The sequence below is a fragment of the Danio rerio genome, chromosome 12 (genome assembly GCF_049306965.1).
Source record: "Danio rerio strain Tuebingen ecotype United States chromosome 12, GRCz12tu, whole genome shotgun sequence".
Classification (NCBI taxonomy): Eukaryota; Metazoa; Chordata; class Actinopteri; order Cypriniformes; family Danionidae; genus Danio; species Danio rerio.
The window spans coordinates 19746240-20025000 of record NC_133187.1 but is presented as its reverse complement, the minus strand read 5'-3'; the positions used below and the strand labels follow the sequence as shown (position 1 = coordinate 20025000).

At 35.7% G+C, this 278761-nt stretch overlaps 5 protein-coding genes and 1 long non-coding RNA gene across 18 annotated transcripts in view; 3 read left to right on the top strand and 3 right to left on the bottom strand.

The window, feature by feature from the left end:
• tom1l2b (target of myb1 like 2 membrane trafficking protein b) overlaps window positions 1-23785 on the top strand; it is a 30457-nt gene extending 6672 nt beyond the window's left edge. For 2 of the 10 annotated variants that reach the window (XR_012387630.1, XR_012387628.1), the window contains exons 7-15: window positions 3965-4081; window positions 4221-4354; window positions 5657-5712; window positions 8897-9062; window positions 9168-9282; window positions 10791-10863; window positions 11417-11476; window positions 11998-12034; window positions 17998-23785. Coding sequence is in view for 5 of the 10 variants with exons in the window: in XM_068224607.2 (XP_068080708.1) it covers window positions 3965-4081; window positions 4221-4354; window positions 5657-5705; window positions 8897-9062; window positions 9168-9282; window positions 10791-10863; window positions 11417-11476; window positions 11998-12034; window positions 17998-18152 (906 nt within the window). In the remaining 5 variants the exon portion in view is untranslated. 10 annotated transcript variants of the gene reach the window in all.
• A 14167-nt stretch (window positions 23786-37952) lies between these two features.
• foxl3 (forkhead box L3) lies at window positions 37953-42291 on the bottom strand. Its single transcript, NM_001195126.1, is given in 3 exon segments — window positions 37953-38606; window positions 40595-40763; window positions 42076-42291. Coding segments are annotated over 3 exon segments (663 nt in total). The 5' UTR covers window positions 42186-42291; the 3' UTR covers window positions 37953-38222.
• Window positions 42292-53440: 11149 nt separating this feature from the next.
• fam20cb (FAM20C golgi associated secretory pathway kinase b) lies at window positions 53441-163904 on the bottom strand. Of its 2 annotated transcripts, XM_683800.10 has the most exons (10): window positions 162694-163904; window positions 162059-162234; window positions 159225-159303; window positions 80749-80841; window positions 66240-66355; window positions 62742-62922; window positions 61187-61296; window positions 61017-61098; window positions 60842-60901; window positions 53441-56843 (listed from the first exon to the last, which is right to left on the bottom strand). In XM_683800.10, exons 1-10 carry the CDS (start codon window positions 163209-163211, stop codon window positions 56585-56587), a joined length of 1674 nt encoding a protein of 557 aa, XP_688892.5. In that variant the 5' UTR covers window positions 163212-163904; the 3' UTR covers window positions 53441-56584. The 2 variants fall into 2 exon arrangements, with proteins under 2 accessions (XP_688892.5, XP_073774496.1); XM_073918395.1 differs by lacking the exons at window positions 53441-56843; window positions 60842-60901; window positions 61017-61098; ... (2 more) ...; window positions 66240-66355; window positions 80749-80841 and adding an exon at window positions 114833-119350.
• A 7471-nt stretch (window positions 163905-171375) lies between these two features.
• LOC137496768 (uncharacterized) lies at window positions 171376-192807 on the bottom strand. Of its 3 annotated transcripts, none has more exons than XR_012387961.1 (3): window positions 192440-192807; window positions 184101-184208; window positions 171376-172046 (listed from the first exon to the last, which is right to left on the bottom strand). It is a non-coding gene; the product is annotated as an uncharacterized lncRNA (long non-coding RNA). The 3 variants fall into 3 exon arrangements; XR_012387960.1 differs by lacking the exon at window positions 171376-172046 and adding an exon at window positions 174808-174897 and having other exon boundaries at window positions 192440-192739; XR_012387962.1 differs by lacking the exon at window positions 171376-172046 and adding an exon at window positions 174955-175499 and having other exon boundaries at window positions 192440-192739.
• LOC137490437 (uncharacterized) lies at window positions 171771-175125 on the top strand. The gene is made up of 3 exons (XM_068218671.2): window positions 171771-172081; window positions 172640-172849; window positions 174461-175125. Exons 1-3 carry the CDS (start codon window positions 171872-171874, stop codon window positions 174767-174769), a joined length of 729 nt encoding a protein of 242 aa, XP_068074772.1. The 5' UTR covers window positions 171771-171871; the 3' UTR covers window positions 174770-175125.
• Window positions 192808-265441: 72634 nt separating the features above from the next.
• LOC141376717 (uncharacterized) lies at window positions 265442-271159 on the top strand. The gene is made up of 2 exons (XM_073917932.1): window positions 265442-267817; window positions 270043-271159. The coding sequence occupies exons 1-2, from the start codon at window positions 266803-266805 to the stop codon at window positions 271104-271106; spliced, it is 2079 nt and encodes a 692-aa protein (XP_073774033.1). The 5' UTR covers window positions 265442-266802; the 3' UTR covers window positions 271107-271159.
• The last annotated feature ends 7602 nt before the right edge of the window (window positions 271160-278761 follow it).

The window sequence follows — 278761 nt, the reverse complement described above, 5'->3', positions numbered from 1 at the left end:
TCGTTCTGCTCTAGTGGTCTAAATCCATTACTTTTTCAGTCTGTTTCACAGTTTACACTGTCTTGCTTTTTATCCATTACTTTTTTCTAGAGATTTTTGTTTAATTCAGAAGTCTGGACTAGGGATGCTTAAAATAATCGATTAACCGTTAACCGAAAGGGTGCGTTTGTAACCGATTAATGCTATCAGTTAAACGTTTAAAAATATTATTTTATATGTTTTTAGTTTGACTGCATAAGGGGCCGATTGAATGCGCCTTTGCGTTAAGAGGGGCATCTTTTGCACGAGGCTCATCCCAGAGCAGCAGTTTAGATTGTCAAGACAACTATAGAGAACTTTTAAAGAGCTTGGTTTCCGCTATACATTCATTCTTCCATGGCGGGGACCAAAGTCCATCCCGCCACGGCTACATTACCCATTCAAAACATCAGTTATTGTTGTTGTTGTTTTTAATAGCGGATTATAATCGCATCAAAACGTATTAAAAGGTAAGTGAAATATAACAGCGCAAACTTTTCTGTAACCGTATAGTGCTGTGCGCTATTGTTTAATCCTTTGGGGTTACGTGCTGACTGACTGACAGGTGCGCGATGCGTGAGGCCAGCAAACAAGATGAAGCTTTCAGTTAAGATGAACACAGTTTCTATAGTTATACTTTATTTATAGATAAAGGTATATGGCTCTGCATATAATCACTCTGTCTTGCTGGAGTTTATAGCCGTTTCGCTTTACTTCAGGACGCATTTACACCGCTCTGAAGGTCTAATCGCTGTTTTAAGTTATCCAGAGCTGTATGAATGTATAAATCTTGAATTTCATAATATTATTAAAAATTACAATTTTATCAACATATACAGCAACACTTTTGCACAATCGATACCCAGCTGATTCAGTCGTTTCATAAGAGGACCGCGCTTCTTCTCTTCTTTTTTCCTTGTCAACATAAAGGCAGTGAGGTGCGCTACACATTATTGGAATGGAAAAGCACGTTAGCTGTGGTCGGCCACTTGTTCAACTGCAAGACATACTTAACTTGCGGGACGATAACGTATAACCCGTGGCTACAGAAACATTTGCCAAAGAAGCAAAATGGAAGAAGAATATTGCCTGAAACAGACGTGCTGATGCCAAAAAAATCGCTGATGTTGACCTGGATCTGCGTAATAAACGCAACAAATAGGCTTTACCTTTTATTTTACAGCTTATTAAGCATGTATGCACATTAATGCAATATCATATTTAAACAACAAAACTGTTTACAAAAAGTCAACATATGCGCGCGTTGTTGTCTTTTCATCATGCAGCGCGCACTTGAACCGTGATGAAGAGAAAGGTAACCATCAAGACATAATCTTTGAAATAATAATTTCTATTAAAAATGTAAAAGGTTTTGTAATTATAATAATACAAGTGGGGCATTAAATAAATGCATATTTTCCGTGGAGCAAGCGATTAGAGGAAGTCAGCTATTTTTATTTGACGGAAGAAAAAAATATGATTGGAAAAAAACAGTCTATGCCGGTTATTAAAAAGAATCAGTCAGTGTTTTCGATTTGCAATATAAATTAATTATTTAAGTGGAAAATAATTTAGGGCAGTCCTATTTATTTTATTCATTTTATTTAGTTTATTCTGTTCTTCTGTGTGTGAAAATGCTCTGTTGTTATGTTCTGTTATTAATATGCTAGCATATAAAATAAATCAGTATTTTATGCAATATTTAATGTGTCAGACACAAAATAGGCACGTCAATTTGTTTAATATAAAATTAATAGTAATCTGACCGGTTAACCGTTAGTAACCGATTAATGAGTGGCGGTTGTCGGTTGGCAAAATTAACCGAACTGAGCATCCCTAGTCTGGACTAATTGTATTCAGCTTCAATTGACTGCTTTACCTTTTGTACTGTGTTATTGGCTCTTTGTCCTGCATGAAAGTTGCTGGATGATTGGGCAATGGAAACAGTTTGGGGAAAGAGCTTCTGGTAAACATTTGCATTTATTCTGTCATGAATCTGTATGAGACCAAACTCCTGCTGATGATAACAACGCCAAACCATTTCCCTCTTATACACTTTGGGTTCAGTCTCACTAGTTTGATGATAAATGTTTTCTATTGAAGCCAAACACATAAACCTGCTTTAAATCACCAAAGTGAACTCTAGAGCACTTTTCTGTCCACACTAGGTATAGGCCGGTATAAGATTCTGACGGTATGATAACCTTGGATAATAATATTATGGTATCACGGTATTGTAATTACTGGTCTAAAATATATTCTTTTTAAATGTCTGAGTAAAAAACAAAAACTTTTTTCCCATTTGAACACAATTTTTTGGAAGATTTATAGTATTTTAGAGCAGTAAACGCATCAGGCTAAATAATTCAAATAAATTATTGACTTCTGCTGTCTTCATTTGTTTCAAAAACACTGTCTTTACAATTTAAAACAGCATCTTTGGATATTTTTTCTGCTGAAGATACTGTTGTTCTAAAAAAATAAAAAATAAAAAAATAACAAAAAAAATCTTACACATACTTTAGGAACGGTATTACAGAACTCTTTGGCAGTTTTAAAACCTTGACTTTTCCAAACTGGTATACCTTAAAAGTGGTTATTGTCCCATGCCTAGTCCACACAACATGCCTTTCAGCAAAGGTTTATTTAGAAAGTTCATTTGCAGAGATGGCTCTCAGTTTCTCTTATATACAGAAATATAGAATAATCTCTTTGGCCTTCATCTGGATAACCTACTGTTTCAGTCACCTTTTTGCAATGTCAATGAAATAATGGAAAGTTAAGCAGCCAGTTAAATAGGGTCCGATTAAAAAAGGAAAAAAAAACAAAAACATAATTTGTTTGTCAGGTAATCAAGATCCTAGATCAATGCCAACAACTCCAATATACTGTATATGAAAGTTAATTTTAAAAAAATGTAAAGGTTGTTTATTTTGTGCTTCAGATTGTATGCAAGTCAGGATAGGTTGGGTTAACTTCAAAAAGGATCAAGCAGTGACTTCAAAATTGTGAAATTATAAGTTCTCTTGTATTATAGGATTAATTTCGGCCATCACTGTAGATCACAATAATACTAAAATTATTGCATAGTGACAATATACATGATGTATGGTTCAGCCAAATGTAATGCCAAAATTATCATTATCAAATAATTGTCAATTTAATGAACAGTCCTTTGTGCTGTTTGAGAAGTAGGGCTGGGAGGTATGTCCAAAATTTTATTTCACGGTAACGATTTTTTTATGATATAGTTTTTTATAAAGGTAGTTATTTCAGAAAATGTACAAAAGGGCTTTATATAATAAATAAGCTTGAATATTTAAGAAAATGACCTTGTAAATATAGCAAACAAAATACGGCTTTAGACGAACAACAAATTCCACTGAGTTTTTTTGTGGACAGACCTTATGATTATAAATAAGGTGACATCTTCTCACAGATATTCTAAGTAATATATATTTAAAGTAAATATATCTATAAGTAAGTATATCTATATATCTATAAGTATATCTAATATATATAAGTAACAGAAAATGAAAACTTAAAAATAATAAATAAATATGTATACAGTTTAGGAAAATATCAAACTTTTTCCTTCAAAAATATAAAATATAAGCAATTGCCGACTTGGCAACACTGCCAGTTTCCCATGGAGCGTCTCAACCCCAAGCATGCTTTATGTGAGTTGGCCATGCCTATTCATTTACATTTCATGGTGTACATGGGGAAAAAAAATAATAATAATAATAATAAAATATATATAATAAACAATATATACCGTCATACTGCCCAGGTATGTTTTGAAAGAAAAAAATAAACAGGCATTGTTTCTATATTGTTTTGTGAGGTCATTCTCACATATTTAAACAATAAATGAAAAGACATTTTGCAACACCCATGTTGTTTTCATAGGTTACATATTAAATAATATCATATCATTACTTAGATTTGCAAGCTGCGCAGTGAGCTGGACATCGTACGTGGGAACACTAAGGTGATGTCAGAGATGTTGACAGAGATGGTTCCTGGTCAAGAGGATCCTTCCGATCATGAGCTTTTGCAGGTTTCTCAATCAGATTTCATTTTTTAATTATATATTTATATACATATAACATTGGTAGTATCTTGAAAGAGCTGCAGAAGGCCACTAGAGGGAGTATGTTGACTATTTGTGTTCTACATTTTGCCTGTTTTGTTGAAAGGAGCTGAACAGGACGTGCAGAGCTATGCAGCAGAGGATAGTTGAGCTCATCTCACGCGTTTCCAATGAGGAAGTCACAGAGGAGCTCCTGCATGTCAACGATGACCTCAACAACATCTTCCTGCGATATGAGAGGTGTGATTAAACACAATAGCTTTATCTTTTCTTTTTGATTTTGCAACATTTGCAACAATGAAATGTAGGAGGTTTTGGTCCTTTCTCAGAAGGTCCAAAGATCCCAAAAGGTCATAAAGTCATGAATTCATATCCATTAAATGGTTTATATAGATCTTTTTGGACTTTATGGTTTTTGTTGTCCATATTTTGAAACAATTGTGAGAAAAAAAAAGTTATTTAATCGTATAGAGCCGCACATATATTTGATACTCGAGTTTCTAAGACCTATATAATATCAAGCTGATCAATACTTTGTTTAAAAACCTGTTATATATGATTTGATAAAAGGTAACTGATAATAACTAAGTGAAATACTGCCTGAAATATACTTTGTTGTGAAAATGTCAAGGGAACAATACATTTTTTCTCAATAAAATTAACTTGTTGGGAGCAAAAAGTTACAAACAAAATAAATATCATGAAATGTACATGACAAACATTTGTTTGTTTGCTAGGTGGTTTAATAAATATGTCAGTTCCAGAAAATTAGTTTTTTTCTCCAAATGTTCAAAAGCTCAGGTCTTACAAGGTTAAAAAAATATATATTTTTTGCTTTATAGTTCCTTTCTGGACAAAAATCTTAAACTTTTTATTAAAATCTTTTAAAGTCAGTTTACCAGAAGGGCTTTAGTAGTTTTCTTAGGAGTTAAAACAGACTTAATAAAAAGTGAAAAAATAAGTCATCTCCTATGAACAATGTTTATTGACGTAAAAGAAGAACTTTAAATGGCTCCAGAGTAGGCCACCGGTACTAAAGGGCTGGTTAAGGACAGTCAAGAAAATCAGTGGGACGGAAAAAGTAATATCAGAATGTGTTTGATGACCAATGGAAACCTTTAACAGAAGAACTGGGTGAGATGTGGAGGAGAGGTTTATAAACTGTAAGATAATGTATATAAAATCTAATTTAAAAAACAATTATTATTATTATTTTTAAAGTCATTTGAAGCCATCTGAAGCTGTTCTAATGTGATGTTGTTTCTTAATCGTCCCTATATTGTAAAATGCTATGTGCTACTAAATTATGTACAAGTCAAAACTTTATGTATCTGCGCACAAAGTATGTGTTGGATGATGGGTTAATAAATAGCATATATACTGTGTGTATATAACATATATAATTTTTATTTATTATTATTCTTTAAACTTCAGATACACATTTTAGAATTCCTGAGATTTATATTACACTCTGTTTAATAGCATTAAATGTCCCTTTTAATTATCTCTATTGATTCTGATTGCTCGCTTTTCTGTTTTTAGATATGAGAGGTTCCGTTCCGGCCGAACTGCCCAAGGCGTAAACAATGGGGTGGGTTGTGTCTTCGTTAAGGTTTATATTAATCATTTTAATCTGTGTGTTGGCATCACTTCGTCATCAATGTGTGTGTTTTATTTATTTTTCTTTTTTTACCAAACGTGTAAGGTAAAAGGTTCATGCCAACAGCAAAGCTCAGAGTCACTCATGTAATTCCTCTTCCCCTCATTGCTTGCTTTGTGCTCTGAGAATGTTTGGAACATTTTGGGTTGTGATGCAACCACTTCCATGGTGTGTGGTTCTCAACAGAAAAAGATATGACTGCATGTTGGTGTTATTTATTGTGTGGTTTTGGTCTGTTTTGTGATTTTTGTTTTTCTTATTTTTATTTTTGTTATTGCTAGCTGAGGGAGGCAAGTATAAAAATCATCAAATCTCATTATTAATTTGACATTCAGATGGTGAAGAATGTCATTATTGGCTGGTATCGTGTTTTTGTGTTGGATGTGGCATGTTTTGACTGTAATCCTCCATTAGCATGTAGAACGCTTGTCCCACAGTCTGTGATCGTCGCTTGCTTTCCCATCCATTTAAATGTCCATCTACATGCCCTATTATTAGTTCCTCTACCTGATGTTTTAAACAATGTAGTCTTCATGGGGATTTAGGAATGCTTTTTATGTAATGGACAATGCTTAAGACAGTACAATAATTTTTTGCTATTTTAGTAGGTTCAAGGAATGCATGAAAGAAATACACTACCGTTCAAATGTGTGTAGTCATGTTTTTTGAAGCAAATGAATACTTTTATTCAGCCAGGAAGCATTACGTTTATGAACACTTTACATTGACATAAAAGACTTTTATATTATTACAGTAATGTTTAAATGTATCTGAAAACAATTTAAAACTGAGTTCTTCGGGAAATCAGGATCTCTAATGGATCATGTAGCACTGATGGCTGAATAAATGATTGCTAGAAATTCAGCTTTGATGTCTCATAAATAACTAACATTTTAAATTATGCTAAAATAGAAGTATAATATTCCACAAAACTAATCTATATTTATTTCAGCAACATTAAAAAGACTACATGCATTTTAATGGTAATGCATTTCTGGCTTGAAATGTTGAATTTTCTCGTGGTATCAAGTAGCAAAATATAGTGCTATTTATCACATAATGTAAATTATGGCATCTTACTTTATTATCTAACAGTGAGGGGGGCAGAAACCTAACAGCATGTTTCAAAAGAAGGACATAAACATCCACACACACTAAGCAATAATACCATCACTCTTGCCCAACACACCCAGGGTTACAATAAGCATTCCTGGTTGTCACTTCAACCTTTTCATTAATTCTTAGTTGCAGATTTGGGGCTTGTTTCAGTAAGGAGGTTCAACCAACTCAGAGTTTAAACTTGAGCTCTAAGTTGACTTACCGTTTTAGTTTTTGGGTTCAGAACAGCTGATCTGAGTTAGGTCAATGAAGTCTGAGTAGACTACTTCAGAGTTAAGTGAGCACACCGCGACTACAAAAAAGCATTATCAATGGAGCGCAAATATTATGAGTCACCATGGCAACATCTGTAAAAAGAGAGCATTTTTTTTCTCTAGCTGAACTTGATGTGCTCATGCAAAGTTATAGATAATGTGATCATATAAGCAACCCCACTGCATTGGCAGAACAGAGACAGTTAGCGTGGGAAAACATAGCTGCTAAAGTTTAAGTAAATATTTAAGTATAATAAAAAAATGAGTAATGTAATGTGTGACTTTATAAACTTTTCACTTGAAAAAGTGGGGAATTGGCTGTTATTTTAGTTGTTTTAGGTGTAAAAGTTATTTTAGGTGTAATTGCATTAATTGACTAAAAATAAAAATAAAATAGGCTACTGCATAGTTTCTACAACAAATTTGACAAAACAAGTATGCATTTAACCTTAGCTTAATGTTTTAATTATAATAATACATTTTATTTGTGATGCGCTTAAACTAAAAGCGCTACAAGGCTAATGCTAACAATACAAGGCAAACAGAACAGCACGACAATAAAAATTGCAATAAAACAATAAGAATATGAACCATGATATAGTATAAAAAGTTAACAAATTGATCATCCTAAGTTAAAAACAATGCTAAATGTTCAGTGGAAATGTTTAATTTAAGGTTCTCACTTTTACACTCGTTGATCAGTTTTAGATAAAAATATTTAAAAGTGCACTTGTGTGTCTGCCTTTTTTATTGATCAGTGGTAGAGGTTGATATGACATTAAGAATGTAAGCAGTACTAAAAAATAGTTTTTAGGACGAGTATTAACCCCAATTAATCTATTTACAGAACATGTCCCTGTTGAAGGTCAGTGACTTTAAACTTATTAATTAATTTTTGCATTTATATCAAAGCTAAAACGTAAAACTATGGTATTGAATCTCATTGTAATGTTCCCAAAAAAGGACAAGCCATTATCGTAACCTTGTTCTATGTGTGATAATGTAGACAATGAATGACTAAGGCTAAGGTGAGAAATACTGCTTCCTCTTTAAAAAAGGGGAGGAGACCAACATAAACTTAGAGGCTAAAACCTCAAAAAAAAAAAAAAAAAAGCTGCCTCTTTTTTAGAAGCCGACATGACTTACCCTGCTTTCTAGAGTTTGACAAACCTGCCATTTTGGAATGGAAAACCCAGAATTTTTCTCATTTTAGGGTTAGCATACTCTGTTTTCACTTAACCTTCTTGCTGAAACAGGGCCTTGATCTCCTAAAAGAGTTGGTGAAACTGGTGAAAGCAGTGTTTGTGCTACTGTACATCCCAACCATTTGAAAAGAGCCTGAAAGAGGTAAAGTTTCCTCTCTTTCAGAACAGGCTTGACTTAACCTGCTGTCTAGAGTTTGACAAATCTGCCATTTTGAAACGATAAACCCAGAATTTCTCTCATTTTAGGGTTAGCATACTCTGAGTTTTCACTTAAACTAATTGCTGAAACGAGGCTTTAATCTCCTAAAAAAGTTGGTGAAACTGGTGAAAGCAATGTATGTGCTACTGTACATCCCAACCATTTGCCTCAACTTTTAGAACTAACTGCAGGCCGGTAAAAAATAACTTGTTAAGAATGTAAACCAGTTTGATAATGTTTAATATTAATATATATTAAAACGATTATATATGAAAATAGTCCTATATAAACATGAAGGTGTCAGTAACCACATTGTATCTGTGAAATGGTGTTGTAAATCCACAGGTTTTGAATGAGGCTACAGAAGACAACCTGATTGACCTGGGACCAGGATCACCAGCGGTGGTCAGTCCCAGAATCAGTGCAACTCCTCCATCCAGTCTGCCTCCATCTGTGGCTCCAGTTCGCTCCGCCTCTCCAGTCACACTCTCGTCTAGATTGGCTGGTTTGGGTAAATGTCTTATCTGTAAATTAATACTTAAATTTATGAGAGAGGCTTATTTGGTGTTTCTGTCATAATGCTTGTTAAGCTTTGCTGTTCTTTGATTTTTTACAGACGTTGGTTCGGACAGTGTGAGCGGCACCTTGAGCTCTTTGGCCACCTGTCAACCCCAAGATGACTTTGACATGTTTGCCCAAACTAGGACTGGCACCGTTCCTGAGTGGAAAAGGTATGAAACATTAATTTCATTGAACTCAAAGCCTATAATATATGCTTATTAGCCACTTATTTGTTACACCTGGCTAATAATAAGTTGGGGCCGCGTTTTGGCTTAAAGGCATAGTATATAATGTTTATTTAATTAAAATATTCAAAAAACACTAAAATGGTATTATGTATTATGTTCTTATGTGCGTACATCAGGGGTGCTCAACCCTGTTCTTGGAGATCCGCCTTCCTAGAGAGTTCAGGTCCAACTCTTATCAAACACACCTGAACCAATCAATTAGGATCCGAACAGCACTTGGTAATTACAGACAGATGTATTTAGTGAGGGTTGCAACTGAATTCTGCAGGAATGCAGATCTCAAGGAACAGGATTGGTCACCCCTGGCATACATTATCCCAAATGTTTAAAAAAAATTTTTTTAAATAAGCAACTTTAACTAACTGCAAGCACCATAACCTTTGTGGCCTTGCTAATGACATCATACCCCCTTGATTTCAGATAAATTTTATAGGATCAGACTGTTCAAACTACAAGATCTCTACCGTCCGGTTTCAATAAAAGTGTGTTGTAAACAGGGATGGGTACCAAAACTTGGTGCTTTATCGGTATCGGTGCTACATTATAAAAGACTGGAGTATCGATAAGCTATGACGTTAACGGTTCTGGTATCGGTACTGGAGAATTATTGGCTAGAGTAAAACATTACTTGCACATGGTAAAAATTACTTACAGTAGTATAATTTAACTGACCAACCTTTTCTAATTTGCGTTATTTGATATTCGTCTGCAAAGTCTCACATGAGAAATGCTCTTGTTTCCAGCGAGTGCATCAAGTATAAAAGCCTTCACAGTTCTCGGCTGTGCGCACGCACTCAGCGGAGGCTCTCACTAAGCACACACACAGAAAGCTGTATTTACTAATGTAGCCTATGAATAGCTTAATAATAAACGATGCTTTTTAAGAAATTATTTAAAAAAACTGCTTATTTTTACATTGCAAGATGCCCCAAAACTGTATTAGATAAACAGTTAACTCATTCATGTGATTGCGTTAATGAAAAATCATAACCATTATCTCATTTAACTGCATTTTGCAAATCAAAGAGGGTGTTTTTTAATAAACCAAGAAAGATCCTCCTGACTTCTACCTGAAAAGGTTAAAAAACTGAGTCGTTTTCCTTCAAACCATTATCTATTCTTTTACAGGGAAAAAAATTATTTATTTGTTTTACAATTATTTGTTTCGTTTTATGTTACATAATTTAATAATAAAATAAATTGTTGTTATTTTGTTACATTTTTTTTGTCTTTTTTTGTTGAAAAACACTACAAAACTATTGATAAGAGAACAGATAAAGTACTGAATCGATAAGTGGTATAGATAAAAGTAGTAATATCAGTAGAATCTTAACGATACCCATCCCTAGTCTTAACCTTTAGTTTAACTATTATATTGTTTTGGATTTTATTATATTGTCATTTAACTAATGCCTTGGTGGACTTTTCAGCGCTCCATTCGAAGACACAAAGGCTTCAAGTGGAGTGGCCCCAACTTTAGATGTCAGACAACAAAACGCTACTGTGAGTTTTCTATGACTTTACTCAGTTTTTTTTTTTTTTTTTTTTTTTAAATGATACAGCTCGATGCTAAAAGCTTCAGAAAGCATATAAATTACTATAATTTTCAAAGGATGCTTCTGAAAACACTGTAGACGGTAATATGCATAATGAGTCAGATCTCAAACTAAAGAATTTGAATTTGAAGCCAGGTTTGAGATGATGATAAACACAAACATTTGGGCTTGTAGAAACTCTTTCTGGAAGCAGTACTTTTATTTACATTATATTTGCTTTTAATTATGCATTAAAATACGGATTCAGTCAGTGTAGCTCTTTTAATGTATGATGTCTTAAATGACTGTATTCTGCAGAGACAGGCTGTGCATGTGTTTGGTTTAATTTTTCATGTGTCCATTTGGGGGTGTGTTTGCTAAATATTGTTTTGATTTAAGACTTATGTTAAAGTCTTCTTGTTTTTTGTTTTTCCTTTTTTGTCATTTGTTTGTTTTGTCATGTATTCTTGGGATTTTTATGGTTTATTTGCTTGGCTCCGGCCCATGGTTTGGGTCCATAGGCAGCTCTAGACCAGTCCTCTGTCATGGATGACATTGAGGAGTGGCTCAGTACTGATGTGGTGAGATTTCCTTTTGTTTATTTTATTTCATCCTTTTTTCCTTGTTCTTCAGGACATAACCCACTTTGAAAAGAAATATGCTTTTGTAATTGCATATTCCTTTTTTGTTTGTTTGTTTGTTTGTTTGTTTGTTTGTTTGTTTGTTTGTTTGTTTTCTTTCATTCTTGGCTGACTACCTTGTACCCTCTGATTGGGGTCACTAACGATTCTCCTCTTGCGTTCCTTTTTCGTTCCTTTTTTTCTTGGATATTCTCACAGATTATTACTTAATTTTAGTATAGGCTGGGTGCATAGTGTAGATGCTTGCTTGACATGCTTTTAACGCTGTTATGGTCTATACTAATAAATGACTCTGTGGATGGTTTGTGTAATGTAATTTAAAAATGTGCTGTTAAATCAAGAAAAGTTCTGAAGTTCTATTGGCTTTTTGATGAGAAAAATAAGATTGTCCGATTTGGTTTGAGATAAGCCTGAAACTATTAATGTGCTGAAAACTTACTTTTTTATCTGCTTTCCTCCAGAAAGGAGATGAAGGTGAGGAGGGTGTGACAAGTGAAGGTATGAAGAATTACTTGATTAAAAATGCTGATTCATTTGGAACAATAATAATTTGATAACTAATAAAAGACTCAAAATACTGATTATTTTAATTTCGTTTGTATAATTTGCTGTCTTTGTCCTTCAAACCACAAGTGTTTTGACAATTTGTCAGCAAGAATTATTAATAATTGAAAATGCAATAAATTTTAGTATTGACTAGAGCTGGGCGATTTTTCCGTTTTTTTTTTTCCTCCCCAATTAATTTGAATTTAAGTTTTAAGACGATTTCATTTAGAATCAAATCGAGAAATCGCAATTTAAAAAAAAAAAATATATATATATATTTAATACATTATAATGGCACCAATGCGCTTTGGTTCACACTCTGTTTGAAGCAGAAAGCACACCAGAAGCGCCTCTCGGCAACGCGCCACGCAGCACCACGCAGCGCCATGGATTTTAGAATTCTAAACAGGTTTCTATGCACACACCGGCGCCGCCCAGCCACGATTCACGAAGCAGTTCATATTTCAGCCTTGCCACAGATCGCCATCTGATTAGTTTCATGTTAAATATCATGCGAATGTGCGCGTTTGGTGTGTGATAGTTTAAACTGTCATGTGCGCGCCGTATCGCGGCGCTTCTGGTGTGCGACCTGCTTGACTGCCTGTTAAAGCATGAAGTCATGTAGGATTTTTTTACTTGTTGCACATCTGTGTGGATTGTCAAGACATATTCCCTCATCAAGTCAATAAACTCGATCTCAACATGTATGAAGGATGTAAAAGCCTGCCATGTGAAAAACCGTGCCGATCTTTTGGTTTGAACACGAGTAGAGGTGAGGGACTGTAGCAGTGAAAATGAAAGTACCCGCCCCATGACGTCACTTAGCGGACCTAGTTAAAAACCAGACAGATTAGGCAGCATAATACAGAGAGTGGAGCAAAGCGCATCAAATGATCGGTATTTAAAAGGGGGAAAAAAGGAAAATAGATTAAATATATTATTTTATATTAGACACACATCTGGTACTTGTATTTGCTCCTGCTATATGTACACAACTTCACACATTGGGTTAAATTAGGCTTTACAGTTTCCATGTTCAGTCCTTTACTTCCACTGTATCTTTTTAAGAAAAAGGCAGCAGCTTTACAACCTGTCATTTAATGAGAAGACAAAGTCAATGCCGAGCTGACAGCCAATCTTTCCTAGGCTTAGCAAAACTTGCAAAAAATACCTCTGTATTCCTACAATTGCAATATTTACACAAATATTTCTTATTCAAATCTTCAGCAATGCTATTTAACTTGTGAATTTGTTTTACTTTTATTTACACCTTGACCGATTTTTGTATGACATGGGCATTAAAAATACAAAGTTACTTTTAAAGAGAATGTTACTTCAGTCATGTTGTTGTAATGTTTTGAGAAGACTAGTGACACAATAAAAAGAAAATTGAAATCGTGAATCGGTCAAACTTTATGAAAAACCTAGATTTTTTATTTTTTTTTTGCTAAATCGCCCTGCCCTAGTATTGACTATTAAACAAGTTCAGATCAGACTAAATATGTACAATTTTGACAAACATCTTGACGGGTGTCATTTTTGCCCACACATTTTTATTTTGACAATTTGTTAAAAACATTAAAGTCTCATCTTTTACTCATATTAGGGAAGGTAGAAGCCCCTATATTGCATTTTTAGGTATTAGATGTTGAAAGTTCAGCAGGATAATGAAAGTAAATATAAAAGTTTGTTTAAAAAAAGTTTGTTGTTATACCAAGAACTGAGCAGTTATTAAAAGAGACTTTAGTAAAAGTCAAATGCGTGTTATTAAAAGTTGACAATGTGGGACAAATATAGCATAACTTATAGATTATATTAGTTAAATGCAAAATTAAACTATTATCTGATTTCATCTGGGCAATGATTAATAACTTGCAAAATAAAAGTTTGTTTTTATATAAAATGTGTGTATTATATTTAATATGTGTATATAATTAAGAACATGTTACTATTTCTTTAGAAATCATTTTTAAAGCTGCTGTTGACTTGAAATTTTCACCAAATGTTGTTAACAACCAAAGTAATCCATACACCAAGAAAACAAAACTAAATAGTTTAGAAATGTATATAATTGTAATAAAATTAATTGGCACAGGAAAGAAGTATTGAACTCATGAAGAAAGGGAGAGGTAAATAGGGCATGGAAAGCTTAGATAGGAACTGAAATCTCTCTATTGTTAGGAATCAACCCTTAGTCTCATTGGTGTAAATTAATATCAGCTGCTTTATTCCCAACGCCTACAGTACATTGTGTCTAATAGAAAATAATCGTGACATGTTACTTACTTTACAAACTGTGTATTACACAAACCATTAAAAACATAAATATACAAAAAAAGTATTTACATAGATATTTCAATTTATATATAATATGAATTATACACATATATTTTATATCTAAATTACAATTTCTCAATATAATCTGGATTAATCATTGCCTAACACAAATGTTATACTGTAAAAGGAGAACTCAATTCAGTCCTGTGCTCTACATATACAGACACAAACTGCACTCTTTTAGCTGTTTTTGAGTTTTGAAATATACAAATAAATACATGCAAGATTATGTCAAGTATTCAAAGAAACACAGTTATGCCTTAAATTAACATAAAAAGTTGAAAAAAGATGTATATCAGTATATTGGATCTGTGCATTTGCTCTTAAAGTCTGTGTGAACTGTGTAGAGATTTTTATTTATTATGTTGATGTACTTCCAATTGAAACAGAATATTCAGTAAGGGTGGGGCGTGGTTGACATATTTGTCATCATTGGGATATAAATAAACGAAATACAATCCCATACCTCACGTCCCTTTATAAAAGCCTTATTGAAACAGTTACAAAATATGGGGAGGAAATTAGCTTCAAATGATAGAATACATAACAAAGATTAGAAAATTGAAATAAAATGCTTTATACAGAAATTAAATCAAGTCATAAAATCTCCTTTACTTATTATTTAGTGTATTTAATACTGATTAAAGTTACTATAGTTATTTTGAGAAAAGCAGCGAATGTCTCGCTTTGATTCACTGTTTTGTTTGATAACAGAGGTGTCACTTTAGGAATCCACTGATCTATAATGAAAACATTTGATTACTTCCGTAACTGTTCATGCTTATTTAAGACTAAATTATTTGTTTAAAATGAAACACGCCGGGACAGATATGTTTACATATTATTAAGTGTATTTGTCTGTTTTAAAAGGATCACCCAAATTCAAAAGTATCCACTTTCACTCCTCTTCAAATGGCATGTACAGAAGCTGATCCGAGAGCAGTGTGTTTATCGCTACGGAGTGCATCAATCAGGCAGCACCATGAATGGACTGATTCAGAGGCTGCATATAAAGATCGATGCATAGCTTTAATGTAAATGAAATGAATGCGAGTATCAGTGTTAATTTCGTTGACTTATTTTTGTCATAATTTTTCTTGACGAATAACTTTCTATCGGCGAAAAATAAATAAAAATTAAGTGATGATAAGAACTATAATAAAAATATACTGACATTTTCGTTAACTAATAAAAAAAGAGATGAGAATGTGATTTGATGGACGGTTTTTGGAAAATATCCAATCAGAATTAATCTTGGTGTGTGATGCATGATGCTCACACACACACATTTGAAAAGTAACTGCTGTACAGTAGACGCAGGATGCGATTACATCATCTTCCATAGGGGCGTTTGTCTGTTGGATTAAACTATAATGAAATGGCAACTGCTGTGAAAAAAGAACATTCTTGTTTGATATCAAGACAAAAAAAACAGTAAACAGTATGGGGAGGAAATAGCTCATAAAAACAACAAATCTAAAGCAACACCAGAATGCCAGAGAATCATCCTGAAATTTACTCGCACGTGCGTGCGTGTGTGTGTGCTTTTGCTTAACTTAAACAGTATAGCCTCTCGCTGACCATTAGACAATTGATGCCATCCGATTGTGCATTAAAAGTTTGATAGTTTGGTCATTTTCAAATGTTTATGTTCATAGCATTCATTTTCGTGAATCATTTCCTCTCATGTTTCATTTTAGCTGCGACTACAGTTTGGCTAACTCGCGTTTGGTTAGGCTAGGCGTTTCGTAAGATAACAAAACTGCCTTGAAGTGAAGTGCACCTTTATTTATTTTTTTTTTATGTGCATCTTCGCTTTAGAATTCCTCTATGTGAGTTTACACAGCCATGGGACTGAGTGCAAATTTTACAAGATAACACAATATTATTTGCCAGCCATATTTCATTACTCTACTTATTTAATCAGTGCTATAGCTGAGCACCATGACCACAATTTTTGGTCTTCTTTGGAAAAGCTATATTGCCAATTTTAATAAGATAAAAAAAAATTATTTAATTTTAAGTTAAAATATTTTATACAATATTTAAATTAAATTACACTTATTCATTCATTCATTTATTTTCTTTTCGACTTAGTCTTTTTATTAAACTGGGGTCACCACAGCAGTATGAACCGCCAATTTATCCAGCACGTTTTTTCACAACAGATGCCCTTCCAGCTGCAACCCATCTCTGAGAAACATCCACACACACTTATACACAACGGACAATTTAGCCAACTTAATACACCTATACCACATGTCTTTGGACTGTGGGGGAGCACGCGGAGGAAACCCACGCGAACGCAGGAAGAACATGCAAACTCCACACAGAAACGCTGACTAACCCAGCCGAGGCTCGAACCAGCGATTTTTCTGCTGTGAGGCGAGAACACTACCTAAATTACACCTAAATTAAAATGTTTCAGAAGACTAAAATATGACTAAAACTAAAATAGTATCTTAGTCAAAAGACTAAGACTAAAACTAAATAAACATTTGCTGTCAAAATTAACACTTGCAGCTATGTTAATATTAATTTCAACATCCTTTCAAGCCAAAATGAAGCAAAGGCTTAATTTCCTCGAACAGCTCTTTCGATTATTTCACATTTGAGATCGGCTTTTGATGCTACTTTCAGTTTCATAGAAAGATTAAAAATATGAGAGTATTACAGGAAAAATACTTAAACTGGACGATAGCGGTAAAATACGGGAGAATCCCAGCAAAAACAGGAGGATTGACTAATATCATGGTTAAGATTATTGTGGCTGATGTCAACAGAAGGACTGCCACTCCAAACGCTGAAACAACTGAGCAGATTTTGATTAAAGATCATCAAAACAAAATTATTCTGTGGATTAACTTGCACAGAGGATTTTTTTACATTACAATCAATAATGTGTGCTAGCAAAATAAAAAGTTTTTGATTTCACACAGACTTTAAAATAACTGCAGTTATTACTTAAAAAAAAAATAGAATTTCAGCTTCTTACTGATTAATGTTTGTAATGTTATTAAGCTTTAATATATATTGTATTCACAGTGCACAGCATAGTACACCCCATTTTGAAAATGATTTTTTTTTTTCCATTTCTCAGTTAATATAGGCAATGCATTTTAGTGCATTTAAACAAAACAGATTTTTAAATGGATATATTTATTAAAATTATATTTTAGTCACTAAACATATTTAGAAATTGAAAGATAAAACAATTAAATTCCAGCAAAGTGTTGCAAAAAATACTAGAAACTACAAAATTTCAACCTAATTTTAAAATTTTATTTGCTTCTCTTGATTTTTCCTCTTTTTTTTTTTTAATTGTATTTAATATTTTTCTATAACATAAATTTGGGTGTACACGTTTTTGGACCGTTATCGTAAGTTATTTGTTTGATAAGCTCCAGATTAGGCTTCAGTACTGACTAATCTAATGTATATGAACAAATATATTGTATAGCTTCCTATTAAAAATATGAATTTTAAAAGATAGATTTGTGAGGGGTGTAATTGTATATGCTGAGCGCTGTATGTAGTTAAAATGTTTCTAACAATACTGTCTCCATGGAAACTTTCAGAGTTCGACAAGTTTCTAGAGGAGAGAGCCAAAGCAGCAGAGATGGTGCCCACGCTGCCGACCCCCCCGACCGATGAGCTTTCTGCTGCTGCCGGCTCCTCTGCCAATGCAAGTAAAAAAACAGGCAGATCCGAGGACACCCTCTTTGCCTTGTAGATAAGTGTCAGATCCTGTGCAGATCCGTCAGCATCTCCTCTTTCTCTCCTGCTTCCTGCTTCTCCAGCACAATCAACACTATCACAGCTGAGGCCATCAGAACTGATTCACGATGTAGACATTTTCATAACGGACATTTTCATACTACACCAAGTTTTCATTCCATTGAGGAAAAAAAAAATGCTGTTGAAGATGATGCACCCATAACTCCCTCTAAAAGCGTACCCTGACATGCGGGTTTCGGGAGGTTGATGTCTATTTTTTTAAATTGATATTTGTGGTATAAAGCAAGGAGATTCATGTTTACTGTCAGATCCGGCCATGACTAACTTTGTGTTCACTGTGGTCCCGCATGCAGCAGCTGAATAATCCTGTTTCTCTTTCCTCAACAATAATCTGTAAAGGGAGCTTTTTTATTTTATTTACCAGATTGCTTTAAAGGGATGCTTATACATAGGAGTATTTATTATAAAAATTCCAGTTAATACCTCTAATAAGATAAACCAGATGGAAGAGATAATGGTAGCAGCTGACAGATGTGAGAATTTTGTGTCATATAACCTGAAAATTATAATCTGTTCTCGAATGAGTCTTGACTATAAGGAAATGTTTAAGCGTAGACATAATTTATTCAAATTAATAACTGAATATTTAAAAGATGCACCTATATCGCATCATAAGACAGATCAGAGGGAAAAATATATTATATTTACTTCACTGGATCGTTTTAAATCTCATTGTTTTATTAGGCAAAACCATTGCCTATTAGAATGGATTAATAGGAGCAAAAAAGTATGTTTTTCAATTGAATTTGCACTGAAAGATCTGTTGGCCGTTCGGCTGTGTTAAAAGAGCTTTTGTTCAAAGCCCAAATTTAAGCTGTCGTTCATTTCAATGCTGTCTATTATGAGGCCGAAATCAAATGGAGTTTCTGGTGAAGTGATGGTGACTGCGAGGCAGTTTAAATTGGATTTTGCGCTCCACAACTGCAGCAGAAACGTTGTTGAGCTTAGCGTTTGTTATTAGGGAATGAAATGGATCTGCCTTAAAGAATTGGTTGTGGGTAGTTTAAGGTTTAGTCCACTAATGCTCATTTGACGTTTGGTACTCTCATGTTTGCACACCAGGAATTTGATTTCGTGAGGTGAATGTGCTGATGTAATATCTTTAGTTGGAGTGCTGTGTCTCGCTGTTGTGTACATACTGTTTTGACGGACCAAATGTTTAACTTTAGCAAAATAATTTAAGTGTAGAGTCAACTAACTTGAGACATATATTGCTTTTAACGTCCAGAGGAGTTTTAGTTGTGTTTGTATTTGTGTATGGCTTTTATTTGTTCGTTTAGGTGAGCACAAATCAAAGGGACAGTGCACTTTTGGCTGGATAATCGTTTTTTATGATTTGTCACACTACACAAAATATGTATTACAAACCCAGATCATTTAAAGGGAAAGTTCATCCAAGACTGAACATTATCATCATTTCTGTCACAAACATGTTTGAGAAAAAGATGATATTCTGAAGAAGGCTGAAAACTCGCAACGTTTCAAATCTTTAAGACTTTGGAAACAAAACAAATCTAGAGATTTCTAATCCCTTGTTAAAAGTGTCTTCACCCAATACTTCAAAGCTTTGAAACGATTCTAAGATGTAGATGTGAAGAGGAAAAAGTTTCTTATTAATTTGGAACCACATGCGGGTCATTTTTTGGTTGAATTAAGCATTTAGACCAGTTCATTAAAGGAATAGCTGATCGAAAATCAAAAGTACCCAATAATTTGCTCACCCACAAGCTATCTTTGGTGTTTTTCTTCTATCAGACACACACATTTGGAGTACTTTTCAATTTTATCTTGGCTTTCCATGCTGTATAATGGTGTTGGAAACTGTATTGGCCATTTTTGGAGCTTTTTAAAAGCACATACATCAGTTGTAAAACTGATATACAAATGGTGTCAAACTCAATTTCTGGAGGACCGCAGCTCTGCATAGTTTAGCTCCAACCCCCTTTAACACACATCTGCTTAATAGTCCATAGTAGTCTTAGTAGTAGCCCTCCAGGAATTGTTTGAGACCTATGCCATACACCATCACGGAGTTCACACATGTCTTATGAATCATAATAATGCATTTTGGTAACAAAAACTGCTTTTCCACTGTCATCACGAATAGTTCTGTTTGTTTTACCATTCCATTCTTTGTCAATCTGGTCGAGTCAGAACAGAAGTAGGTTTATTTTTTGCACGGTCCTGCTTAAAACTGAATTCTTTGGAATGTTACACAAGTGCATCAGCTGTTGTCTTGCTAAAATAAGTGTAAAGTAAATGGCAACATGGACAATTTTTGAGACACTTTTTTTTTCCTGATATTTACTACATTAAATAAGTATGAATAAATCCGCCTGGATTATTGGGGATATCATACGCAAACACAGCATAAATGTCTAATCAAGACTAAAATCCCTGGTCAATAGTGGTTTGTGAGCATGCCATGCTTTTCTAAGCTCATGTGGAAACATTGTACCTGCCTGTTCTTAGAGCGATTGGGCATGATAGTAAAAAAGCACATCAATTTTTTAAATTAGGAATTCATTTAATTAGTCGTCTGATTATCCATTGGTCTTGCAAGAGCCATTTTCCATACAGTTTATCACAGAAGATGAACATAAACAAAAAAATTAGTTGGCATGGCATTGCAGTATAGAGTATTACTCAAACGCTGCATTCCCACGAATCATGTCTATCCTAGAAGCTTCTGCTACAGTTTCATCTTGACTCATACGTCAAGTCAAAAGTCAATCAATTTATCGACAACATTCTTTCGACAGCCACCGCAATTCAGTGATTGGACTTTATGAACCTGAAGTTTATGTTATAACAATGCATCGATCTGCTTCCTAAATCATGCACAAATCCCCTGGTTGTATTTGAGATTATGCATATGTGCTTTAAGAAGCTTCAAAATTGCCACTATACACATTATAATATCATTATACAACATGGAAGAAAAACGGAAAACTACTCTGACTGTGTTCATCTTAAAAAAATAAAAAATAAAGTCATATGCACCAAGGATGGCTTGAGAGTATGCAAATTAAGGGATCATTTTCATTTTGGGTTGAACTATCTCTTTAAAGGCAACAGCGCATGGATCTACCTATAGCTGAAGTTGTTTATTCATAGTCTTTTATTGGGTAGCAATGATATTTACTTTATTATATTTTGAGTATATTGGCTATTTTGCTGAAATTCAAAGTTAGCTTGAGCAGGGATGCAATGCAGCTTGATAATATGAGGAATATCACTAAAATGTGCTATTTATTTCTTTTCATAACAGAAGACATGAGGGACAGGGCTGGTAATCACAATGAACTCATTTCTTTTATGATATCTGTATCTTCCAGTTCGTTATTAATATTAACACTAAATTTAATGTAAAAACGACCGATTTTTACCTCCCATGGATGTCAAGCATCCTGTTTAAATGCTGTTGGGATTGGTTTTGACACTATTGCTGAAGTGGTTCATCTTGACAGATAAAAACACATAACTTCATTTAAACCAATTTCTCAGCAGCGGTTTCATCTGTCGATGCCGCGTTGCAATTTGAAACGGTTTTGGCTGTAAATGACTCTCATAAATGTACAGTTTGAGAATGTTAATCAAGTTTATTCAGAGTCTTTTATTTCTGAAGTCAGTATTGGTTACTGTATATGAGTGTGAAGGGACTGTAAAGGAGCGAATGGTAGCTTTTGAAGTTTGATCTTTATTTTCAGTTCAGCTGGAGTAAAGATATTCCAATCAGATGAAAAATGAACCCCGGTATACGGTCAGGTTATGCCAATGTCTTCAGTAGAGGAACCCTTTTGTACCGTTGAGAGCATTTCTTAATAGGGACGGCACTTTTCTTCTTTTTGATATGTATTTGGAGTTGTGTGTGCGTGCGTGTGTGTGTGTCTATGTAAACAACAGCTCCTGATATCCTGACGTCTGCTGCAAACACCATGTTCATCCTGTTTACACCAAGAGACGGGAACGAGAGAATCTAGCTTTACAAAATGACACCTCTCTGAATTGGAAGTGGCAATGTAGTGTGTGTGCTTGCGTGTGTGTGTGCTTGCGTGTGTCTGTGTATGTGTGTGTGTTTGTGTATGTATGTATGTATGTATGTGTGTGTGTGTGTGTGTGTGTGCGTGTGTGTGTGTGTGTGCGCGCATGCGTGCATATGTTTGTGAGTTTGAGTTCATGTGAGCGTGCACGTGCCTGTGTTTGTCCATCTGCGTGTGAGCGTGCATGTTTATGTGTGTTTTCGCTTGCTTGTTTGAGTATGTGCTTGCATGTGTGTGTGTGTTAGGAAGTGAGTGTGTTTGTGTGTGCATATATGTGCATATGTATATATGTGTTTGAGTGTTTTTCTTTGTGAGTGTGCGTGCCTGTGTGCATGTTTGTGTGTGTTTGACCATATTTGTCTTTGAGTGTGTGTGCCTGTGTGTGTACATCCCTGCTTGTGTGTGCATTTGTGTATACACAATTGTGTGTTTGAGCATTTTTGTGTTTGAATTTGAGTGTGTATTTGTGCATGCATGCTTGTGTGTTTGGGTAAATATGTGTGTGCGTTTGTGAGTGTATGTAGTATATGCATTTGTGCGTGTGTGTGTTTGAGCATATTTGTCTTTGAGTTTGAGTGTGTGTGCATTTGTGCGTGCATGCTTGTGTGTTTGAGTGTATATGTTTGTGCGTGTATGTGTATATATGCATTTGTGCGTGTGTGTTTGAGCATATTTGTGTTGGAATTTGAGTGTGTGTCTGTCTGCGCATTTGTGCGTGCATGCTTGTGTGTTTAAGCATGAGCTTGAGTGTGAATTTGTGTGCATGTGTATGTATGTATGTGTATTGTATTGTATGTGTGTGTGTGTACATGCGTGTTTGAGCATATTTGTGTTTGAGTGAGTGTGTGTGCCTGTGTGCATGTTTGCATGCATGCGTTTGTATGTGTTTGGGCATGTTTGAGTGTGAGTGTGTCCATCCTTGTTTGTGTGTGCATTTGTGTGCATGTGTTTGAGTGTGAGTGTGTATCCTTGTGTGCGTGTTTTTGCATTCATGTTTGTGTGTGCATTTGTGTGTTTGCGTTTGTGTGTGTTTGAGCATGTTTGTGTTTGAATTGGAGTGTGTGTGCCCGTCTGCACATTTGTGTGTGTTTGATTATGTGTGTATTATGAGTGTGTATTTAGGTATGTATTTGTGTGTGCATGTTTGTGTGTGTTTGAGCATATTTGTTTGAGTGTGCTTGCGTGTTTGTGTGTATGTGTACGTGGTCATGTTTGAGTGTGTTTGAACATTTTTGTGTTTGTATTTGAGTGTGAGTGTGCCTGTGTTTTTCAGTACATATGTGTATGAATGTGTTTGCGTAAGCGCGTTTCTGCATGCGTGCGTGCGTGCGTGTGTGTGAAGAGCTGGAATAAGCTGTACTCTCTCTCTCCCCCCAGCGATCATTAGTGTGGTCAGTCTTGGTTTTTCAGATGGACTGGTGTCGGTCTGTGTGCTTACCTGTTGTTATACCTCAAGCTGCTCTCTGTACTGTTTGATTAATGCATGTGTTGAACTCCAATAAAACATACCAAGATGGTGATCTGTTACCTGACTCATTATTATTGTCTTATAGGATGTACACAACTCTTCTCAAAATGATGTCGTTCTTGCTGGATGAGCACTAATTTTGAAGCTGTGCTCTTCTACTTGTGTAAAAAATTATAAATGCCATGGTAAAGTCCATCTCAATCCCTTCCCGCTATAACATCACACCATAAGATCCCTTTATAGGGTCAACCAATAGGGTTGAAGTTTCAGATATTTTCATTTTGTTGGTTCTCCGTCTGTCAGTTCATGGCTTTACAAACTGTTTTCAATCAAGTATGTATTTTTGCAGTTTACAAAATAGCATGTTAACACAAGTGAGGTTATGAAGATTTCATCACTACTTAATAATAGGTGTGTTTTAATTTCATTTTGCTCAAAGCCTAACTATTAATAACAAATTCATAGAACCAATAATAAGTCCACCAATAAGTGTTTTTTTTTTCCAGAGCAGAACGTTTGCAAATGTAATGATGTAAAAGTACATGTAATATACAGTTGAAGTCACAATTATTAGCCCCCGTTTATTTTTTTTCTCCCAATTTCTGTTTAACGGAGAGAAGATTTTTTTTTCATCACATTTCTTAACATAATAGTTTTAATAACTCATTTCTAATAACTGCTTTATTTTTTCTTTTAATTTTGTGTATTAATATTATATTTACATTATATTTACATTCATATATATATATATATATATATATATATATATATATATATATATATATATATATATATATATATATATATATATATTTACACGCTAAGTTCCAGTAAATTTTAATTGTGCAAATGCTCTGATGCGACATCTGATCTGCATTACACACTACAGTATGTTCAACTGCAAAGGTGGATTTTGTCGGTAATTTCGTTTGTTTGGTTGTAGCACTACAGTGTCTTTATTCTGATTAAATTTATTTATTTAATTTAATAATCTGACAAGAGGACACTGATATAACAATATGTTGAATATAGAAAATACAGTTTATCTTGGCTTTATCACTGTATTTTTTTGGTGTTGTTAATCTTCAACTTCATTATATTACCACTAAAGTGTTACCAAGGTCATTTTATCATATTTGGGGCCAAAACATTATCTTAACCCCAGGATCAAGTCCTGATCCCAAAGTACCAATGCGCTTCATGTTTCTTAAAAAAACAAAAAAAAATTTCCTAATTGCTTTCAATTGATGGGAGGAAAAAAATAGAATAATATTTGAGACAGTAATCATACTGAAAAAAAATATGCTTTGCCATCACGGGAGTAAATTCTTTTTTAAAATTATTATTATTATTATTATTCATTCATTCATTTTCTTTTCGGCTTAGTCCCTTTTAATATAATAACAACAGCAATAATAATAATAATAATAATAATAATTATTATTATTATTATTATTATTACTATTATTTAAAATAGTTTTAAAAATCCTCTTATTCTGTTGGACTTTAATTTGTTCAAATGAATGCAGCCACTGTAACTGTATAAGCGTAAAGAAGACAAATATATTTCCAAAACCTTAATGACCCCAAACTTTTTTCTTTCAAACACATACTGTAAATGATCTACAACCAATCTGTAAAAGGCTTAAGGAGAAGTTTGCTATATTCATTTCAGGGGAAGGAATAAAACACAACCATTGAGAACCTGCTGTAGACTGACTATTGTAGAATTGAGAAAAAAAATGTATATAAAGCGTAGATGCAACTATGAAAGTAAATATTTTATCAGCAAGGAAAGGACCATTAAATATCTTTAAAAAAATCTGTCTATTTATCATAACTGCCATTTAAAAAGATACTTAATTATTATTAATAACATCAAAGCAAGTGAAGAGGAAATATTGTTTCTCGTAAACCCTTGAAGTCAGAATCTTCTGTGCATGTCGACAAATTTGACAACAATTTAGAGGAAATGATGCAAGCACCAATGAGAATCAGGCTCGCATGAAACATTCCTGACTAAGAGTTCTGATGAAAACATCTTGTGTTGGAAAGGCTTTAGTAAACGCTTGTAACAAGTGCAAAGTCACTTTCATCAAGGGCCTAATGGAAATGAATTACTTTCTGATCTTAGCCAAAAAACTCAACTTTTTCCCTGCTTATGCTCTGTAATGAATTTGATGACCTCAGTGGCTAATTACTACAACTGTCTTTTAAGTCTAAATGTTTATATGTAATATAAAAATATCATTTCAAGAGTTCACACTTGCTGTTGATTGATTATAAAGCATGTTTGGCATGCTGTCCTGGGAGAGAGCCATGAGCTCATAAGATCTTCGAGCTTGGGGCTCCCTCCCGTTTGAAAGGCGAGAGGGGAGTTTTAGCTCAGGTAGATCTCAAGAACTCCCCTGCTATAGTAGCTAATGAACAGATAGTGATTGCTCTTATGAGATAACTACTTACTAGGAGCATGTTTTTGGTGCCGATTTGCATTAGTCAATTAACTTAAGTTGCATGTTTTGGATGGTGGGAGGAAACCGGGGAACCTGGGGGAAAATCACATGAGCACGGGGAGAACGTGTTAACTCCACACAGAAACGTTGACTGGCTTGGTAAGGACTAAAACCAGTGAAGTTCTTGCTGTGAGGCAACAGTGCTAACCACTGGGCCACCGTGCCACCCATCAAGGAAAGGAGGAGGAGTAGGGGTGGAAGGGGGGTTTCTTCAAAACGAAGATGGCTGTTATATGGAACTTAGGGTATTAATAGTGGCTTAGGAATCGTCTGATTGGTAAATAATGGATTGGATGATGCAGGACTGGCTGCAAGCAATCAGAAATACGTGATCCTCTTAAAAATTAGTTTATAAATAAACTTAACGAATGGGGACTACAACAATTTCAAGGCCTGTTTACAGTATGGTCTAATGTGAATCAATAATGTGAGTTAATTATGTAAGGAATAGTTGATGACAGAGTATTAAAATAAGCTGCGGTCACACTTGAGTTTTTCCCCACAGACCTCCATTCATACGCAATCGAATGTGTCAGACCGGAAACACAGGGTCATACGTTAGGTTTGCAGGTCGCTGCGGTGCAAAGTTCAAGCTTGGTGAACTCTGACCTACGAAATCGCATCACTTGACTGTCTGAGACCAATCGAGGATCAAAACACGACATCTCTTTAATGTCTAATAATCTTGTTTAATCCCGCCCCTTTTCGAGTGTTTCATTCCTTAGGGGTAAATTTTGAAGCCCTTCCCCTTCACACTCTGTTTCAAGAGCCAAGGGGAAGGGGTAGGGGTACAAAAATAGAATTGGGATTGTGTGAGGACAGCAGTCTCAGCAGAGAAACCCAGACTTCCCTTTTCCTAGACATTTCCTCCAGTAACTCTTGAGAACCCAATACATTTCCCGGTAAGTCGAGAGACATAATCCTCCTGGTGGGACAAACCCAGAAAACCTCTCCATGTAGGAGACTCTCTAAGGCCCCGTTTACACTAGTGCGTTTTAGTATTAAAACGGCGTTTTAGAATGAAAACGATCCGCGTCCACACTCGCGTTTCACCCAGCGTTTCTGAACTGCTCTCCGTCCACACCAAAACGCTGAAAACGCACATCACGTGACCACACACACACTCTCAGGCAAGCGCTGTAGCCAATCTACCCAGATGAGAGCTGTGCTAGTCGGACTTCTCATCAAGCATCTCCCGCTGGATCTAACCTCACTATATTTATTAAACGGAATATTTCTTTCATCTTGTTGTCTTTATTTAACGACATATTCATTGGACATTGGAATCTATTACTTGTTCTCAGGTAACGTGTTTTGGCTAAGCGCAAAGATAAGTTAATGATTAATGTAAGCACGTACATTCTGTATATTGACTGATCGCTTGCCTTTATTTCCTATAATGTATAAACTTATTGTATGTTATACTTTTATAATGGCCATTATCGATTAAAACTGATATTCAGCAAAGAGAGGGTGTGTTTCGTATTTTCACTGAAACTGAAAGGAGGCAGTTGTTGTAGGCTCCGTTTTGTTATAAATATGCACACAGTGAAGATGACGCTCATATTTGCAGCACGACGCCTCAACATTTTTGCTGTCTGTTTAGTTGTTAATATTAAAATGAAAATAGGCAGTTCCTTATATCATGTTTACATTTTATTGTTGAGAAAGTGAAACAACGTAGCCAGGGTGATGTGAATGAAGTTATAAAGTACACCGTTCCCTTTGAAGATTTACCCGTGTCCTCGGTATAGTCTGTTTTCCATATCAAACTGAGAAGAAGAGACTGCAGCCTTGATCAAACTTGCGAAGTTTTAACTTACACGGAGAAGATGCAGGACTGAACTGTGCGTGTTAGGCTACTTAATATTCAGGAAAAGCCCCAATCAGAGAGGCGAACGTCTGCAGCCCCGCCTCCGTTTTCAAATGTCTCCGTTTTCCATCATCCACACTGAGACGGAGCAGCTGCGTTTCAGAATGAAAACGGCCTCTCCAGCGTTTTCGAAACGCTCCGTTTTCGGCGCTCGAGAACTCCGGCGTAGTGTGGACGGATGGCGTAACCGTAGCAAAACTTATGCGTTTTCAAACTAAAACGCATTAGTGTAAACTGGGCCTAAGAGTCTCTGAGGGTTCGTCCTGTCAATAAGCAAACAAAGCTTATTTCAGCTGCTTGTATCCAAGATCTTGTCCTTTCAGTCATAAGCTCATGACCATGGGAGAGAGTAGGACCATAAATTAACCAGTAAATTGACAGCTTTGCTTTTCAGCTCAGCTTCTTCACCACAACAGACCGGTACACTGACTGCACTACTGCACCTCTCCATTTGTCAATCTCGTGTTCTGTCCTTCCTTCACTCATGAGCAAAACTTCAAGATACTTACACTCCACCTAGGGTAAGGACTATCCTACAACCAGGAGATGTCAAACCACCTTTTTCCAACAGAGAACCATAATCTCGGACGGTCCAGATTCTCATCCCTGCCGCATCAGCAAACCTTACCAGTGAACACTAAAGGTCCAGATCGGATAAAGCCAACAGGACAAATCATTTACAAATGGCAGAGAGGAAATCCCAATGTTCCCGAACTAAACTGCCTCCGGCCCAAGGCTGCACCTAAAAAGTCTCTCTATAAAAACAATATACAGATTCAAAGACAAAGGGCAGCACTGTCAGAGTTCAACATGAACCAGGGAACAAGTCTGACTTATTGCCTACAATGTGAGGCAAACTCCTGATTTGGTCATAGGGAGAGCACTTAAAAGAGCACACCATAGCCCATGCTGTCAGAGCACTACCACAAAATGCCACAATATGCATGATCAGATGCCTTCTCCAAGTCCACAATGCACATGTGGACTGGACAGGTGAACCCCCATGAACCCTCAAGCACCCTAGAGATGGTATAGAGCTGGTCCAGTGTTTCATGACCTGGGCAAAAAACATATTGTTCCCGCCTGAATTCTATTCTCACCAGATTTTCCTCTCTAGTACCCTGGCATAGACATTTCCAGGCAGGTTGGTGAGTGTGATGTAGTTGTAACACACCTTTCTTTGGCGGTCACATTTTTTCCTTCTCCCTCCCATATCTCTCCTGGCTGGCTCCTCTTGTCGCATCTTATTCTTTCTCTGAAGCTCTCCTTGCCCTGTTCTCTAAACAATAAAGAATTATTGAATACAATTGACACCTTCTTCTTGGTAAGAAGTCTGGGTTTGGGGGAACCCAACTGTCCTGCAGAATCGTTTGCTGCTGGATACTGAATAGCTGGGTGGGAGAAGTGGCACGTCGTGTGCCTGGCTCTGACCCTGGGGGTTTTTGAAGATATCTATTTGTTCAGAACTTTGAGAACAGGGTTTTTGCTGATGGACTTAGGTGGGGCCCTGTCATATCATTGATTGGTAAAATTGGTAAAAGTGGTCAGTGTGGCTCAAAACCCCACCAATCTGGCCTCCTGGATTGAAACAGTGGTGAGCAGCAGCAATTAAATTGTTAGCACTCTCACTGTGGTTATGGACTGCAAATTGTAAAACATCAGGGAGAAACTAGCAGCTTTGCAACAAGATTTGGACAGACCTAGAGACCAGTGACGGACATTAGATATCTGCAAAATTGACAGATATTGACTCAAATTTGGGAACCTTTTTCTCTTTTGGCTTCCCTGTGACACTCCTGCCATACAACCTCGGCTGGAAACAATTACCCCCAGAGAACAAGAAAATGAGACGCACTTCCTGCTCCCTGTTCCAAGGACACCTGTTGAGACTCTACAGGCTTGCACAAACGTACACAGCCAGAGATAGACAATCACTACCTCCCACATCCCATGCCTTCGTAGGCTTATCATCCACATCTCATCTCATCCACATCCACTGCCTTGCCACTGTCAGTTCCTGCATTCGCCATTGTGGTTTATCAGTGGGATTTAGGAGATCCTCAAAGTACTCCTTCCTTACACTGTCCGACAACATCCCCAGTTGAGGTCAACAGCTCCCCAATTCCACTACAAAGTCTTGGTGAAGAGCTGCTTCCTCTTTCCAAAGTTACTGACAGTATAGTGGACATACTTTTGCATGTTCTCCTCTAACTCTTCCCAGAATTTTTTTTTCTTCTGCAATAGACTGGGCTGCAGACGCTTGGCCTGTTGGGACCCATCAGCTTCCTCGGGGAGTCCCGCAAGCCACAAATACTGTATGTATATAATTAATTACACATTTATTTACTTATTTATTTTATACTTTTTTTTTTTGCTAATTTTCTTTATTTTTTCACCAAATTTTTATTAGGTTATAATTAGTATAAGCGTAGTATAACTATTGGTATATTATTAATATAATTCTTATATTTACTATGATATATTTTTACTCTTATTTACTTAATTTATTTTTATACTATTTGTTTTATATATTATATATTTTATTTTTTAATTTGTCTTATTTACCTTTCCTTTTTAAAAAAATATGGAAACTCGAATCCCTTTTTAAAATATATTTGTATTTATTATTTTTGGTTTTTATTATACGAATATGCTATAATTATTACATTAGATTGTTATTATTATTTTTTATAAGATTATTATTATTAGTTCGAGCTCCAGCCTTCTTGCTGTTGTGCTACAGTACACACTGCGCCACCATGACAGCAAAATAAATAAATATATATAGATATAGCTCTCCTGAGGTTTTGAAATGGAATTTTGCGGATTGCTTTGTGAGATATTTGGAGCTGTGATTTCATATTAAATATTTTTGAACAGTATTTCTGCTAATAATAAATAAATTAAAGTAAAAATAAATTTAAATAACATATTGAAATATTTCTGTGTTATAAAGAAGGTAGATGGTATTTATATTTCATTTTTACAGATTACAGTTTAAGGTATGTATATATACCTTAACCATGTTTGTCAATCCAAACTGCACCATCTTTATTGTTTAAAACCTCCATTACCTGCAGTTATTTAAAACGCTCTCTTTAGCTTCACAAGCATACATTCACATCCAGCACTTACTCATTCAATTGAGTTATTCAATGGATGCCAAATCCTTAACATGCACTAAAAATCACACCTTAAGGAAATCATGATTGCTAATCAGGGACTTATTATTGCATTATTAGATTGCTTTTTCCCTCTTTAAGACGTATTTCTTAAAGGCTTCATCGCTATCTTGCTCCTCCAATAATTTCCTGGCTGAAATCCAATTTTAAAACAGGGGGAAAGGCAATGAAAGCTAAACATTTTGAGTAAATTAGCTGTTTATGTTTATTATATGGGTGCTATTATCGTTGCACATCGCTGATTTCCCAATTTCCTCATTCAGCGCTGTTTACTTAGCCTTAAGCCTCTCATTTCACCTCGCTGACAGTGCTTCAGCAAAACGCAATAAATATATGCACAAAAAGAGGCTCTATTTACAAATACCAAATGGAGAAATACAGTTTTTACCTTAAGATTTGCACAACAACAGACAGGCCGAGCGAACAACAGAGAGTTAATCAACCAAGTAGTTTTAATTAAAATGTGAAACAAAAATGGGATTTTAATCCTAAAATGGGATTTTAAAACCTAAAAGTCATTATATACTATCCTTCATTTGTTCTAAACCGGGCTGAGTTTCCTCTGATGAACACAAAAGAAGATATTTTGATTAATGTTGGAAATTGGTAGCCATTGACTTTGACAGTATTTTTTTTAAATACGGAAATTCTATACAATGATTACAGGTTTTCAACGTTCTTCAAAATATCTACTTTTGTGTTTGACACAGTAACCTAAAGTAGCCTAAATAGTGAGTAAATGCTTCTTTTTGGGTGTACTTTAATATAGTACTGTAGAAATATCTGTTAATTAACTGGTTCTGTATTTCATGATTCACAGACTTTTTTCAGTTTATTTATTTTTTCAGTTTATTTATTCTGCCAATTTATTAGGTACACCTGTCCAATTCCTTGTTAACGCAAATTTCTAATCAGCCAATCACATGGCAGCAACTCAATGCATTTAGGCATGCAGGCATGGCCAAGACAATCTGCTGCAGTTCAAACGAGCATGGACAAGAAAAGATTGTAAAAACGTTGCCTGGTCTGATGAGTCTCAATTTCTGCTGAGACATTCGTATGGTAGGGTCAGAATTTAGCATCAACAACATGGAAGCATGGATCTACTGTATCAATGATTCAGGCTGGTGGTGATGGTGTAATGGTGTGGGGAATATTTCCTTGGCACACTTTGAGCCCATTAGTTTCAATTGAGCATCGTGTCAATGCCACAGCCTACCTGAGTATTGTTCCTGACCATTTTCATCGCTTTATGACCACAGTGTACCCAACTTCTGATGGTTACTTCCAGCAGGATTACGTGACATGTCATAAAGCGAGATTCATCTCAGACTGATTTCTTAAACATGACAATGAGTTCACTGTACTCAAATGGCCTCCACAGTCACCAGATCTCAATCCAATAGAGCACCTTTGGGATGTGGTGGACCGGGAGATTCACATCACAGATGTGCAGCTGACAAATCTGCAGCAACTGTGTGATGCTATCATGTCAATATAGAGCAAAATCTCTGAGGAATATTTCCAGTACGGTTGAATCTGTCACTGAGGATAAAGGCAGTTCTGAAGGCCAAACGGGGTCCAACCAGGTACTAGTAAGGTTTACCTAATAAAGTGGCTGACAATTGTATGTTATGAATTGTAAAATGGGACATTTTAGTAGTTCAAAACAATATTTTGTATGAGCAACAATATAGAGAAAATTAAGTCTGTAAAAACACAGAAATAACAGGTTTTGTAATGTAATTCACAACACCAACGCAGGCAATGTATCATAAAATACTTTAAGGGGCAACATGGTGGCGCAGTGGTTAGCATTGTCCTCTCACAGCAAGAAGGTCGCTGATTCGAGTCTTGGCTGGGTCAGTTGGCATTTCTGTATGAAGTTTGCATGTTCTCCCCGTGTTCCTGTGGGTTTCCTCCGGGGGCTCCGGTTTCCCCCACAGTCCAAATACTTGCGCTATAGGTGAATTGAATAAACTAAATTGGCTGTAGTGTATGTGTGTGAATGTGAGAGTGTATGGGTGTTTCCCAGTACTGGGTTGCAGCTAAGGGCATTCGCTGTGTGTAACATATGCTGGATAAGCTGCCAGTTTATTCCGCTGTGGCGACCCCTGATTAGTAAAAGTACCAAACCAAAGGAAATTAAATAAGTAAATGAAAATAATTTACAGATTTTCTTTCATAGTCTAATTACTGCATTTACTAACACGATTTACAGTATTATACAGCATTTATTACCTACATTAAAAATTATATTATTAAAAATCAAAATGTGTGCTTGCTAACATTATTAATGCATTGTGAGTCAACAAGAAGGAGCAGTGACTGTATTTTCATTACGCAACATAAAAAAAAGAATAAACATAGTCATAAATGTCTTATTTTAAAATAAACTATTGTAATCTGAACAGCAAGGTAAAGCAAAGCTGTGTTTTTGGTTATATCTCAGGCCTTTTAAGATCAAGCCTGGAAGCACTTTATGCTAAGTTAATTTACCCAAATATATCCACACCAGAGCGCACAACATCAACGGCGCTGTTAATAGAAACCTGCTGATCCATAACAGTTTTACAGTTAGATGTTCACTGGGGGCAGTGCAATATTTACCTTAATATCAGTGATCGATCAGAGGATTTGCAAGCCGGCATAAGGCGTTTAATTATAATTGCGTCAGGATCGGTGTTGTAGTGGCAGCAGGATTTGAATAAGGTCACATCTCCGGCTAACCTTGCAAGTGTAATGCTATATTAAATGCCACTCATGTTAAGTGTGTTGAAACCCTTTCTGATGCAGTCACTCCGTAATATAAAGGTTAAATTGAAAAATGTCCCCTCCTGAGCACAAAGCAAGCCATGATTGATACACCTTAGAAGGAAAATAAATGTTAACAGGCTTCTGCTGTAAACCGGCTGCTTTATGACTGATATGTATTCTAATGGAGTGCTCGGATCACATTTAGTCAGACTTCATGGAAATGGAAAAGGTCAGGCAGAGAGATTAGGGAGATTTGGAGAAGGTTAGACTGCACTTGTCTGACACTTTGTTAATATTCAGTTATGTCTATTCAAATATGCCAATGCAATTCTATGCCATTAATAACACTTTTCTGGACATGTGAAACAGACTTTTTACTGGTGTGAGTGTGAATGTGAGCGTGTATATAGTGTTTCATTTTAATTTGAAGATATGTATGTGATAATATATACAATCAATTAGTTAGTTAGTTTAAAAATCTTTAATTTTATTTATTAAGAAATGGGATCTATCTATCTATCTATCTATCTATCTATCTATCTATCTATCTATCTATCTATCTATCTATCTATCTATCTATCTATCTATCTATCTATCTATCTATCTATCTATCTATCTTTATTATAACTAAAATCAATATTAATGTATTAATGCAAAAAAAATATTAGTTAAATAAGAAACAATCGCTCTTTGCAGTTCTTTTGTTCTTGTTAATTCATTCAATCATTTTTCTTCGGCTTAGTTCCTTATTTATTAGGGGTTACCACAGCGGAATGAACCGGTTGTTGTTTGTTTTTATTCCTATTACTTCACTAAAAGCATGTTAAATACAAAACATTTTATGAATTATTTGAATTATAATCAGTTTATAAATTTCTTAAAATAGCTAATCTAAACCCAACGTCTTGTTATGGGAGATTTTTCATTACCTTGCATTTTTTTAAATCATGAAGGTGATCGACAAAGAAAGAAAGAGGCCTTAAGCAATATATATAACATATTTAACACTTTATTAGCTTTGAATTGGTGGTCAAAATTAAATGTTGTAGATCCCAGAACTTGTTTAACAGACAAACAGATCAAATTTAAATATAGCCTAATATATAGTTTACCAGGTAGGTTTGATTATGACTGAGAACCATCGACCAAACCAAAACTAGGACTACTACAATTAAAATCAGAATTATTAGCCCCCCTTTTAATTTTTTTTTCTTTTTAAAATATTTCCCAAATGATGTTCAACAGAGCAAGGACATTTTCACAGTCTGTCTGATAATATTTTAACTTCTGGAGAAAGTCTTGTTTGTTTTATTTCAGCTAGAATAATAGATTTTTTTAAAAACATTTTAAGGTCAAAATTAATAGCCCCTAAGCAATACATTGCTATATAATAACTTTCCTAATTACCCTAACCTGCCTATTTAAACTAATTAACTCAGTTAAGCGTTTAAACGCCACTTTATCTAGAAAAAATATTATTTACTGTCTTTATGGCAGAGATAAAATAAATCAGTTATCAAAGTTAAGTTAATAAAACTAATATGTTTAGAAATGTGTTGAAAAAAATCTCTCCGTTAAACAGAAATTGGGAAAAAAATAAACAGGGGGCTAATAATTAAGGGGGGTTAGTAATTCTGATTGCAACTGTATAATGCATACAGTATATACAAAGGCTACAACACAATGGGTTTAGCCGAACTATAGCACAGTGCAGCACATCTCGCTTTTCCCCTGAAAAACTGAAATTCTCAAATGTTTTCCCAAGTTTAAAGATGCTTCAGAATGAGCAGAGATTAGCGGTTAGCATGAAACAGCCTGGGGAGGAGTGTGAGCCGCAAAGCCGCGGGCAGCATGTGCTCAGTCTATCAGTGATTGATACGGATCACAGACTGTCAAGGGCCAATGATACACATTATAAACAACATATGTAAACAGTGCAGTCGTTCAGCAGTGGTGCAGTAAGCAGGGAAAGAAAGCTGATTACACTCAAGCCTATAGCTATGTTAGCGCATTTGTTTGCAAACAGTTCACTAACTACAAAGCCGTGTCCGCGACACCAACACACTTCAGCTGAGTGGCACATTTTACTGGTTAAAGGGGAAAACTGAGGATGAGAGTTGTGTTTGGAAACATTTTACAGTACGGTTCTATTGGTTAACATTAATCAATGCAGCTAATATTAGCTATCAATAAATTTGTTTATGTAGTTGTTTCCTCAGTAAGTCCATTATAAGAACACTGAATGGATTCAAAAATGTTAAAACTCAACTCTTTAATTGTAGGTGACTTGTTAAAAGAGCCTTTTCCCAATATTGTAATGTTAACAGATGCATCTTTTGATTTTATAATTAGTGCTAGTAGCAACTGGTTACATGAAATCTTGGTTATGTAATGAGATTCCATTATTATTATTTGACTTTTCATTCTTTACATGATTACAAACCTTTTACATATTGGAAGTTAGGTGTGACTGATTCTCTTTATTTTTTAAGATTCAAATGAGTAATTTAGGTCAGAAGAAATCCAGTAGTAATTGAATTAAAATATTAAATAATGTTTTATAATATGACTTAGTATCAGAGCATATTTTGTAAGTTATTGAAGCAATGGTATGCTAAAATGAACATTAACTCGATTAAAAAAATGTCTTAGAGGTAGCGCTTAATTTTTTAACCTTAGTTAACAATCATAATCAAATCAATTTAGAACATTTCTTAAACTTTATTATTGCTAGCTAACAAATAAAAAGGTTCATGTTCATGTTCACAGTGCATACATTTTGATTATAACATATTATAACATAGTGTGTAAAGATTGATTTTATATATATATATATATATATATATATATATATATATATATGTGTGTGTGTGTATATATATATATATATATATATATATATATATATATATATATATATATATATATATATATATATATGTGTGTGTGTATATATATATATATATATATATATATATATATATATATATATATATATATATATATATATATATACAATTTGACTAATTTTGTTTTTAACAATGTTGTTTTATCATCATTTAATTTTGTTTAACTGCTATTTTAAAAGGTCTAATACATGTTTTTATTTTAGATTTAACTATTTTCATTTTGTTAATCAAATGGGAATTTTCTTGTGAACTAGGTAAAATAAACAATGTATTATAAAATAATATGTATTTGGCATACATGTGTCAGTGTTTGTATATTTTATTATTTACACAAACACACAAACACACACACACACACACACACACACACACACACACACACACACACACACACACACACACACACACACACACACACACACACACGCACACAAAACTGCTCTATAAGTGTTCTTTTTTTAGTGTAATGCTAATGTTAACATATAGATCCTCAACATAAAGTATTGTCAGTTTGACAAAAGTCTAACAGTTGAAGTCAGAATTATTAGCCCCCCTTTGATTTTTTTTTTCTAAATATTTAACAAATGATGTTTAATACAGCAATAAAATTTCACAGTATGTCCGATAATATATTTTTTTTTTCTAGAGAAAGTTTTATTTGTTTTATTTCGGCAAGAATAAAAGCAGTTTTTAATTTTTATGAACCATTTTAAGGTCAAAATTATTAGCCCCTTTAAGCTATATATTTTCGGATAGTCTACAGAACAAACCATCGTTATACAATAAATTGCCTAATTACCCTAACCTGCCTAGTTAACCCATTTAAGCATTTAAATGTCACTTTAAGCTGTATAGAAGTGACTTGAAAAATATCTAGGCAAATACTATTTACTGTCATCATGGCAAAGATAAAATAAATCAGTTATTAGAAATGAGTTATTAAGACTATTATGTTTAGAAATGTGTTGAAAAAATCTTCTCTCCGTTAAACAGAAATTGGGGAAAGATAAACAGGGGGGCTAAAAATTCAGGGGGATTAATGAGTCTGACCTCAACCATATATACTTAAACTCTTAAAAAAATAATATCATCATAAGTTACAGTGCTTACTCTTATTCACCAACAGTTGATGAAAGATCTAGTAGCACACAACAAACTGCATGTGCCTACATTGACAAGCCAAATTGCATCATGGAATAAAAGTTTTGCACACTACTGAAGCTCTCAGAGTATTTACTAATCTAAATCCTACGGTTTTGTTTACATGGTCCAGAAGTGTAGATTGAGATGTTGTGGCTCCAAATGGGGAATCGCACTGTTAGGGGCTCTGAACGCTGGCAGGGGGTCCGGTGTGGACAGAATGTAGTCAATGCTAAATTTAATCTCGGTCTCAGGTTTGTTTTGTGCCGCTCTGTGACTAGTGTTCATGAAAGAATCTGAATCTGAGGATCTCACTGCGACGGCCTGATGAGCGTCCATGGATATAAAGGCTTCAGTTGGTTCCTTCAGGCCCATTTTTAAGTTGCGTCTGCGGCGGCGGCGACGAAAGTTGCCATTTTCAAAGAGGTCCAGCATGGACTCACAGCCTGTGGCAAACGTCCAGTAATTACCTTTTCCTTTCTCGTTACCTTCTGTACGCGGAACCTGAGGAAAATACATCACGAGCAGCCGGTTACAACAAACCCCCGAAGATTAAAAAACATTAGAAATAAAGCTCTAACAATTAGAATCATGTTTTTGCAACTGAATGAAGAGCACATTTTGTATGCAAGTTTTAAAATTTAATATAATAGTATTGAAATTTGTTGGTTTAAAAATATATTTTTTGATTATATATAAAAAGAAATTTAATAAAAAAATGTATACCACATTTTCATCACTACTGAAATTTCTTAGTCTGTTGAGACTCAATTCAAACTCAACTAAGCCTCTACATTTTTGATTAGGAACTAATCCTGTGTCCCTCTTTATCACTGCTACATGCTGAGTATACTGGTTCGGTTATTTTAAGGTAAATGTGTTCAAACGTTTGAAAATCTGTTTGTAACTTTACGGTATGTGACTACCGAAGCCATTTTTCTGCAATTAAAGAAACAAAGGGGGGTGTTAAAACAAAAACAAAATCTAAATTTTTGTGTACAATTGTGCAAAACATCTTAGTTATTAGGATCTGCATCTTAGTATATAAATTGTCACTACCGAAACAGTCACTACCTAAAATTGTGGTGAAGTGGGGACAAAAATGTAGACTTAAAGACAGTATTGCGTAACTCTAGATGTACTTATCAGATACTTACTGTCAAACATAAGTCTGATAAATTTGCTTGCAGCATTTGAGGAGCAAAGTGTTTTATTTAATCGCATAATCTTATGAATCTGATTCAGCTTTGCCACACTAAATATGAATTTTACAGAAACTTTACCATCACCACCAAAAATATCTTTGTAAAAAATAAAATGTACTGAATTATCAACAAAAATGTTTTGATAGTGTTTCATTTAATTCAATTTCAACCAATGAATCCTTAACTTTTGAAATCTGCATTGTCAACTTTATACATTTTAAAAAGAAGATTTTGATTAAATATAACAAATTTCATACATTTAAATATTGGCAAAAAAAGTATTTGTTACTGATTTACATGTAAAACTTATTTTTAAAAAGAGCAATACTATATTTATAACATTTATGTAAACAAAATCTTAATAGATCAATACAACTTATCTTATTAAATTATTTGTTGTTGTTTCGGTAATGAGTTTATATACAGTCAATCCCAAAAACATTTATGCCCATGACAAATTCTTACTAAAGTTACTTTTATTCAACCATTAAGTTTACAGAAAATGTCACAGGTTTCTCCCAAAAGATGTTAAGATGATGTCCAAGACAAAATATTTCTCAGGTTTTATTTTCATGTGAACAAAAACTTTGTCAGAATTTGCCAGGGATATGATTAATTTCAGGCGTGATATATGAAGAGTTCAGATGTAAAAACCTCTAAATTCCATCTAAAATGTTTCTATAAAATGAGCATTTTTATCAGGCACCTGTGTGTAGGTTCAGTAATTTCCCTTTTGTGACAAGGAAACAAGTTGTATTCATGGTCTTTAAAGTGCTAATAACTCAACATAAACAATGTAGGCAGAAAAAACTAGCTACATTTCTGATGTAATTTATGTGTGAAAATAAATGTGTACAATATAATGCATGCCTTAATCTATATGTCACATAATGTATAATAAATAATTCTATGTTGGTTATGTGGTGATAAAATTAGTTAATTCCAATGTCCTTCTCTCTATTTAACTAATAGAATCTTTTTATGAAATGCTATCTGTGTTTGACATTAAACATCTAATTTTGTTGATTTAATCATATGTAACTGTTAAGCCTTCAACATTTATGACGATATTCCTATCAACCTATTTTAAAAGTGAGTGTTATTATGTAACAAATATCCTCAAACTCCTATTATTAATCCTTTAACAGAGTAGATTTCATGCCTTTTAGTTATATCTCGTTGCACAGTGAACCAAAACAATGTTAAAATTCATCTATTGGAATCTGTTCATGTTCATGTGTTTTTAATGCTTTATGTTTTAGCATACATATGCAGTCTGGATCATACCTTTATGAAGCAGCTGTTGAGAGAGAGGTTATGGCGAATTGAGTTTTGCCAAGCCCTCTGGTTGGATCTGTAATAAGGAAATCTCTTCATGATGAACTCGTAGATTCCCGATAGAGTAACTTTGTTCTCTGGGCTCTGCTGTATAGCCATCGCTATCAGTGCAATGTAGCTAATAGACAGACAAAAAGGACGTCAGAGAAGGAAAATGTATGTCCTATATATTACACATTTGATTAGGTAATAAAAATAAAATATGCTTCAAATTTGTTAAAACACTTTTATTAATCTTGGTTACATCGCAAAATTTTCCCTATTATATGTCCTTCACTGATCAAGACAACGGCACAAATGCATTTTCATATTTCATTACAAACTACTGTTATTATAATTTTATTGTAATTATTATACAATATTTAATGCATATTTTCACACATAAGGGACATATTACATAATGTCAAATAATATACCACATAATATATATTGTCACAATAATACAATATAGTACATCAATATATATTAACATAAATTTTGATGTATTATAACATGAATACAGTACATTGGAGTGAATACATTATAAGATGCAATAAAACAACATTCTCTATTAAAAATCTCAACCTTTAAAAAGTATGCTATTGAATATCAATAAACATGTTCTTCTAATTATTGTTATTATTATTATATGATTAAAAATATAATATAATATAATATAATATAATATAACATAATATAATATAATAAATATTATTAACTTTGGATTAATTAAATGTCATAACCCAACATTGTTACTTTGACATATCTAAAAATTAATTTTGAAATATACATATGCTTCCATGACTAGGTGTTGTGTGTATAAAATAACAATAAGCAATTAAATATTAAAATACTAAAAAATGTATATAATATAATAATTTAAAACAACACACATATTTAAGCTTGTTTTGTGATATTCATCTTTTAACTTGAATAAAAGATGTTCTTATTCAATGTGCAATGTTATATAAAAATATTGTTAACAAGTAGAAGCTTATTATTATAAAATATTATCTGTGTTTGACTTTAAAAGTCATATTCATAGTTTTATCAAATTTATACTTAAACTACTCTTATTAATCCTTAAACAATGAAACGTGAGCAACCACCAAAATGATTAATTATTTTTTTTAACAACAAATATAATATGATATAACATCATATAGGCTATAATAACTTTGATAAATTACTTTAAACCTCACTAAACTCTTACACTTCATTTTTGTGACATTTGGTAATACATTTTAAAATATAAATGAAAACCATCACTATAAACAACTTTAAAAGATTTAAATTGCTACAATTATTGCAAAAGGGATAAAATTCCATCACTGTTACTAATAATAATAATATATATTAAAGTTATTTAAAAACAAAAACAAACAATTTAATGTTGGAATCAGCAACAAAAACAAATAGCAATAACAACAACAACAACAATAATGAAATACCTGTAAGCTGGTCGACACACTTTCTTTTCTTCATCAGTGCCACATGACGGGTATCCTTCTCCATCATAGTTAAAACAGTTATAAGGATATTGCGAACTGTCAAACATCATCAAACGTCCAGCCTTTATGGTTTATAATAATAACAACACCACCAACAACAACAGCAGCAGCAACAAAAAAAGGCTTTAGCTGGCCAAGACAAATGCAGCAGCTCTCATGAGAAGTGTGTGCGTGCGCGCGCGCGTGTGCATAAAGTGACCGGCTGCTGCTCAGATGCTCATGTAATGGGCGTACATGATGACTGAACTACTGTAAACGGCTGAACCCGGGGCGTCATCAACAATCTACACTCATTCACTCTTTGATTCTGGGTGGTCTGCGATTGGATGTTTTGTTTTCTCCTGTTTCTTTTTATAGTCTCGTCCTCTTAACTATAATTGAACGACGAATGAAAAGAGTAACAAACATGTTACTCGCGTCTTTGGTCTTAACTCTTTCAGGTTGTTTGTGTTCCTCCTCTTTAAAAAAAGTTGTGGCCCCTTGAATCACATATCTCTCGGCAACAACCCTTGGCTTCTGTAGATGCAAATCTATAATGCGGCGTAATAGCCATAAATTGTGTTTCCGTGACTAAAAAGGGGATGTGTGTTCAAAAGAACATTAAGTGGCATATATGAGGGACCGAGAAAAACACGAGCAAACAGCCCGCGGGCGCGAGATGTCTGTGTGTGGCCTCACATCGATCCATCCGGCTGCCTTGTTTGGACAAAACTCGGACGTTTGGGACACAACAAGTGGTTCGTTTCTTCTCTAAATGATACGCTTGGTCAGAAAATGCTGTTGGTTTGATATTTTCGTAGGTTTAAAAACGAGTTGTTGTTGTTTTGAGCGTTCGTGTGTTTTTAAAAGTCCACAAACTGTAGACCGTTTCCTGTCTGAGTGCACGGAGAGAGCGATCTGATAAAACTCCCCGCGGATTCCCGCTCTGTTCCCATGACGCCGTTTCCTCTGCTGGAGCGACTGTCTGCGGCCGCTCTGATTGCTGGAGCCCGATTAGTGGTCCCTGTCCCCTCAGACCAAACCAGACCAGACCATTACTGCACCCGCACACAAACACCGGGCAGCAAAGAGCACACTGCAGCTAAACGACCACTTTATTATTTCGAGTGTTTGAGAGTTACATTTCTTTTAATCAAATTTATATTTACCTAGCATAAAAAAACTAAATAATTATAAATAATTTTTGTATTTTATAATTATTTCCAATGTAGGCTACTATTTAATGGCGACATTGTTCAACATGCTTTTTAAACAAAATAGTTTAACGTATTTTGTCTGTCATGATGATAAAACATTATTTGGCAAAAAAAAAAAACCTCTTCATTCAGCTTAAAGTGCAATCTAAAGGCTTAGCTAGGTTAATTGGGTTAATTAGGTTAACTACAGGGAAGCTAGGTTAATTAAGCAAGGGTCTGTGGCCACTATTGGGCCAACTGAGTAAAATTTTTTTTTTAAATCTGCTAATATTGACTATAGTGGTTATTATATAAAAAAAACAACGTTTTGTTTTATTCCAGGCAAACTAACAGAAATAAGACTTAATTCAGCAGAGAGTTCTAATATTTACTGTGAAAAATGTCATTGTTCTGTTTAACGACATTTAAGAAATATTTGAACGATTCCACAGGAGGGCTAACATTTTTTGTCTTCATCTGTTTCTTTTACTACAGTGGGTGCAGGACATTTATGCAAATGAGGATAGCAAAATAAAATAAACATTATAATTCCCAAAAATCTTAATAAAGTGGACTAAAAGTAAGTAATGAACTAAGTGGACTAAGTGATATGGCGAAACGGTGGCACAGTGGGTAGCGCTGTCACCTCAAAGCAAGGAGGTTGGTGGTTCGAGCCTCGGTTGGGCCAGTTGGCATTTCTGTGTGGAATTTGCATGTTCTCTCCGTGTTCGTGGGTTTCCTCCGGGTGCTCTGATTTCCCCCACAAGTTCAAAGTCATGCGGTACAGGTCAATTGGGTAAGCTACATTGCCGTGTATGTGTGTGAATTAGTGTGTATAGGTGTTGTCCAGTGATGGGTTGCAGCTAGAAGGGCATCCGCTGCGTAAAACATATACTGGATAAGTTGGCAGTTCATTCCACTCTGGTGACCTCAGATTAATAAAGGGATTTAGCTGAAAAGAAAATGAATGAATGATTTTATTTATTTACATTTCATAGCATATTGTATGTCTTACTCTACTAGATTTGATAAAAAAAAACATTAAACTGAAGAAATGTTCTCTATAAAATGAAATGGCAGTTTGATAGAGTTTTCAGTTGAATCAGATTCATTTAAGTTTTCCTGTTAAATTGCTGAAAACCAAGAAAATGCACTGAACCATTTTCATTCATGAACTGATTTGATACCATTTGTTCTCAAGTGAAAAACTCAGATTCATATAATCCAGCCAGAGTATTTGGTTAATGATGCACTGATTCAAAAGGTTCATTAACAACACATTTACAGTTAACAACAGGCTAATTCAAATGATCTTGTCAGAGCGAGTCTCCAGTAAACTGAATGATCCAAATGAGTCAGTTAGAGTGAAGCTGCAGTTACCAACTTACTAATTTTAATGGTTTGATAAGAACAAGTCTCCTGTTATCGACTTACTAATTCAATCGATTCACTTAGAGCGAGTCTCCAGTTACCAATTTACTAACTCAAACGATTCGGTAATGCTGCAGTCAAACTATTGAGCATGCAAAATTCTCTCGGTCCAAATTGGTCCATGTTTAAAATTTCTGTATCAGAAAGGTCATGTTTTGATCTAAATTTGGTCACGTTATGTGATTTCGCAGGTCAGAGTTCACCAAACGTAAGCAAAGTGAAACTTGTTGCACTAGCTTGCGTTTCCAGGCTGTTGCATTTGCATACGTATGAATGGAAGTCCATGGGGCAAAAGTGCAGTGACCGCGGCTTAAGAGCGAGTCTTTAAGTATCAATTTAGTAACTCAAACGATTCAGTAAGAGTGGGTCTCCTGGTACCAACTTGCTAATTCAAATGATTCGGTACGAGGAAGTCTTCAGTCAACAACTCAGTGATTCAAATGATCAGGTCAAAGTGAGTCAGCAGTTAACAACTTAGTACGTTTACATGGACACCAATAATCCAATTTTAATACGATTAAAACAATACTCTGATTAAGAGTCTGCAGTTTAAGCAGTGGTTTTTGATTCATTTAATCCAACCAAAGTCATTATCGAACTAAACAGAAATCGAATTCAGATGAAATCGAATTTAATTTAATCTGACTAAAGTCATAATCGAACTAAACAGAAATCAAATTCAGATGTGGAGTATGCCAATTTTAGTTGCATTATTGAAGTGCAGTACAGAGATGTAAACACTGCAATCAAACTATTACCTTAATGTAGGATTTTTGCCGCATTTTGTGACAGGATAGTCCATACACACACGGCTGTTTAACACTATTCTGTGCACCTACAGAGTCAGTGAAGGACCAAGTTTTTTTTTTTTCCCCATACGGCGTGCAGAATTAAACTACATTAAAACAACACTCTTCCAGCAGTTCATACTCACATGCAAAATTATTTGTTATGGGGGCATGCATGAAAGTTCTAAAATGAAAGTGAACATGCCAAACTGCAGTTAAAGTCGATAAATTAATAATGAAAAACCCAGAATTACATGAAACTCTGGAGGAAATGTGGATAGCATGGTGATGCAATGACGTTAAATGAATAGTGTGCTGTAACATGTAAAGCGGGATCGTGAAAGGATCATTCAAAAAGCTACTCAACTAAACACCTTTTTTGATTGTCTTATTCAGATTATAAATTATTTGATCACTGATGTCCATGTAAACGCAGCCAGCGACTCAAATGATCTGCTTAGAGTGACACTGCGTTCTATTTGGAAGTGCTTATTCCTATGCCCTAATCCCTTCAAAGGGTTTGACAACTTTGATTAGACTATTGCATAGGGATAAGGCCTTCTGAATGAAACACAAATGATCTTGGGGGCTAAAGTGTCCATCAATTGTACTCTTCAGAATCCTTCATTTCGAAGATTCGTACACTTTCATTTGGAAGGACATTTCAATATGAAGGCTAGGATTGTTTTCACTCTGAAGTTCCCTTTGTAGGGTGATATATGTCCCGTTTAGATTGCACAGTGATTCTTTACTTTATTTTTTTTAATCCTTAGGGGTAGTTCACCCAAAACTGAAATTTTTGTTGTCATTTATTTACCCTTCACTTGTCAAAATCCTGTTTGGCTTTATTTTTTCTGTGCAGTCATTTACATCCATATCTGTTTTTATTCTGAATATGGCAGTCAATTGTTACAAGTTTCTAAAATCCATTAAGAACAGAAAATGCAAAGCTCATAAAGCTCAAGAGGGTGAGTAAATAAGGAGAAATTTTCACTTTTAGTTGAACTACAGTATCATTTTAAAGAATCACCAATTCAAAGGATGAAGTCTTCCTGGATGTTAGAGGGTTATTCTTATGAATCCCTTAAAACTTAAGATTTTAAATATAACACAGTAATTTGGAAATACGAACAACATTAGAATAAAGACAAGACTGTTCTCTACTAAGGACAATGTGTAATTTAAACAAAAGTTACTTATTTTAAATCATTTTACTGCATTTTCTCCTGAAATTTTCATTACCGAAACTTGTGCGCGTATGTCTGAATGTGTGTTATGTTGTAAATAAAAACAAAATAGAATTTAAAATAAATAAAATAAAAAAATAAAATTTCAGAATATTCTTGTAAAATGATGCTGAAATAAAGCTGAAAAATGATGTGTCCGTGACTGATGTTCTCAACCTTTTTAAAGTACTGTTCAAACAAACATCAACAGTTTAAATAATTTTGAATGAAGGAGCACATGGGCTAGTTTAAAGATGGCTGCTAGTTAGGACAGATAAGATCTTTTCTATTTCTCCAGTTTAATATAAAATGTTGATTGTCATTACCAAAACAGGTAGTTTTCTACATTTGCATCCTTAGATTTACAATTTTTAATGAAAATAAACTTTTTAAAAGTTCAATTATATGCATTGAGTAAAAATTTTCTAAATCATCATTTTCATTCCATTGCTTCCACTAGAAAAACATATTGAGGCACCTCGTTTTTCGCAACTCTATTCTTATATACTGCCAGTGGTGGAAAGAGTAAAATTATGCTTAGTAAAAGTACTATTATTTGCTCAAAAATGTAGTGCAAGTGGAGTAAAAGTATCTGTTGTAAATGTAAATTACTCAAAGTAAAGGTAAAAAGTCGCCCTTTCAAAAGTACTCATGAGTAGTGCGTACGCTGTAAAAAGCTGATGCATTTGCATGTAATTTGTGCATGTTTGTGTAAACGTAACATTCTGTAGTGCATAGTTATTGCCAAGCAGGCACAGAACATCATAAAACGTTAATATTAGGTTATATTTAGGTTGTGATATCAGGTGGTTAAAATTTAATGTCTAGCCAGCGTCTAAGGTCAATGTTATTTTGATGTTCAATAACGATGCCAAATGATGTTGATGTTTAGTTGATCTTAGGTTGTGTTGGAAAGTGACCAAAATCCAACGTCGAGCCAACATCTTAAACCAACGTCATATTGACATTGAATACTGACATTTATTCATCAGGTATGGCAACCAAAATCCTCATAACAAACATAAGACATTAATATTTGGTCGATTTTAGGTTGGACATTGTACATTGGCATCGGCCTAACGTTGAGTTCTGAAGTCAACCAGATTTTCATTTCCAAACAAAATGCAGTGACGACATTGGGGTACAACGTCAATCTGATGTCATGTTGGCGTCTTATGCCTGCTGAGTGTTTTATTAAAGGCCATTTTATCAGTAAATGAAGATCATACATCATACATTTCATCATACAGTAAACATCTGTCATCTTCTCATTATACATGCATCTAAACCAGGGGTGGGCAAACTCAGTCCTGGAGGGCCGGTGTCCTGCACAGTTTAGCTCCAACTCTAATCAAACACACCTACTTGTAGATTTCTAGTGATCTTGAAGACACTGATCAGCTTGTTCAGGTGTGTTTGATTAGTGTTGGAGCTAAACTTTGCAGGTCACCGGCCCTCCAGGACCGAGTTTGCCGATCCCTGATCTAAACAGTCTCTGGGTCATTGCGTGTAAAGATTTTGGACATTTTCTTGGACACTTTTAATGCTTCCAAACAGTTTGCTGCATATATAAAGTGCCCATGTCTTGAGGTAGTTTATTATGATGTGATTTACCTTCTGTGTGTGATTTAGTTGGACAGGAATTACAGGACAGATTTTTCTAATCCCCATAAACAAGAAAAATAAAGTAGGGAGTGCAGGTTGAAGGAAAGTAGTGGAGTAAAAGTACCGATACAGCACTAAAAATGTACTCAAGGACAGTAAAAGTGCACATCTTTAAAACTACTTAGAAATTATAATTTCTGAGAAAAACTACTCAATTACAGTATTTTGAGTATTAAGCATTAAGTACTCAGCATTTAAGCTCAGTTGCGATAGAGAGAACATCTGTTTCAGGAATGGGAATGTTAAAAATGACATGCTAGATTTAAATAACTTTTGAATTTAATGTTAATTTAAAAATGTACTAGCTGTTTATATTTAGCTTTGTATTGTTTTATTTTAGACAGTCAGAAAGTGAAGAAAAAGGAATATCTTTAACAAAGTCTAGGTTGGGGAAAAATTGTAAAGCATGATCTAAGATTTGATGATTTGGAAAAGCTTCATTGTGAACATATTTGTGTATGACCAAAAAGCTTAGAATGACCTAGAGGCGACACTTTAGTGTAATTTGGGAAACAGCCACTAGAGGGCAGCCATTTTGGAATGAAAACTCCAATAGAACAACAGCATATTATAAGTCTGTTAAATAAAATATTAAAAGTGCTGATAATTGTTATAGTAAGTGTTGTATTGTCGTCTTTCAGGTTGAATCTCAGCTTTAATGTGCTTTTTAAATAAATGAATTAAAAACAAAGCAGCTACTTGCCATCGTGACAGTAATGAGATCCAATGGACGGCCGATCACTTTCACTCCAAAATGGTGGAATCCGGTGCTGTTGCTGGGCGCTGCTGTTGCAATGGAACTATTGAATGTCGCCTCTTAGTCATTCTAAGCTCTTTGGTATGACTGATGGATTTATTTAAAAATAAACATAATGGAATAACAGAGTGGCACGGTGGCTCAGTGGTTAGCACTGTCGCCTCACAGCAGGAATGTCATTGGTTTGAGTCCCGGCTGGACCAAGAGGCATTTCTGTGTGGAGTTAGGATGTGGATATTCACCCCATGTTGGGTTTCCTCCAGGTGCTCCAGTTTTCCCCACAGTCCAAAGACATGCTGTACAGGTGGATTAAGCAAATTAAATTGGCTGTAGTGATTGAATGTGTGAGTGAATAAGAAAGTGTATGGGTGTTTCCCAGTGTTGTAGCTGGAAGGGGTGTCTGCTGCATAAAACATATGCCAGTGTAATTGTCAGTTCATTCTGCTGTGGTGACTCATAAATCAGCGACTCAGCTAAAAGTAAGTGACAATGGAATAACGATTGACAAATTTTGGATCTTCCTCGCTGCTTTAAATATATTCATTCATTTATTTTCCTTTAGCTTAGTCCCTTTATTTACCTGGGGTCGCCACAGCAGAATGATACCACCAACTTATCCAGCATGTTTTACATGGTGGATGCCCTTCCAGCTGCAACCCAGTATTGGGAAATGCCAACTGACCCATCCAGGACTCCAGTGATAATATATATTTGCATAAATGATTCTTAAATGTTTAATGTATAAATCACTCACCCTCATGTTGTCTCGAGCTGTCTGTGGAGGGACAGACAGAGAGCTCTCTGATATCATCTAAAATATCTTCATTTGTGTTCAGAAGATGCATGAGGAGCTTTGCGGCTCGGGCGACATGAGGGAGGGTAATAATTGAACTACTCAACAACCTAATGTACTTTATAGCCTAAATATAAAATGAGACATAAAACATCATAGACATTACATGCATAGTACCTGCTATTTCCTAAACAGCTTTTACAAAGCCTCTTGCTGAATCAAGTTGATAATTAATTGTTAATACCGGTTAAAACTACAAGAAATTTCTTTATTTGAATTACTTTAAAGGGCACCGATTTTACCCCTTTTACAAGATGTAAGATAAGCCTTTGGTGTCTCCAGAATGTGTCAGTAAAGTTTCAGCTCAAAATACCCATCAGATTATTTATTATAGCCTCCAGAATCTGCCCATTTTGGTGTCTGAGAAGAGCGTAGCTGTTTTTGAAGCCTGTGGCTTTAAATCCAAATGTACTGCTTCTCACCACCCAGTGTTTCCACATGCGTGTTTGCTTCACACCATGCGTTATGTCCAAGTGGCAACCTCCCGCTCTCCTTCGTGAAGCTAATACAGAAGTTACTGAAACTGCAATTCAACAAATTCCACTTGTCCTGACTCCATAATTTAGCAGATTTCTATAGACAAATTACCATGTTTGTAAACATCAAGGATGCGCATGCATCACGGTTGCTGAAAAAACGGGAGCGCTAGCATTTACAGCGAGGAAATGACTGAGAGTTTGTTGTTGTATTAGAAATAAGATATATTGATTACATATTATATATATTATTAACATAATGCTTTCAGCGTATTATAACAGCTTATCACCCAGTGATAAGCACAGTGATATGGCAAAATTAATGTTAAAGTGAGCAGCGTTTGTCTGACAGGTCCATTTGCGATAACACCCTTCCAACAGATATTGGATCAGACGAAATGCACAAGCATCCAGCTCGAAACATACAACTATCTCACTGAAACTCCAAGTGATTTTACAAGAGAGAAGTTAAAGGCCTACAAGTCTTTGGATGCCTACAATTTTGTTCTTTAGGGTCATGTGCAAGAAATAATGTTCCATGATTACCAGATTTAAAACTTTGTAGTGCTGAAAACCGAGGTTCTGCCTAGCCAAAGACAAGGAAAGAAGACAGAGCTCTTCAAGGCCTAGGTAATCATCAACAAGCAAAACAACTGCATTCTGACAGCGAACTACACCTGTATGGCAGGGTATGTGAACATACACATAGAGGTAAAGTTGGTTTCATACTCACAAATTTGGACTTTCTCCTTAATAGTATAATTTCATAAAAGTACAATTTGCAAACTCTAAATAGCAAAATCATATTAGCAGTCAATGAATATCAAAGTACAACACTGTTCACAGTCAAATAAACAGTGTTCATGTTGTTTTCAAGCCACACTTGCAGGTTATTTCAGACCAAATATTCAAAGTGCCGTGGTAAACAATATAGGGAGTGTGTCACAAATTGTCACTGAATGAATGTGTGAATATAAAACCAAGTTTACCTCAGTAACTTACACTTTCATGTTTCATTCTTAGGATTCAGTGTCGGCAGTTTAATTTACCATGTTTAACTGTTTTTGGTGAAATTATAGCTGCATTTAAAAATAAGTAATTTGTTTGATTCAGCATAGTGTGAATGTACCTGATATGACGTGAGAACTGCAGAGTCGAGCATTTTTAACTGAGTCGTCACTTCGTTCAGCTCCCTTTTAGCCAAAGAAGCCATTAAAGCAGCGTGGTGTATGGTAAAAGTTAAGTTTTCTTTTTTCGAATTTGGCATCTTACCGCACAACACGACATGTTTACTATTGCAGCCGGTCTCTTTTTTTCAACCGGGGACCCGTTTGACGTCATGTGTGACGTAGGCTGGTAATTCGTCTTTTGATCCCACTGTTAAAATGGCCAACTTTACAACGGAAAAAAGGTGTTTTCAGCCTGGTACAAGGTTTTTGTTCATATAGCTAGAATTACCATTCATGAAAACTGTGAGGGGATGAATAGTTTTATAATTCATCTGTTTTGTTTATATTAAGTTTTATTAAGTCTGCATAATAAAGGGCGTGTCCACTTGAGTGACAGCTAGGTCTTGCTGGTCGCTGTCACTTCACCTCAGCTGATTCCGGCTGATTAGCCGCTGAACTCTGCATATACACCGTATTTATGTGTTGTTTTTTGTGGTTTTACACAGTTAGTTGCTTTTTGAAATTTTTTTTTTTTTTTTTTTTACAATTATCAGAAAATATGGCATTCTGTGTGCACTTAATCGTGCTTATAAACCATTCAAGTGGCCCCCATTTCCCAGGTGAGTGAAATTACATACTTTCATACCATCTTTATAAATGTATTTGTTTTATTTAAGATCATTTATATTTTTCTTTAGACCTGTAATGCACTCCAGAGTCTGACAGATTGATTAGCTGTAGGCTATAGAACAGTCATCTGAAGTGTTGTCATACAGTGTTATGCCTGGATTTTATAAATAGTCTTGCATTTACCAACACAGACTATATTTGAAGTGTTTGGAAGTAATTTACATTGTCTTCCAGTGGTAAAACATAATTTGAACAATGCTTAGCGGCTCATAAAGACAGTGTTTTAAAAGACTAAACACTTTATTGATATATTGTACAACCAAGCACATGTGGTCAGAACACAAACGTGTCGAAGGTAATGAAGTATTAAGCATTTCTTCCAAAGAAAAGCCAGTCCAAACAAAATGCTAGCAGGCGTCTTTGGGCATCTTTTTCTGCCTCTTTGTCCGGTCACCCCCAGTTGGAGTGATGACGCTTGAACAAAATGGTGCTGGTTGGCTACGCCCACTTGTAGCTTTTTTTGCGCTCCTCAGAAACCTATGGGTGACGTCACAGATACTACGTCCATATCTTTTATAGTCTATAGTTGTCAAATGTCAGATAAACAACACAATGACAGAGTGACTCGGATGAAGCTGAAATACTATACTCAAAAATACCAAGTAAGTTTACTTTATATATTTGTGGTGGAGTGTATTCAAGCCTTTCTGAAATGATGAGTCTCACGCAAATGCAGTACACATACACAGACACACACATATAAGCATTTACTGACACAATGCGAGTGGTGATTACAGCGGTTAAGAATCAGATATCGATTTTACTGTCTTTAATACAAACATGCTCTGTTTTAAAAATGTTTTAAACGTATAAAATCACAGAGAGCTGTAACAAATATTTTAATCCCAGTTTATTTGCAAAACATGTTCAGTGGAAGTGTGTACAAGTTATTATAGAAACATGGCGCCTGTCAATCAATCGGTGGGTGGGGAAAGCCACACTACTACATCACTGGGATTTGGGTCCTATTTTAATAGCAGGAATTTTTTTTAAAAGAGACTTGTGTTTATATCACTGCAATATGACAGTGGACACACTGCACCTTTACAGAAAATATAAAAGAAGTATAAGACCGTTTGCTTAATCTCCATTTATTGCACCATAACCAAGGGGAAAACTGAAATAAATGACAGCAACAGTCAAAATGTATTTCCTTAACATGTAAAAATACTAACTGGACATACAGTATAAAGAAAGAAAGTATGAAGCGGCAATGTAGTCATGATACAATAAAGCACATTTATTCTGCTGATTACTCTGTCATCTCCACAACCGAGTCTTCAAGTATTTCTCTAATTGCACAGGCACTGGATTCACATCGTATTTACAGAACAGTTTTCAGCAGGTTGTAAAAATGTGTTTTTCTCCACATAAACACGCGCACGCACCCTTTCCACCCGAAAAACCGAAAAACACTGATCTTACAATCCACATGCATGTCTACACAGACTCTGAAGCATACCATATATACAAAATTATAGTAAGAGAAAAAATCAATCAGCAAAATTAACATGACCTCTTGGTTACTGTGGACGACTAAAAACAATTAGCATTAATTTATTGTCATGTGCTGTCATTTCTAAATGTGTCCGTTTACTAATTGTATATTTTTAGCTTGTTTAAAATGCCAATCAGCTTATATTTGAAATTATTTCTGTGTAGTCAAAATTCCAGAAAAGGAGACTAAAATGTGTGCAGCATTCATTAGATCATCATTCACCACACGTTTTTCAAAACAGTTTAATAGCATAGAAATTCTACAGTGATTCATCGATATGACATTGTTATTTAAACAGCATCCTTGTGCAATTTAACAGCTACAGTTTAGGTCACATGTGGGTGGAAATACAGCAGTCACACCATTGACAAGCTGATATTGAAATGATTGGGATTTTGATATTGCCCTTAATTTGACTGAAAACGTTGATGTGCAGGTAAATATTAAAAACATTTCTCTGAAATCCAGTTAACCGTCAGGTTTTATTTTAAACATACACTGTACGTTTATCTACCCTCTAGCACAAATACTGCATCTGGTTTCATCTTAGATTTGATGTAGGTAGCACATGTACATCTGCAAGATGTATTTTAAAGATCGTTTGGTCTGGAAAACATCTGCTGTACAAACATTCGACATTAACATCTTAAAAATGTATGGCGAATGAACATTTGAAACATTTCTAAATTTGTAAATGTCTAATTAACATCTAGGAATTGAAGTTTAATTGATGTTTTGCAGATGAGCAAACATTTTAACGAATACATCTTCCAGATGTAAACACAAACATTAAATAGGCGTCTCTGCGATGTCTATTAGGGAGAATGCATGAGTGGCACGTTTGGAGTAATAAATACGGAACTCAATAAATAAGCTCTGCTTGTTTTACACATTAAAAATGACAGACGGGACATTTTCGGGAGAAAACTCACATTGCACTCAAAGCTTTTTGTCCTAAAAAAGTCAAGAGAAATACACTGAACAGTTCCTCTTATTCCTCCTTGGTTTGGAGACAGTATAAAGGATTTATTTGAAGATATGAAGGTCCTCATATTCAGATAAAGGTGCACAAGTCGTGTGCAGCAGAGAGAGGTTATGAAGGTGTAGTTCCTCTTAGGTTTCTGAAAAGTCTTGAGCTCTAAAAAGCAGATCTGTCCTGCACATCCTTTGCTTGTTTCTTTAAAAAAAGGAAATAAAAGTTGCTATATCTCTAAAGTTCAAATACTTTGCCCAAGGGACAGCAAATACTGGTTAAATGTTGTGCAGTAAAGATATGGAAATATCTGTGTTATGTTTTTAAACAGTGGCTCTTAACTGGTTTGCTTTTTGACATTAGACAGTCAGTGGAAATGCAACACAAAATGAAAGCTGTTTATCAAACAGAAGTAACTCAAAGCAATTGGGGAAGGAAATAATGTAGTGTGTCAAATTATTAACTTAACAAATAATAATAATAATGATAATAATAATTATTAGTAGTATTATTTTAATTGGTATATTTGTTCAATATTTATTTTATGATTATTACTGAGTTTCAATCATTCAATTTTTATTTAGGAATTTAAAAAGTAGTTTATTGTTTTGATTTATGAACAAATGACTACTTATGATTATCATCATCATCATCATTGCATTTTATTCATTCATTTTATTTTAATTAAAGCATTTAATCCTTTTATTAAAAGCTAAAATAATAATAATTATTTCTGTTGTTGTTATTATTATTATTAACATTGCTATTAATTGGCAAATGTATTCGACAATTATTATAGTGATTATTACAAAAGTCAAATATCAACCTGTATTTGGGACGTCCTAAACTAAATAAAATGTCAAAAAAAAAAAAGCCAAAATGCTTTATTTTTCACATTTATAAATTATCATTACTACAGTAACTATCATAATCATCATCATCATCATCATTATTATCATTGCATTGCATTTATTTGTTTTATTTGAATTAAAGCATCAAATACATGTAATTCTAATATATATGATTAATTTATTCATAAGAATTTATATGAGGGCGACGCAGTGATGCAGTAGGTAGTGCTGTCGCCACACAGCAAGAAGGTCACTGGTTCGAGCCTCGGCTGGGTGAGTTGGCATTTCTGTGTGGAGTTTGCATGTTCTCCCTGCGTTCGCGTGGGTTTCCTCGGGGTGCTCCCCCACAGTCCAAAGACATGCGTTACAGGTCTATGAAATAAACTAAATTGGCCGTAGTTTTTGAGTGTGAATAAGTGTGTATGGGTGTTTCCCAGAGAATGGTTGCAGCTGAAAGAGCATACGCTGCGTAAAATGTGCTGGATAAGTTGGCGGTTCATTCCGCTGTGGCGACCCTCAGATTGATAAAGGGACTGAGCTGAAAAGAAAATGAATAAATACTAATAGTTATGATTGGCTGTCTGCATTGAAACAATGCCCTTTTAAGTGAGGATCCCCCAGTTTAGAACCACTGTTCTTATAACACTGTCTTGTTACATATGAAGACCAGCTTTTTTGACATTACTCCAGCATTTCTGGATCAAATGAACACAAGCCTGTAGGACACCATCTCTTTCTTTACTGTGTATCTTTAGTTATCCACATGGTCCATTGGTTGAGGAATGAGTTTTAGGAATTCACTGAATTCAGAAAAGTTGATCAACAAGAGCATCTCTTGCGGAACGTTTATGGTCTCTAGAGCTGCTGTGGAGCTTCAGAGGAGTACGCCTGTGCCCACTACCTCTGCGGGACTGTGCCTGTGTCCATGCCCTCTGTGCCCATGTCGTCCTCCACTACATTACTGTAGCCCTCCTTCTCAATGCAGTCGGCCAATACCTGTAGCACCAGACGCAACCGGCGGTCCATAGCCTCAAGATGAGGCCTGATGAGGATGGGTGACAGTGTGTCCGTCTGGAGACTTTCCTCCATCAGAGAGCTCAGTTTAAACTCTTCTTTAGCCACAAGCTGAAGCCGTAAATGAGTGGACTTCTTCACTCTGAGGCAAACAGATCACAATTAGTAACCAAAACAAAAGAGCTATTTACCCAAAGGACTAGTTCACCCCCTAAAATAAGTTAAAATAAATTTAACAAAAAAATTGCTCACTTTCATGTTGACCCCTCAAACCTTCATTCTTCTTGCTCTTTGTTAAAATTAAAATACTTTAGATGAAATCAGAGAGCATTCTGACTGTCCATATAACAGTTGAAGTCAGAATTATTAGCCCCACTGAATTGTTAGCCCCCCCTGTTTATTTTTTCCCCAATTTCTGTTTAATGGAGAGATTTTTTTCAACACATTTCTAAACATGATACTTTTAATAAATGATTGTAGTAACTGATTTATTTTATCTTTGCCATGATGACAGTAAATAATATTTGACTAGATATTTTTCAAGACACTTCTATACGGCTTAAAGTGACATTTAAAGGCTTAACTAGGTTAATCAGGTTAACTAGGCAGGTTAAGGTAATTAGGCAAGTTATTGTATAATGATGATTTGTTCTGTAGACTATCAAAAACAAAGATATAGCTTAACAGGGCTAATAATTTTGATCATCAAAGGTTTTTATAAAAATTAAAAAACTGTTTTTATTCTAGCCGAAATAAAACAAATAAGACTTTGCCCAGAAGAAAAAACCTTATCAGACATACTGTGAAAATGTCCTTGCTCTGTTAAACATCATTTGGGAAACATTTAAAAAAGAAAAACAATTAAAGGGGGGCTAATAATTTTGACTTCAACTGTATAGCAAGGGTCCAGAAAAGCAATCAAAAACTTTGTGGTTCAACTATAATCGTATGAAGCTCCAATAACACATTTGTGCAGCAAAAGACTGTAAACTCATTATTCACCAATGCTTCTTTGGCATTAGGTTAGGAAGTTTGATTAATATGGCCAATAAGATGCTTGCCTGTTGACCTGCGCTGCTCACTCTCAAATCGTTGTATTACCTAAATTAACAGGATGTGAACGGCACTGATAAACAAAGTTGTTGTTTGGTGCACAAATCTGTTCTTGGTTTAGGCCAACAGTTGAACCACCAAACTCACATGAATTGTTTTGACAATTTTTGATTTCTTTTCTAGACTTTGAAGTCTATGGCCTTAATGTCTATGGTGGATAAGAGAGCTCTCAGATCTAAAATATTATTTAATTTAATTGGCTTTCCCAATATGAACAAAGGTCTCAGGGGATTGTAAAGACCTGACCTGAGCCAAAGGTTTTAAGTATGTAAGTTTTGCCTAGAGGGCACATATTCAAAACAATGTGCTGTACAAGGAATAATGGAGTGGTAAGGATCAGTTCATTTCAGTAAAGTACAGTTTGTTATGGGTCACCGTGATCAAGACTCCTTTGATAGAATATGTACAAAAGAATGTTTTGATTGGCGAGGCAGTGGCGCAGTAGGTAGTGCTGTTGCCTCACAGCAAGAAGGTCGCTAGCTCGCTGGTTTGAACCTCGGCTCAGTCGGCGTTTCTGTGTGGAGTTTGCATGTTCTCCCTGCCTTCGCGTGGGTTTCCTCCGGTTTCCCCCACAGTCCAAAGACATGTGGTACAGGTGAATTGGGTAAGCTAAATTGTCCGTAGTAAATGAGTGTGTGTGAATGTGTGTGTGGATGTTTCCCAGAGATGGGTTGCGGCTGGAAGGGCATCCACTGCGTAAAAACTTGCTGGATAAGTTGGCGGTTCATTCTGTCGTGGTGACCCCGGATTAATAAAGGAACTAAGCCAACAAGAAAATGAATGAATGAATGTTGTGATCAACACCATTCCTGCTTAAAGAATAAAGCAATCTGCATTGTTCACATATTATGTCTTTAGTGAACTCAAGTTCATTATTTGCTATAAAATCACAGTCTGGTTTGGAAATCTGTCTGTTCAATTGAAAAATAAACTGGTTCATATATAAAAAAATAAATCATAGGAATAAAACAATACAAGCCCCAAACAGACTCTTTATGAATAAGCAGTCATGAGAAGAGCAATAAGTATTTTGCTAATTCCAAACACCCTCTTTTCAGTGAATTTCAGCTGTTACCATCAGGAAAAAGACTGAGAATGCCAATGTGTAAAACCAATAGATTAAAGCTTTCGTTTGTTCCTACCTCGATAAAACTGTTGAACTCTACCTAGAACAACGCACCAGTAGTATACACGTAGCACCTGACTGTGTTCTGTGCTTTAAACATTTCATATTTTTATATGCTCTTATTTTGTAAACAATGTGTGTTCTTAATTGTTTTGTGTGTTTTATTTATTTTAATAGAGCAACGTTGTATCACCTTTTTGCCCAAGACAAATTTCCTCTTGGGGACAAATAAAGTTTATCCTAAATATTATTGAGCCGAAAATAAACACAGAGAAAGCGAAAGCACTTGTGGGGTCCTCATGTTTTTAGGCATCCTCTTAAACAACAATAGAAGACACAGCAGATTTCAACAAGGTTTGTTTGATTTCAGGCCAAGCAAGACTAATTGCTGTGTGCTGTCATTGTCTTATTATGGTTAAAATGATTTCACCAAGTAGGACATGTTCTCGGAGCAACATCTAGAGAACAACATTTTAATTAGAATTAAGGTGCAAGTTTACAGTTTATGTTAGGTTTAAGCTTACAGTTAGGACTATGTACTTCCACATGATTGTTATACAACTATTATTCCTGTCTGAATTTGGGAATAATTTACTGTTAGGGTTGGGTTTAGGGGTAGGAATTAGGTATGGATTAGATTAATAACACAGGTATGGATTACATACATAACATAGATGGTAATCCAATCGCATCGTAATAGGCAAAATCACACCCACTGTTTTAATACGGTGTTTTGTTTCGGCTGTGTATTTATAGACCATTTTGAGGGACGTAAACAAAAACAATGGTCCCAGCGTATTTCCTGTTTTAGATTTTTTATTTTCTAAAGCTTCTGAGAATCCAAAATGAGGCACATACTGACAAATAATGTTATGATAGCTGTTTTTAAATTGAGTTATGATGGAATTGCCTCCTGTTACAGTTATGAAATAGTTTGATAACAAGCAGGAAATGTTTGTGGGCCAATGACATGACCACATGGTCTATAGATGGATCTTTCAGTGTTGTTATTCTCCTGGCTTGTATAACGCGCTGGTGATGATTCTCTTTAAACCAATAGCATTCAGTTGGGAGTCTAGCTCCATCCTTTTAGTAATGCACTGTTATGCTAGATACTCTTTGGAACAGTTGCCAAAAAGTGGCATGGTACGGTTTGCTATTTTGAAACAATTGACAGCGGAAACAAACAAAAATGTGTACCTTGCTGTACCAAACCAGTGGAAACAGGCCATAATTGACAGTGGGATGTTAAATTCTTAGTAATGCACACCAAAGATGTAATGCCATCTAAGGTCTACATTATTTCTAAAAATTTAAAGTACACATCATACAAAGCCTTTTGTTCTGTTTTGATTCGATTTTTGTCATTTGTAGGCTGTGTTATTTCACAGAACTGAAATCATTCAGCATAGTGATATGGAATTTGAATGCAGACAAGGTGTGACTGGAACTACTTTAGTTGTGTGTTTTTCTTAAAAAGTTAATTAGCCAATCAGCATGAAGCATTCAACAGCCCTGTAGTATAATGGCTTGTCATGTGTTAAAAGATTTTAAAAGTCCGCAAAGCGCATTTAAAAACACAAATAATACTAAATAATACAATTTTTTTGTAAATAATTTTTAATAGTTATAACTAACCATAATAGATATAACTAACCATAAAATCAATAATACAGAAAAAAAATTCCCTACTTTTTCCCTCCTTTTTCATTCATGTCTTTACAAAGATCTCAGTTTCATGGAGATAATGATCCCTTATATTTGTTTTACTGATTCATTTCAACCAAAGAAACAGCTAACTTTTGATAAATACTGTAATTTTCTGAAAAGTTGTAAGCAGATTCATGCAGTGGTGTGACAAACACTGAGTAATAATATAGTGTCAATAATGTAAAACTGACCTGCAGCATTGACTCAAAGGCACCAGAATGGAAAGTTCATCATGAGAATGTTTACCAAAACTGAAAATTGAGACAGAAATTAATGCAACAGTATTTCCAAAAACATCCACAGAACATTAAAAAATAATAACATGAACATTAAAAAAAATAGTTTTAGTTTAACAAGCCATCTTACCCTCTTCCATTATCAAGATGAATAATGAAAGTTTCATTCCCAAACTTTTCAAACGTCTCATAATGATGACGATCCATGTTTCCTTTATGGATATATAAATTGATATAAAAAATTATAAAAAACATTTTGCTTCAGTTTTTATTTTTAGGAACACTCTGAAATCATCTTACCCATAAGGAAATCAAAAATGGTCATATCCATGATGTCCAGCAGACGTGTGCCACTATCATACGGCGGCGTCTGCTTCACTTCTTCACAATAATCTGGATCCACTTCCCACCTACAAAACACACACACACACCTCATCAGCTTATACAAAACACACTGTTCACCGATAAATAACACAACATGATAAAAGTCAGTGTACAGAAATCTATTGTGATAATCTGAGCCAAAACTGCATGATCAAAACTGCACAGATAAAACAAACAACATATTTAAAGAGATTCTTTATTTTGGTCCATATTGACATGATAGCATCACGCAGTTGCTGCAGATTTGTCGGCTACACATCCATGATGCAAATCTCCTGTTCCACCACATCCCAAAGGTGCTCTATTGGTTTGAGTTCTGGTGACTGTGGAGGCCATTTGAGTACAGTTAACTCACTGTCATGTTCAAGAAACCAGTCTGAGATGAGTCTTGCTTTATGACATGGTGCGTTATACTGCTGAAATTAGCCATCAGAAGATGGGTACACTTTGGTCATAAAGAGATGGACATGGTTAGCAACAGTACTCAGGTAGGCTGTGGCATTGACACAGTGCTCAGTTGGTACTAATGGGCCCAAACTGTGCCTAGAAAATATACCCATAAATATACCCATATACCCAATACACCCATCCCCCACCAGCCTGAACTGTTGATACAAGGCAGGATGGATCCATGCTTTCATGTTGTTGATGCCAAATTCTGACCCTAACATCCAAATGTCGCAGCAGATATCGAGACTCAGACCAGGCAACATTTTTCCTACTTTCTGTCCATTTTGTTGAGCCTTTGCCAATTGTAGCCTCCTCTTTTTCGGCTCATTCTCTGTAAACCCTAGGGATGGTTGTGCATGAAAATCCCAGTAGATCAGGTTTTGAAATACTAAGACTAGCCCGTCTGGCATTAACGTTCAAAGTCACTTAAATCCCCTTTGGTCCTTATTCTGATGCTCGGTTTGAACTGCAGCAGATCGTCTTGACCATGTCTACATGTCTAAATGCATTGAGTTGCTATCATGTGATTGGCTGATTAGAAATTTGGGCTAATGAGCAGTTGGACAGGTGTACTTAATAAAGTGGCCGGTGAGTGTACATATCCCGCTATTGAGGATTTTTAACAATGAAAATATTATTAATAGTATTATTCTTTCATCACAATCAAAATGAGTCATGTTAAATCAGCTGATGTTTAACAGTATGTTTAGATATATGAAGCTGTGTGTTTGTACTTGTTTATGTGGTTTTCTAGGACACAAGTGTATAATGACATGGGTTTGACCGAGCTGTACATGTTTATTTAATGTCCTTCTAATTCAAAATGCCTAAAAAGCACAATTTACTGTCTTTTGACATTCAAAATTTGCCACTGCCAGTGACTGGCTTCCTGTAAGGGTTGGGTTTAGGTGTAGTGGTAGTGTGAAGCCATATATTAAGTGTTTTTTTTACAGCATAAAATGCATTACACCAATGAAGATTCCTTGTAAACTATACAAGTGTGTGTGTGTCTGTTTCTCACTCTGCTTTCTTGCGTTTGTGATAGGATCTTCTCCAGGGGTTTCTCCAGGTCCTGCGTTTTGCCAAGGAAAGATCAGGCAGAAAAGCTGCTAAAGACCCTTCGATCTGATCAGGTTTTCCGCACAGAGCGTGTTCAGTAGAGCAGTAGTACGAACATTCACCGTAGAAACAGATGTTATTGGCTGGAGAGATCATAGAAAGGAATACAATAAATTAAAGTCAATTTGTGACTGTGACAAAATATGTAATAGACAACATTTCACACTGATATTAAACCATTTCAAAATTCTGTGGCAACAGAAATGGACAGTAAAACAAAACAAAATATAATCAAATAATTTGGTAAGACTTTAGTTTAAGCAGCACCAATTTGCACGATTATTAAGTAGCCTATTAATTATTAAGACATTGGCTGTTTATTTGTGCTGATAAAGCACATATTCTGCATGATCTTATTCTACATCCTTAATCCTAAAACCTAAATTCTATGTGAAGCTGCTTGAACACAATCTGCATTGTAAAAGCACTATATAAATAGACATGTATTGAATTGAATCAAACCCAACTACCTTAATAGTTATTAATAAGCAGCAAATTACGAGTTTTTAAAGGAAAAACCTATAGTTAATGGTTTATTATTAAAGAGTATTGTACCTTAAATTAAACTGTGGCCAAATATTTTATCATCCAAAACAGTTCAAAACGTTGTCATGTGAAAGAAATGAAGAAATGAATACCTGTATTTAACTGATCTTTCAAGAGTTCACACTTACTGTAGCTGATGATTTAATCTAAGCTTGTTTGGCATGCTGTCCCGGGAGAGAGCCCTGAGCTCAAGGGATCCTCGAGCCCAGGGCTTCCTCCCGATCGTATAGCGAGAGGGGAGCTTGAGCTTAGGTAGCTCTCAAACTCCCCGGCTGCTGTAGCTAAGGAAAAACTTGAGGAGAAAGGGAGTAAAATAGTGCCTGGATTACTTAATTTTGTATATTTTTGGATGGTGGGAGGAAACCGGAGGACCCGGGGGAAATCCACGTGGACTCGGGGAGAACACTCCGCACAGAAACTCCTGCCAACCGGGCGAGGACCAGAGCTGGCGGTGTTCTTGCTGTGGGGCTAATCACTGGGCCGCCGTGCCGCCCAATACAAAGATAAGTATGGACTGAAACTGTGGTTATTTATAGTCAAAAGGGAATCATATGATTGGGAGATCATGATTAGTAAATGCGAGATCAGCTGTGATAAATCATAAGCACGTGATCCTCTTGAAATTTGTTTATAAATAAACTTCACAAAGTGACAATAAGGAATGAAAATATAACTAAAATTCATAAATGGTTTTCTATGGCACTTCCAGCTCATCAAAGAATCTAGAAAAGAGCATATCAGCATGAATAATATTAAAAATGTTTCTTGAATATTTCCACGTATAATGATTTTAAATAATCACAGCACAATAAAAGACTGAAGTGATGCTGAAATCAGATTTGCCATAGCCAAATGCATTACATTTGAAGATATTTTAAAATAGAAAACCTTTATTTTAAATTGTGAAAATATTGTAGTATTTTGTAATATTTATTGTGATATTTTACTGTCATTTAAATAAAATGCTTGATCTTGGTGAGCACAGAAAACGTCTTTCTCTACTTTTGAATGGACGTTTTTCACTTTAAGACATTCAAGAATTCATTTGGCCAAAGTTTAAAGGCATAGTTCACTCCAAAATGTACAGTGCATCCAGAAAATATTCATAGCGCTTCACTTTTTCACCACTTTTTTATTTTTTTTTATGTTACAGACTTTTTCCAAAATTTATTTCTTTATTTCTAAATTTATTTCTTAATTTATTATTTTAAAATTCTACACACAAAAACTTAACTCTTTGGAGTGAATGCTAGGTGTTACGTTTGGAGAAAACCAGGCATGGCTCATCACCAGGCTAATACCATCCCTACAGTGAAGCATGGTGGTGGCAGCATCATGCTGTGGGGATGTTTTTCAGCAGCAGGAACTGGAAGACTAGTTAGGATAAAGGGAAAGATGAATGCAGAAATGTACAGAGTGCTCGTGACCTCAGACTGAGGCGAAGGTTGATCTTCATGCAGGACAATGACCCAAAGCACACCGCCAAAATATCAATGGAGTGGCTTCACAAGAACTCCGTGAATGTCATTGAGTGGCCCAGCCCAGAGCCCAGACCTGTTCCTATTGAACATCTCTGAAGAGATCTGAAAATGGCTGTACACGTTCGCTTCCCATTAAAGCCGATAGAGCTTGAGAGGTACTGCAAATAGAAATGGCCAAAAATTCCCAAAGACAGATGTGCCAAGCTTGTGCCATCATATTCAAAAAGACTTGAGGCTGTAATTGCTGCCAAAGGTGCATCAACAAAGTATTAAGTGAAGCTGTGAATACTGATGTATTCAAAAAATCTTTTTTTACATTGTCATTATGGGGTATTGTGTCATTATGAGGTATTGTGAAATAAATGAATTGAATTCATTTTGGAACAAGGCTGTAACATAAAAAAATAAGAAAAAAGTGAAGCGCTATGAATTCCGGATGCACTGTACATTTCCTCAACATTTCATCACACATAAGTGATTCTAAACTGTTATGAAATTCTTCAAAAGAAGAAATAATTGAACACACACACACACACACACACACACACACACACACAAATACATATATTGAAGAACGTTTGTAAAAATCAGCCACTGACATTAATAGTGTGAACAAAAAAAACTATATGAAAGTCAACAGAAAAAAGAAAGTGGAGGGTGAGTAAATGATGACAGACTTTTCATTCTTGGCTGAACTGTCCCTTTAAAGGAAACAGAAAACAAGCTAATTTAAAGAAAGCCAGCAAACTGTAACCCATTACGACCATTTACCTACATACCTTTTTTTTTAGTTCAACAGAAGGAAAAAACTCACAAAGGTTTGAAACTTCATGACAAATTTCAGTTTTGGATGAACTATTCCTTTAAAGTTTATGTCAGATGAATTGACTAACATTGCCCTCTACTGGCTGCTCAAAGTAGTAGCGCAAAAATCCCAGCGTCTCAGTCTGATAAGCTAATGGGATACGCTCCACATAAAAGTGTTTAAAGATAGCACAAAAGAGATAAAATGTCAAAGATTTTTTATACAGATCAGAAAGAGTGTAGCTTGAATTGATAATACCAAAATGATCTTTCCTCAGGGTTTGAATATAAATGCTATTTTAGCCAGTTAGTTGCTAATATTTATAGCCTTGATGACTAATGTGATGAGAGGGGATGCAGACCTGGTGCAGAGCAATCTGGGCTGCATCCAATGCTTTTTAATGGGCTCACCTAACCCCACCCCTAACCCTACCCATCACAGTGACGTCCCTCACTCCATTGTGTGCATTATGTCTGACATTGCATCGCTGAGTGATGCAATCTCACCTTGCATCATAAAGGCTGCATCCAGATACTATTGAAAGTGACTGCTGGATGTAGTAGCCTACCTGGTGAAATGAAGAAAGTTCTCCACAGTTTTTTGTCACGGGTCACGTCTCGGATCTCTTTGGTCATATTAACTAGTCTCCCGGCCACCGGCGGCACTCTGCGGAAATCCAGGATCCTGCAAAACAATTTAGTATCATTTAGTTTTTGACTTCATAACATGCAATTAATAAACCATCAATAAATGCTGTACAAAAGTATTTAAAAAGAAACCATTATTAAATTATATTAACCATTATTAAACCATAGATTAAATTACAGTAAATTAAATTACAGTAGTTGCGTTACATTTAAAACATTGAACAATAGGTTATTACAGTATTCACTAATATTTTCTGAATGTTAGTTAATAAAAATAAAGTTGTTAGGTCATCTTAAATATTAAATATATTAACTATAATTTCCTTATGAACTGTTATTATAAAGTGTAACAAAAGTGACTGAAACAATAGCTAATATTAACACTATGAAGTAACATAAAAAATTATTCTCCTCAGTTAATGTATTATATAATGCATGAATTATTGCAAACACTATGAACTGAAATGAACAAGCTACAAATTTTTGTAACTGTGTTACTAAGGATAAGAAAAGTAGTTAATAAATGGAATACAGATATGTTGCTCTTAGTCAGGTAATAATCAATGCATTAATTAATGCCCCGTTACTGATACTAATAATAAATAAATGAGCTAACATTCACCTGGTTAAATAAATGCTATAAAATGTATTGCTCAATGTTAAATAATGGATCAACTAACACCATGAACTAATAGGCAATGAAAAATGATAATGCTTTAAACTAACATTAACAAAAATAAATAAAGCTGTAAAAATATTCTGCTCTGTAATATATTAACTCATGTTAACACTGTGAATTTAAATGATCCAGCAATGATCATTCACATTTGTATTAATACGAATGAAGTAAAACGTAAAGAAATAAATAAAAGTAAATATTTTCCCAACTTGCAAAGTTGAATTAATAAACCTCGTATATTGCACTTTAAGCTGAATACTGGTATCTTGCAAAATAACTATAAAATATAAAAATAAATAATGTTGTTTACTCTGACTTTATGGTAAAGACAAAAGAAAATTTAGATTAGAAATTAGTTATTAAAATTATTATGTTTAAAAAGTACTTGGGAAATAAAAATATATACAGTATAAAGCCTGTACCCAGCCTGGTGTAAGGAACGGATGGTTGTTTTTTCTCAAAATGTAGACCTTTTTGCATTTAATTACCTCATTTTCTATTTATTCATGAGATTTAAATACTGAATTTAGGCACTATTTTGAGCTGGATTAACTTGTCGGATGGTCATCATAACCACACTTTTTGATGTACCAAAACATTTCCTTAACATTTAGAATAAAGTAAAATCAATAAATACTTATTTTTAAAATAGAAATTTATAACAAAATATATCATTAGAAAGAAAAATAGGAATCTGGTTAAGTTTTAAATAAAAAACTGTAGCCAATTGTCATTTATTAGGCAAATAACAAACTGGGGGCTGCACGGTGACACAGAGGGTAGCATGTTCACCTCACAGCAAAAAGGTTGCTGGTTCGAGCCTCGGCTGGATCAGTTGCCGTTTCTGTGTGGAGTTTGCATGTTCTCCCCGTGTTCGAGTGGGCTTAGTTAACTCAAAATTTACTGAAAGTTAATTCTACTAATTTAAAAAGAGTTTAGCGAAGCACTGGTGCAGTAAGTAGTGCTGTCGCCTCACAGCAAGAAGGTTGCAGGGTCGCTGGTAGCTGGTTTCTTTGTGAAGTTTGCATGTTCTCCCTGCCTTCGCGTGGGTTTCCTCCGGGTGCTCTGGTTTCCCCCACAGTCCAAAGACATGTGGTACAGGTGAATTGGGTTGGCTAAATTGTCTGTAGTGTATGAGTGTGTGCGTGAATGTGTGTGTGGATGTTTCCCAAAGATTGGTTGCGGCTGGAAGGGCATCCGCTGCGAAAAAACTTGCTGGATAAGTTGGCGGTTCATTCCGCTGTGGCGACCCCTGATTAATAAAGGGACTAAGCCGACAAGAAAATGAATGAATGAATGAAAAGAGTTTTGAACTCAGTGCTAAAGGCAATGGGTCAATTAAATACCTCATTACTTCAACTTAAATGGAGCAAGTTCACAGTACTCATATTGATTAGTTTTTTTAACTGAAATGGTTTGTTGCAATCAGTTTCCTCATACAGTTTTAGTTGCTTCTTGAGTTTTACAGTACTCAGTTGGTTTGAGTTCTCTTCATTTATCAGGTTTTACTTTGCTCAAATTGCTTTTTTTACTCAAATGAATTAGGTTCACAGTACTTATTAGGATTAGTTTTTGAACTTAAATGGGTTACTGCAATCAGTCTGTAAACTGTTTTCTCGAACGAAAACAACGAAAGATGACATCACTTACATTCGATTGTATGTTTTCTTGCACAAATGGATGTTAGACTAAAATAATAGCAAAACTGATTAGCTGAGTTCACAATGATGTGATGGTCAACAGATGATTTATTTTGGCAATTTAGCTGAATTTAATTAAACACAAAAAATTTATAAAACAAACAAACTTTTCTAATGTACTAACTTTTCTCCAATAGAGGGCGCTCAGACTACACTATAAAATACATCATAGATGTTCAATATTAAATCATCACATTGTAAAAAATGAGTAATTTGTTATATATCCTTTATTGACTGTATACCACACATATTTTATTGAGTAAATAACACTTTTTTATCAGAATTTACAACCTAGTGACTGATGTGACCTTGCACAAACCTCTATGTATTCCTGAACATTAAATAAACATGTTTGTCTTTCTCCCAGACTGAGCTAGTTAGGTGTGAGTATTTCTCATTCATGTTTTAAAGGTGATTCACCCCTGCGTGCGAGAGCAGACCCTATGCTGACAGGACAACTTAAAAAGATCTCCCTGCAAACAGCTAATGGACGAGGCCTAGAGAATAAAAGCACTTGAAGCTTCTAATTGCCCAGTCATGCTGACAGAGATGACAGAGAGAGTTTCCTCTGCTCGCTGTCCGGTCTGTGAACAAATGAAAAGTTGTGATTTCAGAGTCCTGCTCCTCAAAGAACAGAGTCTACAATCAGAGTTTCCCTTCCGCTCAAATCAGATCATTAATGACGAGTTGTCAGATAGCAGTCGCAGGCTCTCCAGGACAGAGACACCCACTTTAAAATAAAAATAACAACCTGCACTTGAACTCAGTTGATATTTAGAAAAGTTTTAGAGAAAAATTATTTTATATAAGGTGCGTCCCAAATCACATACTCGTACACTATTCTACGCCATTTTGTAGTATAATACTACAAATTACAAATACTCAAACTATTGTTAATTGAGTAGTTTTTCTCAGAAATCATAATTTCTAAGTAGTTTGAAAGATGTGCACTTTTACTGTCCTTGAGTACATTTTTAGTGCTGTATCGGTACTTTTACTCCACTACTTTCCTTCAACCTGCAGTTACTACTTTATTCTTCTTGTTTATTGGGGATTAGAAAAATCAGTCCTGTAATTCCTGTCCAACTAAATCACACATAGAAGGTAAATCGCATCATAATGAACTACCTCAAGACATGGGCGCTTTATAAATGCAGCAAACTGTTGGGAATCATTAAAAGATGTCTAAAATGTTTTACACGCATTGACCCTGAGACAATGAAAAGATGATGGATGTTTACTGTGTGATGACCAAAAAGGCCTTAAACACCAAGCAGGCACAAGACAGCAACATGACATCAGATCAACTTTACACACGTCATGGAGACATTGCATTTTATTCGGAAATGAAAATTGGGTTGACATCAGAACCCAAAGTCCGATGTCAATGTACAACATCCAACCTAAAATCAACAAAATTTCAACGTCTACTGATGTTACAGCTTGAAATTGTGTGGACGTTACCACTATGATGTCTATCAGATGATGGATTTTGGTTGCCATACCTGATGAATAAATGTCAGTATTTGATGTCAATATGACGTTGGTTTAAGATGTTGGCTCAACATTAGATTTTGGTCACTTTCCAACACAACCTAAAATCAATTAAATATCAACATCATGTGTTGTCGTCATTGGGCATCAAAATAACGTTGACCTTAGACTCTGGCTAGACACTAAATTTTGGTCACCTGACATCACTAAATCTAACCTAATATTAATGTCTTATAATGTTGTGTGCCTGCTGGGCAATAACTAAATGCACTACAGAATGTTACGTTTACACAAACATGCAAAAATTGCAAATGCATCAGCTTTTTACAGCGTAATACTTACGGCTCATGAGTACTTTTGAAAGGGCGACTTTTTACTTATACTTTGAGTAATATTTACAACAGATACTTTTACTCTACTTGCACTACATTTTTGGGCAAGTGATAGCACTTCTACCTATGTATGATTTTTCTGTACTCTTTCAGCCACTGATAATACTTTAAGTAGTGCATTAACAGTGAAATAAATAGCAAGATTATGCACTTATTCAACTGTGGAAACTTAACGCGCTCAACATCGCAGCATTGCTCAATAGCGGAAGGGAGGGAGTTATCGCATAAAGTTTGGTTTATTTAATCTATTTCGGATTGTGCTAGCAGAATTCTAGATGAGTGAGTATGTCGCCTCTTGATGGTGAATGTGGTTATTGTCATGACAGGTAGGCTACTATTTTGGCAACCGTCAAACATTGTCTGGGAAATGGTTTAAATAGTAAAAGAAAACCATTCATATAATGTGCTACTGAGTGTGTATGCATTAGTGCAATAGTGTGCCATTTGGGATACAGTGATAAGGTTTAAGAAGAATAAAGCTTAAAGACGTCAGAGCACTCCTCTGATGGCTACTTATTCTGGAGTATGATAAATGTATAGTAGGTCTATTGTGAAAATGTATTCATTTTGGCCAGGCGTGACCAACCCTGTTCCGGGAGATCGACCTTCCTGCAGATTTCAGTTGCAACCCAAATCAAACACACCTGCCTGTAATTATCAAGTGCTGTTCAGGTCCTAATTTTTTGGTTCAGGTGTGTTTGATCATAGTTGGAACTGAACTTTGCAGATAGGTCAATCTCCAGGAACAGGGTTGAGCACAACTGATTTAGGCTCTATCTAAAGGCAATTTGGTCACAGCCATTCGTTATTCTATTAGTATTCTTCCGACCGATTTACTTACCATCTTTATATTGTTGTTTTGTTAAACGTTAATTTAAAAAAGGACATTTGGTTTACACTACCGGTCAAAAGTTTGGGGTTAGTAGGATTTTTAAATGTTTCAAAATTATCCGGCTCACAAAGGCAAATTAAAAAATACAGTACAATTGTAAAATTGTGAAATATTATTGCACTGTAAAATAACTGTTCAAAAATAGTTTATAATTTCATTTAATAATTTATTCCAGTAATTTAAATATGAATTTTCAGCTTCATTACTCCAGTCTTCAGTCACATGATCCTTTAGAAATCACAATTTTATTAATAAGTATTATTATTATTACTATTATCAGTAATATTATTATAAATGTAATAGTACTAAAAGCAATAAGAACTGGAATAATAATTTCATTTGAAACTACAGATATTAAGTAATAAATAAATATTAATAAATAAGTATTTAACAATTTCACATTTTTTTTTACATTTAATAAATACCGCCTTGATGAACAGAATAATAAATCTCTATATCTATATCTATATCTATATATATAAATCTTTATAAAAAAAAACATGAAATAAAAAGTGTAAATTGCAGTAATATATCACAAAAAAGGATTATCAAATCGCAGCACCAGAGCAGTAGGGATTAGTGAGTTGACATTACATTGTTTTGCCATAAGATTGTACAGGGTGGGCCATTTATATGGATACACCTTAATAAAAAAAGAATGGTTGGTGACGTTAACGTCTTGTTTGTGGCGCATTAGCATATGTGAGGGGGCTTGTAAATAACTCATAAAAGAATAAAGTTACGTTAAAACCAAGCACACCATTGTTTTTTTCTTGTGAAATTCCCATTAAGTTTATTAAGGTGTATCCATACAAATGGCCCACACCTAGCCCACACAATATCACAATTGTATCACTGCTATATGACTGTATATCAGCACTGTGAAAATCCTAACTACAGCAGTGCTGTTATATGAGCAATACCAGACTAGTAACAGTGCGATGTGGCTGTATATCGGCACTGGTGGGAGGCGTGCCTTGGTGCCCCATCAGTGACGATATACAGCCTCATTGCACTGCTACCAGTGTGATATTGTGTTTATACAAACGTTTCATGGCATAATTGTGTATACAAAAAAGAAATCAAACATGGAGAGTCTCAGAACCCTTTTTGTATGAGGAACTACTTTTTTCCACTATTCATTCACATCTGCAGCTGACATTAAAACAGCAAAAACTGTTGCTAATTCACCAACGCCACTTTAGAGCTAGTATTTGAATGATTCTCTTGCTTAATGTCTAAAGTGCAGATAAAACAGGTGCCAACATTTAAGATTATGAGGCTGATCGGCATGAAATGTCATCAGTCTACAGAGATATCCCAGTATTTCTCTGTTGCAATTGGGAGATCACAATAATTAACTCCGAAAAAAAGCTGTGCAATCACTACAAGACTACTGTTGTGTTTGTGATAAGGAAAAATGCTAAACACATACGGGCATTTCTTTATATGTTTACTGAACTAGTCTGCAGTAACGAAAACAGGAGACTTATTAAAAACAAACAGATGGCCAAACAAAAAGTAAATGAGGGTTACACAAAGAGTGACCAACACAAAATACATACATTCCTGATATCTGAGTCCTATCACACTCAATACACTACAATTACTGTGGCATAAATACAGCACTACAACATACAAAAGAGAGAAATCGAATTAGAATGTTACTTACCAGTTTAAAAAAAGATTTGATCAGCTGTAGTTTAAAATTACACTGAGCTTATTATGCTATCACTGTTGCCATCTTGTGGATGTACAACATTAACTGTCTTTGGTCTGCTCAATGAAAGAAATTATACATTTTTAAAACAGGCACTATCCTTGTAAATAAACTGCAGATTTGCAATCTAAACAACCTCATACTCTAAAAACCCTCAAAAGTACATTATGTTGTCCAACGGCTGCAATATTTGTCAAACTGCAAAGTGTCCTCTGCTTGTTGCTATATGTGGGCGGAGTAATACACAAGAGTAAAGGGTGAAGAGGCTGGACGAGTGCTGTTATTTGCAGAATATCACATGTCTATCAGCCAATTAGATTCAAGAACCAGACAGAAGTGTTGTATAAATGTCAATATCGCAGTGCTAGGAGTGTGTAATTGCTTATACATTTATTTCATATGAAATTTATTTTAGGTGTTTTACTTTTTAGGTGTTAAGCTACATTTATTTGTTCACAAAAAGGTAAATATTGTAATATTGTGAAATATTACAGTTTTAAAAGTTTAAGAGAAAACAAAACTGTGTAAAACAACAATACTTCATATAACTATTAGTATTAACAACAATATTTTTAAACCTACAACAAATGTAAAACATATCTAAAACAAATATAATATAATATAATATAATATAATATAATATAATATAATATAATATAATATAATATAATATAATATAATATAATATAATATAATATAATATTATATTATTTCTCCAACTCCGCCGGTTTCAGATCATTAATGGTAACCTGTCAGATAGAGCAGTGGTGGGACAGAGAGGCCCACTTTAAAACAGAAATAACAACCTGCACTTTTGTCTAACCCAGATGAGCTTTATTTAGAATAGCTGATGTTTTTTCATGTTTTTGGTCTGCGCTCTCTCTACCCACACACATGCCTGTGTGCACAGATCTCACTGCCGGCCAGATGTGTGGATGGAAGTGAAGGCGGACCAGGCCGGTCTGTTCTGAGACGGTCCCGCTCAATGATTATATTGTGCCCAAGACTCTGGGTTCAGTCTGACTCACACTCAGTGCTGGGTGGAGAACAGCACAACAATAATCATGTGCGGGACATTCAGAGCAAGGAACAGGGTCATCAATGATGTTTATAAATAGGCCTCTGAGATTTAGAAGTATAGATTTACAGTATAATAGAGGAATTCATATACCTTTACTGTATGAAGTTTCAATCCTAAAAGCTTCTTCGTAGTTAATAATTAGTCCTATAATGAAAACAATAATTCATAAAATGTATAAAAATATACAGATAAATTATATTTAAATATATAAGATATTCGTATGTCTCAAATAACGAATATAGTTGAAGTCAAAGTTTTTTTTTTTTTTTTTTTTAAATATTTCCTAAATTATGTTTAACAGACCAATACATTTTTTACACAGCATTTCCAATATTTTCTTTTTGGAGAAAGTTTTTTATTTTTATTTTTTAGGCTAAAATAAAAGCAGTTTAATTTTTAAGTTCAAAATTATTAATTCCTGCCAAAAATAAATATGTAAATAATGTGGGTAGTTTAATAAATAAATTAAATGAACATGTTAGAACATAAGAATAAGAACATGCTAAACTGAAAGTAAATTATTCACCCTTTCACATCGCACTGTTATATTTATATATATATATATATATATATATATATATATATATATATATATATATATATATATATATATATATATATATATATATATATATATATATATATATATATATATTTATTTATGCAGGAATTTGTAGATTTATATATACATTTATTTATTAATTAGCATATTTATTTATTGTTTTGAATTTGCGTATTTGTTTACTTATTTATTTGCATATTTAATTATTTACTGTTTTATTTACGCAGTAATATGTGTATTTATTTATGCATTTATTTATTTATTGTTTTATTTATGCAGGAATTTGTGCATATTTTTATTCATTCATTTATTTGCATAATTATTTTTTATTTATTGTCTTATTCATGCAAAAATGTGTGTATTTATTTATTTATTTGCATATTATTTTAGTTTTTTTATGTAGGAATTTGCGTATTTATTTATTTGCATATTTTTTGTTTATTGTTTTATTCATGGAGGAATTTTTGCATTTATTTATATATTTACATATGTATTTTTTTTTTTTTTTCTGCAGGAATTTGTGTTTTTATTTATTCATTTATTTATTTATTTGCAGGTTTTGTTCTCCATAGGGCTGCACAATATCAGAAAAATATGACAATGCAATATTTTGTTTTGCTGGGATATGAAAACAATTTTACCAGATGGCTTGAATAGCTGTATTTGTAAAAATAAATAAATAAATAAATAAATAAATAAATAAATAAATAAATTATAAAATAAAATCATTCATTTAGATGGTTAGGTTGATTGATAGGGTGTGATCATGTAAAAAAAATTAAATGAAAAAAAATATTACAATAGAGCAAAGAAAAAAGTAAACAAACAGTTCTTCGTGGTTTTCTGGAGAGTCAAACAGTATTCAGATACAGAAATTTAGTAATGTAAAATAAGACTGTATAGTCTTCATTGTATAAATAAATCAGTCAAAATTTTCTTCTTAAAGTTACAAATGTTTTATTATTATAGTATTTTATAACATCATTATGCTGAAATGCTTTACACTTTCTTGAAACACATGCACATGATAAAGTTTGACCGTGCTATGGTTATATGTTGCAATGACTCCAGAAATCTCAATTGTTGATCAATTATAATCATAAACTCAATGTTGCATATCCTGCTATGTGACTTTTTGCAATATTGATGCTGAAACGATATATTTTGCAGTCCTATTGTGTATCTATAATGTGCAAGGTAAAATAAGGTAAAATATTTCTCTACGTTAGTGTCACTTAATTTTTCATAAATCATATTTCGAACATGCTACTTTTGTGCTACAGAAATTATAATAATATTACACTCTACTTCTTTCCCTCAAAGAATTAGTGATTTTGTCCAGCGAGCTCCTTTTCATCAGAGCCCATGACAATGTTTCCATTTGTCCACCCCCGTCCCATCACAATGATGAGGAGAAAGCAAGATGAGAATGGAAATAAACTATAATGGCAATAAATCCCAGAGTCTCAGATCACAATCGGGGGGAAAATCTGACTCATACAGCAAACAACCAATAAACTGGGCAAAAAATGAGCTGACAAGAACAGATGAACACGGGTTACTGCGGCTGACACAAATTAAAGCCTCTCCATCACATCAGAAGGGTAATCACCTATAAGCAGACAGTGCTGGATGAAGCTGGACTGCTGAGCACAAGCTGACGGATGGCTTTGTGTTCATTTAGAGGGAGGCAGATTCTTCTCTCTGGATTTCCTGTTTATGTTGAACTGCAGGTTTGAAACTGCTTTCTGCCCCGACATCAGCTCGCATACGCCACACTACTTATAAACATACATTTTATTTTATTTTGTTTTGTTTTATTTTATTTTATTTTATTTTATTTTATCATTCGTTCATTTATTGTTTTTAGATGTATGCAAAAGTTTGGAGTAAAAGCAAGATTTGTTTTATGTTTATTTGTTTTAATGTATTTATTTGTTTGTTTGCATGCAAACATTTTGAGTAAAAGTATGATTTATTTTTATGTTTATTTATTTTATCAAAACATTTGTAAAATAGTTCAATTAAACAACAAAATAGTAATTTCAGCAAGAGGCGATGCGGTGGCACAGTAGGTAGTGCTGTCGCCTTACAGCAAGAAGGTCGCTGGTTTGAGCCTCAGATGGGTCAGTTAACATTTCTGTGTGGAGTTTGCATGTTCTCCCTGTGTTCGCGTGGATTTCCTCCGATTTCCCCCTAGGGTTGTAACGGTATGAATTTTTTACGGTATGATAATCGTCTAAAACAATACCACGGTTTGACGGTTTCGCGCTATACGGTATGTTACAAATGTTACAAAATAATAGAACAGTGAAGCAAATTTGACTTTTTCCAAATAATATATTTTTAGTTACTATAAACAACACCACTTACAATGAACAAATAAAAAAATAAGAAAATAATAAATAATGTGTCAAAGTCCAAATAAAGTCCAAATAAACATGGTGCAAATCCTCAGTAAAAAAATAGATATAAATATTTACTATACTATAAATAGTTACATAACGAAACTAGATTCAATATGGAACATCCTTAGGTTTTATGTGCCAGCATGGATATGGTTGTCTGTGGATATGGATTTGGATATGGTTGTCTGCAATGGAGACAAACAGCTGCACCTTCATTTGCGTCTTTTGAAAACAGCAAGAGCAGCAGTTCGTCTTTGCTGTGTCACTGTTTTGTCATGTTTCTGTGCTGCTGTGCATGCAAAAGTACTTAGTATGAGAATTATTTCATGCAAAACTTTTTTTTTTGCGTTTTATTTAGCTGCGCATAACTGTATGCCTATCTCTCATTTCGTGTTGTTCAAAAAGCTCATTGTTGGTCCACAAACAAAAGCGAAACCTATGCTTATTGGTTGTGATACAGCGAGTTTGAACCAATCTGGGCATGGAGGAGGGACAATGCATCAATGTATTATGTCTGGTGTCTGGCGAATGTTATGTGATACAGCACTGGAAAGCTGGGATTCTCTTCTTTATGCCAATCTTTGAATTGTATGAATCGGATCAGCGGATCAAAAGTTATTAAACATTTAAGAGCAATAGTTATTTTTAGCCGCGGACGGCTGTCTCGGTCTTTAAGGGTTAAAACCGTTGATATGCAATTGTTCATGGTATGATAATCGTGCACGTTCAAATCGTGGTAGACCGTCATACCGGTATATTGTTACAACCCTATTTCCCCCACAAGTCCAAAGACATGCGTCACGGGTGAATTTGGTGGGCTAAAAATTGTCCGTAGTGTATGTGTGTGAAGGAGAGTGTATGGATATCCCCAGTGATGGGTTGCAGCTGAAAGGCATCCGCTATGTAAAACATTTGCTAATTAAGTTGACGGTTCATTCCGCTGTGGCGACCCCTGATTAATAAAGGTACTAAGCTGAAAAGAAAATGAATAAAGGAATTTCAGCTGGAATACATAATGTTAAACATAATAGACAAATACAATTAGAATAATATCAATATGTGAGTAGCAAAACTAAATAAGTTTTTGTTTTTAACAATTATTCTTTATAGCTGCAACAAAAAATAATGTAAGATTGGCAAAACTGTGTAAGACTATAATAAATATTATAAATATATCTAAATAATAATATTAAAATGCTAACAAAATTCAAATATTAATAATAATAATAATAATAATATATAATAAATATATTTAATAATAATAAATACATATATTAAATTAATTTAACCCAATAAATAACAATTTTAGACAAATACTATTAATCTGAAAAATAGCCATGGCCAATTCTGGCACATTTTACAATTAGGTTTATTAATGTGCATTGACCCTGTAAAAAATAAATAAATAAAATAATTAATTAAAAAATAAAAATAAAATTATATATATATATATATATATATATATATATATATATATATATATATATATATATATATATATATATATATATATATATATATATAAATAATTTAAATATAAAAATAATAACAAATATTAAAAAAAACATTAATATCATTTATAGCTCAATTATTACTCCTAATTAATAATAACTTAAGACAATTATAGATATTATCATTAACATATATTAAATTGTAGTAATATAGTAGTAAAAATAATATCAAATATTTAAAAATATAATATATTATATAAATATAAATATTATTTTTAACAACATTATTTCTTGCAATTGATAACAACTTAAGACAATAATATTTGTTATACCTAAAATATACAAAATAATGCATTTACAAAAATATGAATTTTTAACATTACTTGTTTATTTTTTACCCCCAATTTCTGTTTAACAGAGAGAAGATTTTTTCGATACATTTCTAAACATAATAGTTATAATAACTCATTAATAATAACTGATTTACTTGATCTTAGCTGTAATGATATTTTTCAAGAAACTTTAATACAGTTTTAAGTGACATTTAAAGGCTTAACTAGGCAGGTTAGGGTAATTAGGCAAGTTATTGTATAACAATAGTTTATTCTGTAGACTAATAAAAATATAGCTTTAAGCACTTAATAATTTTGACCTTAAATTAGTTTTTAAAAAATTTAAAACTGCTTTTATTCCACCCGGAATATAAAACAAATAAGACTTTCTTCAGAAGAAAAAAAATTATCCGACATACTGTAAAAATTTCCTTGCTCTGTTAAACATCAATTGGGAAATATTAAAAAAAATGTTAAAAAATAATAAAAAGGTGGACTAATAATTCTAGCATCAACTGTATATAAATATTATTTATATTTTTATACATTATTTCTCCAAGGAAATAACTTTTTATTATATTTTTTCTACTTTTGAGTAAGATAGACATGGTGGGTTTGTTGAGTAGAGAGAGGTCCACTTTAAAATAAGTGTGATGTGATTGTGTTATGTTACTGTGCATCTCCTTCTCTCTGGATTAGTTGTTTGTGAGAGTTAAACGGCAGGTTTAAGGCTGCTTACTGCCCCGAGATACACTCAAATACTGTACTTTCACACATACATATAAGCACAAGTTCAAACATGCTGAAAACACGCAACACACACCATCAGTTGTGTACTTTCACATGCACACAAAACTTCTTGCGCAAACAAAAGCAGCCCCACACGTTTACATACACGAGCATGCAAACTGTTTTATAAATGGTATATACAGTCTCAGCATAAATAAACACACCCTAACAGATTTCTCAGAAGACAAAATAAGAATAATTCTTTTAAAAAGGAAAAAAATACATAATTATTTAGACTTTTCTATGGGATATTTGTGCAAATCTGGATTATTGTTTTGTTATTTAACTGGATTAGTCAGAAAAAAGAATAATAATTAAAAAAATATATTAAATAATAAAGCTTAACAATAAGCATTATTAATAATTTCACAAAATAAACACAACACAGAATAATAAATATATCAAAACATAAATGTTAGTTTTAACAACATTATATCTCCCAATGAACAACAACTTAAGACAATAATAAATATAATAGATAAATCTAAAATTAATAATATATATATATATATATATATATATATATATATATATATATATATATATATATATATATATATATATATATATATTATTTTAACAACATAATTTCTTCCGTTAAATAACACCTTAATATTTTAGAAATAAATAAAAACACATACATATTATTTATTATTTCTTGGTATACATATAACAAATTCAGTATTTAAAATATTAAATATTAACATAGCATAAAAATATATACCTTTTTATTTTAGGTGGCCAAACTTGTATTTTAATACATATATCTGTGCAATAAATCTGTTTTATAAAAAAAAAAAATGCACCAATACGATTGTCTATATTCACAGAGAAATGGATAAAAATGTAAAAATTTTTAATGCTAGGTGCTTTATCTCTCTCACACATACACACCATTCATGGCAGACGTTGACATTTATTGTGTTTTACCTGTCTAGATGATATGCTGCGATCTCTGCATTGTGCCTCTCGAAATCAGAGAAGTAGAAGAAGTCTGGTGGTGTCTCCTGCTCCCGTGTCTGCCTGCAAGGCAAAGGTTAATCTGCTGTGAGTCTCTTTCATCAACTAAAGCCATAATCGCAGCTCTAGCCCTTGAAACTAAAGACACCATGTCAAGAAAACTTTCAGAAACGCCCCTCCATTATCAGGGCTCCAGACTAAAAGTTTGGAGAATGAGAGAAGTTAAAACAAATAGTGACACCAAAGCTTGATATACATGTAATATAATAATAAAAAAAATTGAAGTTTTATCTCTTAGAAATGCACTTTTGACAATGTCAAGAGTAGCAGGAGTTTGAGTGGGAATGTTACAGCACATTGTAACAATTACAGTATAGACTGTATACAGTTAAAGTTCATTATTAGCCCTCCAGAATTATTAGCCCCCCTCTATATTTTTCTCCAATTTCTGTTTAACAGAATTTAGATTTTTTTTCAACACATTTCTAAACATAAAAGTTTTAATAACTAATTTCTAATAACTGATTTCTTTTATTTATCTTTGCCATGATGATAGTAATTATTATTTCATCAGATATTTTTCAAGATACAAGACTGATAAAAGAGTGCAATTTAAAGACTTACCGAGGTAAATTTTGGTAATTAGGTAAATCATTATATTATGAAAGTTTGTTCTGTTGACAATCGAAAAAAAATTTGCTTAAGGGGGCTCATAATGTTGACCTTAAAATTTATTCATTCAATTATTTCTATGGCTTGTTCATAAAGTAATCAATCAATGCTGTTAATCAGGTGGTGATGCTAAGTAAAAGTGACATTCTTATGCTGGGAGCATTTCATTGGACAAAAATAGTTTAAGAATGAGACATCAATGATTTAAGTTTTTCCACCTGATTAATGGACTAGTTCAAATTCTGTTATTAACAATTCACCCTCATGTTGTTTCAATCCCCTGACACTTTCATTCATCTTTGGAAGACAAATTCTATGTTATAAGAAGGTATTTTAGATGAAATCAGAGAGCTCCCTCATCCTCCATAAACAGCAACAGTCACGAGATATGTAAAGTCCAGAAAAGGAACCAAAACATTATTGAAAATGTCCATCTTGAGTGGTTTAAGTGGTTTCATATGAAGCTTCAAGAACACTTTTGTGCAGCAAAAAAAAAAAAAAAACACAGCTTCTTATACATTAAGGTAGAATTAAAATTTTATCCAGTACATAACGGTTACCAAGGTACCGGTATAATGGCACCGGGTTTCGGTCCCCAACCCTACTTGAAATATGAAAAACACTGAAAATGATTTATTTTGTTTTCAAAAGTGCGAGTTAATTATTTTTACTATATTACTAGAAAAGTTATTTTTAGGCAATGTGTTTTAATTTCAGTTGTTTAACATTGATGTTTAATAAATAACTATAGATAGTAGATAGTGTGTTTACTTCAATTATTTTAAAATCAAATAATGCGCCCTTCCTTTAAACATCTCTCACTTGTAATATGTGAGCAAATTTACTGTAGAAAACCTGTCAGTGGACCTTTTAGCAAAAAAATAAAATAAATAGCCTAAATAAAATAATCGTTCATTAATCGTAATCGAGTTAAAACATTCAATTAATCAAGATTTTGATTTTAGCCCAAATCACCCAGCACTAACCCTAACCTGACGTGGGATAAAAGACATAGGTGAACAGAGTCCTATTTAGAGTTGTTTGTCCTCTTCTTGGAGCTTTTCAGAATCAAAGTTGTAGCACTGAAGTCACATTAAATGTTTTGACAGTGTTTTTGGTTCCTTTTCTAAACTTTCAGCGACTTAAGAGGATGAGACAGCTCTCTGATTTCATCTAAAATATCTTCATTTGCATTTCTTATGTAATTGGAATGAAATGAGTGTCAGTAGGGTAATTAATAACTAAATTTTCATTTTTGGATGAACTAATACATTAAGAACGTCCGAAACGATGTTACTGTACATGTGCAGTTAAGAACAGACCAAACAGCACGAATGCAATATCGTTAAATCAATACCTGTAGGTCAATGGAGGACATATCAATTCCAGGCAAACATTTCTCTACAGAGAAGAGCCAGCGAAACTATTTTTAACCAACAGCCCGACTTCATACAGTCCTGCTGAAATGTTTTCAGCAGACTCCATTTCAAACATACTTGAGATTTCTCTCTTCCCTTCCCTTCTCTCTCCCTGAATGCTGTCCGAACGTCAGAACAATTAAATCCAGCTGGAATCTCTGCTTTCTCGACAGTCTTAATCATGTCAGAAGACGGTTCAAAACAATGACTTCTCTGGGAACTGAATCTTGTCACATCCCAGCATCTACAGTATGTGGCAAAAGCAACCGAAGGCAAGGTATCTGGTCGAGAGGAGTGCCAGCTCAGTAATGGAAACAGATCGTTATCTTGGCGAAATCAGCCATTCAGTATCGTCCTCAGCTGGCGGCGGTCATTGAACGCACAGCTGCGAGGCTCACACGCTCACCGATCGTTAAATAACACAGCATGAGGCCTGCCAAACGAAAGTCTCCAACTTCACATTCTTCTGCAGTCCGTTCCTCAGAGCCCCGGATAATATCGCTCCGCTCGCCAACTGTGAACCTCTTTTCAGGCATGAAGAGAATTAAAATGGATTTGTGTTTCTGCCGGAAGAAACGGGCCTAGTTCTGGAACGAACCCAGAAGCGTCCTTATGATGAACCCGCTGGATCTGTGCCCTCAGACGCTCAGATGTTTAATTGGCAGACAGGCGTGGACGGGTGATTCTGCAGCCATGGGCACTTTTGGCCCTCTGGATGACTTCTAGAAAAACAAACTCCCCTAAAGCAACGATCGCTCTCAGCATTTCATGTCATTTGTCCACAAGCAACGTCCAGCAGTGTTTACAATTAAATATGAAGAGTTCAGATGCAAAAGCCTCTAAGTGTCTGCTGAAATGTCTTTCTAAAATAAGTATTTTTTCTCAGGCTGCTGTTCATGTTCATGTTTTCATGGCATTGAATGTGCTCTTTTTATTGCCTTTAAAGTGTGTGTGAAATCAAAATGCACAATGTTTATTTTGCTAGCACACATTGTTATTCTTTAGGTGAACAATTAATCTGGGAAAAATCTGTGATCCTTTCAGTTAATCCACTAAAGAAAAAAGTTTGATTTGGTAATCTTCAAAGTCTGACCATTTGCACTGAACAAGTGCTACAGTAAATATAAATAATCAGTAGGGCTGCATGACTCTGGAAAAATATGATATTGAGATATTTAATGTGTTTGCAATAAGTATTGCGATGGTGGCTCAATGGTTAGCACTGTCGCCTTACAGCAAGAATGTCGCTGGTTAGAGTCCCGCCTGAGTCAGTTGACCTTTCTGTGTGGAGTTTGCATGCTCTCACCGAGTTAACATGGGTTTCCTCCTGGTGCTCCGGTTTCCCCAAAGACATGCGCTATATGGGTGATTTGAATAAACTAAATTGGGCGTAGTGTATGAGTGTATGGATGTTTCCCAATACAAGGTTGCAGCTGGAAGGGCCTCCACTGTGTAAAACATATGCTAGATAAGTTGTCGGGTCATTCGCTGTGGTGACCACTGATGAATAAAGTGACTAAGCCAAAGAAAAATAAATGAATGAATGAAATATTGCAATTTTCTAGAGGCTGTAACAATATTCAGGTACAGAAGTTGAATAAAAACAAGCTTTTCTTTCTTTGATTTGTCTCATTTCTAGTCCAAATGTCTTAAAGTTCTTAGATCAACTAATATATTGTTTTGTTTTCAACTTCCGAAGAAATAAAGTAGAATTAAGAGTATTACCTTAAAACAATCAAAATTATCTTCCAGTGGAAAAATAATCTTGATTTCGCTTTGAAATGTATAGATATTTGGACCAAAATTCTAAGTATGAGATAATAATACAAATAATATAAATACAGCAGTTTAATAAAATTCTGTAGCTTTTGGCCAACTATAATCCAGACTCAAGATTACATATCTTATGATGTGAATATTGCAGATGCACACATTGGGCATGGGCCAGTATAAGATTCTGACGGTATGATAAACTTGGATAAAAATAGTAATTACGGTATTGTAATTACTGCTCTAAAATACTTTTACAAAAACTTTTTTTCCCCTTTGAAAACAATTTGTTTCATTTTTTTTTTGAAGATTTACAATATTTTAAAACAGTAAAAATGTCAGGCTAAATAATGAAAATGAATCATTGACTTCAGCTGTCTTCATTAGTTTCAAAAACACAGATTTCTTTACTATTTAAATTGACATATTTGCATATTTTTTTTCTGGTGAATATACTGTTGTTCTAAAAAACAAACAAAACAAAATGTAAAAAAAAAATCTTACACATACCTTAGGAACAGCGTTACAGAAAATTTTGGCAGTTTTAAAATGTTTACTTTTCCAAACTACGGTATACTTTGAAAACAGTTAATGTCCCATGCCTAGCTCACACAGTGATATCGATGCTGAAACAATATATTTTGCAGCCCTAATACTCACTCACTAACTCACTCAGTCACTTACTCAGTCATACACTCAGTCAGTCAGTCAGTCAGTCACTCACTCACTCACTCACTCACTCACTCACTCACTCACTCACTCACTCACTCGCTATTTTTGGCTTAGTCCCTCACCATAGTGGAAATGTGAATAAAAATCAAAATTGACCATTTTACTTGAGAGTTAAATCAGTAACTTTTAATAATTTTTCTTGTGTTCATAAAGCATTTACAAACAGCCAAAGGTATTAGCTCTTAGATATCTTAATAGTTATTTTAAAAATTAATTAAGGTCTAGGGGAATTGGATTGATATGAAGGCAAGTAATTAAAGTAAACAGAATTTTCATTTTGGGGTGAACTAACCCCTTTGCTAGTATTAGCAAGAAAAACAAAAGCTACCAAAGAAAACATGTGCATTTGTGTTACAATCTACCACAAATCCAGATAGCTTTTGCTTATAACTTCAGAACTCAAGAAACAGCATCCTCCAAGGCTATTAATTTAACCAGCCCAATCTCATGAGGAAAAAAATATTCTACGTATTGTCAGAACAGTGGCTAATTTTTACAAATTCATAAGACTTAATGTAAAAATAAAAGGTGTAACCCTACCCTAACCCTACCCCTCATTGGGAAATGAGTAAATTGAACTAAAATTAAATAATGAGCTTGTACTAATTAATTTGAATAAGCCACTAATTAAAAAGTTATAAATTGACATGAGATAGCGTTGTATAACTCAGTCTAAACACTGAAAAAAATATATTATGTCTCTTTGCACTTATTAAGCATCACCATGCCCAAACACTTGACCAAAGAACACTATACATCTGCACAAATCTGCTCATCTTTATCAAACATGACTCCATCAAGGTAAATTCACTATTTAATATCAGCTCCATAACACAAATGTTCTCAATAAGAAAAAAAACACATGCTTTTTAAAAGGCAGCTGTTTGGAGTGTTTGTGGGTGGAGAACTCGAAACCCCCTCTTCTCACACTGGCACTCCAGACAACCTTGTTAAGCTGTAGCTTGAGAGCTCTCATTTATTCCCGTAAAACTCCAGAGAGACACGAGGAAAACAACACTCTACTGGCTGTTGGACCAGAAAATTATAACAAAGGAAACCAGACACAGGCCAGCCTGTCAAAGGGTCAAAACAGTCCCTCCGAAGAATTCTGTAAAACGCAGTTTCCTACACAAATGACACCTCGGAGAGAGAGAAAAAAATCCCTCTGTGTTAGTAAGATGGGTTTATGAGGCACTAAATATAAAACTGAAGAAAACAAAACAAGGGTTGAACAAATCTTTGTAAGTATATAGGGGATTGTGTAACTGCAAGGCTGTTTAGTGTCCAAAATCATATACACACACACACACACACACACACACACACACACACACACACACACACACACACACACACACACACACACACACACACAAACAAATACAGTTGAAGTGAGTATTATAAGCCCCAGTAAATAATATTTTACTTGATATTTTTCAAGACACTTCTATACAGCTTAAAGTGACATTTTAAAGCTTAACTATGTTAATTAGGTTAACTAGGCAGGTTAGGTTAATTAGGCAAGTTATTGTGTAATGATGATTTGTTTTGTAGACTATCGAGACAAAAATTTGCTTAAAAGGGCTTATAATTTTGTCCCTAAAATGGTGTTTAAAAAAATTCAAAACTGCTTTTATTCTAGCTGAAATAAAAAAATCAGACTTTCTCCAGAAGAAAAAATATTATCAGACATACTGTGAAAATTTCCTTGCTCTGTTAAACATCATTTGGGAAATATTTAAAAAAGAAGAAAAAAAAAATCAAAGGGGGCTAATAATTCTGACTTCAACTGTATATATATATATATTTTATTATCGCAAATTGTGGTTTAGTTATTTTAAAGTCTGTGAAATCAGAATTTGTTATGTTTATTTTGTTAGCACAAATTGTTATACTTTATTGGAACAATTAATATAATTAATTAATTAATATAAATAAAAGTCTCAGCAACTACCAGTTCACAAGGAATTTAATAATGAGTTACACATTGTCATGGTTCACAATATTGTACAGGCCAAAACAATTTAATATTTTCTAGAAAAACTTACTTATTTTTCTTATTCCGCTTATTTTTCTTATACATACAATCATGATTTGTTGTTTTCCAAATTAGACAGTGTATCCATCATGTATTATTGAGTACTTTTTGTTTTTATTTGATTTTCTATTACCCATTAATTCTATATTTTCTATAATTTTATTTGAAAAGATACTAAATAGTAATTTTTTCTAATTCTAATTTACATTCTTTAAAAATAGTACTCAAGTCATAAAAACATCTGTCTGTAAATATTGCATCAATTATGTTACTGTAACATGAGTTGTCTCCGAAATTGCTTATTATTATAGTCCAATTAAAAGTTGAGTTCACGGGAAGCAGGGACGTGCCTTCAGGGGAGGCAGGTCAGTCAGTGCCTGTCATCATCCTCACCTGGCATCATGAGATGTATTCCACTGATAAAATAAATATTTGTGCTGTATGATTATACAATACAAGATATAAAATGTGCTATACTGTGCTATGTAAATGAAATTTCTGTATAATTAAATAATTTCAATCAAAATCGATGTATTTTGCATATTTCCTGTTTAATTACAGGTGCTGTGTTAGTTGGTTGTTTATTATAGGCTGTGTTGCTCTTTTGGGAGGCATATTGAATCATTATACATTTTACATTCTTCCTTGGCCTAATATGTACCTGCTATGTGTATAGAAAGAATGCTGATATGAGATATGAAACACAATCGGTAGTTGGCAAATATATTTATAGCATATATTTGTAAATCTGACCCTGAAAGAGTCAGTGCCTCACCAGCCACAAACTTCACCGCATGTCACTGACTGAAAGGGATGATTAAGGGTTGATTAAAAATAAATAAATAAATAAATAAATAAATAAATAAATAAATAAATTAGCAGTTTTTCTGATTACTTTGTAGATATTGTTCTAAAACCTTTGACTAAAAAGCTTGAAATTGTCGATTGTCAAAACCAGATATGAAAAAGAGTTGACAAACAATACTATTATGATTTTCTTTTCAATTCAGTAAAAAGAAAGTAACTTATGTTTGGCAAGCTTGAAGTATTGAAAACATTTTTGATAAGATACAGAAATGAATGTCTGTTAGTCAAAAGTTTCTCCCCTTATATTGTTGAAATGCAAATCGTATCTCCAATAAAAGAATCACCCATATGTTTGAAGCTCAATGTGATTTCTTTCCAGTCTATTTTCTTCAAATGCACTCAGTGGATGTGGCTCACTTTAAAAGACGGCATCTGAACAGTCCCCACTCTTAATGTACACTTACATGAGCCTCAGAAATGGCCTCTGGGATGTGCGTAGACATTTTAAAACCAACTCTGCTGAGAGCAGGATGTCTGTAGTGATCAAAATACGCTGAGAGAGAGTGAGAGAGAGAGAGAGCTCTCCATGACCCTGTGCTTCAAGGTAAATGCACTGTTTACTCCTGCAAGGCCCATAGATTATTACTGGTGTATGCAAACAAGCTCACAAAAACACTTGTATATGCTAGATATAATGGTTATATAAATGGTAATATTAGAATGCCAATTCATTATTAGGGATGCAGTGAAATGTAAAAATTCTGGCCATTGCTGATAAGGCGAAAATTAATTTTGTTACAACAAATAACCATTAATCTCCCTCATTAAAATGCCACACTGTTTTGAGTACATAAATGAAAATCAAAAAACAATAAAATCTTACTTTGATTATTACAAATGTTTAAAGGGGGCATCATTAATTCATTTTAAAGTGGAGTACTAAATAATAGATATTAATCAGCATTTTTATGATAAAGATTAGTTAAAGATTACATTAACATTTCATGAGCTTGTGATAATGTATTAAACATTCAAGAATGAATAAATGTAATATATTGTGCATACATAAATTTAGATAATTTTGTTCATTAATTTTGTTTACAGCGTAAGCTAAGGTTGTTTGTGAATGCAAAAGCATAGAGAAACATAGTTTTGAAAACAACGAAAACCTTAAAGTTGTTACTTTTTTCAAAATTCTATTTGAATTAATTATTAACCAAATAAGAAAAAACATGAAATCGGGAAATAAGAAAATCTATTTTGTGTGATGCTCAATCCTAATTAAATTTTTTACCCCTACCCCTTAGCCTTTGAAACCGAGTGTAAAGGGGAATGGCTTCAAATTTTACCCATAAGAAATGGGACAGCACTACAACACCTGCACACGTCATCATATGTCATTGCGATCTCTTACTTCCTATGAGATTGACAATGGTGACTGCTGTAGTTATTCCAGTAGTGTTACTTTATGGTATTTATCTTCAGGAAATCACTGAAGGCAACAATATCATGTTATCATAATGATATCATGTGGGAATAAGATCGTAATTGTACTGTGCATTTACACCATGGCCATCTATGTAAAGAGGAAAACAACATTAATATTATACCAGACACTGTAAAAAGTTCCCAGGCACTAGACATTTCTGACAGGGTATTCTAGTGTCATCAAGTGACAGAATGTTGTGGGACTGCTATACAGAAGCTATTATTAGGGATTATAGATAGCGAAATTTAGAATGTATTAAAACATATGGTTGTTTGTTCTAAAAAAAATCTTAATAATGACAAAAAATACTCTTTACATTATAGATGTTGAATTCTGGGAAATTTTCATACTAGTTGGTTTCAAGTGTGGTCCTGAAAAATCTCAGTTTCGAGATTCCCCTTAGCCCTATGCCTTCAAGCTAAAGAGAATTGAGACACCCCTACAATTTCACATGAACGTGCAAAACAAGGGATGGGGGTAAGTGGAAGGGATAAGGGGTATAATTGGGATTGAGTTAGGTTAAGTAACCTAGTACTAGAGCTGGTTTGGATACAATTTCATAAGCGTCGAATAATTTGTCGTAACCAGCTTTGAAAAATTGAGGCTTTGGAAGGTGGGGACTGAAAATATTCTGATCTATAGTAAATGCAGGAATCTCTGTGTATTTATTTGTTTGCATTTTTGTTATGCTGAGTACTGTTAAGTATTTACATAGAAAAAAAAGTTGTTTTAATCAGCAGAGTGGGCCTAAGACTTTTAAAGTAATTTATTATTGTTATTAGAAAAAATGCCCACAGTGGCTTCTCCTACTGCTGCAAATTTTTCTCTATTTTTTAACATTTTTTTTTCAGAAAGTGATGATTTTGTTCTTTTTGACTCACTGGATGGAAACAGTATTTTATGCGATATTTCAGTTTGACAAATAAGTATGATTTGCATCTTTGGACAGGCATAGCTAGACGCCACTTTTGCCAAATTATTATTTAAATTACATTTTAAGAGTTCACACTCAGATATTGCTTGACACTATTAGCAGGTTATAAGGGAAACTGAGATAAGGTAGGTTTTGAGAGCTCTCTCTGATAAAGGCAGGAAAAGGAGGAGATGGGGTGGAAGGGGGGATTCCTCCAAAATGAAGATAAGGCAGTAGGGCGAAATCTGTGCATTTATTGTAGTCTTGAATAACTCTGATTGGATTATTGCTGATTACAGATGAGAGACCAGCCATGATCAATCATATCACATGCTCCTCTCGAAAATTAGTTTGTAAAACTTCAAAATCAACTTTAATTCACTGTGCAGCCCTACATATTAGTATATTAAAGGTACAAAGGACTTTAAAGGGCACCTATTTTACCCTTTTTTTAAGATTGAAGATGAGTCTTCTGTGTCTCCACAGCTTACAATAAATGATTGTCATCATATGTGCCCTTTAAAAGGTCACGAAACACCAAAACACATTTTTTGACATTTTTTTCACACTGCTAAAAACACTATTAGGACACCTATATTTCACTAAAAAGTGTAAATTGGTTGTTTTTGCGTTATTTTAAGCAAATTCCTACTTCCGGTTTGAAACGAATTTTTGAAGCTGCGTCACGGTCATGACATAATAGCGTTGTATTCCAGTGTGCAGACTGGTAGTCTGTACCAGAGTGTGTCTTATTACGTCTTACAGTGTGATGCATTAATGCATGAGTAAGGCTTGGTTCAAACCAATCAGCGCGCTCTATTGTGCAACTTCATTAATATTCATTACTGTCACAGTGCTTAGACTACAGACACACCACGTTGTGTTGGCAGAACAAGCGTGAAGTGTTGCTTTTATAGTTTGCTGCAGTTAGGATTCGTTTTCATTTTCTCTCTGTGAGAGCTCAGAGTCATGTGTGGATTAACAGTGTACGCGACGCTCGACAACAATAACTTACGTGTCTAAGAAAGCACATTGTTTACCTGAGAGCTGTTCTCATCTGCAAACGCTGAAATCCGGATTCCCTTGTAGTATTCTCTTCATAAAGACGCGGCTCTAGTTGCTGATGATTGTCCTGTCTCTACAGATTTGGTAAGTGAGCGAGCATTGCTCTTTGTTTATTCAGTTTGTTCGTATCGCACCACAACCAAACTTTAACCTCGTGTAGGGTTTTTACCGCATTTTGTGACCGGAACAACACACCCGACTTTCTGACGCTACCTGCCGTGTGCATCTAAGTTTCCGGGAAATGCAGAGGGTTTTTTTCTCTCATTCGCCGTGCGGTATCAAACATTGCATGAAAAATACACGCTTAGAGCAGTTCCTCGAATCAAATATCTCATTTGTTGCGAGGGGCATGAATGAATTTCCTGAATGAAAGAGCCAAACTGCAGTTAAAGTCCACCATTTAATAATTTGGCAAATAATTCGACTACACATGTCCATGTAGGTTAAACACCATCACTTTCTCCTGTGTGTTTGTGTGTATTTTGACTCTGAAATTTGCGCGTGCCCAAATAGACACTCCCACACCATCCCACTTTTCTTCCTCCGACACTCCCCCCTAAACAGAGCTGGACACGCCCACTTTTCTGACTTTTTCCAAAGTAGAGGTGTGAAAACACCCTGCTGAAACGAGGGGGTTTCATGGCCCTTTAAAAGTACATATTTGTGCTTTAGACTTACCTTTTAGCCTTCGCACCTTGGCGTACCCCAAACTAAGTGCATCAGCGCAAAGTAAAGTGTTTTGTTGTGAATGTTGCATTGTGAAGTAGCAAATCGGAGCATTACTGTAAAATTCAGATATGCGTGCTTGACTGTTGGCTGGAGTTAATGGTTTTTAGTTTAAAAATGAAACATATATTGTTTTTACCATTTTAATTTAAAAGACTCTGATTCATAAGCTGGGGTCATATGGTATCCCTTTAACAAACCAGATACTGAACCTGATACTAGGCCTATCAGCCAGTTGGCCCATATCAGAAAAAATAGCCAAAAACTGCCAATAAACTGTTCGCAGGCCATGACTACATGTAAGATCTGTCCCTGCAAACAATAAAACAGCACCAGATGAGAAAATTGCTGATGGGCAAAGTTCAACAACTTTTCAAGTATAGACAACCACACAAAAAAACTGATCTATTAAGAAAACACATAGGTGCAAACAAATGAATCAAACAGGACACGGTATCTAGGACACTGTATTCTGCCAGATCCCTTTGTTGGCTTTACACTGGACAAACACCAAAAAAGCTCACACAATAGCTGTGAAAGCAAATTCATCTCACAAAGCCTGATGGTTGCAGCACTTGTAAAAGCTTATCCCAGCATTCTTAGGAGGTGCGCTGGTCAGACTGCGATGACGAAAGGAGACAAAGCATTGTTCTCGAAGAGGAGCCTTAAAGAGACACTTCACCAAAATGGAAAATGATGAGTCATTACTTTCTCATCCTCGCATCTTTTTAAACCAGAATAATTTGTTTTGATGTGTAAAATCTGATTTTTAGCAGAGAGTTTCAGCAGCTTTTCCTACAGTGAAAGTGAATGAGGTTGTCCATGTATTTTCTTTTTAGAAATATGTGTATTTTTTCTACAACTGTACTTCAGAGCAGCTTGGTGGCGCAGTGGGTAGCACAATCGCCTCACAAAAAAGAAGGTAGATGGTTTAAGCCTCGCCTGGGTCAGTTGGCATTTCTGTGTGGAGTTTGCATATTCTCTGGTTTCCCCCACAAGTCCAAAAACTTGTGGTATAGGTGAATTGGGTAAGCTAAACTGTCCGTAGTGTATGTTTGTGAATGAGTGTGAATGGATGTTCCCCAGTGAAGGGGCATCCGCTGCATAAAACAAAAGGTTGGTGGTTCAGATGTGTGGACCCCAAATTAATAAAGGGACTAAGCCGAAAAGAAAATGAATGAATGAATGCAGTACTTCAATGCTGCCGTTTCCTATTGAGAATTTTCACATTACACACTTTGTGTTATTTATTAATAGCTAAGATTTGGTCACTGTGTGTTGATGCACATTTTAAAGTAAACAACACATTTCAAATAATTCCTTAACTTGAAAAAAAAGTTTTTTGCACACTTGAAGTATATTTGGATTTGTGTGAAAAAGGATTAATGCAAAAAAGTATTGAAATTAAAACGCATTTGCTGAATGAAGATTACTTCCACGTGATTCATCAGCTGTCTTTATTATGTTTGCCTTGTTTTCTGTTGGTTACATGCCATCAACTGCATGACTCAAAAAAATAAATAAATACGAAAGTTGGAGACACTTATGGTTGTTTCTTGTCCGTTCAGCTGTCTTAACAAACTGGTTCAAAACTGATTTAATCAACATTCGGCTACAATATCCTCACTACACACAAAGTCTATCTAACATAAAAAGGAATTGTGAGTTTTGAAGTTGACTTCTGCTAATGAAACTGCAAACTATCTTCAGTAGACTTTATTTATTTATTTGAATCTCTGACTCCGGCTCTTCTTCATCTGACAGACTGGTCATTCTTTGGGTTAAAACTGTATATAATCACTTCAGTTTGGTGGAGGATGCGGGCACTTGTTTATCGTGACACCATTGATCAATCAACAAAAAGGTAGAAAGACCTAAAATATTATAGACTAGGGATTGTCTGTGAAGTAGTGGGTAGTAATGGAACGCTGTGGGGTTCTCATTCAGATGTGAATGTAAGGCATCAGTGGATTTACAAAATTACAAAAGAGCTGGTGCGTTTTGCTAACAGTAGTTGAAAGGTGTACCTCCTCCACCCAGAGTTAAGTACTGAGTTAATTGGGTGTGTAAGAGGCTTTTGAAGACATTCTCGAGGATAAAACTTGGACTGGTTTTTGTATTTAGTAGTGACTAAATTAACTCTGAGATTTTGATTATATATATAGATATATAATATTGGTGGATATATGTTTAAAATACGCTCTAAAAATGCTGGGTTGTTTAAACCCAAATTTATTTAATAAAATTTATTTTAAAGATTAACATATTGTTTGGCTTTGTTTTAGATTTTACCAAAATTTGAGTAGAAATAAACATTATCATTTTTACTGTAATCACGGGAACAGCTTGAACAGTCTCCAAAATGTCTACTTTTGTGATTACAGAAAAAAGTCACACAGGTTTAAAATGGCATTAGAGTGAGTAAATGATGACAAAACTGTCTCTTTACTTATCTATTAATTTATTTACTTGGTTTGACTTGCACTTTAAAAAAAAGCTGTGCTCAATTTGTTCCCTTCACGAGCTGTTTTCCACAAGAGCCACTCTGTGACTTCCTGACTGTGAGTGTTTAATAAACGAAGCATTGTTTAAACTGCAGAAGCATGCAGAAATGACCTTTGGAGCGAATGTCATGCAGTTGGGAACAAATATTAGAGAAGAAGGCACCAGTACAGGAATAAAGCTGCATTCTGTGGCTTGTTTGTGATAACAGGTACCAGGTAATGTCAAGAGGCGTCTCACATTACAAACTTCAGCAGTCGCTGTTTCTCATAGCACTGCATAACATTTGAGTGCAAAAGCCACAGAAGTGCAGAAACACTGGTATATATTTAGTCAGAGAAAAAAACAACATTTACACCCTTTTCCAGCCTTTTCTAATTGTTCTGCACCAGTGACATGAAACAAAAAGGCCAAGTTTGTTTCTCGAAACCTGTCAAAGCAAAACTTGGTGTAATTTTTCTGTTTGAAAACGTAAGTGGTTAATGCTTTTCCATCTTTGAAGGGCGACCTTTCCTGAGCTAGGACTAAGGCCAAACCATACTGGCAGGTCAGCAGGGATGTCTGGTATTTAGTGTTGCGTTTGACAGCGGTGGTCGAGTTGTTGATGGGTAGTGAGAGTGAAAGATGAGGCTGGTGTCGGCCTTGAGCCTGCTTTATGTGACGAGATATTCAGACTTGCTGTAAAAACTCCACAGAGAAACACTTTCTCTCTGCTTCTGGATGCTGTTTTTGCATCTCTGTTTTATGTTAAAGCTCTGACAGGTTTATTCAGGTACAGCCCTATATTTGCTTACGCACAAGGCGAGCATATATTTTTGGAATATAGGCTTTATGAATTCATTGCGCTTGAATGTGAGCATTAAAGGTGCAATTCACATTTACTCACACTTATTTCAATTTTGCATGTATTTCTTAAAACCTGTGTTTTGGGATTAGTAGAAAATTGAAAAAAGAGTTTTTGCTGTTTATTATTATACTGTACATTATACTGAATATAATGTTTATATGTTTGATAATCTGCTGCATTTGAGAGGACACGGTAGCTCAGAGGTTAGCACTGTCGCCTCACAGCAAGAAGGTTGCTGGTTTGAGTCCCGGCTAGGTTAGTTGGCATTTCTGTGTGGAGTTTGCATGTTCTCCCCGTGTTCGCATGGGTTTCCTCTGGGTGCTCAGGTTTCCGCCAAATACATGCAGTACAGGGGATTTGAATAAACTAAATTGGCCATAGTGTTTGCATGTGAAAATGCATTATATACAATATAAACATTTTTAGAGAGCACCAAATACATCCCAGAAGTTATGTTTTTTGCAGTTTTTGTTTTCACAAATCCAACAGAGGCCACTTTGTATGCTTTGTGAGATCTCAAATTTCTCTCGGGAGTGTCATTCGCGCCTGCTGTTCTCGCATAAATCCACCAGGGGCCACTGTCGACAAACTGTTTGACTGACTGAATGACTGACCATCGACTTGACTAACCCATGAATCGACCAACTCACCCTCCTCCTTTCCTAAATCCAACCCAAAGTGTTTTCAAAAGCACAAATTACCCTGCCCATCCACTACCCTAAATGCAACTGACAGTTTTGAAAAGCAATCTAGAAAAAGTAAAGCCCTTGCGGCCACCTGATTTTTACCACATTTTCATATTTTACCACATTCTTTCTGTTATTTACTTGTTTGTTTTTTTTGGCTTTTCTTTTTGTTTTACCCACTTTCTGGATCCCCTTTTCACCAGACTCGAACCCCATCAATCTCCTCTCTGCATGTCAATTCCAACAACGTACATGTTGATCCACTGGACAAACTGGTAACAACGCCATCCATACGGAGGTAATCGGACAGCTGGTAAGCATGAAAAGAAAAGGTGTCATACTGCCCCGTAACGTCATACTGTAACGTTTATTTTACTAACGAAATGCAGCCATATGTACTTCTGGATACATAATTCGCCATCTCCAGGACCGCACACAGGGATACGTTTTATACGAATATAAAAGGCAGTCTTAGGAGCCAATGACACCGAACACGCTTTATGCGTTGAGAGGCCACTCTTTTAAATGGTTTACTAACAGCCACGACCGTTTTGCGCGCTGCTTATGCCTTTTTGCCCTCAGTTAAAAAAAATCAACTCTGAGCAGAAAAAGCATGTTACGTCACTCGCGAGCAGAGGCGGGATTTCCGTTGAGGCGCCTGCAGTGTTTATGTTGTCAAGACAACAAGGAAGACTTTTGAAGATGGAGGAGAGACTTGTGGTTGCTGTTCTGAGTTATCCAGAGCTGTATGACTTCCCAAATCTTGAATATGACAATATTATTAGACATTAAAGTTATATTAATCAAGAGCAACACTCTCACAAAATACCCAGCTGATTCAGTCGTTGCCCAGCGACATAAAAAAGTGCACCGTGCTCCTTTTTTTCTTGCCAACAAAAAGGCAGTGAGATGCGCCTCGTGTTTTTGAAACGTAAAGGCACGTTCTGTGTGATCGACCCCTTACAATCATTCGAGTCTAGGTGTCAGTCTACTTGACCTTTTGTATTTCATTACTTGCTCTTCATCACTTTAAAAAAATAACCATTTAATAATGTTGTAAAATTGTTGTGCTAAGAAATATTATGATATACATAACAAACCCATTTAATTTTTTTGTTGTGCTAATATAAAAACCGTTGTTTTGCCAAACACAAAAAAAGATATTTGGAATAATGTGAGTGGCCAAACAGACCTAGGCACCCATAGCTGGCGAGATCTGTTTATCTCCTGACATTCCTGCAAATATCTTCCTTTGTGTTCAGCAGAACAAAGAGGTTTATAAAGGACTGGAACAACCTGAGGGTGAGTAAACATTTGGCAAACAAAAATATCTAAACAACTTTGGCAAATTGAATCCTCATTCACAGAGATTTGCAGAAGTATATAATAGTGCGTTTCATTTTTTAAATAAATGTGTTTTGTTACAGTTCCTCCTGGTGTCCACACTATGGGAAATTGCTGTTGCTCTTTTTCATTGTAAACAAACTAAAAAACAAACTTTGTAAATGGAGACACGACTATCCACAATCTTTCTCTCACTGGTCTTCTGGACTATTGTGTATTGTTCCCTAATGCATCAAGTCCCTCTCATATGACCATTACACAACAGGTACAGTATACTCCAAGTATGGATGAAAGTAAAATATGTGCATACACAGTTGTTAATGTTCAAGTACCAGAGGGGTGTATAGTCTGTATGAAGATTATTTTTCTGAAATGCCATCAGTTGTCAAAATCACTTTGTAAAAATAATTTAAAACCCTACTGAACAGATACAGCCCATAGACTTCCACTGCTGTTTAGGTAAATAAAATTTCACAAAATAATATTGTTTATTGTTTGTGTAAATGATATTTTTGTTCTTGTGTATAGAGACGATGGTGTCCTCCTTTAAATCTTGCAGTTCCAGGTTTTATTCTGTGATAATAACTGCCTGGATGGTCATCCCTTAGGCTACATAAAGCCTTATCAGCATATTATTATATCTAAGACTAAAGGGCTTTTTTTCTGTAAAAACCACCTGGATGTACTTTTTCCTGTTTATTACAGGACTACTTGCCACAATTACTGAGCCTACACACTACTAAGCTATAATAGCTTATTATTCCTTTAATTAAAGGCAAAGCTGAAAGAAAAACAACTGAATGGAGCATACACTAACCTACACATTATTCAGTAACAAAATGACAACAGTCAAAAACATATAACTATGAATCAGAATGTATTCACTAAGGGTTAAGTTGATGTGAAGTACCTGGATGAGCCTGTGTTGTTTATTTGTTGTCTCAGAATAAAATAAAATGTAATGTTGTGACTGAGCAATCACAATCAAGTATTCCAGACAGCCATGTAATAATCACAGTTACTTATTGTGGATACTGATTGCTCTTAAAAGCATATTTGGGTTATTATTTGTTTTTATTTATTTATAATATTCATATATTTTTGTGCAATTACATGCCTTTCGGCTGAGTTTGTGGAAAAGACATTTTGAAGTGTTTACATGTGTAACACAGAATATAATTCCTAAATGATAATAAAAGTTTAATTTTGGTTAAATATTCAATTTTCAAGTACAAGTTGATTTCAAAATGCACCTACATTTTGTCCATTTAGTAATTTAGGTAACATACCATGCCTTATTAACACACCCAATCGAGTGATAACATTCGAAGCGGGTGGTACAGTGGTTCTCAATTCCAGTCCTCGGGATCCCCCACCCTGCACATGTCTTCCTTATTTAACACACTCAGATTAGCAATATGTTAATAAAGATATCTATGAACCGTTTACACTAATGCGTTTTAGTTCTAAAACAATGTTTTAGAAAGAAAACGATCCACGTCTACTAACGGTTCACACAGCGTTTCTGAACAACTCTCAATCCACACTACACCTGAAAACACACATCACGTGACCACACACACACACACTCTAGCATGCAGTGCTAGATGAGAGCTGTGCATGTCGGAATGCTCAAGGATTTACCGATGGATCTAATCTCACTATATTTGTTAAACATGATATTTAATTTATCTTCTTGTCAATATCTAATGACATATGACCTGACTTTGATCTTCTGAATTTATTACTTGTTCTTAGGTAACATGTTTGGGCTAAGCGCAAGGATAAGTTCATATATTAATTTATGTAACCACCAGAGGTCTCGTTAGACTTTCTCATTGTCCATAATTTTGATGGAAAGGGTTGTAAAATTTCCGTCATAAACTATTATTAATCGTTATTTAATTTGCAGACTTTCTGATCGCTTTTTTATTCATATTTTAATAATGAACTTGCACGATGAGCATATAGGCTAAATTATCCATTTATTTATTTGACAAATGAACAAAAACTCCTATCTGCCTTAACTTGTATCTTCCTCCTGCTTCGACCTGAACTGGGTGCTTGCCTGTGCGTAATCAAACGCATCAGGGGAGACTGATGAAGAGGCAGTTGTCATTAAATTCTGTGTCTTTGTCTCGGAAAGTCGACTTCTAGTGACCAAAGACCAGAATTACTAGCGCCACTTCAGCCAGCGTTTTGTAGTTAGGAAACATTTATCCTAAGGCTGTGATCAGAACTAAGTTTGCTGGATTCTCTGAATGTGGGATTTCCCGATCCTGCAAGCACTCATCACCGGGAAAAAATACTATAACACGCGCTCCTGCACCCCTCTGCGTTTGGTAGAGCTCACAACGCACTCCAAAGCCTCTCACCTCCTTGGTTGGCTCGTAACAGCTGTCGGTGACTGAGGATTTTTTTCTGTTTGTTCTTCCTCCACCACTGCATCACTTTCTCTTTTTTCCCCTTTATTATTAATCTCACATCTATTTGGCCGTTTAAAGAAACTTCTCACACACAGCTGCTGTGACATTTTTGCAACGTTAGCGGTGACAAAGAGCAGACAAAACAAGGATAATCGCCATCAGCTGGACAAGAGTGGGAATTACAATTAGCTACAAATTACAATAGATCACTCTCAGCATAATTCGTCAAAATGACGGATCACCTTCACCTTTCAGACTGCTGAAAAAAAATCCGTCAATGACGGAAAATATTCGGTTAACGCGACCTCTGGTAACCACATACACTGATTCTGCACATTGACTGATTACTTGCATTTATTCCCCATAACGTGTCAGCTTATTGTACGTTATACTTTTTTAATGGCCATTATTGATTATTAAAACTGATATTCAGCAAAAGAGAGGTTGTGTTTTGTATTTTCGATGAAAATGAAAGGAGGCTTCGTTTTGTTATAAATACAGTGAAGATAACAGTCATATAAATATGCAGCTATGCAGCTTCCCAATGTTTTAACTTTATTGTTAGGAAAGTGAAACAACTTAGCCAAGGTGATGTGAATGAGGTTATAAAGTACTCTTTTCCCTTTGAAGAATTACTGGACGTTTCCTCGGAAGTTTGTTTTCCATATCAAACTTGTAAAGTCTGAACTTACAAGTAGAGGATGCAAGACTGAACTGTGTGTAGGCTGCTTAATATTGAGGAAAAAGCCCCAATCGTTTTCAGATGTCTCTGTTTTCCCCCATCCTCACTGAGATGGAGCAGCAGCGTTTTAAAATAAAAACGGCCAGTTCTGCATTATCAAAATGCTGTTTTCGGTGCTTGGAAACTCCGGCGTAGTGTGGACGGATGACGTAACTGTAGCAAAACTTATGTGTTTTAAAATGAAAACGTATTAGTGAAAACGGGGCCTGAAAGACATACGAAATGTGCAGGGTGAGGGGTCCCAATGACCAGAATTGAAAACCACTCTATCACCTGCTTCAAATATTATCAATTGATTGAATAGATGTTGTTAGTGGTTATCAGCTGACAGATATGGGCCAGTAGGAGCCTTCTGTGCCTATTGGTAGGCTAAGAAGGCTGTCATCATCCATCCACATGGTTAATCAGCTACACTAATAGAGAAGACTCCATTTCCAGATCTGTTTTTACATTACTGTGACGGTTGGGTTTAGGGTTGGGGGGTAGATGTTGATAACATACAATCAATGGGAAATTTAATAAACAATATAAATAATTCTCGTTAGTTTCCGTAATGATGTGGATGGATGACAACAGCCTTCTGAGCGTATCAATAAGTGCAGTAGGCCCCTACTGGCCCATATCTTTAGCTGAAAACTAATCATAATGCCCATTCAATTGAGTGATAACATTTGAAATGGCTGACTGTACCACACTGTTCTATAAACATTTAAGAAATGTGGCTATTCTGATGATTATTTCAGACTTTACAGTGTTAAACTATTATAAGATAACCAATTTTACACTTAAAAAAGACATTTCACATTTAATAACATGTGTTATGTTTGTGTTTCACCTCTCTCTCTCTCTTTTCACATTTTCACAGCTGTGCTCAAGGTTACGAGACGGAGCTGCATGAACCAGCTGTTCCTTAAGTCCAGAACCAATGTGAAAAATGACTTGACATGAACACAAGATCACACACACACACACACACACACAAAAACAGACGGCCAGCATTTTTGTACAAAACACAATTTGCAAGAAAAACTTGGCCAGGCTGAAAATAATGAAAGATCCTTCACACATGTATTGTGTTTCTGAGATAAGCATTGAGTGCTCTCACAATTGCTGAACATGAGACTTCAGAGATGACAATAATGCACTAACAGACCTTCACCGCAGAGAAATGCCAAGCACTGAAAATACACAAATGTGAGAGAAAGAGAGAGAGTCAGAGAAAGAGAGAAATAAAAGAGAGCACACACTAAGCTGACAGACAGACAGGCCTAAATAAGCGAGAGCACAGCATCAGGCTCTCATGCGCATCATCCCTGTAATGGCATCGTGTAAATATTCCAGCCAGATCAACAGGCCATAAAGAGGAATCCATCATCTGCACATAATCTCTGACAGATTTACTGGCCCGGGATGACAGGCTTCCCTGTATGATACCACGTCTGGGAAACACACACACATACGCACACATCTCGCCGCTGTCAAATGGAGGCGATGTCTATGCTATCAGGTTAAAGTGTGCAGTGTGTGTGGAGATGGTTGTTGTGGTTTGATCTGGGCTTTTAGATGCTGAAGAGGCTGCCATTACACTCAAAGTCACTCGCCATCACACTTCACAACACGGAGAGCTGCCAAGGCTGTACCACTCTACAATATTAGCGCAACAACATCATAAATTGGGCAATTTCGAGATGTGCTGGTGAGATGTACTGTACTGTACTTTGTTTATTTTTGCACCAGAGTAACAATTATATGACACTTTCATGGATTGTAAGTTACTTTACCTAGAGTAAATGTATGTAAAATACAAAACAAATGAAAAGGATAGCTTTGATACAAGTTTAAGAGATGTTATGTTCTTCTCATTAATAATATTATTCATAAAAAATATAATATAAAAAATATAATATACTATTATTATTATGATGATGATGATAAAATAATAAATATGATTATAATTATTATATAACCACTATTTTCACTGAAACTATATACTAAGTAGTGTATTCTTTATAACTGTCTACTTTGGAAAAAAATACTATAAAAAGAAAAAAAGAAAAGCTACACTATAAAAAATTGTTAGCTAGTACAAAAAAAAAAAAAAAAAAAAAAAACATCCGCTGCACTGACCTAAAAAAAGATAGTCAGTAAAACATTTAGTTGGGTTAACATAAAATTATTAGTTTTCTGGAGAGGTCAACTACTCTGTGACAAAACCTTTTAAGACAACATTTTTTTTGTCTGCAAAACTGTAATGCCAGAAGTTGAGTGAACAAGAAAACATAATCCTTATTTCTTTTTTCTCATGTACTCAACTTTTGAAAACATCAGTTGCACTGACCTAAAATGTCTGAAGTTTAGCGAACAAAATACTCTTTTGGAAATTGGTACTAAGAAATGACAAACGTTAACAAATTATTTATTAGACACAGAATTAGAAACAGGACAGGAGGCAAAATAATAACAACTATAAACAAGACAAGGATCAAAACATGGCAGGACAAAAAGGGGAAAATGCTTTGTAATGCTTCACAGGGGAAAAACAAGACTCAGCAAAGAGTCTGTGTGAAAGAGGTGATTTATTTATAGTCCTAGTAATCAGTTCATTATGAGCTTCCAGCCGTGTGTGTAATCAGGAACGGGTTCCTCCATTTGAATTATAGTTTGAACATTTAATTTGAGTTGTTCGTAAAAACTAAATATTAAATGCATTTGATTTCTCATTTGAGAATGCATTTTAATTTATTATTTGATCATTTGAGCGCTTGATTTAACAGTTGGGTAGTTGTTTTAAAAGTTCGATTTATTATTTCATCTTTTTAGGCATTTGAATTTTCATTTGAATTTTGTTAATTTTGCTTGTTCATTTGAATATTCTCTTTGTAGGGCTAATTAGGTAAATGTGAGATACAAATTGACATTAAAAGTCTTTCTGCTGCTGTGCCATTCCCCACCCCACACCCCCCGAAAAAGTTTTTACACCTACTGTAAATAATAATTTCAAACTATGCAGTATTGCAGTACTATTTTGTTATTGTTGTTGTTGTTAATAATAATGACAATAATGTTATTATTGGTGTTATTATTATTTTTGTAGTTGTTGTTAGGGTTGGAAATACTGCTAATGCTAACCTTTCTGTCTGATATTAACTAACCTTAAAGTAACAAGTTGGCAGAAGCTTTTTTTGGGTGGACTTGCAAAGTTCTGCTCACAAAACAAATCTTTTTAACTTAATGAAGAAAAATTTGATTTAGGTTAAGTAAACGTTTTAAATGTAGTTGTACTGACATTTTACAGATTTTTGCCAAACCAACACAAAAAACCCAAGTCATTTAAACTTTTTTCAAGTTAGATTTTCTATAGTGTAGAAACAATTTAAAATGAAATATATTTTAACATTTATAATTATAATAATATAAAATGCATCTTCATACATGAAAATAAATACAAATTAAATGGTAATTAAATACAATTAAGCTATAATAATAATAATAATAATAATAATAATAATAAACAAAGTACACAAATAATATAACAATTTATTTTTTAATAATAATAATAAAATGTATTTATTTATTTATAATTACTTTTTTTTTTTTTACATATTTATGAGGTGCTACACAATACTGCTGTAAATAAAATAGATAGCAAACATCAAAAGTCACAGTATGTCGAACTGAAGGTCTCAGAAACTATAAAAAAATCCTAATTTATTTCTGTAATTTGAGAACTGAAAATCGTTATTCCAAAATATGCTGGAAAGTATGACTCCCTACTTCAGACTCGGCCTACAGCATCAGCGTATACAGTACTGAAATTGCACTATCCACACAGGCCTAAAAGGGCAGAGACAAACGTCTGCTATCTCCACTTTGCAGGTCTGCCCATCTGAATCAAACCCCTCACCCCTTCATTCATTTATTTAGCTCATTTAAGGTAAACGTATATCACATAAGAGCAGGTCTATGGTGCGTTTGGTCATAATTGCGACCTCAGGTGAATTGTGTGAATTGTGACTGTGTATCCATGGTTAAGACTGTGACCCTGTCAGTCTCCATTACCAGGCTTTATCACTTCTTTCTGCAGGGGCACAAAAAACTCAGGGAGGGTTAATGATGAAAAGGTGAGATGGGGCGTATGATTTGTAATGATCTAAAATCAAACGTGACTGTGAGCTTTAGCAAAGAATAACAGGCATAAAACCAGCTGACAACAGGAGAATCAAATCTACGGATCATATTGTCAATATGCGTCTGTCAACATGAGTGCTGAAATTCAAACAAACATCTGCTTGTCAGATGCTGCTGATTTGAAGACTTTGAAATTTAGATACACTGTAAAAAATCTGCACTGATGTATGTCTTTTTGTGATGACAATTTGCTGTTAATTTACTCACCTCAGGCTACAAAAAGTTCATTTCAAATGGGATCTTACATAAAATTTGCCTCTAATAACCTACAAGTTAAAATAAACCACACAAAAATGCTAGGAGTTATAAAACTAATGTTGAGTCAAATATGGATAAACCCAACCATTGAGTTAATTTCTTCATGTTTTTTAAATGATTTTTTTCAGATGTTATATCAGTAATTTAGTCTTAAGGAAGTCTAAACGCTAGTGTGCGCCAAAACAGTTACAAAATTCACATCCAAAAGATTCTAGTTTGTCACTTTCCCCTAAACAGCTTTTTGTTTGTTGTCACCTTAGACTTCAGTTTCTCATCGAATCTTCTGACCAATCAAATGCTTTCCAGTATCTGACATGTCCCGCCCCCTTCAGAGCTGAGAGCTGTGATAAAAACAAAATGCCTGTTTTGTAAAAAGGTAAGAGCTACACTATGTCCCACCCTGTCTTCATATTTTAGTTCAAATTATATCACACATCGAAAAAATATTCATGTTTCAAAGGACTTTATGGGACCTTTAAATCCCATTTATTTTAACTGTTCGGTTTGTCCATATTTGATCCTAAGATTTCTTTGAATTATGTTGCCAAAAGAAACCCGGATAAGATATTTAACTGACAATACACTTTTTCAGAGGTGGCTTTAAATATACAAACGTTGCACACACAACTCAATGAAACACAAGCATATTGAGAACACAAAAAAGTGCAACAGTCTAACAACTATATCATTTTTATAGTCATTTATTAATTTGTTTAATTTAAATTTAACCTCAACTAAAGATACTGGTCGGCACAGTGTTTTCAGCACAAGTCTATTCTTGGTTTAATTTTGGAGGCTGCTAATCAGAGATCATTTTTCAATGTTCAGTTGTCGCCTGTATTTATTTTTAATGTATTTGATTGCCATTAAGGTGTCAGAAGGTTTAACCTGGTGCTATAAAATCAATTTGCATTTGACCCTATTGCTGTGTTGATAATCTTATGTAAACGCACAGATCCTGTAAAAAAATAGTTGAAAGGCTAATGGCTTTTCAATTGCATGTTGTTGTTGATGTTTACTATTCAAAACTACTATTTTTAACTTTTGTGGATTATGGGTAAAATATTGTAATTCTTATAGTTTAATGAAATTTATTTGACTTTTATGAATCACTAAATCACTGTCATTGTACCGTGACCCCACAGGGGGTCCCGACCCCAGCTTTGGGAACAACTGGTATAATCAGTTATTACTACTTCATTGTTTCTGTCTTGTATTTCAGTAGCAACCATTCTCCTGCATATTTCATTCTAAATATGCTTGTTATTAAAAATGGTACAAGTAAAAATCAGAGCACATATAAAAGTTTCACAGCAGTAAAACTTTAAATGTTTAAATAAACAAAAAAACTTTTCCTTGGCCAGACATCACTTTCGGCCACACTCTAAACTAATTATAGCAAAGATAAAGGTAAATTTCTGTAAACTTTCCAGAACTAATTTATCAATAAATATGAAAAAATTATTGTCTCTAGCATCTGAATCATATTAAATGTTCCTTCTGCATTCACACACAGCATATTTCTGGGAATTTACTGGCAATATTACAACTGTTCACATGTGCTTCATGGCAATTTACTAGAATTTTTCCCAAAAATCTGAATTAAAAGAAGGGGCTATAGTTATTAGTACGTTTATAAACTGTGTAGAAGGTATTTTTCTCCCATCATCTTGGATTTGAGGATATTTTGGTTGATTTTGACCAAAGCTCATGTTAATTTTGGACTCTGCTCATGGATCATGTCAAATTTGTATAATTTTTGAGCTCCATTTAATTGAAATTGACTTCCATCTTAGTCACTGCTTTCCACCAGCAAGAAAGCTGCTGCCATTATCATTTATAATTACAACTGACCCATGGGAGCGGTGAGTATTTCTCATTGATTTCCGGTCATCCGCAATGCTTTTCTAGGCAAACATGTTTTTTCATTGGATATATAAATAGAACAAAGCCAAGATGGGGTCAATGTTAACTGCACCATCTGAGATTCTGCTATCTGCTGAAAATGAGCTTATTGCGATACTGACTGAGGAATAATCTCAACAGAAATATCATTTTTGTCTCAATGATATTCATTCATTCATTCATTCATTCATTTTCTTTTCGACTTAGTCCCTTTATTTATCAGGGGTCGCCACAGTGGAACCGTCAACCGTCAACTTATCCAGCATATGTTCTAGATTAGACAGTTTTACAAGCTCTATGAAACATAAAAATGTGGTTTTATTGCTTTTATAACTCAATATTGCTATTCTGCAGGGGTGTCCAAACTCTGTCCTGGAGAGCCGTTGTCCTGAATAGTTTAACTCCAACTCCCTTCTACACACCTCCTTGAAAGTTTCTAATATACCAAGAAAGAGCTTGATTAACTGGTTCAGGTGTGTTTAACTGGACTTGAAACTAAAATATGCAGGACACGGCCCTCCAGGACCGAGTTTGGACACCCCTGCTATACTGTATATACAAAAAAAAAAAAAAAAAAACCCTGAAAATAGCAACGTAAAAAAACAAAAATGTAAAGAAAAATAAAGTAAAAGAAAAACAAAACAAAACAAAAAACAATGCAGGAAAAAACAAAAAACAAACAAAAGAAATACACAATCCAAACCATAACTAAACAGAACAAAATATAATAAAACTAAATAAAACAAAGAAGAAACAAACAGAAAAAATACAAAAATAAAACAGAACAAAACAAATCAAACAGAACCACTCAACACTAAGCAAAAAAAAAAAAAAAAAAATTAGAACAAAACCAAAACTAAATAGACCAGAACAAACCAACACAGAACAATGCAAAGAAAAATTTAAGCAAATCAAAAAGAAAAAACTAAGAAACAAAAACTAAACAAAACCAAAAGAAAAGAGGAAAGCAAAAATAAAATGGAATAGTATAGAACAATATAATCTATAACATATTGTCATTTAAATGACGGGTAAAAATGCTTTATTAACAAACATAAGGATCAGAAATTATAGCATTGCAGTTAATTAATCTCTTATTAAACCCTTTTGCCTTTAAAGCAGTCATTCTACTGGTATACTTTACAAACCTCTGAAAGTACAGCCCTATCGTTAGACGTATGACTTACAGTACTGAAGAGAAAACAAGCTAATTGCTTTGCCTATACAGCAATTACCACTAATTAGTCAGGCTGAGTCCTCCATTTTGGATTTGGCTCTCAGTTCACGTTGCGCACCTTAATTGTCTCTCCTCAGACTCAAGCCTGCAGTCTGGAACACAAAGGCAGTTCTTCAAGCACACAAAAACAATGCTAATGCTAACCCGGGGAATGACAGAATAACTGCTCAGGGGACGACCAGCTCTTACACCGGGATGTTTCCTTTATTGTAAAAAAAAAAAACAAGCTAGTACATTAGCCTTTGTCTTACTCTGGAAAAAGCCTTTTACTGAGGCGAATATCGGTGAGCAGCATAAGGGGTTATCTTTTGAGGGGAAACAACACAGAGTATGCAGCGGCGCAGTCAAAAGCGAAACAGCGGGATATGACAATGTATCTCGAGAGAAGGCTTTACATAATTTATATCCCATATTCCCCCTCCTCTCTTAAGGGCATTAGCAGGAATGTCTAGCATTCCTGCAGTCTAATGGTCATAAGCTGCTGACTTAGTGTGTGTTGTTTGTATGTGTGCATTTAACAGTTGGTTATTTACAGGAAAGCGTGAGTCCACTTTGATTCGACAAAAAACTAAAGCCCACATGAAATCTGTGCCTGGATTTATTATTAAAAAATACATACTTTGGCTCTCAGACCAGAATAATAAATAAAATAAAATAAGATAAAATAAAATAAAATTAAGTGCTATATTTTAACAATTTTAACAAAATAAAGCAATAAAGAAGAATGAAAACAAAACAAAAAATCTTTAAAAAAAAAACTGCAGTATGGCTATACAATAAAATAACAAAGTATGACAACTAAACTGCAGTCTTTTTGATAAAGGAGACAAAAATAAAACAACAAACAAACAAACAAAAATCCAGTGACTAAATAAATGATAAATTCCATAACAAAATAAAGTAATAAGGGAAGTGAGGGAAGTCCACTGCTTTTGACTCATCCAAGTACACATACACACCCTGTCAAACAATTTTGTGTTTAATCGACATCTAATAGGCATCTAAATGTAGACAGCTTGGCTAACACAAGGCTACACTAGGGCTGTCAGTAAAAATCTAATAGACATCCAAAAATAGGCCAAAACTAGACTAGTCGTCATATGAGTAGTCATTCATTTCTGTCTATTTGAAATCTAGTCTAGTCTTTGGCCTAATCTTAGACGTCTATTAGACACCTATTAGACTTCTTTTAAAAACAAAAAATGCTTGCTGGGACAACAACCACAACAAAAAACAATTGGCAAAAAATCCAACCAGGCTAATTTTGAAAAGGTAGCCTTGTATACATTTCTGTAGATTGTGAAATATGTCCCAGGAGCTACTTTTTTGAAGTCTTTGTTTTTGGGAATCCACCAGAGGGCGCTGTGATTGCTTTTTTTCAGATCTCGAATTTCTCTCTTCTAGCGTAAAACCCTAACCCTAACCTGTCGACTGACTGACTGATCGACTGACCCACCCTCCTTCTTCCCTAAAAGCCCTAGTCTGACTTTTTACTACTATTTCAGAATTTACCACACTCTCACCCTGATATTTATTTATTTTTTTGGCTTTTATTTTTGTCTGCTTTCTGGAACTGTTCTTCGCTAGACTCAAACCCCCTTGTCACAGTCAACTCTGCATCTCAATTCCATCCACGTACATGGCAAGCAACTGGACAAACTGGTAACAGCGCGAAAGCTGTCCATATGGAGGGAAGCACTCAGCTGGTAAGCGCAAAAAGAAATGCTGTCATACCGCCCCAGTGTTCAGTTTAAAGATGAAATATGTACCTCTGGCTACATTCACAATCTCCAGAAATGTATAGAGGGCTACGTTTTCAGAATGAGCCACATCAGAATGTTGCAACAATCTTAAAGTTTAAAAAAATTAACCTAAAACAAACCTTTTTGGCTATACAATAAAATAAAATAAATTCTGACAACTTGAATTATACTGTTTTTTTTTTAAAGACAAAACAAAAGAAAAAACTGCCAAATAAAATAAAATAAAATAAAATATTTTTTTAAACCTTTTTTTTTAAAGTGAGGGCTGGTCATTATTTTAAAATGTGATGTCAAAAACCTCAACGCATAGGCCTACCTTATACTACACTGTATACTATATCTGATATACTAAACTGATACACTATATGATGATATATTACACCAATAGTAAGATTCCTTGTCCCCAGTGCATTCAGTGAGCATTTTAAGTCTGTTCTGGCTTCAGAGATGTGTACAAGCACATAGTGTAGGAAAATGGCTTAGACGAGAGCATGCCTGTGTTGTGAAGGTAGGGATTATCTCTAGACGCCATTCAGGGAGCTTTTCAGTGCTTTACACTGAATATGGTATCCCACCCCACTCTACCTTCGCCTTAATAGGATATAACCCCAACGTCTAATAAAAAGCACATCATTTGTGCCATCCCAGCGCCCGCAAGCCCCACGGAGGGCAGATCCACAGACGGGCAGGTTAATGATGACACAGTCAGAATGTCAGGGTGCCGAAGGCGCTCCATTCCTTCATATTACAGAGCTGCTGGAAACGGCTTAATGGACAGGATCCGAGGCCAGAGCGCAGCGTGAGGGCAGAAAGACAGCGAAAGCATAGAGACGAGTGGGACGTGAAAGAGAAAGGGAAGAAAAAACCCTCTCTCTGAAAGCACTGATCTTCCTCTGGGCGGGAGTAGAGAATAGGGGGATGCTGTTAAGAGCAGATTTGACGTCAGAACAAATATATACACAAGAGGCTTGCTGGGACATAACGTTTAATGATAAATAAATAAATATATGTATATGTATGTGTATATATATATATATATATATATATATATATATATATATATATATATATATATATATATATATATATATATATATATTGTGTGTGTGTGTGTGTGTGTGTGTGTGTGTGTGTGTGTGTGTGTGTGTGTGTGTGTGTGTGTGTGTGTGTATGTGTCAAAATGCTTTTTAATCAACATATTGAGGAATACACTTCTTTACATATTTATACACTTTTCATCTACATATATTTATATTTGTTCTTGGAAAGGTTTAGCTTTCTTCCAGCAAAGGTGTTGGTAGGAATTTGGTATTAGAATGACATTATGATTAATTATAAATGATTTTTTTTTCATTTTCAGAATCTTTTCAGTAATTTATGATGAATTAACTAACTAAATAAAAATTTCAAATAGAAACTGATATCTAGCATCCAGTTTAAAGGTTAGTTTTAAATAAATAAATAAATATATATATATATATATATATATATATATATATATATATATATATATATATATATATATATATATATATATATATATATATAAATAAATAAATATATAAATAAATATATGACAACTCAACTCTGACTAGCAGTCCACTTAAAAATTTAAATAAATAAATATTTTAAATGACAACAACTGATAAATAAATAAATAAATAAATAAATAAATAAATAATTAATTAATTAAATAAATAATTTAATAAATAAATAAATAATAAATATTTTAAATTACAACGGGTAAATAAGTATATAAATAAATGACAACTGAACTTTGAGTGCATTTAAAATGATAAACAAATAAATAAATAAGTAAAAATTTTAAATTACACCTGTTAAATAAATAAATAAATAAATATTTTAAATTACAAATGATAAATAAGTAAATAAGTAGATTAATAAATAAAATGCATGACAACTGAACCCTGACTAGCAGTCCATTTAAAAATTATAAATATTTAAATAAATAAATATTTTAATGACAACTGATAAATAAATAAATGACAGCAGAACTCTATCAGCCCATTTTAAAATATAAATAAATAAACAATTAAATAAATAAACATTCAAATGACAACTGATAAATAAATAAATAAATAGGTAACAATTGAACTCTGACTGGCAGTCGATTTAAAAATTATAAACAAACAAATAAATAAATAAATAAGATCTTCATAGCATTTTTTCATGACTTACTGTAGATAATAATGAGTTTAGAAACATTTTTAAAAATGTCTTCTGTTCTCCAATACTTCATTTATTAGATCACAAATACAATAAAACGGTAATATCGCAAAATATCTTTATATTATTATTGTATTTATTTCAGTGATTCAGAACATTTTTCTTTTATTACTCCAGTCTTCAGTGTCACGTAATTCCTCAGAAATTATTTGATGGTCAAGAAACATTTATTATCATCATCCTCATCATCATCATCATCATTTCCAGTATTGAAACCAGTTGGGCTACTTTTTATGGAAATTTCGATATATGAAGTATTCTCATTCAAAACATGATTTCTTTTAAATATAACTTGATTAATCAAAGACACGTTCAATTAATTAAAAGTGACACCAAAGTCATTGACAACATTTTAAAATACTAACAGCATCATTAATATTCAAAAGCATTTTATGACATTTTAATGATAAATTATCACGGCCTTATCACGATCATGTTTATGACGTGTCAAGTTGTCATAACAAATACATCTCAAACAATGTCACCTTTGCATTTAAAATGGCACTTGCCATGAGCATGCATACAATCTTCTTCGTATAATAGTCTTATGAACACCTCCTTTAAGTAAAGTGTCACCAGTGCACACATAAAGTACCATAGCTCTGAAGACAGAAAATCTGCAATCCACATGTACAGAAGAATCAGAAATATTACAAGTGTAAAACAGCAGGACGTTTAAATGCTTTTTCCTCCTGTAATATCCTGTCAGCGGGCTTCAGTTCAAGCACTTGACATTTATCGACATTTCAAGAGTTTTCCTCGGTCACGTTAGTGTCAAGCTCAGTCACAGCTCTGCAGAGATAATTCAGCAGAGCGACTGCTCCATGCGAGTAAAAAGCATTTCCTCAATTGCCTGGACACAGGTCTCTATTTTCCTTGTAAACAGTTTGGCCACTCTGCCCAGAGGGATTTACCGAGGCCACGCTGAGAATGGAAGAAACATCTGCCTGCAGAAGCAAAGAGTTTTCTGTTGTTTCTGTCCTTGGTGTTCGGGCAGCAGCGGTAAAACTGTCAATGCGCTGAAAGACTCAGAGGCCTTGGTTGTACATTTTATGACAAGGAAACTTGGTTCTTTGCTCTCAATATAACATAATCACACTATTACATGTCATCTTTTGTTATGCTCCAAAATCCAGTGAGTGGTCCTTGGAAACAGCATTTTAAAAAGGTTATGAAACCCTAAAACACATTTTTTTTATGAGATGTTGACAGATATAACCAGTAAATAGATATATTTTGAGATTTCTTTTTAAAATATTTCCCAAATGATGTTTAACAGAGCAAGAAATTTTCATGAATTTATCAATGTCTGATAAACAAATTATCAATGTCTGATAATATTTTATTCTTCTGGAGAAAGTCTTATTTGTTTAATTTCAGCTAGAATTAAAAAAAAAAAAAAAAAACATTTTAAGGTCAATATTATTAGCCCCTTTAAGCCAAGGATTCTCAACCAGTGGGCCGCAATCTACTAGTGGGCCTCAGCAATACTGCAGGTGGGCCACAAGATTTAAGTCGAAATGAACTCTTAATATTATACTATAATTTTTGGACTTCATTATTAAAATGCTATATTAAAATGATCAAAGTAATGAATAACAGGACCACCTAAACATATACTTGAAAGCAGAAGTTAAAACAAGAGCTGTAACTGTATAAAACATACACATCACAACATACTTGTCCAGAAGTGATGTCAGATTGCTCTAAGATCTGCACTTTCTTGACTTTTTTATGTTGAATAAAGTCTATTTTTTGTTATTTAAAATCTCTCTTCTGATAATCATGGTTTACTGATGAAAAGGCCTTCAACTACGACACTAGATGTAATTCATGTATCTCCAACTGAAATGAAATAATGAGTGGGGGCGGGCTCTCTCTTTATTATTGTATAATACTAATGATGAGTGGGACGTGGTTAAGAATATTGTGGCTAAAGCCATCAAACTGATGCCAGCATTTTTACGAAGAATGGTGAGACATTAATTGAAAATTACAGAAACATTTTTTTACAGTGGATTAACAGTGGACTAACTTTCATGGATTATTTATTCAAGTAAAGAATAACAATGACACTATCGAAATGAAACTGTCATATTTTCATTTCACACACTTAACTTTTTTCGATGTGGCAAATAATTAGAAACATTGCAATCTACAGTTCACTGCTGTTCAAAAGTCTTTAAATTTATCATTTACAATTATAAATATAAAGATAAATATATTTGCTTCCGCACTGAGAAACAATCAAACATTTTATTTTTAATGTTTTTCATTTGCCATTTCCCCATTATATAACCAGCAGATGTTCTTGGTGTGCTACTAGCGCATTGAATCCAGTAATTAATCTAATCAAATTTAATAAGCTAATCAAACAAATTTAGCTATTGCAGTCACTGTAGTGGAATGAACACACAAGCCTTTTCAAATCAGACAATATAAAGACCAGAAGCTCTGCAAACATGAGGTACTTTTATACTTCAATTTGCTACCCTGGAATAACTTCCATGTATTTTATCATTATTTTCCCACTGCATAACCTATTGTTTCCAAGATATTCATTTTTTTTAAATAATCTTTAAAAAGGACTTAACATCAAGCAGTGAGCCTCTCTACAATGTTTACTGTAGCGTTAGCTGTACATTTTGCAAGCCCTTTTTACCAATATTTCCATGAATTCTCACTGGCTGTCAGTGTGTTAAGGTTTTATTGTCTGAATGTACAAAGTCATGTAGCCTATTGAAAAAAATAGAGGTATCCACATGTGCTAGCATTTAGTCTTTTACAAACAAAATTGTCACCTGATGAAACCTTGCTCTCCCATTTGCCAGACTCAATGTGAGGCAGCTCACAATTAAAGGTGCCATAAGCCCCTTTCACAGATACAGACCTTTTGAAAAATTACCGACAAATTTACGGCAAAAAATGAACAGGCCTTTTTTGAAAATACAGGTAAATTCGTTCCAGCAATTTTCCGGAAAAAAAGTTGTAACATTACCAGTAATTTGCCGGAATGCTGCGCTGTGTGAACGTAGAAAGAAAATTGCTGGAAAGACATAGGGTATGAAACATCTACTCCAGCCAATTACAACATTCAGACACATTAACATCAGTGCTGTTCACGAAAATAAAAGAATTTGAATATTTTTCCAGACACATTTAGCAGCTAGATGTTAGTCAGATAATGTTTCTATGTTCCTTCTTAATGCCAACTGTGGAAAAAATTTTCGTTAAAATGCTTATGATAAACTGCTGTTTGTTTATCTTTAAGCTCTGCTTCAGTTGCTTGACGCATGTGCACGAGAAGCAGCCAGTGAACACACACAGCCCTGCGGTCCTGACTCTCTGTGGTTGTTAAAAATCCCAGGATGTCCTTCGAAAAAGAGTAGGGCTTTAACCCCGGCATCCTCGCCAAATTTGCTCACTGGCCTCTGTTTATCATGGCCTCCTTACCCTCCCCATATCATAATTGGCTTCATCACTCCACCACTTCATCCACCAATCAGCTAGTGTGTGGAATGCGGTCTGGTGCAAAATGGCTGCCGTCGAATCATCCAGGTGGATGCTGCACACTGGTGGTGGATGAGGAGATTCCTAACCCCCCCACCCCCTCTGTGTTAGACTCATTAAGTGCCAAGAAAAGTGTTATATAAATGTAAGGAATTACTATTATTAATATTATTATGTATCATCAACCATCAACAAAAGCCCGACCCCTTCTGTGTTTACAAATACAAGCGCAGCCATTTAGAGCTAATTTCTAGTTAATGATTTCAGAATTTTCCGGTACTATGGAATGGATGTGTGAATGGCCTTTTCTGGAAAAATTCCTGAACGTTCTTGTCCGTGTGAACACCTTTTTTATGAAGTTCAAAGTAACTTAATTTGCTCCGTGTTGTGTCGTGGACACAATATAGTCTAAAATATAATTAAACTTGTCAAAAGAGACAGAGTTTTATTGTGTTTTATTTTAAAGCTATAATGTAAATTGAGTTTTCCAGTGATGGGTTTCAGCTGGAAGGGCATCTGCTGCGTAAAACATATGCTGAATAAGTTGGCGGTTCATTCCGCTGTGGCTACCCCAGATTAATAAAGGGACTAAGTCGAAAAGAAAATTAATGAATGAATAGATTTAAATGAAACACAGAAAGAAATTAATATCAACCTCTGCATACACAGATGATGTTTAGTAAAGTATATTGCTGTTCTTTTACTTCAGAAAAATTACGGTAAAAGCTGAGTGATATTAGAAAATGCATAGTCAGTTTGATTGGTACCTCACTTTGTACAGTGTTGTACAAAAGCGATAAAAGAAATGCTAGTTTAAAGAAAAACTATGTTCAAGTTTCTTACTTTTGAAACCTAATTGGTTGGCAAGCCCTGTCTTCTCTGGAATGTGTTCAAGAATGGTATGAATCTGAAACCTACAGTACAACAAAATGTATTTCAGATTTGTAAAAATGTAGACAGCACTGTCTTGTAAATTTTTCCTTTATTTGAATATCCCACAGCACAAATGATGTGTCACACATTCGACATTAAGCCTGTGAGGCCTCTGTGTTTTATAATCAAATATTTTATGCCAAATGCAAAACACATTGCTGTGGATGTATTCAAGGTTATTCAATGCTCTTATGATCATGCACAATACTGCTTTAACTTGGTCCACATTGCTTTGGCTGTAAAGTATCTGGTAAACAATTTAAACTGTTCTGATTAATTGAAATTTCAGAATAATATCATATTCATTCAATAAGTGAAGTGTGTATGTACAAAGAGTGTCATGATGGCACAGAGGGTAGCACGATGGCCTCACAGCAAGAAAGTCCTGGTTTAAGCCCCGGCTGGCTCAGATGGTATTTCTGTGTGGAGTTTGCATGTTCTCCCCTGTTCATGTTGGTTTTCACCAGGTGCTCTGGTTTTCCCCACAGAACAAAGTCATGTGGTATAGGTGAAGTGAATAAGCTAAAATGGCCGTAGCGTATGTGTGTGAAAGAGTGTGTATGGGTGTTTCCCAGTGTTTGGTTGTGGCTGGAAGGACATCCTCTGTGTAAAATATATTCTGGATAAGTTGGTTGGCTGTGGTGACCTCTGATGAATAAAGGGACTAAGCCAAAAATAAAATGAATGAACAAATGTATAAACAAAAAACACCTGTGGATGTCTGTGCACTTTTGTCAAAGTGGCAATAATCTGATTATGGTGTTTATATGCCTGTTTATTTAAATCTGCATGTAGTTTAATATATCTGTGAGTACTATGATTGTGAGCTTAGATGCAATATTTTGAAGTTTAAAGTACTATGTTTACATGGAGTAAAAACAAAAAAATACAGTAATCACATTATTTCCATATTAATCGAAGCAAATCTTTTCAAATTTAAAAAAATGGGGAAATTACAAATATGAATTAGGTGTATTTCCATACATTTGTAAGAGCATCTAAGATTAATATTGGTAGCATAGTAATCAACAGTAAACAGAGAAAGGAAAATGGAGACAGCTGGTTCAACAGGGGTGTGACGTTTGTTTGCTTTGTCAGAGTTTATTCAGCGTTTCTATCTCACAAACCATCTTATAATTTCATATATGAAGACATTTTATTTGAAATTTGGTGTTTCTATCACTCATTTCTCAAATAAAAGTGTATAAACTATACACAGTAAAATCCAATAGTCAACTTTATCAAATAAAAAATGAGTGCAGTTAACTCAAAATTTACTGAAAGTTAATTCTACTCATTTGAAAATAGTTTTGAACTGAAGGGAATGAGTTTATTACCTCATTACTTCAACTTAAATGGAGTAAGTTCACAGTACTCACATACATTTGTTTTTTAACTCAAATGATTTGTAGCAATTGGTTTTCTCAAATGGTTTGAGTTGTCTTATTTTGCAGTACTAAGTTGGTTTGAGTTGGCCTTTACTCAAATTGCTTTGTTTACTCAAATGGAGTAAGTTCACAGTACTCATTAGAGTTAGCTCTTGAACTTAAATGGTTTGTTGCAATTGGTTTCCTTTAATGGTTTGAGTTACCTTAACATGTTGGGTTGTAAAGTGTATTTTTAAACATATTAAAATAGAAAACATTCATTTTAAAATCATTTTGAATTTCAATTTCCATAAATGGATGCTAATTTATTTTTTTACTGTAAGAAGCTCACACATTGCTACAAAACAAATTTTTTTTTGACAGTTCTCATGATTATTTTTTATTTTGTGTTTAACCATTTGCAGATGAGTAAAAGGTGAGTACATTTACATTTCTATAGGAAATATAGTTTTAGCTCCAGTTCTATCAGGAAGACCTAATGTCATGTCACACAATCCAATTACAACCAATAAATTTACAAGCTCGTCTTTCACAATCCATTTTGTTTGCAGACACTTATGTTGATGTTTAACCACCATCTTCCCCACCAGCACCAGGTTGGCCCAGTCCAAGACTAGGCTCTGCTCCTGCCTTTGTCCTAAGACAGACTTTGCTGAATGGACAAGCTTCTGATTCAAGCTACGGAAAGGGCCTTCACCAAAGAAATCTATTTGTTCTATTACATATTACCTTGTTAAATAAATCATTTTATATCATATCACTCCCTGGTCTTCCTGGAAGAACCATTCTTTTAAATGGACTAATGGAGTAACATACAGTACCGTTTTTTTTAAGGTCACAGGCAGTGTTAGACCTTAGGTCTCCACTCCATCCTTGCTGTGTTTTTCTGCTACACTATGCATTTCCCACAGGCGGGCAGTCAACACCCACTCCTCAGACGCACCCCACCTCCCACTTCCCCAGGACCTAAGGGAGAACAATCAGAAGAGAAACAATAGCCAGCAGCAAACTGCACCTGCGCAAGAGTCTCCTCTCCTCAGTCCTACCACAAGGAAAAACCCCTCAGGATCACTTTTACTGACCCTTTAATTACCCTTTGACCCACTGAAATCCTTAATGACAACAACATATTGTACAGAGCTTCAAATGCAAAATCAATCAACAGCTTTCCTGCACTTGGAAATAATTAAGCCATGAGAACAACCCTCCTTGCTTGCAGATGTTTTAGCAGCTCTTTTGAAGTGAAGCAACGCTTAATATTTGGGGCTTCCAAAAAAAAAAAACGGAAAAGACACCATTTCTGGAGAGTTTCCTCTAAATATCTTAAAATCAAACGCTCCCTAGATAAATTCTATATAAAACATCTTTCTGTTGCTAAGTGCTTATTTGGTCCCTACTGCGTATAATTAAAGATGTTCCCTGAATTCTTTCATGTCTGGCTTCAGATTTATTGCAGAGACAATTAGAGTAATTATACTGCTGGAGTCTGGTCTGGCTGTTGGTGGCAACAGAGCTGGCAAGGCCTGACTTGTGCCTGACATGTTTACTTATTTTCTCATACTTAATTGCAAAAGCGGCATCCCTATGTGGTACTCTGTTGTTAAATCATGTAGAAACGTATCTTCCAAGGCCAACAACCCCTAAGGTGGACAGAGATACCATGTTACATTATAAGTGTCACATTGTTAAGCTGGCTAAGATGCATAAACTACCATGTGAATGCGTTTATATTATTAGTTATGATGCTCAATAACCCTTAAGCAATTGTTGCACAAATAGTAAGGAAATTGGTATAACTTTTGGATGAGCTAAGAGCTATTAAATTAATTAATTTTCAATTAAATTAAAATGACTAAGCACTGCCATCCCAAGAATAAACTAAATGTAAAACATATATGTATAATGTCTAAAATAGTCATTTATTAATTATAATAATGTGTTTAATGTCTGTGTTTATTGAGTTTGCCAGTGCTGGTTTGTGGCTGAAAGGGTATCCGCCACATAAAAACATATGCCAGAGTAATTGTTGGTTCATTCCACTGTGGCAAACCCTGGTAAATTACAGGTGATAGTGTCTTTAAATGAGAGATAAATAAACATTTGGCTCAAAATTAACTTTAGAAATGTTAATGGTATTTTACTTGTATAAAATGACGTTCGCCACTAGAGGGCTCATAATTACAACTAACAAAGGCGTAGTTTGATGATGCCTTGACTGAGCGTGGAATAATAGGAAACAGAACTTCTGTAGAAATCTTCAAGCTTATTATCATGAAAGTATGAAGCAAAGCAAGGCTGAAAGCGAAACTGATGCTAAATAAGACTGCTGAAACAATTGCAAATGCAGCTGACTGCAAATGCTTGCCATAATTGATCCCCTTCCAGTTCTGCCAGTTGTGATTATGTGGGGAAAAACATCTATGATTTACCATACTAGATACATATTAAGGTTCAGATATATTGCTGCTCTGTGCAGTCTAATGAAATGCACAACATTTTAAAGCGTCTTTGGTGTTTTCCTGTTTTCTATAAAACCAACTTGTAAATTGAGGGCGTATGACATCATTAGCATGGTGACACAATATGGTCCGTGTCACTAGTAAAAACTGCTAATTTCTCAAGAACATTCTTCAAAACATTTGTGGTAATGTAAGTACATAAATCTCCAAAATATAGAACACCGTTCTAGTGTTTTTTTTTAAATATTTCTATGACAAAATATTACATTATCATCTTGGAATTATAAGGTTCTATCTGCATTCTATTTAAATAAGTGTGATTTTGTGTTTCTTTCTGGTCTTTCGCGATGTCAATCAGTGGTGCCCCCAGAAAATTTTCTTGCCAGAAGCAGCCGCATCAAATCTTGGGGTAGCACACACGAAAAAAAAAAAATGAATACACTGTATTGTTATATTTTTGTTTCTGGTAAATGAAATAATATGGTTTTAATTCATTTAATTATTACTCTTGGAATATAGCAATTTATGGCTAAAAAATCAATTAATTAAAATAAAAATAAAAATTGCTGTTAATTTTAAAACACTTTTCATATATATATAAATAACTTTTCAGTTATTTTCACATACTTTTATTGTATAGCCTTTGGTTTGCCATGTCTAAAATTAGTGAAGATTATTGAATTAATTAATAAAACAAACAAATGAACAAAATGCATTATATACACACACTATACAGACTCCAATAATATCATTAATTCATATTCCTTTTTGAGCCACAATATTATGATTACAGCTTTTTTTATTAATGTACCTTAAGGTAAATATTAAATAGCCATTGCTTGCTTGCTGTCAAACGATTATCGGGGAGGGTGAGGGAGAGTGAATCAACTACGTCAGTGGCACCAGTCAATTAACAAACATTTTGTGGCTGCTCTTTCTTTATTTATTCATTGATAAATAGTGAATTTACTTAAGTACATTTAAATTAATAATTTCAACAGCAAAATTATATTAGGGTGGCCAGAGTTTACCCAAACTTGTTTACCCCCCTTGATTTTGCCCCTGTGTCCACTCTGGTGGAATGACAAAGCAAGCTAATCCTGATTGGTCCTCATACGTGCATTCGAAATACTGGCTGGCTCACAAGAAAGAACCTTATAGAGCCAACCTCGAGTCTGAATTGTAGATAAAACTTTTTTTTGTTTTTTTTACTAAAAAGTCTTAAAATGTAAACAACTAAAAAAAAACATTACCTAATGTAAATAAGTTGTCATTTAATAAGAATATGAGAATAACTCAATTTTGACAAAAATGTCAGATAGAACCTTATCATTCTAAGGTGATGACAAATTGAGACTAAAGAGTACACAATAAGGGAAATACATTTAACACTACCAGAATTTTATACTTATTAAAATTACTATAGCATTATTCTGACTGTTCTCATAAGACATCATATTGACATGTCATATTTACTGTACATTCCAAGCTTATATTGAGATTTTGAAATGATGCTTTGAATATCTGTCATTATAGACCATTTTAATGTGGTCTTGTCATTGGCCCATGAACATTTCCTGCTTGTAATCAGACTATTTCATAACTGTAATGGGAAGCAATATAATCATAACCTAATGTTAAACAGCTATCATAACATTATTTATCAATATGTGGCTCTTTTTAGATTCTTAGAAGCTATAGAAATTAAAAATGCAAAAAAGGGATTTCAATGGAGCATTGTTTTTGTTTACATCCTTCAAAAAGGTCTAAATTTTATGAAGTCATTAAATATATATATATATACACACAGTTGAAGTCAGAATTATCAGCCCCCTTTTGATTTTTTTTTTTTCTATTTTAAATATTTCCCAAATGATGTTTAACAGAGCAAGGAAAGTTTCACAGTATGTCTGATAATATTTTTCTTCTGGAGAAAGTCTTGTTTGTTTTATTTCGGCTAGAATAAAAGCAGTTTTTAATTTTTTAAAAACTATTTTTGGGACAAAATTATTAGCCCCTTTAAGCTAATTTTTTTTTTCGTTACAGAACAAACCATCATTATACAATAACTTGCCTAATTACCCTAACCTGCCTAGTTCCCCTTATTAATCTAGTTAAGCCTTAAAATGTCACTTTAAGCCGTATAGAAGTGTCTTGAAAAATATCAAGTAAAATATTATTTACTGTCATCATGGCAAAGATAAAATAAATCAGTTATTATAAATAGGTTTTTAAAACTATTATGCTTAGAAATGTGTTGAAACAATCTTCCCTCCATTAAACAGAAATTAGGGAAAAAAATAAACAGGGGCGCTAATAATTCTGACTTCAACTATATATATATATATATATATATATATATATATATATATATATATATATATATATATATATATATATATATATATATATTGTATTTGTAATACAGCCTATTTATTTATGCTGCACATGAAGGTCCTTTTTCACTTTAACATGCAGGAGAGCAAGGTTTTTTTCTCTGCACGTAAAAGGTTGTGAAAGAAATGTCAGAAGTAAAGTTATATTTTTTTTTATGAGAAAGTCATGTTTTTAGAAGGAAGTTGCTAGGCAACAGAAGCATGCATATTCAAAGTCACAGGGAAAAGTAGCAGACACTGAAATGCGTGCTAAGGTCATTTTGACCACTAAGGTAATTAAAGGTAGAAATATTGTGTTTTGTAATTATAATAAAATAACAAAGTATAAATAGGCATTCAGTATTTGGCAAAAGTCAGGGTTTCAAATATATGGATTTTATTTATTTATTAAACTACAAAATTTTAAAACGTTTGAAATGAAACTTTAGTAGTTCTTGTCAAAAAACATTTAGCTTAGTATTAACTTCCTAAAGGTCCTATGAAGTGGGAACGTGCATTTTTATTCCGTGTTTGATGCACTCTCAACAGAAAAAGAAAGACAGGGCGGGACATACAGTAGCCCCTCCCCTTTTATAAAAACATCAAATCATGTTTAGTCTATATCTCAACTCTACTATTCAGAGCTGTTGAGCTTAATCGTATCAGACCCATGACAACCACAGTCTATAACAGTAATACAGAGTCTGGCTCGCCCTTTCTTTCCTTTACAGCTTTCAAATGGGTCCAATATGTTTTTGTGATCCGTGCCGACTCGCACACATAATCCGCTCTGTGCTGCATCTTTCTGGGCAGAAGCAGACTGTACCTGCATGCATGGTATTAACACAACTGCAGACTTCATTTATCCCAAAGCAAGTCATATTTACACTGTCTGTATGCCTATATAGTACTATTCACCAAATGAAAATGGACACTGTGTAGCAGATTTAATTTTAATCTCCTATAGTTCCCTGTTTACACACTTTGTATGCATCTTTAGAGAGGTGCTGCATACATTTTAAAACAATAAAAAAGATAGTTTGGCATTTCCGATTTTCTGGTTTGGTCGTGTCAATAAAATCTCAATTCCAGCATCTGTAGTTGGCTCTTGAAGGGAGCAGGAGATTTAGGGACCCAGAGAGCATTTGATTGGTCAGAAAAAAATGTATTGTAAGCTAAAGTATGAGGTGACATCAAATAATTTGGTGTTTCATTTTGCTGGTGAGATATTGATATGTTCTGAATGTCAATTATGTCACTGTTTTGGAGCACACTAGATTATAGATGACCTTTAGACTAATACTACACTTAAAAACTTTAATTGCGATTTCACAGGAACTTTAAATGCTAGTTTGAGTAGTTAAGTGGCTTTAATTGTATTGTATTAGACGCATTTACAATTAAATAAAAATACAGACAACCTGACTGGGACTAATGCAAACCTCTTTTCTGTAAACAGACATTAGATCCCTTTCTGTTTGAAAGTGAACACATTACAATTGCAGTTCTTTTATCCAGAGTAATATTTTAGTATTCCTTTCAGCCCCCGTAACAAACATAATGCCCAGGTAAAATGCAGCCGTAAGCAATGAACAGGGAAAAAAAAAAAACTCCCTGAGTTTGTGGTAAGCATCCCACCATGAAATTAGGTAAATTAGTGGGTGGAAAAGTAAAGCGAGAGTTGATAAGCAGAGCTCTATAAATTAAAGGGCAAGAAAAGGCCCAGCCCTGGTTACTGCAGCCTAACGTAAAACAAACACTGATGTTTGCAGTCATTTTGCTTTCACCCTTCACTTAGACACATGAGAATTTCCTCTACAGGAGGGTTTTCAAAGTAAAAAAAAAAAATAATAATAATACTGTTTAAATGCGCATTGTAAAATACTGATCAATAAGTCATGAAGTTTTGATACCTTAAGATAGGCCATGTTATGTTTTTTTAAGTATTTAGATGTGTCCCTTGTTTACTGTTAAAACAAAAAACAAGAACCAAGGTTATGCTGAGGTGTTTAGGTGTTTTACTCTTTCTGAGGATTTAAAAGAATAAATATGAAGCCTTTAGTCTCATAAAAGCACTATATAAGAAATTCATATCAGAAATGCAATTGTTTCCTATTCAGAAATGAAAAGAAGTTGTTATATATATATATATATATATATATATATATATATATATATATATATATATATATATATATTTGGCTCTAATGGTTAGCACAGCTCTTGTGTTATTCACCCATGTGTGACTCGGATGTAGATTAACAGCCGTGGTTACAGTCTATACTACGCGGTTATCACAGATGATAGACGCTGTGGAGAAAACTTGCGCTGCAGAGTAACACGCTCATGTGTGTGGATCCACAAGAATCGCTGTAACAGCCGAAAGAGGAGATAAAACGTTACCCCTTTGCAAACAGGTCAAAGTTCCACACACACACAGAGAAGGAGAGAGAGACAGAGAAGCAGAGCAGAGATGGAGTTCACAGCTTTAATCTCCATAGCAGTGAAACAGGGGCTTGTGGGTTCTGCTGTAACAGTTAGTTGGGTTGTTTGAATTACTCGTGCTCACCTCCCTTGTCATAATAATCAAAATAATCGCAGCTTTTCAAATCATGATTTCGGTTTAAAAAATAAAAAATTAGGGCATCACGATCCATGTTGCTTGTTGCTGCTGTGTTTGTCTGTATCACCTTTGTGCCTATCTTGTGTTAAAAGTACCTAGAGGGAAGTGAAAGGGAAGTATGTCACGTGACTTACATTTTACACACATGTAGGAGATTTTATGTTATTCCACTAGGTTAGAAGCGGGTACTACTATCTGTATGTTTTTTCCAGTGAGTGCAGTTGAGTTAGGGGCGTGTGACGCCGAAGATGTTTTTTTTCTTATTTACATATTTCTCTTTAGTTATTTAGAGGTAAGGGAGGGATTAGTTAGCGGGTGTTTAATTTGTTATTTTCTTTGATTTGGCACCGCTTATTTTCCTTCCCTCCATCAGGTATTTTTGTTTACTTTTTGCATTTATTGTACATATTTGTAAATATATTTTGGGTGATATAAATATTCATTTCTTTATCTTTATTGTAATAAAGCGAACCACTTTTTTTGCCACGTCGTTGTCTGTGTTGATTCATAGCAGTTAACATCTCAGGGGAATTCTTAAAATATTGGGTTGTCATAATTATGTTAAGCCCTTTTTCATCCTCCGAGCCACACGGGGCGTAACACCTATCAAATAAATGCAGCCATGTTAAGCACAAGATGCATTTAAAATGTTTAATTCAGATGACAAATGAATGACAAATGGAACCGTGTATAATAATTCTTCTGCAAAAAACATATTTCTAGACTGTGAAGTTTTGCTAGTTGTTTTTATGGTGACGGTTATTTTATTATTTAACACAATAGACAGTTGTGCTCCTTCTCGATGTTAATACTGAAATGGTTTAAGTCCTCTGGCTTGCTGAAATGGTGAGTATTTCAGTGTTTATTGGCTCCATTCAATTCAATTGTATTGAACCCAGCCCAGACAATAACTTTAAGGCACATCTGATTATAGTGAAGAGATGACAACTGCGATGGAATCAGCCCAGACTAAAAGAGACAAAGGCTTCTGCACTTCTAAGATCTCCCACAATGAAAAAATAGCTTCGGTCAAAGGGTCAAAATGGCCTTAAATTCAATTTCAAATCACATGCTATGGACCATGTGGTGAAAACATGGAATCCAGTAGCTGGCTGTAGCACAATGGGAAACATATCGGCCACAATGCAGAAAGATGTGCCAGAATTGAAATCGTTAAACATTTATAGGAACAGTCTGAGATGGTTTATAGATGAGGAGGGAAAAAAGCAAGTTTGTGAGAGAAAGCTTGGATTAACTACAGTTTTGATGCAGGCTTGGTTTGAAGAGTTCATATTTTCCATCTATGTAGAAGTTCCTTTCATAATTCCCTGAGCATAGACACAAACGACAGGGGAGAGAAAGAAAGAAGCTCACACATGCACACACACACACACACACACACACACACACACACACACACACACACACACACACACACACACACACACACACACACACACATTTGCTAGGCTGCAAGCCCTGAAATCCTCAGCAGTCCCTCTGGTAGAATGCAGTACGTGGCATACTGAGAGAGCAGATTACAGGCTATATAGATTACAGAGAAAGGGTAGAAAATACAGAAATACACTTCATTCTATACATGCGTGCATACATACAGAATGTCGTGATATACACTTACAAAGTGTTCATATGGAAAGACATTTTAACATTTAATCTATTACATGTAGTATATCTTTATCCATGCTGCTAGTACTTAAAAGGATAGTTTTTCCAAAAGTGAAAATGTACTCACCATTTATTCTGTTAAACAAACCAATACCATTGACATCAATAGTGGGAATAAAAATACTAGTTTCCAACAATACAAGTTTCTTCAAAATGTCTTCTGTTGTGTCCAGCTGAAGAAAGAAACTCAAACTGTTTTGGAAAATAAATAAAATATTTTAAAATTTTCAATTTTAGGTGAACTATACCTTTTTATTTACTAGTATCTAGTAAATACTTGTATCTTTTTCATTAAGTACTACACATTTTTCATTAGCTATAGCGCGTTTTAAAAGTTACTAGCACCTATATGTATTTTGAATTCTATTAAATAGTTGTTTTTTTTTCCAATGTGTCTGGAAGGGCATCCGCTGCGTAAAACATATGCTGTATAAGATGGCGGTTCATTCCACTGTGGTGACCCCTGATTAATAAAGGGACTAAGCCAAAAAGAATAAATAAATAAATTGTTTTCTTTCCTGATGCTAGTACTTTTTAAATAGACTGTACTAATTACATATTAGACTGTAAGTGAAAGTACTGATTATATAAAAGGCAGAACTAAATGGGAAACTCTGGATGTACTTGCATGTAAAACAAAAACAAAAAATGTTTTGTAATAATATATATAAAAATAATATATATATATATAAAAAATAATCATGTACAACTTTTTTTTTTTACATTTAACTCAATAATTTTTTTTCTCAAATTTTACTTCCAGTACTTTCGTAGTGAGTCGAAAGGTGTAATTTGACCAGCGTTGCCATGACAGTACATAACTGCTATTGCAAGTGTGAGTATAATAAGCATACTACATAGCAATGTAATGTTGGCACAATATTTGTGCCGACTTTGCTTTTTTCTTGGACATGTGCAGTTCATGCAATTACACAACACAGGCTCATTCTAAAAATGTACTGCTATATACATTTCTGGAGGGAGCGAAATACGTCACATTTGTATGCTTTTTCAGATCTCAAATTTATCTCGCAATTCGGTTCTCTTGTAAATCCACCAGAGGTCGCTGTCAACTGACTGATCGACTGACCCACCCTCCTTCTTCCCTAAACCCAACCAATAGTGTTTTCAAAAGCACCGGATGACCCATTCATCCACTTCCCTTAACCCATCCGACAGTTTTAAAAAACAATCCAGAAAAAAGCCCTCGTCTGAGTTTTTCCATGCTTTCAGATTTTACCTTCTTCTCACCTTGTTATTTACTTGTTTATTTTATTTTTTGGCTTTTGTTTTTGTTTTACCCCTCTTTCTGGAACTGTTCTTCGCCAGACTCAAAACCTGTCATCGTGGTCAACTCCTCTTTGCATCTCAAGTCCACCGACGTACATGGCAGGCTACTGGACAAACTGGTTAGAGCGGGAAAGCCATCGACATGGAGTTAAGTAGTCAGCTGGTAAGCACGAAAAGGAATGCCATCATACCATCCGTAGCGTTCTTTTTAAAGATTAAATGCAGCCATACGGACATGTAGCTTCATAATTCGCAATCTCCAGAAATGCATATATGGCTACGTTTTCAGAATGAGCCAATGTTGCAATTAAATGTACATAAGCACTAAATAACCAGCTGTTTTGAACCTTGACCTTCAATTTAATAGGTTTTGTAGAGCAGTGCTTTTCACATCCTGTGTGAAAGCTGCTTCAGATAGTGCAGTGAGCTGGAAGGAGGGTAAGGGGCCAATCACATGGAACACGTCTTTACGTTCCAAAAATGCGAGGCGCACCACACTGCCTTTTTGTTGACAAGAAAAAAAGGAGCGTGGTGCACTTTATTTTGTCGCTAGGCAACGACTGAATCAGCTGGGTATTTTGCGAAAATGTTGCTGTTGATATTAATATAACTTAAATATCTAATAGTATTGTGATATTAAAGATTTGTGAAGTCATACAGCTCTGGATAACTTAGGACAGCAACCACATGTCTCTCCTCCATCTTCAAATGACTCCCTTGTTGTCTTGGCAACATAAACACTGCAGGCACCTCAACGGAAACCCAGCCCCTGCTGTCATTTGATTGAAAAATGGAACAGATGCAAGTGACGTTACGCACTTTTTCCGCTCAGAGTTGACTTTTTTCGATGTGCAACGGCAAAAACGCGAGGCGCAGCAGGCAGTTAAAATGAGAGGTGTGCAGGGCACATAAGCAGCGTGCAAACTGCTCGTGGCCGTTAGTAAACCATTCATAAGAGGCACCTCTCAACGCATAAAGTGTGTTCAGTGTGGTCACCCTCTAAAACCTACACACTGAACACTGCTAGGCCTTCGTAGATTTTTTGTTGGTGGCTGAAAATTGGGTGCATCTCTACTAAATGGGTTAAATTTAGGTTCAGAGGTTGATTTATGGATTACCAAGATTACCAAGTTTATGTAATGACTATAGCCCCTTTCACACAGTGATACCGGTAAATATCCGGAAAATTTCCGGAACGACTTTACCGGTATATTCAAAAAAGCGCTGTTCACACAGGCGAGGACGTTACGGAAATTTTCCGGAAAAGAGCATTCACACATCCATTCCAAAATACCGGTAAATTCTGACATCATTCACCACAAATGAGCTTTGAACGGCTGCGCTTGTATTTGTAAACATTTGACTATAAATTACAAACTCTGTGGATGATCAATATTGTGAACAACTTTCGCAGGATCACTTTCGCATGTCGAGATTCATAATATGTGCGTGTGCAGGCGCTCACAGGCTGTTTCACAGGCACACGCAAAGCTTGAAGGTAAACAAACAACGGCTTATCATAAGCATCTCATCGATGATTATTTACACAGTTGGCATTAAGAAGAACATATAAACGTGATCTGACTAACTTCTAGCAGCTAAATGTGTCTGGAAAAATATTCAAAGGCTTTTATTCTCATGAACCGCGCGGACGTAAACGCGTCTGAATGTTGTGATTGGCTAAAGCAGGCGTCTCACGTCAGCAAGTTCTAGACGTGCGCGCGCTTATTACGGTAATCTTCCTTCTGCATTCACACAGCGCAGCATTCCAGCAAATTGCCGGTAATGTTACAACTTCTCTTTCCGGAAAATAGCCAGAACGAAATTACTGGTATTTTCAAAAAGGACCTGTTCACACATACAACCTTTCCGGAAAATTGCCGGCAATTTTCCGGAAAGGTCTGTATGTGTGAAAGGGGCTTATGATGCATACTTTACATACAAAACATGTAATGAATGTGTAATAAACTACTAAAATCATACTTATACAAATACAATATTTTCAACATTTTTAATTTGTACTAGAATATAATAATCATGTACTGAGTACTAGCAGCTAATCAAAAGTAATGTACCTAATAGTACTATGAAGTTGAAATATTAAAATGGCTTGCCATACTCTTTATGTTTTTCTCCAACAACAAAGAACGTCATAGATCTTGAAGTGATTCATTATGTTTACAGTGTGTGTTGTTGGTGAGGCAGCTCTTCAGGAGGGGCTGTGTTTGTGAAGATAGGGATTATGGAGGACTTTGAGACACTTTCTCTAAGAGGGTCTTTAGGGTGTTGGCCATTGTTAAGGTGTGTCTCGCTGTGAATACTCTATGGCTCTCCAAAGCCATTTCTACCGAATCCTCAAACTGAGCAGCAACATTATTCGAATACCCAAATATAATGCATCCATGCTGTTTTGCATGATTTGAGATTAGACACAAAACCACATGCGTCAAGCAAAAATGAGATTCCAAAGCTCATATTTGCATATGCTGTACAACCAATGAGGTCACATGTTTTCTCAGGTTTTGCCTATTTCTGCAATCCTAGAGTAAACAGATCAATGGTTTCCTGCAAGCTGTTTTGCTCCAGTGCTGTTCAGACATTAGCTGACATCTCCCAGTCTAACAATCTGTTAGAACTAAGCCTTTAAGTAAAGTCACATACAACTGTCAGTGTCACAGTTTTGGTTTTAATAGATGTTAATTTAATATGTCAGTCCTGTTATGCAGTATATTATGAAGACTTTAAACACAGACTAAAATATATTTGTGTGGTAGTATAAGTGATTCTAAAAGTTTTGTCAGGCTCTAAAATGATTCTGTTCTATTACACTTTATTCATTTTGACTTGGTAATAAAATTAACAAAATGGATCTCAGTAGGAGGGAAAATAAGAAGCTAAAGTCAGCCATTGCTCAGTGAGGGGTTGAGACATACATTGTATGATGGTGCCAAGTTCATTTAAACAGGATTTAGCCCTTTTTATAAGGCTGCTGAGGCTTTTATGTTACAATGATGATGAACTTCCAACTAAAACTGAATATTAAGTAGCGTATAGGGCTTTCTTTTGTGTATCTTTTCCTCATAGCAAACTAACAGTAAGAGGGATGTGGTTTAAGATACTAATATAGAGTTGCTATGGAAGCCCTCAAATTGATGTCAACAGAGGAGGACTGTCATTAAAAAAATGGAATAGAATGGTCATACTTTGATTGAAAATTACCGAAAAATTATGTCAGTGGATTAACTTGCACAGAATAACTATTTACCTTAAAATGAACTATTTGGTAGGCGCCAAAAGCCTAGTGGTTAAGCGCATCAACATATACTGTAGCATCATAGTGACCCGATATATAAACTCGGTGACCCGAGTTTGATTCCCAGCTCTAAGTCCTATGCAAATCCTTTGCCTTTATCTGCTCCCAATGCTTTCCTGTCTGTTCTCCATTATTCTATCCCAATAAAAGATGAACAACCTTTAAAAATAATAATAAAAATAACTATGTGAGCTAGCAAAATAAACATAGTGAAATTTGATTTCACAGAGACTATGATAATGACTGAATGAGTAATCAACTTTTTGATTCTGACAAACAATTTAAACATAAAGGTTTATGGTACAATGACTGTAAACATTTATGTGTAAACCAGAGCTCTGTGAAATAGACAAAAAATGTTTTTGACCAAAATAATGAAACAATATTTAGATTTTTTTTGTAACAATAACTTATAAATATAAAAACTCACTAATATTTTTGCTAAGAATTCTTTTATTTATTAAATAAAGTTTTAACTTTTTTTTAAATTGCATCTTTAGTAGCATTCTATCATATTTATATTTATATATATATATATATATATATATATATATATATATATATATATATATATATATATATATATATATATATATACATGGTTTACATGTAGAAATTCATCACAGAATAGTTACATGTCTATAAGATTATAGAATTTCACAGGAAGTAGCTCTTTGTTGTGAAATGTGCTTACTTAACATTGTGCTATTCTCTGAGGAACAAAATTAAGATTAATACTCCAGATTAATACTCCATGTAGTGTTTTAATTAAGAGGTTGATTTACTTTATGATCCCTGTGTTATTTTACTATAATATTCAATTATTGATTTGTGTTGTGCATGTCACATCTTAATATTAGGCTATGCATGAAACTTTACCAACAGTCTGAAAGAAGAGATTTATTCATTCATTCATTCATTTTCTTGTCGGCTTAGTCCCTTTATTAATCCGGGGTCGCCACAGCGGAATGAACCGCCAACTTATCCAGCTAGTTTTTATGCAGTGGATGCCCTTCCAGCCGCAACCCATCTCTTGGAAACATCCACACACACACACACACACACACACACACACACACACACACACACACACACACACACACACACACACACACACGAACAATTTATCCTACCCAATTCACCTGTACCCATGTCTTTGGACTGTGGGGGAAACCAGAGCACCCGGAGGAAACCCAGGCAAAGGCAGGGAGAACATGCAAACTCCACACAGAAACGCCAACTGAGCCAGGGTTCGAACCAGCGACCCAGCGACCTTCTTGCTGTGAGGCGACAGCACTACCTACTGCACCACTGCCTCGTCCAAAGAAGAGATTTATGTTAATGTAATTAAGAACTTCCTGGAAAAATTAAGTATAATAAATAAAAATAAATATTTTTGCAACATATTGTTATGCTATTGAAATTGTGCAAGTGATCTGCAGAGTGGATGGCAACATCCCCAACCTGATTCATCGAGACATTTGTGCTGCCCATTACATTACAAACCAAATGAATATGCAAATTCTTCAGCAGACTAGCGCTCCTTCTCATACTTCAGCCTCCATATTAAAGTTCCTGAAAGCAAAGAAGGTCAAGGTGCTCCAACATTGGCCAGCACAGTCACCAGACATAAACATTATTGAGCAAGTCTGGGGTAAAATTAAGGAGAAGCCATTGTAGATGAATCCAAAGAATCTGGATGAAATCTAGGATTCCTGCAAGAATGCTATCTTTGCCATTCCAGATGACTTTATTAATTAGTTATTTAAGTCATTGCTGAGATGTATGGATGCAGTCGTTCAAGCTCATGATGGAGTCATACACAATATTAATTCTTTTTCCACTGCAGCATGACTTTATATTCTATACTGTACATTATTTCTGTTAAGTCACAAGACTTTTGTCTAAGCAAAGTCAGACCTCATTCTCCTAATTAAATAGTTAAAAATCAAGACATGATCATATTTTATTTTGCTAAAAAAAAGACATAATCTAGAAGCCTTTGCATTTCATACAAGCCACTTCTGATACCAAATGATTGTTGTTCCTATAACTTGAATAAAATTATCTATTTTAGAGACTAACCCAATAACCTGTAAGTTTCAGTAGACATGTATCATCTGCTCAAAAACCAAAGTAGCGAAATTTATTAATATTCACCAAAGTCAATTTCAGTCTCTACATAATATTAAAACGTGACCTAAAAATGTACTGCAGAGCAGCAATGACCTGGTGATGCTATTCTCTTTTCTCTTGATCCTTCACTATGACAGTCTATGAAGAGGAGCAGGAGGCTCCAATGCAGAGGCTTAAGAGGTACAATGCACTGTGCTTTTCCTGGATATATTGAAGCGCTTATCACAACACAAACAAGTATCTGCCGTAATCCTGAAAGAGGCAGACGGAGAAATAGAAAGAATGAGAGAGAATAAGTGAGAAGGACAGGGTAAAAGCGAGAGAGTCCGCCTGCTAACACAGATTAGTTGTGGGCATTTGAATCCAAGGCCAGTTACATCATTTATTTTGTCTCGCCAGCCTCGCTACTACTCCAACACAAGCGAGAAGAAAGTAAAGAGGAAAGTCAAGGCCATTCATTCGAGCAGTCGCATCCTCCACAGATCAGCTGGATCCGAAAGATTTCCCACTGCTGCAAAGAGAAAAGCTGAAGCTGTATATGAAACTGCTCGCTTTACACTATGTAGTGCACTACAGTATATGAGGTGTCCGCCATTTTATAGTGATGTCCGAATTTTGAAAGAACGACTTCATTCACATTATTCATTTTCTACTTTTGGATATTCTTCCTATTTACACGCACTAAAGCACCATTTCACAAAGCAGCAAAAGTGCAAATAAGAAAAAAAACACAGCTGACATATACACCAAATGTGGCAAATTTCATTCATATTTAAATGCAATATTACCTCAGGGGTCAGGGTATTGAGGATATTGGAAGTGAAAATTACCAAGAATAAAAAAGAAAGTGAAGGAGATAATGCAAAAAAAAAATACTGAAAACTAATACTAAATTAAATAAACACAAAATACTGTGTTTACAAACCAGCTTGATCTGACAGGTCCAATAATTCACTGAACTTTTCTCACATTTTTTTTTTACATAATATAATTGAGGACCTTATATTGTAAATGATAAGGTCCATTGACAAATGGTCAAAACAACATCAAATAGACATCAAGCATAACATAAAAAACACGCCAAAAATGCTAATCGACTTGGTGTCGAAACCTAGAAGTCCATGTTATATCTACACATTGATGCTTTTATGACGACCAAAATAACTTAAAGGTTTAAGACACTCTTGAGTACTGAAATTTTAACAATTTTGTGCGTTGAGCATCAGTTTAGACAACCTGTCAGCTTTAATTGAGGGGAAAATTAGATAATTTTGAGCTTTTGCCTGCTAATTTCATCTTCTAGGTTTAAAATACTTTTTGGGGCGGGATCAAAATCGCAGCATTATACGACTAATGGAGTGATGACATGTCAGTTTTTCATTATTATTCAAAGTGGAGTTTTTTATTCTATGCTTCTTAATTATTCATGAGAGCATGTGCTTTCCAAAGGCATGGCAGACCTGCCAAGCTGTGAGACCCAATGACAGGGTGTGACCACATCTATGCACAACACGGGTCGTTTATGTTTGTTTCCATGATTCATGGGTTTTGTTGAATGTTTTCCCCCGTATTTCTGTCGGAGCAGATACAGCAAAGCTGTTAGTTTGCAGCAAGCATTTTTCTCAGGAGAGCTGTACAAGAATTGGAGAATGGCGGACTTTGTCTTTTATAAGTTGAGTTTGTTACCATTCAGACACATCGCCTATATCCATGCTGCTGTCTTCGCCGGTTTTCACTGCAAAATGTTCACTGCACACCCAGATTTAGGAGACATTCATGCAGAACAGATCTTAGCAACTTAGACGCCAAACGCAGCGCTCATGCATAAATTAAAACAGTTGTCATGTCAACTTGCTGCAGAAAACAAAGCGTGCAATGCTTGCCCCGCCTTCAAGCTCTTCTGATTGGTCCACTGCTCTAGCACTGAATGCGAATGGATTGGTTAATATCAGCTGTCAATCACTCAGTCAATGGCTTTCTTTAGATGACAGGGAATAATATGGCAGCTCATAAAAAAACGGTATTGCTATTAAGATGACATATGCAAATAATAAGCTATTATGTGAGTATTATCTGTGCAATATTACACAGCACCCATGAGAACAACAAAGTTATTATTGTTAACTAAGTTTCATTCATATCAAGCAATGCGTGTAGGGTCGGTGGGTTCATGCAGATGTCGTTTTGTTTGTTTGTTAGATTGTTTAGTGTTGATTTCAAATGCATTTAATCAGTTAATATAACACTAAAACTTGTAGTAACGGTGCTTATAATTGGTGGCTGCGACTAAATTTTGGCTGGTGCTCCTAACTTTTTAAAGTTGAGAGCACCAATGCTACCAAGTAAAAAGGCTAATTTCGAGCCCTGCCTATGTTTAAAATCCTCTGGATTACCAACAGGGATAATGGTTTAAATAGAGAGGGTAAGAGAGCTGCTGCACTGCTATCCACTGTGTTTGCATTCAAACCTGGGGATAGAGGAGGAGATAATTCTTCCTCATTTATAGTGTTTATATAAACATGACTATCTTTATGATGATATAACAAATTGTGGTTATGAGTACATGAAATTACTCATAACAAATGTAGCAGGGCATTAAATTACATACTGTTTATTTCTTTGCATTTATAAATTTGTAAACTATATAACAATGAGTCTCCTCATGGTTTGTGTCTCATTTTGTGAGCCAACTGACAGTGGTTTGCTCCCCTGTTTTTCCCCTGCTCTGCTGGCCATGCCCACCCTCTGCATGCAGCACTCCACACCCATTTCACAGCATTTTTTGAAAATGTCTGAGGTAGACTTGAACCGAAAGAGGGGGGTTTCATGACCCTTTAAAAAGCATCATAATATAAGAAAAGTTTTATTCTTCTGAAAGCTTAAAATCTTAAAGTCAAAATTTACACGGAACTTGTAATTACCTTAAATCTCAAAATGACATCAAATTGACATCAAACATTGGCATAAAAAACTCATCAAAAATCATTTACAGGAATGTCCAGTAATTGATTTTCAATGTGTTTAATTTTTTCATATAATTCATAAAAGTCACCTTTCTTCACGAGCCACAGCTGCATTCAAAATGCCACAAATATTTTTCTCACAATTGACAATCTAAAGGCTGTTAAACTGAACTGTAATAAAAATAACTTTGAGAGAAAATTTCATAAAACATGAACAAGACAACTTTAATCTTGTAAAATCATGCAAACAGGATGGTAAAATGTTCAAAAGAAAATTGAATCAACAAGTTATAAATTACCAAATTGACATTTAGCATAAACAGTAACTAAACTAAAACGATGAATTCAACTACAAAGAGGTTGAGACTAAGTAATGAATAACTATTTAATCTAAGGAATCAGGGAACTAAAGCATTTCAAACTAAAATCTATAAAAATTGCAACCCAGGTTCATTGGAGATATGTTCCCAGGGCTATATTTTTGGCAATTGCAAAATATGTGCCAGGGGCTACATCTGATTTCAGTATTAGTTTTCAAGATCCCCTGGAGGCCACCGTGTACATTTTTGACAATCTCAAATACGTTACTGGGCCATGTTTTCTTATACTTGCAACTTGTCGTAAATCCACCAGAGGCTGCTGTGTACATATCTGGAAATCTCAAATACCTTATTGGACCATGTTTGCTCATCGTACATGGCAATGCCTTTTTTTGTTATGCATAATATATCAGTTTCTTATTGACTAACCAACTCCCTTCCCTTAACCTAACTGAAAGTGTTTCAAAAGCAAACTAGAAGAGAAAACTTGTGAGCACATGCTTTTACCATAACTTCCCATTGTTTTTTTTTTCTTCCTTTTTCACTGAGCTTAAATTCTGGTCCATTTCACATCCAAAGTCTGACACCGTACAAGGTGAGCTACTGAGCAAACTGATCTTGTAGGAAAACCCATCCTTATGAAGGTAATATTCTCCCCATGTTTGCATGCGTTTCCCCTGAGCGCTCCAGTTTCCTCCACAGTCCAACGATATGAGCTATAAGCTATAGGTGAATTGGGTAAGCTAAATTGTCCGTAGTGTATGTGTGTGAATGAGAGTGTATGGGTGTTTCCCAGTGATGGCATCCACTGCGTAAAACATACGCTGGATATGTTGGCGGTTTATTCTGGTGTGGTTAACCCTGATTAATAAAGGGTTAAGCTGAAAAGAAAATGAATGACTGAATGAATGTATGTATATATCTGTTATATTTAATTTTACAGACAGATAAATGTCAAAGTAGGGCTTATATTTTAAAATACAATTTAAATTTAAATAACGAGCATGATAATTAGATATTTTTGCTCTTTTTGTTACCAAATATTACAACAAATGGGATAAATGAACTTATAAAGTCAAAAAATAAACATTGCATGACATACTGTAGTGAGTTCATGACCAAACTGTCCACGCTCACACCATTTTTACTCACTCATTTTATTTACCTCTTTTCTCATATAGTCCACTCAGCTGGCATACAGAGATTAGTGAATGAGTGAACAAGTGAGCGGTTTCAGACACAGCTAGAGTTGCACTCGCTTAAAGCTAAGCTGCAGAACAGATGTCCTGAAAGCTTTGCCTGAGTTTGTAAGCTGCAGTGAACCATACTGCTTCATAGAGTTGGTTCTGTGTTCTCGGTCGTCTCCCAGTTGTGTGCTTTCTGTTGTCCTCCAATTATCTCTTATGTTTCAGATACTCTGGGACATTCAGGGCCAATTAGACGATTTGTCCTACTGAGAAGAGATAAAATCATGCGTACAGCGACTGTGCTGTTATAATTAAGAGTGACAATCAAGAATTTTAACAACTGTGAACACAGTATTTTACCTTGTGCCTCATTATCAGCTAATTATTCCCTGAGGTACAGGACTGACAGTAACTACAGGTTATAAAATAGATCTAGTTGAGCTGTTTGTGCTCCGTGTAGCTGCTTATATGCTCTGCTCTACTTTATAAATTACAGCAACAAACAGATACTAAATAACAAAGATCAACTGATGTAATTTTTAAATTAAGATTAAATAAAAAATAATAGTTTTATGTTTTATAATAATAATGGTTATAAAAACTTTAATAATTCTAGTAGCAATAATTATTAAATTACATCTTAATTAATACTATTAAAATAACAATAATACTAATAATAATATTGTTGGGAAACTAGCATTTATTTTAACTGTCATGTCTGAATAATAGTGCCGTTTTTAATAGTTATAATAATATAAACATTATTTGGCAAAAAAATATAATTTATTGCACTAGTCTAGAAACATATTTTGTAAAATGTCTTAAATTTATTATTATTGTATTTGTCATTAAAATATTTAGCTTAATAATAATAATAATAATAATAATAATAATAATAATAATAATAATAATAATAGTAATGTGACAAGTATGTAGCAGTTTTAAAATAATGACTCTAATAATAAAAATTTATTTGTTTATTAATTTACCTTTAAGGGGACTTTTATTCATAGGGCACATTTTTTGTCAATATGTCCCACATTGCTAAAAACATTATTAGGACACATATATTTCACAAAAAAGTGAAAATTGGTTGTTTTTACATTATTTCAAGCAAATTTAAATTCATTGTGTAAATTCCAGCATGGAGACTGGATGTCTGTAACAGCAAGTACAACCTGATGTCTTTGAGTTTTCAGCATTAAATCATAAGAAATCTCCAGAGATATATCATGCATTTTAATGAAGTTGCACCTCATTCTCAATACAGAGCCTGTTGTGAATAAGGTGCAACTTCATTTTCGTTTTTACCTGTTACGGTGTTCAGAGAGATGCCACATTGTGGTGCCGACCATAGTTAAAACAAGTGGAAGAAGACGAATTGTTCGGAGACATGGGTCATCAGTGTTGCGTTTATAAATGTGCTGCAAGAAAGGTTTTGTTTCCATTTTTCCCCCAATGAAAGCACCAGTCATGTGAAGACATGTGTGGATTACAGTGGTTTGCTAACACGCGACAAAAATATGTTTGTAAGGAACTTTTTTTTTTACCCCAGAGCTTTTCACATCTGGAAATGGTGAAATAAGGATTTGCCGCTCGTCTTCTTTTGATAAAAAAGCGGTTCCAGTTTGTGTTAACTGCCTTGTCTCTAAAGATTTGGTAAGTGAGAAATCAATTTTCTTTGTTTAGGTTTATTCGGAGGCAAAGTTAGATCAGATTTGTGTCACTTATGAGTAAAAAATCAGAATTGGATCACATTTAACTGGCAGTGTAATTGGGGCCTTTGTTTACAAGTTTGTTGGCGTTTGAGTACTTGCTGTCATGTGATGTACATTTGACAGGACATTTAGAAATATTCAGTGCGTTTCATACATTCGTTCAGAACAAAACCAAAAAACTTTTGTTTTCAACTACACTTGGTTCATTTAAAAAGTTCAACCTTTATCTGGATGTATTTCTTAGGTCAGTGAAGCAAATATTCGCTGAGATTCCAGTGTATTTGTTGACCATCAAACTGTCAACTGTCACAAAAATGTAAAAGCACACATCTAGTCCGAGTTTCTCAGTCAGTCTATAGCAGTCGATGATTGCCTCCTGTACTAGAAGGCGGGGCTTCATTCGCTATGTCGACCATTAGACTTTTCCTCTTTCAAAACTATACAAGTGACATGTCTTGTGCATTCTTTAGTCTTTGACTGTAGTTACTTTTCTAAAGTCACCATCATTTAAATACCTTGACAATTAATCGATATTGGTATTTATTGACCGAACACCATTGTCAATATCAAGCTATAACTTATTTAAAATGTGGCTGCTGATGGTGTGCCTTGGAAGCAATGCCAATGAGCTTAGGGTGTCAGTTTGTCATTTCCAATGTAGGTCTTGGCGTGTTGTGCACAACGTGCACATGGAAGCAATGTGCACATGGTGCGCAAGCTGTGCGCACGTAACGCATGCGCATTTTCCAGGTACAACTACTAGAAAAACATCTGAACTTTTCCGAATGACCTGAGCGCTAGAACTAACCAACCTGCTTCACACTAGACAAACACAAAGCATGCACACGCTTGTCACTTCAGGTCAGAATAGCAAAACATGCGAAAATGAGTGCCATACAGCAGCATTAGGAGATTCTAAATAAAAAGGATGTCACCAGAGTGGCTTTTTGGTTTCTTTTCTTGTACAAGAGGTAATATAGTCAATCAACTTCACAATCTGTAATGTTGCAGTATGTATTTGAATAATGATGGTTGGTTCCTTTACTTGAAAGCTCAGATTTGAGTATCATAATTTGTTTTGTTTACAGTTTAAGAGATTTACTGTATCATTATTATTGACACCTTACAGATGTTGATCTACCTTTACCATTGCAAACACTTGTAACATTTTATTTATCAAGTTTAAGAGTCTCTTTAACACTTATGTTTATTTTATTATAAAGAGATGAGATATTTTTGTTTAAATATTTTTGTTTTTGTCTATTAAAACTATTTGTCTTAGTAATGTTGGTAAATTAAAATACGGCGGTTAAAAAATTCTAATAGTCCTGTGTTATTTATTATGTGTTGTTGAAAAATATTCATATATTCAATTATTCAATAAGTATCAAAATCGAATGAAACATGATATCGTGTTGTTGTTTTTTTGCAATATTGCCCAGCCCTAAATAAATGCATATCTATAACTGTGAGCAAAGCTTTATAGATCCACAGAAAGTTGTTATTTATCAAAGCCCTCAATATGGAAGAATCGATAATTGATTCAAAAGAAAAGCATCAGTAAAACTACAGTATATGTCAGATCGATTGCCCATCTCTAATATATTACACACTTACAAATGGAGCAAATAATTCTTTACAGCTACAAGCAGTTTTGGAATTTCATGGGGTATTAAGCTGATATGAATCCCTATTTATGAGTCTTGTCAAAAGCCTGCAAAAAAGGCCTTGACGAAGACACTAGAACGAAGCAGAAGCACTATAAATGAGTGCGAGCTCTGAGCTGTACTATGGAAGACTTAAGGTCTGTCATAAGAGTCATATCTTGGACAGGAACAGATCTGTGGAAACTGTACTGCGAGGATAGATATCATTAACCTTGTGGATGTGGAAAACCTCAGAGCATTCAGACAGTAATGCATTATGACAGACGCCCCTGAAGCACATGCTTCTGAGACTATGAATCAAGGATCAGTATAAACCACATCAAATAACTAAGAAGCTTTCAGCAGGATCCTGCGGCTACAAAACGGCATAAACACAATGCATAAAGACACGTTACGCCACTTGGTGTTTGCCAGATGGACAAGTCGAGTCACTTTCCCAAGTCTTTTACTATACGATCAAACCAATGATCCGACCAAAATTTTCGCTTATCAAGGCAAGACAACACAGACCAAGAATAAAAACTTTTTTTTGCTCCTATCAATTTTGACTTTTCGTAAAGTGCTTCAGTCTAATGTAACGAAAACATCCAAAATGCGCTCTTAAAGTTTCTTTTGTCACACTTTGACAATTTGTGTCTGTAGATTCAATTGCAATGCATTTTTGCAAAGTGATGTTTTTCTCATGCACTGAGCCACGATTCTCCTGTTTAGCAGCAATTTTATTCACATCTAGATTCTGAAGATTTTTACAGATGGATATCTTTACATACAATTTGCCTGAGGATTATATACAACATTTTATTCGATAAAAAAGTGAAAATATACTCTTTTTTCTGGTTGTTCACGGCCTATTCTGAATTATGAAGTTTTAAAATGAGATCTCCTTTGATAAAAATTTGATACTAAAGGCATGTTGGCATACTTCCAACACAGGCTCATTCAGTATATGTGCTCAGGGTTACATTTTTGAGAACCAACAAATATGTGCTCACTGGTACATTTGATTGCATTTTGTGTGTAAAATGAAAGATACATGGGGCAGTACCGCTGACTAGGGCTGTGCGATTAATTGAAATTATATCGAAATGTGATTTGGACATGCATTGCCTTACAACAGGGTTTTCTTGCTGTATGCTATTTGAACCAATCATAACGCAGCGCACCTAAACAGAGTGTGAGAACAGGAGACTGAATAGGCTGTATAAACAGGGATAATATGTTTAGCCAAATACTATAAGCTGTGTCTCTCATTTCAGAGGCTGCATCCTCCGAAGGATGCAGACTTCAAATAAGAGTCCTTCGAAGTCCACGCAGGCTGAACCAAGTGTTGTGAAATGAGACGATGGGACAGATCTCGCCACCAAGCAAACGTAACAGTTGCCGGTAATAAGCAATAATAAAATTTGTAATAACTTATTTCAAAGTGGTTTTACAACTTATTGTAAGCGATCTAAAGGCAAAGCGAGGTTTACAGAAGCTGGAAATGTATTTCCTTTGATCCATACATGTACACATAAACATGTAAACTGTCCATAAAATCACTCTTTAGTAAGACATGCCATACTCTTTTTGTTTTTTAACATGTGTTTAGATATCCAAGTAAAATAAACCTAATTCATACATTTAATCCAGAGTTTTCTTTTAAAAATGTCCTGCCCTTATTAGTGTGCAATGAATCTTGGGATGTTCGTGGCCGCAAAGGATCCACCGGTTGTGTCCTTCATTATCTAGGAAACGAAGGACGCATTTGGCTGTTTCCCAAATCTCACTAGAGTGTCGTCTCTAAAAATGAGTGCAAATTTTTTAGCCAATATTTAATGAAACAGCCTTATGCTTTCATTGTAATGTCACGTTTAAAAAGCTGTTATACAAAATACATTTGCAATTTTTGATATTAATTCTGATAATAACTGTGATTAAGACTATTGTTGGGTGACGCAGTGGCGCAGTAGGTAGTGCTGTCGCCTCACAATAAGAAGGTCGCTGGTTCGAGCCTCTGCTGGGTCATTTGGCGTTTCTTTGTGGAGTTTGCATGTTCTCCCTGCATTCGCGTGGGATTCCTCCGGGTGCTCCGTTTTCCCCCACAGTCCAAACACATGCGGTACAGGTGAATTGGGTGAGCTAAATTGTCCGTAGTGTATGAGTGTGAATGAGTGTGTGTGGCTGTTTCCTAGATATGGGTTGCAGCTGGAAGGGCATCCGCTGCGTAAAAACGTGCTGGATAAGTTGGCCATTCAATCCCGTGTGGTGACCCCAGATTAATAAAGGGACTAAGCCGAAAAAAAAAATGAATGAATGAATGAATGAATGACTATTGCTTTTTCACACTATTTGTAGTGTCTTTCCTTAAGGCAACATTTCCATTTCTAGATGCTCAGGATCTTTTTGTCAAGAAGCAAGCCTATGAATCAATTATTCATATAAATCTGGGAGAGAAGAAAGTGTTGAAAAGAAATGACACAGTTCAGAGTTATAGATTTTTTCATCTGTTGTGTAATTTAATTGCTTTGCATTTTCGATGTAAACATGCCTTTTTCACACAGTACAAAAAATCGATATCAGCTTGAAAGTACAGCAGATGGTTGTTTGTATTATATGCATAACTGATACATTCAGTGAGGGAATATGTGCTTTGGGTTGTGATAAATTGGCACTGGGCTCAGACTCAACCCTGGTTAATGTTACAGCAAACACTTTAAAATGTTCCCAAAGTTAGAACAGTACAAGGGCTGTGTCTCATGTAAGTGTCTGGGAGCTGTTTTTCTAGGTTTTGGGTTTATACCAGCAAGGCTAAAACGTTATTGCAGTTTCTATAAAAAGACTGAACCTGACTTCCACAATAAAGAAAAAGATACTGTGCTCATAACAGGCCTGTGTCTGCCAATGCTAGAACTTCACGATGAAATAAAGTTTGGATTTTTACAGATACTGTCTAGACTACTATACACTTTTTTTTAGCAACTTTTTATGTATGTTACATAAACAAAGAAATAAAAAATATATATAGCCAAAATAGTCCATTTGAAAACAGGAATAAAATCAATCAGTCTTGTAAAGCATGTTTTGGGATTGGTAGAGCAACGCATCGATGGATTGCTCTCCAGAGTTTGTACCCTCAGTAGTGATTAATAAACCACACTGAACTGAACTAAACTGAACTGAACTTAAACACTAAAAACTGAACTACACTGTTCCAATTTACTATGACCATTTATTTGAAGCTGCTTTGACACAATCTGCATAGTAAAAGCGCTATACAAATAAAGCTGAATTAAATTGAATTGAATAAACCATATGACATGGGTGTCAAACTCAATTCCTGGAAGGCCGCAGCTCTGCACAGTTCAAACACATCAAACACAGCTGATTGAAATAATCGAGGTGTGTAAAAGAGTCATGAACACCTTTATTAGTTGGATCAGCTGTGTTTGGTAGGGTTTAGTAGACCCCCAGGAATTGAGTTTGAGACCTATACCATATGATGTTATTATGTGCTTTATTCAATGTTAAAAGAGACTAAATATAGCATCCTATGAACTTTGCAGCCATACACTAAGAAAGGATGTATAATTTACCTCAGATCTTGATAATAGATCGAAAAAAGTGATAAAACTGTGGACAGAGTGAACATACACATATTACATGAGAAAAATGGTGTTTGTCACTCAGTAAATACCATCAGTATTATTATTAACTAATTTCTATATGGATTGCTCACAAAAAGAGACAGCTTCTTCTGATTAGCTGCAATTTTTGATGGATTTTCTTGCATCTCGTAGCTGTGTTGTGTCTGGTGTGGACAGACAAATTGCTTACTGCTGAAATGTTATTGCAACACGTCTGATTAAGGCATGGCGTAATACTTTCGTTTGTTCATAATTTTAACATTCATGCTTTCCTTACTTTAAGATCTGAAGTAAATTACCCATAGCTGTTATTAAAGTCACGCAATATATTCAAAGCCACATTAGGCACTTTTTAGATTAAAAACCACATAACCTTTCATAGTCTTGCATAATCCATAATTTTCATAGTTTGTGTGCTGTTGTTCCAGCCGTAATGCTGCAGAAATAGAAATAGTTTCTAAAACAGTATCCCCTGACGCTTGTCACGTATTGCAGGTGCAGCTGGTTAGGACAAAAAATATATATCTTGTTGCATTTCGCAGATTTGCGCATTGTTAGGACGGTGTTACAGTATTCATAAACATCCAAATGACCAGGACAACTAATCAAAGTACAGAAAGAGTGTTGAATGCAAATCCCAGTGTGACGTTTTAGTTCCCATTGTAAGGTAAGATGGGCACAAATAAACATTTAATATAGTAATGGAAATAGTAATAGTAATAACTATTTTGAAATGGAAATGCTAACTACAAACTTATACATGATTTAAACTGAATATATAAGATTTGTATTGATATATACTTTGTTAGGATAGGGCAATATTTGGCTGAGGCCTGCACAATTATTTGAAAATCTGGAATGTGATGGCTAAAAAACTAATATATTGAGAAAATCACTTTAAAATGACCTAATGGCCCGTTTCCACTAGTGGTGTCAAAATTAAATGTTTCTTCGGTGCACCGTGATGCAGACATGAACAATTCCATATCGCTTCAGTAATAATCTTCAGTAATGCCGTAGCTTACTATGGTGAGCGTGAGATTTACAATGCTTTAACTACTTAAAAATGCAGAAACTCTGCACAATTTCACTGCGTGTGTATTTGCTTGACAGTCACTGAAAATTACAGCAGAATTTCATTGCGATTGAGAGAATGAAAGTAAACTGCTTATCTCTCTCACTGTGGCCCATTTGACCTGCTGGTGTGATTTTTCCTCTCTCGGCTGTCACAGCGATACTTCTGGATACAGACACAAGCCCGTATCTGCAGAGTTTTCTCCACAGTGTCTATCATGGATCAGCTGTGATCGCTGCTGCCGTTTATCAGTGTCACTTATATGTGTAGAGCGCATCGTGCAAGAACCAATCGCAGACCTTTCTGTTGAGCATGTGATTCAATCAAAGGGGTTTAAGAGAACTTGGTAGACAAGGATCAGAAAGCGAGCTAGATATGTATATTTATTTATATTATTTGCTATAAATGCTCATGCTGTTTAAAGGTACAGTTTATATATCTGACTGTTTGTAATAAAGGACAGAATTGTATTACAAATAGTATATAAATATAAATATATTTATACATTTCATTTGCTGTGCTGTGAAGAAAATATATAACTGTGTATAGAAAGCATCGTCAATGCACCGTGATGCACCAAGATATTGAATTGAGATAAATCAATCAATCAATCAATCAATCAATCAATCAATCAATCAATCAATCAATCAATCAATCAATCAATCAATCAATCAATCAATCAATCAATCAATCAATCAATCAATCAATCAATCAATAAATTAGTCAAACAATCAGTGTCAGAAGTCTAAAACATGTATCATCAACTGTTGTAGTGAAAGCACATGCAACAGATGTTCGTGAGTACAGAAAAACAGCAACAAAAACCTGCTTTTTAAACTGAAGCTCAGGACTTCAATTTACCAATGGCAACATTTGCTTGCAACCAAATAATCCAATAGTAATCAGATTGATGGCTCCACCAGGCTGAAAAGCCTTCATGTAAACACCTTAATCAATCCGACTAAGCTCAATCTGAGTTAAATAATGATCAGACTGCAAGGGGAACTTTTCTAATCCGATCAAGAGGACAAGTGAGCACTTGATTGGACTGAAAATCAAAGTTGCAGGGGGCAATGACTTAGACTTATGTTCACCCTGCAGGCAAATGTGGCCCGAATCAGATTTTTATTTATTTATTTTTTGCCTACATGTGACTCATATCTGTTTTTGTCAAGGTGACAGAAATGGAACACATGCCATCTGATCCTTTAAATTCCAATTTGTGCCACGTTAATATGCAGTAATAAATAAGATACAGATCTGATGTTTTGAAATGAGACGTCAGTGTAAATGATTATGTCAGAATTCATGTGACTTACATAATTTTCAATCAACATGCTTCATTTTTCTGTGAATTGGCTCAAGCTACAGACATTCTCTACTCCTCAAAAACTGCTAAATGGTGTAGCAGTGTGGCACCCAGGGCAACAACCCACCAAAATGTTTTTTAAATTATTTTTTATGACAACTGGCACTCATCAACCAATCACATTTTACAAAAAAAGACCATTTAGATAAATTTTATAAAATAATAAAGCGTTAACAAAAACAATTATGAAAGGAAAGGTGCAATACAAGTATCTGGAAGCTGTTTAAATTTTTTGACAAAGAAACAGGTAAATGCTTTGTTGGATAAGAGTGGAATATTCAGTTTCAAATAAAGTACTACTCTCCTCAAATGACCCAAAAGTAATCTATATATGTATATATATATATATATATATATATATATATATATATATATATATATATACTATATATATATGTGCACCTCGCTTGTAGTTATGGGAAGTTTGGATCATTTTTCTGACTCAGACCTTTGAGTCTCGTTCAGTGAGTAGTCATTTCGTTCAATTTCCCAAAATATTATTACAATGTTACAAGATTCTTCCAAAGTCATCTACAACTACACCAAACGTTGATCACACTACAAACAAGTCATAACTAGAATGCTATAAGCAAGAGAAAATAAAAATTTGTTATTTACCTGGTCTTTTGTCTATGATTATGTCAGTTGACAACTTCAAATTTGAGTTGTTTGTTCACGTCACACAGACAGTGCCATTTAAGCATAACCAATGCACACCGTCTGAGCCAAAAGGAGCCATAAGATTAGTTCACCTTTTGAGTCTTCTCATGTAAAGAGAAATTACTTAAACCCAAGGACTCGACGACAGATCAAATCTTTTTCCGGCTCTAAATGCATAAGATTGGCTTTTGTCTTTCACGTGATGAACGAAAGAGACAAACTGAGTATTCGTGAGATGAACGGATTATTTTTTTTCCAGCTCTAAATGCATATGATTGGCTTCTCTATTTCACATGATGAACAGACGACTCAACAACACAACAGAAGACTCGAAAAAGGAACTAAACTTCTACTCCACCTGCACAAATGTGCAAATGCGCAAGTGAACAAATCACTCCCTGAAAGGACTCATCGTTCTCGAGTCATACAAAAGATTTGTTCAAAATGAACAAATCGTTCAAGAACGACCCATCAATACTCGCTTGCCATATGAAGCCCTAATCATTAGTGTCAACGTTCACAAAACACTTATTTTAGGTTTCAGACTCTGAAATCCACAGGCCAACTAGAAAAACAACTAGGCCTATTTATTCATTCATTTTCTTGTGGGCTTAGTCCCTTTATTAATCCGGGGTCGCCACAGCGGAATGAACCGCCAACTTATCCAGCAAGTTTTTACGCAGTGGATGCCCTTCCAGCCGCAACCCATCTCTGGGAAACATTCACACACACTCCTACACTACGGACAATTTAGCCTACCCAATTCACCTGTACTGCATGTCTTTGGACTGTGAAGGAAACTCCACACAGAACTGGCAACTGAGCCAGGGTTCGAACCCGCGTCCCAGCAACCTTGCTGTGAGGCGATTGTGCTACCCACTTCGCCACTGCGTCGCCTAGGCCTATTTAGAGTTCATAAAATACATTGTGGTTGCCTGTGAATTGTACTTTTGCGCATACGTGTCACTTTAGGACCATGATCAGTTCACACTGGAAACCTGTTACTGGCCGCATTTATAACAACAATGTGATAGTGGTGGACAAAGCGAGGCTTCACGAAACACTATAAACAGTTAAATATTGTGACAAAGCTTCGAACCGTTTCGAAACACGTGAAACCTGTGAAAAAAACTACAGTGAAACCTCTACATTTTTGAGTATTGCTCTGGAACAGCTTCAGCAAAGTAACAGTAAACAATTGAATAGGGGTTAGTTCTTAAATGCTCTGTTCTTGTAAAGTGTTTTATTTTAACATTAGTCTGAAACCAAAACAACACTGAATATTATGTCTTGTTTTGGTCATGAAAATAAAAAGATTAACAAAATACATCAAGTGACAATTTCAGAGTATTAGTACACGCCGATATTCGAACTCGGGCTATTTGCAACAGAGTTCCTCTGGGCACACACAAGGCTACAGGAGATAAAGATTTTTTTTTTGGACCCTGTCAGTAAATCCTAGATTCACCAGGTCTCGAAAAGCTTTTGAAATGACCAATGCTTTAAATCGATGTAGTCACGTGACGTTGTGTTTTGAAACACTGTAGTCAAGTGACCTGGGTGTTTTGAATCACCTTATGCTGAGTTCAGACTGCATGATTTTAGCCCCGATTTTGACTCGCCAACAGGTTTTGAGAAATCGCGGACAAATGCCTGAAATCACAGGCAAATCGGTGCTTAGGCATGTGAGTGACAATCACACAGTATGAACAACCAAAGACGTGTTCTGAAAGAATCGCAGATGAATGCCCATGAGATATTTGGCGTGCTAAATATCTGGATCTGTCGGCGATTCAAATTATGTCATGTGAAATGAGTTTTGACTGAAATAAACATCGGAGATCGCCTACAGCCAATGAGAGAGCAGCAACCACTTGTGAGTGTACCGCCAGCGGGAGGCTGGGGGAGAAGTTAAAAGCGCTCATTTTCGTTTTATTTGTATCCAAGAAATGGAGGAAAAGCTAGTGGAGGTTTGACAGGAGCACCCATGTCTGCTTGACATTTTATACAGAAAGTTAAAAAAGAGAGTTGAGGAGAAATTGCTAACTCCCTTAAAACCCAGGTGAGCAAATATGCACATTTTCTACCCCATTAAAGGCTTCTCTCTCATTATGTAGTTGATAACAAAAGATATACTACGTGTTTTTGGCTGTGAGACGTAGTTTGGACGAAATTGTCGGCGATTCTTCCTTTTGTCAAGTCATACAATGTGAAAGCCCCTGTCGCTGATCCATCATGCAGTGTAAACAAAGCAGCGACAAAACGCTAGCCCAGATAGATGGAGTGTGAAAACATCCGTGACACGACAATTTAGAAAATCATGAAGTATGAACTCGGCATTAGTCACATGACCTGGCTGTTTCAGATCATGCTTTGGTGCAGTGTTTCGAAACACTTGCGCTTCAGAATCTCAACCCTGTGTTGAAACATTAGTTTCACTTCAGCCATCCCTACAATGTGAACAGCTATGCAAAAAATCTGATCTGCGAACAAATCAGATTTGAGCACTAAGCCTTACTCTGTAGAAAATGCTGGGTTACAAAACAATTTATTTGTGATGGAATTAAGTTAACTTATTAGTTTTTACAAATTTAAGTGAATTGAACATAAAACAATTAAGTTGTCCCCCATTAAAACAAGTTTTGTGTTATTTTAGCGCATTTTAAGTAAATAGTTTGAACAAACAGCAATGATGTTTGCTTTTTGTAGAATCATGTGATATAAATGACTGTCACACCATTTTAAAATGATCCTTCCATTTGTGAAGAGACACAAAACCAGTCCAATTAGTCCAAGCCTATGATATTTGTAGCTAGCCTACGATATTTCTCAAATGTGTTTTTTTTAGGCACTCCATTTACTTGATCTGTGGCGAGATTCATATCTCTAGCATAAATTTTACATTAGCCTCTCTCATCTGTCAAACAGCTAAACAAGCAGCTCCTGAATGACTCATCAGATTAGCTTAATCAATGACAGCATGTTTGTCCAAAAATCCTGTCTAGTGTGACCAGGGAGGAGCTAATTATGGATGAAGAATGTCAGTGTTTCTGAAGATACGAGACTGCAGTCGGCTGCATGCTTGATCAACACTAATGGAGTTTATATGAGTGAGACATAGCGGTCAAACACTCATCTCATTGATTCATCTCATTCAAACTCTCGAAAACATATAGTCATGCAGCCTTTGAGATAGCAAATGCAGGATTGTTGGCAATAAAATGCTCTTAAGCAAATGTTAATGAAACAGTTTTGCCTCCTGAACTAAACACTCAGCATTAAAATTCAATAATGAAATAATTAAGACTGGTTTCATCTTTTTTGAGTGTTTACTCTATAAAGTTTAATAAAAACATTTATTTTCTGTATTATATATAATCTCAGGACTAATCGAATGCAATGTGTTACATCTGTTACATCAGTTATGAAAAGACATTATAATCTTTGAAGAACTGATAGAAAAGCCTGTGACTTTACTTCTTCAGTGGAAGTGTGGAAGGTATTGAGGCATGTAATTATTCTTCTCTCATTAATTTGTACAAAGTATTTAGGATACACCAACTTAATGATTAATGATTTTTTCAACCCTGTTACTGTGACATCTCAGTGAATTTCTTATTTAATTTTAAAAGGTGCTGTATGTAAGTTTTGGACTTTTCCAAAGCATAAAAATACCACATTATTTTGAAGATATTTAAAAATACATGCCAAATGAACCTTCTTGTCTATGTGGAAAGTAATGCTGAAGTCAGTTAGTCTGCTTTGAAAATGTCTGTTACGTGCCGCAACGCTCTCTTTGTTTTGGTTCTTTAAAACCCACCCAATGCCACTTTAGCCAATTATGTTTCAGCACCCCAGTTTGTCTTGGTGGAAAACCGTGTATTTGATTCAATTACTCAGAAAGGCTCTCAAAGCACACGCTTGTGACCAAAATGTGACCTCCGGTGGACAGTAGCAGACTCTGAAATGAGACGCATATACAGAGTTCCACATGAGGTTATTAATTAGCAAATAATATAAATGTTACGAACGTAAACATTAGGTTAGCAGGTTACATTGTAACAACACGCTACATGATGAGATTTGCAGTGATGCAATTTGGCTGTTTGCACCAGATGAAACACGACAGAAATTCAAGTTTAAAATTCAAGTTTGAAAGTTCAGTTTAAAATGGTATATTTTATTTTCATGATCTGAGGTGAACTATCTGCTGCTGCTTTCCGTAGTATGGCAATAAATGTCATGTAAAATGGCATCCAAACTCACATTGTTAGCATTAAACACTGAATAAAGCACACAAGGTGTACCTGAGCTGATCATTGAGCTGATCATCAGTTTATCCTGTTGTTTAGCTGCAAGAAATAAAGAAGCCTTTTTAATATATCAATTTGAGATGTTGGTTAGGACAAAAACTCTTTTTAATATTTAAAAAAATGCTTCTATCACATACTGCTGCTTTTATATAGAATTTGATTTAAATCAGCCTTTAGGCTCGATCGTCAAACTCACTCCTTGGTCCTCAATCTGGCAACCTGCGCTCGCGTTGGTTTTGATCCAGGAATGCAATACCAAGTTTAACCGCTGGGTGTCAAACTTACATACTGCACCTTTAAAAAGCAATACTATGATGAAATATACAAATAATTCTGTTTTAGACGGTTTGAGGTTTGAGGCATCTTGAACTAAAGTGTAAACTCTGTTATTATCAACTCTGCACTGTAAAATTGTCAACTTAATCAAATGAAATGAGTGTAGTTAACTCAAAATTTACTAAAAGTTAATTCTACTCATCTGAAAAGAATTTTTCAGTCAGTGTTAAAGGTAATGAGTTAATTAAATACCTCATTTCGTCAACTTAAATGAAGTTGGTTCACAGTACTCACATATAGATTAGTTTTTTAACTCAGATGGTTTGTAACAATCGGTTTCCTTAAATGATACGAGTTGGTTTGAGTTTTCTTCATTTATCGAGTTTTACTGTGGTAAAATAGTTTCGTTCACTAAAATGGAATAAGTTCACAGTACTTAGGGTTAGCTTTAGAACTTAAATGGTTTGTTGCAATCGGTTTAACAGCTTTACAGTGTTGTTAATTTTAAAAGTTTAACAATAAATTAAAATACGATTAGGAACTGAATCAAATTTTCTCTATAACATTTAATCCTTTTGCATTTTATTACATTAACAGGTTTCCTTTACATTTCTATATGCCATTCCAGTTTAATGGAAATTAATGGAAAATGCTTGAAATGTACCTATCATTCTGAAATGAGTCTTTGAGTATTGAGTATTTGATTTTAGGGACATTTAGTACAATAACGGAATTGGGTACCTAAATTGACATTTGATGTCCAATTGACAATCTGAGTTCCTAACCAAGTTGTGAGCAACCGCTCAAAGTTGGTGTTGTGTGAATGTCATGTGATTTTACAGGGAGATGTCAATAAGCGCTAGCAGATGAGAACAATTGTGTTGTTGTCCCTTTGCCTCTATGTCTCAGGACAGAGGAAGATCCATTTTGAAGCATTTCATGCCTCAGAGAGCAGCCTTTAAAACACGTCTGTTTGCTATTGAAATCGCCTTTATCTTTAAATAGTGCTTGAGCAATGATGCATTCAGAAGAGCTCGCTTCGCCTACATTGAATTATTGTATCTTTCTTTATTAAACCTTGAGGAGCCCTACTGAGGAAGTTCTTGAAAAAAAATATCACCCCTTCTGATCTGTCCACCCTCTAATCCACTCTCACGCCCATTCATCACAGACTTTCATTAATTCTGTTAAATAGCCTAAGTACTTCGGCGTAAGCAGATGCTTAAAGCTGACAAACCACATAAGAGTACCAGACCAAATTACCTGCTTTCAGGGCCAATCAAACAGCCTTTTTTCCACCAAATGATCAAGGTAAATATATTTTAACATCATGTCCAGTTTTCCATTTCAATGGTCCAAACCAAGACACACACACAAAAAATTACTTAAGGAATGAATTAGTTAGTATATGTATATAATATAATAAATGAAGGAAACATTAAGGGCCTTTTCAAACACTTGCACTCTCAAAAATAAATGTAAATATTAGTGCCTAAAATTTTTGAAAAGGTACCACCCCAGTTACAGCTTGCGTACCTTTATTTCTGAGAGTGTGGCACAACACTTAATTTTTTGCTATTTTCAGACCAACGCATCAATCATTTTCACATTTTATGCCACGTTGTAAATAGCAAATGCATTTACTCCACTTTGTGGACTCATGGAAGAGCAGGTCTGAAAAGGAGCGAGTTGCTATTTTGAAATAACCGAAATAGATCACGCCATTGACCAACTAAAGATTGGTCTAAAGTCAATGGCGCAGAGTTTTTTCATTTGAAAAGTACATTAGTTATGGCCTATGCACACACGTTTCTTAATACATAGAGGCTGTACAGCAATACACAAATATCTTTACAAATGAAAAAATTAAAGGATTAAAATGTTTAAAATATATTATTGTAAAAAACACTACCTCCTACCTCCTAGTAGTAGGAGTATTTATTATATGCATAGGTCTATTTATATTTGTTCTAATAAAAACACGTTTAGATTTGTCCACCTGTCAGGTTTTCATAATAAACGAAAGGCTATCATTAAAATAAACCCCTAAATTTTGTACTACACCACTATGTTTTTCCATTTGTAAAGTGGTGAAAATCTCAACCCAGGCTTATTCTAAAAAACGTACATCTATATACATTTCTGGAGAGCACCAAATACATTCCAGGAGCTAAGACCTTTGCAGTTTTAGTTATCTCAAATCTGCCAGAGGCTGCTGTGTACGCCTTTTGAGATCTCAAATTTTTCTTGCTAGTGCCATTTGCTTCTGTTCTTGCATAAATCCACCAAAGGCTGCTGTCGACTGACTGAATGACTCACTGAATGTCCGCTTAAGTACGGCCAGCAAGCTACTGGACATTACTGCTGGATGTTATGATGGACATATACCTTATTTTCACATCCGAATGTTGACAGGTATGGTGAAAGGGCATCGCTGCGTAAAACATATGATGGTCAAGTTGGCAGTTCATTCCACTGTGGCGACCCCTGATAACTAAAGAGACTAAGCCGAAGAAAAATGAATAATAAAATTAAATAAAATTTAATTAAATTAAATAATATAATCTTTTTAACAGCTCCTGTTTAGAGCATCACAAACTTTCTTCGAAACATCTTATTTGCTCCACAGATGGAAGAAATTTATTCAGATTTAAAATGACACGAAGGTGAACAAACGATGAAAAAAATGTCCTTTATTTATTTCACCTAATGCGCTTCAGAGAATTAAAGCTGATTATGCAATTTCCCCAGGCTTTATAGTAATACAGGAAGGTCTTTTTGTGTGGCATATTGCAAGCATTCAGACATGAATCAACCGAAAGAAAGCTGCTCTGCAAGACCACACGTGCTGCTAGAACACGTCCTTGCCTGACTCGTCAGAGAAGGCATGGAAAGCACGTCGACAAATCAGTTGGTGAAAGCAATATTTACAAAATGGAATTACCAGCGAAGACAGCGAGGACTACAGACGTTTGAAGTTTCATTTTGACTTTGATTATATTAGCAACGTGCTAGCTGGCAAACTCAAATCATGTCCTCAAAGAAGGTCAAGCAAGTTCTGGGTTTTCAAACCTTCAGTGAAAAAGGAGAACGCCAGAGGAAAAGATGATCTCAAAAGCAAGATGGGGGTGAAGTGTTTAGCTTGTGGTTGGAATAAACGAGCGTGTCTTTGTTGCTCTGCGCTAATTATAGCAGGAACAGGCTAGGCTCAGACCTCCTCTCTCTAATAACATTTATCAGCTTCTTGTCACCAAAGACCCATTGTTCTCATCTCTCCTTAAATACTCCCCAAGAACGAACCAAGAACATCTCAGAATCCACCGGGACATGCACATAGGCTTCCTTACATTTCACATTCATCTATATAAAATTCAAGACTATTGATCAACTCTTCGATTTCATGCTCACTCGTGGAAAAGCATCTCGTAATAAAGTCTGCCAATGCTAAAGTGTGTCTTTATGAACACACTGCTAATAAAGCCAATCAGCTGGCAGGACATTTGTTCATAAAATTCAGTCACCAAGTCCCACATCCTGTATACTACTTGGTGGAGCTATGATATAAAAAAACATAGAGAAAACAGTGAATCTCAATGATAGCAATGAAACTGCTAAGACATTAAATACTAATCTGCCAGAGAAAGCATAAGCAGCGTCTGTGAAACCGATAGTTAAGGCGCATACAGATGGAGGGGCTGCTGCTCTGGATTTGACAATGACACCAAAGATTTACTTGCTGCCATTTATAGATCCCGGAAAATTACAGGGAGGCAACTATTATTTGCGCTGAGGGGTTGTCAAATCCATAAAAACAACCTCCCCTCCCTTTGTAACCTACATTTCAAATGGGATGTGATCCGTCCATTGTGGATAACAACGCTGACGACTATAAATCCCTTTTCAATAGCTCTGATCTGAGCATATTATCACACGATTATAATAACAGACGTATCCAAATAGAATTGAGCGGCCTGGGCTAAAAGTACAACACAATAGTGTCCATCAGAAGATTTAATAACAGAGACAACAGGAAATATATCCATTTAACAATGAGACATATGTGACCCTGGACTACAAAAGCAGTCTTATGTTGCACGAGTATATTTTTGGCAATAGTAAAACATACAGTTGAAGTCAGAATTATTACCATTCTTTGATTTTTTTTATTTCTTTTTTAAATATTTCCCAAATGATTTTCAAGAGAGAAAGGACATTTTTACATTATGTCTAATAATATGTTTTCTGGAGAAAGTCTTATTTTTTTTTATTTTAGCAAGATAAAAAGCAGTTTTCATTTTTCAAAAAACATTTTAGGGACAAAATTATTGGCCCATTTAAGCTATATTTTTTGATGGTCTACAGAATAAATCATTATACAATAACTTGCCTAATTACCCTAACCTGCCTAGCTTACCTAATTAACCTACAGTAGTTGAGCCTTTAAATTTAACTTTAAGCTGCATAGAAGTGTCTTGAAAAATAAGTAGTCAAATATTATTTACTTTCATCATGGCACAGATAAAATAAATCAGTTATTAGAGATGAGTTATTAAAACTATTATGTATAGAAATATGTTGAAAAAATCTTCTCTCTGTTAAACAGTAATTGAGGAAATAAACAGGGGGGCTAATACTGACTTCAACTGTAAATTGTTGACCTAATTGGTCAAAATAAATGTTTTTATGACAAAAAATATTTAAAAAAGGCACTTAAGACCAGTGTTATAAAGTAACAACTTACAAATACTCAAACTACTGTAATTGGATAGTTTTTCTCAGGAATCGTAATTTGTGTTTGAGTACATTTGTAGAGTTGTATCAGTACTTTTACTCCTCTACTTTCCTTCAACCTGTCCTGCAGTCACTACTTTATTTTTTCTTGTCTATGGAGATTAGAAAAATCAGTCCTGCGATTCCTGTCCATTCAAATTGCACATAGAAGGTAAATCGCATCATGATGAGCTACCTCAAGACATGGGCGATATATAATAGCAGCAAATTGTTGGGAAGCATTAAAAGTGTCCAAAAAAGTGTCAAAAGTATCCCACTCAATGATTCAGACACTGTTTAGACTGCACGTCACTGATGAGTAGATGACTGATGTTTACTACAGTATATGATGACCAAAATAGCCTCAAACACCCAGCAGGCACAAGACATCCGATTGATGTTGTACCCCAACGTCGTGGGGACATTGCACAACGTTTAATGATGTTACAGCTGGACGTTACCACTGTGATGTCTATCAGATTTTGGATTTTGGTTGCCATACCTGACGAACAAATGTCAGTATTTGACACCAATATGATGTTGGTTTAAGATGTTGGCTCAAAAGTAAATGAGATGACATCACTAAATCTAACCGAATATTATTGTCTTATGATGTTGTGTGCCTGCTGGGCAATAACTAAATGCACTACATAATGTTACGTTTACACACATCCACAAATTGCATATAAATGCATCAGCTGTAATACACACTACTCTTGAGTAGTTTTAAAAGGTCTACTTTTTACTCATACTTTGAGTAATATTTACAACAGATACTTTTACTCTACTTGCACTACATTTTTAGGCAAGTAAGGGTACTTTTACTTAAGTATGATTTTTCAGTACTCTTTCAACCACTGCTTAAGATGGGTTTAGAGTCACATATATTAAACCTTGAAACAAGGAAGCAGTAACGTATGTGAGAAGAAATCACCGGTGCTGAGATTACAGATATCCACATGTTCATAATATTTATCAGTGACATCATAATTTTAATATTGCGGTCTCACTTACTTCATGGGTTTGAAAAGGGCCTGGCCGTAGTTCTGGAATGTCATGATGAGCTTCAGCTGCGTGCCTCCAGATTTCATTGCTACACAGAGAACAAAAGCACTCGTATCAGGAAAGTAACTTTCAATGAACCATTTTAGATAAGCCTCATTATGCAAATAGCAATAACAATGTGAAGATTCAATTGTGAAAATACTCTGTCCTCTCACTGAGGATGGTATTTGATTATGCATCGTTGGGGAAAAAAACGAATGAAAACAAGTGTGTTTTGGAGATACACTACGCACTGCCCTTTAAGGGAAGCTGATAAGACCTTTTTAAAATGCTTGTTGCAATGAATATGCAGGCAATCACAAACAGATGAAGGAAAAAAAGAAGACACTGCCTCAAGTCACTTAAAGAGGCATGTGTGTCGATACCAATTTTTAAAGATCTCTATCATTGTAGATTACCATGCAACTTCCTTTCAGAGAACAACTAAATGGAAGAATAAAAGAGTATACACATCCCAACATTCAGTCAGCTGGTCAATGTAATCTAATACTAACTCAAAATTAATCAAGGGTGTTTTGTTTCATGTTATTGACTGAGGCACTCTATAGCATGTCAGCTATTACACAGCTGGATTAAAGACGAAATATTTTCAAACGTCAATAGTAAAGTAATAACTGTGTTATTTAATAACTGTTGTAAACTGTCAAACTGTTTTCAGTTATTATAATGTGTCCTGGTTAATTTAATATTTTTTAGAGTCAAAAATAACTATCATACATTTTACTGTAAATTGCAGAAGACACCCACCAAAGTTTATACTAACAAAACCTTGTCAAACTTATTTAGAACACAAAACCTTTGACAAGGCTTGTCAAAGTACTAAATCTTATTATTATTAGTGGCTTATTTCCTGCATATTATTAAGATATTGGCTGTTTATTTGTACTTATAAAATATATAATCTGCATAATCTTATTCAACATGTCTAATCTATCAAAAATAAACCCAACTACTAGCTTGATCACTATTAATAAGCAGAAAATTAGATGCTTGTTGAGCTAAAAGTCATGGTTAATGGTTTGTTAATAGTGAGAACCTGTAAATAAATAAAGTGTGACCAAATACTCATTTAAGGGTCACAGGGCATAGGCCAAAATACTAATTAAATGTCATTTTAATTCAATTTACCACTATATTTTAAGAAAGCCATTTGGCAGCAGGAAGCTTTTGATCACTTAATTAAAATAACAACGTTTAGTATGATCTTTTATTCTTAAATAGAATTATACTTATAATAGTATATATATATATATATATATATATATATATATATATATATATATATATATATATATATATATATAATTATAATTATATAATATAATATAATTATAATATATATATATATATATATATATATATATATATATATATATATATATATATATATATATATATATATATATATATATATATATATTATACTCATAATAATATAAGTATATTTAATAAGAATGGGTCAGGATTGTTATATTGTATATTTTTCTTATACATATATACAGTATGCTACACTTAATCATAGTGGAAGTATTTCACTCATATTTTTGATTATTTATTTATATCAAATGCTACAACAGACACCGTACTTGCATTAAATATGATATATGTGAATATTTCAAATAAAAAATATACAAAAGTTTTGATTCAGTTTTTTTTTTTCATGTTTTTTTAATAAAATTATTTTGTTAATCAAAGCGGCATTTATTAAATAAAAAAAAGTTAAATTGTTAAATATTGGTTACAATTTTTAAAAATTCCTTTCTTATTGTATGTAGTTTTGGATGGAATTATTACTCCAGTCATTATTATTTTTATTATTATTACCAATAATAATAAAAATAATAATAATAATTATTATTATTATTAATATTAGAGGGATTTCTGAAGGATCAAGTGACTAAAGTCTGGAGTAATGAAGCTGAAAATTCATCATTAAAGTCACTAAAATAAACTATTAAGTGAAATTATAAACTACATTTGAACAGTTATTTTACAGTGCATTAACATTTCACAATTTTACAAATTGTACTGTATTTTTTATTTAAAAAATGCAACTTTGGTGAGCAGGATAAGCTTATTTTAAAACATTTAAAAATTCTACTGACCCCAACTTTTGACCGGTAAAAATTATATATAAAATTTGAAACAAACACCAAAATCAGGTATCTTCTCTATTGACCCAGGTATACCAAATAAGGCAATAAATGGAATAAATATTTTGGTTTGAGGAATTATTTTATCATGTGAGAAGAATATGAGGTGGTTTGGAGGTCAGGGACAGTTGTCAAATATACAGTTTCTTGTTAAAAATACAAAGATATTCTGCCCACAATTTAAAGTGATCATCCAATCAGATTCAAGAATTTAGGAGAACCATGTAATAAGTTGAGGTTGACCTTGGTGCTTCACATAAACGCATCCCATCAAGCAAAATTCTTCTTGACGATATGCATGCCTGGCAGGAGATACTTTTCCACAGCATGGCGTTTGATTAAGTCTAAATTGCACGCTCTTCTCATTCATTTACCCTGCTGGAATCCACTAGCAGTGAATCTCAGTCCAATTTTATTGATGCATCCGCAGACAGACTGCAGGAAGAGTCTAACCATTATCTTGAAGAAACTTCATTCAAAGAATCTTTTTAAATCTGCACTCAAACACTGCACTCGAATCAGCGTCACAACTGTACAAACGCAATCCAAAAATCACTTCTCTGAATGGCGTTCAACTCCAATGCTGCTCATTGTGTACTAATTGTTGTGCAATCTCAAATATTAACTTACCAACACTGGTGATCCTTTGCGAAACCAGATCCTTCAGCATTGCGTCAATAACCGGGTTATGCCTGGAGTAAAGCTCATACCGGTTGATCCCAATGTGGAAGCGGAGCCAGTTTGGGTAGGAGTCTGAAGACATCTCACCCGTAGGCGCATAATCCCCATCTTTACTTTCCCCATTCCTATGAAAATACAAAAATGTGTTAAATGTAATACCATTTTACAAACGCATAGACAATTCTGTGTTTTTGTGTTTTAAAGTTTGTTTGTTTTTTATTCAATGCATAGAAATAATAATAACAATAATAATAATAATAATAATAATGGTTATTATGACTATACAATATTAACTTTACTACTATATAATCTATTTTATTTTTAAATAATAGTATAATCATAGTAGATTTATCAACATAAAATAACAAATAATTAATATACATGTATGGCTATTTATATTTTAATTATCAAAAATGTTAATAAACATACAATAACACCAGTAATAAAATATTAATAATAATAACAATATGTTTTTTATCATTATGTACTAGATATCAGTATTATTTAAGGGCAACAGCTGTTTGTCTCCACTGAAGAGTGTGTATTTAATGTTTGTGAGAAAGAAACACAGCTGCTCAACCTACCACTCTGGATTCTCCGCAGCTTTAGGGTCAAACCGTATATCAGTGTTGACATTGAATAAAGTGTCTTCGTCAGTTAAAGGAGGCAATGGCCTGGTGTATAAAGGATGCTCAAACAGCGCCGAGAGCCTCGAACCCTTGACCGCTGCGTTCTTGAAGGCAGAGTCCCGCGTCGCGAGCCTCCTCTCATCACCTGTCAGCTGCTCAAATCTCTTCAAAGCCTCGGCTCTCTCACCGACCATCATCTTTTCCAGCGAGTGAGAGGTCAGGTTGGAGCTGGGCTCGTTGCTGAAGTCTTGAAGTATTCGGAGTGTGTGTTTATTAGGCCAGCCGGACTCTGATCCCGGCTTGGCTCGATGCTTAGCCCAGTTCTGCGGCTCTTCGCTGGGTGTGTGTGAGCACGAGCACGCGCTACCGCTCCGTCTCTCCAGCTTCGGTAACAAGTCTATCATAATGTGCATGGAGCAGGCTATAAGAAACACCATCAAAATCAAGACGCGGAATTTTCTAAAGAGGATCATCTTCAGGCTCTCGCGTTCGAGAAACGACTTGTTTGGAATGTCAGGGATAAAAGTGAGCAAGCGCACTACATCGCCAACTGTACATAAAACACGGGCTCCCAATTTTAGGAGGGGAACGCATGGAACGTCTCCGTTTTCATGTGCCAGTTTAAGGGCAGAGATGAGGGTTTATTCGGTGAAGCGCTCGTGTACATCCATGCCAAACAATAATCCAGTTATTTACGTGCGCTCGCGATTAAATTCCTCCCGTGCGGTCAGTTGACGAGACGCGACACAGTCACTCATAGTCTGTTTGACCATTTAATAGCTCGTATGCAGTAGATATCTGCGAAATGCGAACAAGTCAAGCCTCGTCGGATACAGTAGACTATCCAGAAAAGTGCGCGTTCGCGATGTCCATTTCGGCGTGCGAAGAAAACATCTGCCGCTTTTCATACAGCGCACGAGATGCCTTTCACAGCTGCACAAGTTCATTCGCTCGTCTTATCCGGTGTGAATCGAGGCTGTTCAAACGGTGAAAGCGACGAGACGCATGCAGGCAGCCCTGGCAGGTCTCGAGAAAGTGTGGCATCGCACCTCCTTCCGTCCGTCGACAAATGTGATATGTGGAGAAAGTTTCATCGTTTCCTGCCGCTCGTCCAGCTCTCGTGAAGGTGATGTCTGCCCGTTGACAGGCGCTTGAGGAAATACCTCGGTCGGATGTTCGGGGTGGGTGTGTTAAATATCATGATGCTGAAGCCCCTCGCACATTGAGGATTGGCTGAGCTTGAAAACGGCAGGACAGGCAGCCCAGGCTCGCTTCTTCCTGTAGCGTCAGATTGTGCAAGAAGAGGGCGTCTGAACACACACTGCTGCCCATTATTGTCTGAAATGACTTTTTAAGATGTGCTTAACACGCACGCCCTAACCGCTCTCTACCACCTTATTTTGGTGGAAAATTTCGGGACTGTTTCTTCATGTCAGTAAGCAGTTGAGCAAGACTAGAGGAATATAAGCAGGCTAGAAATATGCTTAAGGCATTGGTTTAAGATTTACAGACCTTCAGGCCATCCAGTAGGCTAAGCAGGTGACTCTTTCAGATGAACATTCAAGATTTTTAGACATTTTTGTAGGGCAGTGCCACTTTGGAAAAAAGAAGCATTGGGGAGAGCGGGTCACAAAGCAACACTTTTTGATTTTGGAAAAATTATGACCAAAGTAGGGGGTTAGACAAACCATTTTTTTAACCAACAACACACAAGCCTCTCCTACAAATAAGCACCGAAAGTATGATCGCCAGACCTATGGTTTCTGTGCAGTATTTACCCCACCTGTGAGTCAAATCAGAAAAGAGGGTTAATTAAAAAGGCAGATTACTTTTGGATAAACACATTTTGATTTATTTGCATTATTATACAATACATTTATTTGTATTATTATCAATAAAATGTATTTTATTTTCTAGTAAACATTTTTTAATATAAAAAGCTCTCAATATTACACTCAAAATTGTAAAATTATTTTGTTCATCTAATTGGTGTCTGTGGCCTAATTTGTAACACCCTGTTACAACTAACCCTGCTACAGTATGTCTTGTTTTCCCAAAACTGGCTAGCAGTCACTGTTTTTTTAACTTTCAAAATGGTTTTACCTTTTGGCCTAAAAGACAGTAGTCACAACAATCAAAAATTTTACTAACATAGTTTCACAATTTTTCTAAAAATAAAAAAATATTGACTATAATAAAAAAATACTTATATTCTGCAAAAAGGGTTTCTCCTGTGTTTCCCATCCATAATTAAATATAATTTGTTGTTGTTAATTATTACTTTCTTGCACACACCAGTTTCACTTCATAAGACCTCAAAATATCATTAGGAGCTTGAGTTTTAATTTTGTTGAACCTATACTGTATGTTGTTTTTGACTTTCTAAGTGGTCACCATTGATCTGCATTTTATGAATCAGCAAGGTTTAATCTTCTTCATTGATCCAATTAAAAAATAATAAATAAAAACTCACACACATCCTTGAAGACCTGACGGTGAATAAATTAGGAAGTGTTTATTTCTGAAAGAACTACCTCTTTTAAAATTTTACATTAAAATAAATACGGACAACCCCCCTCGTTGGGTTACTTTTTTCAATAGCATTAAATTTAATTTGTTAAATGTAACAATTTTTTGTGGATTTGTCAACATTTGACCCAATGCTGGGTTACAAAAACCCAGCATTTTAGAGTGTAAGTAAAGAAAATAAATAAATAAAAAGGATTTGTCTAGAACGTTTACTCAGCCTTGAGTCACTTCAAAATGTCTGACTGTCGTTCTTCTCCGTCACAAAAAGAAAAGTAGGGATGACTAATTCATGAAGAGATCCTTCACCCTGGAAATGTGCGAATTGAATAACATGATTCATTATTTGCTAACAAATCAGACATGATTTGATTTGTCAAGTAGAACTAATATAAATGTCAAGATTTCCAGTAAATCACTCACTAAGTTATACCTTTAAATCAGCCATTCTTGATCATTTTAACTCCAAGGTCTTACTGTACAAATGATCCTAGATGTATCTGAAATTTCTGCTGTATTTTAAATCTGTTAAATACAATGCAGTTTAGCACTTTATTTCTTTGACCAAGTTTAATGGAAAAGTTCTAAAATAATAACAAATTAAAACAAATCTGTTTGTTTCTTTAAACATTTAATTTTTCTAATGTCCATTGACAAAAAATAGGTACACTCAAAAATGACTTTTGACTTTTGTTCAAATTACTTATTTAAAATGAGTAGAAACAACAAACTTTTTAAGTTTTTTTGGGACAACTTTATTGTTTTGTGTTCAGTCCACTTAAATTTGTAAAAACATTTAAGTTAACTTAATCAATTTGTGTTAGGGCGACATAAAGGAATTGTGTTAACACATCATTTTTTACAGTGTATTTTTCAGTGTCAATGTATTATTCAAAGAAGTAAACTTTTGCCGAAAAAATATCATTTTAACATGGCCTCATCTAAGCAATAAGACAATCAGGACCCTGTTTTTTTTATTTGATTGACAGAAGCTGAGAGAACAAATTTTAAAAAAGTAAATTTAAACAAGTTCACATCTATAATTGAACAATACAGTCCAAAACAATGAAGATGATGAAATAAAAGATGTCACCAAAATTCACTTTGATCTGATCATGAAATGAACACGTGCCTGCTAATACAAAGAGCAGGTTCAGGACATCACAGAGACATGTAGACAGCACTAATTACCTAATTATTATTTATTAGGTCAAATGTCACATTTCAGACAAGAGAGCTGTCAGAGATGACAATGAAAGACTGATTGTCTGCAGTTGATTTGGTAACAATACTTCAGAAACAGAGCACTGATTGTTTTTTGGTATCCGCATGAGGAAAGAGCTAATTAATGACAAGGCTAATTTCTAGCAGGCTCGATTTCACTGTGAGAAAGCTTCTGTTCTTTCATCTAGCCACATCAATGCATTGTCTTTCAAAAGAACCAGGGGCGTCACTTGACCCTTTTTTCACTGGACCACAAGCCCTGCTGAAATACAGCTGTGACCAAGTAAAATATTACTGGTAAATTTGTGCCTGTCAATAGAGATTAACATGCAATGACCTGAGAATAATTTTCTCTGACAGTGTTTCATTAATTATGTTGTGGGCTTCTCTTGGCTTGGTCGTTTGGTTTAGTCATACGAGTATGCTAAAATATTCAGATATCTTACAAATGTCATCTATTGTTTATAAACGATTAAGATATTATTGGTGCACATGGGTTTTTAATGTGACATTTCTCTATTACTGTCACACATGACAAAACAATAATATAATTAGTATTATCATCATTTAAAATGCAGTTAAACATCTACTGTAGCTGCTTGAGCAAAATATGAAATCTGGGTGGAGGGTTTGAGAGGGGCACCTCAGCCAATTAGGGCAAATGGGCAGTGGCTCTAGCCACCGGGTCACCCCCCTGTGCACGGCCCTGATGGGGACAAAATGCAAACTCCACACAGAAATACCAACTGACCAAGGCTGGGCTTGTGCGATCGTGCTACTTAATGCGCCACTGTGACACCCATACTATACAGATTTTAAATGGGACAATTCAATGAAAAAAAATATAATTAGATGAAGGACCACATTAAAAGACCCCATGATGTGAAGATTCAGAATTAAGTCTATTTTAAGTCTCAGAATGTTTTTTTTGTTTTGTTTTGTTTTTTTGTTGACATTTTTAACATTTTTGGGACCACGAAAAATTGTTTTGTTGTTTTCTTTTGGTGTGACACCCCTGTTTTGTTAAAAATGCCTAACAAGGAAAGTCATATATAAAAACATATATTCTAATTTTCATAAATTCATAAAATAGCACCATATGTACAACAATGAAGACAAATATCTCTTAAGCTATTTCTATAATATTAGGAGTTGTTCTGCTCAGACCATTGGAGACTTTTATGGAACAGTTCTGTAAAAAAAAACCTGAAAATGAAAGAATTGATAAAAGATTTAGTGATCCCTTATACACTCAAAAGAAGATGTTTCTTTTTTGAAACTTCAAACTACATAAATATATATTTTCTACAAAATAGTACAAAAAAATTACTTTTTTTTGATTGTTTATAATTTATTTTTAGATTTCTTTGTCAACAACCTATAAACAGTTTGTGAACTGCTGTTATCTAAAGTTATCTTTAATGTTTAGAACTGCATGGTTCTTATTATTCTGTAGTAGGGCTGCACAATATATTGTTTCAGCATCGATATCATGATGTGAACCTTCGCAATAGTCACATCGCAAGCATAAGTAATGTTGAGTCTGGATTTATTTAATCATTTCGCAAGTATTTTTTGAGGCCTGTGACTGTCTGTGGGATTTGAAAACATTCAGACCTAATAAATTGTATTTTTTTTTTTACTTTGACACATTAAAAACGATCAGTTCTGTTGAATCTTTTATAAAATGAACACTACGCAGTATTAATTCACATTTGATTATTCAATTCTCCTTTATTGAATTCATCTGTGCTTGTAGATTGTTTCTTATATTTTATGCATATGCACTCCTGTAGAGAATCATCTAAATTAATCCAAAATTATGAACTCTTTCCAAATAATTGTGCAACTAATCTAGTGTGTACATATTGCAAAATATATCGCAGAATAAAAAATATCACAATGTTAGATTTTTCCAATATCATGCAGTCCTATTCTGTAGAATACATTTATAAAATCTTCATTAAAGTTGTCAAATTTAGTTACTACTAATACACAATACTGGAAATGGATCTTTAACATGGTCATATAAATATGAGCTGTACTTAATAGTCTAATGATTAAAAATAAATAGATAAATGGTAACCCCAATCTATTTTTGGCCTAAAAATATACCTGTGCAATTAAAGGTTGGTTTGGTGGTGGAGGGTTACATTGTGATATATCTAAACACACTTATAGTCCACATGCATTCTAACACTAACAGCCAAATCTGTGACCTAAAATCAGAGTATCTGTAGAGAATCAGTTGCACATTAGTTTTTTATGATATATGTACGGTTTTTAATTAATATATGGTACTTCAGTGTGCAGTAATCTGTAATGATTATGGTCTGGTTAGGCAAGTAGTTGTTGGGCATATTGTTATGATGCTGCATACTGCTAGGCAATTGACAAAACACAAAATATTTCTTTATAATGCAGAAAAATATGATACATGAACAAATATCTCCGATTCTTACAAGAAAATGCAGTGTATATTACAATATGTGCCGTTATTGTTGCAATATGTTGTGTTAAAATAACAAGTTTATCGTACAACACCTTGATCAACATGACACAAAATTCCTTAATATAGTTAAATAAAGCTTCTCCAAAAATCTGAAGTTCTTGTAACATGTAAATGAGTGGCTATAAGATAGAAATGATAGAAATGGCTAAAAGAGCAAGATCTGGGCTGCGTTTCCCGATAACGATTGATCTTAGCACTTAAGAGCGTTTTCTACGAGTCATTTTGCGAACGTTCGTTATTGTTTCACGTGCGTTTCCCAAAAATGCACTTAACACAATTGCACGTAGCCCAGCTTTAAGTGCAACTTAGGAGTCGCTATCCGTTTGTTAAGTGCTGAAATGTCACGCTATAGAATGGCTCGTTATTGTTGCACATGTTATAGCAATCCATATAATTCTTCTTCTACTTGTGTGAATGTATATTCAACTCGAATAACATAAAAAAAAAAATATTTTTGAGCCAGTTTAAAAACATAAATTAACTGGAAATGTCGTACTGTAAAAACACTGTCTTGCTCCAATCTCGCATAAAACTAATTCTAACAGTCCTTGCCGGAAATGACATCAGCATCATTTTCGATATTTATATGAAACCTTAATTAAGTAGAATTATTTATCAATTTCTTTATCAAAAATTGCTTATCTCACATCAAAATAAATAAATAAGTAAATAAATAAATAAATAAATAAGCTCTTACATTTATTTTTGAAAAGTTTAGCCTAATTATTAATTATTATTATTTGTATATTGAATTGTGTAATGTGTAGAAAATATAAATGAATAGAGATATACGTACAAATAAAATGAATAATGACTTTGAAGAGAAGTAAATTGTAGGTGCAATTTGCCGGTTGTCCAGCAGGTGCCCTCATAACTCTGTCTCCTTACGATGCACTTAAGGCTTTACGATTACTCCAGAGCACTCGTAGATCCACGAAGATTTTCAAGTGCTACTTAAGTTACGATGCTTTTGGGAAACAGACCATAATATTAAGATCAGTCGTACGATCATTTCTACGAACTTCTTAGGCTTACGATGCTTTTGGGAAACGCAGCCCTGATTGGTTCAGACTCTCAGACGTCACAAAATCGTTGTTGTTTTTACATAATATCCATAGGAACTGTGTGTTTTATGTATGTATTGTTAAATCAGCTATTCCGCTAACTATTCTGGCATATGTTTGATATCTCATTCACATACACACTTATACACCAATTTTGTTTACCCAACTCACCAATACCACGTCTTTGAACTGTGGGAAAAAACGGCGCACCCAGAGGAAACCCACGTCAACACAGAAAGAACATGCAAACTCCATACAGAAATGCCAACTTACCCAGACGGGACTCCGTGCACCGTGCCTTGCATGTATACTTTAGTACAACAGTAAGATCTGACTGCATGGTTCAAAACATCAAATTGTGTTGTTTTAACAGCATTATAGTTTCCATAAGAACTGTGTTTTATGTATATGTATTGTTGAATCAGTTATTGTTTAATTTAGATCTAGATTTAGATCATCAGCTTGACTGAAAGACCTGTTATTGGTGACAGACAAAGGAGACATCCAAAACATGCAGTGTTGGTGGTCCTTCAGGAACATGGTTGAGAAACACTTAAAGAAACAGTCTTAAAGGAATAGATCACCCAAAACTGAACTTGTTTACTCTACCTTGTGTGGTTTAAAACCTTTATGAGTTTCATACTTTAGTTGAACACAAAAGAGCATATTTTGAAGAATGCTGGTTGAAGCCATTGACTTCCATTTTTAATTACTAAATAGATGCCAGCTACCTGCATTTTTCAAAATATCTTCTTTTGTGTTTAACAGAAAATAAACTCAAATAGGTTTTGAACAGGTAAATGGTGAGTAAATGGTGACAGAATTTTCAATTTTGCATATACGCTCCTTTTACCTGCTACAAAAAATGCTGTTCAAAAAATACTGGTTAAATTATTATATATTTATGTTTAAGATCAATATTCATTTATTCACTTTCTTTTCAGCTGAGACCCTTTATTAATCTAGGGTCGCCATAGTAAAATGAACGACTAACTTATCCAGCATTTGTTTTATGCAGCGGATGCCCTTCTAGCTGCAACCCATCACTGGGAAACATCCCAACACACTCATTCACACACATACATACACTATGGCCAATTTAGCTTACCCAATTCACCTATACCGCATGTCTGGACTTATGGGGGAAATCAGAGCACCCAAACCAACACAGGGAGAACATGTAAACTCCACAAAGAAATGCCAACTGACCCCGTCAAGGCCTGAATCAGCGACCTTCTTGCTGTGAGACAATTGTGCTACCGACTGAGCCCTTGTGACACCACTAAGATCAAAGTATTGTACCAATAACAATGACATCTTTCAAAAAGATTATTAATATTTACAATTTGTGCATATACAAAGCATACAGTATGTATTTATTCATATTTCCAAACCAGAGTTTTGATACATGTTGAGTCCCTCCACTGGTCTGATGTTAATATTAAACCATTTTTCAAAAATCAGTGGAAATAACTTTTACATGTTAACTTTTACATGTTATTACACTATAAGAAGGTAGGCCTACAGGGAAAGTTGAAATTTAAAAACATTTGGTAAAATTTTCTCATTAAAATCAGAAGATTTTTTATTGACACAATTGAATATGCTCTATGGAATCGCAATTTGACTGTGCAGTATAGCTTCAGTTGTCATGGCAACAGTAGAATTCTTTAGCAGGTGAGGGTGTCAACTTTAGAACAGTAAACGTGTCAACTTTAGAACAGTGGTGTGAAGGAAGAAGAAATTGTGGCTGGTTGTTTTTTCAAGCTTTTTCGGTTTACGTGTGTTAAAGTTCTAAATTTCCAACATGGATCTAATCCCCATGCAGAATATTACTCCATCAAGTGCAGAATTTCATGATGAGTCCTCTAAATGTTTTCAAGGCTCTTCGCTGCGTCAGAGACTCTCACAGTCCATCAAATGCTGCTTTATGCTTGGGACAAAAACTCCAGTTCAGAGTGTTCTCATAAGCCCACGAGATCCTGACAGAGCAAAGAAGAGAAAACGTCCCAGGATGGTATGATTGGTTTGATTAATACTTAATTTAGAAGAAATGATAGCATCTGAGGTATAGTTAAATCTTAACTAAAGTCCCCGTGAACCGGAAGCTATGACTGTTAATATTTTCGTATTGTGACGCAGTTCCTAGAGAAATGGAATATTTAATCACAAAACAGTGGACGTGACTTGTTTTTTTCTACTGTGAGCTGAATGGATGAGTAAAGTAGGCAGTTCAAGTGTTTAGGGACAGTAATTACTACCTAACAGACCCCTGCTCACCATTTCTGTTTGTTGTCAAAACTGACAGTTGGAGCAGCATTATTAAATAAATACGGTAGCCACACCCATTTGGTAAGATATATGCAATCTGACAATTTAACTGAAAAAAAAAACAAAAAACAAGGTTTTTCAGATTTTAATTAAAGATTAGAAGGGCAAACTATTTTTTTTCTAAATAACATGCTCAGATGAATTGTTCACCACAAAATTAGCAATGTGAGCTAACAAAATTATCTAGTTAGTTTTGATTTCATGGGGACTTTAAGATAATAGAAAGTACACTAATTTTTTTCAGGTGTGGGTCACCCCCTCCAGAGAGGATGAGCTCATCAGCCCTGAGAAACAGCCTTACTCTGAACAAACTCTTTCTGTGGAGAATGAGGGTTCACCCAGTAAGAAGTTTAAAGGAGATGTGACTAATCATCATGTCTTCGTTGAGCACTGTTGGACACACCAGTGCTGCCCAGAAAAAGCTCCAGTGATTCCCTCATCGCACTCTCAAACAGTATGTTTGATTTTCCTGTTTTTACTTAAACAATTTGCTCAGTGTCTTTAAAAAAACTCATTTCTAATCACTGATTTATTTTATCTTTGCCATAATGACAGTAAATAATATTCGACTAGATATTTTTCATGACACTTCTATAAAGCTTAAAGTGACATTTAAAGGCTTAACTATGTCAATTAGGTTAACTAGGCAGGATAGGGTAATAACGATGGTTTGTTTTGTGGACTATCGAAAAAAATATAGCTTAAAGGGGCTAATGATTTTGACCTTAAAAAATGTTCATAGGGTAAATGTTTAAATGTTTTTTTTTTATTAAAAACGGCTTTTATTCTAGCCAAAATAACGCAAATAAGACTTTCTCCAGAAGAGAAAATATCAAAAATACTGTGAAAATTTCCTTGCTCTGTTAATCATCATTTGCGAAACATTAAAAAAATCAAAGGGGAGCTAATAATTCTGACTTCAGCTGTGTCACTTTTTGCAGCTTTTCCATTTGGGGATCAAGGAGGAAACACAAATTTCTTCATGACAGTTGCCTTATTTTACATTATCCTTATCAAACTATATACAGAAAAAAGAAATTTGGGAGAGTGGGAGTGGGGGAACAATATTAAAAGTAAAAATAAATCTTAAAATTCAACAGAAAAAGGACATTAGGTTGAATGGGAGTAATGTACTCAATCCATTTATACCACAAGTCAACAAATGTATTATTATTATTATTTTATTTTTTTTGGTTATGCACACTGTATGTTATTTTGTCCATAATAAGTATATTTTCAAAACAACAATCATATCTTGCATTTGTGGTGGATTAGGTTTATACCAACATCTAGTAATGGCTTTTTTACTTGAAGCAAGGATGACTCTATACATATATTTTCTTTTTAAGAGATCCATTGACAGCATCCCTAAATGAAATTCCTCAAAGCTGAAATCAATTGAAGTATTTAAGATATTTCCTAAAATGCTATGTGTTCCTTTCCAAAAACTACTAATTTTAGGATATCCCCAAAATATGTCAAAATAGTTGGCGTCCTGTGATCCGCAATGCCTCCAACAATTTAAGTTCCCATGGAATGACACTTTGTGTTTTAGAGTAAGGAAAAAAGAAATAATATTTCTCCAGCAAAATTCTCTCCAATACGAAGAACGGGAGTAGCCCATAGTAATTGACATATATTTAGCTAATCCTCAATTGAAAGGATGATACCACTTTCTTTCTCCAATCTTTCTTTAAGTTGCTCAGTGTCTTATTACAATTATTTCCTCTAATAAGTTAAATATATGTGCTCTAATTGATTTAGACTGATACATCTAGAAATAGTGATGACTAAATCTGAGGCATAGCCACATCCAGACCAATCTTACAAGGAAACTATTTTACAAATTGTTCGAAAATTAGTATGAAATTATAAAATTGTATGTTTTCATACATATAAACTGGAGGTGTTGCCCCTAAACCCGACCTTTATCTTGGGATCAGTAAATTGTACTAAAATATAAACATGTGATCGGTCAAATGTACATGAACTAGTCAAGAATTGCAGACTGATTGTGTTGACACATCTTATTAAACATCACCTAAAAATACTCAATCTTTTTTAGATGTTGCTGAGCCCCAACATGCGAGATGAGTCCACCAGGGCAAGGCCAGTTCCTTCTGTGGAAAATGATGGACCCTCCAGTTTAAAGGGTCTACACAAGGACTTCAAAAGACAGGAGGTCTCATTACTTTTCCACCCAAGACATCAACACACCATACAGGAAATGAAAAGGAAAGCACAAAGAAAACGACAAGAGGCTGCTCGTGTAACAAATTTGGGACTGGACTGCAATATTTTGGCAAAAAGAGCTGACAGTCAAATTCTACAAATTTTCAATCAGTTAGACAAAATATGGTTCTTCTCGCCATGAGAGCAGTCCAGCGAGAACTCCAGCCTCAGAGCACAGGACCAGTGATGGCTCCAGCCCTAGAATGCCAGCCCAGTGTTGCCTCCAGCATCAGAGCCCTGGGCCAGTGTAGGCTCCGGAGACTGCTTCACCTGTATTATTGTATTAAAATTGTATAAAACTTTTTAAAATAAAATTTGTAATAAAATGAGCTGACAATCTTTTATTATTAAAATATCTTTGCTAATCAACTTGATTATTTTTTAAAGATGTTGTTCCTAAAGACAAATCTGAGATTACATTTTTTTTTCTTCAAGAATTGCACTTATAAGAATTTATCTTAAGAAATTGATTAACTTACAGCTTATTTTAAGATGATTTTTACTCTTGCCATTCTAGGAATCATAATAGTATAACTGCAGAGTCTGGCCTTTCATAACCATAACTCATCCATGTTCTGTAGTATGTCTCCCATTAGAATCAAGGATGTCAAAAATGATTACCAGACAAACTGGTAAACATTTTTAAAAACGAGAAAGCACTGCTCATGCCAACAACGAATCCTAATGGTAGCCAGCGAGTAGGCCAGCAGAATGGCACTGGCTAGAGAAGTCCACAGATGGCAAAGGCAACGCCGAGGATTTGTTCCTTTCAAAGCGCTGACTGCAGCAGAGGCTGTAAATAAGCCTGAATAGATTTATGAGCACTCCTGTATGTCTCTGCAAGGTATCAGGGTGGACCATTAGATACAGTTCTGTGGACAGAGATAGGGGATTATGCTGAAGATAGAGATACAGATACAGATAGGGCGAGGGCATGAAAGCATCGGCTGACATGTCTATTCATTATTTAGTCAGAGATTTATGCTACAATTTGCTCAGATGGCGATAGAGAGCGGGAGCGTGGGTTTGATGGAAGCTGAAATTAGTTTAAAATAGTCAATATGCTTTAAATGATCAGAAGAGAACAGTGAGGAGGTGTAATGGGATTGATTTCAACTTTAAATTAGTATTAAATTAAGATACATTTCAGGGTCAGGAAAATGCTTTTATTTTTATATGGCCTATAATTCTTAGGAATGAATAAAATAATGTTTGCGGCATTCAGTTATTTTTCTTGTTATTTGCTGTTTTCCATACATCCAAATAACATACATCCTAATGGTTTATGGGATGAATCACAGTAGTTTGTACTTTTTAAGAAATGCTTTGAGTTTTGCTTTTTTTATTATTATTGTGGTTAAAGATATTCTGAAATTCCCTGTGAATGAATAATGGATTTATGTACATTGAAATGTTGTGTCTGGTTTTGAGTACTAAATCAACAAAGGCGAGATACTGCAAGCAGGGACTGAACTGATGAAGGAAAGTCACAAAAATAAAAACTTAATAATTAAAAGACTGAAGATGGAATGGTACAGCGATATTTAAATATATTTTTTTCTAGAGGCTTTTATTTTGCCTTAATATCAGTATATAAAATATAAAATTACAAATGTAATTAAATTAAAGCTTTCCATCCTTGAAAGTGGATTGAACAGTCTGCTTATATATGCCCAAGGTTGTGACTGAGATGCAAAGGTGTAAATTAAAAATCATCGCTCAATATGAAAACACAATGCAAGTGTAAATGAAACACTTTGAACTGTACAGGATATGAAATAATATGCAAATATAGGTTGTGTTTCCAAGTGGTTAGTGATTCAAATTATATTTTAAAAGTTCAGAATTCAGGCATATTGCCACATATTGAACATATAATTCATTTATTCATTCGTTTTCTTTTCGGCTTAGTTCCTTTATTAATCTGGGGTCGCTACAGTAGAATGAACCGGCAACTTATCCAGCATATGTTTTACACAGCGGATGCCCTTCCAGCTGCAATCCATCCCTGGGAAACATGCATACAGATTCATTCACACACATACACTACGGTCAATTTTACCATACCCAATCCATACATTGGATTTGTGGGGGAAACCGGAGCAACTGGAGGAAACCCATGCTAACATGCAGAGAACATGCAAACTCCACACACAAATGCCAACTGACCTAGCCAAAGCTCAAACCAGCGATCTTCTTGCTGTGAAGTGATCGTGCTACCCACTGCGCCACAACAATTAATTAAAGGTACAAATGTAAATTTTTACCGTTTAGCGTGAGGTATCTTATGTGGAAAAGCTGTTTTTTTTCTTTTCTTTTTTTCTATGCATGGCAGCAATTCATACACTGAAATGTAGATTCTACTTCTGATTTGGGCTAATCTTACAATACGTACACAGATTTGACTTAATAAACACAAAGCAATGACTATATGCAATATTCTATGAAATTATTGCTGACCAGTTTACGCATTTTTCCACATTTTGTCTGTTTTTAGTGCACTAAATCCATGTAACTGTGGTATCTCGACAGGAACTGATAAAGAAAATACATCAGATCAAAAAAAAAAAAAAAATCAGCAATTGTTTAATGGCTCTAAAGTTGTTAGAGTTGTCACTATTTAGACAAAATGTTTTTTAAAAAAAACATTTAGACTCAAAATACACATTTATGAATGGAAAATAATAAATAACTTTAAAGTGATTTCTTAATTTATTCACCTTTCTAATTCAGGCAAAAACACATTGTAAAAAATACACATATATATATATATATACATATACAGTATGAGCAATATCACAAGAGTAGCAGTGCGATGTGGTTGTATATCTGCCTATTGATATCGGCACTGGTGGGAGGTGTGCATTGGCTAGAGCCTAGTCTCCCACCAGTGACGATATACAGCCACATCGCACTGCTACGAGTGTGATATTGCATTTATACAACATAATCATATGTATCAAAAAGAAAATCGAACACGGAGACTCTCAAAGCCCTTTTGTAAGTGGTACTACTTTCTTCTGCCAATCATTCACATCTGCAGCTGATGTCAGAACAGCAAAAGCCGTTACTAACTTACCAACATCACTTTAGAGCTAGTGTTAAAATGATTCTCTAGCGTAATGCCTAAAGTGATGACATGATTTTGCTGACATTTTAAGACTTCAAGGCTGAACAGCATGAAATGTCATCAGTCTACAGAGATTTCCCTGTATTTTTCTGTTGCAATTGGGAGATCACAAAAATTAACCCCGAACAAACCAAAGCAACTCAGTCACTACCAGAATACTGTTGTGTTTGCTATAAGAAAAAATGCTGAACACATGCAGATATCTGCTTGTTGCTTACTGTATGTGGGCGAAGTAATACACAAAAAAGGTGAAGAGGCCTTTGTGTGCTGTTATATATATATATATATATATATATATATATATATATATATATATATTTATATATATATATATATATATATATATATATATATATATATATTTATTTTTTTTTTTTCAATGCATTTTTTAATGTTTTTTTTAAATGCATGCGTTGTGAGGATTTGTCGTATTTAAGCTTTCAAACAGATGAAGATCTTTTCGTAATTTTTTTAAATGGCAGGTGATTTTTGTAATTTCATGTGTTTTCTTAAATTCCAGCACGTTAAGCTCTCTTGGCCACCATAAAAAAGTGTAATTTAACATTTTCAATAGTTTGTAGTGATATATTATCTGTAATGGTGTTGCAAATTATGGTAAAAAAAATTTTAATAAACTGTGTTTTTTCTGTTTTCACTGACCTATATATAGTATTTCCTATATAATATATTGTTTTAAACTACTAAAATGTCAACGAACATCATTTGTTTAATGGAAAGCTTGAATTTCACCATCAAATGTTGAGCAGAGATAAAAGCGAACACGGAAAACACATGTGAATCTTAAAATACAATATCCATTAACACATTTTTTACAGTTCAAAATGATTTAAAAGATCTTTTTAATGATGGATTCACAAATTATTTTATTTAGCTACTTCTAAAATAAAAATATATATTTGGGTAACACTTTACAATGACATTACATACATAATGATGTTTTATTATGTAAACTAAACATTACTTTAATATGGACTAATACTGAGTTCATGCATGTGCTAATCATAAACTAACTTTAACTAAAACATGAGTCACATAAGTTCATGTGTGATTAAAGACAACCTTACTTGTTAGTACATGATTGTTTGTTAATTATTGTATTAATTACTACATTAGTTTATGCTTAATTTAACCATCATGAACTCATGATATGTTAATGTATAATTATATCATGACTTTACTTAGAGGGGCACATCCTCATTAACCCATTCTTAACTTATAATGAACACCTTATACATATCCATTTAGTGTGACAACGGTAAATAACAATAGAAAAGTGTTCTGTCAAAAATGAACAGTTTAAACACAGAAGTTCATGAGTAGTTAAGGGTGAGTTAATGATGATGGGCCACTTCAAGTAAAGTCATGACTAGGGCCAGACGGAATCAGCAGACATTTTTTGCTATTTCTGCGCAGAATTTTGGTAAAAATCTGTGGATTTATGTGAAATGATTTTGGGAGTATTATAACTAAAACCTTAATATATAAAATAAAAGTAATATTTTTTAAAACTTGTATCTAATGTTTATAATGCAAATCCAATTAGATCCCCTTTTTATTTTGTAAACAAAGAAGGTCTCTCATATAATATATATGATAAAAGACAGAAAATATTACTTTACAAACTATATTGTTTAAATCATATACATATTTTAATATTAGTCAATAACATAACTGAAATTACTTTAAAAACTAAATAAATATGAATTTACACACATTTACACAAGTAAAAAATAGGCTAAAAATCTGCGGAATTCTGCTCGCACAGATTCTGTGTGGGCCTAGTCATGACATAATTATAAATTAACACCTAACGAGTTCATGTTGGTTACATTTAGCTTAAAATGAAATGCTAATTAATACATTAATTAACAACATAACAACCAGTTAAGGTAGTCTTTATTCACACATGAACTTAAGTGACTCATATTGTAGTTAAAGCTAGTCCATGATTGGTGCACAGATGAACTCATCAATAATTCATAATTAATAAAATAACATAATAAAGTACTGTTTAGTTTACATATTAATATGTCATTATTCTGTTAATGTTACCTACCTGTTACCTATATTTGTTAGAAATAATTAAAAAAAATCTTAAATCTTAAAATGTCTAATAAACTATAGTAAACAAGCCTTCTCACAATAGCTAGAAATAGGATGAGTTTTACGATTGTGTAAGAAATAAACAGAGTTCTCATGTAAAAATCGTACTCTTTGGCCAGAAGATATGTGGCAACACACAAAGCTAAAATAAGCCAGAGTAATAACATTATGAAAGATCTGCCTGTCCCGCACTCTCACACTGCCCTCCACTCTGTCTCTCTTCTGTCTTCACCTTTTTATTTATAGCGACATTTTGCAACTACTGTACACCTCTTTCGTCTATTTGTTTGTTTAAGCGAGCATCAAAAAGTGAGAGGTCAAATAAGCAAAGCATGCAATGTTTATGTCTTGAGTGGATGAACCAGAGAAAAAAGCTGCGCACTACAGGCCCCATATAACACTATAATTAGCTCTGCGCGGATGGTTTTAATGAGTGTGAGGTTTGACAGTGAAGCTTTCTAGCTCAAATGATTTCGTTAGGCTTGTGTTTATTCCAGTGTGTGGGTTTTAATGTGCGTCCCTAAGGATGGCTGGTCAGCACTGATTATAGTAACAACCCCCTTGGCCTGTCCAAATAACAGTCATCTGCGCCACACTGTTTGTTATTTTGCTCAAGTACTATATATATATATTCAAGCTGAAAATGACAGCCAAGGATTCTTGGTTTCTTGTCACGGACTAGCACTGCTAAGCGAAGGAACTCAGCTGGATGATTTGATTAATGTACAGTACAGTGGAGTTTAGAATTAAAGAGCAATTTATAAACACTTGATTTTTTTTTACATAAATAATCTATTATGTGACCCTGGACCACAAAACCTTTTATATTCCACGTATGTATCTAATTTTAGCCAAATGTACAAAAATCATTAGAATATTAAAATAATAATAATTAAATTTTTATTTTGATAATTCCCCCCAAAATGAAAATCTACTCACTATTTTTTCACCCCTAAGTCGTTCCAAACCTGGTGAACACAAAAGAAGATATTTTGAAGAAAGCTTGAAACCATTGATATCCATAGTAATTAAAAAAATAGGAAAAACAATTACTATGGATGGCAATGGTTACAAAGTTACAAAGGCAATGGTTGGTAAAGTTTCTTCTGTGCATATATATAAAACCTTCATTTGTAATTGGAGAACATAGAAAGTCCACATAGAAATCCATGATTAATAACAGAATTTTAATTGAGATATGGGCTAAACTGCTGTTGCATCACAGCAAGAAGATTGCTGGTTCAAGTCCCGGTTAGCTGGCATTTCTGAGTGGAGTTTGCATGTTCTCCCCATGTTTGTATGGGTTTCCTCCGGGTGCTCCACAGACATTTGCTATACAGGTGAATTGAATAAGCTACATTGGCCATAGTGTATGTGTGTGAATGAGAGTGTATGGGTGTTTCTCAGTGCTGGATTGCAGCTGGAAGGGCATCTGCTGCGTAAAACACATGCTGGATAAGCTGGTGGTTTATTCTGCTGTGGCAACCTTTAATTAATAAAGGAACTAAGCCTAAAAGAAAATGAATGAATAATTGAGATATTTTGTCTATAACTCTTAGAGGATTAACTTACGTAAGTTATCATTCTTGAGTATTGTAACATTTACATTTAAGAGTAAAAAATCCAAAGTTAAATATCTCAGTTAAAGTGTAGAATTTTAACTCTTTTTAAGTGTCAAGGAACCATCAACTCACAGTAATGTAAAGCAGAGTTCTTTTTTAACTCGATACAGCATAAATGATCTAATTTGTGTTGTACAAGACTGTCACAATCACCAGTGATCTAGCCTATGCAGATCGCATGAGAACTACAGATCTGCTATGATGCTGTGCGCCAGTCAACACCAACTACAGCTGACAATAATCTGGACACTCAGGCCTCGTTTACACTAATACGTTTTTGTTTTAAAACTCATTTGCTGCTGTTACGCCATCCGTCCAGACTATGCAGAAGTATTCGAGCGTCGAACACGAAGCGCTTTGGAAACACTGAAGAGGCCGTTTTCGTTCTAAAACGCTGCTGCTCTGTCTCAGTGTTGAAGGGGGAAAACAGAGACATCTGAAAACAGAGAAATCTGATTGTGGCTTTTTCCTCCCTATTAAGTAGCCTACACACAGTTCAGTCTTGCAGCCTCTACTTGTAAGTTCAGACTTCACAAGCTAGGTATGAAAAAACTCCCGAAGACACGTCGGGTAATTCTTCAAAGGGAAACGTGAACTTAATAACTTTGTTCACATCACCCTGGCTACGTTGTTTCACTTTCTTAACAATAAATTGAAAACATCATATGAGGAACTGCCTATTTTCATTTTGATAATAGCAACTTAACAGATACCAAAGATGTTAAGGCGTTGTGTAGCTACATTAATATGACCGTCATTTTCACTTTATGCATATTTATAACAAAACAGGGCCTATAACATTATTGCCTCGTTTAATTTTTATTGCAATATGAAACATACCGTCTCTTTTACTGAATATCAGTTTTAATAATCAATAATGACCTTAAAGGTAAGCAATCAGTCAATTGTGCAGAATCAGTGTACGTGGTTAAAATATTACCCTAACTTATCTTTGTGCCTAGCCAAAACACGTTACCTGAGAACAAGATTCAAAAGACCAAAGTCGGGGAATATGTCGTTAGATATAGACAACAAGATGAATTAAATATCCTGTTTAACAAATATAGTAAGATTAGATCCAGCGGTAGATCCTTGATGAACAGTCCGACATGCACAGCTCTCTAATGGGTAGATGTGCTCTCAAATCACGCTGCAGTGCATGCCAGAGTGTGTGTGGTCAAGTAATTTAGACGCAGAGTTCTTCAGAAACGCTGGGTGAAACGCTAGTGTGGACCCGGGTCGTTTTCATTCTAAAATGCTGTTTTAAAACTGAAACGTATTAGTGTAAACGGGGTGTCACTTACACACACAGCTGAAACTCATACTCAGTGATAACCTGGACTATAAAGACACCTCTCAGGGCGTACTCACACTATGCTATCCGAACTGTGCGTTTATTAATCATTCCTACTGTTTACTGAACGCAAATTGTCGTAAATTATTAAAGACGCAAACCCCTCACTGCACGACAGCTGCACCTTCAGCAAACCTCCTAATTCCTGCAGCACCAGGACTTTGATTGTTTATGAGCGTATTATTTGACTGCGTGTCACTGCATCCCAAACGACTAAACCGATATAACTAAAGAAATTTCCGCTGTGCTGAGTGAGAGCTCTTACTGAACAGCACATCATCGATAACAAAAGCGCACTCTGGTGCGAATGCAATAGGAGACGGGAGGGGGGACAAGCATGCTTCGCCCGGTTCAAGGCAACAGTACATAGTATGAGTACACTCTTATTTTCACACCCTTGGTTGAGTTTTGTAAGCTGTTAGTGAACAATTTAAAGTGATCTTCTTGTTGAGCCTTGGTGTGTCTTTGACCCTTGCCTTGTTTAATGTTTTCTGTTGTTTTGCTGCGTTTTTTTTCTTTCTTTTTTTTCTACGTTTTGAATTTTCTGCACACTACTCTTTGTCCTAGTGCTGGGCAAAGCGAGGGTTTATAAAACTCTGAGGGCTCTATTTTTATGATCTAGATGCAGTACAATGCGAATGGTGCAAAAGCATTGAGGGTGTGAAAATGCACTTTGCGCAGTGGTGCATGGTCTAACAGGGTTGTGCTTATTGTCATATGTGTTTGTTTTGAGCAAACTGCATTAAACCAATCAGAGTCTCATCTCCCATTCCCTTTAAGAGTCAGTTGCGTCGGTTGCAACAGCTGGACAAATTTAAACTAGTTTTTATTAAAACAAATATAAATATGCATTTAATAAATAATACTGCTTTTAGCGTTAATGGTATGTTTTAGCAGGGACGTAAATGAGGAAGTAAAGAATGGGAAATGCTGTTTGGCACCATAAAAATTTAGCTACAAATTCATATTTATCCGTCAAATTGCTGTAAACATCACAATCTTCACCAGCGCTAAGTGTCTCTCTTTGCGGCCGCTTTCCGTGAGTTCTATCTCAAATAACAAACTCGAAAAAGATATGAGAATGTTTTATATTACTTGCAAATAACACTTGTCAGATTTTATTTTGGAGAGCAGGCATGAGGTTCAGCTGTGTCCTTTTCAATTTCTGTCTGATTCAGACTCAAACTAATACGTCTGACAGCTACTCTGACTGACAGTGTTTAAACAACGCAAAAGTGCTTACTTCTAGGGGTGTGACACTTTTCCTGGTGACTTGGAGCCGATCCACAAATTTCAGCACATTATGTTAGCTGACCAATCAGAGCATCTTGAGGGCAGGCTTTCAGAGGAGCTAGGAAATATGACAGACGTTTTCTTGTTAGCTGAGTAGCTGTATATAATCAAAGTAAGATATATGAAAAAATAACGTGGTTTTCTACAAATGAAACATGAGCACACATTGCTTTGCATCTCATAAACACAACCAAGCCTTAAAAATACACTCTGGACCACCACTTTAAGAGTATTTGTACAAGTCAAAATTCTAACTTGGGTCATTTGCAGCACAGTCACTCTGTCCCCACGCACAGTCCACTAGGCTACTGCACATGAGTTTTTTTTCTGACCTATCAGTCAAATGCAGATTCGGCATGTATCAAAACACATCTGAAATAATCGATGCTTTGAATCGTCATTTTTTAATAGTCATGTGACCAACCTAGGTATTTCATATCAAGCTTCGGTGTAGTGTTTTGAAACACTTCAGGATCTGGACACTGTCAAAACATCTGTTTCACGTCAGCCATCCCTAGTTTTTCTCACTTCCATTGTCCCTGACTTATTACATAAAGGCAACTCTTTTACGAGCGTTATTTTAGCTCAAATAAAAATTGGGACAATATGTTCACTCATTTGGAGATGATTTTAACTCCACTAATTATAAATAACACCACTAATTTTGGCGTGCATTTTTATTACCAAAAGTAAAATTAACATCAGTCCTCCAGGTGTGTCTTGCATGTGTCTGTTTTTGCATCTTAAATGTCATTCAGTCTGACATAATGACAACTGAGATCTTACAGTCTGACATGGGAATCATGTTTGTACAACAGTCGACAAACTACAATTGCACAGTATGCACTGGGCTTCCTTTTCAATTGTCTTGTTTATACTGTGAGTCAGAATATTTGCAACTTGTGGAAAATGCTTTAAAAACTGCTCGCTTACTCCCGTTCAACTACTTAAAATTAGTAAATAGTTGGTTGTTCTCTATTTTTGTCCTCCAAGAGGACTCCTGAATCCTACTGTACAGCCATTTTGAATAATAATATAAATATAAAGCATTTAATACTTAATTTACATATGGTAATTGGAAGAGGCTTGTTGTCATTGGCACTTTAGCAAATCCTACAAACACGATGCCTCACTTCTACTGTAGGTTGGACTGGTAAGATCTACCTTTTACCTTTAGCTAATCATTCTGTTGAAGATAAATGTCTTCCCATCGGCCATGTGTTGTTAAACATTGTGAAGAGTCAGAAATCAGCAGTGGTTGAAAGGTTGCTCCCTTGAGTCTACAGTCAGCTCTTTCTACCAATAATGTATGAAAAATAGGTCTGAAACTATTAAAAATGAAGTATTTACAGCAACGATATAAAATGGCTGCAAATTTTGCCTTAATTAAACTGCCACTCAATATGTTATAGCTACCAAATGTTGGTTTATGAATGTATATTACCCATAAATGAAACAAATTTGAATGTTTTATATATATTCATTTAGTCACAAGATGTGCTGGTTACATACAGTATGTTCTACTTAATATTAATGAGAATTTTACATTTTATAAAAAATACATTTTGGTCTAAATAACACTTTCGATAATGAATTGAAATATTTCATGGATTTATACCCTATGCCTATACATTTTTATGTCCCATAAGTTAAAAAAATATATATATTTTTTTATGGTCATTTTTTATCATGTACTAACAAAAGTATGCATTTAAATATAAAAATGAGTGAAAAGTCATTTGGTTAAAAATGATGAATAAAAAGTCAGATCATGTGTGGAGTATGGGAAGGATTCATAACTAATAGCTAAATTTAGATTTTTCTTAATTATACGAGAATAATTGTGTGATCATTTTATCGACTATTATATTTTTATTTAAGGCATGGCAGTTAAATATTGTTTTAATTAATACATTAATGAATGTTTAGTGCTTGAATGATTTATTATCATTTTAGATAACAAACTATTGGTTACAGTCAAGATGATCAAGACCAGGGGTCCGTTCTTCATACCTCTCTCAAATGATCTACAATGATTTGGCAGATCCTGGTTCTTTTAATTTTGATAACTGATCTCTGGCTAATTTGGATCTTCAAACAAGTTCGCAAATCAAATTAAAATGTCTGGATGAACTGATCTGAGATCGCTGCATGTGTTGTGAAGGACAGACCTATCGATCCTCGAAATCATGATCAGCAATGCAACAATTGGCTGACGGCACTGCAGCATAACAACATAATCCGATTAATATTCAATTATCCATTAATTACATAAAATTAATAGAAAACGGCTTTTAAATATGATACGCTATCACTTTCGGGCTACAGGCTCTATGCGTTCATATGCCAAGAGTATTTAGCAATTTATTTGGTTTTACAGTTAAAGCTGATTTTCTTTATTAGTAGCCGGTTTCTTAATCGGTGTAAATAATATCTGGCTGTTTAAATTAGTTTTGCATAATAAAAGCATTTTGATGGTTGTAAAGGAAAGTCATAAAATCACCATCATATTAGCTGTCAAAACATGGTCATCACTGCATAAATGTATAAAAAAATAAGTAGAATATTGTGTATGTCTATTATCATACACACATCATACTAAAGCGATTGTACATGTTTGAATCTAAAAGCCCCTATCAATAAATTTTCTCCTTAAACCAACAGCAGGTGAAGGTCCAAGCACTTTTATTCGGAGTGCAGATTGCATAGGTTTTATTAATATATATTTTAAAACTTAATATTTATTATATATATATATATATATATATATATATATATATATATATATATATATATATATACAATAAATAATATATGTTTATAATATATATTGTTAAAAAATTATATTTGCTATTTTCCAAAGTCTACATAACTACTACTGAAAGAAAATATATACTGTAAGAAAAAGTTTAGTATTATCTTTGTTTGAACTGACCCGATACCCTGCTATGACAACAACTCTCACATGAGTTTTGAAGTATGAAATGATCCTGGACCATGTCAAATCATCTATAACTTAATCCAGCTAAGTAATCCACGTACGAAGAACGGACCCCTGAAAAAAGGCAACAAGCAACACACCAATGTAAAAAAAAAAAAAAAAACTAAAATAAACTGAATGAAATAAAATAAATGGGAAAATGTAAATGAAACTAATTGAAATCAGAGTTAAAAAGGCATGGCAAATAACTAGGGCCAGACAGAGTCTGTCAGACATCAGTTTTTTCTATTTCTGCGCAGAATATTGATTTATGTTGAATGATTTGGGGTGTATCATAAAAACTTAATATGTTAAATTAAAAAAAATTAATTTTAAACTTTTCTTTAATGTTTGCAATACAAATCCTATTAGAACCACTTAATTAGTAAACAAAGCAAGTCTCATCTAATATATCTACCATATGTCTACTAAAAAACAAATATTACTTTACAGACTGTAAACCATATGGACATTTTCATATTTGTCAGTAATACTACTGAAATTAATTTGATAACTGAATAAATATAAATTTACACATATGTACACAAGTAAATTAATAGACCCGATGGGTTGAAAATCCGTGGATTTCTGCACGCGCAGATTCCGTGTGGGCCATATAACATAGAACTTAAAATAACAAAATAAAGTAACAAAAGACTGAAAACAAAACTAATGATCAATACGAATATAAATGATCTCATTTGTTCTAATATAATATATATATATATATATATATATATATATATATATATATATATATATATATATATATATATATATGGCTGATTCCAGCGTTATGGACGTGACATTTGCAGTAAAAAAATGAAACGTATATTCTCAGAGAAGGTATATGTTAACAGTATATTGAAATATATGTTTATATTTTTCTTACCCCTTAACCATGGAGTTCAGGCATCAAAAAAATATCAGTCTATGCAGGTGTTTTATATTTAAAATGACGGCAAAATGAATGCGTTACGGACGTGACAAAAAAAAGACATGAGTTTTGTGAGTTGACATACTTTGTGAAAATTCTGTGAATGAAAATGCAGAAGCCAAAAAAATATATAACAGTCAAAAGGATAAGGGTTGGCTCTGCATGGGACATATATAATTAATTTTATTTAGTTTTTCATTTTTGCATTAATGAGGAAAAACTATCGTTACGGACGTGACTTGTCTTCGTTACGGACGTGACTGCTCTGAAATTGACAGTTGACATATTATGAAAATCAGATAAATGCTTTCAAAACTTGACCAAAGACCTATTTGTGGATATCTGTTGGGTGTGTAAACCAATAAACTTTAACCTCTAAGACATCTGAATGGTAAGGTTGCACAATTAATCAAACTTAAATAGATATCACCTTGTTATTTAATTCGTATTATGGCATGTGTGTTGTTAAAGGTTAACGCACGTTCGAATGTTCAAAACTCAATTCGGTAACAATGTTGCATGCTAACATGGTGCTTTTATACTCTGACTAATATAGAATTTATAATAAACATAATCAGCTATAATGGGCCTATGTTTAGCAGGCTCCTAAAGTTAGTGTTTCCAGACAAACTTGAATTAAATCATTGCCCGACTGTTGCGCAAGACCGTGTCTACGTGGAGAATATTTAAAATCTAGTTTTGTCACAGATATGGCAATATTATATTTGACAAAGTTTATTTTAGTTTATTCTAGTTAACGTGTTAGTTGATGGAATAAATAATTTAATTTCTCCACTCGCGCTTGCTTTCTTTTTCTCGTCGGCAGTCACTTCAGGACAGGTTGCAAAAAGTTCATACGCACCAGGGTGAGAGAGAAAACTTTAAAACTTAAGAAAGGTTTTGTGTAGGCTATGTTAAACAAGCATAGAAAAATAGTCATTGGTTGTAGGCATGTACGATGGATGACTATAATGTTTATATTTTTAGGCTATAGTTAACCGATTGTGTAATATTGAATTAAATATTTACAGCTGCAGGTCCTATCGATTTTCTAACAAATTTAATACTCATATAATGTAGTTAAAGCTTAGATCAATATCAAGATTTTATTCTTATTTTATTCTTATTCTTATTAAAATAATTTTAATAAGCACTCAAGCGCATTTGCCGGGTGCTGGAAATCTTTGAAAATGTTTCAATTTTAATGTAGGCTATAGCCAATTTTCAAGCTTTGAAAGTGCTATTTTGGAATAAAGGGCTTGGAAAATGAATTGTGTCACTTTGATAATTTATCTTTATAAATAGTTATTTAATTAATGAAATAAAAAACATTTATGCTCTGCATGAAACGAAAACTCCGCTGTAGCCTGACCCGCGGCGTGCGCATTTTGAGCAGTGGGAAAAGACCAAATGCATGGAGGTTATTGATTATGCGCCTTGCGCGCCTCGCGTTTTGTCATTGCGCGCTTTGTGCACTCCAGAAGAAAAGCATGTTACCTCAGTGGCGTCTTTCATTCTTCAATCAAACGAAAGCAGAGGCGGGGTTTCCTTGGAGGTGACAGAAGTGTCAAGATGACTACGGCGAACTTTTTAATGACGGAGAGACTTGTGGTCGCTGTTTTAAGTCATCCAAAGTTGTATGACTTTACAAATCTTGAATTTCATAATGTTATTTAAAAATTTAAATTATGAAAACACTGACAGCAACACTCGCGCACAATAGACCAGCTGATTCAGTTGTTATCTATAGTGACATTCAAAAGAGCACCGTGCTCCTTTTCTTCTTGTCAACATAAAATGCATTGCAGAGCGCCTCACGTCTCTGGAATAAAGAAGCGCGTTCGTTGTGATCGGCTTTTATGAGCAACACATATTTGTTTACTCGCATGACAGTAACACGTGCAAGCACACGTGCTTACAGATGTTTTTTGCCAAAAAAGGAAAATGAAAGAAGGATATTCTGGCCACAGTTTGACACAGGAGTTGACGAACCAGCGCTGATCCTGGTCGTCTGTGCTGCCTGGAGCCGCGTCATAAACTCAACTAGGCATATTCATGATTTAGTGCAGACTACAATCAACAAACCACCCTTTTTTCCATTTGGAAAATAACAGCTATTAATGGTTCTTATATACATTTTAAATAGCCTAATCTACAAATCAAACAAAGAAAAATATTTTATAACTTCGCACCAAACTGATGCTTTCATTTTACAGCTTATAAAACATGTATGCAAATTAATGCAGTATCACATGTAAATTACAAAATTGTTATATGCTTAGCCTATACTTTACAAAATGTATAGGTTCAAAGCCTTATGGTTCATCATTATCTTTCACTATTGGCAGCGCGTGCGTCATTATGGCCAATTATGGCAATATGTAAAATGTTGTTTTCTTATTAAACATTTATTTCTGAAATGTTACTAAAGTGGTTTATAGTTAAATAAAAATGTTCAGTTCTTGATATAACATATGGATGTTATGTAATGTAAGTCAGTAATTGTAATGCAGCATCATAATGAACAAATATGCGCTAGTCATTGGCTTATATTAATAAGGAGTTCAAAAATGGTCACGTCCGTAACGCAAAATTGTGTTTGTTTAGAGCAAAGACCTGAGATGAGTTAGCGATTATAATTAGTATGGACATATTTTGGCTTTGTATACAAAGTTTCATTTTATTTGTTATAATATTTATTCCACAATATAAACTTTTTCATTAAATCGTTACGGACGTGACACGTGACCGAAGCTGCGTGATGTCTTAAATATGTAGCTCATAAATCAAAAGGGCAATAATGTTATGAAAAAGTAAGGATAATTATTTATACTACAGACTCCAATCCTTCTGCAGAATGATTACTGTTAACATAAAGCATGGAAAAGGTGAGTCTTTAACCCCTTTTTTGAAAGCACGAAAAGTGGTTGGATGATAATGAAAATTACCATTGGCACAATCCTCATATTTCATGGATAAACAAAACAATTTCCTTAAAAATTCAACAAGAGCACATCATAACAATAAAATATAGACCTTAATAAGCAAATTGAAATAGGTTTTGTTATTTTGGTCAAAAGTTTATTTTTTCATGATAAGGTTGACATTTTCATGGAATTGCTCATATATATATATATATATATATATATATATATATATATATATATATATATATACACACAAACACACACACACACACACACACACACAAACACACACTTGACTGTCCATCCTGAATTTTTGGCTAGCTTTAAATGTGCCGCAGTACTGATGTGAAGTCATTAGAACTGACAGAATGAAGTCAAAGTTATCTTCCAAACTTTTCAAAAAGCGAAGTATCTCTGTGCTTTCTTGACTGTTTCCTTCTCTCCGCAATCGTAGCTCTTGCAACTCCCCTACATGGCAATTATATGAGTGCTGAGTCGGCATCTTTTCTTCTCTCAGTTATAAGTTAGCAGACACTTGACTGTGGCAGGTAAGCAGTGCTTGCTAAGACCTTTATTACCAGGACTGTCTCCCTGCGAAATGTCACCTCGGTGTATTGTTAGAAAGCTAGATTCAAACAGCAGCATAAACATGAGGTTACAGTGCTTTGGCAGACCTGTTCTGCTTAAGTTACTGTAGACCGAAGAAGATGTCAGGTCATGGTGAATTGACTAGTTCAGTTATTTAGTACATATTGCATCACAAGGCAGAAACCCGGTAAATTATTTTTTAAAAAAAGATTTAAATATGTGACTCTGGACTAATTTTTATTTTTTATTTTATCATCATAATAAAGCTATATATGAGCAATATCACACAGTGCCATATGACTGTTATTCTGCGTGCGTTGTGACCTCGCCTTAGTGACCCTACCACTTACAATATACAGCCACATGGCCATGCTATGCATGTGATACTGCGTTTATACAACAGTTCGACGGCATAATCGTGTGTATAAAAAAGATCAAACACGGGGAAAGTCTCAAAAACCCTTTTGTACGAGGAACTACTTTCTTCCGCCACGCATTCATATCTGCAACTGACGTTCAGAAGAGCAAACGGTTGCTACTTCACCAATGTTACTTTAGAGCTTTTAAATGATTCACTAGCTTAATATCTAAAGGGATGACAAAACAGGTAATTTTTGCTTACATTTTAAGATTATAAAGCTAGACATGTAATGCCATCAATCTACAGAGATTCCCCAGTATTTCTGTTGCAATCGGGATTTCAAATTAACCCAGACACTGCCAGTTTCTGTAGTATAAATACAGTAATATAAATACACAAAAGAAAGAAAACAATGTAGAACGTCATTTACCCGATTTATAATGATTTGTTCTGCAATAGTTTGAAATTTACGCTTAGAAAATGCTGTTTCTCTTACCTAAGAACGTCTTATGCAGCCTCTGTCGCCGTCTTGTGGCGTAACGTCAACTGTCACTTTTTTTGGTCTGCTCAGGCTGATGATGGCCGATGTACTGAATCCGATGCTCCGAAATTATATCTTTAAAAATATAAAAATATATAAAATTATAAAAACTATTTTAAAATAGGCACTATCCTTAAAATAAACTATATTGTTGCAATCTAAACAACTACATTCTTGACTAAAAAGCTAGTAGAGTGTAAACTGTAAAGTGTCCTCTGCTTGTCGCCATGTGTGGGCGGAGTAATACACAAGGGTGAAGGGTTAAGAGGTTGGACAGGGCTGTTATTTGCAGAATGTCAAACGGCTATCAGCCAATCAAATTCAAGAACAAGACAGAACTGTTTACATATATATCATTTTTAAGGGGTTTAAACAGTTGTGTGGCCACAATCTTATTTTATTTTTTATAATCCCACTTCGTACAAAAAGATTGATGTGCTTTCTTTGTACATGTCATCAGAGAGGGAAAGCCCCGCCCATTAGTGACGATTAAGAAGGACATTATTAGTCTTGCTTATGAATATGCCTTTATGCTGCTGACTCATAGGTGCTTGTAGCTTTGCATAAAAATAGATGATTTTGACTCATATAAAGTATTTTTGGCTATTTCCACAAATATGCTCGTGAAACATAAGCCTAGTTTTTGGTCTAGGGTCATATACACTTTTAAAAATATTTTAAGTAAAAATATATTTTTATTTAAATCATTTGCATAAAACAAACACACAATTTATATGCATTTTTTAAAGTGTTTAATAAATTTAAAACTTTTTAACTATAAAAACCATATAACCATATAATGTACCTTTAATTAAAAAATAGACTCGATCATTTGAAAACATGTAACAAGAAAATCTTTATTTGATGTTTAAAATGTTTAAACAAAAAAAGAGGTTTATTTTAAATATAGCTGCAATATTTACAATAATGGTTAAAATGTTGAAAAATAAAGGTTGTACATAATTTATATTTCTTTTACTGTAAACTATTTTAGAGTGCATTTCTTGTAAAAAGTTTTCATTTTAATAATGGCTGCTTTAGACCTCTAATAAAAGCTGGGAATAAGCAGGAGAGAGTGAGTAAGTGAGTGAGTGAGTGAGTGAGTGAGTGAGTGAGTGAGTGAGTGAGTGAGTGAGTGAGTTGCTTTCGACCTTCATCCGGATTTTATTGTTGAAAATGTGGTTGAAAATGAGATTGAAAATGTATCTTCATGACCCTGAAATATATTTTCCTATATGAAGCTTGAAGTATATTTTCAATTTAAAAACATATTTTGTTGAGCCTCACTGTTAAAAAATATATTTAGCATTTTTTAACATTTAAATTGGAAAAACATTTAAATTGGACAGAAAATTTTTTTTCCATATGGGAAATACTTGCGCCCTCAGCCTGCAGCTGCCGTACAATAAAACGGCTGCGCTCGACAGATCTTGATTACCTTTTTCCTTGCTTTAGCATTATTCCAAACATTTCACAGCACATACTTCATCATTTGACAAAAATATGCTGCTAAATGAGAAGTGTATATTTATTTAGCTTTCTATATACAGGCTGTTATTAGCATTGTTTAAATGGGTGTGAAATGTCTTGCTTGAGAGAGATTAGGCATTTTGTGCTTCTCGTTGCTTCTAGATCCTAATAGTCTCACACGTACTTAAGTGGTTTTGTGCGTTTGCCAATTACCAGCTTAAAAATAGTCTCTTGAAGAAGTCTGAAGACAAAATGCTAATTCTGGCACGGTGAGGTCTGAGAGAAGGCTTGTGGCAGAAGTCTGGTGCCGTATCTGTTATCAGTCTCACAAAGAGACAGTGTTGGCGAGTTCAAGTGTTCTTGGGAACTTTGCGTTTACGGGTTGAAAACCCATAATTGCACCGTCAAGTGCCTTTATATAACCTCAAGATGCAGATATAGCTTTTCTATATATAATTGAAAGCAAAATGATACATGAATACTTATCGGGCATGTTTTTCTTTTTCAATTTACTAAGGTCCTACTGTATCATTCTATATTCTACCATGCCACATAATTGTACAATCAGTCTATCTAATTATACATTTAGCTTAAATTTTCTTGTCACAATTAAGTCAACTTTTTATAATTTGTGTTTAATAAGTTAAATAAACATTTTTATGGAATATCTATTTTGTGTTTCATTTTTAATTTCAGTAATTTAAAAATATACATAATATGTAACTGTCCCTATGTTCTGGTCAACTTTGGCCACATCCACACATACACAGGTGTTTTTAGTGAGTTTTCCCCACTTTAATTTAAAAAAAAATCTCTGTCCACATAATTGCAAAGATGCACTGTATTGCATTTTAAGGGCATACAAACACAATGACACATTTATGCTGAGTTCGCACCGAACAACGGTTTAAGCATATTTCAGGAGTTCACACTTAGCTATTGCTTGATAATAATAGCAGCTTTGGCATACTGTCCCGGGAGACAACCCTGAGCTTGGAGATACTTGAGCCTAGGGCTCCCGCCTATTCATGTAGCATGACAAGGGTTGCGAGATCAGGTAGGTCTCGAGAGCTCTCCCTGGTAAAGGTGGAAAGGGGGGGATGGGGTGGATGGGGGTTTCATCAACAATCGAAGATAAGGAAAGTAGGATGATTATGCTTATTTATTGGAGGCTAGAATTCATCTGATTGGTCTAGCAATGATATCTGATTGGACTAGCAATGATTATAGATGCAAGACCAGCCACAATCAATCATACTGCATCATGTGCTTCTCTCGAAGTGAAGTTTATTAATAATCTTTTATAATTAAGTTCATGATTGATTCTCCAATCAGATGATTCCCAAATCACTATAAATAACCTGAGTTTTCTTATCTCAATATCTTCGTCTTGAAGAATCCCCCTTTATCCACCCCTACTCCCCCTCCTTTCCAGAAGGGTGACACAACCGGCCCAGCGATTAGCACTGTTGTCTCACAGCAAGAATGTCTCTGGTTAAAGTCCCTACTAAACCAGACAACATTTCTGTGCAGAGTTTGCTCTTTCACCCCGTGCTTGCATGGGTTTCCCCCGGGTTCTCCTCCCACATAGCAAAATTTTTCTGGCCCAGCTCTGGCCCACACAATCAGGTTTTGCTTGGCCCACATGCCGCAGTGAATTACGGTACATGACTGGACCAAATCTGGCTTCCACACAAGGGCCAAACACAGACCATATCTGGGCCAAGTCTCAGCCAAGTTAATAACTCATAACTGGGCCTGAACTGGGCCAGATAGGTTGGTGTGTCACGATTGCAATGAAATTAATAAACTCATGGAGTGATGCGCTTTAGGCACACTATGGGCACGCTTTTTCTCAAAGTGACCTGATTGGTAGAATTTTTTTTCTTTACTCAAAAATTATTTTAGTGTATTTTAAATGTGGGTCAAGACTGGTCAAACTCACATGGCCCACTTATCAAATTTTTAAATCTGGGCCAAATACTACGTTTTTCCGCCTTAAAAACGGTGCCACCTCTGTCAAACCCGGGCCATGTTTGGCCCACATGCTGTATGCCAGTGCCGGATGAATGCCTGCTGTGCCAGCTTTTTGCCAAATCTGGGCCAGAATTCTTTGCTACTAGGGCTGTTTCCTTCCACAGTCTAAAAACATGCAACCTAACTAAATCGAGCATACACAAAATTTAAACCATAGCCAAGTTCTTAGCAAGTACACCTCTTCTCAGCCATCCATATCCATTATTAGCCAGAAATAAGCTGGGTAAGTTAATAGAGATCTTTCTGAGCTCAAACTCACCTCTCGTCCTGCAAATGGGAGGGAGCCCAGGGCTCAAGAATCTCATAAGCTCTGGGCTCTCTCCTGGGACAGCATGCAAAACGAGCTTTATTATCAATTATCAGTTGAACTCTTTAAAATAAGTTTATAAAACTTTTAGATTACCCTCCCGCAGTTGAACAATGTGAAATGCACAATGTGTTTGCCGAGAATGTATGGAAATTGCCTCATTTAGGTCTTCCGCGTTTAGTGTGAACCCAGTAGTGTTAGCCAAACAGAAAATAGAAAACAGCGAATCATTCCATAAAAAACATTGTGCATTTCTGAGTATGCGTCACACAAGTTAGTGGGCATGGACCTGTAGAAACACTCTCTCTCCAAATGCACAGACACTTTACTTAAATTCCACATTACAAGGACAACAATGTTTACTTTTGAATGTACTACTTGTTTTCATTAACCTTAAATGCCGTTTTTGCACAGTATCTTACACAAATGGTTTTGTTTTATGTAAAAGCACTTGTATAGTCTGTTTTAGGTTATGTGTAAAGTTTAAGTACTTATAATATATGTAGATTTAGTAGTTAGTATAGTTAGATTACCACTCCAGGATGTTAGTGTTAGGTTTAAAATGGCTATTACATCCAGTGTTCTGTTCATATTTATGATTTTGTTTATTTATGTAGCAATGTAGTCCTGCAAGACATGGCATTTCATTCCACTGTCCACAAATGTAGTGGAATGACAATAAAGCTCAACTTGCAAAAGCCTTTTACTTGCCCCAAGTGATACCACTTCCAGGCAGGAAACTCTGGAAACCATTGAGGCATATCATTATTATTTTCTCATTCATATAAAATGTTTAATATAGACCAATAGTAGATTCATTAACACACTCTAAAAAACACAGGGTTAAAACCTACCAAAATGGGTTGTTTTTAACCCTACTGCTGGGTAAATATGGGACAGAACACATCAGGGGTTAAATTAATTAAATTAATTAAATTAACCCAAGTAATTGGGTTATTATTTTTAACCCTATAAATTGGAGTTTTCTACCCAATAATTGGGTATTTTTACTTAAATAATAGGTTTATTTAATCCAAAAATGCCTGCAAAAGATGACCCAGCAATTTTATTGTTTTGATTCGGCATCACTGAAGTACGGTGGGGGATGTACAGTTTTGATTACAGGTGTACAAAAGGTAGTAAGAAATTATTTATTTCAGAAAGGTCTGACTAAGGGCTGCTATAGGCATAAATCTCATTTTAATCATCTGAAAACGCAAGGAATCTGTGTTTATGTTACACAATTTTCATTGCATTTAAACAAATTAGTGCACAATATGTGGTATCCCAGTCAGCCCCTGCTGTGAGTAGATTTGACGCAAAGAGCTGTGTTTAAGACTGAAAATAACCCCCTAAAAATTACCCAAATGCCTCAACCCAAGATTTGGGTAGAAAAAATATCCCCATATTTTTTAGAGTGCATGTTGCAACATGGAAAACACAGAGACGTAATTTCTAAATTTACTTTGACTTGTATTTCATTCCAGACAATACAACAAGGGAAGTTTATTTATAAACTAATTTCAAGAAGATCACGTGATTTGAACATGGCTGGTTCTGCATTAACTATGATCCACCAATCAGACGATTCCTAACTCACTTTAAAAAGCCAAGATTTCTCACTATAGTCATCTTCGATTTGAAGAATCCCCCCTTCCACTCCTAATCTTCCACCTTTCTCATAGAGTAGCACGGTGGCCCAGTGATAAACACTATTGCCTCACAGCAAGAACGTCACCAGTTCTAGTCCTTTAACAGGCCGGTTGTCGTTTCTGTGCGAAGTTAGCATGTTCTTCCCTTGTTTGTGTGGGTTTACCCCGGGTTCTCTGGTTTCCTCCCATATTCCAAAAAAATGCACTACAAGTTGATTGATCAGTTTAAATTTAGCACTACAGTAAAACTCATCCAGCAGCATATCTCTTTTATAACAATTATTTTCTGTCATCAGCTCTTATCAAAACAGAGGGAGTTTTCGAGACCTACCTGAGCTCAAAGCTCACCTTTCACCCTACAAACGGGAGGGAGCGCAGGGCTCAAGGACCTTTTGAGCACAGGGTTCTCTCCTGGGATAGCATGCCAAACTTGCTTATAATCAATCATCAGGTAAGTGTGAACATTTTTTAATGTATTCCTCATGATTTTTAAAGTTTTTTTTTTAATAATCTAATTTATATAATATAGTTATATAATATAAACACGTATACGAATTTTGGTCCTTTCAGCACATTTAAAAAAAAAAGTTGGAACAATATTTACCACTTTGTAATGTGTGCTTTTATGGGTTTGCTTTGTCTTGTTGAAATATGCATGGGCATTCCTGGAAAACAAGGCAGCATGTTGTGCTCCAAAATCTCTATGTACTTTTCAGCATTAATGGTGCCATCACAGAAGTGCAAGTTACCTTTGCCAAGTGCACTGACACAACCCAATACCATCACAGAACCTGGCTTTTGGACTTGTTGCTGTTAACAGCCGGGATGAAAGTCCTGAAGACACCAAGTGATGAAGTGTCTCAGGTGTAATTTTGTCCCATGTTTTCTGCAAACAAGTCTTAAAGTGGGCAACAGTACGGGGTCTTAGTTGTCGCACTTTAAAATGCGCCACACATTCTCTATTGGAGACAGGTTAGGACTGCAGTCAGGCCAGTCCTCTTCCTTTGTAGCCAGGACTTTGTAACTTTTGTAACCCATTTCTGGGAAACATCCATACACACTAAGCGACCTGCTTGCTGTGAGGCGACAGCACTACCTACTGCGCCACTGTGTCGCACAATAAAATACAAGTCAAAGTAAATTTAGATATCACTATTTTCTTTTTTATTTGCGTTTTCTTTACTGTCCCAAGTTTTCTGGTTTGTGGTTGTATAAAGCACAAAATGGTAAAAATGTCAACTCTGTTTAAAAAGTAAAGGATTTTGCATGAATAATAGATGTACTGCAATTATACATCTGTTTTACAGCATTTTGTTTCAGTGTAAGCAAAATGAAGGGAAAATGCCTGAAATATACCTGAAAAAATTTGGTATGTGCAACATATCAATTGTTAATTGTCAAAATGGAATTTTGGGATGTCAGATTCTACAGTATGTCAATAAAAAGTAGGTTACTGTTTATCAATTAACATATCCCCACATAGCAAAATTTCTCTGGCCCAGCTCTGGCCCACACAATCAGGTTTTGCTTGGCCCACATGCCGCTGTGAATTACGGTACATGACTGGACCAAATCTGTCTTCCAGACAAGGGCCAAACACAGACCATATCTGGGCCAAGTCTCAGCCAAGTTAATAACTCATAACTGGGCCTGAACTGGGCCAGATAGGTTGGTGTGTCACGATTGCAATGAAATTGATAAACCCATGGAGTGATGCGCTTTAGGCACACTATGGGCACGCTTTTTCTCAAAGTGACCTGATTGGTAGAATTTTTTTTCTTTACTCAAAAATGATTTTAGTGTATTTTAAATGTGGGTAAAGACTGGCCAAACTCAAATGGCCCACTTATCAAATTTTTAAATCTGGGCCAAATACTACGTTTTTCATCTGGCCCAAATCTTGTGTGCCGCCTTAAAAACGGTGCCACCTCTGCCAAACCCGGGCCATGTTTGGCCCACATGCTGTATGCCAGTGCCGGATGAATGCCTGCTGTGCCAGCTTTTTGCCAAATCTGGGCCAGAATTCTTTGCTAAAGGGTCACTTTTTAAGCACTTTTACAGTTTTTTTCTTTAAAATCATTGCCGTTTTTTACAATGCACAGCATTATTGTAAGGGCTGGGTCTTGACTGCTGGAGGACAGAGCTAGATTTGATGAAGGTTGATCTTTCCTCCAGTGTGAAGTAGACTGACCTCTCCGCTGAAGTGTGAGGGACTTTCCCTGAGGGTAAACAGGAGCATTTATAGTCTCCTACAGCACAAAAGCTTTATTGAAGAGTGATTGTGCTTCGGTGTCCTCACGTTGCCTTATCAAGTGTCATGAGAAATCCAGTGTCATGTTAGGTCCTTTAACTTTGCTGCTGCTGACATCTTACAAGGTGCTTGTATTCAACTAAAGTAAGTTGATTATTATGAACATCATACAATGGCATAAATACACAATAGAAATAGAATAGATGAGACAGAATCTATATTTTAAATGGCCAAAGTGAACTGGATTTGTCAGAAAAGTTAGACAACTGTCAAATCCACTCATCAACACAGACATTGATTAACCTGTTCATTCATCGAGCAGAATGAATGAATATGTTGTATAATCACTTGAAATATGAGATCCTGACCTTTAATGGTAAATTATTTGCATTCACCGGGATGAATAATGTGCTCATACTTTTTTTAACTCTAGAGAAATTTGCCTAGGGTCTTAAAGAAAAGGTGTTTTATGCAATTTATGTATTAAGCAAATACTGATATTGCTATATTATAAATTTTGCCTCACAGGAAGAAGGTTGCTAGTTTGAGTCATGGCAGGGTCATTTGGCATTTCTGTGTGGAGTTTGAATATTCTCCCTGTGTTCGTTTGGGTTTCCTCCGGGGGCTCCGGTTTTCCCCACAGTCCAAAGACATGCGCTATATGTGAATTGGGTAAGCTAAATTGGTCTTAGTGAATGTGTGTGAATGTGAGTGTGTAGGGGTGTTTCTGGGTTGCAGCTGTAAGTGCATATGCTGGATAAGTTGGCGGTTCATTCCGCTGTGGGGACCCTTGATAAATAAAGGCACTAAGCTGAAGGAAAGTTCGTTTATGAGACAAATCGGGAATTTTGTGGAAGTTGAATCTATTTAAATCTTTGAATATTAAAAATAACAGGGTTCCACACATTCAAAGTTGTCCCAGCACAAATCGATTAAGTTAAGGTAATAAATTTAAGTAGATTGAACATAAAACAATTAAGTTGTCCAAAAAAATCTCAAGAATTGTGCTGTTTCAGCTTATTTTAAATAAGTTATTTTAACAAGCAAAAGTCTTTTTTTATTTTTATTTTTTTTTTTGAGTGTATCAGTTACAGTTATGCTTTGAACAAACAGCCCAAGGGGATAATTTTACTGCCTTTTGGTTTAACAATGTAACCATAATACACAACTGAAAAATCTCCAGAGCTAAGATATGGAACCTACCAACACAGACTAGACATTCAACAAGGGTGTGGAAAAGATGCAATTGCAAGATGCAATGCGATTCATGGACTGAAACTAAATGTTGTGTAGTTAAATAATATGTATATATATTGGTTGCCAAAATGGTTGCCACAGAAAGATAATATTTCTTGTCATGAACTAACAAATTCATTTGATTACTGAAAAATTATTGCAATGTATATATTTTTTATATATAAAGTTAAAGTCAGAATTATAAGCCCCCGTGTCACCCCGATCACCCCCCCACCAAGGTTTTCTGCTTAACAAAGAGATTTTTTTTCAACACATTTCTGAACATAATAATCTTATTAACTCATTTCTAATAACGGTTTTATTTTGTCGTTTAAAAGTTAACCTAATTAACCTAGTTAAGCCTTTAAATGTCACTTTAAGGCTTAACTAGGTTAATTAGGTTCATTAGGCAGGTTAGGGTAATTAGGCAAGTTATTGTATAACGATGGTTTGTTTTGTAGACTAACGGAAAAACAAAATTGACTGAAGAGGCTAATAATTTTGTCCCTAAAACAGTGTTTAAAAAATTTTAAACGGCTTTTACTTTAGTCGAAATAAAACAAATAAGACTCTCCAGAAGAAAAAAATATTATCAGACATACTGTGAAAATGTCCTTGCTCTGTTAAACATCAATTGGGAAATACAAAAAAATAATAATAATTGAAAGGGGGGCTAATTCTCACTTAAACTGTATATATAAAGTTTGTTTATTAGTTCATGATAAGAAATATTATCTTTCTGTTTAGAAAAGCAGTAGTAAAAAAAAAACCTCACAGTGTACTACTAAATACTATTTTTGTATTGTAAAATTCAACTTTCAATTTTTTTTTTGGACTTATACATCTATTGAAACCTAACATTCCCCACAGCAGCACGTGGAACAAATGAAAGAAGCAATTTACCTTGTGGCTGTGTATGTGAATTTAAGCACCTTCCCCCTTCAATGAAAGGACAATGCAAATTGTTAAGAACAAAAAGGTCACGCTGTCTGGGGCAGCAATCTGAAACCGGAATTTTCCAGCAGAAATCCAATTAGAACATTACCTCATGTGGCAGCTGGGGGAGAAAAAAAATGACCCAACATCCCCACCTTTGTTCCACAAGACCTTTAACTTTAGTCTAGCGTGTTGCAGAAGCACCTCCTGTGCTCTTCACCTGCAGAGGTGTGCTTTGTCAGGAGGTCAGGGTATATCAAACATCCAATTAGAGCGTTGTAACAGATACTCACACACACACACACACATCGCTCACTTCTCATTACACGTGGGAGCTGAACCTCTGTCTGTTCGCTGTGGCCCTGCAGGCTCACTTTCCCTCTACAATATTAGATCAGCCATCAGAGAATGCAGCATTGGTCCTTCAACACGTTCACAGTCAAATGCCATGGAGCTCATTTCACAAAAAATATATGTAAGATGAATAGATAGACGGATGGCTTGCAGCATACATTTTCATTTTCCATACACTAATAAAGTGCTTTTTTAGTTTCTGAGAATGCACTTGACCACGCTAATAAACATATTCAAGGTTGGTGGGCACTGTAGGGCGAGTTTTGAGCAATGGCATTATTAAATGTTCTGTTTTCAATTACTAATACAACTGCTGCAATTAAAGTGTGCTTGAAATCAAAATTGACATGGTTTGTTTTGCCAGCTCACATTGTTATTCTTAAGCTGAATAATACTTGCAAGTTAATCTATTCAAAAATTGGTTGGTTTTGGTAATCTGAGATGAAAGTCTGACCCTTTGCTTTCTCGTTTGGAGTGGAGTTTTTTCCATTTGTCAACCTAAGGGCTTCCATAACAATTGCATATTATACCCTCTCTTATTGTTAGATTGCACTTTGAGGAATTATTATAAAAGAAAGCTTCGCCCCCTACTCAATATTCCATTTTTGTAGAAAGTACGTCAACATACTGAAATAAAATTCCCAGCAACTTCCAGTTCATGTGAACTTTACGATGGTAGTTGAACAGAGAGATATTTTGTTCAGTGATTGATGTTATTATATTTTCAAAAAGTATCATAACAAACCTTTAGTGCAGAACTCTGAATACAGAATATGAATGTTTGTTCAAATTGCTAATTTAAAATGAGCTGAATTAACACAATTCATGATTATTTTTGGGACAACTTTTTAAGTTCAATCTATTAAAATTTGTAAAAAATGAATAAGTTCGCTTAATCCATTCATGTTGTCCATCGATTGTGTGAAACCCAACATTTATTACAGTGTAGCACTTTTGAATGTCCATTGATTCCATCTTCTTTAAGTAGAAAAAATCTTAAAGGTAACCCTGTGTATCAACACTTACATACCTAAATATGTAAATGTAAATCATGTTTAATAATGAAATATGTAGAAAAACAACAACAACATAGGTTCATTCTGAAAACGTAGCCCTATATACATTTCTGGAGATCATGAATTATGTAGCCAGATATACATATGGCTGCATTTCATCTTGAAAATGTTACAGGGCAATATGATGGCGTGGTAACATCTAAAAACGTGGTAAAATTCAGAAGAGGGCTTTTCTTCTTCTGGAAACACTATTGGTTGGGTTTAGGAAAGAAGGAGTGTGGGTCAGTCAATCAGTCATTCAGTTGACAACAGCCTCTGGTGGATTTACGTGAGAATAGCAGGTGCGAATGGCACTCGCAAGAGGAATTTGAGAGAAATTTTGAGATCTCAAAAAGCGCCTGAAATGTACTTGGCACTCTCCAATAATGTACATAGCAATATGTTTTCAAACTGAGTCTGGATTGAAAAAAAGTGAGAGATTTATGTTATTTTAAAAAAATCTACTTTGTTTTACACATATTTTAGACTATCACACTGTCAATATTTCAGATGATGTTGAATGGTTGGTCTATCTTTTATTATTGTCAACGAAACATGATTGGGACTACAAAATACTGAGACAATAGCACATTGGGTGACTTCTGTTTGTTATTTTCACAGGAACATCACAGAAAAAAGAAGCAATGTATGTCTTTACAGTTTACCTAGTGATAAGAAGAGGAAAAAAAGGAGAGAATGTGCCCAATAACTTTAAAGATTTTAGTAAATCACAGCTACTGAAAGAGAGATCTAAGTGGTCACCAAATGCCGTATCATCAGTGTTTGTACAATATGCTTTATAAAAATAGTTCTTTTTCTACATATAGAGTAAACACTCTCAGATATTGAGTGAAATTCACACTTAGGAACTATAGGATGTGAACATGCCAATGCTTGTCAGTCATTGAAGGAGAAAGTTTAAGCCTATTCACTGAGAGACCTAGCGATTGGTCCGTTTCCTTGCTGTCAGTAAGTGTCCAGGTTTTTAAGATTAATGCTGCAGTGAAGACTGATGTTAAAGACAAATGCCTTCATGTTTGTTGTCTTGCATTTCCTCTCGGCCTGTTCTCAAATCAGTATCCAGAAGCATTTAACATAATGTTTTTCCTTATAGGGGAACCAACATTCCTTTGACAATTAAAACCAAAAGCGACACAATGTCAGCATCCATTTCACGTGTCAAACAGCACACAAAAAATAAATGTGGACTTTCTTTCTTAACAACCTACATTTTCTGTTGGGTTTCTATTGAGAAATTGTTTATGTTAAGTCATACACATCTTAGTACCCGGGGCATCTTTAAAACTAAAATTAAATGTGACAGCTTAATTTAGCCCAGGCTGGACTGTAAGCAAAAATCTGCCAATATGCCTCTGGTGTCAGTGAAAACCTCGAGGTTAAATCACATTATGAAAACAAAGGAAAAGTAAATTAATGTTGTTGTTATTGTTACTGGCGGTTCATTCCGCTGTGGCGACCCCAGATTAATAAAAAGATTGTCGAAAAGAAAATGAATGAATGAATGAATGATTGAATGAATGAATGAATTTATGAATGAGTTTAATTGTTACCTTTAATTGGCAGAGTCTTTGGAACACAATGCATCTTAACAACCCAAGGGATCAATCATATAATTATTAAACTATGTAACACAATGCCCTACCAATTAAGCAACACAAATCCCATTCTATCCCATATACAATAAAGGTGCTCACACACCATCACACATCGCATGACAATTTATGAATCAATCAATATTTAGCAATCAATCTCATGCCCTCCCTTCCTCCAAGACCACCACAGCATCAACTCAGGATACGGCCTGGTCCAGGATTATGGATACCTTGGCATCATTTCTTCAAAGATCTTGGATCGCATCAATGGAGCTGCATAATCTCTGGGGGCCTTGGTATGAGTATGGCCAGGTGAAAATAAAGAATAATAAAAAAAAAAAAAAATTAGCATAGCTGCTGTTTATTATGAATTTAAACAAGATTCAAAAATTAAGTGCTATAAAAGAAAATAGTTATATAAACATGTAAAGCATATGGGTATTTCTAACAAAATGTCTGGTACATTAGGACGGGAGGAGTGTGTCCTACAGGTGGTTGTCAAGCACACTCACCTCTGTGGAGCACACACATGTATTTTTGTACATGTATCATGTTTCTTTGCTTTACTAAAAAGATAGGTATTTATTCTAGTTTTGAACTGAGAGAGTGCGTCTGATCCTTGGACATTATCAGGAAAGCTAATACAGAGTTAGGAGCAATAAATGAAAAGGCTCGACCTCCTTATAGGTAAAGGTAGAAATGTTGTACAGTAAACAATGTTTGGCTACTTGCACTGACTGATTGCACCGATTGCTTTACTGATTGACTCACAAGTATTAATTATATTTTGCCTGTATATGTGTTCGTAAACACTTTACTTGAAGAAGGTGTTCGTAAGACTGTTATAAAACATTAATAATCATGACCAGTGTTGGGGGTAATGCATTACAGTACAATAATATTACTCTCCGTAACGAGTCAAGTAACACATTATTAGTTTTAAAAATTAAAAAATTAAAAAAGTTATAATATTTGAGTTACTTTTTAAAAAAATGTAACTTAAATCATTTTTTAGATTAATTAATTAGCTTTAAAAAATAAACTACTGAATTAAAATTAAAGTAGTCACAATAAATCACACATGTGATGTGTTTCTTAAAGGTAAATGTAGGTGTTTATGCAGTGTGTTGTTAAATGCTGAACAAAGAAAGAAACAAGTTCTGAAAGAGATCATGCTTTATTTAGGCAATAAAAAGTAATGCAAAAGTAACTCAAAAGTAATGTACCGGATTGCTTTTCATAAGAAGTAACCAAGTAACGCAACTAGTTCCTTTTTTAACTCAATTTAATGCATTACTTTCAAAAGTAACTTTCCCCAACACTAATCATGACATGACACGAATGAAAATGAATGAGAATTTATACATGCTTATGACAGCTGTCACCAATGGTCATTAAATTATGTCATTTTAAAAATGTACAATTTTTAAAGGGAATCCCAATCCCACCCCTAAACCCAACTTTTTAGGAATGAGCATTAATTATTTCATTGAATTAGACCATTAACATCTGGCTAAAAAAATGACCAAAGTATAACTAGTGCTAGTTCTGTGTCCATGCTCACTGTCTATATGCTCAGTCACTATTGCCTATATGAGTACACTAATATAGTCCAGTTGAAGGACTGAATAAAAATTCGGGCACTCACTATGCATGACAGCATATCATTTTGTTTGTGCTTTGCTGGCTGTAAAATCATTGAAATGGACTTCAGTTTCTTTGGTCAGACTCTGTGATAGGTATTTTAGCGAGCTGTCAATTAGTAACGAAACAAAGTATTTGGATTTCTGCCATCTATTATTCATTTACATTTTTAGTGCCCGTTTGTATTTTCTTCAGTTATTTCGAACACTACTTTGAGACATTGGTCACAGCTAAAGAATGTTGAATAAAAATTTGGTGGTGAAAATTTTTTTTGTGCTAATATAAGAGCAGTTAAAACAGACTGGTCAATTAAGGATAAGGGGTGGGATGTGAACACCACACAAGAATTAATTGTGTCATGATATTATAATATATTATTCAATTCAATTTAATTTATCTTTATTTGTATGGCCCTTTTACAATGTAGATTGTGTCAAGCTCCACATAGAAGATTATAGTGAATTGAGACAGTGTCAGGTCAGATTTCAGAGTTTAAGTTCAGTTTAGTTTAGTTCAGTTCAGTGGGGTTTAATATTCACTGCTGAAAGTCCAAACACTGAAGAGTAATCCATCGATGGGCAGCTCTACAGATCCTGAACTTTGCAAGGCAGTGACGACAGCGGCGAGGAAAAAACTTCACCAATTGGCGAAAGTTGAGAAAAAAAAAAACCTCGAGAGAGACCAGGCTTAGTTGGGCATGACCATTTCTCATATATGGCCAAACGTCTTGTGCAGAGCTGCAGTCAAGGCACCGGAGGCTGGAGAACGCTGGACCTCAGTAAGACTCGTCTGTCCCTGGAGTCTCACAGAAATCAGACGCGTGCTCTCTACTCCTCCATGACCACCACAGCAGCTGCTACGGCCTGGTCCGGGATTGTGGAAACCTTGGGATTATCTCTTCACAGGTCTTGGATCGCTTCAGTGGCACTGCAAAATCTCTGGGGGCCTTGAATGAGTATCCCCAGGTGTAACTAGAGAAAAAAAAGAATAATTAGCACAGCTGCTGTTCATAGTGTATATAAACGAGATATATGGAGCACATTCATGCATCATAGCACTATGTGATGCATTGAGTGTATGCTTTGCTAAAAAGATATGTTTTTAATCTAGTTTTGAACTACGAGAGTGTGTCTGAGCCTCAGACATTATCAGGAAAGCTATTCCAGAATTAAGGAGCCATAAATGAGAAGACTCGACCTCTTTTACTCGACTTTGCTATTCTAGGTACCAGAAGCCCTGAGTTTTGAGATCTTAAAGAGTAGGTTGGATTGTAGTGAGACATTACAGATATTACAAAACATATATATTTAAAATATATTATGACATATTTTCTTGACCTCAGCTACAGGGGTGCAACTATAATTTGTCATTTAAATGTCATTAAATATCAGTAAATATTAATGACACTGTTATAAAATTATTTGACACTTTTACTAAAAACTGTTTCTGACAAATTCAGTTTGTTCCACTGAAAAAAAGTAATAAAAATATCAATGACACAATTATAATTAACTCATGGCAATCATGTTTATGATTTATGAATCATATTTCAGATTTATGATGACTTTTTGTGTTTTGATAATGTCAAATTGTAATGACAAACACAAGGACAGGTTTTGATGTATTTGTTTATGTCAAGTAATAAATGTCACCTTTGCATTTAAAATGGCAACTGAGCAAATGACACCTAATGACAGTTGCCACAAGCATGTATAAAATCTCCTTCATATTCATTGAATATTAATATTCTACCAAAGAAAAGTGTCACCTGCATCTTGAATGACATTTTGGTATAAATAAACTGCAAATTTTCTGCAAAAATCCTTTTATAAACGTGATATTGTAAGGAGGTGTACAGGCCTTGAAGAAGACTCTGTCATGTATGCGTCAGATGATAACATTATTTGGAAAGTAATTTGCCTTTCCCACACTTCTCCCAGGTTATTTTGAGTAACGAAGATGCCCCGCAGCCCCTCTCCCCTGACCTAAGTAGCGCCCAAACAATAATTGTCTACATCAATAAAGCTTTCATATTGCATCCAATTCTCACTTTAACACCGTATCACTGGGAGGAGGACATCATAATTTCATTGAAACGAAAATAGGGCAGAGGCTGAAATAATATCTATATTACTTTCAGAGACGAGGGGGGAAGGGACAGAGCTGTCCAGTTTGTGAAAGCCAATGATTTTTCTTTCTTTCCTTCTTTATGATCTGGCCTCCCAATTACCTGCCAGTGATCTTGTGTAGAGAGAGGAAATGGATCTATAACTCATTTACACTACTGTCAATGAGGCCACAGCGGGCCTCGGTTTCTTAGTAGCTGAGAAGGAGGGGATAGATTACTGTCAAAGATGATGCGCTCGTAATAGGAAATGTCCCTCATTTGTTTTGATATCATCTTTTGGGTCCCTAAATGACTAATGAAGTCATTCCTATGCTTAGTTTGGTAATAAAAGGCCAATGATTGAGCTGAGATATACAATATAAACATGAAACCACAACATGTATAAACAAGTGATCCACAAATTCTGTGAGAGGGGAAAATCTCAAAACAACCAATTATCGCATCCAAAATATCCATCACTTTTCCTAAGAGGTTATTAAAAATCACTGTCAGTATATGTCAGGATTGGTTCTCATATTTCTCAATTTTTTGAACAACAGGTTGCTTTTATGAGTTTAGAAAGCCTGGGCTGCGGATTTTGACTGACCTTTGTGTAGATCAGAAGAGACTTGAACACTAACTGCCGGCCACTGATTCCAGCTCACTCAAAAGGCTAATTTTTCTTCTCATAAAGTGTGGCTTTTGATTAAGACTGTAGGATTTAAACATGATATTCAAATTGAGTTGCACTTTAAAAATAACTACTGCAGCAACTGAATTCTAATCTTACAAACAAGGCAGACGACAGGAATTTGAGCGAGAAGCTCATCGTGATTTAAAAAAAGTCTCATTTGAAGGATGTCCAACACTATAGATACGTGCTACATGTTCTAAACTAATATGTTTTTTAGAACGACTCTTTTAAAAATTAACAATCTGTTTAATCTGTGACATGGCTGTAATGGGGAACAGGGTGTTTTTACAGCATTAATCACTGCTCAACTCTTCCGGTTTTGATAAGCATTTGCATAAGCATATTGACAAACATGCATTATGGGTGTTTTTTGTTTTTCAACCCCTGTTTTTCAATACGCGTTCTTCAGGAAATTATTCAAACATTGCTGCATTCATACAACAACTTATTGTTTTTCCCTTTTTACAAAATATACCATGCATAAAGACCTTACAAATATTTGCTGCACAAAACAAATAAAACTGATTTTAATAAGAATTTCAGCAAACAAACTCCCTTAACGTGTTCAAGCCTTAATAAAGATTTTAATGGTAATGTTTACTTTTATCATTTCACTTAGGGACTCCTGAGACAAATTAGTTTTATCTCTGAACTTGAATAATATATATAGGGGAATTACCAACCTACACCACACATGACGTCACAAACGTTCAAACGTGCATACCGGTTGTAAAAAAAGACCAGTTGCAATAGCAAACATGTCGTGTTGTGCAGTAGAATGCCAAAAAATTTAAATGTCCAAAAAAAGAAAACTTAAATTTTACCATACACCACACTGCTTTTAATGCCAACTGCAGACATCTTTAGCTAACCGCCATAAGAAGAGCTGAATGGAGTGAGGACCTAATTAAAAATGCTTGACTGCAGTTTTCATTTTATATCAGGTAAGCTCACGCTTTGCTGAATCATACACATTACTCGTTTTTGATTGCAGAAGTGATTTCAATAAAAACAGGTAAATGTGGTGGATTAAACTGCGGGCACTGAATGCTTAGAATGAAATTTTAACATGTAAGTTCACATACCCTGCCGTACAGATGTAGTTCTCTGTCAGAATGCAGTTGTTTTGCTTGTTGATGATTACCCAGGCCTTGAAGAGCTCTGTCTTCTTTCCTTGTCTTGTTTTAAGCACTGCAAAGTTTTGAATCTGGTAATAATGGAACATTATTTCTTGCACATGACCACACCGAACAAAATTGTTGGTATTTAAAGACTTGTAGGTCTCTAACTTTTCTCTTGTAAAATCACTTGGAGTTTTTAGTGAGATAGTTGTATATTTGGGGCTGGATACTTGGCCATTTCGTGTTATCCAATATCCATTGGGAGCGTGCTATCGCAAATGGACCTGTCAGACAAATGTCGCTCACTTTAACGTTAATTTTGCAGAATAAGTGTGCTTATCACTGGGTGACAAGCTGTTATAACACGCTGAAAGCATTATGTAAATAATATATATAATATGTAATCAATATAACTTCTCTAATATAACAACAAACTCTGTACTTCATCGGATGTCATTCCCTCGCTGTAATGCTAGCGCTCTCATTTTTTCTGCAACCTTGCTGTGCGCACATCCTGAATGTTTACAAACCGGTAATTCGTCTCTAATGTGCTGTAATTTCTACGTACTTTATTCGGCCGCAACGACTTCTGAGACTTTCTGAGCAAGATTTGAGCTCAAGTCGATGTGTCGATGCGTCCTCAAGGAACGTTCACGCATCCTCCTTCCGTCATTACAAACAAAGTTCGTTGATTTGGCGTTTCCCAAATCCATAGTTCCAACAAACATTTGCAAACTGCATCGCAAACTTCAATGCGTGCAACTACACCTGTGGAGCTGTAGTTAGAAACATAGTTTCTGGTTGTGTAATATTTCCCAGTTATCCCCCTATGCCCTCTTCATTTAGAACATTCCAACATTTAAACTTGGAGTGATTTAAAAAAAGAAATTAAGCATTAAAGTCATCACTCTTTGGTGTGATTTGCTTTCAAAGCATTTTGGTTCAGTTTTAGAAATCTTCATGTTTACAATTGCACTCTCTTCGCATGCACTTTGAAAATATTGATGTCATTTTGAACACAGCGGTGGCTCATGATGAAAGTGACCTATTATTTAAAAGCGGAATTTATGTTACGTCTCCAAAGCTTGTAAAAACAAAAAACATACTTTATTGCTTTTAATTTACAGTAGGTTATTTATCCTAAGTATCTGTACTGTATATGACATGGGCCTGTTGGTTAGAACATTTCTGCAGTGGTTTGCATGTGTCAAATTGTAAAAGTAGACTTATACAATTAAAAAATATATCCTAGTTAATAATAATAATAATAATAATAATAATAATAATAATAGTCATAATCATCATAATTTATATTATTAATATTATTAAAGTAGGATTTTTTAAATTTACTTATAAAAAACAAATATCAAATTTAATTTCTTAATAAATCACCTCATTATTTATTTATTTACATGATTTATATATTATATGAATGCCTTTTAGCTTTTGTAAGTGAGTTTGTGTTAATTTAGATAGACTATAGAATATTCTCAATAATATTTGTAGAGGAAACATTAGCCCCAGATGTGCAATTTACATATATTTCAGTTAATATGGAAAAGGAGTGCAAGTTTTTACCAAAGCTAATAATGGATTTTATTTTAAATGCCTGTTTGTTTAAAACAATTTAATTTGCACAAAGAAATGATGGGGTTATTCTTTAAAGAAGTTGTTACTCCACCTCGTTTAGCACTATTATGGGTGTTTTACATTATAATTAATGTGGCTCAAACGATGGATCTGTGACAGAGAAACTACGGGTTTTGGGAAACACTCGTCACTACATCATTCTTTTCTCAAACGATGCATTGTACTTGATAGTTCAGCAGCTAGTTACTTCGTTGTTTGGGAAGCGCACCCCTAGAAGTGTATTTTAATTTCAATGAACATTATTTTAAAAGCATGTTACACTGTTTACAATAAACAGACTTGTATTTAACAAATCTGAGAAAAGAACTTACCTTAAGATCTAAAACAAAACTTTTAAATATTGCTAAATGCTTCTGCAGTCACACTTGAAGTAAAGTCATTTTGATGGGCAAAACTGTGTGAAATATTACCAAGGAGGTCTAAAATATCTGGAGAAAGCATAATTGTTTTTGCTATAATTCATCTCAATGGCAGTTGGCCGGGATAGAGTTTGCTGGAACTATAAAAGTTGCCATCTTTGCTTATGGGCACTGAATTACAGAATTATTTGTCATTTGACTGATCACATGTCAAATGGCAATAGACGGTCTAAACCTATCCAATGAACAAGCAATATTCATCTGAAATTTCTACTTAAGTCTTTTACATTTCAAAGCATTTTTTGAATGAAAAGGTCTGTCGTGCTTCGTCGAAATATGTTCATGCCTTTCGATTTTCATTATAGAATTCCTAGGCTGTATAGTTGTTATTATTACTGACGCTTTTGAATTTGAATATAACACTGTTAAGTCACCATTATTGTCACTTTTCTGTTACTGAACTCTTTCTTCTATTTTCTGGACTTAAATATTTATTATAACAACAACAACAAAAACAACAACCAATATATAATTAATGTTAATAGCAGTTGTACTAGCAATAGTAGATATTAGTTGTCAGGGTTGGACAAAAAAAAAAAAAAACATTGCAATGTATTTTAAAATAAAATACCAAATACTTCAATTTTAAATGTTTCAAAATAAACTAAAAATACAGCAGCCATAAATGTATCAGAATAAAATACTGTATTTTTGTATTTTGAAAATACTACACAATACCTTTACGATATAGCATGATATTTTTTCACAAAGCTTCTATCAATAGGCATATTGGATCAATCCCTTCACCATTAAACTGGCTTAGTGAAGTAAACTATCTTGGACATCAACAGCGTTTCTCTGAGCAAGTTTAGGTCAGTTTCTAGTCAACTAATTCACTTATACTAGACATTTAAAAAATTTACTTGTGTGTCTCTTTGATTTTAGTATAGATTTGTACAAATTTCATTCAGATAGCATTGTCTTAAAGATGATCCCTTTAATCACTGTAAAAACATGCAATGCAGATAACAAGTTGGAATTTTATAATATATCACTTGATTGTGATAATTGCCACCATCTATTTAAAGTCTTATATTAAATTGTTTTTGCAATTAAAATCTTCAATACTCAATGTAAAATCATGATTTCTGAAAACTACTAAAATCTTGAGTTTTTTCATTTCTATATATTTTTTTGCAATTGTACTCTTCAATACACAATATAACACATACTGTACTGTAGATGAAATATGCAAATACATTTACAATACTATCATAGATGTAATTGCAATGTTATAACAACATTACATTACATTGAGCACTATGTAGTAACGTTGTAATTACATTGTTAAAACATAGTTATTATAATGTAAAGACATTGTAATTTTTATCAATGTAAATACAATGCTTTTACAGAGTATTTATAATGTTAAAAATCATGTCTTACAATTTTATAAAAATTTAATTACTATGTCAATACATTAAAGTTACTATGTCATTACATTAAAGTTACTATGTCATTACATTATAGATACTATATAAGAACATTGCAATAACAATGTTAAAGCAAAGTAATTACAATGTTATAACATTACTATGCCATTGCTGTATTATTACTGTTATAATAGTGTAAGAACAATGTTATTACATAGTAGGTACAAGGTAAAGACATAGTATGTACAATACTAAAACAATGTAACTACTATGTCATTATATTATAGTTACTATGTCTATACATTATAAATAGTATATAATAACATTGCAACTACAATGTGATTGTTATAACTACTACACAACAACGTTGTAATGACAATGTTATAGCAATGTAATTACTATGTAAAAACATTGTCATTACAATGTTGAAGCAATGTAACTACAATGTTAAAACATTACTATGCCATTCCTGTATAATTACTGTTATAACAATATAATGACAAAGTTATCACATAGTAATTACAATGCAGTGACATAGTATGTGCAATACTATAACAATGTACTTAATGCCATTACATTATGAATACTATGTAACAACAATGTAATTACATTGTTATAACATAGTAATTATAATTTAATGACATAGTAATGTTATATCAATGTAATTACAATGTTGTTGCAATAAATAGTAGTAATTATAGTTATAGTAATGTAATTATGTTAAAACTGAGTAATCACTATGTTATAACAATGTAATAGTAGCAAATAACATGTAATGAAATTGTATCTACTATGTCATTACATTATAATTACTAAGTAAAAACATGGTAACTGCATTGTCATTAATTTATAACTACTTTGTCATTACATTACAATTACTATGTAATTACATTGTTATAACGTTACCATGCTACTACATTCCATTTACAATGTTATATCAATGTAATTACATAGTAATTATAATGCTATGACATAGTAATTACAATGTTTAATAATGTAACTACAGTCATTACAGTATCTCTACTATTTAATGAGATTGTAATTACATTGTTATAATATAACAACTATATTGTAAAAACAGTTGTTATAACAATGTAATTACCATGTCATTACATTATAATTACATTGTTATAACATTATAATTACCATATAATTACATGTTTTAAACATTGTAATTAGTATGTCATTACATTATATTTATGTTGTTATAACATTATAATTACTTTGTATTTACATTGTTCAAACATGTAATCATGGCATTGCAATATGAATACTATGTAAAAACATTGTAACTACATTGTTATAACATAGTAACTATAATGTTAGGACATAGTAATGTCATATCAATGTAATTACAATGTTGATACATAGTAGTAATAATGTTAAAACCGAATAATCACTATGTTATAACAATGTAATTACTATGTCATTACATTACATATAACATGTAATACATTGTATATAGTATGTCAATACATTATAACTACTATGTAACAACATGGTAAATGCATTGTCAATACTTTGTAGTTACTACGACAAAACATTACAACTACTATGTACTTGCATTGTTATAACATTACCATGGCATTACATTATAATTACAATGTTATAATAATGTAACTACAATGTTATTACCTAGTAAATATAATGCTATGACATAGCATTTTTATTATTATTATTAATGACATAATTACTTTCGTTACAGTATATATACTATTTAACAACGTTGTAGTTACATTGTTTAAATATAATAACTACATTGTAACACCATAGTTGTTTTAACAACATAATTACAGCGTTAGTACAATGTTGTTACATAATAATAATTATAATTTTGCAACAATGTAATTAGATTGTTAGTAAAATGTTGTTTCATAATAATTGTTATAATACTACTATGTAACAACATTGTAAATACATTGTTACAACATTTTAATCACATTGTTACAACACTGCAGTTGTTATAACATCTTACTGTTATAACATCATAAGTACTATGTAATACATTGTAATAAAATTGTAATTACATTGTTGCAACATTGCATTTACAATGTTTGTAACATAATAACTTCGCAAAAATATTCCAATAACATTGTAATTACATTGTTTTAGCATACTCTTTTTGATGTAATGACATAGTGATGTTATAACAATGTTAAAACAATGCAAAAACAATCCTATAAAAATGTAATTAAAATGTTCATACATAGTATTTATAATGTAATGACATATATTATAGCCAAAATAAAAGTTTGTAACTACATTGTACTGCCTCTACTTGCATATAAATAAACAAATCCTGTAAAAGAAATATACAAAGAAACATTTAAGTTTAAAAATGTCATCTTGGATGTGATCACAATTCAATAGCACTGTAATTACAATGTAACAAAACAGCAATTGCATGTAATTTATAAGTTTGCAATTACATTTTACATCTCAAATGTAGTTACAATGTTATAACAATGTAACTACAATGTCATTACATCCAACAATAAAGTTTGTAATTATGTTTGTCCTTTGTATATTTATGTATACAACTATAAATAACTAAATACTATTCATGCAATATACAAAAGTGTTTACATTTATAAATATTATCCTGGATGTATTTACAATGTAATTACAATGTATTGACATATTAATACATTGTAACGACATAGTAGTTACATTCAAGATAAAAGTTTGTAATTACACACTACAAGTGTACTATGTCTATTTATGTATGTAACTAATTTACAAATAGCGTACATGAAATATACAAAAACATGTTTTCATTCATATGCACTGTGTACATTTAAGTATAAACTATAAATACACACTGTACATGAAATATACAAAGAAACATGTTGATAAATATTATTAAAGATGTGATTACAATGCAATAGCAATGTAATTACATTCAAAATAACAGTTTGTAATTACATTAAATGTGTATTGTGTATATTTACCTAAATAACTATAAATACACAAATATTGTACATGAAATATACAAAGAAACATTTACAATTATGAATATTATCTTGGATGTAACTGCAATATATTTACAATGTATTTACAATGTAATGACATGTAATCACAATGACATTAATTGCACACACGTACAAACATGTTTATAAATAAAGATTAAAGTTTGTGATTACATATTGCATACATGTGTACTAAGCATATTTAAGTATATAACTATAAATACAGACTGTACATGAAATATAAAAACATGTTTGTAAATCTTGGATGTATTACAATGTAATCATAATGTTATGAAGTTTAACGAGATAGTAATTACATCCAGGATAAAAGTTTAAATACATATTGCGTGTGCACTGTGTATATGCATATTGTGTATATGCATTTACTATAACACACAAATTCTGTACATGAAATACACAAAAACACATTTACAACACTATCATTAATGTAATTATAAAGTTTTTACATTGTTTTTACAAAGTAATTATAATGTAATGACAATGTAGTTACATCCAAAATAAAGTTTAACAACTAAAACTTTTAATGTATATCGTATTAATACACAAATTCTGTACATGAAATATACAAAGGAACATTTACATTTATAAATATTATCTCGGATGTAATTACAATGTATTAGCAATGTAATTACAGTTTAACTACATAGTAAATAAGCTTGTAGTTTCATGTGTACTGTGAATATTTATATATCATGTTTAAACAATATAATTACTATGTTTTATCATTAATGTAATAACATTGTTATAACATTGTTATAATATAGTAATCATAACGCAATATTATAGTTGTTATAACAATGTAATTTATGTTAGTACAACGTTATTACATAATAAATATAATGTTATAACAATTTAGTTAGAATGTTGTTACAATGTTAGTACAATGTTCTTGCATAATAATTATGCTATAATAATGTAATTACTTTGTAATAACATTGCTATCACATTGTAAATACACTGTTTTAACATTTTATTTATTATGTAAAAACATGATTATATAATTTCAACATTGTTTTTACACTGCTTGTAATATTATAATTAATTTACAAAAACATTCCAATAACATTGCAATTACATTGTTTTAGCATAATAGTAATTATAATGTAATGGCAGTGATGTTATAACTATGCTATAACAATGTATTTACAATGTTTTTAACATAGTAATTATAATGTAATGACATAGTAATTATATCCAAAAATAAACGTTTGTAATTACATATGTACTGCCTATATTTACATATGAATACACAAATATATGCACTTTACAAAGAAACATTTACATTTATAAATAATTTCTTGGATGTAACTACAATGTAATATCAATGTAGAAAGACAGTAATTGCGCACAAGATAAAAGTTTGTAATTAGATATTACATCTCAGATGTAAATACAATATTATAACAATGTCATAACAATGTCATTACATCCGAAATAAAAGTTTGCAATTACTTATCGTCGCCTTAGAATATAAGGTTCAATCTGCGTTCTAAATGATTTTGAGATACTGAGATACAATTATTCTGCTCAGTGATTTTGTATTAAAAAAATTGGTGTTGTAGCAATATGTTGATGTTTGAGAACGTTTACATTTTTTGCTCCTCTATAACATTGAATTAATGTTTTAGGATGAATATTTTTCCTGTTCAAATTAAGCATACAAGACGTGTGCGAAATATTTTGTCCAGTGCAGCTTTTACTTTAATGTAATTGAATTGTATACTTTATATGAATTGTTAAATTGTATTTATTGAATTTTATGCCCCATTATTTAATTTAAGTATTTCCCCTTCAAGCTCAAAATTAAAGACTTTAAAAAAAAAACAGACAATAAACAAATGAGTTTAATAAACATTGAAAAATGTTTTACTGACTATATATACACAAATAAAAAATTCACATTTCATATATTACATCTTTTAAATATCTGTTTCTTTTTCAACAATGTAAAATTTATCATTTTATCTTAATGTCAAAAACGCTTCTAAATCATCACATTAACACACATCTTTTCAGTTTCAGGTTTTTGCTTAATTTTATGTGGTGCAGCATTAATTTGCGACTCTAATTTTGTGATTTTTACCATTCCCACTGTTAATGAAGTCATCTGGTGAAATGACAAAGAAAGCTGATCCTAATTGGTCTGCGTGTGTCCATTCCAAATGCTGATTGGCTCACAGAAAGAACCTTATAGAGCCAAACTTGAGTTTGACTTTGTAGATAAAAACTTTTTTGTTTTTTAAATAAAAAGTCTAAAATTGTAAACATTTTAGAAAACATCACATAATGTAAATAAGTTGTAATTTAATAAAAATATGTGAATAACTTAATTTTTAAAAAATGTCAGATAACCTCTTATAATTATATGGTGACAATATCACAAAAAAAATAAAATAAAATAAAATAATACTAGCTCTGTTTTTGCTGTTATAAGACCTGAGCTGAAAGATTTTGACCAGTCTGTAGGCTGGAGTATTGTTCAATATTTTTGTCTCATACTGATTAACTATGTCAAAGTTTGTATTTAAAGAGCACCTGCAGATCAGCTATTGGCATTTGAAACAACCAATGAAGTATTGTAAGGATGGCTACTGTAGGATTTTTTTTATATTGTTTGTCTTATTTTCCTGTCTTATTTTGATATGCTCCCGAATCTACCCTTACTATCTGTCTGTTACTTTCTTTATATGTAATGCATAATTTCCATCCATTTCCATCCAATTTTCTAGTCAAGCCTTGGCAAATAATTAAGGACGCACCAATGTAGACTTCTTACAAAGTATTTTAAAGTATTTTTAAAATACAAAAATGTAAAACACTAAAGTATTTTGATACAAAATATTATCCCATTTTCATAAACCCTATCAAATACAAAACACAAAATACTATTTTCTATTTAAAATACATATTTAAAACCTTTTTATCATAAATACCACCCATCCCTGATGAAAGTAATAGTTGTAATGTGCTTATACTTATATTGCACATTTTGTAATAATAATAACAACAATATTAAATACTATTATTAATTAATATTATTATATTATTAGTAGAAGTTGCAGTAAAACAGTGTTGTTTGCATTTTTATATAAACAGAATATAATAATTAGCTTTTTTACTCAATGCTAATTATAAGAATAATAACAACAAAAATTTGCAGTCGCAATAGTAGCAGTGTTGTGTAGGCTCTATACATTTTTACTGTATGATAATAATAATAATAATAATAATAATAATAATAATAATAATAATAATAAATCTTTTTATCCATAACCTACAGACATATTTGGAGTCGGTCTACAAATTTTACTTTAATCTCTGAACTTAAACATGTATTGTAACAACAACAACAACAATAACAACAACCAATATTTGTTATTATTATTATTATTAGTAGTAGTAGTAATAAAAGTAGTGGCAATAATAATTAGTGCTTATACATATATTGCACATTATGTAATAATAATAACTATTATTAATTATAATTATTATATTATTAGTAGGAGTAGTAGTAAAACAGTGTTGATTACTATTTTATACAAACAGAACATAATTAATTAGCCTTTTACAAATAACAATAATTAGCATTTGTAGGACAGTGTTGTGTAGGCTAAATATACATTATAATTTTAAATAAAATATCATAAGCCTTTTTACTAGATGATAAATATTATTATTATTGTTAGTTGTTGTAGTAGTAGTCATAGTATTGTGAAGCCTATCAGACAAGCACATTTCTTCAGCCTGTCTTATGTGTATAGTTTAAGTATATTATTTATTTTATTTTAGTTATGCATAGGTTTTTTTTTTATAATAGCTCTTATGTCCAGTATTGTGTTTGTATTTATGATCGATCTATGCTGCACTGTTGATCTGCCAGACATGACATTTAATTCCTCTTTATGTCCACACGTAGCAAAATGACAATGAAGCTTGACTTGACTTATTTTCACATTTCTACAAACCCTCCAAATTTGCTCAATCGTTAAACATACAGATAAAAAGAAACTGTGGATCTATTTAAAATGTTAAATGCAGTAGAGAACCAAAAGAATATTAATTCCTCAAAATGTACATTTGCATCATAGATTATACATGAACAAAGGCGTGAAAAGTGTCCAGTCAGTTCCAAAGGGCCCTTTGAAGTGACCAGTTTTAAGCACTAATATGGCAGAGATAATTGTTATCAGTCCAGTGCCCTTTGGGTTTATCCTGTCTGGAATGCAGAGCCTGTAGACTCTCAAAGTGTGGATCTGTTCACATTTTAACAGCTAACATTTCACAAAACCAAAGCTACACACATGAAATATCAAGAACTACAAGTGAAGGCATAAAACCAACAGATGCACTGAATTAAAATGTTAATATTCATTCATCCATCCATTCATTCATTTTCTTTTTGGCTAAGTCCCTTCATTAATCTGTTTCTGTGAGGTGACAGCACTACCAACTACGCGACTGCGTCACCCAAAATGTAAATGTACTGAATGTTTTCTGTTATAATCAGTGTAGTAAAATAGCTCCAGTGGGAAGTGGAGAGCATAGTTACATTTTTCAGTTGCTTGATTGTAGCTCAGATACTTATAATTCAATGTGTTTTTTTTTTCCAGTAGCTAGCTGCTTTTTCAGTTGCAAGGAAGTAGCTTGACAAGAAATTCTGTACATCCTATATAGTTGTTACAATCACCAGCAATCTAACCCTCATAGATCACTGGTAATGATTCACTTTCACTCAGGACTACAATTCTGTCACCATATAGACTACAAATCCTGTCATGCACCACACACTCACACCTGTTCCTGTTTTCCCCTGATTGCTAAAATACACAGCTGAAGCTGTTCAAAACTGATTACACAGATTTTTAAAGCAGCACAGACACACATGTCATACTGTTACTGTGAAAATTAGAACGCATTTCCCTTGCCTTGCCTTGCTTTGCTGTGTTTGACCCTTGCCTTGTTTGTTGCCTGCCTGACCATTCTTCTTAAAAACCCTGCATTTGGATCCGCACCTCTGTTGTAAGAGCCCCCTTACATAACATTAGTAAACTTGCAATGGCTGAAGCAGAACACTGTCATCTTATAATATCACATAATATAATAGTGTATTACAGCCATCTCACACAATCACTACAATCACTCATCTCATTGTTTTATATTTCTTTAATTATGTTTTGCTTTATTACTTTTATTTCGAAAATAATATCTTTCAAGTAACTACAGTTGAGATTAAATCCATAAATCATTCAAAACTATTTGAAAATGAACCTGTTTTTAAAACGTCTTCTCGGAATAGAGCCATAAGTAAGTTTTATTTTATTTTTTAATTCGGAAAAAGTCATTGTGTGTTTAACATAAGTAATTTTTTTGTTTGTTATTGCAATGGCTATTTTGCAATTTGACTCTTGACAGACTTAGTAAAGTTTATTTATAAACTAATTTTGAGAGGATCACATGCTTATAATTGTACATGTCTGGTCCCGCATTAACCTATGATTGATTCACCAATCTGATGATTTCTAACTCCCTTTAAATAACCAGAGTTTTTCATCTCAGTATCTTCATCTTGAAGAATCTCCCACCCACCCCTACTCCCCCTTCTTTCCAGATGGACAACACGGCGGCCCATTGATTAGCACTGTTGCCTCACAGCAAGAATGTCTGTGGTCAAAGTCCCAACTAAACCAGTTGACATTTCTGTGCAGAGTTTGCTCTCCCTGTGCTCCTCATGTCGTTCTCTGATTTCCTTCCACAGTCCAAAAAACATGCAACTTAAGCAAATTGAACATACCAAAATGGCATCATTGTCAAGCTTTTGGCAAGCTGAATCTCCTTAGCCATCCTGGTGTTTAGCAGTGTTGGAGAGTAACTAGTTACATGTAACGGTCTTACGTAATTTAATTACAAAATAAAAGTAACAGTAATTTGTTACAGTTACTGAAAAAATGTATCATTAAATTACAGTTACTTGTAAAATTGTTAAAGATTACAAATAAGGTTACCTCCAAATGTGTTGAATAATATGAATCTGTTTCTTTGACTGTTTTTAATATGCACGATGCCTTCTGCTAAGGCTATTTATTGAAGTGATGCTATTCTGATGCTTTTTATGGGTTTTCCAGTTTGATTGCAGCGCACCACGTCTACCAGTTACATTAATCCTCTCTGCCGCTGAAAGCATTACTACAACCAGTCTGAGAGCTGCAAGTAGTGATACTACTAGCTTAATTACATTTCTCAGTAGCTTGGTGGTAGCATCGCTACTTTCTAATCAAAAAGCTTTTCGGTAGTGAAGCTATTTTTTTTTTTTTGTAAGGTCAAATAAATCAATAAATCAATAAATGACGGCACTAACATCTAAAGTAAATCCTTATGATAGTGAGAATGGTGATTTCTTCTTTCCTTTTTACAGTGGTCGACAAAAAACCTTTTGGTGCGTTACTGCCACCTCTAGATCTGATCCGTGACGTCATCAACTACTTAGGCTAACATTTCTTTGATGGAAAGATGACTGAGGGAGAAGTTGTCTATATATAGTTTACTGTAGTAAAGGCTGAAGTATACAATGGTAATTACTATTAGTTCATGATAGTTACTAATAACGATACAACATCATGTAGTGTAATTCATTTATGAAGAATTAATATATTATGCGTATTCCTAAATATTTCACTATACTATAAATTACTGTAGTATTTGTCTTTATTGGAATTATTTTATTTTTATTTTTTGCTGTTATATTCTATAATTGGTTTGTGTTTGGTACAGCATATTATTTACAGTAAATAACTGAACTGAACAATTCTGCCTCATATGTTTCACAGTTTTATTGACCACTAAGATATGATTGACTTGGATTTAAGTGGCTTCGATTTAAAAATGAAAACTGAAAAATAGGTTAGATGTATTTTTTATTGCAAATTCCACAAAAATCACCCTGCACAACTAATTAAAATTGTGATTTTGTAATTACAGTATAATTTTTTATTATTATAAGGTCTGGTTTTGAGGTGGCTGTACTTTAAAATTAAATTAACATAATCTTAATTCAAGACATGAGAGATTTTGAAATTCTAGCATTAAACAAAGCTACTGTAAGGTCTCACCTGCGTGGTATAAATGCTTGAAAATAATTAAGTTGAAAATATCCATTAGAAACTTAAAACTTAATAAAGAATTAACCAGATGTAATCAGTTACTTTACTTTTATAAAGTAATCGAAAAGGTACACTATTTATTATGTTTTAAATAGGTTAATTTGTAATCTGTAGTCTATTACATTTTCAAAGTAACCACATTGGTCTTTAGTCAGAAATAAGTCGGGGGAGTTCATTGAGATCTACCTCAGCTCAAACTCCCCTCTGGCCCTGATAACCGGTGGAAGTCCAGAGCTTAAGAATCGAATAGGATCAGGGCTCTCTACTGGGACAGCATGCCAAACAAGCTTAATACCAATCATCAGCTATAAGTGTGAACTCTTGAATTGAGAAATGTAAAACCTTTATGTGTAACAAAACTGAAGGTGTGATATTGTACCAAATATTTTACTTTTAATGTTTATAATTAAGTTCCCCAATGTTTAATATGTCATCGTGAAAAAAGTAGCTTTAATGTAACTAGCTATTTTATAGCTAAATAGCTTATAGTGTAGCTATTTATTTTCAAAAGCATTTCAGTAACTAGTAGCTTTGTTGTTTTACTTTTCCTATAGCTTCCCCAACACAATGGTTCCATTTCAGACCAGGAACTCCAGGAATTATGTTGAAATGACCAAATCACTCTGAAAGTAAAAAAAGGTCCAATAAATGCATATGAATTGGCAGATGCAGCTCCTCACAGGTGTGGCTGCTTATAATCAGCTGAGTATAAGGAGGAAAGCAAGCCAGACTTTTTTCGCTTCAGAGCCTTCATGTCTCTGAAGTGATCGCAACTGCTACTGAGCTCTTCCTTTGTCTGCCAGAATGTGTGCCGCCACATTAAGCAGCGGTTGAGCTGGGTCTTCTCTCCTATCCCTTGGTGTTTCACTGGCAACTAAAAGAGCAGTCATCTAATAGAGCAGTTTCCTTTAAAAGCAGCTTTCTCTAAGACAGCAACAAATCTTTTTAACATATCATATCATGATAAATTAACACAAAATATCAGCAAACATATCTTAAAGATGTTGTTCTGACCTCGAGTTCATGGATGGTGGGTGGTTACCTGTTACCTGGTAATGGTCATGTTCGCTGTATCTCCTGTCTGGGGGTCCAGCATGTTCTGGAGGACACAGCGTTCGTGAGCAGTTCATGCCCACAGTGACAAAGCAGGCATGTCTGTTGGTATGCTTAGATCCTGGCTCAAGCAAACCACAAACTCCCACAGCTGCTTCACACAAATGCGGTGACCACTCAGGGAGATCTGAATATTTTAGCCAGGGCTAATCCACCACGTAAATCTCTGAGGATCTCCCACTCGTACTAAGCACACCCTGTTTAGGCTTCAGATGAGTTTGTCGTTTTATGTTCTGGGATGGCTGTGCTCTTATGTGATGACTCTGGTTTACAGATGTCTATCGCGGCAGGTTGAGTTGTCATGTTGCAAGAAAAAGTAGAGTCTGCCACCCTCAGTGGGCCAGGAACCAATATGGTACATAAAAGTTAAGCCTCCAACTCAACAGGCATACCAATTTGGTGATGTGGAGAAGAGTGAAATCCTCAAATGGCCCAGGTGTGAAGATATCCCCCAGGTGGATAATGCAATTTTGTCCATTGTCGGCAATGCCTGCAGCCCAACGTCACCTGGAACCCAGCTCAAACCATTTAGCTTTTTTTGTTTCTCTCATGGCCAAAGACTACACTGCTGTGGGCTAGGCCACCTCTCCACTCTATGCACCACTGGTGACCAAGCTAAACAAAGATGACCTCCACACAACTGACCTTGCTTTCTAAGTCAGGTGCTTGTGTCCTGGGAAGTGATGGCCATGCTTGTGGTCCAGGAACCCCATGCTTGCAAGCCATGCCTACACCCTAAAGCAGTGTTTCTTGACCACGTTCCTGGGGGACCACCAACACTGCATGCTTTGGATGTCTCCTTTGTCTGTAACACCCATTGCAGGTCTTTCAGCCTTTGCTTTTGAGCTGATGATCTGAATCAGGTGTGTTTGATTAAAGAGGCCTGGAAAATTTGCAGAGCTGGTGGTCTTCCAGGAACATGGTTGAGAAGCACAGCCCTAAAGTGAAGACTATTTACTAAATGCTGAACTTCTTGTAGAGACGACCCCCGAACATGCTCGATCTGTGTTGTGCTTGCCTTCCTTCAGAATAAGTTAGAGAGGATGGTTGACAACTGTATCTCTTTGTATGCTAAATTTGAACCCAATAACTACAAAGTGTCAAAAATGGTTAGGTTTTATTTCTATTATTATTATTATTATTATTATTATTACACTATTAAGTAAAAAAAAAAATGTTTTTTAATTATTGCCAAAACAGAATATTACATTCTGATGCATTACACTCAAATGTGGCACACACCAGGAATAGTCTGGACTTTTTATCCACTGCAGCGTTACTATTTGAGCAGCCTGTGGTAAAAGTACAGAGCTCCAAATCCACACAGAATTAGTTAAGAAGCAGTAGAGATATTTGTGTTTGAAAAGCAACATCTCATTTGATATAGAACAGCCATATGGATGAAGCAGATGGCGAAGGGTTTCCTCAAGACCTTAGAGAGAATTGTGTTATTGTTCCCCCGCATTACTCTTCACATCCCAGAGTAATCATATCTGCACTCAGAGAACTGCACATTGGATTCAGATCAACACTTTTAACCAGAAGCTTACTGTGAGGATGAAGGCGTTTCTTCAAATTGGAATTTATTTTAGTTTGTTTTCTGTTGTTGTTGTTGTTGTTGTTGTTTATTTAACTGTATATTTTTCAGAATTATAAATTGGTCTATATCGATAACTTTCACTTGCAATTTTAACCAATATTTTTGCATGAATTGTTTTCCTGGTACCACTCTAAACTTATTTCGAGTATTTTGTTTTAACAATCAACTATGGATAAAAACTTGCATTGTGAGTGGTTTCAATGTCGGTTAAAGGGTTAAATGTACATATTCTACCACCAAAAAGGAATTAATTTGGACCCTTTAGTTATAACTGTGAAAATTATATTACTTGTACATATTACTCATAGTTGAACAAATTCAAAAAATGTAACTAATTATTAACTAATAAGTAATTAGGCTGGCTTGTGTAGCAAGCTAGACTACTGAAATCCAATTTTTCTTCTCAAACTAAAAAATAAAACGCATCTCCTCCTAGAGCTTTCGAGCTATGACTACAAAACTCACATCAGACCTCCAAACTGGTTTAACTCGGGTTGCTATATTTTTTTCCGACTGATCGGGCTTTCGGTTTTTCGAAAAATGTCCCGGGACTGTCGGAAAAATCCCATAGACTTAACATTGGACCAAAATTTGTGACCTCATAACTCTGCATCAGAATGTCACACAGACGTCTAACTGGACTCAGTCAACTCATACTACCAAACTGCCAATAACTGATGAGCTTTAAACTCTCTGGTCATGCCCTAGCAACCACTTTTGGGACTGTTCCATAGACTTCCACTGCAAAAGACTGTCATTGAATTTACATTGGGTCAAAATTTGTGACCTCATAACTCTCCGTCAGACTGTCGGACAGACTGCTAACTGGGCTCATTTAACTCAGTCTAGCCAGCAGCCAACACTGATGGCCTTTTAACTTTCTGACCACATCCTAACAACCAGATACTGCACCCTAGCAACTGTCCTATAGACTGCCATCATAGAGGCCCAGACTGATATCTTCATGCTGCAGTGTGATAGAGACATGGGGGTTGTTTTTAACCGTTCATACTAGCAAGAAGCTTTGATACATCATCAGTCTAAGCTGTCAATCAACCCCATAGCAACAAAACAGACTAACTTAGCAACAATAGAACAGCAGCTGTATCTCAGCATCAGAGCATCATAGAGAAGCGGGGATTGGCTTGTTTGACTTATGCTAGCACACCATAAATCATGTATAATTCACATGCTAGCAATGACTAGCAATATGCTAATAATGATTAGCTAAGTACTTTAACATGCTAGAAATGCTTACTTAACATTAAGGAAAATCTACAGAACACGGCTCTATCTATCTATCTATCTATCTATCTATCTATCTATCTATCTATCTATCTATCTATCTATCTATCTATCTATCTATCTATCTATCTATCTATCTATCTATCTGTCTGTCTGTCTGTCTGTCTGTCTGTCTGTCTGTCTGTATGTCTATCTTTCTATCCATCCATCCATCCATCCATCCATCCATCCATCCATCCATCCATCCATCAATCTATCGATCTATCGTTCAATCAATCAATCAATCAATCGATCTATCTATCTATCTATCTATCTATCTATCTATCTATCTATCTATCTATCTATCTATCTATCTATCTATCTATCTATCTATCTATCTATCTATCTATCTATCTATCTTTTCATACTATTTAAAACTGTTTAAACTAAATTAACTATTACCAACAGGCTTTCGCAAGCCAGCCTCAAAGTTTGTCTCAACAAACTTTAATAATCTAGTTACATTTTATATTACATTAGGGCTCGCAAAATTTTAAAATAGTAGCCCTGTTAGCCCTCGGGCAGGCACTCTTCAGTTTTTGGTAGCCTGAATATAAATTTAAGTAGCCCAAATAGAAAACACATTATTTATTAAACTAAAACAAAAAACTTAATATGCGTTTACAAAATATTTGTTCCGTTTATGCTGCTATAGACACATTAAAGTGATTTTAAATATAACAAAACACGTACGACTACTAAATTTTAAACTTAGATCAGGCTATTTCTGTATTTCAATCTTTGTGTCTGCGATACTAGTGAGTGACGAGTGTTTGTGTGCTTCAGTGCCACACATTGAAACACTCTGTTAATTAAGAGGTAATTGTTTATATTGGAGCTTTTCTGAAGTGACAAAGTAGATTTACTGCTGCCATACCAGCAGCACAGCACTTTGGTAAATTTTGGTAGCCCAACTGGAAAAATAGCCCTGGGATGTCGTTGCTACTTGATTTTTATGAGCCCTGTACATAAATGCTCACAATCATTAAATATCCATGATTTACTGACTGAGGTCCAGCTTTCTGCTAAGGTCCAGCTTTCCAGCCCTCTGGCGCCTAGACTGCAGCTCTGCACAAGACGTTTGGCCAAAGGAGAAATGGTCCTGCCCAACTGAGTCTGGTTTCTCTCGAGGTTTTTTAATTCTTCACTTTCGCCAATTGGTGAGGTTTTTTTCTCACCGTTGTCACCACTGGCTTGCATGGTTCGGGATTTGTAGAGCTGCGCATCGATGGATTTGCTCGTCAGTGTTTGGACTAGTAGTGACTATTACTGCAAACCACACTGAACTGAGCTAAACTGAACTGAACTTAAACTCTGAAAACTGAACTGATTCAATTTATAATGATCTTCTATTTGAAGCTGCTTTAACACAATCTACATTGTAAAAGCGCTATACAAATAAAGGTGAATTTAATTTAATTGACTCCCCCTAATATTTTTTTTACACTTTTTTGAATGCTTCCTTCTAAAAATGTATTTGCTATATTAGGATTTTAAAAATGTTTTTATGTGCATTTCCAGAATTTATTTCTCTTCAACTACATCATAAACTATAAATTGGTTACTAAAACATAGATATTGGTGTGTTTGTAATTTTTTGTTCATGGGATGCAGGGATAAATTAGATGTTTTATATATGTGATAAAACATTTTAGTCATTTTATATTTTTATGATTCATGTATGAAAAATATATATTGTGTCCTTGTTTTTTTACAATGATTATAACAGAAATTCAAATACTCAACACAGGCTCATTCTGAAAATGTACCCCATATACATATCTGGTTAGAGCAAATTATGTCCCAGGAGGTTCTCTTCTTTGCAGTTATTGTTTTCACGACTCCATCTGGGGCCACTGTGTACACTTTTTTAGATCTCAAATTTCTTGTGAATACTATGCTCTTCTTGTAAAAATCCACCAGAGGCTGCTGTACACTAACTGACTGACCAGCCAACCAACCCCCCCACCCTCCCCCTTCCCTAAATCCAACCACATTTTACCACATTCTCACCCTGGTATTTACTTGTTTATTTTATTACCTTACCTGCTTTCTTGAACCATTCTTCACTGGACCGTGTTGTGGCAGTCTCAAGTTCGTTGACATACAGTAGGTGTAGAGCTACCTGACAACAGTGAGTAAGCCGTACATATGGAAGTAATCAGTCAGCTGGTATGCGAGAAAAGGAGCAGCATCATAACGCCCCGTAGAGTTCATTTAATAACGAAATGCAGCCATACGTAGCTCTGGCTACATAATTTGCAATCTCCAGAATCATATATAGGGCTATATTTTCAGAATGAACCTATGTTGCAAAAAATAGATCCAATGAAATCCAAAGATAATAAAAACATAGCCAGAATACATAACCTAAAATTAATAATTTAGTTACTGACTAAAATTTTTAATTACTTAAACTATACAGTATGTACCATTCAAAAGTTTTAAGACAGTAAGTAATACTATTTCAAAAGATTATTACAACAATTTTCTATTATATTTTATTTTCCTGCATTTTTTACAAGATTGTAAGATGTATTAAATTATGCATTCTTTATTATTTTCACTGTTAAAAACAGTTGTGCTGTTTAATATATTATTTCAGGATCGTTTGAAGAACAGAAAGTTTAAAAATGCACCATTTGTTTGAAATACAAATCTTGCATTGCCTTCAAAATGTCTTTAGTATATCCACTCTCAATAAACATCTAAATTTCTATACTCAAAACTTTTAAACAGCAGTGCAAAAATTGCAATTCGAGCATTTTCCTTTATACATGAACAGATGGTGATGACACTTCAGAAGATATCAAGCAAAATGTACTGCAATATGTGGAAAAAAGTGAAAGAAAATCCCATCATCAGCATCTACCTGCTTCCACACATGCAGTATGTGCAATTCATTAACAAAGAATATAGTCTTGTGCCTGACTTATGATCACTGGCTCCGTAATGATATTAATTAGCCTGAAATCTGCCATGTAAAGAAACCCAGAGGGATCCATGAAAGACAAAATTCAGTGTTCTTCATGACCAACATGTCGTCGTCCCCAAACGCAGTCATTCCGGCCTTATCTCGCGCTCATAGAGAAGAGCTAATGGTCAAGGCTGGAGGATGAGGTTTTTGTAAAATGGACGGAGCAATTAACGCCTGCCAGTACTCATTATCCTCCATGTCAGCGGCTAGAGGCTGGAGGCCAGGAGGTGGATTAGAGAGAAAATGAAAGGAGAATTAAAGACACTTAATGGATGCTGCTTTAGATTTCTCTGCAAGTTCTATTAACCCTAATTTAAATCAATTTTCTCCTTTCTGCAATTCTGCGCTAATAAAGCTATCTGTCTGACAGTGACTTTGTGTGTCCCAGGCGGGTGCGTTTGAGATACATTAGCCTGGGCTCATTTTGCTAAGTGCCCCCAAAGCACACAATGCTGTTAGCAGGCGTAAAACCGGTTGCTAATTCCGGTCTGCCCTTTGATGGAAGCTCAAGCATCTTTCTCATGTTTAGCGTTTTAGCGCATGTGTCAAAAAATATATCCTTAGTAAATTCAATGTTGGCTTTTTTTTTTTTTAAGTATACAGGAAACCCCTGTCAACACCGAGTTGCTTAAAAAGTACATTAGCATCAGTGAACAGCTTTATCTCTCTCTCAGACAGATGATTATGCGGTGAGTTATGTCATCCGGGTTGATTATGTAGAGTCTGAAGTACAATATTATATATTATTGGGTCTGATAGGGACCTAATTAGGAGCATAATGGTATGGTAACCTATCAGTCAAGGCTAATTACTCTGGCTTTCATGCAAGAGTAATTGGGTTTTTAGTTCAGGGGCTGAGGTTTGGGACACTGGTATGAAGCAACAATTACTGGCGACAGAGATCAGAAGATTTATGGCTTGAAATTCAAGACGGAAAATGATGACATGTGATTCATCAAATCGCTTTAGCAACCCCCACCTCTGCCACACACACACATTTCACAGTGTTCAGAGTGTTGGTTTCTTTCAGCATCAACCAGCATCAACCTGGTACATGTATTCCAATATGTTTAGTTAGAGAATGACTTCTGTGAATGTATTAAAAATCAGTAAAGGAAGTTTTCTTTTATTTATTTACGCATTTGAATTTCATTAGGGAACATTGATTTTTCCTCAAGCCCTTTTTAATTTTGAAAAGATTTGAAAAAGTTACCTTTATTGACAATTGAAATGATATATTTCCTATGTTAGTGTTGTAAATTATAGTGCAAAAACCTGGTAATAAACTGCCTAATTCTCTCTATATTACTTCTCAATATTTTATACAATATATTGTATCAAACTGAGGAAACATGGTGGCTTGGTGGTTAGTACTTTCACCTCATACAAGAAGATTGCTGGTTTGAGTCCCGGTTGGGCCAGTTTGGTATTTTAGTGTGGAGTTTGCATGTTCTCCCCGTGTTCATGTGGGTTTTCTCCAGGTGCTCCAGTTTCCCCCACAATCCAAAGATATGCACTAGAGGTGAATTGAATAAACTAAATTGGTTGTGGTGTACTGTATGTGTGTAAATGCAAGAGTGTATGGGTGTTTCCCAGTACTGGGTTGCAGCTAAAAGGGCATCAGCTTTGTGAAACCTATGCTGGATCAGTTGGCGGTTCATATCGCTTTCGGAAGCCCTGATAAAAAAGGCAATAGGGCAAAGGAAAATGAATGAATGAATGTTTCAAACTACTAAATGTCTACTAAAAACTAAACTACTAAAAAATCCCATAATGTAATTCATAACCAAAAATAAAAAGCAAATTTGTGAATTATAAAATATGAAAACTGTTAAATGATATTTTTATAGTGTAAATTGTTATCTGTTGTATATAATAATGGTTATGATGGTTAAAATACATTGTGAAATGCATAGTTCTGGCAATATTGTCGAATAAAGAATTGTGGTGTAACTTGACGTAGTGATGTTCTATTTTTAAGAAGTAAATGACATTTAATAATTATTAGTCAAGTTTTTCAGTCACAAGTTACTTGATATAATTACTGTAGCAAAGTTGTTGTTTTTCAGTATTAAATAGGTCTCCTCTCCCCTTTCGCTTCCAATGGCCCTTGAACTTTATTTCACATTTAAACCAAATCTTTGTTTAAATAGTGACATCAATATTTTAATGATTATTAAAAGATGAACTGTAATCTGGTCACCTCACTGACATTTCAAAGTAGATAAATTTCCAATCACCTTTTTACTCACTTAAGGGCCCTTTCATACACCTAGCGCAATGTGGCGTAAGGTGCGACGCAATTGTTATTTGCTAAATCCAAAAGCGGATTTTCCCATCCATAAATTAGAAAAAATGCATTCTGACACGTCCTGAAAGCGTTTGCTCTGCGCATGGACCGTCAAAATAGAACCCATTATTTTCTAGCCTACATAAATTTAAAAACCACTGCCTTCATGCCTTCTTCATCTCTGGAGGCTTTTTCAGTTCATTCATAGAAATTTGCTTTTGTAAAATGTTATCATTATTAGCAGTATTATTTATTATATCCATATTTATATTTGTTTATTAAAAACAAGCTTAGATTTGCCCACCAGTCAGATTTTAGACCATATGGGGCATAGCATGTGTATTTGGATATTTGGATGTGTATTTGGATATAATAGTTTTTTGACCCCACATCATTATTATTGTTCATTTATTTGTTTGCTGGAAATTAGAACTAAATTTAGAAATAGTTTTGAAACAAATCTTTGCACTTAACAAACTAAATTAATTATGTATAGGCTAATGGATATCTGTGCATACAAGGTTTCCCTATCCACAAAGTAAAGTGAAAGAAAGTGAAAGTAGATATTTTGAGATGCATTATCTCTCATTCTCGCGCTGCAGATACTCTGTTTAACTGTTTTCCAGCTAGTGAAATGCTCAGTTCCCCTTTGGGGGGAACTTCAGCACTCTAAGTGGATTTGATGTACTAATCCACGTATGTGAGGATTCGGTTCAGAAGCCGCTCGTCTGAAAGAGTATTGAATGGGCAAATTAAGAATGAATTGGCAGCGCAAGCCTGCGCAGGTGTGCTGCATAGCCAATTAACTGAGCATATAAGCACACCTGGCGCCAGCAGACGCTATCCTTTTCGCTTCAGAGACTTTTCTGATCGAGTTCATGAGGGTTCCTCCTGCTGTCTACAGCCACTTCGAGCGAACGGTCTCGAACTGTCTCCCAGTCCAGAGCGAGTCCACACAGCGGCAGACGGTCGAGCTGGATTTCTCCCTTGCCTGGCGTCCCTTTGGGTCCGGTCCTCCAAGAGCGGTGCGTATTGCTGCAAAGCATCCTAAAAGAGCAACACAGTCGTGCAGCACGTCCTTTTCAGGACGGCACTCCGACTGTGCGTTTCTGGTTGCGGGGGTTTCCTGGCTCCGGATGATGAGCACGATCACTGCATTACATGTTTGGGGGTCCAGCATGTTAATGTGGTGCTCGGGGGCGGTTCATGTTGTCACTGCGATGCCATGACCGTCGCGCAGTTGAGATCGCGGTTAGCTTTCGTAAGAGAGCGAGCCACCCCTGTCGCCCCCTGTTCTGCAGCGGGTGCTCGGGCAGATCTGAGGGCTCCAGCGAGAGACAACCCGCCGCCTAAGGGCTCGCGGACCTCTCGCTCCTCTAAGCGCTCCATCCAAGCTTCGGGTACTGGGAGTGATCCGTCTAATCAGATGGTAGCTCTCACGCTCGCTGACACCGGAGATCAGATGTCCTCCGCGGCATCGGAGGGTGGGCTTTCATTGTCCGACGATGATCCGGACCCGCTCACCCCCTCTAGGCAAGCGAGCGCCGTCAAAACGGATCCTGAAGCGGACATGTTGGCCGTGCTTTCTCGGCTGCTTCGGCTGTCGGGTTGGAGATGGTTCATCCCCCAGCCCCGCGGCCGGACCGACTAGATGGGTGTTACGTAGAGGACCAAAAGGCGAAGCCTTCGAAGCCTCTCGTCCCCTTCTTCCCGGAAGTGCACAGTAGGCTCACGCAGTCCTGGAGGGCACCTTTCTCTGCCCGCACTGCGTCTGCCTCCGCTCTCACCACCCTGGATGGTGGAGCTGCCAGGGGGTATGAGGCGATTCCGCAGGTGGAGCGCGCCATTGCGGTCAATCTTTGTCCGCGTGACGCCCCCGCTTTGCGCGGTCCGCCCCGTCTCCCGTCCAAAGCCTGTAGGTTATCTGCCTCCCTCGGAGCTAGAGCTTACAAGGCTGCGGGCCAGGCAGCTTCCGCCTTGCACGCAATGGCCACCTACCAGCGCTACCAAGCGCAGGCGCTGGCCGAGCTGCACGAGGGTGGGTCTAACCCAGCCTTGTTACACGAGCTGCGCACGGCGACCGACTATGCTCTCCGGACCACTAAGTCCGCCGCGTGCGCACTGGGGAAGACGATGTTCACACTTGTGGTCAAGGAACGCCACCTCTGGCTAACCCTGGCAGATATGCGCGATGTTGACAAAGTTCGCTTTCTTGACTCGCCCATATCCCAGGCTGGCCTGTTCGGCGACACCGTCGGTGAATTCACTCAGAAGTTCAAGGCGGTGAAGGAGCAGTCGGATGCGAAGGGCAATGTTATCTATCGGCGGGGCCGTAAGCCCACTCCATACCCGGCCCAGCCATCCACCTCCGCTGCTCCTCACCGAGGGCGCCTGCTAACGGCCGATGCCCCGCCCCTGCCTCCGCCTCCGGCGAAGCGGGCGCGTCAAGCACGTCGAAAGCCGGTAGCCCCTCCTGCCCAAGGCGCCGCTAAGTCCGGTAATTCCGGGGGCCCATATTTCAACGGTACTTTTCAGTACCACCAAAGTTTCGAACAAAGAGCATTGTTTCCCTTCCCCGAATGTGACAGCTTAAGCCCTGCCAGTCTGGGACGCGCTGCCTCTCAGCTCGCAGGGTCTCAGCTCCGCCAGCGGCTCTCGGGCACTGGGGGGACGGTCTCCCTTCTCCCAGCCCCCAAGCCCCCTCTCAGGAGTCAGGGTGCGGAGCCAGAGCTAATTGCTCTCCTCCAGCTCTTCTGCGGGACCCTCGCGCTCCCCGGATCAGCACACACGCTCCGCGCTGCCCCTCCGCAGGTACGTCAACGATTGCTGCGATGACGTCATTAGCGAGGGCTCTGCCTGCCTGGTTAGCGCGGGCCAGCCCCTCGCGGTGGCTCATACGCACGATCAGACTCGGTACGAACTACAGTTCTCGAAACGGCCTCCCAGGTTCACAGGCTTGTATTTCAACAGGGTCAATCCCCTGTCCGCCCCTGTCTTGCGAGAGGAGATTGCTGCCCTCCTGGCGAAGGGTGCAATCGAGCCGGTACCTCCAGCCGAGATGGAGAGCGGGTTTTACAGCCCGTACTTCATCGTACCCAAAAAGAGCGGTGGGTCACGGCCAATCCTAGATCTGCTGCAGAGGCGCATCCTCCGATGCGTTCGTCCTCAGGATTGGTTTGCAGCCATAGACCTGAAGAACGCGTATTTTCATGTATCCATTCTTCCACGCCACCGTCAGTTTCTGCGGTTTGCGTTCGAAGGTCGTGCATGGCAGTACAAGGTCCTCCCCTTCGGGCTCTCTCTGTCTTCGCGGGTCTTCACCAAACTCGCGGAGGGTGCCCTAGCGCCCCTGCGGCTCGCGGGCATCCGCGTACTCAATTATCTCGACGACTGGCTGATTTTAGCCCACTCTCGGGAGCAATTGACTGCGCACAGAAACGAGGTGCTCCGGCATCTCCGCCTATTGGGGTTGCAGGTCAACTGGGAAAAGAGCAAACTCGCCCCGGTGCAGAGGATCTCTTTTCTCGGGATGGAGCTGGACTCGGTCACCATGGTAGCGCGCCTTTCCAGAGAGCGCGCTCGCCTGCTGCTGAACTGTCTGAGGGAGCTCGACAGCAAGTTAGTGGTCCCACTGAAATATTTGCAGAGGCTCCTGGGGCATATGGCTTCCGCTGCGGCTGTCACGCCGCTCGGACTGCTCCATATGAGACCACTTCAGCACTGGCTTCAAGATCGAGTTCCAAGATGCGCATGGCATGCGGGCACACACCGGGTCTCTGTTACTGCGCTGTGTCGCCGCACCCTCAGCCCCTGGAACGACCCCTCGTTCCTGCAGGCCGGTGTGCCTCTGGGACAGGCGTCCAGTCATGTTGTTGTCTCAACAGATGCTTCCAGCACAGGCTGGGGAGCCGTGTGTCGCGGGCATGCAGCTGCGGGCTTGTGGGTAGGTGCCCAGCTGCATTGGCATATCAATCGCCTGGAGCTGTTGGCAGTGTTCCTTGCTCTCCGCCGTTTTTCTCCGGTGCTGGAGCAGCAACACGTGCTGGTCAGGACGGACAGTACGGAGGCGGCGGCATATATCAACCGCATGGGGGGTATGCGCTCTCGCCGCATGTCTCAGCTCGCCTGCCGTCTGCTCCTCTGGAGTCACCCGCGGCTGAAGTCGCTGCGCGCCATTCACATCCCAGGTATGCTCAACCGTGCAGCCGATGTGCTCTCATGGCAGCAGATTCAATCTGGAGAATGGAGACTCCACCCCGAGTCTGTCCAGCTGATATGGGCGAGATTCGGGGAGGCCCAGATCGATCTGTTTGCTTCCCCCGAGAACGCTCATTGCCAGTTGTTTTACTCCCTGACCGACGGCTCTCTCGGCACGGATGCACTGGGCCACAGCTGGCCTCGGGGCATACGCAAGTATGCGTTTCCCACAGTAAGCCTGATCGCGCAGTTTATGTGCAAGGTCAGGGAGGACGAGGAACAGGTTCTGTTAGTTGCGCCCCTCTGGCCCAACCGGACCTGGATATCAGAGCTCTCCCTCCTCGCGACGGCCCTCCCATGGCAGATCCCTTTGAGAGAAGACCTACTTTCTCAGGGACAAGGCACCGTCTAGCACCCTCGCCCCGATCTCTGGAACCTCCACGTGTGGTCCATAGACGCGAGGAAGACTTAGGTAACCTGCCGCCCGCGGTGGTTGATACCGTCACTCTACGAGGCGCGCCTACGCCCTGAAGTAGAGTCTATTCACTGAGTCAGATCAGTGTTGTGCTCTCTTTCCTTCAAGAGAAGCTGGAAAGTAGGCTGTTGCCCTCCACTCTCAAGGTTTACGTTGCCGCCATCTCCGTTGACCATGACGCGGTGGCTGGCGGCACCGTGGGAAAGCATAACCTCATCATCCGGTTCCTCAGAGGCGCTAGGCGAATTAATCCAACTCGCCCCCCTCTCACGCCCTCTTGGGATCTCGCCCTCGTTCTCACGAGCCTGCGATTTAATCCTTTCGAGCAACTCGATACAGTATCTTTAAGATTTCTGTCCCTGAAGACAGCTCTGCTGGTCGCGTTGGCCTCCATTAAGAGGGTCGGGGACCTGGAGGCATTTTCGGTCAGTGACTCGTGCCTGGAATTCGGGCCGGGATTTTATCACGTTATCCTGAGACCCCGCTCGGGTTATGTGCCCAAAGTTCCTACCACTCCCTTTAGAGATCAGGTAGTAACCCTGCAAGCGCTGCCCCCGGAGGAGGCAGACCCAGCCCTGTCCTTACTTTGTCCAGTTCGCGCCCTGCGCATTTATGTGGACCTCACTCAGAACTTTAGATCTTCTGAGCAGCTCTGTCTGTTATGGCGGACGGCAGCAGGGAAGTGCCGTGTCTAAACAACGTTTATCCCACTGGATTGTGGAGGCCATTTCATGTGCCTATTTGAGCAGAGGTCAGCCGCGCCCCCCGGGAGTGCGTGCGCACTCCACTCGGAGCGTTGCATCCTCTTGGGCGTGTGCGCGCGGCGCTTCTTTAACAGACATTTGTAGAGCTGCGGGCTGGGCGACACCCAACATATTTGCAAGGTTTTATAATCTGCGAGTGGAGCCTCAAGGGTGTTAGGGACCTTTGGTGATTGAGGAAACAACCCGGTAGGTGTTGTAACACGCTTGCGGTGCCTTTTTTCCCTAACACGGAGAGATGTGCACCCTCCTGTCTGTCAGTAAAGTTCCCTATTCGGTGAGCCCTGCAGATTCCTCCGAGGCCCACAGCACTGGCTCAGCGGAGGAGTCACTTGCTGGCCCATTACGTTGTAGGTCTGCCCACTGGTCAGCCCACGTTTTGGGTATAGGTGCCTGCTATGGGCGATCCCCGCTGGTGATCCCCATATGCTTTTCTGCCACGGTTAAGTTCCCCCCCCCTGGGTGGACCCGTGCTTTCCCTATCCGCTAACCACCTTCTTATGCGCACTCCCCCTTCTCAGGGTTAGTCCATATGTAATTCCATTTGTTTCCCCTATTGGGTGCCGATGGTCTCCGCAGTGTCCTCCCTACTGGGATGGCACGCTTCCCAACGTATTTCCTAGAATTATCTAGACGCTAGCGACTCCCCAAAAAAATACCTATTCCGTAAAGCTTCTTTGAAGTGGGATAAGTTAGGGCCAAGGGCACGTTAGAGGACGCGCCTCTCATTATCTGGGTGAGTCACGCTTGCCTGACTGCCCTTTCATGTTGGGTGTTGGTAAGGTGCGGTCATTATGGCGCTTTCAATGGGCTCCCATGCGTGGATTAGTACATCAAATCCAATTATAGTGCTGAAGTTCCCCCCGAAAGGGAACGTTCGAGGTTACTAAAGTAACCCTTCGTTCCCCGAGGAGGGGAACGGAAGCACTATACTCCGTCGCCATAATGACTGTCCCTTAGCTGTTAAAAGTCTCTTCAGCTTAAAAAGGATAGCGTCTGCTGGCGCCAGGTGTGCTTATATGCTCAGTTAATTGGCTATGCAGCACACCTGCGCAGGCTTGCGCTGCCAATTCATTCTTAATTGGCCCGTTCAATACTCTTTCAGACGAGCAGCTTCTGAACCGAATCTTCCCATACGTGGATTAGTACATCAAATCCACTTATAGTGCTTCCGTTCCCCTCCTCGGGGAACGAAGGGTTACTTTAGTAACCTCGAACGTTTTTCCACTTACACTTACTTTACGTCATGTAAATAGCAAATGCGCTTATTAACTGGCTCTTAAAGAGAATAGGAGATGAGACTCTGATTGGTTTATTCACAAATTATTCTCTAAATGTTTAGACATTTTAAAATGTTATTGTTAGGTTGTTGTAAGCCAACATTGCATGATTCAAATAGAAACACAATTATTGGGATAAAACAATGTAATGTGAATTCAATATTTAAATAAAACACACCATTGAGTTTTCCATATTTGACCCAATGTTAGGTTACTAAAACCCAACAGGAGCGGAGATGTAGAGATGGAGAAGTGGGGAGCATGAGACGAGTCAGACGAGTTACCAAATTGATCCTGTGGGCCAGCCTGAATGTCTGCCGGTGACCTACTCAAACCTGCAGCTTCTCCACAATAGCAATCAAGTGTTCTCTAGCCTCTAGCACCTAGACTGCAGCTTTGCAGAAGTTTTGGCCAGAGGAGAAATGGTCGTGACCAACTGAACCTGGTTTCGCTCAAGTTTTTTTTCCTTCATTTTGGTTAATTGGTGAAGTTTGTTCCTCACCACTGCCGCCACTGACTTGCTTGGTTTAGGACTTGTGGATTAGCGCATCTAAGGATTTGGTCTTAAGAGTTTGGACTTTCAGCAGTGAAAATTAAACCACACTGGACTAAACTGAACTTTAACTCTGAAAACTGGTCTGACAGGGTTTCGTTTTACTAGAACTTCTATGTTAAACTGCTTTGAAACAATCTAGATTGTAAAAGCGCTATATAAATTGTCACAATCACCAGTGATCTAATAGGTAAACACGCAGATCGCCAAAGAACTACAAATCCAACATTACATGGACTATAGATCCAGTCGTTTGTTTGTTTACGTTGCTTGCTGCCTGCACTGACCCTGTTTAATGACTATGACTCTGGATTGTCTATATACATCTGTTTGACCCTGTTGACCATTGCCTGCCTGATAATCCTGTTAAATAAACCTGCTTTTGGATCCGCACCTCTATTGTCAGCGTTCCATTCACATTACTTAAAGAAACATAAACTGAACTGAACTAAAATAAAGCATTCTTCATACTTAACTTTCACCAGCCGTGTGACTTTCTTTCTAGAAGGATGAAACATTCCACACTAGCAGTGAGAACGGCTATGACAAAGGATGATTAAGAAATCATTCAACATTCTAACACTCTCTTATGTTGAATAATGTAATTATAATATAAAGCGAAGGTGAAGATAAAAGAAGCACTTCAAGTCATCAGATCATCAGAGAGTAGCAGTATAGAAATATGACAAGTCTAAATAAGTTAAACTCGGCATGAAGCACAAATTAAGATTGTCCTTTTTTTCAAACATCGTTATGTACATCTACTTCAAACTGTCCTGGAATGAGAAAAAACAAAGGGTGGTGGATTATTTTATCCTTTGGGAACCAATTGAATCATTGGAAAAAGGGTGTTGCAAACGAAAAAAGGAAAATTGATGAATAGATAAAGGCAGAGCATAAACGTGACATGCACTGATAGAATCTCCCGAAAGTCAATCCATGTGAAAAGAAGTGGATCATTTTAAAACTTTTACATTAACTTATTGCATATAAATAATTTGCAGTATTCTACTGTAATCAAAGTAATCAAGTTCTGCTACTGTAGTTGAAGACAAAAACGAGACAGTTATAGTAAAAAATTTGTCACTTGTTTGTAATTTAATAAATTCAATAGTAAATACTAAAAAGAATGTTTTTTCATTGTAAAAAAAATAAATAAATTACAGTAAAAGTACTGTAAAAATAATCATACTGTTAAATTAAAATGTGGTAAGGAGCATTTTACCATATTAAAAAAAAGTTAAGGTAAGGCTATTTTACTGTAAAATAAAATTGTGGCAAGCCCCTGCTACTGTAAACACATTACATTTACTGTAAATGGCATTTGCTGTAACTTACTGGCAACAGTGCTTATTAGGGGGAACTTTTTCTTGAGCAGCTCAAAGGGGTTATATAAATACGAAAAACGTACACTTCATTAGTGAATGAGACTAAATGTCTTTTTAATGTTACATTGCAACTAAAGCTGTAATTTATTTGGGCATTCTGTCTATTCAATTTTAAATGCTTTAAACATTTAGTTTGCATAATGTTTATGAAGTGTAAAATGTTTACATTTGGGGATAAAAAAAACCTAAATCATTTATCTCTAAAATAAAAGCATATATGATTTCAATAATTTACATTTAGATGTTTTGTATTTTAAATGTAATGTTTCAATGTTTCAAAAAGTTCAAATCCTATGTGTTACGTTCCCACTCAAATCTAAAGGCAAAACACAGCTTTTAGCATCAGTAAAAATGGGAAAAGGTGTACTGTGTATGTTTTGTAGCTGTAAATACCTGTACATACTCATAAATGAAGCTTACAATGACACCCTATTGAAAGTTAGATCAAAATATTGCTTTGTTTTTCTATTTACGATTTAAATTGGTTACAAACGTCAAGGCAATACAATTTAATTGTATTTTCAGCTTCAGTTTTCTTGTTTACCATTCTCTCAGTTTCTTCTTTAACGTGATGGATGGAATGAGAATTCAGAGCTCCAGGTCATAGTGATGACTGAACCTGACATGTCATTTCAGCTTGTTAGTCAAAAGTATGTGTCCTGGGGATGTCTTTTTATTAAATGGTATTTGAAATATTTCTAATGTAATGAAAACATATAGTTTGTTTTTTTTAAGATGTAGTAAAAGCGCACTCTATGCCAGAATGGTTTCTGTTAATTAGCTCTGGAGAGAAAACCTCTTTTATTGCATTTCACAAGTGTGGTAAAGGACAGACTTCTTCCTCTAGAGAGTCGCAGTATTTCTTTTCTTTGTTTTATACCGCAGGGATTCGGTACATCAAACAATGTCTATATTAAACTCAAACCACACTCTATTTCTTTCTATCTCTTCATGTTTCTGATTGATACACCCATTCCTCACAAAGATTTCACGGCCCAAAGAGTCTAAATGGGTCTGCTCCCATGGCAAACAAATCAATTGTTATAGACCTTAAAGTTGCTGGTCTTGAAAATTGTTTGAATACCTTTGAAGAACCAGAGAAAGATTCCCTAATCCAGCCATTTTTGGCACATTGGATTGGTATTGACGAGTAGACCCCACAATACTTGAAAAGATGTGATACGTCTATCTTACAGCTCTATAAACTGAAAATTGCTATATACTGGACTGAACCGTGTGCATCTGATGAAAACATGATACATGGTCCTTCAGGAAAAAAGTTACACTACTGTAGTACATTTTAGAAGTATCTGTAATTTATCTCACATTCATTTCATCACATTTAAACAAACTATCCCATTAGGCACACAACATCATAAGACGTTAATATTAGGCTAGATTTAGGTCATGACGCCAGGTGACTAAAATTCAATGTCTAGCCAACATCAAAGGACAACGTTATTTTAACGTCCAATAACATTGTCAAATTATATTAATATTTGATTAGGTTGAGGTTTAGGTTTAACTTTATTTGTCCCCGAGAGGAAATTTGTCTTGGGCATAAAAGGTGCTACAACATTGTCTAAACAGACAGTAAAAATAAATAAAACAAAACAATTAAGAACAAACAGTTAAGAACATACATTGTTTACAGAATAAGACCGTATATAAATATAAATATATAAAGCACAGAACCCAGTCAAGTGCTAGCGTACTGCAGGAGCAGTGTCATTGGTAGAGATTAATTTTAGGTTGTGTTGGAAAGGGACCAAAATCCAATGTCTTATAGATGTCATAGTGGTAATGTCCCCACAACGTCAATGTGTAACATGACTAGACGTTAATATTTGGTTGATTTTAGGTTGGACGTTGGATATTGGATTCAGACTGATGTTGGGTTCTGGCGTCAACCCGATTTTCATTTCTAATCAAAATCCAACGTCAACACGCCGTTTGGATACAATGTCAACATGACATCATGTTGACGTCCTCTACCTGCAGGGATAGCACTGTGAGGCTACTTTATTTTATTAATGTAGGCAGGTGTATCTGTAAAGGCAGGTAGATTTATGCAGGGTTCCACAATACATACAATTAATTCATGTTGTCCCAACACAAATCAATAACGTTAGTTGGTTTTGACAGATTTAAGTAGGTTGAAAATGAAACAATTAAGTTGTCATAAAAAAATCTTAAGAATTGTGCTGTTTCAGCTCAACAGTTTTTTAAGGGTAAAGATTACTATATGACATGATGCAACTGTGTAATGAAATACTTAATTACGGTAACTAAGATGCAAATTTGTCTCATTGCATAAAATATCTGACTATCTTTATAATAATATTTTTTTTCAAATGCATATTTTTATTTGTTTGCAAAAGTAATATAAACTTGCAGTGTTTAAAATGTTGAACTACTGGCAGTGAAGGTCGCATAAAACTTTTTTTAGGTTAATGCACCTGTACCACATGCCTTTGGACTGTGAGGGGAAACTGGAGCACCTGGAGGAAACCCACAATGAATGAGGGAGAACATGCAAACTCCACACAGAAATGCAAACTGACCCAGCCGAGGCTCGAACCAGTGACCTTCTTGCTATGAGGTGACAGCACTACCTAATGCGCCAATGCGTCACGTTTGTGAGGCAAGTTCTGGTAATTAAATAAAAATTTGTCTTGCAAAATAAACAAACCACTAGTAATGGTAGGATAATTTCTACACTATTTAGGTAACGTTACATTAAAAGTCAAGTATTTTTACTTTAATTCCAGAAACAAAATGTATACCAATCTGTAAGTTTAACCTACTCGACCTAGCAAGCAGCCTTAGACAGCTTGGATAGAACAAGGCTAAATTTAGGCAGTCAGTAAACTCTAAACTAACTAGGGCTAGCGTGTAAAATCTGACTAATCCAGGGATCACCAAAGTTGTTCCTGGAGGGCCGGTGTCCAGCAGATTTTAGAACCGAGATTGGTGACCCCTGGTCTAATCTGTCCCACATAGCAAAATATCTCTGGCCCTGCTCAGGCCCACACAATCAGCTTTTGCTTAGCCCACATGTCGCAGTGAATTACAGTACATGACTGGACCAAGTCTGGCTTCCAGACAAGAGCCAAACATGGACCAAATCTGGGCCAAGTCTCAGCCAAGATAATAACTCATAACTGAGCCTGGACTGGGCCCTATATGTTTGTGTGTCATGACTACAATGAAATTGATAAACCCGTGAATCATTGTGCTTTAGGCATGCTATGGGTGTTTGAAGTGACCTGATTGGTAACATTATTCTTTATTTGAAAATAATAAAAATGCATTTTAAAAGTGGGTCAAGATAGCCCAAACTTACATTGCCCACATATTAATTATTACCATCTGAGCCAAATACTACAATACCAAACCAGGGCCATTTTTGGCCCACATGCTGTATGTCAGTGCTGAATGAATGCCTGCTGTGCCAGATTTATACCAAATCTTGGCCAGACTTTTTTGCTACCTAGGGTGTATTTGATGACTAGTCTAGTTGTGGACTATTGTTAGGCTTTTATTTTTCAGCCTTGTTTTAGCCAAGCAATGTTAAGGCTTTGCTTCTCTTTAAATAAATGAATTCCCTTCACAATCAGTTTTTCAATGTATCATGGATTTTCTTTTTTCATGTTTTAGCTTCTTATGATTTGTATGAGAAATATAGCAGTCCATGGAGTTTATCATGTGTTGTAATGATTAATTAGTCACCAGCTATGTTTTGTGTGGTGCGTCTTTAAACATTTTTAAACAATGAAAGATTGATTTTGAGGTTTTAAAACACCATGCGTTTGCACATTGTGAATCCTTTGTTATAAAATCCTTAGATTGTAGAGTGTACCGAGCTTCTTCATCACACTAAATTCAGCTGTATTATTTCCCCAGACATATAACCATCAGAGATTCATCTTCAAGTTGGAATTTCATCACCAGACCCCTCTGTGATAAATAGCTGGATCTATTCAATTGCATGTTTGTGTGCTCAAGCAGAGAGAGAGTCATTCGAAGGTACTGTAAATGTGTTTATTACTGTCTGTCATGAGGATTCAGTGCAAAGTCATGATCAGTTTAAGAATGTGGGTGTTGTATGACATTAGTAAGCCAGATATTTCAAATTTGCTGTCATTTGCTCTTAATGCATCACAGAAAAAAAAAAACATGACACTTTTCTCTAAGAGCCACTCAAGTGTATCACGATTTTATAAGTGATTAGTCACTTTTATTTGTGCTAACCATGACTCATGGTTCTTCATCGGCATGTGTTGCACGAATGCATGTAAACTGAGCTCAAAACATTGGAAAGGGATCATGCAGGAAAAAGTCTATAAAGATTAAATATAACAAGAATGAAATTTAAGGTAAATTATTGTTTTATTCCAAGACTAAAAATATCTGTTAACTGTCTTTTGTGCTTCATGTGTGTGACTAGTAGAGATTAAGGTCCCATAAAGCATTCTAAAAATATATAAATAAATGAAAAAGACCAATAAACCACACAACAAAGATATTGTTAATTAGATATATTTAGATTATAATGTCAATAACTCTATAGGTTGGACTAAAATAGGCTAATTTATCCTATACTGATAATAAACAATATAATTAGATAATAATGCAAGATATTAGATACTTATTTAGATGTTACTTTTTAATTTGTTACGAATACTTTACAGATTTGATAAGTACAGTGATTTGATAAGTAATTTAGGCATTCTAGAGAAACTCATTAGTTTTAAACAGAACCATAAAGTAATTAGAATTAGACATCAAAATAGTTCTGTCATTTACAAAAAGTTTAATTTTAAACTAATTTCGAGAGGAGCATGTGCTCATGATTGACCAAGCTGGTCCACATTAGCTAATCATGATCCTTCAATCAAAGGATCCCAAGTCCCTATATATATCCTCATTTCCTTTCTACAACTATCTTCGTCTGGAAGAAACACCCCTCCTCCCCTTCTTCCATCTTTATCCAGAATGGGTGGCACGGTGGTTAAGAGTCCTTGCTGGGCCGGCTTGTATTTCTGTTGCATGTTCTCCCCATGTCTGCATGGGTTTCCCCCGAGTTCCCCGGTTTCCTCCCACCATCCAAATGGGCTCTATATTATAGATAAAATAAGCATAAATCTTTTTTCTGATGTTTTACTCTCAGGAAGTTCGCCTTGGCCTCAGCAGCGGGGAAGTTTGAGATCGACCTAAGCTCAGTCTTCCCTTGCATTGCGAAAGGAGGGAGCCCTGGGCTCGAGGATCCCTTGAGCTCAGTGCTATCTCCCGGAACAACACACCAAACAAGCTATAAATAAATTGTGAGCTAAGTGTAAACTCTTAAAATTTATTGTTGTTCCAAACACATTAGGTCATCTTTATTCAAATTTGAAAATCAATTTAGACATTTTAAATGCTTTAAAAAAAAAAAAAAAAAAAAAGAATCATTGGTTGCTTTTAAAATGACCATATCATTTGTTTTTTTATATATATAGTATCAAAATATTTGTAGTAAAAAAATAACTGATTTGATTAAAAAAATCTTTGAACTTCAGCGAACAAGCGACTCTGTGATGAACATTTGCGTTAACTTCAAGTCCAAAAAATTATAATGATCAGGTCAAATCATGATGGAAAAAAATCAAGTCCCACTCATTCTAGTAATATATTTAACTTTTTACAATTAAGAAGATCTTCTGATTCTGACTCAATTGTGGCATACAAAAACTCCATCTTAAACTAAAGGTTTCTGTTATTTAGCTATAAATTTTAAATGGTTTACTGTACATCCTGGCATCACCTAGCTGTTAGACTTAAAAACGAAAAACAAAACATTCATTCATTTTTTAACATTTATTGGAAGAATATGAAACGAATAAAAAACAATGGAGCAAAAAGTGTACATTACCTGTCAAAAGTCTTGTCGCCTATCCAAGTTTTAGGAAGAACAGATAATATCTTCACTAGTTGATCATTTGGTATCAGAAGTGGCGTATGAAAGGCAAAGGTCTCTAAATTTTGCTTATTTTACCAAAATAAAATAAAATAATGCCTTGATTTTTAACCATTTAAGTGCAGTATAGAATATAAAGGTGGTGCAGTGGAAAATTAAATAATTATTATTGTGTATGACTCCCATGAGCTTAGAGGACTGCATCCATACATCTCTGCAATGACTCAAATAACTAATTAATAAAGTCTTCTAGAATGGCAAAGAAATCGTTCTTGCAGGACTCCCAGAGTTCATCAAGTTTCTTTGGATTTATCTTCAATGCCTCTTGCTTCTTACTCCAGGTATGCTAAATAATGTTCATTTCTGGTGACTGGGCTAGCCAGTCCTGGAGCACCTTGATCTTCTTTGCTTTCAGGAACTTTGATGTGGAAGCTGAATTATGAGAAGGAGCCCTATCCTGCTGAAGAATTTGCTCAGGCTGTTGATGTTGCCATCAGATTTCTCGCATGCCCCCATACTGAATGTAACCCCAAACCATGATTTTTCCTTCATCAGACTTGACTGATTTCTATGAGAATCTTGGGTCCATGCATGTACCAATAGGTCTTCTGTAGTGTTTGTGATGATTGGGATGCACAAACAGGGATGCAGAAAAATCTACCCTCTGCCACTTTTCCAAATGATCAACTACAAGTCAATTAATTATTGTCTTGCTCTTACAACTGGGATTGACGACAAGACTATTGTCAGGTAGTGTAGTGTGACTGACTGTGGTTTTATTCAGTATAGCAATGGTCAATAGGGAATATTAGGAAATATTAGATTAACCAAATAGAATTGAGGATTCCACAAGAGCCACATAATGAACTTAGATACCATGATATAGCCTAGATTAGATATTGTCTAGCATCACCTCTGAAGGCGGAATTATATCTGGCTATGTATCTTTAATGTATCTTTAATTCAATTTTTTTTTTTTTTTTTGTATGCAAATATTACTTTAATAATTGAATAAGCATTTGTCTCCTTGTCCAGCCAATCGGGAAATCCCTCCTCTATTATAGTTGAACACAAAAAACTCTGTATATGCTGCTATAATTGAACTCATGAAACAGAATACAAATAGTTATAGTTATATAATACAAAAAATATATAACCCAGAGGTAATTGCAAATACTGATATCATGTAAATGATATGAACAAAAAAAATTCAAATGAGTTCAGGGAATTATTTCCCCATTCACAACACAATTGCTCAGCAGACAAACCCGTACCTCTGTTATTGCAGGTCCAAAAAAAGAGGACCAGCAGCCTTTAATAACTAGGGCTTATTATTTTGTCCTTTATGATCTTGACACTTGAGAGCATAACATCTCCATAAAACGAGGGAATATCTCTACAGTCAATATTTCCAACAAAGCAAGGGCACGAGCTCACAAAAGCCCGAGATCACACATGAAAGAACACCTCAGTTCTTTGTCAAAGCCTGAAAGAATAATGCAGTCGCTGGATTTGTTTCATATGTAAAGAAGACGATCAGTCAGCAGCTTTTTGTTTGATGTTTTAGCGAGGATGATGGGAGTTCAAGGGCGAAATCTAGTAAGGAAGCGTAGGCCTTTGTGTCCGGTCTTCAGACGTTTACCTGTATCTGCTGGGGCTCTGCAGAGAAATGACTGTTTGATTCTATTACACTTTCATTACAGCTGTAGTTAATGGTTGTGTCACAGTCTATTAGCCGCATTCATCTTCCCTGTGATACACAGCGAGACACAAGCACACCGAACAAAGACAAATGACTCTGACTCACGGGAACAGCATTACAATTCAAACATTATTTTCTATACGGCTATACAGCGACAGCCGAGCGAGCTGCGGTGCGAGCTAGCCGTCCAGGCAGTCGTGTCAGTAATGGCGTGGAGAAATGATTTTTCTAATCTAAACAACTCAATTATCTGTAGCCCCACCATCCTTGATCAAAAACATTACCATAACCATATTCAATTTAAAAACACAATATTGCAACCGAAGGGGACAGGAAATAAATCCTGCCTGCTCCGGCCTGTAATCTCTCAGTGTGACTCAGGGGTTTGTACTAAAACCCTCACTCATTTTAAAGTTCTCCTTGGCTTTAGCACTTGCCGACAGTAATCGATCGAAAAATGCTTTTAACAACTTCATCGTTGCCATATTCTTTCACAATTTATGAACACCTAATCAATAAACAATGGAGAATCCATGCCGAGAATAGTAATCAGTAATCCACTGGGAACCGCCATCAAAAAGAAGAATCCTATGAAATGGATACCACTTGTGAAACAGATGAAACAGATAGCACTCATGTGACTAGTAGACCTTATTTCCAAATAGAAAATTCATAAGAGCTATGAAAGCTGATATTTGGTGCTAGGCTGCTGGGCCATTAGCCTGTAGTAACACCATTTTGCGTACACAAACAGATTAGTTGATGTGTGCAAAACAACATGCAGACCCCCTTTCCGAGTCGCGGGTGTACCCGATTTACGCAGATGCTGAAAATTTAATGAAGGCAAGTGCTAGAGCACTTTTTGATCTCATTTAATTAATATTTATTTCCTGTCAGCCCTCATTACAGACTATATTAAATTGTATCCTCTGATGAAGTGCTGCTGACATGGGACAGGAGCCTCGATTAAACCGCCCTCACTGCAAGCTACACCTTTCAGTGCTAATGACTGCTAAATCAAATTAAGTAGCATTTAGTCTAAAAATTAAGTTTTAGATGTGTACACATGAACATGTGAATTAAATTAAGTAAAACTGTTTCTTTTAAATACACCTATTTATAATTTATGTTAAAATGATTCAATTGTTGTTTATTTAAAATGTGTTTCCACTTAGGGACTTACATTCATCTTTATGTGTACTTTATTAAAGGAACACCCCATTTTTTATGAAAATTGGCTCATTTAAGAAGTCACCTAGAGTTAAACAGTTTTTAATCCATACAGCCAAATTACAGGTATGGTGGGAGCACCATTAGCTTAGCTTAGCATAGATCATTGAATTGGATTAGACCAGGGATGTACAATTCTGTTCCTGGAGATCTACCTTCCTGCAGATTTCAGTTGCTACCCATATCAAGGTAGATCTCCAGGAATAGGATTGAGCACCTCTGGATTAGACTGTTAGCATGTCGCACAAATATTTAAAAAAAGCAAAATATAAACTTTAGCAAAGTATAAACATTTAAGAAACTATAACAGTAAAGCATTGCAAAAAATTTAATCATTTGAAATTAACATTTAAGTAAAACCTTATCATGGCGACACGGTGGCTCAGTGATGCAGTGTTGCCAACTTAATGATTTTGACATTTTATTGACTCTCATGTGATCATACATACATGTGTTCCTACTCTTCTCAGGCCCTATTTACGCTAATACTTTTTTTGTTTTAAACCGCATAAGTTTTGCTACGGTAACGCCATCTATCCACACTAGGCTGGAATTTTCGAGTGTCCAAAATAGAGCTTTTTCAAAATGCTAAAGAGTTCGTTTTCATTTTAAAATGCTGCTGTTCAATGTGGATGAGGGAAAATGGAGACATCTGAAAACAAAGGCAGGGCTGCAGACATTTGGAACTTGATTGGGGCTTTTTCTCAAGATTAAGTAGCCTACACACAATTCAGTCTTGCATCCTTTCCTTGTAAATTCAGACTTCGCAAGTTTAATATGGAAAACAAACTCCCGAAGACACGTTGGGTAAATCTTCAATTTCAACAGTGTACTTTATAACCTCATTCACATCACCCTGGCTATGTTGTTTAACTAACCTAACAATAAAATGAAAACATGATATAAGGAATTACCTATTTACATTTTGATATTAGCAACTTAACAGAAACCAAAAATGTTGAGGCATTGTGTAGCTGCATATTTATATGACAGTCATCTTTACTGTATACATACAGTATTTATAACAAAATAGAGCCTATAACATCACTGCCTCCTTTCATTTTTATAAAAAATACTAAACATACCCTATCTTTTGCTGTCTATCAGTTTTGATTATCAATAATGCCCATTATAAACGTATAACGTACAGTTAGTTTATACATTATAGGTAATAAATGCAAGCAGTCAGTCAATATGCAGAATCAGTGTACGCGGTTACATAAATTAATATATTAACTTATCTTTGAGCTCAGCTAAAACACAATACCTGAGAACAATTAATTGATTCAAAAGAACAAAGTCTGGGAATCTGTTGTTAGAGACACAACAAGATGAATTAAAAATCACGTTTCAAGAGTTCCCACTTAGATATGCTTGGCACTTATAGCAGGTTTGGCATGCTGTCCCGGGAGAGAACCCTGAGCTCGGAGATATTTGAGCCCAGGGCTCCCGCCCGGTCTAGAAGCATATCAGGAGAACCGAGATCAGGTAGGTCTCGATCGCTCCCCCTTTAGAAGGGGAGAAAAAGGAGGAGATGGGGTGGAAGGGGGGATTCTTCCAAAATGAAGATAGTGCAATGGGGAGAAAGTGATCCATTTATACTAAGCTAGGATCATTCTGGATTATTGGATTATTACTGATTACAGATGAGTGGCCAGCGGTGCACAATCATATCACGTGCTCCTCTCGAAATTAGTTTATGAAACTTCACTTAACAAATTTAGTGAGATTAGATCCAGCAGTAGTTCCTTGATGAACAATCCGACGCGTACAGCTCTCATGTTCTCAAAGCACCCGCTGACTGCCTGGAGCTCAGACCCGTGTCCCGCGCATATGCTACAGTGCAAGCCAGAGTGTGTGTGTGTGTGGTCACTTGATGTGCATTTTCAGTGGTGTAGTGTAGACAGCGAGTTGTTCAGAAACGCCAGGTTAAACTCCAGTGTGGACGCGGATCGTTTTCATTCTAAAATGCCATTTTAAAACTAAAACGTATTAGTGCAAATGGGGCACAATCAGATATATTTTTAGAGACAGTTTCGGAACTTGTCCATCATTAGTTAACTAGTTCATTACATCTAAGAGTTTACTGCAAATTTAATATACATCTATACTGATATTGTGTATTCAAACAGCAATAAAATTAGTTAAACTGACATTTATAAAGCGTAGTGCAAACAGAAACAGTTAGATGTGATGACATCAGTAATGTGCAAATTGACGTATGATGTAATTTAGTGACATTTAGTCTTTTGTCAGAGCTAAACTAAGTTGGCCGTAGTGTATGTGTGTGAATGAGTGTGTATGGATGTTTCTCTGTTCTGGTATTGCGACTTCTTAATTCCTCCTTAAGTCGCTAGAGATGCAGTGAGGGTCCTTTGATTTATGAAGGACTGGTGGGTGAGACAGAAATGCTGAGCCTAAGGTGTTAGTAGCAAAACGTTATATAAACTTGAAACATGACAAAACAAACAGCAATCTGTGGGTTGAAAACCTGTTCCGTACGGCATTAAAGGCTAATTATTGCGTTAAAGCGTGGTGTGTAGTAGAATAGAGTTGTTGCGTGTGCCAAGGCGGTCAACAAACACTATAGCTACCCCACTCTCATTCTCTCTTCCTAACACCTGTGTGAGTGTGCACACGCTTTATTTGCTCTAGCACAGTGGTTCCCAAACTGGGGTGCGTGTGTGCACCCCAAGGGGTGCTACGTCTGACTACCAGGGGTGCGAAAGAGAATGTTAGGAATGGCGAAAAATTTTGTCTTTTATTATTTTTATGCATTTATCTCGGGTAAACTTCACGTAATTTTTAAGAGAAAAGAAATTCACTCAGAGATCACATTAAATACATAAAATATCACATTACAAATTGTAATTTACAACCTATGTATACTCATCTCGTGGTTTAACTTCTGCGTCACAATAGCCCCATGGTTAAAAATGTGGTGTACATTTGGAGAAAGGGGTGCACACAGCATAAAGTTTGGGAACTACTGCTCTAGCAGGTGCCAGGTATGCCCATGTGACCAAAACATAATAGGTCACTGTGAAACCCAAACTAATCGGTATACAAATAAACGTTATCATTAAATGAAAAGTAATATGGCTCCTATAACTGGGTTGCAGCTAGAAATCACTTTGTAAAAGATATGCTTGGTAAGGCGGTTCAATCCACTGTGGCAACCCCTGAAGAATAAAGGGACTAAGCTGAAGGAAAATAAATGAATGAATAAAACCTCATCTCATATTTCTTCTAATGGCATGTGCACTTAAGTTTGTTAAAAACATGACCTTTAAGTGTACTTAACTTGCGTTTAATATCAGAATTAATATAATATTTCTAAACACACTTTCCAAAGTGTACTTTTAACATTCCAAACACAATAAAAACCCACATTTGATTTTCACATTTAAAAGCACAATATACATATTGAAGGAAATGAGTTGTGAAAGTGGCAGTATAAAACTAATTAAAAGCACAAAATGTATCCATACAAAAGACATCAGTGTTTGTTATTTTTGCACAATTAGACATTCTGGGTTCCCTGGTTGATACTGAAAGTCACTTTTATGTTATTGTTCCCTACACCCTGAAGCAAAACTGTGGCATAATATTGCTGAAAATATAAAACCATATATCACGGCCAGTAGCCTGTTTAGTATTTCTGACAGCTCACTTCAACATAATTGAACATTTCTTAAGCTAACATGTTTTATTAAACCTCTCTGCATAAGCTTTCATCTCTTTGTAAGTTGAATTATTGCTAATAGCTCAATGTTTTAATTAGCGCCCCAGGCCTCAGGATCGGAGCAGTGAAGTGTTGTTATAAAATCAAGCTCATTACAAAATTAGGCACTTTTACAGTGCATTGAGGCGACGCTAATTCATTTGAAAATATCTGAAAAATCTATCAACATGCATGCTGAAGTGTTAATAACCATGGCTTTTCAAAGAACTGGACTTTTTACCCAGCTAAAAACATTTTATTTACAGCATCAAATAGAACTGTTAGTTGATGTAATAATTGTTGTTTGAAATAAATAGTGTGGGCGGTACGGTGGCTCAGTGGTTAGCACTGTTGTCTCACAGCAAGAATGTCGCTGGTTCAAGTCACGGCTGGGTTAGTTGGCATATCTGTGTGGAGTATGCATGTTCTCCCCGTGTTGGTGTGGGTGTCAACATTCCAAAGACATAGTGTATGTATGTGAATGAGTGTGTATGGATGTTTCCCTGTACTAGGTTGAAGCTGGAAGGGCATCTGCTGTGTAAAACATATGCTGGATAAATTGGCAGTTCAAGGGTGACGCAGTGGTGCAGTAGGTAGTGCTGTCGCCTCAAAGCAAGAAGGTCGCTGGTTCGAGCCTCGGCTGGGTCAGTTGGCGTTTCTGTGTAAAGTTTGCATGTTCTCCCTGCGTTCGCGTGGGTTTCCTCCAGTGGCTCCGGTTTCCCCCACAGTCCAAAGACATGCGGTACAGGTGATTTGGGTGGGCTAAATTGTCCGTAGTGTATGAGTGTGATTGAGTGTATGGATATTTCCAAGTGATGGGTTGCAGCTTGAAGGGCATCCGCTGCTTAAAACATGTGCTGGATTAGTTGGCGGTTCATTCCGTTGTGGGGACCCCGGATTAATAAAGGGACTATGCCGAAAAAAAAAATGAACAAATGAATGAAAAAAAATTGGTGGTTCATTCCACTGTGGTGACCCCTGATGAATAAAGGGAATAAGCTAAAGCAAAATTAAATGAAATTAAATTAAATAAAGAGTTAGTACAGTTAGAATCAATGAGTGATAAATCAACACACAATGCACAACTTACTTTCAATTAACCACATTGATTTTCTTTAGACCTTTAGAAATTTGTTGTTTGGATGTTATTTTTACCGTATACAACCTTTACTCTATTTTAACCATCACAAATACCATTGAAATTACCTGTCACTGTTTATTAATGTAGGATATAGTTTAAATCAACAAAGTTGAAACAATAAAAATTGAATCAGGGCGACACGGTGGCTCAGTGGTTAGCACCAAGAGTGGACTTAGTAAGGGGCCCTAAGCAATTCCAGGTATGGGGCCAACTGACCTAGCCGAGGCTCGAACCTCCAACCTTCTTGCTGTGAGGTGACAGCACTACCTACTGCGCCAACCGTCACAGTACTGTAAAAATAATCATTTATGTTATACAGTGTCATAAAAAATGCTGCTATACTGAAGTGGATTTCACACTTAAGGGTGGCTGCAAATCCAATCTAGACTTTACCATATGCAGAAGAATGATCTGCTCTCAATGCTGCAGGTGTGAGAGAAGGCTTTGTGGCACTGTGCCACCTTTGAGATCTGAGGCAGAGTAGAGATCGATGGCATCACCTGCAGCTCATCACGAAGAGTAACATTAGGAATGGTACAGCATGGACCCATGAGAGTCTCTAAAAATTTCCAGTAACACCTAAAAACATTCGCTAGTCACTTATTTGACAATTTGACCCTAGGTTGGGGGGTCTAAAAAGTTGCTAAGTTGGCAACACTGGCTGGCAGGGTATTGATTGAAGAAGCGCTCACACCTTGTGCATGTGCAGTACAGACGGAACATTCCATTATCCCACAGTTTTGAAAAGAAGTAATGACAAGAAAATCATAACTGTTATAGACAGACTTTGCAACATGTAACAGAAAATGTATAACAGAGCTATATGATTAATATAGGCTGCTTACGTCGCTTATTGGTTAAGTCTGCCCCTGGTTAGCACTGAATGTTTCCCAGTACTGGGTTGCAGCTGATAGGGCATCTGCTATATAAAACATATGCTGGATAAGTTGGCAGTTCATTCAACTATGGCAACCCCTGGTGAATAAAGGGACTAAGCCAAATAAAAAAATTGAATCAAATTATACATTTTATTACAAATAAATGATAGTTTAAAGTATAACATGCAAGCATGAAGCAGGATGTGCTGTACTGTGGAAAATTCACGACATGTTAGAGAACCAGAACAGAGGAATATATAATATAATATAATATAATATAATATAATATAATATAATATAATATAATATAATATAATATAATATAATATAATATAATATAATATAATAAAATGAATGTGGGGGTTAATGTCTGAATGCCTTTTTTATATAGATAAATAAAGATAAAAGTAGTCATCTTTATTGTTATTTTTTACTGTAACAATAAGACTCTTTCTGTATTTTTTGTATTATTATTTATTGCTTGTATATTTATTGAAGAATATATGACATATAAATGTAATATTGATATAAACACACAAACATACGTAGATAAATACACACTTTAATTTTCATTCTAATTTAGTATTCTTCTGATAACACACAAAACTAATCTGATTTCTTGTTAATTGGAATACAGTAGTTATAATTTATGCAAAATGTATGCTAAACAAATAAACCGGTTGAGTTTTCCCCTTCATTTTGTATACAGATATTTAACACAATGATTTATTTCTTAAGTAAGAAAAAAAATCCTTCACATAAATTATAAATAATAAATAATGTCCTGTCTGAAAAGTACCAGTAGGCCTTCATTTATTTGAACTGTGAAGAACTGGGTAATCCAGCTCGTATGTTAATATATATGGTACAGTACATATGAAGAGCAAACAATATTTTTTTTTCTACAAATCACAAACACATACATACACGCATCATCATCATCATCATCATCATCATTAAAAGAAAAAAACATCCTTCTCCCAAAATGGTTCCATTATTTCCTATTAATTAGACTGGAGTAGTTGTAATTTATGCAAATTTATTCCAAACAAATAAAATCGCTTCTTGATTTTTCCCCTCCATAATTTATATGGATATTTAACAAATTAATAATGTTTCTTAAGTGAAAACCATTTTCCTCTAATTAATAAAATGTCAAGCCAGCAATTATCCAGGTTTTCCACAGTGTAAAAGAAATCAGATGTAAGATAAAAAATTATCAGACAAAATATATTGTTTTAACATAAATAAATAAATATAAAAGCATATATATTATATATAGAAAAATATTCATTTATTTTCTTTTCAGCTTAGTCCATTTATTAATCTGGGGTCACCACAGCGGAATAAACCGTCAACTTATCCAGCATATGTTTTACACAGAGCGAATGCCATTCCAGCTGCAACCCATTACTGGGAAAACCCATACACTCTCATTCACACACATATACTATGAACAATTTTAGCTTACCCAACTTACCTGTACCGCATGTCTTTGCACCCTGAGGAAATCCACGCAAACGTAGGGAGAAAATGCAAACTCTCCAATGCAAAAATACCAACTGACCTAGCCAAGGCTCAAACCAGCAACTGTCTTGCTGCAACAGCTCTACCTACTCTGCCACTGCGTCACCCTTTAGAAAATTTTTTTTTAATAAACTTTTTTATTATACAATAATTTTGCACTGCATTTTTATATTTTTTCAGGTTGATGAAAGGGACCTCGCACCTGGGCTCACTATGGGAGCTATAACTGTAACTGGATAATGGCATGTAAACATGTTTAGGTCAGGACTGTATGGTTTTAGAGGCAGTGGACCGTGTGGATTTTGAGGCAGATCAGTCAATGCATGCCTGAGTCATAACAATTTCCTGTTTAGTGGCGAAACATCAAAGTTTGTGAGGCCGCCACAGACATGCCCCTTCGACGTAAACTTTAGATCTTCACAATTTAACATCCAGGCCTTTCAATGATTAAAACCAATTTTGGTGTTGATTTGATAAAATCCCTAGGAGGAGTTTGTTAAAATACAACGCCTGGAAATGGCAAAAACTGTGCTTTTTCGGCTGAGGAAGTTATAAACTCCTGGTGGGTTTAAGATTTCCCTCCAAGAGACTTTTTTTTAGGTTTTGGCATGTTTGATGCATGTGCAAAAAAGTGTGCGTGAAACATAGCTTGGTGGCCAGTCCGTCAAAAGTGCATAGGTGGCGTTGTCAAGCCATTTTGCCACACCCACTTCCGAAACCTATTAGTGTAAATTTCGCTACGTCTACTTTAACTTTAAACCTCATGACAAACATACATTTTCACCACTTCTACTACTTCCGAAACCTATAACAAATGTACATTTTTACCACTTCTACTACTTCTGAAACCTAGAACAAATGTACATTTTCGCCACTTCTGGGATGTGTGCAAAGTTTCATGAGTTTTCGAACATGTTTAGACCCTCAAAATTGCGATTCATTCTAGATAATAATGACAACAATAATAATAATAAACGGAGCAATTCCAATAGGGCCTACGCACCGTAGATGCTCGATCCCTAATAATCTAAACACGTACAAAATGGTTGCATTATATTCTAATAATTAGACCCGAATAATTGTATTTTTTCTTACAAATTATGCTAATCAAATAAAACTTACTGTTTTTTTTCTTTCTGTAATGTGTTCACACATTAATCACATTTACAGTATTTCTCAATGAAAAATCAATTGGCCCAACATGAGCTAATGGCGAGCAGACTCTGCATTAATGTGAACCAGCAGTATTGAGGGCTCATCCGTCAGACATCCGTTTCCCTGACTGTGTTTTCTTTTTCTCGCTGACATTGATGTCGACTGGGAGCCACGACGCTTTCTTGGCATGATAGAGATGCTGTCTCTCAGCAAAACCTCATCACTCTTCCTGTTTAACACTAACCTGATACAACTGTATGTCTGGGGCCAAGACAGAACCAGCAAAGCGAGCACCTTTAGAGCTGAGCTTGACTGTAATGAAGCTGTGCAATAAAATAGGATCAAGATAATGAGCGAGCCATATAATAAAGAGACAACGAGCAGATCATATAAAACACTGTACAGAAAATCACTTTCACGCACAGTAGACAATTGCACATATTGTTTCTAGCCTACAATGTTATGAATGCCGCTCTCATTTTTAATCCGCGGAACATGACTCATGTGAACAATTGAAGTGGGAGTCGAGTGTCCCAATCCCAATGATTGATTCTGCCGTTTAATGGTGCAACACACCTCTGAAGCTCTAATTCCAATTATCTGGCATCCTTCCAGATCCGATGAGACAAGGCGTATTCGCAAATAGCTGATTGAAAACAATCTGGGATTTAATCTACAGGGCTATCAGTGCCATGATCAGTAATTACTACTGGCTGTCAATTTACCACCCACTCGCAGAGGACCTGTGCTCAAACTCTCTCCGCCTGCATTACTGGTGCATTTCACAAACACACTTGCGCACTTTCCACGTCTGTGCTGTTCATTTGTCTCAATTGCCAGGGTGTGTCAGGTACGTTCATTTAAATGAGACATTGCAACGGCAGAAGCGGATGGAAAATTTATGGCTTACCTCGACAGTTTTGCGCTCCCAAAAATGATGCTTGCCAAATTTGCAGGCAGGAAAGTTTCAGATATTATCTGTTTTTTGCTCTAAATGAGATTATGCAGCAGATAGGCAAGCTGCTGAATGCTAAACTTGTGGTATTGTAAATCGAGTATAAAAAGCTAGATTATGTGAATACATTTTATCCACAAACATCTGGGCTAAACCTAGGTCAGCCAAAACGTGGGTTAGCAGGACAGAAAAAAAAAAGAATCTTTTAGTGTATACTTAGTTTATATAATCTAAGCACAGTGTACAGCGTAAATGAGTGCATTCTGTTTTTGAAATAGTGTTTATAGACTATATGTTTTGTTTCATTTAAACTAAATGTTTTATTTAACAGTTATTTTCATTTGTGTTTGGTCACCTAGCTACTTTAGGAATAGAAAGATAATAAATTTGAATTCTAAATATGAATCTAATTATCAATCTAATATGTGTATGGTTGTATTCTTTTAGGCCACAAGGCACTATGTTTAAGGATTAATAGAAATGTCCAAAAACGTAACAAATGTTCTGGAAGAAAATTAGCAGTGCATCCACTGTGTCAACTCTCCAGGCACTTTATTAGGCACATCTTAGACAACCTTTTGCCTTTAGGACTACCTTCGGACTTCTACTTCCTCAGATTTTGGTTTATATTGACATGATAGCATCACTCAGTTGATGCTGAGTGTCGGCTGCACATCCATGATACGAATCTCCTGTTTCACCACATCACAAAGGTTCTCTATTGGATTGAGATCTGGTGACTGTTGAGGCCATTTGAGTACTGTGAACTCATTATCATGTTCAAGAAAACAGTTTGAGATGATTCACGCTTTATGACATGATGATTATCCTACTGGAAGTATCCATCAGAAGATGCTTAATTGGTACAAATGGGCCCAAAGTGTGCCAAGAAAATATCCCCTACAACATTACACCAACACCAGCAGCCTGAACCATTGATACAAGGCAGGATGAATCCATGCTTTCATGTTGTTGATACCAAATTCTGAACTTATTATCTGAATGTCTCAGCAAAAATCGAGACTCATCAGACTAGGCAACGCCTTTCCAATCTTTTATTGTCAAATTTTGGTGAGCCTGTGAAAATTGTAGCCCCAGTTTCCGGTTCTTAGCTGACAGGGGTGGCACTTGGTGTGGTCTTTTGCTGTTGTAGCCCATCCGTCTCAAGGTTGGACGTGTTGTGCATTCAGATTTGCTCTTCTGCATAGCTCGGTTGTAACGAATGGTTATTTCAGTTACTTTTTGCCTTCATTTCAGCTCGAACCAGTCTGGCCATTCTCCTCTGACCTTTTGCATTAACAAGGTATTTACGCCCACAGAACTGCCGCTGACTGGATATTTCCTCTCTTTAGACACTTCTCTGTAAACCGTAGAGATGGTTGTGCGTAAAAATCCCAGTAGATCAGAAGTTTCTGAAATACTCAGACCAGCTTGACTGGCACCAACAACCATACCGCATTCAAAGTCACTTAATCCACTTTTTTCACCATTCTGGTGCTCCATTTAAACTGCAGCAGATTGTTTTGACCATACCTGCATGTCTAATTGCATTGAGTTGCTGCCATGTGATTGGCTGATTAGAAATGTGCGTTAACGAGCAGTAGGACAGGTGTACCTAATAAAGTGGCCGGTGAGTGTTTATACCTGTAAGAAATGTTTTTCTTTTTCTCCTGTTCCACACAACAAATGACCTAAATTAGCAGAGAAGGGTCTCATGACCTTAAGGTTAACTTTCTCCAAGTTTCAGGAGGTGGAATATTGACGCTATGACATTTACATTTACATTTACATTTACATTTAGTCATTTAGCAGACGCTTTTATCCAAAGCGACTTACAAATGAGGACAAGGAAGCAATTTACACAACTAAGAGCAACAATGAATAAGTACTAAAAGCAAGTTTCAGGTCTGTAAAGTCTAAGAAGGGAAGTGTTAGTAGTTTTTTTTTTTTTTTTTTTTTTTTTTGTACAATTAGTGTGATATTCAAAGAGGCAATTGCAGATTAGGAAGTGAATCTATGATAATTATGCTGACTCCACAAACCTTTAATTTGCGCTTTGCAAAAAGGAAATAATGTGCACCTAGTTAAAAAAAAGAGAGAGAATGGGCCAGATCAACTCACTCTTTTTTTACAAATAGGCCGACCTTTGGCCAGCATCCAAATTTTGTGCACATCGTTACAGTTTACAATGACACTGACACCAAGTAATAGGAATATTCATTTGGTAGACACAATTTGATATTGTAAACAAAGGCACAAGTCAACATGAGTCTACCGCTATAAAAAAAACATGGTTTGACTATTTGCGATAAAACATCGCTTTGTCTTTCAGAGCTATTCTGAGAAAATATCAGCGTGAGAGTTTGTAGAAACATGTTAACGCGAGTACATGGAAACAAGCTAACACGAGTCCACAACCAAAGCAAAACATATGTTGACTGATAAAGATATCAACACTGACTCTGATATGAGTGGTCCAGAGTAGCTTAGTTAGAAAAGTCGATTGATTCTCGTGCTAAACATTTTCACAGCAAGAAGGTCGCTGGTTCGAGCCCCAGCTGGGTCAGTTGGCATTTCTGTGCGGAGTTTGCTTGTTCTCCCTGTCTTTCCTACCGGTGCTCCGGTTTCCCCCACAGTCCAAAGACATGCAGTATAAGTGAATTGAACAGACTAAATGGGTCATAGTGTATGTGTGTGAATGCAAGAGTGTATGGTTGTTTCCCAGTGTTGGGTTGCAGATGGAAGGGCATCCGCTGCGTAAAACATATGCTGGATAGGTTGGCGGTTAATTTCGTTGTGGCGATCCCTGATTAATAAATGGACTAAGCCAAAAAGAAAATGAATGGATTAATGGCACTGTATGGGCATGTTTTGTTGCTCTGAAAAAGTGACGAATTTGCCAATCTGCAAATTAGAATAGTTTACATCTGAAAAGAGTCACCAATCAAACCGTAACACCAGCATTCTTGGACATGTGTTGGTTTTTTAATGTGACTACAACGGGCTCACCAACCTTTGAAGAGGAAAATGATGGCACGTCTATGAGGTTGTATATACTTATATCAAATTGCTTGGGGTTTCTTTTATTCATGTAATCATTATTACTCATCTTTATTTCACCTGATTAATGATGTTTATAAGTATTATTCATGATTAATTACTATTATTGTGATTATTGTGATTGTTTATATCAGCTGTGTGTACCAGCAATTAGCACCATACTTGTCTCACTTGCATGAACACAAACCATCACTGCAGGCACAGGACATCAACATGACGTCATATTGACGTTGTACCCAGATGTTTGGGGATTGTTGGATTTTGTTTGGAAATTAAAATCGGGTTGACATCAGAACCCAAAGTCAGGCCGACGACAATGTAAAATGTCCAATCTAAAATCAATCAAATATCAACTTCTAATAATGTTCCACCTCAACGTTGTGTGGACGTCATCACTATGACATATATATTAGACGTTGGATTTTGGTCACTTTACAACACAACCTAAAATCAACCAAATATCAACGTAATTTGACGTTGTTTTGACGTCCAAAAAACATTGTCAAATTACGTTGATATTTGGTTGTCAACTAACTTGTTCTTAGACGCTAGTTAGACATTGAATTTTGGTCCCCTGACATCTTGACCCATGTCTAACCCAACATTAACTTCTTATGATTTTGTGTGCCTGCTGGGATACTAAAACCTTTGTGGTATGCTGAAACATTTTACTAAAAATTAGGAGCAAACTGGGTACATGGCATATAAAATGGTATGAATGAATACATTTTAGCCCTAAATGAGATTATGAGCATGTATACCAACTCAATAAATGCAAAACATTTGCTGTGTTGTAAATAGAGTATAAAAAGCAACAGCATATAAATGAGATTTTACTCACAAACATAAGGACTAAACCAAGGCCAGTCAAAACAGGATATAATTAGTATGTTTTCCCAGCTATTTTAGTTCAGGTTATGTTAAGGGCAGATCTACTATGAGGACTGAATGAAAAGATATGTTTACTAGTAAAAGTCAGGGGCAAGGCCATACCTCTTGTTTCCTGTAGAGTGGGAGAATTGATTTATTGACATTGACAACTGTATTACTGTGTTTAATTATAGCTACAGTAGAGAGTCCAGGTACAATCTACCAATCACAGAGACGGCGAATGAGGTTATTTGTTCTACCATAACCTGACACCTTGATTAATTTGACAATTGTTCCCAGTGTCGAGTGTAACTACAGTTCTTGCTAGATAAGAACGTTATTGCGGATGATTATATGGCTCTGACCCTTTGAAGCAAGAGTGTACTGTACATATTAAGAGCTTCGGTCTCTCTTCTTCTTTTAATCTTCATTGCTCGTCACAGCAAGGCATATGGAGGGCCTGACCTTTGTGAAGTACGTGAAGAGCACATCTAGTAGGATTTACGAGCAGGTACAATCACGGCGTGAAATAAAACATCTCGAAAATTAGACCTCAATGTACTTCATTATCTTTCTTGATGAATGCGCTGGTGTCCGTGCCCAGGTCAGTCTGACACAAATCTTCTATCCTGACTCTGGATTTTCACAGCTGTTTAATGGATAGTTCACCTAAAACTTTAAAATTGCTATTAAATTACTTATAATAGTACCACCCAAGATGTACCGTAGGTGACTTTTTTTCTTTTTGATTCAGTGGGATTTTTTTAGGATAACATTACTTTTTTAGGATGACATTACTTTTCCTATTCTAAATTGTAAGTCAGTTCATTTGAAACTGTGGATTAAAGTCAGTATGGTTTGGAAGTTGCTGATACTTTTATTTCAGTATGTTTATTCCAACTTAAACAGAACATTGGGGACAGTCTAGATCATAGATGCCCGAACTAGGGCCCAAAATTGGCCCATGGGAACCTTTGATTTGCCCCGCCATCCCATGTCAGAAGAGAGGGAGAATTATAGGAATGGTTTTAAGATTGGCAATTCAAATTTAATGTTATAGCTAACTGAAATTAAATGTTTCAATTAATGGTGTAAATTAAATCAGATTTTATTTTAAAGTGCATGTCACCTGACACCTGAAAATCTTTAGAGAGGAAATCAAGTCAAAGGCAGATTCTGCTTGACTGCTGTATCACTGTATACTGTACATCACTGTGTTATAAATGTGATCGTTTGTTTTTATTGCGGTAAGTTAGCATTTAAAAAGTAACTCTGCTTTAGTTATTATGATTTAAATGAATGTTTTCTTCATATTTTGTAAGAGTGTATGGGTGTTTCCCAGTGTTGGGTTGCGATTGGAAGGCCATCTGCTGCATAAAACACATGGTGGATAAGTTGGCGGTTCATTCCACTGTGGTGACCACTGATTAATAAAGGCACTAAGCCGAAAACAAATGAATGAATGAATTTAATATAATTATGTATAACTATAATGGCCGATCATGTTTATGACAGATTTATGACAAGTAATGTTGTCTGTATTCCAAGACAGACTATGATGTATTTGCTTATGTCAGGTTGTCATTTTGACATAAGTCATCTTTGCATTTAAAATAACAAATTTATGTCAGTAGTCATAAGCATGCATGAAATCATGTGTAATTTCATGATTAGAAGGGTGTTAATAATTTTATGAACAGGTCGTCAAATAAAGTGCTTACAGGTACTTTGATAGAAAAATCTTTCCCAATCACTATGTTTTACAGAAACCCTTATTTTATTAAGTGTGGTTTATTCATAAACTAATTTCGAGAGGATCACGTGCTTATAATCAACACGGCTGGCTCCTTATTAGCTCCGTAATCAGCCCCATTAGATGATTACGGAAGCATTATAAATAACCTGAGTTTATCACTCCAGTTATCTTCGTCTTGAAGAAGCTCAGTCCGCCTCGCTATAAGCAACAGCCTGACTAAGCAACAAGCAACAAGCAACAAGCAACAAACAACAAGCAACAAACAACAAGCAACAAACAACAAGCAACAAACAACAAGCAACAAACAACAAACGAACCATCAACATCTTCAATATTCCTACAATACTATACAAACCAACGGAACACCAGCTATCAACATGGAAAACAACGGCAACAATAACACCAACAACAACCAAGAAAACATCCATCAAGAACACCCCGCTCCACCCGAGACGCCCGCGGCGCTCCACTCTCACTCAGCCCCGCGAGGCAACATACTAGAAGCCGAAGCCTCTACCAGAGGCCGGAGGATGACTCGCTCCACTTCAGCCCGCACATACCAAACCGGATCCGTTTCTCCAGCAGCACAAAGACAACAAATAAGCTCACCTACCTCATCATATGCATCGGCCTCCTCCTTCATTCACCCGACGAAAAGAATTACAGTCAACGAACTCCGAAAACTTCTTGCAGACCTCGGCATCCACGCTCCCCGTTCACTCAATAAACCGGAACTTCTGAAACTCTACTCTAACGCCACATCGGACTCTCACCCTTCCCATACATCACCTACAAGAGGAAACAATAGACAATCCAGCGATCGCCCCACTCCGTATCCAACGCAAGGAAAGAGAAAGGAAAAATCAAAACATGCACCTCGCCGCACTCCCGCCAGACCACGCCCCCAGGAACCACAAGCACAACACATGACGTCACACCTCACCGACCAGGACTACAACCAGACGAACTACAATCCCCAATCTGTTCCTCCTCAACCCTACTCTACCTCTCTTTCCTGGCCTCCAGCCCCCATCTCCAGTTCTTCTAATAGCCCTAATTTCCCCTCTACTTCAGCTACTCATTTCCTCCCTTCTAACACTGTTCCTCCAGCTATTTCTCAACCTCAATCTTTTCCCCCCTCTCTCCAACCCCCCGCTTCATGCTCCATCCCCTTTCAACCTGCTACTCATCCTTCCTGCTTCCCCTCTTCATCACTCCCCCCCATACTTACAAACACAAACCCCACTCAGCAAATACCTACCCCCGCACCAGTTTCTGCCTCACGCCCCCCTTTCACACTCTCTTCAGCCACGCCCCTTCCTCCACCTAACAACGCCCTGGCAATGGAACCACCCCAAGTCTCCAATGCAGCACGAAACCAGATCCTCTCAGGTGCCGACGTTGACCTCATCACTCTCCTATCACCCATCACACCCCCCACGGCGGAACGCCAGGTAGATTGCGGCGAATATTCTCTCACACTCAAACAGCCCCATAGCTCTCATTCACGCATCCTATCTTTAGCCGAATTTAACATAGCCTTCTCCCGATACACAGACATCATCTGCTCCGTTTTCCCCCATAGGAGACGCGAGCTAAATGACTACATGGCCATCATCGCCGAGCTTGCGCTCTCGTATGGGGGAACACATTTTTATACTTACCACAAACTATTCTCCGCTAAATGCGCAATTAGAGTGACTCAGTGGAATCAGTGTCCTTATTGGGGGGCTTTGGACACTGACCTCCACAACCGAGTCTTCCTAGGTTGCCGCAACCTGTCCTGCGCGGTCTGCCGTTCTAACCTGCACCCTACTACTTCCTGTCCCTTCATTATTCCTTCTTCCGACACTCAGACAGCAGTCAAATCTTCCAGCTACACCCCTCGCCCCCCCAACCATCACATTCCCCCTCTTCTCTCCTCCTCTTCTTTCCATCCCCCTCCCAACCGTGACACCTGCCAAAACTTTAACATTGGCAGGTGTCACAAAAACCCATGCAAATATTTACATATTTGCTCCTATTGTGGCGGCGCCCACGCCAAAATCGTCTGCTCTGTTTGGAAATCCCTCAATAAAAGATCAAAAAATTACCTGTCGACTCCAATTAATGTTCCTCACCTGGCTCATGAATTACATTCTCACCCTGATACTAACTTTTCTGCTTTTCTCATTTCAGGTCTAACTCACGGATTCCACCCTGGCGTTTCAGCACTTCCTTCCTATAATCTCTTTTGTCCCAACCTACAATCAGCAAACACAGAACCAGAAACTGTCGATTTGCTGATTAAAAAAGAAATTGAAAACAAATTTATGATTGGGCCATTCTCTGCTCCTCCATTTACCGTTTCACGCATTAGCCCAATTGGCATCGCTACACGAAAATTCTCAGATAAAAAACGTCTAATCATTGATCTATCTGCCCCACATAACTCCGTCTTCCCTAGCATCAATAGCACCATCGAGCCAGACAAATTCTCACTCCACTATCACGACATAGACCAAGCTATCTCCCTTATCAAAATAGCTGGACGCAACGCGTGGCTTGCTAAAGTCGACATCACATCCGCTTTCAAAATTATGCCTATTCACCCCGATTTCTGGCACCTGTTTGGTATCCAATGGCGATCAAAATTTTACTTCTCAGTCCGACTTACCTTCGGGTGCAGAAGTAGCCCCAAAATTTTCGATACGCTCTCAGAAGCACTATGTTGGATTCTCTCCAATAACTACGGCGTTCCGTATCTGATTCATCTCCTAGATGACTTCCTAATCATTTCCCCGCCGTCTTCACCGCCAGCCAAACACTTAGCGATCACCCAAAAAGTTTTCGCTGATCTCGGTATTCCTCTCGCTGAAGAGAAAACTTCCGGACCCAGCACTTCCATCGAATTTCTGGGTGTAAAATTAGACTCTAACAAATTCGAAGCATCCCTCCCCCAAGAGAAAATCGATCGCATCATATCTCTTTCTCTAATCTTCTTAGAGAAACAAATATGTACCAAGCGCGAACTCCTATCTATCCTCGGGCACCTAAATTTCGCCATGCGAATTATCCCCCAAGGCCGCCCGTTCATTTCTCACCTCCTCCAGCTCGCAGCTTCAGTTAACAGTTTAGAAGAATCCATTCTTCTTAACAAACCTAGTCGCGAAGAACTCAGCTTATGGATCTCATTCCTTAAGCAATGGAACGGCTGTTCCTTTTTCTATAGCGACCTAATCACATCCCCAGTCGACATCAGTCTATTTACCGACGCTGCCCCCTCAGTTGGCTTTGGAGGCTTTTATCAAGGGCATTGGTTCGCCTCCCCATGGCCACACCAAATGCTCAATATCCCTCAAAATCAATACTCATCAGCTCTCTTTGAACTATATCCCATAGTCGTCGCAGCCATTCTATGGGGTCATCAATGGTCTGCCTCTTGCATCCTCATCCACTGCGATAATGAAGCCACCGTACAGTGCGTAAATAAAGGGCGTTCCCATTCCCCGCCTCTCATGCCTCTACTAAGACGCCTAGTATGGACATCAGCTAACAAACAATTTATTGTGGTTGCTAAACATGTACCAGGATGCAAAAATCTAATTGCTGACTCTCTCTCTCGTTTCTCTTTTCAGAAATTTCAAGAATTGGCTCCAGAAGCGGACCCCCATCCGACACCTGTCCCTCCCTATTCAGAAATGATCTTGCCATAGATCACCCTCTACATAACCTCCGACATATTTCTGTATCTCTCATCCTACAAGGAATAGCTCCCAGAACCCTCCAGTCATATCTCACAGCCTGGAATTCATTCAAACACTTCCATTCAGTATACAAAGCACCCTTCCCCGACTTTTCCCTCCTCTCAATTACCTCCTTCATATCCCACCTTCACATTTCCAAAAATATGCAATCCGGCTCCATCAGAAGTTACCTAAGCGGGATCCAGTTTTTCCATAAATTAATTCACGGATCTCCCTCTGATGCCATACTCAATTCTCAAACTTCCCTCCTCATCAAAGGCATACAGAAAACCCACCCTCACCCCCCTGATCCTAGGCTACCCATAACACTCAACATTCTCACTAAATGCATCCACACACTTCGCAAAGGTTATCAATCCATCAACACAGCTCGCACCCTCGATACCATGTTTACCCTAGCATTTTTTGGCTTCCTTAGATGCTCAGAAATCACAACCACTTCTAAATTCAACCCCTCCATTCACCCTACCATCTCCGATTTGACTGTGCTTGACAAAGAAACCATTTCCTTCTTCGTCAAACAGAGCAAAACAGATCAAATTCGCAAAGGTCACCATATATACATATTTGACATACCATCTCCCACCCACCACTTTCAAACCCTTCTAGCATTCCTACAGTTTAGGAAGCTCCAAGACCCCAACCCCCTGTCTCCACTTTTCACAGACGACTACAACCGCCCTGTAACCCGATTCTGGTTCCAAAAACACCTCAAAGAAATACTACGGCTATCAGGTCTCTCCCCCGACTCATTCTCAAGCCATTCTTTCAGAATCGGGGCCGCCACTACAGCAGCCCACAATGGGCTCTCCCAAAGTCAGATCCAAGCCCTTGGCCGCTGGTCCTCAGATGCCTTCAATTCCTACATTCGATTCAGCCGACCACATCTCAAAGAAGCCCAGTCGTCTCTCACCAGACGACTTTCACCATCCTGAAATTACAGCAACTATCTGTCCCCCCCCCACCTGCTTTCTAGAGCCCTCATCCCAGCCAATAGCCCCAAGCTACCAGTAGGGAACCTTCTAAGTCTTCACTTCCTTCTTGCGTTGAGTTTCTCCGCACCTCCCTTCTCTCCTTTCTAGCGTTGAGTTCCTCCGCACCCCCTTCTCTTCCTTCAAGCGTTGAATGCTTCCGCTCTTCTCTCCATCCCCTCCCTCTTTGAACCTCCCCCCAACATCCTTACTCCCTACCCCCTTCCAGCGTCGAGTTTCTCCGCTACTTTTCTTTTTCAGCGTCGAGTTGCTCCGCTACTATCCCTCCTTTCTAGCTTCAAGTTCTTCTGCTACTCTTATCTCTTCAGCTTAATTAACACATCTAAAGCCAGACTCCCCCGGAGTCAATTACCCCCTTAATTACATCCCTCAACAATTGACATTTTTTTTCTTTTCTAGCGTTGAGTTCCTCCGCATCTCCTATCCTAATTTCTATAGCGTTGAGTTTCTCCGCATCTCCTTTCCTTCCTTCCAGCGTCGAATGCCTCCGCTCTTTCCTCCATCCCCTCCCTCTCCCCCCCCCCCCCAACATCTTCACTCCCTACCCCTTTCCAGCGTCGAGTTTCTCCGCTTCTTTTCTTTTTTCAGCGTCGAGTTGCTCCGCTACTATCACTTCCTTCTAGTGTTGAGTATTCCGCTACTCTTTTCAGCCTAAGCTTTGACTCCCCCGGAGTCCTGCTCAGCCCACCTCCTATAGGAGTCTCCACCTCCCCCTCCCTATTTAGACTCCTGTAGGAGTATAATCTTTCAGCTCTAACTCCCACGGAGTCGCCCCAAGAGCTACGACTCCCACGGAGTCCTCCCCCTCCCCCTCTCTCCTGCCCCGGCCAAATACGCATCTTTCCTGCCTTCTTGCGTTGAGTTCCTCCGCATCTCCTGTCCTATATTCCCTGGCGTTGAGTTCCTCCGCATCTCCTTTTCTTCCTTCCAGCGTAGAATGCTTCCGCTCTTTTCTCTCTCCCCTCTTATAACCCCTCTCCTCTCCCCCACCCTTAACTACCAATCCCCCTTCCAGCGTTGAGTTCCTCCGCTACTTTTCTTTCTTCAGCGTTGAGTTTCTCCGCTACCTTACTATATTCAGCGTCGAGTTCCTCCGCTACTCTTTCTATATTTCAAAGCATCACTCACCCACGCTCAGACTCCCCCGGAGTCCCCGCCCAGCCCACCATCTACAGGAGTCTCCACCTCCCCCTCCCTTCCCAGACTCCTGTAGTAGTCCAATTCTACAGCTCTAACTCCCCCGGAGTTGACCACAGAGCTCTGATTCCCATAGATTTCTTTTCTTTACCTTTCCAGCGTCGAGTTCCTCCGCATCTCATGTTCTCTCCTTCCTAGCGTTGAGTTCCTCCGCATCCTCTTTACTTCCTTCCAGCGTCGAATGCTTCCGCTCTTCTCTCCACCCCCTCTACAACCCCTCTCCCCTTCCCACTCCACACCCCTTTTCCCAGCGTTGAGTTCCTCCGCTACTTTTCTTCTTTCAGCGTTGAATTACTCCGCTACTTCCTATTTCTAGCATCAAATCTCTTTGCTACTCTCCTTCCTTCCGTTAGGCACCCTCCCCAACCCTGCCGCCCCAAACCCGACTCCCACGGAGTCCCCAACCCTCCTAGAATCAGTTACAACTTCTCCCACAGTAAACTATCTCACTTTAACTGACATTTCAGCAGCCGGATATGGCACTGACCTCCTGCTTTTGGGGGGCACTTCAATACGCGGCTGCTGTCCCGAGCGGAAAACGTTTGCCTTTTTGGGGAGTTTTCGAGACCTACCTGACCTCGAACTCCCCTCTCGCCCTTCTAACGGGAGGGAGCCCCGGGCTCGGGGATATTACGAGCTTAGGGCTCTCTCCCGGGACAGCATGCCAAATACGCTTTATTGATTATCAGCTAAGTGTGAACTCTTGAAGTGTGGTTTATTCATAAACTAATTTCGAGAGGATCACGTGCTTATAATCAACACGGCTGGCTCCTTATTAGCTCCGTAATCAGCCCCATTAGATGATTACGGAAGCATTATAAATAACCTGAGTTTATCACTCCAGTTATCTTCGTCTTGAAGCTCCCCCCTTTCCACCCCTTCATCCTCCTCCTTTCCTGATGGGCGACACGGTGGCCCAGTGGCTAGCACTGTTGCCTCACAGCAAGAACACCGCCGGTCCAGCTTTTCGGGCCGGTCGGTGTTTCTGTGCGGGGTTTGCGTGGTCTCCCCGTGTTCGCGTGGGTTTCCCCCGGGTTCCCCGGTTTCCTCCCACCGTCCAAAACATGAACCATAGCCAAATTGACTAAAACAAATTATCACCCAATACAACCTCAGTTCACACTTCTCACGGTGACAAACAGGGGAGTTTTCGAGACCTACCTGACCTCGAACTCCCCTCTCGCCCTTCTAACGGGAGGGAGCCCCGGGCTCGAGGATATTACGAGCTCAGGGCTCTCTCCCGGGACAGCATGCCAAATACGCTTTATTGATTATCAGCTAAGTGTGAACTCTTGAAACCCTTAAAGTGTGGTGTTTGCTGAGAAAAAGCATGTCTGAAAAACAATAGTAATGGCTTATCAGCATTAAAATACTTTAAATGCACTTATAAAATTACAATTTAGATCTCTTCAGCCCAAGTGTTGATGCAGAAGCAGATGTACAGAGCCCAAGGATACAGTAAAGGCATTTAGTTCATTAATCATGATGCTGAAGACATTTACATATTGTTGTCTGTTCATGAAGAAAATCCACTGAAGGAGGCTTTGTCAAGCTCTTTAACAAGCATTACTTTTTGTGCCTAGTAACAATTGGTGAGAATTTCCCTCTCATTCCAGTGACAAAATAATACAAAACACTATTATGAACCTGAATTATGTGCTTGTTGTTGGAAAGTGAATGGCAAATTTCAGGTGTAATCTTTTGTCTGCTCTGACTAAAACAAATCAGTAAGAGCACAACTCAGGTTGTGGCAATCACAGCTGACGAAATGAAAAGCAATTATAGCAGCTAATTAGCTTTAAAACAGCACACTTAAAGGAATGAAGTTTCAGGACAACCCATGTGAAAGAACACAGCAGACTTGATGGGTCTTCTTTATCTCTCTTAAGCTCTTAGCCCTCGTCTGCTTCAAAGTGTCGGCCTCAGCACAGAAGAGCCGTGTGGGAATGACTTTGCTTTTGTTGCAGATGTTAAAGGGATAGCTGACACAGAAATGGAGTTTCTGTCATCATTATGTTTACACACTCCCATTAAAAAAACACACACACATTTTTATACATTTTGGCTGTTCATTTACATAGCGCAAGTGTTTTGGGGGCCTAGACATGAAGAAACCATTGCAAAACAGGTTTCAAAGTGCATGTTACCATTTAATCTTTGGGTAAACTACCAGATGTTTTGTTTGTGAAAATGTGACTTTGTTCACATGTACAATATATGAATTTATTTAAGTTTTTATGGTAAATCTTGTTCTATTGTTGGTGTACCTGTAATAATAATGTGTATCTAAGTAACGCATTTAACACAAAGCACTTCACAATCATGAGGGGGTCTCTCCACACCACCACGGGTGTGCAGCATCCACTTGGATGATGCGACGGCAGCCACAGAACAAGGGCGCCACTGTGCTCAGCACACACCAGCTATTGGTGGACTGAAGAGACAGTAATCTGGTGGATGGGTGACCATGATGGGCAATGGTCCAATGGAGAGGATTTTAATGACCACAGAGAGTCAGGATCTTGGTTAAACGTCTCATCTGAAAGACGGCGCTCACTGACAGCATGGTGTCCCAATCCCCATACTGACACATTAGGGCTCACATAGACAGCAAATTGAGCTCCCACCCCTGGCCTCACTAACACCATCTTCAACTGTGTAATACTGTAACGCAGGGGTGTCCAAACTCAGTCATGGAGGGCCGGTGTCTTGCATAGTTTAACTCTAACATCCTTCAACACGTTTGCCTAGAATTTTCCAGTACACCAAGAGAGAGCTTGATTAGCTGGTTCCGTTGTTTTTAATTGGGGTTGAAACTAAATATGCAGGACACCAAGCATCCAAGACCGAGTTTGTGCACCTCTGCAGTAAAGGAAGTCCAAGCACAAGTACAGAATCAGTTACAGCAATTCTAGGTCTTCTGGATATGAAATTCAAATGATCACCAAAGTAAAATCCACCCCTGTTGATCTGTACAAAGTGATACAGGTGTATGTGTTTTATATACCCACATGCATGAGCGAATGCATAAAATAATCTGGTCATATATTGATATGGCAGTTGTATGGTCATACTGATAAAAGATATATATTCTGAGGGCTGTCAAATTGAAGTGAAAATTAATTAAAAATGCTGGTGACTTTTAAAAAAAATGCTGGCAGGAGAGGATTTAAGTGTTCACTGTAAAAATCTCAGGACATAAGCGCTAAATGTTTTGGTGTAGTTGATGTAGTGCTTTGTATGTAGCTGCGCATGCTCAAAGAACAAATAAAAAGCTAGAAATTCAGTTCATACTTTATGCACACCTTAAAATACACCCTTATTACGGCACACAATATAACATCAAATTTGACATTGCTTTTATTTATATTCAAACTAGTATTTTTACGCAGTGGCGCAGTAGGCAAGAAGGTCGCTGGTTCCAGTCTCAGCTGGGTCAGTTGGCATTTCTGTGTGGAGTTTGCATGTTCTCCCTGCGTTCGAGTGAGTTTCCTCGGGGTGCTCCCGTTTCCCCCACAGTCCAAAGACATGTGGTACAGGTGAATTGGGTAAGCTTAATTGTCGGTAATGAATGAGTGTGTATGGATGTTTCCCAGAGATGGGTTGCAGCTGGAAGGTCATCTGCTGCGTAAAATATGTGCTGGTTAAGTTGGCGGTTCATTCTGCTGTGGCGACCCCGGATTAATAAAAGGACTAGGCCGAAAAGAAAATGAATGAATGAATAGCAGTTAATATTAAGTAACTTAAATATTAAAAGCAATATTATCAATGCTGATTGCTTCATTTTATATAATGAAGTAATTCGTTAGCAAAGGTTTGACAGTGAAACCAGGCCTCACTTTGTCTCTTTAACCAATCACCTACTTCCTAAAAAACTTATTTAAGGCAGAGCAGCCCTCTAGCACTGTTCTTCTCACTCTCTCGAACCCACCCTCACCCCCTCTTTTTTTTTTTTTTTTTTTGCTTCCCATTAACAATCCCAGAACCCTCTCTTTCCTCTTAGGTTGAATTAGGGGTTCAATCACTTCACCAAAAAAATTACAGAGACCCCACTCTGAGCCTCTGGGCATCATGTATTTATAAAGCACATTTATTGAGTATGGCCATACACCCAAAGCACTTCACAATAATGAGGGGGTTTCTCCACCCCACTATCAGTGTGCAGCATCCACTTGGATGATGGGACGGCAGCCACAGGACAACTGCGCCAGTGCGCTCATCACACACCAGCTATTGGGGGAGTGGAGAGACAGTAATAGAGCCAATTCTGTGGATGGGAATGATTGGGAGGCCATGATCAGTAAGGGTCGATAGAGGGAATTTGGCCAGGGCACCGGGGTTACACCCCTACTCTTTATGAGAAGTGCCATGAGATTTTTAATGATCACAGAGAGTCAGGACCTCGGCTTAACATCTCATTTTACTTTTACTGGGGCATTGGGACTCACACATACCTCGGGTTGAGCGTCCCCTGCTGGACTCTCTAACACCACTTCCAACAGCCACCTAGTTTTCCCATGTGATCTCCCATTCAGGTATTGACCAGGCTCAGTCCTGCTTAGCTTCAATGAGTAACCGATCTTGGGCTGCAGGATGATATGGATGTTAGGATGGCCGATCAAGCTACCTACCTGTTTAACTGTTTAGCCTCTTACACCCTTTCCCCTTTATCCCACTGTTCCCTTACCATCCCGTTCATCCCTACAATAAAGTCTAGCTCAAAGTGTGGCATGGTCCATGCTGGTGAATTTGTTCAAAAGAACAATTGCTTATCCCAGAGAGACATAATAGAGTTTCATTACTGAACGATCCAGCATTTTTGACTGGAGCATACTTTACTGCAGTTATGGCAGATCAGATCTCGGGATCAATGTCCAATAATGACCACATTATACTAAAAATCTGCAATACTGAATTTTGAGTTGTTCAATAAAAATGATAATCTAAATAGTTCATGCAGTGGAACAAAGTAAAGTAGCTGTATGAAAAAGCTCTAAAATGAGGCTGCTGTGAGCGCTTTTTCGCGTCTCAGGCGCCTCTCGGGAGCGCGCGCCGTTTGCGCCCACGCAGTTCTCGCACAAACAGCTGCCGGATCGGCCGACCCGGCCGCCCTCCTCTTCCTCCTCCTCCTCCTTCCCTAAACCCAAGCGACGGTTTGCAAAAGCCGTCCAGAAAATAAAAGCAAAAGCCCTCGTCTTCAACTTCGACCGCGTTTTCGGATCCCGCCGCGTTCTCGCCTTTATTTTTTTGATTCTGTTTATCATCTTACCCGATTTCTGGAACCGCTGTTCCCCGGACTCGATCCCGGTCGTCGTCCCCGCTGCCGGCTCCTCCTCCTCCTCCGGGGCCTCCGCTCCGTCGATGCAACGCTGTGAGCTAAGCGGACAAACTGGTTGCATTGGGAAATCCCTCCACTCGGAGGCGAGCCGTCTGCCGGCGAGCGTGAAGAGAAGAAGCAGAGCGGCGCCACACCGCCCCGCAGCGTTCACTCGAAAAAAAACTAAACGCGGCCGTATGTACCTCCGGCCAAGTAAATTGCGGTCTCCAGAAACTTCCGCGGGGCTTTGTTTCCAGAATGAGCTTGGGTTGAGTGTATGTGTGAGCCCAATGCAGGAGTGAATAAAAGCAATGCGGTTAAACAGCAGCACATTGTTCTATTCTTAACCATGACACACATTCAGTATTAATTCACACTGTGACAAAGGCTAAACTATATTGAAATTTGACCACCAAATGCACACGTGTGTAGGAACAGCTGATGGTGGACATAGCAATGACAAACGGCAGTGGATCACAAACTCACAAATGCATTTAAATCCGTAAACAAATCGGCACACACCGCGTTTTCAGCATGGTTTTAGATGCAATATGAGAATATAAAGAGCTAACTATGTAGATACACAAAAAATCGACATGATTCAACCGGGGTCTGCTACAGTGTTTGTCTTCTTTTTCTTTTTTTACCGTGTCTGCGCATTTCGAATTGACGTCACGTCGACGCGGCTAAAGATTTGTTCTTGTGACAGTTAATTTGAACCATTCTGAGTCAACTCTTTTATAGATGAATCAATAGTTTTAAACACGGCACATTTCAAATTTAAGCCTTAGCTGAATATTTCACTTCACTTATATTTCACTATCACTGAATATTTCACTTCACTTCACTTGTTACACACAGCATGGAAGGTCATTTTCAAAAACCCATAATAGGGGCACTTTGAAGTATTTCCATATTGTTGTTGGATCATTTAGTCCAACAAAAGGAAGCTAAGGAAGAAGAGACTGACAAAGACTAATACAGTTTAGTTTCTCTTTATATCTCCTCGTATCAGGTTCATGTAGGGCACTGAAATTCTTTGACATAGTTAAAATAAGGAATGTTTCCTGTCGCCGATTATGAT

What these genes read in the sequence shown, in the direction of transcription:
- fam20cb (XM_683800.10), bottom strand. Translation starts at nt 163,211, where the DNA reads ATGATCCTCTTTAGAAAATTCCGCGTCTTGATTTTGATGGTGTTTCTT. An exon ending in GCCCTTTTCAAACCCATGAA is followed by an intron (nt 80,842 to 159,224) that starts GTAAGTGAGACC and finishes TTTGCCTTGCAG; the next exon opens with GCAGACACGGGAGCAGGAGA. An exon ending in CACAAACGCAAGAAAGCAGA is followed by an intron (nt 61,297 to 62,741) that starts GTGAGAAACAGA and finishes TGTGTTTTGTAG; the next exon opens with GTGGGAAGTGGATCCAGATT.
- LOC137490437 (XM_068218671.2), top strand. Translation starts at nt 171,872, where the DNA reads ATGGATCTAATCCCCATGCAGAATATTACTCCATCAAGTGCAGAATTT. An exon ending in AGAGAAAACGTCCCAGGATG is followed by an intron (nt 172,082 to 172,639) that starts GTATGATTGGTT and finishes AATTTTTTTCAG; the next exon opens with GTGTGGGTCACCCCCTCCAG. An exon ending in CCTCATCGCACTCTCAAACA is followed by an intron (nt 172,850 to 174,460) that starts GTATGTTTGATT and finishes AATCTTTTTTAG; the next exon opens with ATGTTGCTGAGCCCCAACAT.
- LOC141376717 (XM_073917932.1), top strand. Translation starts at nt 266,803, where the DNA reads ATGGAAAACAACGGCAACAATAACACCAACAACAACCAAGAAAACATC. An exon ending in ACGAAACCAGATCCTCTCAG is followed by an intron (nt 267,818 to 270,042) that starts GTGCCGACGTTG and finishes TTCTCTTTTCAG; the next exon opens with AAATTTCAAGAATTGGCTCC.